Source organism: Lepidochelys kempii, chromosome 4, assembly GCF_965140265.1.
Source record: "Lepidochelys kempii isolate rLepKem1 chromosome 4, rLepKem1.hap2, whole genome shotgun sequence".
NCBI classification, from domain to species: domain Eukaryota; kingdom Metazoa; phylum Chordata; order Testudines; family Cheloniidae; genus Lepidochelys; species Lepidochelys kempii.
In genome coordinates, this window is record NC_133259.1 from 87,561,037 (window position 1) to 87,849,394 (window position 288,358).

At 42.0% G+C, this 288,358-nt stretch overlaps 4 protein-coding genes and 3 long non-coding RNA genes across 12 annotated transcripts in view; 5 read left to right on the top strand and 2 right to left on the bottom strand.

The window, feature by feature from the left end:
* Positions 1-8,278: 8,278 nt before the first annotated feature.
* Positions 8,279-48,241, bottom strand: TRMT9B (tRNA methyltransferase 9B (putative)). 2 transcript variants are annotated; one of them, XM_073341959.1, is made up of 4 exons: positions 48,075-48,241; positions 17,552-17,706; positions 13,044-13,217; positions 8,279-9,465 (listed from the first exon to the last, which is right to left on the bottom strand). In XM_073341959.1, the coding sequence occupies exons 1-4, from the start codon at positions 48,110-48,112 to the stop codon at positions 8,441-8,443; spliced, it is 1,392 nt and encodes a 463-aa protein (XP_073198060.1). In that variant the 5' UTR covers positions 48,113-48,241; the 3' UTR covers positions 8,279-8,440. The 2 variants fall into 2 exon arrangements, with proteins under 2 accessions (XP_073198060.1, XP_073198061.1); XM_073341960.1 differs by lacking the exon at positions 48,075-48,241 and adding an exon at positions 18,141-18,479.
* On the top strand, positions 20,566-123,303 carry LOC140910608 (uncharacterized). The gene is made up of 2 exons (XR_012158664.1): positions 20,566-20,846; positions 122,635-123,303. It is a non-coding gene; the product is annotated as an uncharacterized lncRNA (long non-coding RNA).
* LOC140910607 (uncharacterized) lies at positions 48,125-113,475 on the top strand. 2 transcript variants are annotated; one of them, XR_012158662.1, is made up of 3 exons: positions 48,125-48,331; positions 111,713-111,820; positions 113,124-113,475. It is a non-coding gene; the product is annotated as an uncharacterized lncRNA (long non-coding RNA). The 2 variants fall into 2 exon arrangements; XR_012158663.1 differs by having other exon boundaries at positions 111,717-111,820.
* Positions 123,304-169,722: 46,419 nt separating the features above from the next.
* On the top strand, positions 169,723-199,228 carry LONRF1 (LON peptidase N-terminal domain and ring finger 1). Of its 2 annotated transcripts, XM_073341956.1 has the most exons (12): positions 169,724-170,589; positions 175,222-175,340; positions 183,951-184,073; positions 184,852-184,998; positions 185,570-185,810; positions 185,896-185,992; positions 189,011-189,125; positions 189,731-189,852; positions 192,896-193,054; positions 193,183-193,345; positions 194,099-194,251; positions 198,008-199,228. In XM_073341956.1, exons 1-12 carry the CDS (start codon positions 169,968-169,970, stop codon positions 198,164-198,166), a joined length of 2,220 nt encoding a protein of 739 aa, XP_073198057.1. In that variant the 5' UTR covers positions 169,724-169,967; the 3' UTR covers positions 198,167-199,228. The 2 variants fall into 2 exon arrangements, with proteins under 2 accessions (XP_073198058.1, XP_073198057.1); XM_073341957.1 differs by lacking the exon at positions 198,008-199,228 and having other exon boundaries at positions 169,723-170,589; positions 194,076-194,212.
* Positions 199,229-202,396: 3,168 nt separating this feature from the next.
* On the top strand, positions 202,397-204,687 carry LOC140910606 (uncharacterized). Its single transcript, XR_012158661.1, has 2 exons — positions 202,397-203,464; positions 204,124-204,687. It is a non-coding gene; the product is annotated as an uncharacterized lncRNA (long non-coding RNA).
* A 2,846-nt stretch (positions 204,688-207,533) lies between these two features.
* PAICS (phosphoribosylaminoimidazole carboxylase and phosphoribosylaminoimidazolesuccinocarboxamide synthase) lies at positions 207,534-271,065 on the bottom strand. The gene is made up of 19 exons (XM_073343195.1): positions 270,678-271,065; positions 264,702-264,788; positions 259,422-259,901; positions 254,787-254,876; positions 254,491-254,586; positions 247,747-247,833; positions 242,683-242,754; positions 240,552-240,953; positions 238,442-238,504; positions 235,966-236,156; positions 226,453-226,501; positions 224,908-225,105; positions 217,251-217,429; positions 213,978-214,157; positions 213,771-213,884; positions 211,829-211,912; positions 211,550-211,730; positions 209,638-209,796; positions 207,534-208,602 (listed from the first exon to the last, which is right to left on the bottom strand). Exons 1-19 carry the CDS (start codon positions 271,063-271,065, stop codon positions 208,436-208,438), a joined length of 3,267 nt encoding a protein of 1,088 aa, XP_073199296.1. The 3' UTR covers positions 207,534-208,435.
* The window catches only part of PPAT (phosphoribosyl pyrophosphate amidotransferase), a 70,474-nt gene continuing 9,385 nt past the window's right edge, over positions 227,270-288,358 (top strand). The window contains exons 1-6 of one of the 3 annotated variants that reach the window (XM_073341961.1): positions 227,270-227,358; positions 278,649-278,715; positions 284,194-284,371; positions 285,785-285,897; positions 286,020-286,165; positions 287,594-287,666. In XM_073341961.1, coding sequence (XP_073198062.1) covers positions 278,681-278,715; positions 284,194-284,371; positions 285,785-285,897; positions 286,020-286,165; positions 287,594-287,666 — 545 coding nt within the window. In that variant the 5' untranslated portion in view covers positions 227,270-227,358; positions 278,649-278,680. Of the gene's footprint in view, positions 227,359-227,461; positions 227,540-278,648; positions 278,716-284,164; positions 284,372-285,784; positions 285,898-286,019; positions 286,166-287,593; positions 287,667-288,358 lie in introns of those variants that run through there. The other 2 variants (XM_073341963.1, XM_073341962.1) reach the window with 2 other exon arrangements.

A 288,358-nucleotide genomic window follows, 5' to 3' on the forward strand; every position in this document is an offset into this window, starting at 1 on the left:
AATGGACATGCTTGATCTAAATTAGAGCATATGCTCTTTCCAAAGGACTAATTCAGCCTCTGGTAGCAAAAATATATTGCCCAAGCCAAAGATTGAAAATTAACCCTACCAATCTTGTTGGGCCCATGGTAAGGAAGCAGGCATACTTCCAGATCAGTTGTTTTATTCTCAATAGTTCTGACATACCAGTACAGTCTCTCCACTGCCAGCCAGATAGAGGAGACACTGAGAAAGATACCTTGGAGAATATCACATTTCAAAGGCTCCTGTTAGAGGTCTATAATAGGGACACTCCACCCCACATCCTCTGATGTCCCACAAACCTGTCAGACATTATCCAGTAAGTGGCAACGTCATGTGGATTTATTTATATTCCCATCAACAACACCAATGCAGTCCCATGAAGCAAAGTATTTATAGTAGTTTCTTGTCCTTTCTCATAGGACCAGGGAAGAATAGCAAGATCTCAATGTGTACTAACTAACCCCCTCCCCTCCTTCTTGTGTCTTCTTTTATACCCATCAGCTGATGGCTAAATGGTTCATCAACCCTCCCAGCCCGCTCAGCTAATTAGCTGCATATCTCCAATCAGCCTTCTCCAGGGGAACTGATTGGTGCCTAAGTGATCAGAGTTCTGGCTCAGCAGCTAGCTTCCAGCACTCTGTCACAAGGTCTGAGTGACTGTTATTTTTAATCATGTTTTATCTAGCCATTTGCTTAGATCTGTGTGTTTCAATAGAATTCCATGTTAGTATATTGACAAAACGTGTGCTGTTGCTAATCTACTAGAGGATGAAAAGATGTTCATGCCCTTCCCCTTCTCTTTTTCTGCTCTTACTCATAGCAAATCTAAAATCAATACATGAGATTCTCAAGGCAGGGACCTAAAGAACTTAGCCCACTCTGTAAGCCAGTTATCCTCCTCGCAGTAAACACAATTGAATTACATTTTCTCTCCAGAAGAGGGCACTCTAACACCATACCAGCACACTAGCATCACAGCATTCACTAAATTAAAGGTGCTTCAGCAAAAAGAGTTTACAACACTATGTACAATGTTACAGGGCAAGAGGGAATCTCCTAGAATTGTTCAAAATCCATAGCACTACAAATAAAATTTACCTTCTCTTTTCTACTGACATATTTTCCACATCAGTTTGGCAATCTAACTGCACCCAAGTCTTGTAATTCAAACTTTTTATGTCATATTTTTGAGATTCTTCTTTTATAAATTATTTCCATATTATGGCTTTAAGAGAGACAAGGCGATAAAAAAGTAAACTGAAGTGGATTGCTAAATTGCAGGTGGATCAAACAAGACTGATATATCTGGGATCAAGCCTACAATGAATTAACTAGGCTTTTTGAAAGGAAGAATGTAGCATGCCCCTTGTACAGTTCTGTGTAGAAAGGAACATAAGGTGAAGTTTTTGGGGTGGAGAATGGAAACCAATAGTCTAACAGGCACCCCCTCAATCATCAACAGCCTTGTGATGGATCACAGTTCTAGTGATCCTGATTTTCTACTGTCTTAGATTTTAAGTAACCATTTACAGCTGTGCAAAGTGGTGAAGTATGCTACTAAACGAGAATGTTAGTTTGTTATATTCTCACTGGACAGGTAAAAAAGTAAGGCAAGGGAGAATCAGGCCCTTAGGTTGCTCTGAACATCTTTGAAGAGCATCACCATCTCTCAACACAGTGGTGGGTACACTTAAATTGACTATCAAACTGAGTGGGTTGTACAAGAGAAGACACAAGATTGGAACAGAGCCAATGGCTACGGGCTGAGGAGAGGACAGAGATAGCATGACTGGGAGAGTATAGATAATTATATTTGCTTGAGAGACAGATTCATGAGAAAGAACTAATGTGTCTAGCTATCTTAGTGGAGAACAGGAAAATGAGAGGTGGATAGGGACAGAAATACTAAACTTGTGGTTACTGTGAACAAGATCAGAGATAGCGTGAAGGAGTGGAGCTCTCCACACTCATATATTTCTAAGATTCATGTTGAATTTTTTGGGAAGGTAACAGCAGAAACGGTTCTGCCATTTTCTAGAACAGGTTTGGGGAAAATATGTTGTTTTGCCCACATAAAAAAATCTTAAAACCAGTTCGTTAAGAAGCTGTAGCACCTCTGTACTCTGGAGAAAGTACTTTACATTTGCCAAGGCATCATCCTGATGTTAGGGATGTGCATTTTGTTATCCCCTGAAAAGCCACTCAAATTTAACCAAGTTACACATTTCTGAGAATTACAGCTTGTACTTACTGGGTAGAGGCTAGTAAAAGTCTGGTGGTTTTATTTTCTGAAGATTCCATCTGCACTGTGTATGCTCCATCCCCACACAGGATCTGAATGTAATTGAGCCTGAGTATGCACCATCCTCACAGAGTGACTGATCATGTTCCCTTCCCAGGGATGCAGGGGCTGATTGATTGGGGTTTGGCACACACAAGCCTAATTAATGGGGATGGATGTATATAAAAATATTTTCTGTTAGGACCTACACTGTTCACTCTGATTTTTATCTCACATAGGGTGCCAAGCGTTATGCATCTTGCATTTGGCAGGAGAAACTTTTGTTTATGAAAATAATGTAAGGAAATGGCCATTAATCCTTAGAAATATGTTCAAATGTAGCCCATGAACAAGATTTCAATGTGTTTTAACTGTAAGGGATATTTGAAGAGTCTGTGTTATTCTGTTACAGACATTTCCAGGGGCAAATACACAGAGACTGGGTGTTAAATTTCTTAAAGGGCCCATTTTTAATTAATTTGAATTCTTAAACTAATTCACAGATTAAATTGTAAATCTCAGAAAATTCATTCTGTATTCAGAGTAAGTGCTGTAATTCTGGGGAGAATATGTATTATTTTAATACAAAACAATGTGGCTGAAACCGTGCTTTATGTGCAAAACGCAACTCAGCCTTAATTATGGAGTTGCTGTTGATGTCTCCATAATGACGATAGACAGGGTCAAGTCAACAGCTTAGGTCACTCTTACCTGGGGCCATTGTAATGTAAGAAAATAACTCAAACATATTATGCCTCTTTCTCTCCCACTAAATTGCATGCTACAATTCTACTGGCTATAAGGAGTAAGGGTATGAGAGAGAGTGGATTCGTTTCAAGAGTTTTTATTGGTAGGTTACTTGGCCCCAACTGTTATTGCTCCTTGAAAGTTTTGTGGCTGTATGCAAGTTTGGGCATCGGTGTTTCAAAGGCTCTCCATGGGTGTGTCTACACTGCAATTAGATACCCATGGCTGGCTTCTGCCAACTGACTCGGGCTCGTGTAGCTTGGATTAAAGGGCTGTGTAATTGTGGTGTAGACATTAGAGTTCGGGCTACAGCTCAAGCTATGGGACTCCCCCACTTCACTGGGTTTTAGAGTCCAGACTCCAGCCCGAGTCTGAATGTCTACACCGCAGTCAAACAGCTCTGCCTCCCAAGTGCCCAAATCAGCTGGCATGATAATTCGCTAAGGCCCAGATTTGTAAAGGTATTTCAGTGCCTAAAAATGCAAATAGGTGCCTAGTGGGATTTTCAAATGCACATAGGTATCTAACTCCCATTGGAAATGCACTATCAGGAAATACCCATCATACCTTTAGACATCTGGCCCTAGGACCTTGTCTACAAACATGTTTATACTAAAGAAACCAATTTAGTTAAGTGTCTGCAATCCTCTGGTGTGGATGCAGTTAACCAGAACAAGCTATACCAGTAAAAACACCAGACAGTTGCACCAATTTAATTAAACTGATTTTTCTATTGATTTAAATTGGTACAAAAGCTATGTGTAGACAAGGAAATGCCTCAGTAATCTTTCTCCAATGCCTCAGAGATTGGTTCCAAAGGTCTGAAGATAGGAGCGTATGGGTGCAAGTGTGACTAAGTTCCAGTTAATACTGGATGATTCTAACAGCAAAGAACTTCTCTCATTTGACAGGCAGTAAGAATGTTCCCAGACACAGTTTCCAGTGGATAATATGTCATCTTTATTAATGCATCTTAAACTGTGTAATGTTTCCAGTAAATAATATTTCAATGGAGCAAGATTTTTTTTCAGCCAAATGATGGTTAATATCTGAAGTTTTATATATGGACTAAGAAATGATTATAGTGTAGTATTTAAATACAGCAGATTCAAGTTACGATAATGAGTAGCTGCCGGAAATAATACAGGATAAGCATAACAAGAACTCACAACAGAGATATAAAACTGTATATTTGATCAAACTAGTAACACTGAAACATCCAAGTTGCACGAAAGTATAAATATGGGCCTCAAATTCTACAAATGCATCACACAAGTAAATTCCTACACTCCAAAGATGACCCATTCAAGTCAATGGAGTGCACATGTGAATACAATTCAGTACAGATGTAATTACAGGATCAAGGCCAGGGTTTTTAATCAGAACAGAGTCAGATTGTTCATTATCAATCCTATGCTACTGTAACACACTGCATATCTCTTAACTGAGTATCATTTTAAAGTATACACACAAATAACATGAATACCAGCACTTTATCACAAATGAACACTTTTACAAAATTTATAGCTTTTCCTAACCCATTTGTGCTTTTAAAACGATTGCCCTCTTCAATTTAAAGAAGGTAAATGAATTGTCTTTTGTAGAAAAACAATAGCTTTTGCACCTATAAATATTCACACTTACTCAAAAAAGGCAAAACAACATTTTATCAAATATTGTATTTTTGTGTTCCATCAAAAATAAGTTTGTTCAATTGTAATATGTTTTTTATTGCAGGTGTCAGTTTAAATTACACATTTTAAGAGTTAAAATAGCAGCCATTATCAGTCAATTCAGACTGACAACGTTAAATATTAAGTTCAACAGGAGGAAACTGGGCATCTTTCCTCTTCTGATCAAGATATCTCAAAGTACCAGTTAAGGACAGGTTGGTGACCTCGGAACCAACCGAAGTCAATGGCAGTTTTTGGCTGTAATGGGACTAGAATTTTACATCTAGAAATTTCTATTACCAAACAGAAGACACAAATCCAAATTTCACTTTTGCCTGTTAAGGGCCTATTCCTGCAGTTCTGACATCAATGAGAGTTTTATCTTAGTAAGTAGTGCAGGAATTGTATTTATTTAATCTTAATTAATGGGCTTTGCTATGGTTTTCACCACTTGTTTGAACACATTAAGCTATGCTCCTCAGCAAATAAGCAGTGGGATCGCACGGGGTTTTTTTTTGAAATGTCATGTTTCTCATGATAAGAGAGAATCACAGGGTGCGATTCACAAAGGGACCTAGGTGTTGCAATGCTGAGAGTCAGCATGCCTAACTTTTAGGTGCCTAGAAAATCTCAGGAACAACACTGCAGTCCACAAAGCTGTTAGGCAGGTAGGCTCCCTATCCAATGCATGGGGAGAGAGGCACCTAAGAATGCACATAAAAAGCCAGCATGCTAGCCAATGGGAGATGCCAACCAGACTAGGTGTGCTAAGCCCTGTCCCTCTCACCTGCTGCAGGTACCTATCTCTGCTAGTGATTAACAAATAGGAATCACTCTCCTGGAGTCAGATCGCATATGCACCTAAGGCAATTCTTTCAGGAATGAGTTTGGAACCTGCCTCACTCTGTACTAAACAGCAGGAGTAGGAGATGGTGGTGATGCCCCCTATAACTTTTACCCAGTGGTTAGCGCACAGGCCTGGAATGTGGGAGACACCCTGGAATGTGCCAGAGGGAGAGAAAGAATTTAACCAGGGGTGTCCCACCTCTCAGAAGAGTGCACTGACCACAGAGATATGGGATATTCTGAGGTGTGGCTTCCTCTGTCTTTCCTGTTGGTGCTGTTCCATTGTGGATAAATAATGAAAAAGTGGTTGGACCTGGAGACTCCCACTTCTAGGGCGGGTGCCCTGACCAGTGGGCTACAGAATCAATCTCAATCTCTCTCCTGCCCAATGACTGTTCCACTGTGGATAAATACTTAAAGAATCACTGGGCTAAAGAGAGAGCAAAAGTGAAAATGACAATGAACAGAAACTGTACAATAAGAAAAACCATGGAAGTCAGTCTATTTAGATACATTTTAGCAAAAGAATATATATAATATATTATTAAACTTTATATCCAGGGCAGCTACATATAAAACTTTTACACTTTTACTTCCATCAGGGTCTGTGATTGAACAAGCTAAAAGCTATGAATTTACATATTGTAGAATGGGTAACATTTCAAAAGCATTACAGTAGTTTTGCTCTTGTTAAAACTCCTCTTATACACAGTATCTGAAGTTCTTTACTGAGTAATTACTCAGACATCTTAATTTCCAAAGTCAAATTATAACACTCAGTTAAACCGCTGCAAATACAGAGGGACAGTCAATGAAGCCAATGGAACTATGCCAATTTACACCAGCTGAGGTAGCACCTTACTCCATGAGTAGTCCCAGCAAAATCAGTCAAATTACTTAAGGAGTAAAGTACTGCTCACTATGAGTAACTGTGGGCTAATCTACTATAATGTGAGTGTGTTTGGATGCTGTGCTCGGTCAGAAAATTAACCATAGAGCGTAGGTAGTATTTTATTGAGGGTATATCTATATTACAAGCACCATAGAGGCAGACTCGCAGTGCTGAAGCTATGCTGCTGTAATGTAGACACTTACTACAGTGACAGAAGAGATTTTTCTATCACTATCGTAAATCCACCCTCTTGAGCTGTGGTAGCTAGGTCAGTGGAATAATTCTTCCACTAGCTGCATTTATGGTGGGGGTTAGGTCGACTTAACTACAATTGTACAGGGCATGAAATTTTTCACAACCCTGAGCAATATAGCTAGGTTGACCTAAGTTTTAGGTGTAGATCAGACCTAAGAGAGGGAAATCTGCCCAAGACATCAGAGTTATCCTCTAACCCTTTGAAAAATGGTTCTTTAGTTTCCAGCACCTAGAGGCATCAGGGACCTTTTAATGTCCCATTTAAAATATGGAAGACATGTATTTTAAAGATTTTGCTATTTGATTCGTAATGTTTTATTTACATATTTGACTAATTTCTTCTACATTTCTTAGGATACCTTTAAGAAAGTATATATTGTCATCTAAGTATATAAGCTGATCCAATACTACAGATAAATCTGTCTTTTAAACCAAGCAGAGATGCACTAGAATTATACTAATTTCACATAGTGCTCCCATGTTTATCTCAAAAATATGTACACCTCACATACGTTTAATTTTCTGTACTCTTTGTAAATAACGGTTATTAAAATTAGTCTCAGTGAAAAGTGTTTATAGATAAGCAAAACTTTTAAAACTTTAGAAAATAAATTCATGTATTTTTGGTAGAGAATACATAAGACTCAATCTCAACCCCTTAGCTCTGAGGCATAAACTAGATCAGCAGTTCTCAAACTGTGGGTGGTGACCCCGTTTTAATGGGGTCGCAAGGGCTGGCTTAGACTTGCTGGGGTCAGGAGCTGAAGCCAAAGCCCGAGCCCCACTGTCTGGGGCCAAAGCCTGAGGGCTTCAGCCTTGGGCAGTGGTGCTGAGATTACAGGCCCCCTACCTGGGGCTGACACCCTTGGGCTTTGGCTTCCCTTCCCCTCACCTCGTGGCAGTGGGCTTTGTCCCCCAAACTCAGCGGGGCAGGGATCGGGAGGGCTCAGGCTTTGGTCCCCCTCCTGGGGTTGTGTAGTAATTTTTGTTGTCAGAAGGCGGTCGCGGTGCAATGAAGTTTGAGAACGCCTGAACTAGATGGTTTTAAAAAAACCAAGACCAAAATCTTGAACAAATGCAGCTGTCCCATTTGCTCCAGAATGCTAAGCACAGAGCACAGAATACTCAAGGCTTGATCATGCAAACATTTATGCCTATGAGTAGCCCATCCTGAAGACCACAATTCATCAAAGTATTTAAACATGTGCTTAACTTAAAGCATGTGTCCAAATTGGGACTTAGGCACATATTTAAAGTTAAGCATGTCCTTAAGTTATTTGCTGAAGAAGCCTGGACTGCTGAATCAGGACCCTATTGAGTAAAGTTAACACACATGCTTAAGTGTTTGCAGTACCAAGCTTTAAGTTTACATTGGGCAAATATTTCTCATAAAAGATGCCCTGATCCTTATCTTATAAAAATGTTTTGTTTATTTTTCAATTACAAAAGTACATTTAAAAACTGAATTATTTGCTAAAAGCAATATAAAACTCTTAAAAGCCTATCTTTGACAAAACATAAGTATTGTTGTTTGCATCTTACATTCTTATACACAGTATTTATAGATATATACAAAGTAAAATCAGAAATAGATGGAACACAACTACATGAGACTCAAATTCCATTTTATATTGCACAATTACAACACCACAGAACACCTTCAAGGAGCAGCATTCAAAGTTTTCAATTTTCAAAGTTTTGTTTTATTTGCTCAGTTTGCAGTTATTTTGCTATTTTCTCTGCAATAATGCACCAGTTTCCATGATCATAGCAAGAGCTAATAATATGAAGTTCAGGCACATTCTCTTCCAGTAGAGAGCATAGCTCTCCTTCCCGAAAAACATGATAATAACGCATGAAGGCTTTTGTATCCAATACGTCAACAACCTGGTCCCCAACAGCCATTGCTTCATCCAAAATAGAATCAGTGGAGTCAGTTGTTGAAGTTCTTTGAAAGAGTTTGCTAGCGGTAGATTTACCATCTTCATCTTTACTATAAGTACAGTTGTTGTCCCTGTCTTCCACAGGACCACTCAGAAAAGATGTTTCTTCATTCTTGCTCTGAACTACTCCATGGTGTTCTCCATTTAAATCCCCCATTACACCTGAAGTGGTCATCCATTGTGGTTTTTTGAGAGATGCATTTTCCATAAACACTTCATCATCATCTAAACTTTGCTCTTTTAACAATGGCCCACGGTGACCTAAGTCTAAACTGCAGTGTCTTGACGGTTGAATGGATATGGTTCTGTTTGCCCATCCTCCTACATACTTCAGAGATTTCATCTTCTCAGTTTGCTTTCTTAAGGATGATTCGTCAAGGGATCTGGAGAAAAACCATGAACGAAAAGATTTCCCTAGAGCACTATAGAATCGATTTTCTTCTTCTTCAGACATTTTCATGCAGCAGGTTTTGGCTAAGCAATGGTCTGTACTGTGGGAACTTTTTGTATCACGTTCCTGTTTAAGATTAATTGGGTAGCTGCATTCAGAGCCTACTAGTTGCTGCGGGTGTTTTTTTACAGAATGTTCAAGATCACTCTTATGTCCAGACTGATTTGATTCTGAAAGAAGCCGGGAGCACAAGTCCCTATTCCATGGAACAAATACATCTTGTTTTTCAAAGCGACGATTTTTTTGTTCCATAGCCCAAACATAAATCATGATCTGACCTCCAGGTATCAATACCCTTGCCATTTCTTTTATTGCTTTGATTCTTCTTTGTTTAGTTGAGAAATGGTGAATCACTGTGAAGGAAGGAAAGGCATTTGAGCTTAAATACTGCTACTGTTACATTATTTATTTTTTAAAATAATCTTCAGTTAATTTAGTGCTCATGAAAGATTTCAACTGACATTGCTGGAAACATAAATTCTCTATCTAGCCACAGAACAAGTACAGCAGAAGGTAATAACAGTACAAACCTTCTCCATACTTTCCTACCAACATGCCCTAACTACAGTTGGTCAGAAAACTTTGATAGAACCATTTTCCATCAGAAAATGCAGTTCCATCGAAATAGAAATCATTGGCAAAATCATGTCAATTTTGCAGAAATTTTGCTTTGGAGAAAAACTGAAAAAATTCCAACAATGTCAAAATGTTGCTTTTCCATGTTTTCAAAATGAAACATTTTGATTTTTAATTTTCAAATTAATTTTTGTTTTAAACTTTTTAATATTATAACATTTTAAATCAAAATCAAAACAAAACTTGTCAATCAGTCCAAAACAAGAGGTTTTTTTCAGAATTTTCCTTTGTGGAGAATTTAGGAATTTTACAGGTTTGTTCCAATTTGAAACAAAGTCAAATTGTGAAGTCTCAAAATCCTTCATGAAATACATCCTCTGCCCAGATCTCGCCTTAATCATGTCAGGAATGGAGCACTTCTAGCCACGAGTGGGTAGTTGAGACTCCCAGGCCCATTCAACCACTGGGTTCCTGATTAATTAAATTAAAGTATCTCAAATACGCAAATTGTTCTGAGGATGATAACCAAAGATGACTGAATACTAAACTAATATAATTTCCAAATAATATGTTTTAATTTAGGTACATTTAAAGTATGTCTATCCAAAGCTCCAGGTGGATATATAAAATATTAATGAAAAATCTGTACAATACATGAATTGGACTAGTATAAAAAACTAAAAACATGCTAATCCCTCTCCATGAACTGAATCGCCCATTTAGTCTACTCTCCTCTTTCACAGAAGATGCCTGGGAGAACCAATAAACTTTGCAACATGACCTGAAAGCCACCATTTCCAGGCTCTGGTTGAATAAGGAAAGGAAGTTGAGCGCACATCATTGAGAATGCCTTACCCTAATTTGAACAAGGGCTCTGTTGGCTCAAGAACCTCACCTGTTCACAGCTACTAAATGTATCACATAGTATAAGAGACAGACTGAGGTAGGCAAGGACCAAGACCACTTGGGGATTTACATGTGAAAGCCAACACCTTAAATTTCATCCAGAAATCTGCTGGTCACAGAGTACAGGAGTAATGTGCTTCTTACTGAGTTGCCATATTCTGAACTAGCCACAATTTCTGAATGGTTTTAAGGTGTAGTCCCATGTAAAGCACACTGCAATCATCATATGTGCATCCCAGTTAGTTGTGTCTTAATTTGTCAAAAAGCATGGGTAAGATGTGCAAATGAGTGTGCAACCTTCTTGCCAAGTGCTAATGATAAAACCCTATTGATGTTAACTGGTCAACTAGGAGCAGCTGAGGACACAATATTATGCCTAGTAACAAACAGTGAGCATGGTCCCTCAATCAGTGGTTCCTCCCCGCACCTTGTCAGTACTATCTCAGACTTACATAGATCAAGGCTCAACCAGCTTGCTTTCAACAAAATCCGAGTTTCTTAGACACTGAGATCGGATGACATAGAGTAGAGTGTATGTCTCATACTGAAGACATTTCAGGCCAATGGATATCTGATCTCTGTCTATCACAAGGAACAGATAATCAGCCAACACAACCAGTGCAGACAAGTCAGGGCTGTACAGCCCCAGGCAAGTTAATGGGGGAAAGGGAAGCCCAACAAAACAAAACAAAAAAAAAGAGAGAGGGCATTTTTATTTTGGTTGGGAAGCTAAGGGAGACATAGCACAGCTTAGGGAGTTCCTGCTAAATTTGCTCTTCCTCCAGACAGTTTTTGTACTGCTCTGAGACACTAGCTGCATGGATCAGGTCGCTCTAGCATTGCAGTGCCCAGCAGATTAGATAGATAGATAGATTAGAGAGAGAGCAAGCGCTCTGACCTGGCACCAGCTACCAACAGCCAGCCAAGACCCAAGGACAATTCCAAACCAGGGAACCACTGAGCCCTAGTGGAGTCAGGAGAGAGCTCTGCCACAACTAGGGATGAAGAACAAGTAAAGTGATTTTTGTTTAAGCTGGGCAACACTACAGCACCTGCAGACCCCATCTGAGGACTCACAACCTCAGCCATACCATCCACCTCAGGTAAGCATTAGGGAGGAGTTTGTGAGCGTTAGGAGGTGAGAAATTGGCTTATTTATAAATGTTGGTTAATTATTAGTTAATCACTTCCTTCCCCAGATCCTATTTGCCTCTTCCTAATAAAGTTCTCTCCTCTGTTATGATGTTATTTGGGGAGTATTATCCCTTTTGCTGGGGTTTGCTTTAGTTACTTTATTGGCTTCTGTGTACTGGGCTTTACTCTCCTTGTCAGCTTGTAGTATTATCATGGATTTCTCAAGGGACAGCACCCTTTTTCTCAAGCATGGGGAGAAATGACTCTGAATGGAAACACCAGGCATCAAGAAAAGACCTCAGGACCCAGCCGGCACAAGGAGGGGAAAAAGCTACTCCAAATATTAGTGATATCAAGCACCTGGGAGAGAAGAGGAAGGAAGCTTAAGACACACTTGGAAGGAGAGGGCTACAGTTTTTTCCATATTTCATTATTCTGATATAAGAACCTGTCAGCAGCTGTGTGGTGATAATATGGCAAACTACAACAGCATTGTAGGTTAGCACTAAAAACTTTGTAAAATAAATCCAGGGAAGAATATTGTTAAAAATATCATCCAAAATGCCCTTCCCTCATCTGTTCCTCTTATATTTATACATACAGGAGGACATGGGTAATATAGTCAAAAAGAAAAGGAGTACTTGTGGCACCTTAGAGACTAACAAATTTATTTGAGCATAAGCTGTAGCTCACGACAGCTTATGCTCAAATAAATTTGTTAGTCTCTGAGGTGCCACAAGTCCTCCTTTTCTTTTTGCGAATACAGACTAACACGACTACTACTCTGAAAATAGTCAAAAATGAAACTCAACGGGACTTAGGCATCTAAGTTCCTTAGGTGGTTTTGAACTTTTACCCCATGTCTGCTCCAGAAAAAATGTATATTCTTAACACACACTAGTTAAGGTGAGTTGTAGATTTAATATGTTGTTGGTCAAGGTAGACCCAGGGAGTGCGGGAAAGAGTTTGCTTTGACTAGCTACATGTTTTAAAACTACAACTTGACTTGCTTACACTAGGATTTTAACACACATTAGTTAACGCACATTAAAAACAAACCGTTTTTTCTAGAATGTACAAGGCCACCAAAAATAAATGGTACTTCCCTAGTCAATGTCATTGTTATGAAATTAAACTGAATATATTTTTGTTCTCAAGTTTCCTATCATGAAACTCCATTTTATAAGATTTAAAAGATAGCTGCATGGTTTAAAAATAACCATGACAATGAGATATAAGAACCAACTGAAAAAACGATCCAAAATATTTCATGTTTATTTTGGAACAGAACAAACATTCTACTGTATTCTCTTACCTCCGATGGAGATAATTGCATTGAAGCACTGATCCCTAAGGGGAAGATTAAGGTTGTCACATACCGAGACTTCACAGCCTTTCTTCCTTGCAATCTTTATCAAAGGCTCACAGTAATCACAGCCCAGATTAAACACCTGACTGTTGATATTGAGATACTTTCCAGTCCCACATCCTACAAAACAATAAGCTTTATTACACAGGAAGCAACCTATTATGAGATTCCTTCACCCCACCTCTCATCCCTCATGGAAAAGTGAAAACACTTGGTGCCAAAATACTCCTGTAAATCTTTTAATTTTAAAACCATCCTAGAAAATGAAATGATCCTGCTTCATTCCCACTGAAATCATTTTGTCTCTGTAAAATTATATATTCACATAATCAGACATGGAACGGTATCTACAACAGCAACATGAAAGCTTGTAAATTCATGGCACAGTGGTACAGATCATCAATAAATCATGAACAAAATTAAAGGCCAAAATTCTCCTCTTCAATCCACAATGTATATGTTTATTCAGTCCCTTCTGATGTCAATGGAAATTTTCTGCACACGCAACTGCACCCAATTCCTCCCATACTAAAAACTAGACTGTGCAATGGATTTCTCTTTGGATGGGCTGGGGAGGTAGAGGAGAAAGGAATCCTCCCCCAACAAGCCATGGACAACTCTGCAGGGTAGCTGCTACTGCACACATCCCTAATGCAGCCCCTTCATGAGGAGTGAGGGAGCAAACAGGAGGATCAATGAAGCAGCAGCTCATTCAGCCCTCTCCCTGATCTCCACCCTGTAGCCATTGTTGAGCTAAGCTCCATGTCATATATGCCCCCCTCCAGGAACCTAGGAATATTGCCCTGCACATTGTGCAACAGTTCTACTGCCAGTGAGACATCTGTGGTTGCAGAGGAAAGGGCAGGATTTGCCCCACACTGCTGAATACGGATCTGCAGCACAGACGAGACAGGACAATTTTAATCTCCAAACACAGACTTGAAAATGACCGAAGTTCAATGGTTTCTATGCAACAAAGAACTATTTCAGTGTTACAGCCGCATCCTCTTTCTGTTATTGTTGTGATCAGTTACAACTGCACATTTGTATGTGTAATGGGCATCTATAGAATGTGTCTTCTATCTGGAAGTATGTTGAGAAATATTTAAGGATCAGTGCTGTTCTACACTGAAATATTCCAGAGTGCTCTTCAATACCATATGCATTACAGGCACTTTTCAAAATTAGATTAAGAAACATTCAGCACAGTTATGGGTCAGTGGTAGAGAATAGTATCTGAAAGTTTACACCCTAGAGGCAGGGGAACAGCTAGGCAAAGAGAACCATTTTATTCTTAGTAATTCAATTTAAAGGCCTGAGTTATCTTTAGAAACAGCACTGCAGCTTGCAGCCCTGCTGCTTTCATTGATGATAATGTGCAACATTATCTACAAAGACAGCACAGTAACTGTGAGAGAACAGCAGAACACTCAAAGTGGTAAAAAAGAGCACATTGCTAAAGCAAAAATCCAGCATTATTCCTAAGAATGGTGCTCAAGAGAAATGAAAGAGACTAATATATTAAAGCAGTTCAAAGAAAATATGAGATGAAAAATTAAGATATGCATGTTAATAAGAGAGGGGGAGTTGTTAAATCAGAACAAAAGTATAATTGATTATTATGTTTGTAGCAGTAACACTCAATTAAAATGTAAATTGTGTGTATATTGATTAAAATGCTTTAATTCAGTTATTTGACAGGTAGTTTTTGCAGAAGAGTTTTTATAATCTCAGTGCATACTCTGGAATAAGGGAACCAAAAATACTGTTGTGCTACCAACAAATGCTTCTGTTGTAATAATTGTGAGCCTGACTAGTGGAAAGTGGGTGGAGGTTCATGAATTGCTACAATGACCTGTTATATAAAATTGTTTAAGAAAAGATGTAAGAAGGAGACAGAAAGACTGAATTACTTTAAACAGAACATTTTTACTGATACCAGTCAACTACTTTGTTAAGAGTACGGACTAGTAAAAAATAGGAATAAGGGACAGGAAATCAATGGACCAAATTGGTGCTTCAGAAATTAGGCCTCATAGTTGGGCAAAATAATTAGAGGATGGCCCAATCCACCCATTAAACCCTTAAACAGAGGCTTGAGGGAGAACAAGGAACTTTTACCATCACAGCAGCTGCAGCAGCAGGATTGTTGCCATGACATCAGACCTTAATAGCCTACGGGGAAGATGGACCACCATCACGTCATCAGTGAGGATCCCAGCCTGATACATGTGAGATCCCACTCTGTCTCCCTTCCCTCGTGTGTCCCTTTCCGTTCCCCCTTATATTCCTCCTGTTCTACCTCTCTCTTGGCTTTTTGCCTGACCCTGAAATCAACTGTATTGCACAGCATCAGCATGGCGAGATGAGATGGCCAATCCAGCTCTGCTCGCCTGAGAAGGACCAGTGAAGCTGAGATGATGTCCCTGATCAGAAAGGTGAGCCAGGATCCAGAACAACAGCTGTCGTGGCTGATCAGCCAGCCCAATGCATCCATCAGTGACTGAGCAGCCACCCTATATCCTCAAAACCTCAACAAAAGCTGTATTTCCCCTGGTGTCTGTCAGCTTTTCGAAAGCGGGACGGTGACTATCATTCCCAACTAAGATTTGAACAACAGAACTAACTCTTTCTTCCCCACCAAGAAGAACTGTTTGGCAGAATAAGAGACTCTAACCCTATATTCACCCTCTTCAAAAGAGCATTTGATAGGTTTTAAGTTTGTTCTGCATCATCACTCAATTTCAGTTTCAAAGCTTTTTGCCTTGTTTTGTTTCTTTTCCTTTTGTGTGTTTTTATTGGTAAGTTTCTAACCTTTGGCATGAATTTTATAGTATGTTTGCCATGGTACTAAGCAGACTGAGGTCTTTATATAAGCACCAAACCACGAACCTTCTTTAACACTGTTTAATGTTGGACAGTGACAGGGTCATGTTAATACCTTTGACTCTTTGGGCCCTTTATTCCATCTAAATGAATACAACAGTTCACATTTCCACATCAGAATGCAACTTAATATTTCTAACCCTTCTAGTGCCCCATGATACTGTATGTACATGGTATTAATTTGTAATAGTATTTAGTAATAAGGCAATAAGCGGGCAGTTCCTTTTTATGAAGCTGTAACAAGGAACAGTCAGCATGGATTCACCAAGGGAAGGTCATGCCTGACTAATCTAATCACCTTCTATGATGAGATGCCTTCTATGATGCACTATAAGGTGGGTAGAAAGTTGGCTAGATTGTCGGGCTCAACGGGTAGTGATCAATGGCTCCATGTCTAGTTGGCAGCCGGTGTCAAGTGGAGTGCCCCAGGGGTTGGTCCTGGGGCCGGTTTTGTTCAATATCTTCATAAATGATCTGGAGGATGGTGTGGATTGCACTCTCAGCAAATTTGCGGATGATACTAAACTGGGAGGAGTGGTAGATACGCTGGAGGGCAGGGATAGGATACAGAAAGACCTAGACAAATTGGAGGATTGGGCCAAAAGAAATCTGATGAGGTTCAATAAGGATAAGTGCAGAGTCCTGCACTTAGGACGGAAAAACCCAATGCACAGCTACAGACTAGGGACCGAATGGCTAGGCAGCAGTTCTGTGGAAAAGGACCTAGGGGTGACAGTGGACGAGAAGCTGGATATGAGTCAGCAGTGTGCCCTTGTTGCCAAGAAGGCCAATGGCATTTTGGGATGTATAAGTAGGGGCATAGCGAGCAGATCGAGGGACGTGATCGTCCCCCTCTATTCGACATTGGTGAGGCCTCATCTGGAGTACTGTGTCTAGTTTTGGGCCCCACACTACAAGAAGGATGTGGATAAATTAGAGAGAGTCCAGCGAAGGGCAACAAAAATGATTAGGGGTCTGGAACACATGACTTATGAGGAGAGACTGAGGAAACTGGGATTGTTTAGTCTGCAGAAGAGAAGAATGAGGGGGGATTTGATAGCTGCTTTCAACTATCTGAGAGGTGGTTCCAGAGAGGATGGTTCTAGACTATTCTCAGTGGTAGAAGAGGACAGGACAAGGAGTAATGGTCTCAAGTTGCAGTGGGGGAGGTTTAGGTTGGATATTAGGAAAATATCCTTCCTTGGAGCCCCCATCCCCACACACATTGAATTGGGAGGCTACATCCGCCCCTGGTTTTCCTCAGTTTGGGAAAGGCCATTACGTTTGAAATACTGAAAAGGTGAACTTCACACTGTTTTAGAAAGCAAACAGTATGTATTTTGGTAAAGGGTAGACATGTAAAGGGGAAGTTTTGATCTGATAGAGCAATATGATATGTGATAACACATTCCTCTCAATTTTCTTTGATTTTCGGGGACTGTATGTCCATTACCTCATATGCTGTTAAGAATATCCCTACACACTAGATTTCAAGGCCAAGTATGATAAACATAATGCGTAAAACAAATGATGACAGGATTTTTCATTCAATAAATACAGTAACTTACCTATATCAGCAATGAGACTGCCAGGCTTTTGCTCCAACAGAAACTGACGAACACGAGGCCATGCTTTGCTTTGCAGATCATTAAAACAGGAGGCTGTGCTTTCATACACACTATGTACATGCTGATTTTCCAGCTGAGTAGCCTCATGTTCCATCCTGAACACAGCATAAGACACAACAGACAAATATTACATACAGAACAGAAATTGTAGTAGCAGAGGTTGTAAATGTTTGTAGTATTTGACAACTCATGCCTCTATACATTCACATTTATAAAATTATAAGACTCCTTTATAAAATGCCTTTTCATCACATAGGGTCAGTTTCTGTGCCACTGAAGTCAGTGGGAGTTTTTCCTTTGACTTCAGTGGGTATAGGATTATGCCCAAAAAGCATCCCGCAATAACATGTGTACCAGTATTCATATTTACAGGATAATTTTACCAATGAAATGCAGGCATCTATGGGGTGGAACACATCAGAGGTTTCACAATGCACAACAACATTACACAATAGTTTAGGGCACAAAGTAAAGAATACTGTATCCAATTGAAACTGCAGGTAAATTTAGGTGGGCAGAATATAATTACCTGAATTGAAATTTGGCCAGGACATTGACACCAACACCCTTTAACCATGTGTAACGCCGACAGATCCCGGTCGTCGGCAGGCGGGATCAAACCAGGAACCTCTGGAGCTAAGTGCATGAGCCTCTACTGCATGAGCGAAAAGCCAACTGTCTGTTAGCTAAGGCTGTAAAGCAAACTCATTAATCTCTCTCTCTAAGTGGTCTGGGTGCCATTAGATGGGACAGAACACCACACCTAGGAGGTGTGCGGATTACATACTTCCCATAGCTGAGGAGCGCATCCCGAGCTTCAGAGTCTTCCCAGTTGAAATCCCGGATGAGCCCCCCACTTGTAAGGCAGACAGACCCACCTCTGAAGCTTAGTGTATGAGCCTCTACTGCTGGGGTGGGCAAACTTTTTGGCCTAAGGGCCACACTCGGGTTGCAAAACTACATGGAGGGCTAGGTAGGGAAGGCTGTGTCTCCCCAAACAGCCCGGCCCCCGCCCCCATCTGCCCACTCCCACTTCCCGCCCCCTGACTGCCCCCCTCAGAACCACCGACCCATCCAACTCCTCCTGCTCCTTGTCCCCTAACCTCCCCCTTGCTGGGACCCCCCCACCCCTAACCACCCCCCGGGACCCCACCCCCTATCCAACCCTCCTGCCCAACCCCCCTGCTTCCAGTCCCCTGACTGCCCCGACCCCTATCCACACCCCTGCCCCCTGACAGACCCCCCAGGACTCCCACATTTATCCAACCCCCTCCCCATTCCCCATCCCCTGACCGCCCTCCAGAACCTCTGCCCTATCCAACCACCCCCTGCTCCCTTTCCCCAAATGCCCTGACCCCTATCCACACCCCCACCCCTAACCGCCCCTTGGGACCCCACCCCCTATCCAATGCCCCCTGCTCCCTGTCCCCTGACTGCCCCCCGGAAACCCCCGCCCCTTATCCAACCACCCGGCCCTGGCCCCCTTATCATGCCGCTCAGCCCTGGTCTACACTAGGACTTTAGGTCGAATTTAGCAGCGTTAAATCGATGTAAACCTGCACCCGTCCACACAATGAAGCCCTTTATTTCGACTTAAAGGGCTCTTAAAATCGATTTCCTTACTCCACCCCTGACAAGTGGATTAGCACTTAAATCGACATTGCTGGCTCGAATTTGGGGTACTGTGGACACAATTCGATGGTATTGGCCTCCGGGAGCTATCCCAGAGTGCTCCATTATGACCGCTCTGGACAGCACTCTCAACTCAGATTCACTGGCCAGGTAGACAGGAAAAGAACCGCGAACTTTTGAATCTCATTTCCTGTTTGGCCAGCGTGGCAAGCTGCAGGTGACCATGCAGAGCTCATCAGCACAGGTGACCATGATGGAGTCCCAGAATCGCAAAAGAGCTCCAGCATGGACCGAACGGGAGGTACGGGATCTGATCGCTGTTTGGGGAGAGGAATCCGTGCTATCAGAACTCCGTTCCAGTTTTTGAAATGCCAAAACCTTTGTGAAAATCTCCCAGGGCATGAAGGACAGAGGCCATAACAGGGATCCGAAGCAGTGCCGCGTGAAACTGAAGGAGCTGAGGCAAGCCTACCAGAAAACCAGAGAGGCGAACAGCCGCTCTGGGTCAGAGCCCCAAACATGCCGCTTCTATGATGAGCTGCATGCCATTTTAGGGGGTTCAGCCACCACTACCCCAGCCGTGTTGTTTGACTCCTTCAATGGAGATGGAGGCAATACGGAAGCAGGTTTTGGGGACGAAGAAGATGAGGAGGAGGAGGAGGTTGTAGATAGCTCACAGCAAGCAAGCGGAGAAACCGGTTTTCCCGACAGCCAGGAACTGTTTCTCACCCTAGACCTGGAGCCAGTACCCCCCGAACCCACCCAAGGCTGCCTCCTGGACCCAGCAGACGGAGAAGGGACCTCTGGTGAGTGTACCTTTTAAAATACTATACATGGTTTAAAAGCAAGCATGTGAAAGGATTACTTTGCCCTGGCATTTGCGGTTATCCTAGATGTAGTCCTAAAGCCTTTGCAAAAGGTTTCTGGGGAGGGCAGCCTTATTGCGTCCTTCATGGTAGGACACTTTACCACTCCAGGCCAGTAACACGTACTCGGGAATCATTGTAGAACAAAGCATTGCAGTGTATGTTTGCTGGCATTCAAACAACATCCGTTCTTTATCTCTCTGTGTTATCCTCAGGAGAGTGAGATATAATTCATGGTCACCTGGTTGAAATAGAGTGCTTTTCTTCAGGGGACACTCAGAGGAGCCCATTCCTGCTGGGCTGTTTGCCTGTGGCTAAACAGAAATGTTCCCCGCTGTTAGCCACAGGGAGGGGGGAAGGTTGAGGGGGTAGTCACGCGGTAGGAGGAGGCAAAATGCGACCTTGTAACGAAAGCACATGTGCTATGTATTTAATGTTAACAGCAAGGTTTACCCTGAAAGAGTGTAGCCACTGTTTTATAAAATGTGTCTTTTTAAATACCGCTGTCCCTTTTTTTTTCTCCACCAGCTGCATGTGTTTCAATGATCACAGGATCTTCTCCTTCCCAGAGGCTAGTGAAGCTTAGAAAGAAAAAAAACGCACTCGCGATGAAATGTTCTCCGAGCTCATGCTGTCCTCCCACACTGACAGAGCACAGACGAATGCGTGGAGGCAAATAATGTCAGAGTACAGGAAAGCACAAAATGACCGGGAGGAGAGGTGGCGGGCTGAAGAGAGTAAGTGGCGGGCTGAAGACAGGGCTGAAGCTCAAATGTGGCGGCAGCGTGATGAGAGGAGGCAGGATTCAATGCTGAGGCTGCTGCAGGACCAAACCAGTATGCTCCAGTGTATGGTTGAGCTGCAGCAAAGGCAGCTGGAGCACTGCTGCCCCTCTGTAACCAACCGCCCTCCTCCCCAAGTTCCATAGCCTCCACACCCAGACGCCCAAGAATGCGGTGGGGGGGCCGCCGGCCAACGAGCCACTCCACCACAGAGGATTGCCCAAAAAAAAGAAGGCTGTCATTCAATAAATTTTAAAGTTGTAAACTTTTAAAGTGCTGTGCTTAAAGTGCTGTGTGGCATTTTCCTTCCCTCCTCCACCACCCCTCCTGGGCTACCTTGGTAGTCATCCCCCTATTTGTGTGATGAATGAATAAAGAATGCATGAATGTGAAGCAACAATGACTTTATTGCCTCTGCAAGTGGTGATTGAAGGGAGGAGGGGCGGGTGGTTAGCTTACAGGGAAGTAGAGTGAACCAAGGGGTGGGGGGTTTCATCAAGGAGAAACAAACAGAACTTTCACACCGTAGCCTGGCCAGTCATGAAACTGGTTTTCAAAGCTTCTCTGATGCGTACCGTGCCCTCCTGTGCTCTTCTAACCGCCCTGGTGTCTGGCTGCGCGTAACCAGCAGCCAGGCGATTTGCCTCAACCTCCCACCCCGCCATAAACGTCTCCCCCTTACTCTCACAGATATTGTGGAGCACACAGCAAGCAGTAATAACAGTGGGAATATTGGTTTCGCTGAGGTCTAAGCGAGTCAGTAAACTGCGCCAGCGCGCCTTTAAACGTCCAAATGCACATTCTACCACCATTCTGCACTTGCTCAGCCTGTAGTTGAACAGCTCCTGACTACTGTCCAGGCTGCCTGTGTACGGCTTCATGAGCCATGGCATTAAGGGGTAGGCTGGGTCCCCAAGGATACATATAGGCATTTCAACATCCCCAACAGTTATTTTCTGGTCTGGGAATAAAGTCCCTTCCTGCAGCTTTTGAAACAGACCAGAGTTCCTGAAGATGCGAGCATCATGCACCTTTCCCGGCCATCCCACGTTGATGTTGGTGAAACGTCCCTTGTGATCCACCAGAGCTTGCAGCACTATCGAAAAGTACCCCTTGCGGTTTATGTACTCGGCGGCTTGGTGCTCCGGTGCCAAGATAGGGATATGGGTTCCGTCTATAGCCCCACCACAGTTAGGGAATCCCATTGCAGCAAAGCCATCCACTATGACCTGCACATTTCCCAGGGTCACTACCCTTGATATCAGCAGATCTTTGATTGCGTGGGCTACTTGCATCACAGCAGCCCCCACAGTAGATTTGCCCACTCCAAATTGATTCCCAACTGACCGGTAGCTGTCTGGCGTTGCAAGCTTCCACAGGGCTATCGCCACTCGCTTCTCAACTGTGAGGGCTGCTCTCATCTTGGTATTCATGCGCCTCAGGGCAGGGGAAAGCAAGTCACAAAGTTCCATGAAAGTGCCCTTACGCATGCGAAAGTTTCGCAGCCACTGGGAATTATCCCAGACCTGCAACACTATGCGGTCCCACCAGTCTGTGCTTGTTTCCCGAGCCCAGAATCGGCGTTCCACAGCATGAACCTGCCCCATTAGCACCATGATGCATGCATTGGCAGGGCCCATGCTTTCAGAGAAATCTGTGTCCATGTCCTGATCACTCACGTGACCGCGCTGACGTCGCCTCCTCGCCCGGTATCGCTGTGCCAGGTTCTGGTGCTGCATATACTGCTGGATAATGCGTGTGGTGTTTAATGTGCTCCTAATTGCCAAAGTGAGCTGAGCAGCCTCCATGCTTGCCTTGGTATGGCGTCCGCACAGAAAAAAGGCGCGGAACGATTGTCTGCCATTGCTCTGACAGAGGGAGGGGCGACTGACGACACGGCTTACAGGGTTGGCTTCAGGGAGCAAAGTGGGTGTCTTTACATCAAGGAGTATTTCAGGCAGGACTTCACGGAGGGTTCCAATAAGAAATGGTGCACCTAAGTTATCGTTCTTATTGGAACAAGGAGGTTAGCCTGGCCTCTGATTGATACATGGCTAGATTTACCTCGCTGCACCTTCTCTGTGAGTGACTGCAGGGTGACCTAGAGGAATGAGTCCCCTAGACAGGGGAGGAGGCAAATGAGTACAAAACAAATCTGGTCTATTTCTTGTTTTGACCCACTCCATCTATCTTTTACATCTTTGGCTGGCAGCAGACGGTGCAGAAGGACTGCATGCCATCCACATCTCAGGGCTGCTCGGCAGAAGATGGTACAGTACGACTGCTAGCCATCCTCAACTCTTGCCTGCCTGGCAGAAGATGGTACAATACGACTACTAGCAATCCTCATCTCTTGCCTGCCTGGCAGAAGATGGTACAGTACGACTGCTAGCAGTCCGTATCGCCTGCCCGCTCACCATAAGACGGTTCAATAGGACTGACTGCAGGACTAAAGAGAATGACCTGGTCAAGTCACTCCAAATTTAGTCCCTGCGCCCATGTCTGCCCAGGCGCTCCCAGCCGACGTGGCCAGGAGCACCTCGGACACGACGAGGACGACTACCAGTCGTATTGCACCGTCTGCTGCCAGAAGGCAATGGGTTGCTGCTACTGTGCAGCAAAGCCGTACCGCGTCTGCCAGCACCCAGGAGACATAGGGTGACGGTTACCTGAGTGGGCTCCATGCTTGCCATGGTATGGCGTCTGCACAGGTAACTCAGGAAAAAAGGCGCGAAACGATTGTCTGCCCTTGCTTTCACGGAGGGAGAGAGGGAACGGGGGCCTGACGATATGTACCCAGAACCACCCGCGACAATGTTTTAGCCCCATTAGGCATTGGGATCTCAACCCAGAATTCCAATGGGCAGCAGAGACTGCGGGAACTGTGGGATAGCTACCCACAGTGCAACGCTCCGGAAGTCGACTCTAGCCTCGGTACTGTGGAAGCGCTCGCTCCGCCGAGTTAATGCACTTAGAGCATTTTCTGTGGGGACACACACACTCGAATATATAAAACCGATTTCTAAAAAAATGACTTCTATAAATTCGACCTTATTCCGTAGTGTAGACATACCCTCAGAGCAGCATGTCTGGCAGCCATGCCCCCAGGCTGGAGCCAGACACGCTGCAGCGCTGCTTGGCAGTAGAGCGCAACCCCGCTGCCCAGAGCGCTGCCCACGCGGCGGTGTAGCTGTGGGGGAGGGGCTGGGGGCTACCCTCCCCAGCTGGGAGCTCAAGGACTGGGCAGGACGGTCCTTTGTGGGCTGGATGTGGCCTGCGGGCCGTAGTTTGCCCAATTCTGCTCTACCACGTAAGCTAAAAGCCATATGGCTCTTCGCTAAGGTTATAAAGCAAACTCATTAATCTCTCTCTCTAAGTGGTCTCGGTGCCACTAGATGGGACAGAGCACCGCACTCAGGAGATGTGTGGGTTACACATGCAAAAAAGGGCAATCTCTAATGGTGTAGAGCTAGTTGGAAAAATTTCATCAAAACAAAGTTTCAACAAAAATTATGATTTTTTTCCATTTTCTACCGAGTTTAGTAAGGACCTCAGTATAATGACTCATCTGGAAGATGGCACCTTTAACAGCACAGTGCTCCTAAGGCCATGCTGGATGGGTACAGAGTCAGAGATAAGGACCTCCACTGAATCATCACCATTACTTTTTTACTTTTTCTTGAGGTTCTTCAATCCAAGTATCCACCAGGCCATCCTTCTTTATCTCCTGAGGCCTGATGAGATTACAGGCCAAGATGTTATGGTTGCAAGCATTTATATGGCATTCTTCATATTTACTCACATTACTGATGGCCTAGTCAGGAATTACTCCTCCACATCAGAAAAACAGGACTCATTAATCATGGAGTGTTTTTATCCAAGTTGCCAGCAGAAACTAAAGCCTGAAGATCTCCCCTGAAGAATCAAGTAATATATTGTATAGATGAAAATACCAAAGTGATTCATTTGGTTGCATTTGAAAATCTCAGAAGCCACACTTGACGTATAACACATTCCTCTGGATTTTCAGGTACTGTTTATTTCTGGAATCACCTTCTACCTATCCTCTTTAATGTTGCAATAACTTATTAAGAGGCAGGATTGAAACAGCAAAACAAAATGGTATGTGAAATAATGTAAATTATTTAAGGCCCCAATCCTGCAACACTTTACACGTGTTCTAAACTTTGAGTGTGTAAGTAGCCCCATTGGCTTCAATGGTATTTGTGTGCTTAAAATTAAGCACATACGTGTGTGTTTACAAGATTGGAGCCTAACTCTTCATCTATTTTATCTGTTTTTTTGGCCTCTGGTATGCAGGAGCTTAGGCTGGAGGATCATAGTATTTAATCACTATGACTCTCTCTTCAAACCATTTACATTTACAGTCTTCAGAACCCTCACTTTCCTCATTTCTTAAATAGTCCATAATTTTTTGTAACTAACTGTTAAAGAATTGTCCCAGGTTTAACTATCAGAGCATAAAACAACATTTTTACAACTTTTCAGCATCATTTTACAATACTTTAATTTGCTTTCAATTAACATGCATTTAGTGCCATTTTGAGGTGGTAACAAATCTGAGAAACAGTGACTTATGCAGAAGTGCATTGTAATGAAGCATAGACATAAAAGGATGTAGCACATATTAGGGTTTATTGACTGTATTTCTTCAGAGTGCCATTTCAAGTAACATTGTTGAGTACATTAGGCTGGGTTACTTTCAGTAATTCAAAATTAGTTATTCATATACTCTTTCTAAAACCCAAATATTTTCTCTCAATACTGTTAAATAAAACAGGTCAGTTATGTTTTATCTTCTTTTCAGTCTACTGCTTTCTCTTCCTTTACCTCAAAAGATCTATTTTATTTTACTTCCTCATTGCCTGAAGTCTTCCTTCTCCATTCGTAAGTCAAGCTCCAAAGGCTTTTAATCATTTTCCTTTGTCCTTCAGTGTACTCCTTGCCTTCAGTGTACTCCTTGCTCTCTGTTTTATATTTGAGGCTCAGTTACATTGTGTTCAGTGTATCTAACTGTCCTTATCTTCCTTCTTGAAGCCTTTTCTTCTATTCCTGAAGTTCTCAAACAAAAATGAAATGTTTTCAACTGTTCAAATTAAATTCAAACACCCTGAAGAACTGCCAGTTTATACCAACAATACAATTAATTAGCTCATTTGAAGGTTAAATCAGTTGTTTCACGTAATACCAAAGTCAACATGAGCTTAAGCTAGTGGGTGATAAAAACTATAGTTTTAATTAATAAGCACAAAATTTCACTTTAACTAAGATATCTCAATTTAATTCTCATGTAGGATGAGGTTTAGTTTTGTTTCTTACCCAGTGAATTACAAAACTAGTAGGTGAAAGTGAAGCTGCTCAAGAGCATAGGAGCTGGAAGAAGGGGTGTTCGGGGTGCTGCCACACCCCCTGGCTTGAAGTAGTTTCCATCATGTACAGCAGTGGTGGGCAACCTGCGGCCCACGGGCTGCACGCAGCCCATCAGGGTAATCGGCTAGCGGGCCATGAGCTGCAGGCGGCCATGCCTCCAGACGGTCAATGTAAACAAACTGTCTTGTGGCCCACCAACGGATTACCCTGACGGGCTGCGTACAGCCTGAGGGCCGCAGGTTGCCCACCACCGATCTACAGGGTTTACAGTTTGGTTCAATGGCTCTCAGCACTTCCACTATAAATATTGCTCCAGCACCCTGGCTCAAGAGAACATGTGGAAAAGTTTCTTGGGCTCCATTTTAGGCCTGATCCAAAGCCCATGTGGAGCCAATGGGAGGTTTTCCACTGATTTTGATGGGGTGTGGAACAGGTTCTGTTAAAGCAGCCACACCCAACCCCAAAACAGCATCACCAATAAGTGAAGCTGTTAGGTGTCATTTATCCTATCTATTTCCTTTTCAGCTCTCCTATTCGCTGTAACTGGTTTTGACTTTTCTCCTATACTGGACATCTACAGGTTTCCCTGTACCTGGTAGAAGTGAATTTATTAAAACTGCTGCATCCCATATTGCTAAGCTTTACATTTATCTTCGATTTGGGGTTCTGAAGCTGCTAGAGCACTTTATTTTTCAGTTATGACTAGTAGCTTACATCACATCCAGTGGAAAAGTGCTGTGTTAAGAATGAGATCACAGAGAGGTGATCACTACTTAGCTATTATGGCTATGGGCATGAAAGGAAATCTAAGATAGTGTGAATAGGTTCCCAGGGTCTTCATTTAATTTATGTATGCAGGGGAAATCTCACTTCCACTACATCAGATGGCAGGTTGAGAGATAAGAGTATCTCTCTGAGCCTTTTTCAGCTACCATTAACCACTGATAGGTAACTGGATAGATAGGTAGCTGAACGAAACTCAAACGCCTTTGCTCTCCTCCACATTCCATTTCTCTGCTTTCACTTTTTAATTACACATCCCCCATGTGCCTCTTTATTTTCAGAGTGGTAGCTGTGTTAGTCTGTGTCAGCAAAAACAACGAGGAGTCCTTGTGGCACCTTAGAGACTAACAAATTTATTTGGGCATATGCTTTCGTGGGCTAGAACCCACTTCATCAGATGCATCACGAAAGCTTATGCCTAAATAAATTTGTTAGTCTCTAAGGTGCCACAAGGACTCCTAGTTTTTTTTCTTTATTTTCTGTAATCCTTCCCTTGCATCACAAAGAGCAGCTACAACTCTTCTAGTTCTAGTTCTTCTATTTTTCCATTAACATTTTGAAACTTTTTCGATAACTAATTTGTCAAGAATTCAGCTCTAAAAAAACCCTTGCTGCTTGCAAGTGTACTATTGACAAAATGCAAATTCTAGTATTCTACAAAGAGAGAGAATTAGAATTTCCCCCTCACTCTAGAATCCCCATGTTAGAGAATTACGTATTTTATAAATACAGCCTACTAACATTTAGAATTATAAAAGAAAATCCACTTATTTAAATAACATGTCAGAGTGTTGTGACTTAAAGAATATAGAATCACAGAAATTAAAGATGAAAAAGACAGATTAGGGTATTTAAACTATCACTTGCCAAAGCAAGGTACCCTAGAATTTCAAGTACTTTTGACCAGCATAGTTTAAAATGTCTTCAGGGTTGGGCCTTCCACCACTTCCTTTTGGAGACTATTCCACAGTGTAATGGTTTTCATAATCAAGACATGTATATTCTGTCTGAAACATGATTTTGGAGCCAGTGTTGGAATGCCACAAGAAGTTCCAGCCCTCACGTGATTTCTAGTCCTGCCCAGGTAAAAATCCTTTTCCCTGGCTAACTTCCCACTTGCTCAACTTCCTAGGAACAGCAGCCAATGAGAGCTGCTGAAGGAGGCAGGCAGAGATTGTCCCCAGCCCTCAGGAGCCCAGAGGAGGTTTTAAGTAGAAGAAGGAGGAGAGTGAGCAGACAACACCATTCTCACAGGAGGAGAAGGGGAAAGAGGAAGCAAAAAGAGTCCAGAAGTTCGGAGTGGCTCTGTTCCCTCCTTCCTTCCTGTGAAAAAATATCTGCCCTCTGCTCATCCCTCCCCTCTCCATCCCTGCAACACCAAGTCTGGGAAGAGGAAGATGGGGCAAGGGAGTGAAGAACCTCTGGAGCTTCCACCCTGGAGGTAGCTACAGAGATGTCCTTTTCTGCCCCTCCCCTACCGGGGAGAGGAGAATGAAGAACCCCTGGAGAGGCAGGAGAATCAGAGGACAGGGAGCAGAAGTGGGGCTGGGGAACCAAAATTGATATGTGGCTGGGGAGTGCATAATTAATTGCTTGGATGGGACATGGGCAGATGTAGGGCTAGTTGGGGGACAGAACTGCTCAACCGTTAATGGTAGCCATCAAAAGGCCTACTAGAGACCAGCAAGGTAAGGCTGTCAAGGTCACCTATACACTGTGATCTCCTGGGCTCCACACAAACATAAAATACCTCGTCAAAATATACAGTTCAACCCCCTCCAAAATATCCTTGCAGTCCTCTCAACAACCAACCACAAAGCCCACAATTTCCTCTCCAGCTTCCTGGAGTCTCTCAGCTTCTTGAGGTAGGAGGAAGCACCACCTTGCCTTCTCACTCCCTTACTCTAGAGCACAATCTATTGTACTCCTTTTCATGATGACTACAAAAACCAAACATCCCTCACCACAACCATCAAAGAGAAGTTCATTCTTTGTGTTTATTATTCACAATGACTACTCCCATTATATTGGAAAAGAAAGAAAGATCAACAAAACCCGTAAGAGTATTATCACATACTAAATTGTTTCCTGGTATTAACCATTATTAGTAGTAAATTTATTATTAGTAGTAAATGAAACAATGAGGCAAAATCCTAATAATCCCACAGAGAATGGTTAAATCAATTGTAATCCAGGTTGTGAGCACTTGAGCAAAACTGAAGGCTGTGCATTTCTGGGAGATTACTGCTTGCATCAGGTGCATTAACCACCCATGAACTGTAATAACCCCCTGCAAAATTCATTGCCAGAAGCATCTTGGAAAGAAATGTTTAGACATATACATTTCCTCAGTACTACTTTACTGAAGCCTTGATCCTGCACTCCTTATTCAGACAAAATTCCCATTGATTTCAATAGGAATTTGCAACAATTTGAGCCTGGAGTTTTAAAGCTATTTCATGACTTGAATTATTCAAAGGATTCATATAACCTTGCAGTTACTATATTTTTGTTTATTAAAGAGAGAGAGGGAGAGAGAGAGAGAATCTCAACCTGTGCATGGAAGGATAAAAAGCATTATGAGTCTTCTTTGAAGCTGTTGGTCTAATTAAAAGTTTATTTCCTGCCAATGAATTGTAATAACTTGAATGAATACAGCATACAGCATCTCTTGTGTGATTCAAGTGATAATATCTGCTACTTCCTACCCACTATCATATTCACATTTTGTTAATTTTGTTCTTGCTTCTCATGCTTTGTTTTCCAGTCCAGTAAAAACTATTAAATATTAACTGCAGTACATGGAATTTTGTTGTACATTTAGGACTATGTTCAGACTTCTTGATCTTGTGTTTAGGTATCTCTAATTACTTTGCCTGGGCCCTGCATATCTAGAAAGTTACACTGTATGAGACGTGAACAGCTCAGCACTAATTCTGTCGGTGAACATGGGTATCAGCTACTTTTCACCTACTGTGACAATGGTACAAACATTTAAAACCACTTAGAAGACAGCTCTTATCCACAAAAGTTGTGCAGCCTTTTTTGAGCTGCCGCTTCTCTATATTATCCCATCTAAAGGCCTAGTCCAGCTCCCATTGAAGTCTTTCCATCGACTTCAATGAGAATTGTATAGGAGCCTAAAAAGCTGAGACTGGCAGCAATATGGAACAGCTGAGCATCCTGACATAAAGTCTTAAGAGGGTTCTTTCCTACTGATGTTCTGCACATCTGAAAAACTCTGTCGTAGGTTATTCACTGATGTACATCTTTGGGATGAGGCTAAAAACTCTTGGTTTCACTCCAGTTTTGTGTGGATTGTTGTGTGCCCTTGTGTTACGACTGCATATCTTAGGATTTGTGTTGTTTCCTCACTGAAAGTTAATATAAATTGTCTTGTTTTTTTATAATCTTGCTTCATTTATTCTTATATTAAGGCTCACAGAATCCTTCAATGTTATTATTATTTATATGATGGTAGTACCCACAATGTACTAGGTCCTGTACAAATTCATGGAAAGATGTAGTCCCATCTCTAGCTTCCATTAATGCTTACCATCCCCTGGAAATATGGGATGGACCCAACTACCTCACATATTCCCACAGGAGCTGTCTGTGTCCCAGGCCAGTTGTTCTCCCCAGGAATAGCTCTCTGGCTTCCCCGCCCTCTCTGTCCAGAGACTCTTTTTAACAACTTACTGTCCCCTTGATCTCTAAGTTCCCAACCTTGGCAAACCTTCTGTGCAACTTTGGGCTGAAACTTGGAAATAGTATCTTTACCGCTAATAGCTCAGCCATTGTCTTGTAACTGCTCCCCAAGAGTTTGTTGGGAGGCTGCTTACCTAGAGCTATTGTGTTGCTTTCGTGCTTGCTTTTTCAACACCCAACAGATCAACTCATTCATAGAGGAAACCCAATAACCTAGTATAGCTAAACAGTGACTATCTCACAGACCAGGTCTCATACAATATTGACACAATTATCACAGATCAGTATTCCTAGATTATTACATAGCAGTTCCATGTCCACCAGAGGGCCTTCCCCGAAGGCATAGAGCCAGCATAGCCATCTCTATACCACTTTCCCACACAACCTCTAGCGTAGTAGTGTGCCAAGGCATGGTTAATATCTTCACTCTAGAGTTAACATGGGTGATTGGCACATGAGTTTGAGCATCCACACTGCAAAGCTCAAGGGTATCCACTCAACTGAGTCCATGGTGGACTCTATTCATTTTGAGGCACTAGGACTTCTGGGGTCACATCCCATGGTTCTTAGTGCAGCTCTAAGGTGCACCACTCTATAAATTATTTCATAGTATATTATAAGAGAACTTGTCTGTCCTTCTTGGGCACTTGTGTGGAAGCTGTCTTAGCCCACCAATTAGTAAGTAAACCGCCTCCAGCTTGGCACATTAAAGATTTCTGTCTGCAGCCTCTGTTCCAACCAGTGTCAAGACATAGATCCTGTTTTGAGTGATGACCTGATCGAACAGTTGACATCAGTGCAACTCCTATTTCAGAAACAGAGTGGAGATACAGGGCATAAGACATGGTAGGGGACATTTTGGCAGGGCTTGTCACCCTGAGAAGACAGCAACATGCCTTCCTAAGGAGATCATGCAGGCTCCAGACATGGCGGAGTGGAGGCAGCTGATGTGTGTTTTAATAGCTGTGCATTCCCTATATGCTGACCGCTGGTTTAGAGGAGTGGTGGATCTACATCATCTACAGACGTGGATGACCAGCAGCAGGCCCAGAACTTCCACCTGAGGAATTTGCCTCAGCCCTTCAGAGCCAGAACATAGAAATGAGGGAAGTTATACCAGTCCAGAAGTGGATTGCTCACGTTAGTGGCTAATCAGTTTAGTGTTGGCAAGTCAATGATCAGTGCTGTCATCATGGATGTTTGCAAGATAATTATTGCTTTGGTGCACCCACAAGCTGCATTCCCTCTAAGGTGCGTGCCTGGGCAGCTGCTCAAGAGGGCAACAAGGGCCGTGCATCTAATTAGTGGAGCTGCGCAAGTGTGGCTCCACTAATTAGGTGACTGGACCCTGGAGAGGAGGATGCACATGTAAGCTGGTGGTGTGCGGGGAATAGGTGGTAGTGTGGGGGGCAGTGGGGTGAGGGCTGGGGGGGGAGTTTGGGGCTTGAAGGGCTGCAGTGGCTGGGGAGCTCAGCCGGCCCCCTCCCCTGGCCATGGCTAAGTCACCACAGCTGGGCAGATACAAGCCTCCTCTCTCCCAGCCCTATCTGGGCTAGGGCGGCCGGGGTGTGATGTGCCTCTTCTTTCCCAGCCCTGGCTGGGCTGCAGTGGCTGGGGAGAGAGGCGTCTGGGAGCCAATGGAGAACAAGGTAGAAAGCTCACAGTGGCTGGAAGTTGTATTTTGTACAAGCTGGTGTCTCTGTTGCTCAAACGTTTAGCCCCAAGTACAGTGATAGTAATCAAGTCTGAAGGTGACAAACACATGGATTATTGGGGCTAGATCTTCAAGGAAGAAGGGGTAGAGGATTTTAGCAGCTGAAGGTGGAAGAAGCTGGTGTTGCAGTTGCGTGGTTCTGTTGTTTTGGGTTTTTTGCCACAGACCACTTTAAGGTTAGGAGGGTCCCTCCCAGCCATTGATACTACCTGGTCGTTTAGGGGATGGCGGGTGTCTCCCAGACAAACTACATCTCCCAGTGCTAATGGGAGTACTTGATCTTCAGTGGTGTTCACCAGGGGCACAGCACAGCTTTCAAATGGTTCCAAGGGCTTCTAGCACTTTATTGTGCAGGAGTTAGGGCCAAACTCTTGTCCAGCCCTCTCCCCAAATCAATTCTAAAACTTAATGGAAATCACTTGTCTGGATTGTTTGCGGAGAGGTATTGGAAACCATTAAGGCCAGATCCTTGCTATCTGGTACAGTTCTGGCTCTTCAGAGTACTCCCTTTGACCCATAGGTAGCAAGCACTATGTTTGGTGCTAAGTGTTTTGTAGGATGAAGAGATTATTTGCAAGCTCTTTGAAGCAGGGATTTGTCTGCAAACTCGGAAGCCATGTGTTACTGTGCTCTGTTTACTTAAGGGACTTGTAAAAACTAAATGAGCCTACTCTGAGTTTTTGAGTTAGTGACACATACAATGTGAAACCAGGAGAATTTTAACTTTGCCTGTTTCTACAGGGCTGTGTTGCAATTGCACAGCCTGGATCCTAAGCACTCATTTAAAATGCCCATAACCAACCACTTGATGTCTTACTTCCCTTCTTATTTTCAATGTTTTCACTTGTTTGTTTGTGGTTTTGCTTGCTGTGTTGCTTTATTACTTATTTTTACTGTTTTATGTGTGAGCAACATTAATCAAATTAAGAGTTGACATCCTATAGAACTTGTATAAGTCTGAGTGAATGCCTTTTACTCTCCTTTCCAGTATCAGAAAATATTGTATTAATATTTGCGATGAGCTTATGACTATTTCCAGTTGACTCATAGATTTGTTTAGCATCTTAAAGCTGAGCTGTATGCAGATAATATACATGCAAGAGGGATAGTTTTGTGAACTGTAAAAGTCCGTAGCATGCTAGTGTTTTGGCAGATGCTTCATTTTTTGAGAGCAGCTTTCCCTGAAGATTTAATGGTCTATGGTGGGAGTAGGTTATTAAATTGGGCCTCTGGTGCATTTTTTTTTTAATGCTTTCACTTAACAACCATGACTTTGTTTTATTTATATAGCTATTTTCAGTAAGCCACATTTTGGTCTGTTTACTAGCTTGGGTTGTTAGAAAGGATGATAAAATACATGTACTCCAAGGGCAGTGTTAATTTTATTTTTATTTGATTTCCTATTAAGCAGTGCACCTTGTTAATTATCCCTTGTTTTAATATTCTTTCTTCCTCCATACCTAAGAACTTTTTAAAAATATATAGTATATCTAGGATTTTTTTGTAGTGGTGGTAATGTCTCAATTTCTTCTCCTGGAGGTTGTGGGAACTCCGCCCTCCCAGGGCCCACTGCAGTACGGGCCTCGTCCCCTGTCTCCAGGGATCTCTCTCTTTCCTGTTTTGGGGGTCTCCTCCTCGGGCCCCCTCTCCCCTTTGGGGAAGGGTTCCAGTCCACCCCCAGGACCACGGGGTAGGCCAACCCCCCTATTACCTCCACCTTCTTCCAGGCAAACCTCCCCTGCACCTCCAGGGGTACCTGGGCCTTATCCCCATGGATGCATTCCACGAGCATCCTTTCCCCAGGGATAAGCCAATGCGGCTTCACTAAGTGCCGCTGTATAAGGGAGCAAGCGGAGGCCATATCCACTAGACCCCTCTGGGGTCTTTTTCCAACCTGCACTGGGATGGTGGCCAGCCCACGGCTCTTTTTCTACCCCCTAATCTTAGTCCAACCACAAAATTCAGCTGCCCCACATTCCATCACCGGGCAGTCCCAGCTCTTATGTCCCAGCTGTCCACACCACCAGCATATGAGCTGCCCCGAGCGGTTGGGGGTCCCCTTGGGCTTCTCCCACTGCTTGTCTACCGGCTTCACCCCAGGGTGCTCACGGGTTTTCCTTCCCCGCCCTGTGACCCGCAGGGCCCGATGCTCCCTCAGCAGGAAGTCTTCCTCTGCATATTCTTCCGTTCTTTGCACGGCGGCTTCTGGGGTGGCCGGTTGATGTCACCTCACCCAAACCCGCAACCTATCGGGTAGACACTGTACAAACTGTTCAAGGATCACTTGATCCATTATCTGCAGCACGATGTGGGCATCGGGCCTCAACCACCTTGTTGCCCAGTCCGTTAACCTTTGGGCAAAGGCCTGGGGGCGCATGCCCCCGCCCACCGGGCTACCTGAAACTTTTGCCGATATTTCTCAGCAGAAAGTCTGAGGCCGTCCAGGATTGCTGCCTTCACTGCATCATAATCCCTAGCTTGGGCCCCCATCAGGGCCATGTACCCGGTGCTTAAAATTAATTGTTTTGCTGAATCAGGGCCATAATGCACTGTTTGCCTCTATGTCAGACCACTGATGAAGCTATTAACATAAATGCTCTAAAAATATGTGCTCTAAATAACATAGGACTGGAACAGACTTCAAGAGGTGTTCTAGTCCAAGCCCCTGCACTCAAGGCAGGACGAAGTATTATCTAGACCAGTGGTTCCCAAACTAGGGGCGCCGCTTGTTCAGGGAAAGCCCCTGGTGGGCCGGGCCAGTTTGTTTACCTGCCGTGTTCGCAGGTTCGGCCGATCATGGCTCCCACTGGCTGCAGGTTGCCGTTCTTAGCCAATGGGGGTTGTGGGAAGTGGCACGGGCCGAGGAACTTGCTGGTCGCCCTTCCTGCAGCCCCCATTGGCCTGGAGCGGCGAACCACGGCCAGTGGGAGCCACGATCGGCCGAACTTGCGAACACGGCAGGTAAACAAACTGGCCTGGCCTGCCAGGGGCTTTCCCTGAACAAGCGGTGCCCCTAGTTTGGGAACTACTGATCTAGACCATCCCTGACAGGTGTTTTTCTGACCTGCTCTTAAAAATCTCCAACTCCAGAGATTCCTCAACCTCCGTAGGCAATTTATTTTAGTGCATAACTACCCTGACAGTTAGGAAGCTTTTCCTAATGTCCAACCTAACCTGCCCTTGCTGCAATTTAAACCAACTGCTTCTTGTCCTATCCTAATTGATTAACAAGAACAATTTTTCTCCCTCCTCCTTGTATGCACTTGAAAACTGTTATCATGTCACCTCTCAGTCTTCTCTTCTCCAGACCTCACAAACCCAGTTTTTTCTATTATCCCTCACAGGCCATGTTGTCAAATGTTTAATTATTTTTGTTGCTCTTCTCTGGACTTTCTCCAATTTCTCCACATCTTTCCTGAAATGTGGCACCCATAACTGGACACAGTACTCCAGTCTGATGCCTAATCAGCGCAGAATAGAATGGAAGAATTACTTCTTGTGTCTTGCTTACAACACTCCTGATAATACCTCCCAGAATGATGTTTGCTTTTTTTGCAACAGTGTTACACCCTTGACTCATATTTAGCTTGTGATCCACTATGATCCCCAGATCCTACTCTACAGTACTCCTTCTTAGGCAGTCATTTCCCATTTTGTATGTGTGCAACTGATTGTTCCTTCCTAAGTGGAATACTTTGCATTTGTCCATATTGAATTTCATCCTATTTACGTCAGACCATTTCTCCAGTTTGTCCAGATCATTTTGAATTTTTATCCTATCCTCCAAAGCACTTGCCCAAATGAGCCCTTCTGCACCAGAAACCAAAGGCTATCAATAGTGTAACTTTATAACTAAGAAAAAACATAAAACATTCCTTAATCAATATGCATGTAGTTGTAATCAGGGATTATGTTAATTTTTGGTTTTATCATAGGAAAGAATAATATTTTACCTTGATTGCCATCTTATTGATGAAAAAACAGTATATCTCATTTGCAGTCACTTCAGCAATTTGTTAATTATTGAGTAAGCATCAAATGAGACAAAAACCTTGGTTTTTTTTAGATTTTTATGAATGAAATTCTATTACTATCAAATCAATTAAAGGCACTGTTCTAAATTCTATTTTATATCTATTTTCATGCTAATAAATGTAATAATTCTTCATCATTACATCTTAATTCTCAACCATTTTCTAAAATGAAGACATTTTAGAGTCTTTTAGATTGTCCTTGGAACGTTCAAAATATGTATAGAATGATTAGATGGATATTATGGATGTTTGCTATCAGTTTTTTCCTCTAACATATTTATTTTGTCTACTGGTCTTGAAAATATTATTTCCTCTCATAGCATATTCATCCCTTGCAGTCAACATGGCCAATATACAGTTTCAAATAAAGAATAATCAAGCAGAAGAATACATTTTGTGTACTAGACTGTTCTGAGCTCATTGCCACGTTCCTTCCAGATGATGATGTGGTATCTTCTCGCACTGAGGATACCTCTCCAGGGGAGGGAACTCCAGTTAGTAGGAAGAGACAGGTATTAGTAATGGACAATTCGATCATTAGAAACATAGATACCTGGGTTTGTGATGACAGGGAGAACCACATGGTGACTTGCCTGCCCTGTGCGAAGGTTGTGGCTCTCTTGGACATCTAGATAGACTTATGTGTAGTGCTGAGGAGGAGACGGTGGTTGTTGTACATGTAGGCACCAATAACATAGGGAAGGATAGGAGAGAGGTCCTGGAGGCCAAATCTAGGTTGCTAGGTAAGAGATTGAAGTCCAGGACCTCCATGGTAGCATTCTCTGAAATGCTTCCAGTTCCACGCACAGGGCCAGTTAGACAGGCAGAACTGCAGGGTCTCAATGCGTGGATGAGACGATGGTGTGGGAAGGAGGGGTTTAGATTTATTAGGAACTGGGGAAACTTTTGGGAAAGGGGGAGCCTATACAGGAAGGATGGGCTCCATCTAAACCAAAATGGAACCAGACTGCTGGCACTTATCTGGGGGGGGGCGGAGGGGGCTGTGATAGAGGTCTATAAAATCATGACTGGTATGGAGAAAGTAAACAAGGAAGTTCTCATAACACAAGAACTAGGGGTCACAAATGAAATTAATAGGCAGCAGGTTTAAAACAAACAACAGGAAATATTTTTTCACACAGTGCACAGTCAACCTGTGGAACTCCTTGCCAGAGGATGTTGTGAAGGCCAAGACTATAACAGGGTTCAAAAAAGAACTAGCTAAATTCATGGAGGATAAGTCCATCAATGGTTATTAGCCAAGATGGGCAGGGATAGTGTTCTACCCTCTGTTTGCCAGAAGCTGGGAATGGGTGACAGGGGGTGGATCACTTGATGATTACCTGTTCTGTTCATTTCCTTTGGGGCACCTGGCATTGGCCACTGTCAGAAGACAGAATACTGGGCTAAATGGAGCTTTGGTCTGACCCATTATGGCCGTTCTTATGTTCTTATTCAAGTCAGTATCACTTTTTCTTTTATTCTAGCAGTTCTTCTCAATAGCTGTCACCTTTTTAAAATCTCCATTCCTCACAAGTCATAAACTTTACACGTTCTCAAAAAGATAAAAGACTTCTTAGTCCTGCGCTTTGAAACCAGTACACAAGGACTCAAAAGGGCATTTACAGTATAGATAAAAACACTGAAACTTAGCAAGATTCAAAGAGTGATTGGATATTTTTATGAAAAACAAGAATATCAAAAGTTATAATAGCTAATTCATAGGGGAAAAACGTGACTGTAAGGGAGATAAAATCGCATGCTTCATGTTTTAAGCCAATAGGGTGGGTTTTTTTTATTTTTGCTTACTAGGATTAGGATGTGGACTTATACCACATCTGCCTCCATGGAGTTTCTTGCATCTTCCCCTGAACCATCTAGTGCTGGCCACTGTCAGAGACTAAATTCTGGACTAGATGGACCAGGGATCTGATCCACTCTGGTAATTCCTATTAAACTAGCAGAGTTACACCAGGGATAAATTTAGCCCAATTTTCACATATTTAAAGTAAAAAATAATTCTTATCTTCTTTGTTTTCTAACAGCGATAAATCTCTTTCCCAATATTGAAATGTACCCTCCGTATTTTTAAAATACTTAGCTGATTCTTACAGAGATGGATATTTTATTGCATTTTATCCACTTCATCGGACTTTTCCAAATGACTGTTGATAGAGGAAGGAATATGTGGGGAACAAGAAGCATTTTTTTAGGAAAGGCATAATTTCAATACATGATGTTATATCAATAGAAGGAGATTATAGCCACAATAATAACTCAAGAAATGTATGGTTCCCTGAATTCAAATCCAAGAATAAGCCATACTTCCATAGGGTACAAGTCACCACTGATTTTGGCCCACAGCTGCTGCTGTTCTTAAAAGACTGAGAAATGTAAAGTCATAGCAGCCTAGTAGTCCAAAACACTGGGCAAGACTCTCACTGGGGATAAATCAGAATAGATCTATTGAAGTAAAAAAAAAAAAATCCATTGAAAGATCACCTCATCTTAACAGCCCTACATGAGCTATACCAATTTACACCAGCTGATGATCTGACCCTCAGGATATGTCTAGACTACAGCTGCTACAGAGGCACACCTACTATTGCCACAGCACTGTAGTGCAGAGACTCCCTGCAATCGATGGAAGGAGTTCTTCCATCAGTGTCAGTAATCCACCTCTTCGAGAGGCGGTAGCTAGGTTAATGGAAGAATTCTTCCATCACCCTACCTGTATCTACAGTGGGAGCTAGGTCAACCTAACTACATCTCACGGGGCACAAAATTTTTCCCAACCCTGAGCGATGTAGCTAGGTCAACCTCAATTTTAGATATAGACAACCCTCAGTCTCTGAGATCTGTGAAGATGAAGTGATCTTTCCTGATCAGCACGGAAAGACCTAATGTTGTTGTTATGGGGTGTTCACCCCGAACCAGAAAGGAAGGGGATGTGCAGGAAGCAGCCAATCAGCTAAAGGCTGCACGGGGCAACCAATCAGGGCCCAGCAGGCTTACTTAAAAGGGAGCTGCAGAGCAGAACAGGGTCTGTTGCTGCAGGGAACCCAAGGAGAGATGACTGTTCTTAGCGGGCTGCAGGAAGGTAGCACCTTCGATAGAGCAATTACTGGCAGGGACCAGGAGAGCAAGAGGGAGCTCCTGGCTGGCTGCTGGGATGTGCTGGCTGGAGGCCCTGAGAAGAGGGCAAAGAAGGTGCTTGGGCCATGGGAAGTGGCTCAGGGAATTGAAGCAGCTCTAGTAGACAAGTTAAAGAGAGGCAGCAGGAGGCTGCTAGCTTACAAGGTCCCTGGGCTGGGATTGGGAGGAGTGGGTGGGCCTGGGTCCCCATGCTCCCCCACTGACCACTGGGGAAGTGGCTGGATTATAGAACTGGGAGATACTTCCCCCCGCTGCTATTGGGGGGGGGAGGACACAGGTGGTAGCATGGTCGGGAGGGCCAAGTCATGAAAAAGACACAGTGGTTCCTGGGCTAAGACAGGTCTGCAGGCGGAGAAGGCGGTGGGAGAGGCACCACCATGACACAGCGTGCTGGCTCAGAGAGCTAATCCCTGAGATGGCCAGCAGGCGGCACCACTCTGACAAGTGGACTCCTTCACAGTTGTCTATGAGATAGCTATAGCATCATATCTCCGTTACTAATGTTCTGCTTCAGAAAAACTGAATTTTTAAGCTGCACATATTTTTCCCTGTTTGTTTATTAACATTTAATTGTTTTTGTTATGATATAAGAAGGAAAACATGTAACATGACTTGACAGTTACAAAAATTAGTTTCTAGAGCACTATCAATATTCTCTTGACTTTTATTATTTTTACTAAGTAACAACATTATTATTTTTGTCTTATAAATAAATTATGAAGAGAAAACAACTGAAAATTAAGGATCAAATATTCCTCTATGTGGTGCATTTCAGGGAGCAAAGATGTGCAAAAATTCATGGAAGGGGGAACAGCAGCTATGTAGCATGCTTCCTGCTCTCTATGAGCTTACCCTAGCCCCATCAAGTTGGCTTTGAGGGTTTTCTGAGGGGGAAGGGTGCCAGGGAATGATCTCTTCAAAAAATGGTGGATGTCCAAGAAGAAACCCATGCAAAAGTTAATGCTTCTCTTACAGGTGCACTCCGCCTCCATGATTACAGCTTCCCCTTGGACAAAGAAAAATCTTTGCCCAAAGATTGCCCAAAAATCTTTAAAAAAGGGAAGAAGGAGGATCCTGGGAACTACAGGCCAGTCAGCCTCACTTCAGTCCCTGGAAAAATCATGGAGCAGGTCCTCAAAGAATCAATCCTGAAGCACTTGCATGAGAGGAAAGTGATCAGGAACAGCCAGCATGGATTCACCAAGGGAAGGTCATGCCTGACTAATCTAATTGCCTTTTATGATGAGATTACTGGTTCTGTGGATGAAGGGAAAGCAGTGGATGTATTGTTTCTTGACTTTAGCAAAGCTTTTGACACGGTCTCCCACAGTATTCTTGTCAGCAAGTTAAGGAAGTATGGGCTGGATGAATGCACTACAAAAGGTGGGTAGAAAGCTGGCTAGATTGTCAGGCTCAACGGGTAGTGATCAATGGCTCCATATCTAGTTGGCAGCCAGTATCAAGTGGAGTACCCCAAGGGTCGGTCCTGGGGCCGGTTTTGTTCAATATCTTCATAAATGATCTGGAGGATGGTGTGGATTGCACTCTCAGCAAATTTGCGGATGATACTAAACTGGGAGGAGTGGTAGATACGCTGGAGGGGAGGGATAGGATACAGAAAGACCTAGACAAATTGGAGGATTGGGCCAAAAGAAATCTGATGAGGTTCAATAAGGATAAGTGCAGGGTCCTGCACTTAGGACGGAAGAACCCAATGCACAGCTACAGACTAGGGACCGAATGGCTAGGCAGCAGTTCTGCGGAAAAGGACCTAGGGGTGACAGTGGACGAGAAGCTGGATATGAGTCAGCAGTGTGCCCTTGTTGCCAAGAAGGCCAATGGCATTTTGGGATGTATAAGTAGGGGCATAGCGAGCAGATCAAGGGACGTGATCGTTCCCCTCTATTCGACATTGGTGAGGCCTCATCTGGAGTACTGTGTCCAGTTTTGGGCCCCACACTACAAGAAGGATGTGGATAAATTGGAGAGAGTCCAGCGAAGGGCAACAAAAATGATTAGGGGACTGGAACACATGAGTTATGAGGAGAGGCTGAGGGAGCTGGGATTGTTTAGCCTGCAGAAGAGAAGAATGAGGGGGGATTTGATAGCTGCTTTCAACTACCTGAAAGGGGGTTCCAAAGAGGATGGCTCTAGACTGTTCTCAATGGTAGCAGATGACAGAACGAGGAGTAATGGTCTCAAGTTGCAGTGGGGAAGGTTTAGATTGGATATTAGGAAAAACTTTTTCACTAAGAGGGTGGTGAAACACTGGAATGCGTTACCTAGGGAGGTGGTAGAATCTCCTTCCTTAGAGGTTTTTAAGGTCAGGCTTGACAAAGCCCTGGCTGGGATGATTTAACTGGGAATTGGTCCTGCTTTGAGCAGGGGGTTGGACTAGATGACCTTCTGGGGTCCCTTCCAACCCTGATATTCTATGATTCTATGAAAGATAAAATGAGTGAATAGCCATAGTGTGGGAGTCAATGGCAGCATCTCTCTTGAGTGAGCCAGGCTGTTATGATATGGAATAGCACAGAGAAGGAAGCATTGTGCAAAAGCATTGGGTTCCAAAGACTTGGGACCTGATTTCCCAGTGTTTCCTTGCACTCTTCCAGGCTTGTAGCATGCCCCTTGACACCTTCCTTATGCAGAAGCTCTCCCTCCCGCCAATGGCACAATCTGCCAGGTTCACTACCTAGTGGCCTGATCCTGCACCCATTTGGAGTCCACGTCAAAGCTCCCATTGACTTCAATGATATAGGATCCAGGTATAGGTGAATGTACAGAGTTTTTTAAGCATTTTTCTCACACTGTGGAAAGAGAACAGTGGGCTGACATCAACTGAAATGACCTGCATTTATGACCACAACTCAGTCACTAGTGAAGTTTGTGATCTTAAGCAAGTTACTTGACCTCCTGCTGCTTTTACCCAGTTGTAAACGGATTACTCCATCTGGAGAATGGAATATACATGGATCTATGGAAGAATTCCTAAAAACTCAGCTTCACTCCACAAATTTAATTCACTTTTCTTAGGTCATTATGTACAGATCTGAGTACAGCATTTTGCCCAAAATGCATGATTTGTTATTGGAAAAAAAACAAACATACAGTTCCATTGGTGCCACTGTATTTTCACTAAACTTTTTTGAGAACCACTTGACACATAGATCCAAACGTGTATTTTAAATCAGTTACATAAAGCCACAGTATGAGAGAAATATTTTCTCTATTCCTCTGTAGTTAGGAAATATCAATTCCATTTTTCCTCTAGAATACTTGGAAAAAGAGATGCCTACTAGTGGTATATGACACTTATATGGCAATTTCCTGCAATATCCTTGAAAAACCTGACTGAATTAAGTATCTTTAGAGTACACTGTATAAAATGCAAAGGTTATATATTATTGTGAGCCCTGGGAAGTGTTCTGAATTTCAAAGGACTATACTGAACAATGGGCCAGACAACAAAAGACTTTTGGACAGTGTCAAGTGGTTTGCCCAGGGAATCTCTAGGGAGAGGTGAATGCAAATTCCCATCTCTGGTTATGCAAAACCCCAGCCTTTTGAAGCTACACCCTGAGGAGAGCATGATTATATACTGGTTACCTGTTATTGGAATCTGAAGATCAAAGGCACAAACTGTATAAAGGAAAGATTATCCAATTCATGTTGATTCTTGTTCTGAGCTAAAGCAGTTATGAACTTGCAACCACAGAAAAATCCCTATGTGGGGTTTGTGGTGGGGTAGTATATCCCTTAAGGGCAGTACTTCCTACTGGTCAGTCCTGTCTGTCACATGGCATAGTCCTATAAGAGTTTGGGGGTGATTTGATACACAAAGCCTGAGAAGATAGGGAGAAAGGAAGATGTAACTTTTAGAAGGAATCCTGTAACTGTATCTTTAAAGGCTTGGAACCTTGCAGAGGGTGGGGCAGCCAGCTGTCACATAGCCAATAAGAAATGAGCCGGGAGAAGGGGACAGCATAAATGCTACTCCTCCTTCATAGTAGGGCAGATGCTTGCAGACACTGCAAGGAGTAAGAAGGGTCCTGGGTTAATAGGGAGCAAACTACAGCAGGAGAAGGCTGCTAAACCCTCTGAGCCTGAGGACTAAATGGGACCAGTTAAGGGAGATAAATTGCAACCCAGCTCCAGGAGGAGAGCTGTGTACTCCTAGTAAAGAGGGGGACAATAACTGCCTGAACTACCCAAGCTCCAGGAGTAGGGGCTGAGTCTCCTGCCAAAAAGAGAGACATAAAGACTGAGAACAGAACTTAGAGGAAAGACTATAAAGGAACCTTGAAAACCAGAAGCACCTTTTCTTTATTTGGGACTTATTGTTATGGCCCCCTTTGTATGAGGTTTTGTAATAAACAAGTCCTAAGGAGGGTATTATTGAGTCACATGTCAAGAGTGTCTGAAGTGAAGTTATTGGCTTGGGAATGGAAACTGAGGCAAGGAGTAAGTGCAGTGCCACACTAACTTGGTGGGAGGGCTATATGGCCTATGACAGGTTTGAGGGAGTGACTCTTACTAGAATCTTTGCTGGAGTTGGGGGCAAGGGGTGATCTCTTTTCCAGCATGCATGTAGTTTCTTCTAATATTTTCTCTGTAATGATTTCACCTTAACACATGCGTTGGCTTATAAAGGGCTGTGTGCTAACTTTAACTGCAGGCAGTTATGCTATGCAGAAGCCTCTGAAGAGAAAGCAAAGCACAGATGCCCTGGCTAGGCAGTCTGGCTCACTGAGAATAAGAGTGTAGGCAGGGAATTGTTCAGCCTGAAGGAAAAAAAAAAAAAAAACAGTGAGGAGAGAGAGATATAGGTCTCTGCCCAAGAGAGGTGACAGCTGGACCCAGAAGCCTAAAAGTGGGTGCCCTTGCTAGACCATGGAGGGGAAATAGAGGTGCAGTTGCCCTGACCGTGACAGTGTAGACTGAACTATTTAAATAAATTGGGCATTACTAAATTATTTAAAAAGATGTAAATAGAATGGGTTTGATTCTGCACATGTAAATATATCAATAGATCTCTGAGCATTATACAAATAGCATTAAGTTTACAGGTATAGCTGGGGACAAATTTCTAGATATGGCTTTCTCACATACATGTCCCCCGCTCCGTCTTCCTCCAACATACAGACATACACTTGCATATTTAGGCCCTGTTCCTGCAAAGATTTAGACACATGCTTATTTGTATGCACTGTGAGTAGTCTTGACTTGCAGAATATTTTGTCATTCCACGTTCTGGTTCAGCAGTCAAGAATGGATGGCAAAACATCTGTTGATCAAAACTTATTAATGGAGACTGTTCATTGGCTGTCCCTCTACTACATGAATTATTCTAAATTTTGGAATCTGCTCCCCAACTCTGAGGGTGGAATTGAGCTCAATCATAAAATAAGGTTTATACAACTTTCAAATGAGAAAAATTATAAAGACTAGCTTGTTTCTTTTCTCTACAAATGCAGTTTCACTTACATAAATGAATATATATAGTCTGGGAATGCACAAAAGCCCTTTGAGGATATTTTTGACACAGGTAATATTAAAATGCATAGCCAAATTATCTATGCAAATGTCCTTGCTTCACTTTTGCATCTCTCTGGACAAGTAAAATGACCAGTGCCTTTGAAATATCTCTGTATATAAGCTATGACAAAAAGACAACGTAAATTAAATCTTTACTTTTAAGATCAGTACACTAATTTCATCTTTAAAACCAAGGTTCTTCTTGAGTTGGTACAAATCTGATCACTAAAACAGATTTTCTACAAAAAAGGTTGTGTATAACTGAAATATAAATATTAGCCTGAAAATAAACTGTAGTAATGAAAAGCATTTTTGAAATACTGTCCTTCAAAAGAATCTGCCTTTTGGGTTTTCCAAGCTGCCACAATGACCTTTTCTACAGCTCATGTGCATAGATTGCCTCTGGTGTTTTTCATCTCTCTTTCCTGATTCTCACATTCAGAATCATAAACTGCAGAGGCATAATTCACATGACAGCTTGGTAAAGTCAAGATGAACAATGGATGTCAGCGTGGAATTTCAGCCTCTGTATCACATCAACCCAGCACTGCTGTTGAAATAATTATGCTCATCTCTTTCTTTGCAAAAGAAAAAAGAACTAATACCTGATTTTCAGAGAGGCGGAGCAGCTGCAGCTACCACTGAAGTCAGTGGGCTCAGGAGCTCGGCATTTATGAAAAATCAGACTATAAATGCTCATTAAACATCTATTAATCTGCAGCACTAAGGACTGTGGAATTACAAAAGCAATACTTGGATAACAATTTGAATATACTGTTGAAGAATGAATAAACAGAACATATCACTTTGCCGATTACTTGCTTTGAATTGTAAAAATTGCTTATTAAAGTACTGCTACATAACTGAAAAACGTATTCAAATAATAACCCACTCTTTGTAACTGGTGCTAAATCCAACTATCAAAAACAGAAATAACATGAAAATACACAATTACTTGGGAAGTGTCAAAAGCTAAACACATTCCAGGTTATAGCATATAGCTTCCCAGGAGGCTGCTCAAGGAAAGTGTGTTTGGTCCATGCATATGCAAACGCTAGCTGAGTACTAAATATGGGGAGAGAAACCAGCCAGTCACGGCTTAGCAGCTACACTCCTGGCACAGCAACCAGGGTATAGACATAGCTGATTACGAGCACGTTTCCCTGTCTTGAAGTGGACCCACCGCCTGAACAAAGAGGCTAAGAGAGAGGCAATATTAAAAGTGAGATTTTTATTCTTCCCCTTATCATTAGAAGTTGGCACATCTTGCAGTGCCTCCAGCTGAAGGGGAGGAGAGGGCAGGGAGGGGGAATGAAGCTTTGCAAAGTAATTAAAAGTTTTCAAGAGCAGCAAAATAGACAAAGAAGCCAGTAACCAGCACAATAATCCACCTCAGGATCAGGGTTCTAGAGCCCTGTAAGAACCCAAAATCACCAGACCCAGGCTGAATCCTGAGTTCTCCTTTTTTGTCTTTTGTTAAAAAGACTTGACCTATTTTCCTTTCAGGGAACAGAAAAGTCAGGCAATTCAAAGAGGCAGCTTGTTGCCAGCACAACTGAGAGTTAGTGATTCCAAAACAGAAGAGGGAGCATGTGGAAGAAGTTACAGCCGGGGATAGTAGAGTGGAGAGGGAGAAAATACAGGCACAGGCAGGCAGAGACATCCATACACTCACTCCAGAGAGCATTCAGAGACATATGGCATTCGCATCTAGATCTAGTGTTTGCAAAGTATATAGAATGTGCATGCAGTGTATAGCTATACTTACCACGCAGTGTGTGTGTGTGGACAGTATATAACTATACCACGCAGTGTGTGTGTGTGTCTGTGGACAGTATATAACTATACCACACAGTGTGTGTGTGTGTGTGCACGGTATATAACTATACTATGCAGTGTGTGTGTGTGCACGGTATATAACTATACTATGCAGTGTGTGTGTGTGCACGGTATATAACTATACCATGCAGTGTGTGTGTGTGCACGGTATATAACTATACTATGCAGTGTGTGTGTGTGCACGGTATATAACTATACCATGCAGTGTGTGTGTGTGCACGGTATATAACTATACTATGCAGTGTGTGTGTGTGCACGGTATATAACTATACCATGCAGTGTGTGTGTGTGCACGGTATATAACTATACTATGCAGTGTGTGTGTGTGCACGGTATATAACTATACCACGCAGTGTGTGTGTGTGTGTGCACGGTATATAACTATACTATGCAGTGTGTGTGTGTGCACGGTATATAACTATACTATGCAGTGTGTGTGTGTGCACGGTATATAACTATACCACGCAGTGTGTGTGCGTGCACGGTATATAACTATACCACGCAGTGTGTGTGCGTGCACGGTATATAACTATACTATGCAGTGTGTGTGCGTGCACGGTATATAACTATACTATGCAGTGTGTGTGTGTGCACGGTATATAACTATACTATGCAGTGTGTGTGTGTGCACGGTATATAACTATACCATGCAGTGTGTGTGTGTGCACGGTATATAACTATACCACGCAGTGTGTGTGTGTGCACGGTATATAACTATACCACGCAGTGTGTGTGTGTGCACGGTATATAACTATACTATGCAGTGTGTGTGTGTGCACGGTATATAACTATACCACGCAGTGTGTGTGTGTGCACGGTATATAACTATACCATGCAGTGTGTGTGTGTGCACGGTATATAACTATACTATGCTCTGTGTGCGGTCCGTAGCGATACAGAGCAGGGCGTGCACACCGCTAGCAGCCCGCATGCCATATCGCCAGGAGGCGGCTCGGATTAGCCGCGGTTGCCGGCTCCATCTCAGGGACAGGCTGCGGCCCTTTTCCCCTCCCCACTTACCTGCACCTGCCGGTGGGGGGCGTGAGCAGCTGCCTCATCCGCCGCCTCCGTCCGCGCACCCGGTGCCGGCCACGGGCAGCAGCTGCGGCATCCTGCCCTGGGAGGCGGCGCCTGCCCGGCTCTCCCCGCTGCCCGGCTCCGCTCGCGTCCTCCCCTCCCCCCGGCTGCCTGCGGGATGGCGGGGGCCGCTCTCCCCGCCGCCAGGATGGGAGCGAGCGGGACGCGGAGAGCGCGCAGCCCGCGCCCAGCGCAGCAAGGTGAGGCGAGGCTGCTCATGTGACCCCCCTCCCGGCCCCTGCCCGCCCGGCGCTGCTCTCGGGCCCCGGGCTCCGAGCCCCCGCGCGCTCCGCAGCCTGGGGCGGGCCGGGCTGGGGGTGCGCCCCGGCTGTGGCTGAGCGGGGAAGCGGGGGGCTGCACACCTGCCAGGGCGCAGAAGCTATAAATAGGGAGCCTTGATTCCCCGGCCATCGAAAGGCGTGGGCGAGATCTGCTCCAGGGAGAGAGCAGGAAAGCGACAGCGGGAGATCCTGCCCCCTCCTAACCAGAGCTAGCGGCAGGCGAGTGTGAAGGGATCCTTCGGGAACAAACGCCCTTCCAAACCTGTGGCGCTCCCCCGCGAAGAAGGCTGATGTGACGGGGGCACCGAGGGTGTTACATAAGCAGGAGCTTTCTAGCAGAAGGGAAAAGAGCAGCCGCACGTTGACATGAAGAGTCGGGAAGATGAAGTCAGAGAGACAGGAAAGTGACAGGGGACCTAGATCCCAAGGGAAGAGAGTAAATATATCAAGTATGATTGTTGTTCTGAACTACATAGGGTCCCTTATTCAGTTGGTCTCACTTGCTCTCCTTACTACTGTGAAATAACTGAGCAGCTGAAGAATTTAGTAAAAGGGATCATTTGAGAAGAAATGTGAATAATCTGTTAATTGGAGTCAGGAAGGTTCTCATGATATGACTGAGTCACCATTCATAGGGTTATGTTCTTTTTCTCCCACATCTCTGGCTGTGCTTTTGCTGCTCGCCCTTAGCTTTGCTCCTGTGGCTGGAAATGTAGGGGCCTTATGTTAAGCAAATGTCAGGATAATCAAGCCCCAAGAGTCATCCTTGAACCCAGTCTTAGATTTTCCTTGCATTTTTCCTTTTTCCATGACATCTGCCTGTCCCTCAGGAACATGGTCAGAATTCATCCTTACTTTGATTCTCTTATTTCTGAAGTTCTTACTCATGCTGTAGTCAGTTCTCATTGTTACAATTTCAATTTATAGTTTTCCTCTCACAGATGTCTCCCACAGTACAGAAACTGTCTGTAACAAGGTTTTATTTCTCTGGAGGGTTTTTATGATTAATGCTGCCTCCATCATTCTGCATTGCTTGCAATTGTTCTGTGCTGATTCCCACTGTAATAATTTAAACACAGTAAATTATCATTTCTTATACTCTTAAAAATATGTAACACTTTACTAGGGTAATAAAAAAAAGAGAATCTATTTATACAGGAGTGGAATTTTCAAATGTGCCCAGTTAATTGAGGAGCACAAATCTCATTGTCTTTCACCAGGACTTGTGCTCCTAAGTCACTTATGCTTTTGAAAATCCTACCCACTAATGATAGTGTCCAAAGGACAAATAACAATACATAAAACTCATGAACACTATAAAAACCAAACTGGAGAAGCATACATATAGGAAACATGAAACTAATACTGTATTAAATATATCAGAACTATTGAGTAAAGTTCAAAGTCTTGGTCCTTAACTTGAAGGTGCAATATCCTGGGCCAGCATATCTAAAAGATCATCTAAAGCACTAGGATGAAGTCTGTGTTTGATAGCTCTGCTACTTGGGCACAATGGAACTTTCTGCCATAAGGGTAAAGCTTGTCCATGCAGGAGACAGAACTTTCTTGAGGGCCACTCAAAGACTGGCTTAATGGTGAAATCCTAGCGGATCTTAAACATAAAAAAGAAGCTTACAAGAAGTGGAAGGTTGGACATATGACCAGGGAAGAGTATAAAAATATTGCTCGGGCATGTAGGAATGATATCAGGAGGGCCAAATCGCACCTGGAGCTGCAGCTAGCAAGAGATGTCAAGAGTAACAAGAAGGGTTTCTTCAGGTATGTTGGCAACAAGAAGAAAGCCAAGGAAAGTGTGGGCCCCTCACTGAATGAGGGAGGCAACCTAGTGACAGAGGATGTGGAAAAAGCTAATGTACTCAATGCTTTTTTTGCCTCTGTTTTCACTAACAAGGTCAGCTCCCAGACTGCTGCGCTGGGCATCACAAAATGGGGAAGAGATGGCCAGCCCTCTGTGGAGATAGAGGTGGTTAGGGACTATTTAGAAAAGCTGGACGTACACAAGTCCATGGGGCTGGATGAGTTGCATCCGAGAGTGCTGAAGGAATTGGTGGCTGTGATTGCAGAGCCATTGGCCATTATCTTTGAAAACTCGTGGCAAACGGGGGAAGTCCCGGATGACTGTAAAAAGGCTAATGTAGTGCCAATCTTTAAAAAAGGGAAGAAGGAGGATCCTGGGAACTACAGGCCAGTCAGCCTCACCTCAGTCCCTGGAAAAATCATGGAGCAGGTCCTCAAAGAATCAATCCTGAAGCACTTGCATGAGAGGAAAGTGATCAGGAACAGCCAGCATGGATTCACCAAGGGAAGGTCATGCCTGACTAATCTAATTGCCTTTTATGATGAGATTACTGGTTCTGTGGATGAAGGGAAAGCAGTGGATGTATTGTTTCTTGACTTTAGCAAAGCTTTTGACACGGTCTCCCACAGTATTCTTGTCAGCAAGTTAAGGAAGTATGGGCTGGATGAATGCACTATAAGGTGGGTAGAAAGCTGGCTAGATTGTCGGCCTCAATGGGTAGTGATCAATGGCTCCATGTCTAGTTGGCAGCCGGTGTCAAGTGGAGTGCCCCAAAGGTCGGTCCTGGGGCCGGTTTTGTTCAATATCTTCATAAATGATCTGGAGGATGGTGTGGATTGCACTCTCAGCAAATTTGCGGATGATACTAAACTGGGAGGAGTGGTAGATACGCTGGAGGGGAGGGATAGGATACAGAAGGACCTAGACAAATTGGAGGATTGGGCCAAAAGAAATCTGATGAGGTTCAATAAGGATAAGTGCAGGGTCCTGCACTTAGGATGGAAGAATCCAATGCACCGCTACAGACTAGGGACCGAATGGCTAGGCAGCAGTTCTGCGGAAAAGGACCTAGAGGTGACAGTGGACGAGAAGCTGGATATGAGTCAGCAGTGTGCCCTTGTTGCCAAGAAGGCCAATGGCATTTTGGGATGTATAAGTAGGGGCATAGCGAGCAGATCGAGGGACGTAATTGTTCCCCTCTATTCGACATTGGTGAGGCCTCATCTGGAGTACTGTGTCCAGTTTTGGGCCCCACACTACAAGAAGGATGTGGATAAATTGGAGAGAGTCCAGCGAAGGGCAACAAAAATTATTAGGGGTCTAGAACACATGACTTATGAGGAGAGGCTGAGGGAGCTGGGATTGTTTAGCCTGCAGAAGAGAAGAATGAGGGGGGATTTGATAGCTGCTTTCAACTACCTGAAAGGGGGTTCCAAAGAGGATGGCTCTAGACTGTTCTCAATGGTAGCAGATGACAGAACGAGGAGTAATGGTCTCAAGTTGCAGTGGGGGAGGTTTAGATTGGATATTAGGAAAAACTTTTTCACTAAGAGGGTGGTGAAACACTGGAATGCGTTACCTAGGGAGGTGGTAGAATCTCCTTCCTTAGAGGTTTTTAAGGTCAGGCTTGACAAAGCCCTGGCTGGGATGATTTAACTGGGAATTGGTCCTGGTTCGAGCAGGGGGTTGGACTAGATGACCTTCAGGGGTCCCTTCCAACCCTGATATTCTATGATTCTATGATTGTGCAATGAATTTACACAGGAACTAACTGGTATCGCAAACATCAGCACCTTCCAAGCCAAGTGCAAGGTGTACTTCTTCAACCTGCAATCTCTAAAATTAACACAGAGAAGTATGTACATTTAAAAGAATCCAAAACCCTGCACCGCGTGCACAGTTCTCCCCCTGAATGAGCTGGTGCTAGCCCAATGGGGGCCCTAAGCAGGAATATTTTGTGTCTCCCCCCCAGTAATAACACTGGCAAGTTCTTATAATAAAAAGTGAATAGGAGGTTCCCTTGAGCTGCTTGGGGCCCTATGAAATTGTTTAGCCTGCTTATACCTAGTGCAGGCTCTGCCCCCTGTGAAGAGGAAGAAAGAATGAACCACATGATAGATATCAGTCAGATAATTAATACACTACTGAATGGCGCTTATATTCTACGCTGAAGTGGGTGGTAGAAGAACCTACGTAAACTAGAATACTTTTATCCTTTAAGCACCATCCATCCACAGTACTCTACTAATATTAAATTACACCCAAAAAGCCTAAGTTAAGAGAACATGAAGATTGCAAAGTCAAGCACTCAAAAGTTAGGAAATGCCAGAATTCAGAGTTCCTATGCAACTTTAATTCACCCCCCTTATGCATTATGATAGAGGTTTATTACAGTATCACATATTATTTTTTTCCAGTGGATCCCTGCCTCATTCAGTGCATAGGACAGACAGGGAATGATCAGGATTGTGTAGTAAAAGAGGCTGTTGTCTGTATAGCACCTGCCTCATTTTTTGCAGAAATTGGAAAGTTTAAAATTCTGTAAAGTGTCAAGCATGTGAAACTAGCCAAATACACATTCCTTTATGTTCCCACCCTCTTATCGCACTACTACATTGTGGGACTCTCTACCCCTTCCTTGTTACTTTTCAAAATGGGAGCTTCTCTTTACCTTGTATTGTAAAATCCATATATCTGGAACTCTTTCCACTGGATAATGTTTTTTTTTATTTTTTAATGGTGAATTAAATAAAAGTTTTGACTCAGTGGCAGCTTTTACTATTTTACACCATCTTTGCACTCCCTTCTCAGGTTCAAGGCAGTGGTGAATGAGGTCCCATATCATAAATCTTTCAGTCAAGGCCCGTTCCCATAATACTATACAATGCTATATTTTTATAAGCTTCCTTCATACAGAGTACCAGCTCTCAAATCACAAGCTTTACAGTGAGAGTTATCAGTAAACTAAATCAAAAGGAAAACATCAATTCCCTGCTAGCATACTTATTAATTAATGGCGCACTGGCTTATTAGAAATGAGGCAGTGGTATTTGAAAATCTATATACTCTGTGGCAAGTATTAGCTACTGTACTTGGTTTTCTTCCAACAAAGTGTCACAAGGTAAAGTAGTTGCTTCCTTTTTTATGCAAAGTTTGAAGATTTTTCAGAGACTTATTTTCTATCAAGATGTAATGATTAGATAATCATTGAAACTTTATCTTAGTACATTTGGTCTGCACACGAAATTCGTAAGGTTGGGAGTTTTCTCGATCTTGAGTTTAACAAGATGTAAGTGTTGTGCTGCTTGTAAAAGTTTCCCAGCTGGAACTCACAAATTGGATCACATAGGAGTTTTGGTACATGAGTGTACATAGGTTAGCATTACTACAACTGATTTTTTCTTGAAGAAGCTATAATTTGTGTTAGAAAGTCAAAATACCTAAATCTCAAGAGCGGTAGAGTAATGTATACTTTATTAGGACTTGCCTAGGGGAGTAGAAATTTTGACTGGGTGAGTGGGCCTAGGGAGCCACTTGTGGGTCAGATCCATAAAGGGATTTATTTGCAGAGGGGTTTGGAGCTGATTTATTGTGAGTGGAGTGAAGCTATTGCATTAGAAAGTAAACCTGCATGTCTTTTGGGGCCTGGCTGTGTGGGTGTTTGTTTTTTCCACCCAGGCTAGTACATATAATGCTCAGGAAATTTGGTGTTGGGGAAATTTTTCAGGCCGTGGCTTTCATCTCTTACCTCACAGGGTTGCTGTGAGGATTAGTTAGGTAAGATTTGTAAAGCACTTTAGAGATTATAAAGCATTATGTTGTGTAAATGCTAAGCATATTATTCAGTATTACAGCCAAGCATTAATACCCAACTTCTGTTCACCTTACTCACCTCACTCATTGATTTCAGTGAGACTACTCAATGAGTTTCCCATATGTAAAGCAAGCAGCATTTGTCCCTGTAAGTGAAAGCTAGACAGGCATTTCATCCTACCACAGAGCTAAATTAGATCCAATCCTACTAGTTTCCCAAAAAGTGTAACTAAAACATAATAATTATGAAATACAGTAGCAGTGTTCATCCCAGAAATCTACATAACACAAATGCACCCTAACTGATGTCAGGGAGCCCAATTCTGACACCCTTATTTAGAATAACTCCTACCTTACTCCTGAGTTATACCATTGACTAAGTTGGGGGTAAGGTACAATTCAGTAGAACAGATCCTTAGCTGCAGTAAATTGATGTAGCTCCACAGAAATCTATTTACACCTGCTGAGAATCTGGCCCAGTTTAAGGGCAGGAGAATCTGGACCAGTCATAGGTTTCTCTTTACTTCTGTTCAGTTTTGACTTAAATTAATCAACAAAACTTTGAAATAAATGTATACATTCAATGAGTAACTGACTGACCCTACACTGGAGTAACGTGCACCTGTAAATTTTCCATCTGGCCTGCAGTACAACTTAAGTTTCTTACATAGTTTTCTGCTGCAGAGTCTACAATTTTTAAAATAATTGTCAGATGTAAACTGGAAGTATTCCAGTATATATTCAGGCTACCACTTATGTCGGTATAACTTATGAGCTTCTCTCAGACATAGATGCCATTACTCGTTGGGAGGGGGTTAATTAAATTGATGGGAGAACTCTCTCCCGTCAGCTTAGAGCGGCTACCCAAGAGAGCTGTAGTGTAGCTGTAGCCTTATTCTGGATATGAATGTACTTTTGAGAAAGCAGAGTCAGTATTAGAGGTTTCAAAACTGTAGGACCCTAGATATTGATTTCAGAACTTATGAAAGACTCGTCTAGGGAACATAAGTATTTGTTCAGGCAGATTAATGTTTAGTGCTTCTTAGCAGATTGTTTCTTCTTTATAGCAAAGAAAAAAAAATACCTGCAACTAAAGGGAAGTGTGTGAGTCTATCTAAAATAATGCTGTGTGAAAACTAACAAATATAATTACATCAGCATTTGCTAAAATAATGAATTATCACTGCAGCTTCTACTATCATTGGAATTTGTCAGCTTTTACGTAAAAAGAAAAAAAAGTATGTTTTGTTAAAACAATTTGAGTTCTTATCAAAGCAAAAGGTTGACTATACCAAATATCTGAGTGTACCAATTCACATAGGACTTATGTTCCTAAAAAGCATTCATTTATTTCTATCTTTTATTTCATCTTTTTTTCATATAGAACTCCTATTTCAGGCCCACATGCAGTGAGTTTCAGGATCAAAGCCATAAATTAGGACTGGCCAGAAAACAAGAATTCTATTTTGTGAAAAATTTCATGGTTTCACAATTCAGAGTAGGGACTGGAACCTTGTTCTCCCCTATTCTAAGGGCTGGCCCTAAGCACCGAGCTATTGGCTATGCTAGAGTGGAGGAGGGCTCTTTCAGTTCCATCCTGGACCTGAGAAACCCTCCTTTTTAAAGAGCTACATTTCTGTTAAAAGTTTTGGTTTCAACAAATTGACATTTTCCAGTGAAAAATGTCTCATCAAAAAATTTCCAACCAGCTCTACCATAAACTGTTATCAGCAAATGCAGCTTTAGACATGGGCTGGACAGACAGCCTACTAAGTACTACATTTCAAAGGGTCAGACTGACTGGGGAAGCCGCTTAATTGCAGGAAAAAGCTGTCCACCCAGCAGGCTTTCACCAGGAGCATTGGCTGTGGGTGGCAGTTTGGTGGCCAAATGAGAGGCTAAACCGGAAGAAAAGAGATGAGGTGGCTTGGGAAAGAGAAGTGGTGACTCAGAGAAGGAAAAGAGTTATGTCCTGCTTTGTTGAGTATAAGAGAAAGGGCAAAATATTTTTTCATTTGCCTAGGTTAAAACGTGCAATGCCCATTATTACGTTTCTAGATAGTTTCTGAAATCTTTGTTTAATTAGACCTACACATTTACAGGGAAAACATGATGGCTTCATCTCCCCTTGAAGTAAATGCGAGTTGAGGGTTCTCAGTTTCTCACAGAATTGGACTCACAGTAGCCAGTTCAGCTACACTACTGGTAGGTTTACAAAAGATTTGGGAGGTGGACACTGTGACAACTCCATCATCTACTGAGGCCAGATCTACACTCAGAAGTTAAGTCAACCCAGCGATGTCGCTCTGGAGTGTGAAAAATTCACACCCCTGATCAGTGTAGTTAAGCTGAACTAACCGCCAGTGTAGACAGTAGTAGGTCAACAGAAGAATTCTTCCATTGACCTAGCTGTCATCTCTGGGGGTGGTGGATTATCTGTGCTGACAGAAAAACCCCTTCCGTCACTATAGTGAGTATATACGCTGAAGCACTATAGCAGCATAGCTGCTGCACTGAAGCTGTGCTGCTGTACTGTTTCAAATGTAGACAAGCCTTGAGGAAGAGAACGTATGAAAGAACCTTCGCAACAAATGAGATCTGTCATCCAATTTCTCGATTGCTTTGTAAAGCTTTATGAATACAAGTAAAATGTTTAATGCACAGCTCTCGGAATGGTTCTATTGCTGGATGAGTCAGACAGCACACGTAATATTTATTCATACTGGCCTTTTCCTATTTGTTCTGGAGGAAAAAAATATAGATCCATCCTAGAAAAATATAAAATCGATATTAATATATTTATTATGATTTTGCTAATATTCATAAAAGATACTATAAAGTACAGTGGATATGCATACTGGAAACTTCACATGTCTTGGTAACAGCTATTAAAATTATTTTTTAAAATTGTATATATTCCTTTCTAATGAGACACATTTAAGAGAATTTATGCTTACAGTTGTAACAAGCAGTCTTTCTCCTTAGCGTCTGGAATCTAGTAAGTAATTACTATAATTGTCATTGAATATGTGATGTTTTGTATAGTCTGTAATGTACGTTTATGTAACACATGCATTACCAATTCCTGTTTTTTCTCTCTCTTTGGAAGGTACCCTTGTTTTTATATATTTTCATTTCTTACTTTGTGTCTGTCAGGGTTCCCTCCCCACTCTGAACTCTAGGGTACAGATGTGAGGACCCGCATGAAAGACACCCTAAGCTTATTTTTATCATCTTAGGTTAAAAACTTTCCCAAGGCACAAATTTTGTCTTGTCCTTGAACAGTATGCTGCCACCACCAAGTGATTTAGACAAAGAACAGGGAAAGGACCACTTGGAGTTCCTGTTTCCCCAAAATATCCCCCCAAGACCTTGCACCCCCTTTCCTGGGGAGGCTTGAGAATAAATAAGATGAGCACAAACCAGCCTTGGATTTTTAAGACCCAAGAAACCCAATCAGATTCTTTAAAATAGAACTTTATTATAAGAACAAAAAAAAGATAAGAAAACAACTCTGTAAGATCAGAATGGAATATAATCTTACAGGCAGTCAGATTCAAAACATAGAGAATCCCTTTAGGCAAAATCTTAAGTTACAAAAATACACAAAAACAGGAATACACATTTCCTCCAGCACAGTGAATTTTACAAGCCAAAACAAAGAAAACCTAACACATTTTCTAGCTAGATTACTTATTAATTTTACAGGAGTTGGAGGGTTTGCATCCTTGATCTGTTCTCAGCAAAGGTATCACACAGACAGACAAAAGCCTTTTTTCCCCCTCCAGATTTGAAAGTATCTTGTCCCCTCATTGGTCATTTTGGGTCAGGTGCCAGCCAGGTTACCTGAGCTTCTTAACCCTTTACAGGTAAAAAGACTTTGCCTCTGGCCAGGAGGGATTTTATAGCACTGTATACAGAAAGCTGGTTACCCTTCCCTTTATATTTATGACAGTGTCTTTTTTTACAAAACAATAAAACTTCTTTAAATTAAAAAATTAACATATATTCTCCTTAGAATTTCAAATTTAAGCACAACGGAGAAAGTGTAACCTCTGAGTCTTCAGCCCACGCAAAATCTTAAATCTACTGTTCAAAGAGCTGTTCTCCTTGGCAGTACTGAAGCATTTTAGTTTATTACTCCTCTCATTCCAGGAATTTCACAGAGATGATTCTGGCAAACCAATTCCATCAAGGACACATCAAAAGGCAGTTATCTCGCAGACATGCTAAAGGTTTTAAACTAAAACACTTCATGGATGAAATCAAATAGGGCCAAAGTCTGCCCTCTGATTAGTTCTGTGTATTTTAGATATTTGTAAATTTGTTAAGTATTTAAGAGGCTGCTAGTAGACTCTTTCCTTAAATGTTGATTTGCCAATATTCTGCCCTGGTACATTAATGTGGATCTACAGATGTCCCTATCTTGATTGTTTGTGAAATCAGATCCCCAGGAAATGACACCTTATGAATAAAATGGGGGCAGGGGGGAAGGATAGCTCAGTGGTTTGAGCATTGGCCTGCTAAACCCAGGGTTGTGAGTTCAATCCTTGAGGGGGCCATTTAGGGATCTGCGGCAAAAATTGGGGATTGGTCCTGCTTTCAGCAGGGGATTGGACTAGATGACCTCCTGAGGTCCCTTCCAACCCTGATATTCTACAATTCTATGAAAAGAAGGTTTATTTATCAGTATGCCTATATTCTTCCTATGCTTCCACCTGAAACAGGAGCATGTGGATCAAATTTAAGGCCAGATTCTGCTACTCACATTGAGTTGCACTTTATTTCTTCAGTAGTTCCATTGAACTCAATTTGAGGATGAAGAAACTCAGCAAGAGCAAGGTTAGCAGAATCAGGCCATTAGTGCATAAGTTACTGCCATTCTCTGCCCTCATACAACTTAAGTGAGGGCTCTACATACCTATCCTAGGACTGAATTTAATCTTTGCGTTCTTAAGTTTCCCCTTCTGTTTGTAGTCAATATGTTGCTGTCTGACTACAGGTCTTTAAACATCTTTCAGTTAATTTAGAGATCTAGATGCTAAATCCAACACAGTTGAATTTCTTCCCTTGAGGATCTGGGACTAAAAATCACTGCCCCTCTGCCATGTACATTGGCCAAACCAGACAGTCCCTACGTAAAAGAATAAATGGACACAAATCAGACATCAGGAATAGTAACATACAAAAGCCAGCAGGAGAACAGTTCAATCTTTCTGGACATTCTATAAAAGATTTAAAAGTAGCTATACTTGAAAAAAAAAACTTCAGAAATAGACTTCAAAGAGAAACAGCAGAACTAAAATTCATTGCAAATTTAACACCATTAATCTGGGCCTGAATAGGGACTGGGAGTGGCTGGCTCATTACAAAAGCAGCTTTGCCTCTCCCGGAATTGACACTTCCTCATCTATTATTGGGACTGGACTACATCCACCCTGATTGAATTAGCCCTGTCAACACTGGTTCTCCACTTGTGAGGTAACTTCCTTCTCTTCATGTGTCAGTATAATCCTGCATCTGTAATTTACACTCCATGCATCCGATGAAGTGGGTTCTAGCCCGCGAAAGCTTACGCCCAAATAAATCTGTTAGTCTTTAAGGTGCCACCAGACTCCTTGTTGTTTTTGTGGATACAGATTAACACAGCTACCCCCTGATACTTGACAGCATTACTATAATGTATGAAGGCATTTTTGGCCATCTGTGACCGACTAAGACACTGATTCTTCCCTCAGATCAACACCGTAAGTTTGGACTAAGTTAAAGGCCATGTTTTGCCCTCAATTCAACCCAGGTCTACACTACTGACTTATATCAGTATAGCTACATCACTCATGGAGGTGAAAAATCCACACCCCCGCATGACATAGTGTAAACAGCTCTCCTGTCAACATAGCTGCCCCCTCTCATGGAGGTGGATTAACTACACCTATGGGCGAAGCTCTAGTAGATTCTTTCCTCACCCATCAGCCTAGGACTATCTTCACTTAAGAGCTACCATGGCACAGCTGCATCAGTGCATCTGCACCAATGCAGTGTTTTAAGTGTAGATCTGCCGTCAGTTGTAAAAATCAGACTTCTGCAGTTTGGGCCAGAACAAAGTTTTACTAATATCACTGATTCTCCTCTGACAGAGGGTAGATAAAGACTGCAGTTACATGAGTGTAAAGTCAGGGCTGGTCTATGCTGAAAATTTATATCGGCATAATCTCACAGGGGTGTGAAAAATCCACATCCTGGAGAGGCGTCGCTATGTTGACTAGCCCCGGGATAGACAGCACTAGGTCAACAGAAGAATTCTTCTCTCAACTTAGCTACCACCTCTCCAAAAGGTGGATTTACTACAGCAATAGGAAAACCCTTCCCCTCGCTGTAGTGTCTACACTGAAGCCCTCCAGCAGTGCAGCTGGAGCTGTGCCACTGTAACATTTTAAGTGTAGTCATAGCTTAGGTGTACTTAAGATCAGAAACCAGTCTTTATTTCTGTTCATCACCTACCCAATTAGAAGTATATAGCTGCAGTGCCTTTCACCTTAGACCATGGTCTTGTAACTATTAGCGTTCTACATACAGTGCCAGGTTACGATAAACAAGGTTATGTTAGAACTTGAGGAAAACTGAGGAATGGATAAGAACTATACACACACTATGGTAATGTCAGACTTAATTAGAAAGCTGTCACCTGCAATGAAGTATACAAGTGTATGAGCAGTTTCTCTGTAGATAGCTATGTTCATTAAGCCATAAAAACATGAGTAATGACCAGAGGAACCAAGAGGAAGACTGATTCCTCTCACCATCTCATGAGTCACCAAACTCCCCTAGGGGTTTCCAGGGACAAGCAAAATTGTGGCTATTCTTGCCCTTAGGCTAGAGTAGTGGCAACAAAATAGTTCCCCTATGACTCCATGGCTTGCAAGGGAGGATTCCTTGCCCTGCAATCCTGGGCTGACATAAAAGAGGTGTAATCAGCTTTACGTCAGGCCCCCCTCCAGTTGCCTCCTGGTGCATACGACATGCTGGGGCCAAATGAGGCCAGGAAAAGGACTTCTGGGGGATGGAGCTGGAGTGTGATATACTTCACAGTGTCAGGAGTCCAGGCATCAGCAGTCCATCTCAGTGGGTAAAACCACATTGAATCAGGAGCCAGAGTCAAGGGTCAGAGATGGAGTCAGGAGTTGGGAACCAGAAAGGAAACGTGGGGTTGGGCTGGACAGAGGCAGGACGGGGCAGAGCTGGTGCAAGACAGGAGGGAGTCAAGAACAGGGCTGGAGCAGAACAGAAGCAAGGCAAGGACAGGAGCAATCATAGCTGAAGGCAGATATATTGAGCAGCCAGTAATCCACCACTGCAGCTGAACTTAAAAGCAGGCCTTCTGGCTGCATTCAGCCAATCAGGCAGCCGGCCAAACAGGTAGCCCTATCGCAACCCAGCTCAGGTCATTAATCACCTTGGTGGCTGGCCTGGCTAGTCCTCAGGGTCAGCCCAAGTTGCTCAATCCTGACTCGCAGCTCCCTTGTTGGCAGAATATCCCTCAAGAACTGTTCTAGCTGGCATAGATTAGAGCAGCATTGTGGCTGCTGTAATTTGTGCAAGGGGCTCACTTGGCCCTGTAATCAGCATCAGGATTTGGGGAGGCATAAAGGTGGCTTAGAGGAATCTGCACAGCTGAGGAATGTGCCCTGAGTTTTTATGGGCTTTCTAAGTTAATTTCTGCGCAATGTCTATTTAAATTCAAGAGCAAAAGTATCTCCATGTTATGACTGTATAAATTAACATCTACGCTGAAAGATGAAGTGATACCACCTTCCCATGGTGCTGCTATACAAAAGTTGGCTTTTATCAATTAAAATTAATATGGATCCAAAATAATAATCTATTAGAACTTCATTACTGTCCAGTTTCAAATGTTTGCATCCAAAGATTATGATAAATTTTGGTGATCTACTGTACTTGTATTAAAGACTGACTATGCATAGATTAAACTAGTTAGATTATTTATGCTTGCTGACTAATTTTAATATTATAATTTATATTATGGTAGTGTCTAGAGGGCTCAAGCAAGTCACAGCCTCATTGAATGAGACACTAGACATATAGATAAAAATAACATATGAGAAAAAACAGAAGTTGATATCAATGAATATAAATTAGATGATAGGAATTGTAAATATTGATAAGGGAGGCAAAAGGACACAAAGAGAAATCAATGACCAGCAGAGTTAAAGCCAATAGGAGGAAATGTTTAAGAATATTTGGAACAAAAGGAATTCTAATAATAGTATTGGCCTATTACTAGATGGAGATGGTAGAATTGTCAATAATAACGAAGGAAATTTAGAAGTCTTCAAGTATTTCTGTTATGGAAAAAGCCAGCTGATGTATTCATATATTGATGATAAATACTTTCCATTCCAGCAGTAACTCAGGAGGATGTTAAGAAGCAGCTTCTAAAGTAAAAACAATGAGCAGTACTTGTGGCACCTTAGAAACTAACAACATTTATTTGGGCATAAGCTTTCATGGGCTAAAACCCACTTCATCAGATGCATGGAGTGGAAAATACAGTAGGCAGGTATATATACACAGTACATGAAAAGATGGGAGTTGCCTTACCACGTGAGGGGAGGGTCAGTGCTAACAAAGTGGAAATGGGCTATTCTCAACAGTAGAATACAACGGGAGGAAAAATCACTTTTGTAGTGCTAATGAGGCCAATGTAATCAGGGTGGCCCATTTCAAACAGTTGACAAGAACTTGTGAGTAACGGTAGGGGAAAATTAGTATGGAAATTACTTCCACTTTAATTGTTAGCACTGACCTTCCCACTTGGTAAGGCAATTCCCATCTTTTCATGTACTGTGTATATATACCTGCTTACTGTATTTTCCACTCCATGCATCTGATGAAGTGGGTTTTAGCCCACAAAAGCTTATGCCCAGATATATTTGTTAGTCTCTAAGGTGCCACAAGTACTCCTTGCTGCTTTTGCATATACAGACTAATATGGCTACCACTCTGAAACCTACTAAAGTAAGACATTTATAAACTATGTCTAGTTCTGGTGTCCAAAATTCAAGAAGGCTGCTGAAAAATTGGAGAGGGTTGAGAGAAGAGCCACAAGAATGATTAAAAGATTACAAAACAAGCTTTAATAGGGAGAAACTCAAGGATCTCCATTTACTTCACTTATCAACAAAAAAGTTAAGGGTCTTTAAGTACCTACATGGGGAATAGAAATTTAATAATAGAAGGCTCTGCAATCTAACAGACAAAAATAATGAGATCCCATGACTGGGAGCTGAAGAGAAACAAATTTCAGACTGCAAATAGGGCACAAATAAAAATGTGACAGTCATTAACCATTGCAACAACTTATTAAGGGTTGTGGTGGATTCTCCATTACTCAAAAATGTTAAATCAAGATTGGATTTTCTATTCTAAAAGATACACCCTAGTTCAAACAGGAATTAATTCAGGGAAGTCCTATGGCCTTGTTATACAGGAGGTCAGACTAGATGATCTACTGGACCCTTCTGGCCTTAAAAATCTATTAATCTATGAATACAGCAAATGACAGTCCCTACCTCCAGAATCTTCTGTACTTTTATACGACGCACCAGTTGGCATGTTTACGTTCCAGTCACATTTCATACTGTTCCACTTCAATAGGATGAGGTAAGGCAGAGCGTTAGCTCCAACTCTGAATTGTCTGTCTTTCACCAGTCCATAAGATTCCAGCTAGCTACAAATGTAATTGTTTATAATTACTATACAATAATTATAGTTTCTTTCTTTAGCTTCATTTTATAATTTCTGTCAAATTATCTCAAAGGTTTAAGTTAATAAAATGCTTTTAATCAAATATGAACCATTAATTATGCTCCTCATTTTATGCCAGAAATTATTAATCGAATTATAATGGAAAATTGTTTAAACAATATATCTGAGTCATCCTCCCCAGTGTTACAGTAGTTTAGTATCAGGCATGCGAATTATGTTGTCTGGCTCTGACTGGCCTGATATTACTTTACAAAAATAAAAAGCTATTGTGTGCAGTTCATTTAAATCTAAAATAATTGGAGTATAAGAACTGTATTAGAAAATTAGAAAAGCCATAAAGCAATTTTTTAAATTAATGTTACTGCATGCAAACCAAGAATAATCTTTTAAAAAGCTATGTTAGCTCCTTTATTTCCCCCCCACACACACACAGTTTTACTGGTGAATTTGGTGCTCAGGAGAGTGAGAGAATCATAATAAGGGTAGCCACGATGAAGTAGGTGTCTTGGGCCTTCATTAAGTAGAGATTGCCAATCATTGTAAATTGTTTATTGGTTTTATAATAGCCAACAGAATTTCAGATAAATGCATCGGCCACTGAAACCAGTGGATCCATTTTCTGGGCAAAGGACCTAAGCTCTCATTTAAAGGGATATCTGTAGTTCTCTCCTTTGTGAAGCTAGCCTGGAAAAGGTCTACTGATTGGTTGGATGACTTGTCACTGAGATTTTTTTTCCCGTAAAAGAAAAAGGGGAGGGGAATCACAGATGACCAGCCACTGTATTTTTGCCCAACCTCCAGCCAACAGCAGCCAGAACTCATAACCTATTTAATTGTTCCTGGTACCTAGCATCCTCTCCTGTCTCCAAAATACCACCCAGGGCAACAGACGGTAGGAGAATCTCCATATTCTGCATACCTTCCTAAAATATCTGTTTCAGTGGCTGGACCAGTAGTTCCATTAGAAGAAGGTTTTAGCACTCTCCCATGCCCAACCTCCCCACCTATTCCAACTGTGCTTCCCCCAACTCTTACATTATTTTTAAAAGGAACTGATATGTATAATGAAAACTTAGTAATTATAATAAACAATCTTTTTTTACCCCAATCAACACCCTTCCTTTATATTTCAACTTAATCCCTTTTCACTCAGTTTTTATACTGTCATCACCATTATACTTTTCCCATATTTCCTTATGGACCACAGATTCCTGTCTACATGGGGAAATAGACTGGCATAACTGTAGCAGAACTATAAATTACTTTACACACATTAGTTAGCCCAGACAAAATCCCTCCTCCACAACAACTGCCAAAATCATTGAAATAGCATTTCTAGCAGAAGAAAAGAAATGCTATCTCAGATCCACCATTCCAGTATGTGCTGGACCACATTCATCATCCAAAGTGGATGTACTGCCCAATTAATACCTTTCCTGTTCATTTCCTGGTAAGACTTAGGCCAGGTCTACACTAGCAAGCTTACAGCGGCACACCTTTTTCCAACGCAGCTGAGCCAGTGTAAGATCGCCCATGTAGCCACTCTGTGCTGACTGGAGAGAGTTCTCCTGTCAACATAATAAAGCCACCTCAACAAGTGGCAGTAGCTATGTTGGCGAGAGAAGCTCTCTCACTGACATACTGCTGTGCACACGACCACTTATGCCAGCTAAATTTATGTCACTCAGAGGGGTGTTTTTTCACACCTCTGAGCAACATAAGTTTTGCCGACATAAGTGGTAGTACAGTTATCAACCCTAAGGGACTTACCACAGACCTACATCCCCGTTGAAGTTATGTTGAAATTGCACCATATAATATATATAATTTCACCCAAAATTCCCAGTTTCACATGTTTATGACCGACACAGCCTTTTGAAAAGTTAACCCCAGAAGATTTATGATGATATCCACATGCCAGGTTCCAGACATCTTCCAGGATGTACCTAAAAATCACAGTTACACAGAAATAATAGAATTCAGGGACCATCTCATAAGAATATAGATCATAGCTCACTGTATCTCTTACCAGACACATTGCTACCAGCCACAAGGAAACCTGGCAGTTAACGTGAGGTAGATCACAAAATGAGATCAGTGATCAAGCTAAGCATCTGAATCCCTCAGTTAAGAGAAGGGACAGCAGATGGCAGATTCCTGCTGACTATTCCTGCTAACTATCCCATTTGGAGCTGTCAGTCCCCACTTCCTGGCAAGCAGGATCCAGCCCCCACATCATGGAAACAAGGCTGCCTAGAGCAATAGAAAGGAAATGGTAAACATAAAATACTTTAATTTTTTCCCAAAGGCAAAACAAAAACATAATTATTGTTTTACTGCCCTGGTGCCTCTTGAATTTGAAAACTTTCAGTAGGGAGCAGAATCACACTTTCAGAGTCTGTTTTGCCCCCTCATTACTTGAACATAACACCAATTAAAAGAGAAGATTAAACTTTCTGACCTTAAAGAGAGAAAAATAGGTCAATGTTATGGCCTTAATCCTCCAAACACTTATGCACTTGAATAGTCTCATCAAAGGGGCCCAGTCACACTGGGTTGAGAGTCACCATCCAATGGGACAAATATTGTATGTAAAGTTACTTTGGTGCATACATTTTTGCAGGATCTGGATCCAAATGCATTGAGTGAGGTATTGAGTGAAAGAGTATCCTCTGTGAAAATCTGTGTTAAGCAGCTGTGCAAGAGCCTGCTGGGATAGTTAGAGGGCATTTCTTCCATGGATTTTTTTAAACTTTATTTTCAATTCTCTAATCTCAAGACGACAATTTTAAATGTAGATATAAATATTTGGGGTAAATAAGTCACTAGATGAGGAGTAATAGGGGACGGACAGGGGAAACTATCTTATGTATTTATAAGGTGCATATCACAACTATCACTGTACCTGGAAATAAAGTTACTGTACTTGCAGAATTATTACATTTAAAAGAGCTGTGACTTGGTTGAATAAGAATGTCTTTTAGATGGTAATTTCTGAAGAGTTACCAAGGGAAGAGCTTCTTTATTTAAAAAACAAAACAAAAAACAAAAAAAAAACTTTAGCTCACAGGCATCTGAGATCATTTGAAATGCTCTACAGACTCTTCTTTTCTGCTCTGGTTAATTTCAAGGCCCGGTGTCATTGTAAATAACCAAATTGCACACTGCATCCAATTTAATCAAAAATTTCAAATGTTCAAACATCTCAAAATTCTCAAGGGTATTTTCTATCCTGGATACCGCACATAGTTCCCGGTAGCCTTGAAATACATGGATTCAGAGGAGATCAGACATTCTGAAGGTCTGATCTTTGACCCTGGCAGGTGATTGGTTTTGTATATAGAGAGCCTGATTCTCCTCTAACCTATATCAGTGTAAATCAAAAGTAACCCCATTGAAGCTAGTAGGCCCAAGTCTGATCTCAAACTGGTTTAACTCCACTGACTTCACTAAAGTTACTCCGGTCTTATAATATTAAGAGAGACCAAAATCAGCCCCATTAGAGTTACATAAGTATAAAACCAATGAGAGGAAAATCAGGCCAACTGTATTTATCTGGGCCGACAAATGCATTATACATTGACAACATAATGCCTAAATTTAAGATATCTATATAGCCAAACTATGTTTAGACAAGGTAAATTTGCATATGTTTTGATTTTTCATTTATGGAAGGAGGTTAATTGAAAATTCAGTTTCTTTAAAAAATATTTCTTTATTTAGTGGTAAATATTGTGCACCTATCATAATCTCTCATAGCATTTTCTATAACGGAGTTAAATAAAATAATGGATTATTACTTAATTCCAACTTCAAAACCAAATAACTATTAAGATGTAGACTAGTACATTCAACTGTTCTGTCCCTCTCACATGATTTCCATCACAAATTAAAATGCTGAAAGGGTTATTCACAGTTCAAAAGTTTTTCCATTATAAAGCTACAGCTAATCATGTTTTAGTTAACTGCCTGTTATCTTACATTGAAACAATGACTGAGTTTGTCTTCATTAGGATACCTAAGAGCCTTTAACAGTAAACAGAATAAATCCTTTAACTTTTGAATCTTCATTATTTTTAATTTTTAAATTAGATCACATTTATGCCATCTGCCAGTATGGTAATATTTACATGCCACACAGTAAAATGGATAATTTGTGTAGTCTTTGTAATGTAAAAACCACCCCATAACATCAGTTTACAAAGAGGCCCTAAAGGCAGCCATAGAAGGATCACCCATACATTGGGGGATCCTCTGGTGGCATAGAACAAGGATAATAGCTCCTATTTTACTCTCCCTCTCTGTGGCCAGTCTAGATGACATGGATCAGGGCTTCCCTAAGCTCCAGTGATTCCTGCCTGCCATTAGAGAAACTTGAGGCCATTAGGAATCCGTCTAATTTAGAACAGATATCAGACTGTCCTAATTTATGGTAGGGGAATAGCCTAATACAGAGCCATGGAAAAAGGAGAGTCTTCTAGTTAAACTACTGATCCATGATTCAGAAAATCAGGGTGCACTCAGAATATCTGGCTCCTCCACAGACTTATTGTGTGAAATTAGGGCCACATTTTTAAAGATATTTAGGTGCTTAGGTGCTTTTGAAAATCCTACTAAGCAACTAAAGGTATCTAAATACCTTTAAAAATCTGGCCCTTAGTCCCTGATCAAGCTCCCACTGAAGCCAGTGGAAAGATTCCTCTAGATTTCAATAGGAGCTGGATCAGACCTCTAATATCTCCATCCATCAGTTCACCATCCCTATCTCAGAGGGCTGTTGTAAGGATAAACTCATTAACTATTTTGAAGTTCTCAGGTAACATGCTGATGGGGGCCATATAAGTACCTAAACAGCCAGATAAATAGCAAGCCCAGAACTGGGGAAATACAAATTTCATTTTTGCACTGTAAATTGTACCGTGTGCTCCTCACATGTGGTCAAGACTCTGATCTGGGCCAGTGTCTCCAGGATAAAGAATACAGCCTTCCCACTACACTTTGGAGCTAACATTATTATCTCAACTCATTGCTCCTTTTCAGATCTAGTTTCTTTATATTCCCTTGAGTTTATTTCATATGCCAAACAGACTCGTTCAGCAACTTTGTTAACAATTCAATAAATACAGAGCAACCACAATCAAACGTGGATATTAAATTTAATATTTCTAATTACAAAACAAACCCAACAGACAGAATGGTCCATTATTCATCACTGCTTGTGTAATTCCTCTGACTTCAGCAAAGTTAATACACTGGCCCCATGAAGGCTGCCTTTCAATTGTCACGAACTGTGTATGACAGATACAATTAAGTGTGTTGCACATACAGCCCAGCTGAATAAACTCTGCTTTCCTGCAATAGGCTTTGCCATTTCTTGTCTTGCAATATGAACAAATCATGAGACAATTCCTCTTTCTCATGCAAACTCCAAGTAAACCAGCTATGCACATGGAACCTAAGAGAGTTTGAGGATAAAGTAATACTCCCTTGCAAGCTGGTGCCTTCACACAGAGAAGTTGTGCAGCCACTTTTCTACCAACAATATAATTCATAGGCTGTAGCAGCAGGGCCTCTCAAAACTGTGAGTTTAAGTCTCTGGATCCATGTTTATTGTGAATCCGTTGGTCACTTCTTCTTCCTACCCTGCCATCACACCTCTCCACAGGTAAAGAGATGTAATGCAGAGCAGAGGTGGTTCAGTCACCCTGCACAAATTCTCTGTGGCTACTCTCCATGCTTGCAATGGAACTACAGCAGTTCTGCTGTATTTGGGGCCTTCTATGCCTGGGAGAGAGAAGGGAGACAGCATGTAGTCTAATTAGAAAAGCTTGCTTAGCTGGCTTATGTTCCTTTTACCTCTGCAGAAATTTTTCCATTCATCCTACCAAATAATAATATATTGCTCTCTTCACCCCTAGATCGCAAAGGACTTTACAAAGGAATCTGTATCATTATCCCCATTTAACAGAGGGGAAACAGAGGCAAAGAGGGGAAATAACTTGGCCAAGGTCATCCAGCAGGCCATTGGTAGAGCCAACATATTCTAGAATAAGATAAGAACTTGGTATATTTCAGAATAGTGAGATATAACACAAATACTTTTTTATCCTCTTCTAAACAGTGCTGCATCTCAAAGTGAATTCTCAGGTAACTTACTATGTTAATCTCTCACTTTGAAGTGTTCTTTCCCATTGTACTGCTCCCAGAAACAGACTGAGTGGAATATAACCTGCAGAGGCTTTACTGTGCATGTTAATAGGTTCTTTGGTATGTCCCATCACTATGACAAGCTTTTTAAAGCGCCAACATTTTGCAAAACAAATGGCGAGCTCTTCAGCTGATGTGAATGGCCAGGGCTTCATTGAAGTCAATGGAGCAATGCCCATTTACTAAAGATTTAGCCCAAAATCATTAATGTAGGGTTATGTTGTGAAGACTGCAGAATCATAACACTGTTATTAACCAACATTTTAGAGCCTTGAGTTGGCAAATGGAAAACAAATGAGTGTGGGGTTATTAGTGATTAAAGAGACTATAGGTTTAGGCCATGTCTTTTGAACATGGGTGCTTAAAGTTAGGCATCTAAATCCATATTTGGGCACCTAAATAAAAGTGGCCTGGTTTTCAGAGGTGCTGAGAAACTGCAACTCCTGAAGAGGCTAACAGAAGCTGCAGGTGTTGATTACCTATGAAAATCAGCCCATTTTTATTTAGGTACCTAAATATGGATTTAGATGCCTAACTGTAAGCACCCTAGTTTGAAAAATTTAGCCTTACTTCAGAGAAGGAACTGAAGTTTACCCAAACCATTTTCTTCTGTAAATCTTTTTGGCCTTTTTGAAAACTTTTACTGAATAGGAAACACAGAAAGGAAAGTATCGCTTGCATGGTTTTGGTATTTCAACATTTGGTCACAACCAAAATCAGGAAGTGAAGAGTCATGCAAAAAAATAAAGGAAACAAACCAACACAATTTACCAAACGTCCCTACACCTTGGAAAATGTCTAGGTGGGTCCAGTTTGAACGTTGAGAAAAGATATGGTTTTTACTTTATATGAACTGGTTTCCACTTCCTCAATTGTGATGAGTTGCTTTACAGGTGCTGGTTAAAATGTTGAGACTTTTATCAAAAGAATTAGTCATACCATATAGTTATAACTAGAGCTGGTTGCAAATTTTCCAGCAGAACAGTTTTCCATCTAAAAACCTGGATTTGACAACATCAAAATGTATCACAGCAACATATTGATTTTGTCAAAATTTTAATTTCAATATGGTTGAAATGTTTTGTTTTTACTTAATATAATAAAATCTGAAATTATGTTAACATAATATGTTTTCTGCGTAATATATTATACTTTCATAATATAGTTTAAAAGTTGAAATGATAAAGTCAGAATGAAATGCTTTGACCTCATCTGAACAAAACACTTCAATAAAGTGAAATGAAGTATTTTCAGAATACTTCATTTCACAAGAAATTCTGAGATTTCTACTTTTCATCCCAATTCAGGTTGAAACCAAATTTCAAAGTCTTGGAATTTCCCACAGGACAGAAATTCCAAAGTTTGACTAGCTCTAGTTATAACCTTACATCATAATCCTGTTGTGTTAATAATGCCACAAGCACTGACTGGTCAGATTTTATTTTCTTTATTGAAGAGCACTGCAAACTGGCGAGATTCTTCAGATGATTACTCTCAGTACTTTACGTGAATACACACATGCATGTACTAGTTTTCAGCTGAAAAAAAATAATGCCCTCATAATACTTTCAAAATATCTTTAATACAGTACTTAGATGTGTCAAATTCTGCTCCCAGATGTGCACATACAACTCCCATTGAAATCAGTGAAAGCCCCATGGGTATATTTTAAAGCAGAATTTGGCCCTAATGTTGATCTGTTCACTAATGATGAAAGCAAACAGATTCTGCAGCTGAATTCATTTAGAAATATCAAACCTGATACAGGATTATGTGGCAGAATTTCAAAACTATAGATATTCATCATTTAACTTTTCTTAAGATCTGATTATAGTTTTAATAGAAAGACATCATCCACATATTATTGGCACTTAGTCCATGTTGTCTAACCAGTTCACCAAATGATTGCATTAGATGATTAAAAGGACTGGAGAGAGATCTGATCTTTGTGGAATTCCAGAACTGAGGTCTCTAATGGTGGAGGTGCAGTTTCCCTCCAGGAAGAACTCAAACCATTTTAGTGCATTATCCTGGACCCTTGCTACCTTTCTCAGGTGAGACAACAAAAATCTCATGGTTAGGAATGTTGAACACAGCAGAGAGGTCCAGGAGGATGAGAATGGATGTCTGTCCTCTAACTATTGACAGGAGGAGCTCATCTGTCAGTACCACCAAGGCATTTTCGATTCCATGTCCTGGTCTGAATCCACATTGTGCCAGGTCTAGAATGTTAGCTTCAGTGAGATGAGCTGGTAGTTGGCCTTTTGCTAGCTTCTCTGCACTTGCTCAGGAATGGGAGACTGGACACTGGCTAATAGTTGGCTTGAACTGAAATATCCTGGGTGGGTTTCTTCAGTATTACATATTTGAAGGAGGAAGAGAAGATTCCTTCTCTGAATCAGGCGTTGGCTATTTCATTTAGGAGTGACACCAGTTGTTCAGTGACTCCCTTTCACAAGCCAGGAAAGGCACGCATCAGAGTCACAAATCTTGGGCTGAGCCCGTGACCCAGAGTGTCTGGGGCAGCCCTCACTGAAAATGCTAAGATCAGGGCAGGCTGCAAAAAGGAGAGCAGATTCTCCCAAAGACTGGTTGTTAACACTGAAGTTAGACTCACCAACCAGTCACCAACTGTGCTCCTGATCCTCCCCACCCCCACACTGGTTATCAAGAAACAAAGAAAAATAAATCACACAGCCCCCTTTATTGCATTCCAGTTCTCTGGCTCCCAGTAAGCACATAGTTTCAAATAACTTCTCACTGTACTGGACCTATGTTCACTACACATAATGTTCTTCTGACCCCAAAGGGCCAGCCACATTGCCAGGTCAATATTAGTTTGGATCCTACCCAAAAGACCATGTTGCCAGCCAAACATTTAGTGCCTAAAACTAAAGGTTTATTATAAAAGAAGAAGAGAGTTGTTAAATGATAAAGCATTCAGATAGATACAGAGGTTTCAGAGTCCATATATCAGGTTCTTATCACTATTGGTGAGTTTGCTGGCTTGAAAGTCCCTCTGAAACACATCTATAGCTTGGATGGGTCATTCCATCCTTTGTTCAGAGAGTTTCAGTTTGTAGAAAAGTCACTCCAGAGGTAGGAAGTAGGACTGAAGACAAAATGGAGATGATGCAGCTGCCTTTTATATTCTTTTGCCATGAGGCTTGTACTTCCTGTGTACCAAACACAAGCTTCACAGCACATAGAAAAGCCTTAGAGTTCTTTGTCCATAGGCATGTTCCTACATGGCTTGCTGACTCATCAGGTGTAGTCCCTGGCTTTTTCAATGGGTTTATTGTACAGCTGATGTCCCTTGATGGGCCATTAAGCTGGCTTCCTGCTGATACCATTCTGTCTGGGGGTGTCACCCAAAAACACAAGATTGGAAATACAGATTTACCATACATATCTATAACTCACAATACAAAGGTGATACAAATATATAAACAAGATCATAACATTTTTACTGACACCTTACACAGCATATCTAGCATCATTCAATTTTAAAATATTCATATTAATATTACAAATGGTCACCCATATTCCATACTGTGCCTCCTTTAGGTTATTTAGAACTTCTTGATTAGTTAATGTACTGAACTCTAGGAATGCTGGTGGGCTGTTGTTGGGGATATAGGTAGAGCAGATCCATGCTGTTTGAGAAGGCTTCTCAAATGTGCATGATCTTTACAGTGAAGTAGAATAATAGTTCTTTGCAACACTTGGTGCTCTGCTCTGATGCAGACTGTGGGCATTCAGGCTTGATGAAGTGGTTTACCACCCTGATAGCTCCTTGGGGTGGGATTTTCCAGGCTCAGTGAAGGCTGATAGGAAGGTTCTCTTGGCCTGCAATACAGCCTAGACCTAAGCTCTGAGGAACCTGTTATGTTTCATCTTGTTTGAATCAGCCTTTATTTACAGCCGTTGGTGCTTGAGTTTCTGCCCCTCTTTCTTCATCTGGCACATAGTGTCAAAACTAAGAAGCTCTGTGTGGGTAATGGGGAAGAAAGGGCTGTTTGGGACCCAGTGTGTCAATGGCCACGGTCAATGGTAATAATTCACCAAGTGTTTGACTCCTTGTCAAGGTTCCTTCCCCAGTCTGAACTCTAGGGTACAGATGTGGGGACCTGCATGAAAACCTAAGCTTACTTTTACCAGCTTAGGTTAAAACTTCCCCAAGGTACAAACTATTTTACCCTTTGCCCTTGGACTTCCACTGCCACCACCAAACGTTTATCTGGGTTTATTTATTAGGAAAGCGTTGTTTGGAAACGTCTTTCCCCCCAAAATCCTCCCAACCCTTGCACCTCATTTCCTGGGGAAGGTTTGGTAAAAATCCTCACCAATTTGCATAGGTGACCACAGACCCAAACTCTTGGATCTTAAGAACAATGAAAAAGCATTCCGTTTCTGAAAAGAAGGATTTTAATAGAAGAAGTAAAAAGTAAAAAAGAATCACCTCTGTAAAATCAGGATGGTAACTACCTTACAGGGTAATTAGATTCAAAACATAGAGAATCCCTCTAGGCAAAACCTTAAGTTACAAAAAGACACACAGACAGAAATATCCATTCTATTCAGCACAGCTTAATTTCTCAGCCATTTAAAGAAATCATAATCTAACGCATATCTAGCTAGATTACTTACTAAGTTTTAAGATTCCATTCCTGTTCTGTCCCCGGCAAAAGCATCACACAGACAGACACAGACCTTTTGTTTTTCTCCCTCCTCCCAGCTTTTGAAAGTATCTTGTCTCCTCGTTGGTCATTTTGGTCAGGTGTCAGCGAGGTTATCCTAGCTTCTTAACCCTTTACAGGTGAAAGGATTTTTCCTCTGGCTAGGAGGGATTGTAAAGTTGTTTACCCTTCCCTTTATATTTATGACACTCCCCATCCTGTGGGTGGGGTGCTATTGTTCTTTATCAGGCTTTGGATTCTGTTGGAGTCCATGAGTCTTCCTGGACAAATCAGCATCACTGATCTTTTTGTTGCCTGGCTGCTGGAAGGTCTCTGACCACTGTCTTAAAGAGGTGATGGTCTGTCCAAGATAGTGGCTGGGTTGTAAAGTCTCCTACCTTGACGTCTAGGCCAAAGATCATGTCCAGGGTGTAACCAGTTGTGTGGGTTGAACCAGAGATGACCTGGGAAAGTCGTAAGGAGGCAAGTGAGGAAATGAGTTTGGGGGCTTTTGCATCTGCGATCTTGTCCATGTGTGTGTTGAAGTCTCCCAGGATGACTTGACTGGGTTATTTCACCATCATTGCCAACAAGGAGTGAGCTCCTTTATGAATGCTTTTGTCTGAGGTGGTGTATAAATGAGCATACAATCTAATGTGGTGTTGGAATTATTAAAATATTAGATATTTTTCATATTTATATACTATGGGAGACCACCAGTCGTTAATTTAACCATAAATTCCTTTATGAAATCCAAAGGACAAATGTAATTTTATACAATTGCTCTAAATATTCCTAAGAGTCTAAAAATAAGCAAACACTACTCCCAACACAGTAACAAAGTATTCATAAGCATGTGATCAGTATACTTACACATAGGCCAGCCAGAGGGAAAACCATCTAATTCTGGCATATTCCAGGATGATCAGGTAGGGTCTGACAAAGAACCCTCAAATTCGTAACTTTTTATACCCTTTAACAAACCAATGATGTTATTGCCAATTACTGACTTCAGCTAAAAAAATCAATTTAAGAAAATTCTCCCCTCATTCCATTCTTAATACGATAAGATTTACAACCTCCTTTATTCCCAAAGACTTTCCTCCCCTCCTTCTCGGTGATCAACAGTTTTTCTATTGCACCTGGGTTCACATAGGCCCTACCTTTTGAGATAACACTAGTATGTTGGCTCCTTTTAAGACAGTATCCTTGCAAGTGGATACATAAATTACAATTTGACTAGTCAGGGGACTAATCCCATCTGCAGAGGAACTTGCTGCTAAGCTCTGTTGATGATCAAAGATTGGTTTGCTAAAATGTCACTTCTACCATGGAATTTCGGCACATCAATTTCTCTGCCTGTCACCACTTTAGGGACTGACCAGGGCATTGATTCTAAAGAAGGTTGATTCAAAAGAAGGTTGTTTCAAAACTTTAGCATTCACAATATCAACCTTCTTATTGAGCATACAGAATTAGTAGATTCGTGGTGACAGGGAGATTCCCATCTCTACATGCTACATTACCATGCAATATTTGGGTGCAAGATAGAGATTTTCATTTCTAAATCTTTACCGTGAGTAACTCCTTTTCTCTTTCATTCTCATTCTTTCAAAGTCTCTGTGCTTTAGGCTTGGTCTACACAAGGAGCTTATGTCAGTATAACTACATTGCTCAGGGGTGTGGAAAATCCACACCTCTGAGCAACACAGTTATACCAATTTAACCCCCAGGCTGCTCCAGTCAACATAGCTACCGCCTCTCAGGGTGGTGGAGTCACTGGATGAAATCCTGGACCCTTTGAAATCAATTTAGGCCATGTCTACACTACAAAATTATGTCGACCTATCTTACATTGGCATACAGCCACTGCAGTTATTAAATTAATAGGGTGTATGCTCACTTGGCTCCTTGTGTCAGTGGTGCACAATTGTATCAATTGTATTGTCAGTGTGGGGCATTGTGAGATGGCTCTTAAAAGCCAGTAACAGTCGATGTAAGCAATGCAGTGTATACACTGACACTGCGTCAACCTAATTACATCAACCATGATTCTCTGCCAGTCAGGGAAGTGTTATTCAATCAGCGAAAAGAGGCACATATGTATGAGGGAGCCAAATTTAATTGAAGATACATCCTCAGGTGGGTTGAGGGAAGGCAGCTTATGTTGACCTAACCATGTAGTGTAGACCAGGCCAAAGCTCCCATTCACTTCAAGAGGGCCAGGATTTCACCCAGTGTGAATGAAATGGGACCAAATACTTCCTCTTGTAATGCCACTGAAATCGTTGGAATTACACCAGGGGGTAAATTTGGCCCATTGTTTTTATCCTTTTAAATTATTTGCTAATAGAGTGGCGGGGTAATAGACTGTTATTGCATGCCCAAGTATAGAGACTAGATAAACTGTAGCTATGACTGCTTGGAACAGCTTGTAAAACAACCACAGAGACACGCTAGGAGTCGGACAGTCTAGAGCAGGGGTGGGCAAACTTTTTGGCCTGAGTGCCACATCGGTGTTGCAAAACTATATCGAGGGCCAGGTAGGGAATGCTGTGTCTCCCCGACCAGACTGCCCTACACCCCCTATCCACCCCCTCCCAATTCCCAGCCCCTGACTGCCCCCCTCAAAACCCCTGACCCATCCAACCCCTCCTGCTCCTTGTCCCCGACCGCCCCTCCCAACCACCTCTGAGGATTCCACCCCCTATCCAACCCCCCCCCGCTCCCTTCCCCTGACCCCTATCCACCCCCTCAACCCCTAACAGGCCCCCCGGGACTCCCAGGCCTATCCAGCTCCCCCTGTTCCCCATTCCCTGACCACCACCCCCAGAACCTCCACCCCATCCAACTGCCCCCTGCTCCCTGTCCCCTGACTGGCCCCCAGGACCCCCCGCTTCCCACCCCCTTACCATGCTGGAGCCAGCCGCACCACCCGCGTTGCCCAACAGGAGTGGCAGACCAGAGCGCTGGAGGTGCAGTGTGCTGAGGCTGTGGGGGAGGGGCCAGGGACTAGCTCCCCAGCCAGGAGCTCAGGGGCCGGGCAGGATGGTCCCACGGGCTGGATGTGGCTCGTAGGCCGTAGTTTGCCCACCTCTGGTCTAGAGGCTTAAACCAAACACTATGTCACACCAGCAAGGAAAAGCAAAACCACAAATATACATCTGCTACTGAGATTCCTTAAAGGTGACCAGCCAAAGGAGAGTTAAAACGGAAGTGTGAAAGGGAGGGGAGACTGCTTGCTTTTTACAACAAAATTACAAGTCCCACCTAGCCTATAAGACCCTATGATGGCTGGAGAATGAATGAAATCTTGGCACCATGCAAGTCAAAAGAATTAAAGCTGAGAAACTGAGAGGAGTGGATTTTCAGTCAGAATGCTTTCAAATCTTTGTTTTTGTTGACACCTATTTAACATTAATATATAATTGACATGTTAGAGGCATGTTAGATGCCTTTGTTAAAGTTCAGCATCCCTCCCCCTTCAATTAAGGTGTGAGAGCTAACAGCTGGGACATACAGGAGGTCTGTCAAGCAAACCAGGGAAGATCAGAATTGATGTTCTTGATCATTCTTGGATAAAAATAAGCATAAAACAAAACATTATATTTAAAAAATCCTCCCAGACCTTACTCATCATTGTCATAAACATACAGCTAAGGGTATCTTAAAATCCCTCCTTACCTGTAAAGGGTTAAGAAGCTCAGGTAACCTGGTTGGCACCTGACCAAAAGGACCAAAAAGGGGAGAAGATACTTTCAAATCTGGGGCGGGGGGGAGGGTTTGCTTTGTTCTCTTTGTTGGTTCTCTCCGGGTCAGCAAGGAATCTCCCAAAGCCCTACTTGAATTAAGCATCTAGATTACAAAAATTGTAAGTAAAGCAAGGAAATGTGTTAGTTTATCTTTTGTTTTAGCTTGTGAATTTTCCCTGTGCTAGAGGGAGGTTTATCCCTGGTTTTTGTAACTTAAGTTTTGCCTCAAGGGAAATCCTCTGTGTTTTGAATCTGATTGTCCTGTAAAATTACCTTCCATCCTGATTTTACAGAGATGCTTTTACTTTTTTTTTTCTTTATAATAAAGTTCTGTTTTTTAAGCATCTGATTGGGTATTTAGTGTCTTATAAACCCAAGGGTCTGGTTTGTGCTCACCATCTTTATTTTTCAAGCCTCCCCAGGAAAGGGGGTGTAGGCTTGGGGGGATATTTTGTGGGAATAGGAACTCCAAGTGGTCCTTTCCCTGATTCTTTGTCTAAATCACTTGGTGGTGGCAGCATACCTCAGTCCAAGGACAAATAGAGATTTGTGCCTTGGGGGAAGTTTTAACCTAAACTGGTAGAAATAAGATTAGGGGGTCTTTCATGCAGGTCCCCACATCTGTACCCTAGAGTTCAGAGTGAGGAGGGAACCCTGACAATCATAAAGAAGCAAAATATTGCAAAAATGGCACAAGCCCAATGTACAAAAATTGCAGGTCACCTTCAAGACTCAAAGTGGATTCAGATGGATCCACACTCCTTTCTGTGCTCTGGCTCCATCTGAGCAGGCTCCCTCCCATAAGTTCCCTTACCAGTAGGTGCCCTCCACTCCCCTTTAGTGAGAGGAGATTCCAATCTGCAAAGGGGAAACCATGCCAATAAATGGTAACATAGTCAGTGATGGTTTGCCCTGCACATTTGTGAGGGGGAGAATCTAGCAAAGTGTGGAAGTAGAGAGGATTATTTATTAATTATTATTATTATTATTAATGTTCTAGGTCCATGTTTATGTTTCCTGGAATACTTTTGGCTTGTAATTGTCACAAAAAAGGTACACTGGAGATTTCTAACTGGAATCTGAGAACAACTTATCACTATGCTCTGTTGCCAGGCTCTAAGCAGTCTGATAGTGCTAAAATGTCCTGGTCAGATGACTAAAGTAAAACTTAATCTAGTGTGACCAGGAGTGTTGACTAGGACCCAAAAAACTGATCAAACTACAAGACAAAATTATCATTTCAGACTTGAGATGTACACCTGATCTTTCTTTTGGGTCCCATTTCATCCTGTTTCACCCAAGCTCAAGATTGGATCTTTTTCTAAGAGATATACACTAGTTCAAACAGGAATTAATTCAGGGTAGTCCTATGGCCTACATTAAACAGGAGGTCAGTCTAAATTACCAAAATGGTCTCTTCTGTATTTATAATCTATGAATTCCAAATCCACCTAGCTCTACCAAAATTGGAAATCTTGCTGGTGCAACAGCTGCTATTGTGGCAGAAACCAGGGACTGAACCTGGTACCTGTGGAGCTAAAAAGCAAGAACCTTCATAGTTTGAGCTAAAAAGCCAGGCTCCCTAGCTGAAAGATGTAATAGATTCATATCCTATGTGGATTGGGCACAGAATGAGAACACAATGCATACTGATCAGTGGGTTACACTGGCACAAAAATCATAATCTGCAATTTCAAGAAGACTATTTTGGGATTGTGTATGTATTTGTTTAAAGTGTGTTCAGAACCTCAGCCTTAGGGTACCTAACAGCAGTTAAATTTAAATAACTGCACAGGTACCGATGCCCCCAAAGCTACCCACATTTCAGGAAAGATGGACAAATTGCAGAAAGTCCAGAGAAGAGTGACAAAAATGATTAAAGGCCTAGAAAACATGACCTATGAGGGAAGATTAAAAAAATGGGTTTGTTTAGTCTGGAAAAGAGAAGACTGAGAGGGGACATGATAACTGTTTACAAGTATGTAAAAGGTTGTTACAAGGAGGAGGGAGAAAAATTGTTCTTCTTAACATCTGAGGATAGGACAAGAAGCAATGGGCTTAAATTGCAGCAAGGGAAGTTTAAGTTGGACATTAGGAAAAACTTAAACTGTCAGGTGGTTAAGCACTAGAGTAAATTGCCTAGGGAGGTTGTGGAATCTCCATCATTGGAGATTTTTAAGATCAGGTTAGACAAACACCTGTCAGGGATGGTCTTTATAATATTTAGTCCTGCCGTGTGTGTAGGGGACTGAACTAGATGACCTCTCCATGAGACGATCTAGTCAGACCTCCTGTATAACACAGACCAAAGTAACATTGAGCAACGTTCCCTGTACACTGTGTGCACGTGCAGCAATCTCGTATATACTTGACAGGTGCATGTGGGCCCACCCCCACCCTGCAGGTACCAGGGCCCATGCTCACCACAGCAAGGAGGAGGGGAGGAACCCCCCTGGGCAGCCCCCAGCCCTTGCCATACACAAAACCCTACACACAACTCCCCATTTTGTCCTTGGGCTAGTGTAAGCTGGTCCAAGGCCAGAAATATTTATTTTGAGTTTGTAGCCCACTCAGTGCAAAGAAAATTTAGAGGAAATGTTGAATTAATAATTTGTGTTTGACTAAAGCATATCTTCTAGAAAGGCATCCAGTCTGGATCTGAAGATAGAGATGGAGAATTCACCTCTTTCCTTGGTAGTTTGTTCCTAGAATTAATCACCATCACTATTAAAAAATGTGCCTTATTTCTAATTTGTATTTGTCTGGTTTTAACTTCCAGTCACTGATTCTTGTTACATTTTTGTCCACTAGATTCAAGAGCCCTTTAGTACCCAGTGTTTTCTTTCGGGTACCATAATCAAGTCACCGCTCAGTCTTTTTGATAAGCTAAACAGATAAGTCTCTCCCTGTTAGGCATTTTTTCCAGCCCTTGAATTGTTTTTGTAGCTCTTCTCTACACTCTCGCCAATTTTTCAACATCTTTTTAAAATATGAACACCAGAACCATGCCATATTCCAGTACCGGTCTCACCAACCAATGGTCTCACCTCCTTACTTCTACTCTTCCATACCAGCAGACCAAATTTGGTGATTAATTCTGGTCATGTGCCAGCTGAGGCACATTGTGCATACGCTAAGAAGATTTATACAACAAAGTATCACATTAACCTTTTTTTCCAGAGCATCAGACAAGGAACTCATGTTCAGCTCTTTGGCCACTAACCCCAAAATCCTTCAGTGTCACTGCTTCTCCTGATACAATCCCCCATTCGGTAGGTATGGCCTAGATATATGACCTGACATTTGGCTGTACTAAAATGCATTTGGTATGAATGGGCCCAGCTTACCAAGTGATCCAGATTGCTCTGTATGACGGCCTGATCTCCTCATTATTTACCACTCCACTAATCTTTGTGTCATCCACAAAATCTATCAGTAATGATTTTATACTTATTTCCAGAGCATTGATGCAAATATTGAATAGCATCAGGCCTAGTAGTGATCCCTGCACAACCTCTCTAGAAACACCCCCATTTGATTATTATTCCTCATTTGGACATGGTCCCTGCCACAGCTCATGGCAGTTCTGTGCTCTGATCTTTGTATCACAAAAATTCTGTCCCGTTCTCTCCCTCTTGGTACTCAGCTAAGTTTCCAGTAACCCCATAACATCAATTTTCTCCAGTTTCCATGAAATCCACGAAATTGGTCTTGTCTTTTCTTTTTTTGTGGGAACTCTGCAGGATCACCTGACATCTCATTTGGACAAAAAAACAGCAGCCGCTAAAAAAAAGTACATTAAAACTTAAAATGAAATAATTCTTTTCAGAGGTAGAGAATTCAATTTCAGTCTATTCTTCAGCCTTGTGAAGGCATCACAGCTGATACTATTCTAAGTAAAATCACAATGGATCCACTGCTGTTCCATATACAAGGCTGAAAAGGCAGGATCAAATTACTTGCTCTCAATGAAAGCCAAAAGTCCTTTTGTTGGAAGAAAGACATGAAGCATGAGACTGATAAGATTTGGAAGTGGACTGCTGTGACTCGACATAACTGTATGAGGTATTTTAAAAATAGACAGCTTTGCCTCACTAGAAAAAGCAGGGGCAGTCTGAAATGCGGGTTAAGGGCTTTATTTCTGGTGCCTTGGGCGGGTAGCCAGCCACCATTAAAGTAGATGGAATGATCCAAAATTAGGGCTGCAGTAAGTGTCTGCCTTTCCTTGGAGAGTACAATCTACATACAAAGCTATAAATGTGAGGTGTAGGTAGATTACGGGGGGGGGGGAAATTATAACTTCATTTTGATATAGTGTTACCAGGTAATTAAACAGGCTTAGACTGTGGAGCTATAAAATTGCCATGTAGATGTTCAGGCTTGGTTTGGAGCCCCATGGGGTCTTAGAGTCTGGGCTCCAACCCAAACATGAATGTCTACATTGCAATTGTATAGCTCCCACCCCACCATTCCCCTCCAGTCCAAGCCTGCAAGCCTAAGTCAGCTGACCTGGCTCTTAGACTCAGTGCCATGGGTTTTTTTAAATCACAGTGTAGACATACCCTCAGAGACCCACGATTGCTGTGAGGAGGTATCCAACTGCTGCCAAGTTCATCAGGCCTTCAGGATCTTGGTGAGAAGTCAGCTGTTGGCTACTCCTATGAAGGATCATTAGGACCATCTAGTTTGGCGTCCTGCATTAACACAGGGCATAAAATTTCACTAAGTGATTCTTGCATCAAGCCAATAAGTTCTGATTGTTCTTAGGAGTTCCTCTAACTTTATAGAAGCAACAGTTCCATTGCCCCACTCTTTTAGAGTGGAAGTGGAGTGCTTATGTTACACTCACAGACCAGGAGCAGTTTTAAACTTGGTAGCCAGAAACAAAACACAGCTTGCACTTTGCTCCAATTCTGCACAATTCTGCTGCTGCAACTAGAGCTGTCCCCTTTGATCTCCTCAGCAGGCCTTCAATCCTTGAAAGGAGAAGGCATAGGTAAATCCAACTCTCACATTCCCTTTTGAGTGCTGCACTCATGACAATGGAATACAATACAGAGCCTTACAATGGACAATGCAACACCAGCAAACTTTATTTTATTCTTATCAAGAGGGAGCACCAACAAGTAATTTTAAAAGGCATATCTGTAGCAATGGAACACCAGACATTTAAGAGGACCTGCAAATAGGATATTAGGCTACACTTGAAGCTGAGACCGTGATTCCCAACTTGAATACACATGCTTGTGCTGGTTTCAGCAAGATACCATGCTAAAAATAGCAGAGTAGCCACAGGAGTACTGGCAGCAGCAAGGGGTAATCACCCCGAGCACCAATCCGCCTGGATCCTGTGGGTACATACTTGGGGTGGCTAGTCCATGCCACTGCTCACCACTGCCCATGCTACTGCAACTAAACTAGTATTGTACTAACTCTCATTGAGTTAGCATGTTAACAAGTATGTCTGCGCGAGCTGGGAATCAAACCCTGAGTTCCAAGTGTAGACATAGCCTTACTTTCCAAAATTTTTGAAACTCTCTAACAACTTATAGTACTCCCCAACTGCAGGTCATGGATCACTGGTGGTCCACAGAGCACTGGCTAGCCATCAGCAGAGAGCTGACTGATTATATGGTGCTAGCACTCTGTCTTGTTTCCTGCTACTACATTGCATTAAAGATAGAAAAATATTTACTGTATTTCCAGCTAATACAATGTTTCTATGTACATTATTGCCACAGGGATGTTATGGGCTTGTAAACAGGAGGTGAGCAGACCTGCTCTAAAGCAGATGGTATGAGACAATCTCTATTAAGATGTAGTCCACATTATGAAAAAGCTTAGCACCCACTGCCATGGTCTATGTCAGAAGTGATCCTGGGACCAACAAGGCTACAACACTGCACACAGGGATTGTCTGCGTCAGTATTGTATTGTGTGTGCTTATCATGCGGATATTGATTGTGCATAACTCTGCTGGTGCCAGGAAAAAATCATTAAAATTAAAATACCTGCATTCACACCGACTTTGTTCATGTCTCATAGAAGCCTGAACCTCCAATATGGTTGGGAGCTGAATGGAAGGAAAGCTGGATAGAACAAAGATCTCTGATTGCAAAAAGATGCTGATTGGAAGGAGTCATAAAGCAAGGGCAGGGATAGGCTAGTTCGGTTGAACTCTTTGTTGCTGGATCTTCTGTTGCATTTCCCTCTGCACTTCAATCCCTCCCCAGCTGGAGCTGCAGCATTACTCAAATTGCAGAACGATGATGCTTTTCTGCTGCCGTCAAACACTTTCCAGAGGTGTCCTGGGACAATGGATGGTGGTGAACCAAGAGAAGAAACAGCTGTTTCTCATGTAGAAGGTCTTAAAGAAACAACACAAAGAAATAAATGTCAGTAGGGTTTGGGTACATAATTTATTTCATAGACCAGAAGTTTATTCTTGGCAATGTAATAAACTTACAGGAAACTAAGTCCTACACCCTGGTAATTTTTCTGGTGCATGGGAAAGGCACTCCCAAAAGTTTCTTTTTAATAAAAAGAACATGAAAAGCCAGTAAAAGCTGGTGAAAAGCCAGAATTACTAGAACTGGGAAAAGGATTAAGTGTTTTGTGAGAAATTTGTCATAGTTCTATGGAGTATATACCCTGAAGCTATGCTGTATAAACACAGCAAGTCAGAGATAAAGTACTCAGGAAAGATCAGAATAGAATTCTTAGTATCTATATTAAGCTCCTCTGTATTTGCCTATGACATATAAAAATAGCACCAGCTGGCAGGGATGTCTTAATGGCTCAATGAATGGGACTGCTTTACACTTTAAGAATGCTGTTAATACAGAAGATACTACATTCCATTAGGGAAAGGTGTTAGCTAAGTGACAAGATGTATAGGACCATGGAACATATACTGCTTGTGACAGGGTTGGGACTCACCACCACAGCACCTCCTGTTGGTCACTCTGGGAATTAGCTCAGTCCATGTGGAGTACCCTCCACTGGTGGTGTCCCATCCGTCTCTCACCCCCTGTTGGCATCTGGACCTGCGTTGCTCCCTTCTTACAGGGTCCTCTTCAGGACACTGCCCTCTGGCAGTGCCCCCTAGTCCACACTCACCCCCTTCTGGGGGTGGGGTGGCAGGGTGTTATCAGCAGTTCTTCTCCTCACCCCAGCCGCAATGGCCAACCACTCCCCAAAGTGTGACCCCTTTTGGCAGGGGTCTGGTGCAGTCCATGACAGCCACTCCTAACAGCCAGGTGTAAGTGCAAGAGGAAAGGGGGGGACCTATGCCCACCCTCTACGCTGGATTCCAGCCCAGGGACCCTCTGGTGGCAGCCTCCCTGTCCTCCTTCTCTTCCCTTGTCCATCTCTCTCCCTGGGCCGTTTCCTCTTCAGCACCTTTGCACCGGCTAGACCCTTTTCTCAGGGCCTTCAGCCTGGTAGGTATCAGGCAGGAGTTGGGAGTTCCCACCAGTGCTACAGGAGACAGATCTTCACCCTCTAAAGGCCCAATAGAGACTACCTGCTGCTCACCTGGGCAGCCTTTATATAGGGCCTAGCTTAGTCCTGATTGGCTGCCGCTTGCTCAGCCCTGATTGGCTCCACACAGGCCCTCTCTGATTGGCTGGCTGTCCACGCAGCCACTCTGGCCTGCTGTAGCCCAATTTGGCCTGGGGGTGGGACACCACCTCACCACAGTGCTGGAGAAGACATTTCTGTAGTATGCTGATTTAACAAATACTGATATGAAGGAAATAATCTACTAAGGGAGCCAGAAGAAGGTCAGCATAACCTACCTTCACAAATCATGAGTTGATTATGAAAACCCAAGCATCAGGTGCTGAGTGCCCTTCACTTTCACCAAAGTTACAGGAAGTGATTAGGAGCTATAAGTGCTCAGGATCTTTGAAAAACAGGCCATTTACTCAGGTGCCTAAATTTTAGGTGCCATACTTTATGCACCAAAGTTTGAAAAATATTGTCCTGTATGTGTATATAAGTAGGAGATTGTAATCATGATAGATTTAGGTATAGAGGCCAGCAACAGGAATCAGGTTTTGCCTTTTGTTTTTTTTTACCAGAACTTTAAGCTTAGCTCTCTTTTTGCTCTATATTCACCAAGCACAGCCTAGCAATTTACAGGTTATTGCATGTGTAACCGTGAGTTCTGATTACCTTGGATATTCTATGGATGGAGCTCATCTAAGGAGGGTACCTGAATTTCCAAATGGAAGAATGTAAGGAAATTTCCAGCTAGACATTCACATAGAATCATCTGACTGCACATATGATCCCGTGGGAATAATCAAGTTAGCTGTAACTGCCCTGTGTCAAGTTCCTCAAACTCGCTTCTTTGTGAGACAGTCACTCACAGAAACAGATAAACCATCTGAGCAACAAAGCTTTGGGAAGCCATGGAAAGCCATTTGAAAAACAAACTATTCTTAATTTCTCATCGGAGTTAAAAGAGGATCTGGAGAGACAAACACTATAGCTATTCATTACCTACAGTTGTCAAGGTAACAGCAACCCCAAGTCAGGAGAGAGGTTTTGTTTTGTTTGTTTAACAATAGATTTCATTCTCCACCATTCACGGGACTACAGATGCTCACACATCCTTCTCAGATCCTCCTTCCAAGACAATCACATAATCACTTTTGTTTCATTCTGTGAAAATACATTTCCTCCCTGAGCATGGAGATATGTTTACTGAACTTCCTCTGTATCTTCTCGCAACCTTTGGCATTTGCTTCTGTAGCAGGGTGTCCAATCCAGAGAAGGTGCAATCCAGACCTGTGATCGGCTGCGTCACCACCTGCATTGTAACTTTAGGAGTTCCACAATGCATTGCTCCTGTAGCTCTGAACCTGGGCCACTCACAACCAGCCTACAAGCATGCTGGTCACACCCTGAGAATCTGTATGCTAGACAGCCCTGGTTCAGCAGCTCTGACTCCAGCAGCCTATTTACAGCCCCACAGGACCACTCTGGCTTCCACTAGCCTTGGCTGCAACCAGCAAAATGACCCCAATATACTCCCAGTCCTGAATTTCCCCAAAACTTGTGCACTCCAGTGTCCAGTCCTCTCCGGGACAGTTCAAAGAAATAATATGGTTTGTTCCTTTCAAGATACAAAAACACATCACAACTTATTAACTTAACTGGGGTGAATACACCCTTCCCTTTAAACATAGCACTGAGTTTGTTTATGATAAAAGTGAAATAAATTTATTAATAAAATATCCATAGGATTAAGTGAGTTCAAGTATAAGGAATGAAGAGACAAAGAGTTACAAGTATGCTTCTATAAGTCTAAACCTTAATCTAGCAAGATATAGTCTTTGTTCACAATGGTTTCGCTAACCAGTCATTCTTTTTCCCAGCCAGGACTGACTTTCTCTCAGTCAGGCCCTGCCACAAAAGTACAAGGTGTTGGCTTTCCTTGTCTTCTTAGGTGAAAGATGTTTCTCACCTGTATTCAGTTCCAGAGACTTCAACCCCGACCCCTGGGTGAAAGACCCATCTTTCTCAGCTTGCAAGAGCTCTGTCCTCTAGTGCCTGACTAGTGATGGATGCCAAAGATGGCTTCTGTCCTTGCTTATCTCCCAAAGTTCAATTACCTTGTTTCAGGAAGCCCTCCTGTGTGCTCAGGTTGCTGTGTCAACCAGGAAGCAGACCTCATGCTGTTCTTCCTTTCTTGTAGGCTTCCCATCCCCCTGTATGTAAATAGGGCTTCCATTGTTTTGATTCGATCATGATAACCTCGCTGACCCCCTCCTATGTGGGCAAGAACTCTTCCTTCTTTTGTTCAGCCACACACTTTAAAACATAATATAAATGAGTATTCATAATTCCTCCTATAGTGTTAATACATACACTTCACAATGATATTAATCACCAGTGTGTCATTGTAGTAGTAGGCATTCTTCAGTCTCGAGAGACCCTGGGTATCCACCCCTGAGAGGTAAAGAATTGTATGCAGTGTAGTTGTAGCCATGTTGGTCTCAGGATATTAGAGAGACAAGGTGGGTGAGGTAATATCTTTTATTGGACCAACTTCTGTTGGTGAGAGAGACAAGCTTTTGAGCCACACAGAGCTCTTCTTCAGGTCTGGGAAAGGTAATCTGTGGTTCACAGCTAAATACGAGGTGGAACAGATTGTTTAGCATGAGTAGTTAGCACATATTCTAAGGGACCATTCAAGGTAGTGGCCTGACATTAGCATTCAAAAAAGACCTCACTGTATTCACTTTTATAATACAATAGTACTGTATACAATCAAGCCTGGTCTGCACTAGGCACCTATATCAGTATAGCTATGTCTCTCGGGAGCTGAAAAATTCACAACCCTCACAGACATCGCTGTACCAACCTAACCCCTGGCATAGACAGCGCTAGGTCAATGGAAGAATTCTTCTGTTGATGTAGCTACTGCCTCTCAGGGAGGTGGAGTTCCTAGGCTAATGGGAGAAGCCGTCCCATCAGCATAGGTAGTGTCTACACTAAAGCGCTACTGCAGCAAAGCTGCCACTGTAGTGTTTTAAGTGTAGAGATTCCCTTAGTTGATTCAGTTGCTTATCGCTTGAGGTTCAGTCCCACTGTTTTCATAGACCAGTAATCTTTGAAATGGAGTCTTTGAAAAGTAAAACCCTAGCTTCTTTCTCCTGCAGGGTGTAGATGCCTTGCTTTCTTCTCCCTCACTTGTTAGCATGACGTTTGCCTCCACTCCTTGATAGCTTGATGGGTCTTTTTATTGTTTATATGTAAATTGAGGTAAACACACATTCCTTTGTTTAGGATAGATCTGTTTAACAACTCTCCCTGACATACCTGGTTTGAACACATTTTAGTTATAATTCCAGCATTTATTGATAACCCATAATACCCATCGCCTACATACATCACACAAGAATATTAACGACCAGTGCATTATTAGTTTTCAAATGATACCTCACAAGGCATGTTTTGAACAAATATTATTACAATAGTAGTGTAGGGTGTGAATATAGGGTGCTTAGTGTCACACAGGGAGCTGTACTTTTTCCTCAAGAAGATTGGTTTTGCCTGCCAGAGGATCACTGGAACAGAGAAATTAGGTTTGCTCCTGGTTTGCATACTACAGGGCATACCCCTAAACACACAGCAGAGATTTACAGAGAAAATTAAACCAGAAACATTACATTCATTTATGTATGAAAATTAAAAGGCCATCTTTGGAACTATATTTTCCTATAATGGAAAATCATTCATCAGACATACTGGCATCTGGTATAAAATAAATGCTGACAATGTAGACAGCCTAAAGGGATTTCACTGTATTTGTTATGGGAGTCCATCTGAATTTGAAAAAAAATATTTTTTGCTTTCTTTCTCTTATTTCTCTCAAAAGCATGTTATACTTTTTCTTGCACGGCAAGTTTCTGCTTTAAAGAAATGCTACTGATATCAGTGATTGCATCACAACCCCCCTATTATGTTATGCTGCATCAAAGGCGTTCATCCAGCCTGATGTACATACCATATGAACCAATACCGCAATGTACTGCCAGAGTAAAGAAACACCACTTCTTTTAAGACACATGTAGACTGGAGCAAAATATTCACATCTATGAGCAGCAGCTGGGTCACATCAAGTGTTGCAGGAAAGCACCTGGCATTCCGCATGTGTAACACAGCTCCAGGAAAAAAATCTAATCATAACCATCATCACTTTGGCATATATGGCACTTTTTATTTGCAAGTTATATTCAACAATTATTCCTTGCAACAGCAAGTTAATAACTCAGGAGATGCTGGCACCTAATTCTGTGCTCAGCTAACACCCCTACCTCTATATATACTTAAAAGAAAGATTACAAACTGCATTTATCAACTAGTTACCGTTTCTCTGTCTCAGACTAATGACAATGCAATGAGTTTCTAGTGTAAACCCAACACTGGGAAATAATGTGTATAATCCTCTGTAAATTAACAAAGAGCAAGTTGGAGCTGCCACTGGGAATCCTTAAATTATGCAGCATTTCTCTGAAAGCATTTTCTATTTCTCTCTCTCTATTAATGAAAACTGAAGCTGAAACTACTATAATAAATTACTTTTTAAAAGCGAATTTATCAGATAAGCTCCATTAGATTTGACAGAATTTATTTGTCTTTCTTGTTAGGCATATCATGCAACCAACAGACTGATCTGAAATTATTTAATAAGTAGCAGAGTCCCTAATAATGGATGCAATTAATTAAATCTCCTCTGTGATTAATCATATTAATATGATGGCTGAAACCTTGATTCAAAAGGTTTGATATGTATCCCTCAGGACATAACCCTCTTGCTTACAAAATTAATAGTGAGTAAATCTTAGTGATTTACTGGCAGCTAGTGAATTTTGTGTCAGACTCTTCTGACCTAAATTTGGGGATTATGATACAACATGGATGCTTCTAATGGTCAGAGTCACTTCCATGAACAAAGTTGTAAAGTGTTCCCCCTTTTCCACACTTAAGAACAATTAATGGGGAAGCCTAAGAGGTCAGGAAATTGATTGAATAAACAGCAGGACATAGCAGAGAAGTTGGTAAATTTTCCAGGCCCTCCACCAATTTTTAAGTACAGAAAAGACCTATTATCATAAGTGCTCTCAGTTTAACTCTGTGCCAGCATAGAAATGCCTATGATGTATGTTCTAACAGTTTGTCTAGTTCGATTTTAAATTACACAAATGTAACCCTTCTGCCAGGTGGAGCTAGCAGGAACCAGGGCCGGGTTCAATATCAAGGGGTTCCTTTCCATCGATACAACACAGAACCAGCTCGAGCCCCCACCCAGTAACCTGGGAAAATGACACAGCACCCTTGGTGCCTCTGAGAGGCAATACTTCCCCACTCGTGAGCACAAAGTCCGAGTGTAGAAAAGAAACTTTTAATAAAAGAAGGGAAGTAACTCAGAGTTAATTTGGGAAAACACCGCAAACAGGGTTCATAAACAAAAACCATGAGTAATACCCACCCCCAAGTAGGTTTGGCAGCGCCCCTTCCCCCTCAGGTTCTTAAGTCCAGCAACCCAAAAGTCCCTTTCACATGCCCGACCCTTCTCTGCTCCCCACTCACAGTTGCTGTCCTTGGTCAGTGCAGACCCAGAGTTCAGAGGTGAATCTGCAGAGTTCACCTTGTGAGTGGTAAAGAGGCATCTTACTCGCTCCACTGGCTGCTCACCGGTCACCTGTTCACTGCTTTCGCCATGCCCCTCCACCAGCCACTCTGCTGGCCGCTCATCACGCCTCTCCGCCACTGCCCTGCTGGCCGCTCCTCACACCTCTCTGCCAGCGCCCGGCTAGTCACTCATTCGCCAGCTGACTGTCAGTGACCTTCTGCCTCTCTGCTGTGACCTCTGCACATCAGTCTCTCAGTGATTTTCAGCTCTTTTGCAGGTTGGGCAGAAACACTGCCCATCTCAAGTGATTTCAGCTCTCAGGGATTTTAGCTCATAGCAGGCAGGGCAGAAACACAATCCTACCACAAATGGTTTCAGCTCTGATTGAGCATTTAAAATAACAAAGGAGACTCCTAATGAAGCCTACTTAGCTGTATTCTTTCACCAGTGGGCAAGAACAAGTGAATCCACTCTAGAGAGAACTGCGGGAAGGGTTATGCAGCCTCCTGACCAAGACCCCTGTTCCCACCACTGTTACTTTCACAGGGCTTTGGCAGTTGAGCCCCTGGCTCACCAAGGTCCTCTCCGCTAAGGGTGACTCCCCCCGTCCCCCATTTGGAAGAGGTTAAGCGCAGTCCTGCTTCCCTGCATTCCCACAATAATCACAACCTTGACAACAGCATTTCTTCAGTACTAACGTGATTTGTGACCCAACACCAGCCAAGCTGATTACAATGAGCAAAACACTGCTCCATCTGCTGAATATCTAAGCAAATCTAAACAAAGCAGGAGCAAACAGCAGGAGCAAGCTGTATTTACAAAACCACACCCAGAGTCTCTCCCCATCCCAGCTAACTGTCAGGGCAGCATTCATTCAGACCCTGCTTACACAAAGGTAAGAGGAGTTTACTTTACCTAGGGAGGATGTTGCCCTAAGGAAAAAAGGGTAGAGACCAGCAGACTGCTAGTTATTCAAGATGGCCTTGTTCTAACACCAACACGACCTGTGACCAGATAGGCATTGTTGATGTTACCATACAAGTTTGCTTGCTCTGCTTAGTTCGGTGCTAGGGATCTCACTATTGACCTTCAAGTACAGCAAGATTCAGTACATTTAATACATTGTAAAACACTGTGACATCATCTTTCTTGTACATTTAGTAGATCTGTTGAAATTAAACAGACACCACAGTTATGAATGTCACATAAATGCTAGACATACAGTGTTTAATTCCATATACATAACTCACCAGAAAGATCAAAATTATTCTGAGTTTGCTTGTTATAAACAACCTCTCAACATTCATAGTTGTTTTATCTGGATCATTAAGTGGAAAAATGAAGTTGAGTCTTTTTCATCATTCACATAACCCCTGAATATGGCCTTGAGTGGTGCATTTAACAACAAAAAGTATGGTATTTATGCTCCATGGCATACTCCCCACGCATCATACCGACATTTGGGACTAAACTACATTATATGAGACGGTGCCCCTTTCAAATTATAAAATAGATACATAGGGCTAAATTTTCATTCAAATTAATTCCATTGACTTTATTGGTGTAACTAAGCCTGGAAGCTGACCCCAATGAATAGGAATACCAATTACACGGATTATTATTATTATTAAAAAGTATTTCTATAGCACCAAACATTTATATGGCCCTTCACAAACAGATTGAGACACATTTCCTACCCCCAAACGTATATAAGCAAAGGAAGACAAACAAATTGTTTTCAAAGAGAAATGGGAAAATAGTTCAGGGAAGGGAGAGCTTGGAAAGATTTTCATGAGGAGGAAGATCCTTGGAACAAGTGTGATTTAAGGGATGATGTGAAAGAGGAGAGAGGGGGATAAGACTTGGAGTACAGAGAATAGAAACTTCTTCAAATCATAGGGGGCAACACAGTAGAGGGTACAAAGTCAAAAGCATTAAAAACAAAAAGATACAGGCCCTTTCTACATTGATCAAATTCACATTAGTACACTGCTGAAGTTTTATCAGTACAAACCCCAGATATATACATTGCTCTAGGGCAAAGTTGGGTTCATACCAGTGCAGTTTAATTCAGTAACATACTGAAGTAAGCTGTACCAGTATAAACCCCACTTTGTGCCAATACAGCATATCTGCATCTAGGGGTTGTATCAGTGTAACTACATCAAAGTAGTTCTACTGCTGAGAATTTCCTTAAGGGAGACAGGGTCTACGAAGACCAGGAGTTGAGTTCCACCAGGAACGGAGGCCCCAGGCAAGGACAAACAGGTGTAGAAACAGCAGTGGCTATGTGGGCGTGGAACACACATGCACACGCACACGCACACACACACAAACGTTTAAGGTTATTTTTAATCATTTACATTATATTACACCTTTATAATTTAAGTATTATTTGCTTCCTTTCCCATGGCTGCTATGAATGATGTGCTGCCTGTCTCGAATTGAATTGTCTACTGCAGTGCTTGGAAGACCTAGAAATTTCCTATAACAGAGGAACATGGCACCTGGGGTGAAATCTTCTTTAGGGGTACAGAACAGGGTTAAAATTCCCTATTTTCCCTTGAGAGGAAACCAAACTTTTCTGAATTAGTTCATTCCATTGCTAGCTGGAAATTTCACTTTGGGCTTTGGATACAATATGGGAGCTGTTCGCCAATATTAATCGTACAGAATGTATGTAGGTCATCTACGGCTAGCAACCTGGCAATTGTGCAAATACTGATTCCCTCCTCCTCCGCCCCCTCCATTATAACTGCCTTTGTCGACATAAAAGGAAAGCAAAGTATCTTAAACAAAAGACTTCAAAAGCCCAATGCAGTTTTGTTATTCAGTTTTTTACCAGAAGCATCACTAAGGCCAGTCTGAGGTTACAGATCTTGTCAGAAGAACTATGATTTCATATCATTTGGTTATGCTGAGATTGGTTTATTTTTAGAGAGATTTTAAGCTTGTTAACTTTAAATTGGAGGGGAAAGAAATCATTCCTATTTAGCTATCATTACGAACACCAAAGCTGCCTGTTCTGTCTCTGACGGTACAGAAGCAGGCTGTTTATTATCATCTGAACTAGCAGCATATTTTGCCACTATGGCAACAGAATAATATTGAAAAGATAAAGGAGCATTGCTGTGATTAGATACACCAAGGATTATTTCATTCTAAAATATGAACTCCCTCAAGGATTTATATTTATCCTGTTTACAGCCACTGGTCACAGAAAGGATAAACAAAAGTGACATAAAACCCATATACGCTGACAAAGTTACTACCAAATGCATTATCAACAGAATTCAGCACAATGCACTGATAATTTGCTGATATTTACTTGCAGCCCGGAAGTATGAATACACAGAAGAGCAAATCTTCTCAGCTTAATAGCATCTAGCTATTTTTGTTTATGACTTTTTCATAACAGTAATGGTCTTTAAAGGGACACTCTCAACATTAAACTGACTTTTTTTTTAAAATGCCCTTGCCTGTACTACTAACAATCTCCTAGGTTATTGTTATTTAATAATTACATTAGCAGCCAAAGGCCCCAATCAGGACCAGTTCCCTTTTGTGCAAACACATCAGATAACACAATCTCCATCCATCCTGCAGAATTGGAAAGCTAAAAAGATGAGTGATGATACATGCAGGTTGGTTAGAGAGAGACAGAGATACAAATATATAAATATTTATATATATTTGCCGTTTTTATAAATTATTATCAGTAGATGAAATAAGTGAAAACTATCCCCATCTGCTCCTCTGCCTTGCCAGCATTCATTAAAATAGAAAGAATTTTTAAAAAATCAAATTTGCTTTTCATCATTTGTAAAGTTCATTTACTTTTCTTCCCTCAATTTGATCAATAGACTGGTTAGTTGCACTTTCAAAATGGTACAATGTTATTGTGTCTAGGTGTCCACAGTATAGTGGGACAGTTAATTTTTTTAAAAAGTTTTCTTTAAAACTTAAAGAACATACCATGGAAATATTTTCATACATAAAAGTGCAATGACCCCACCACCATCATCAGTAACTTCAATAAGTCTTAAGTACATGCTTAAGTATCTTGCTGAATTGGGACCTTAAACCCTATGTACTCAGGAATTGCCAACCACCTAAATCTCTCTGTGATGTCCGAGATGAACCAGACTAGGACTGCTGGAAATCCCAAAATATATTCATGAGAGGACAGGAAATAGGACCTTTTCTGACAGTTGCCTCCCTGCTTGAAATTCTCATCCCAAGGAGAATCATAGAATCAGAGAATATTAGGGTTGGAAGGGACCTTAGGAGGACATCTAGTCCAACCCCCTGCTCAAAGCAGGCCCAATCCCCAACTAAATCATCCCAGCCAGGGCTTTGTCAAGCCTGACCTTAAAAACGTCCAAGGAAGGGGATTCCACCATCTCCCTAGGTAACGCATTCCAGTGCTTCACCACCCTCCTAGTGAAAAAGTTTTTCCTAATATCCAACCTAAACCTCCTCCACTGCAACTTGAGACCATTACTCTTTGTTCTGTCATCTGCTACCACTGAGAACAGTCTAGATCCATCCTCTTTGGAACCCAGTCTCAGGTAGTTGAAAGCAGCTATCAAATCCCCCCTCATTCTTCTCTTCTGCAGACTAAATAATCCCATGTCCCTCAGCCTCTCCTCATAAATCATGTGCTCCATCCCCCTAATCATTTTTGTTGCCCTCCACTGGATGCTTTCTAATTTTTCCACATCCTTCTTGTACTGTAGGGCCCAAAACTGGATACAGTACTCCAGATGGGGCCTCACCAGTGCCGAATAGAGGGGTATGATCACGTCCCTCAATCTGCTGGTAATGCTCCTACAATGCTTCCCTGCACTTTTAAGCCAGTATGCCTCACCTCTCATTTAGAAAGACCATCTCTAGACAAAAACCAAAAGAATGGTGCAGTGCTCTAGCCTGGGGCTCAAGCAATGCACATTCAGTTCCTTGCACCACCACAGATGTCCTTTGGGACCTTGAGTAAGTTATTTAGCTTCTTTGTGTCTCCGTTCGTCACCTGTAAAATGGGGATTATTATACTTCCCTCCTTCACAAGAGTGTTGTGAGGATAAATTCATTAAACATTTTGAGGCATTCAGATATTATGGTAATAGAGTTCATATAAGTACCTAGATAGACAGGTGCCAGACTGCCATAGATCTAACTACACTGACTTTTAATAGGAGTTAGGCACCCATCTATCATTTATGACATTGAAAGTCCCCCCTTTAGGATGAAATGAGCATGACAGATTTCTTTGACATGCCCTTTCAGCATGACAAAATTTTGGTTGCCTCGGCTGATTTTGTTAATCTTTATTGTATGCAAGAAAAATATCTATACTGCAGATATGGAAGTTGATCAACTATGTAATAGGAGAGTTTTGAATGCATACAATTCTATAAAAAGAAATTAATTACATTTTAACTACAAAATGAAAAAATGTTCAATGGAGAGATCAACTAAGTCTCTTGCTAATCATTATAGAGCTGCTATTCTGCCTCGATTCATTTTTGTGTACTAAAGTGAATAGAGTTTGTATAGCCTGTTTTATAATTTGGCATGAGCCTAAACTAAAATAGATCTGACCCACTCCTCTTCCACACGCCCATTACACACACTCACAGATTCCCTGAACCCTGGAGAGATTTGAATCTGAGCTTTACATTACACCTCTAAACTGGGACAAACAGGAAAACCAAATTCTGAGACCTTTGAACTTTGGGGATGTTTGGGTTCTGATCCAAATCTGGTTCTGAGCTTCATGGCATGGATCACTCTCTTTTCATAATCCATCATTTCTGATGCCAGAAATATATTAAAGGAAACAAACTGTAAGGTAACATTAGGTTTATGCAAGACAGAAGCAAAGAGGGTCTAAAAGAGTGATGCCCATTGTAATCAAGTGCAGTTGCAAGCTAAGTACAGGACTAGATTAAGGCACAGACAATTTAGGCACATCCCTACGGCCCAATTTGGGCAGTGAAGCCCAACCTAAGTAGCGCTGTGACTACTGTTCCCTCTAAGCTGTGTGCGTGTGCGTGTGCACACAGATCCTAAACCCCGCGCACACGGCAAAACACCGCACAGATAAAAATTTGCACAGAAGTTTTTTGCGCACGCGGCCTGTCAAAAATTTGCACAGAAGAAATTTTTTGTGCACACGGCCTGTCAAAAATTAAAGGAAACATTGGCTGTGACCCTACTCACCTAAGTAGCAACCCACATGCCACTCATTCAAATTTCACTGCCACCCCCCTTCTGATGGAGGGGTGGCAGGGCCCAACCCTGAGTGGGCAGGGGGTGGCCAAAGCTGCTTCTCCTTGCCATGCGATGGGGGCAACTGCTGCACCAGAGCTCCCCCTCACGGCCTGCCCCAAGTTGCTCTGCTTCCTGAAGCCTGTGTCCCTCTGCTCTGCCTGCAGGATTCACTCAGCAGCAGCCTCAAGACTTACAAGTTGTGGTGAGTGCCCACACAGAGGAGCTGGCCAGAAGAGGAGCGGCAGGGAGCCCTGAGTGGGTGGACAAAAGGGGATTTTGCCTAAGGCCCAGTGGATAAGTATAAAGATAACATTGGAAGGTACAAGTAAGGTGCTTTATGCTTTTATGAGGACTTTGGAACTGATTTATCCTGCAACATGCTCGTCATAACATTCTGATTACCGATTGGAGCATTTCTGTTCATTTAAATAGCATAAATGAATAAACATGCTGAGAACAAGTTGAGCTGAGGAAAATGTTGAATTATTCATGTGACTAACTTCGCTTACTCATGCCTACTATAAACTGAATCCTAACCTGAAGGTTTACAGTTTATTTTATGTTTTTACATCACAGCAGAAGTATATCATGCTGTAAAACTGCCTCTTGCTAACTATATTTTGGGAAACAGCTTGTCACAGAGCAGCTCGGTCACTCTACCCAATGTACACACTGCCTGACCAGTTCATGTGGGCTCACAGTAACAAACACACACCAGATTGGTACCCTTTCACCATGTCATAAATATAAAGGGAAGGGTAAACACCTTTAAAATCCCTCCTGCCCAGAGAAAAAATCCTTTCACCTGTAAAGGGTTAAGAAGCTAGGATAACCTCGCTGGCACCTGATCAAAATGACCAATGAGGAGACAAGATACATTCAAAAGCTGGGGGGAGGGAAAAACAAAGAATCTGTCTGTGTGATGCTTTTGCCGGGGACAGAACAGGAATGGAGTCTTAGAATTTAGTAAGTAATCTAGCTAGATATGCATTAGATTATGATTTCTTTAAATGGCTGAGAAATTAAGCTGTGCTGAATAGAATGGATATTCCTTTCTGTGTGTCTTTTTGTAACTTAAGGTTTTGCCTAGAGGGATTCTCTATGTTTTGAATCTAATTACCCTGTAAGGTTTTTACCATCCTGATTTTACAGAGGTGATTCTTTTTTACTTTTTACTTCTATTAAAATCCGTCTTTTCAGAAACGGAATGCTTTTTCATTGTTCTTAAGATCCAAGGGTTTGGGTCTGTGGTCACCTATGCAAATTGGTGAGGATTTTTACCAAACCTTCCCCAGGAAGTGGGGTGCAAGGGTTGGGAGGATTTTGGGGGGAAAGACGTTTCCAGACAATGCTTTCCTAATAAATAAACCCAGATAAACGTTTGGTGGTGGCAGTGGAAATCCAAGGGCAAAGGGTAAAATAGTTTGTACCTTGGGGAAGTTTTAACCTAAGCTGGTAAAAGTAAGCTTAGGAGGTTTTCATGCAGGTCCCCACATCTGTACCCTAGAGTTCAGACTGGGGAAGGAACCTTGACACACCACATGTGAAAATCTCTTTCCTTACAAAGTATAACAATGTACTGCAGGCCTACAGCAAGAGGAGGCTTCCACCCAGCCTTCACTCCTCAGCCAGGGCTGACCCTCCTGTTCCTCCCACTTATATCCTCCCAATCATAGGTGTCGACTCCTTGGGTGCTCTGGGGCTGGAGCACCCACGGGGAAAAATTAGTGGGTGCTCTGCACCCACCGGCAGCCAATCTCCCTGCTCTGCCCCCTCACCTCACCTCCGCCTCTGCCTCCTCCAGCGCGCCGTGTCTCCGCTCCTCCCTCCCCCCAGCGCTTGCCAGTGCCAAACAGCTGTAGGAAGCTCTGGGAGAAAGGGGGGAGGAGTGGGAATGTGGCGCGCTCAGGGGAGGAGGCAGGGAAGAGGCAGGGCCAGCACAGGGATTTGGTGAAGGGGTTGAAATGGGGCGGGAGTCGGGGCAGGGCCAAGGGCAGAGGGGGTTTGAGCACCCACCAGCGCCAGAAGAAGTCGGCGCCTATGCTCCCAATTACGGAGCCATTTGCTCCATTAGCCAAGCAATCACCACCCAAGTGTCAGTAATCCCCAACAGAAATTGAGTAATGGGCTTCAATTAAGCCTGCGCTCTTCCCAGTACTGCAGCAACCTCTGTGCCCAAGACACTACTAATAATGCCCTGTCACATAGGCCGCTCTCATAAATTATGGAACAGGCATATTTTTGCAAATGAATGGTAACAATGCTCAGCCTGCTTAATTTGGCGATATGATGAAAGATGGATTTAAACTAAATGTGAATGGATGGCTATGGTTTCATTCATCCTGACACGTTTTATGAAGAAAAATACTATTTAAATCAAAATAAGTTTGCAAAAGGCCCAGCTTATGCAACAGAGATAAACGAGGCTGGTTTTGCAATTCTGATTTCTTTTTCAGGAATGAATCATTTATGCAACTCTAGCAAGGTCTACACTACAGACTTATATCCATACAACTATGTCATTGAGGGGTGTGAAAAATCCACACCCCTGAGTGACGTAGTTATACCGACCTAACCCCGAGTGTAGACAGCCCCATGTCAACAGAAGAGTGTCTCCCATCAACATAGCTACCTCCTCCCATGGAGATGGATTAACTATGCTGACCAAGAAACTCCCCGGTTGGCACAGGAGCATCTTCACTTAAGTGCTCCATAAGTGCAGCTGCACCAATGCAGTGTTTTAAGTTTAGACCTGCTCTGTGTTCCTAATGGGGCTCCCCAACATGCTCTCCTGACCCTAAATGAGAAAGGGAGGAGAAGAATCTCCAGTAGATGGTGCCTACATTTTGCATTCATTGGTCCCAGTTAGTCAGGAATGTGTCTACATGGCCGCCAAACCACAGAAGTTGCATTGACTTCCTGGACTGTGCAGCTGCAGAGTTTATTCCTGGTTGCAAAAGAGAAATCTTCTCTGTTATGCAAAATCAGGTGTTCAACATCACACCCTGTCCAGGAGTGGAATCCCTGACTTTGCCCAAACTTAAGTACATCCGGGGAACTCAGGTGCTGAAAATTTAAGAAATATATAGCTGTGGTCTTGGAGGAAGAGTTTCACCCACAATGCAATGGCAGATGGGAGAAAATATCTACTCTATAAGCTTAGGCAAGTTGCTTCATCTCTTTGTGTCTGCCTCTCCTCCCACCCTGTACTTGGATTGTAAGATCTTTGGGGGGCAGGGACTCTCTTATTATGGGACCCAAGCATAATGTCACCTTTGCCCCACTTCCTTGAATCCTGTGCTGAATTCAGTTTGGCCAGACTGTGAGTTTACAGTTCTAGTGGACCAAATTTCTAGGCTTCATAGTTTCCTCATGACCTAGCAGAAGGCACATGCTGTGACCATATAGTTAGAGAACTTCCAGCACTCCTGCAGGAAAGCATATCAACACCTTCACTCAAGCACAACACTGGCAGCAGCTGCTTGATCAACTTCCACTTCTTCACCCCGCTCAATATTTCCCGGAAATTGCAGGTCTGAGAAATCTGGTCATTGACATTAGTCTTTGTAGAAAACTAACACAAATTGCTTCTGTACCAAGCCAACCACAGGCTCGACAATCAGGGTTGCTACCTTGAATTATGTTGAGGTCTTAAGACCTGTCCATTTGATTGAGGAAGTTGCCAATGAACAAGCAACTGATTGGTTAAATGGATATTTAAATTGTAAGAACTGTAATAGAGTAGAGACAAAGATTGCTATTGTAAGATAAAGAGTATCTGGCTTTTTTAAACCTGCCAAGATTTAATTACAAATATATGTATGAACCTGCTGGAGACACTAATACACTATCTAAATAAACAGAAGAAGGTTACGATACCTTAATACCTAGGGCCAGCGGTTAACTTCTCATGCTGTCTCCCCTGTCTTTGCTCTATAGGGCACCTACACTAAACTTCCTCTTTTCTGGGACAATTAATGCATGTTGTCCTTCTCTACATCACCTCACCTTTATGCCAAGCTGTATCAAAAGCCAACATGCAGAATTATGATCTAAAGCATCTCAATATTCCAATACTAATGTATACAACAATAAAAAAGAAACATACGTCACTCAATTAGAGCTTCCTGTAACAAGTACCACAGCTCTTCCCACAAAGGAGAATTCTGGGTCATAAAAATGCATTAATTAGGATAGCAATATACCAAGCAATATACCAAGAGGACCATGCCTAGAACTGTCAAGAAAATAATATCCCTGTTGCCAGAATATTTTTGAACAAACTGGACCTAGGAGGATGCCACCATTATGAATAAATAACCTATTGCATTTCTCAATACGTTGCATGGATGGTGCATGTTGGGGTACCCTGAGACCTTTCCACTCAGCTTATCCAGAATGCCTCATCCAGTTCTGGGAGAACAGTTCATCTAGTTCTCTGGGATCCGAAACATTCAGTGTGACTCCAACTCACCGGGTTACTTTATCAGGCATGTAACAGCTCTTTGCCCACATTGGCCGGGGCCAGATGCAGGGGTTTTAGGTACTAGGTAATACCACAATTCCAAATCATATTAACATACCGCTAAGGATTTCCCTATAACCCCCGTGAATTTCCCCATCACCCTCCTCCCCCTTCCCCCTGTTAGCAGTGTTTTCAGTTGAGTCAGATGGAAATTTGTATTGAAAATTGAAACATTAATACACACTTTAAAAGCATATACAGTATATGAGAAAATACTTGTACGTGAGAAAGCATGGGTTTGAAACGTATGAACAAAGACTGGCTTCCTCATACAGCTGTTATTTATGACAATGTCAGTGCATTTCTTTCAGCTATATTGGCCTACCTAATAATTTCAAATTATTTGTTTCAGAGTAGCAGCCGAGTTAGTCTGTATTCGCAAAAAGAAAAGGAGTACTAGTGGCATCTTAGAGACTAACCAATTTATTTGAGCATAAGCTTTCGTGAGCTACACCTCACTTCATCGGATGCATTATGCATTATGATTTGTAACCAAGGTCTGAATGAGCTCTTCCCTGACATCTAGAGATGAGCCAGGGGTGGGTGAAAAGGCTTCAGGACCAAACTGTATTTATATGAATTCACCTACTCTGCCTAGGTGTCCAGCAGACAGAGCTGCGCTGCCAAGTTATCAATTTTGTCTCGTGCTGGGTTACTAATCATGTTAGTATTAAATGTGGGGGGTCATGAAATGTTGTTATCCTTATTGTATGAGTAAAGGGCAGCAGAACTGTACTTAGCCTGCCTGTATGAGGTATCCCTCAGTGCTTAATTTGTGCCAGGGCTTGCCAGGGCTGAGCCCCAGCACCTCTAGGCTTGGCAGTTCATGGCCCTGGGACCTCTGGGCTTGCCACATCAGTTATGAAAGTAACACACTTGCTTGATCCCTGGCACCTCTTTAGTTAGAAATTAAGCACTGGTCACCTTCAGCTGAACTGCACTCGCTAAGCAGGAGGTTTGGATGCCATATCCTAGTGAAGAGAGAGAGGGTGGGTGACAAGTGTTTTGCTTGGTGGTGTGGGCTCTGCCTAAGAGTCACAGGCACTATTTAACCTGCCCCTCTCTCCTGTTTAGAGATAGAGCTGATTAGGCTCTATAGAGAGTCTTTTGGACAGTGTTTCTGTGGAAGAGACTGCCCAGCCTGCACTAGCAGCAAGGTTCCCCCACTGAGAGCTGAAATCACTGAGAGCTGGGTGTAAGTTCGAGAGACCGACTCGCAGAGGTCACAGTGGCAGATGGCAGAAGAAGCTGATGGTGCAAGGCCATTGGAGACAGAGTGGTGGAGTGAACAGTGGCACGATGAACAATAGCGGCCAGAGCATTTGTTTGTTGGACTATGTTTTAGTGACTTTGCTCCAGAATGCTAGATTTCTGACTGGGAAACATATAAATATACTTTTCCTAGTAGGCCAAGATTTTAAAAATGCATTATTTGCCAAGGTCATTACCTCACATCATCGCTATCTCGAGAGGTCATTATCTTGGGGAGTTTCTGTACTAAACTTTTTTATTATTATAATTAATTTTTGTGTAAAACCAGCCATATTGGGTCAGACCAATGGTCAATCTACCCCAGCATCCTGTCTTCTGATAGTGGCCAATCCCAGGTGCTTCAGAGGGAATGAACAGAAGAGGGAATCATCGAGTGATCCATCCCCTTTCATCCACTTCCGGCTTTTGGCAAACAGAGGCTAGGGACACTCAGAACATGGTGTTGCATCCCTGCCTATCCTGGCTAATAGTCATTGATGGACCGAGCCTCCATGAACTTATCTAGTTCTTTTTTGAACCCTGTTATAATTCTGGCCTTCAGAACATCCCTGGAAAAAAGTTCCATAGGTGACCATGCATTGTGTGAAGAAGTACTTCCTTTTGTTTGTTTTAAACTTGCTGCCTATTAATTTCATTGGGTGACCCCTGGTTCTTGTGTTAAGTGAAGGGATAAATAACACTTCCTTATTAATTTTCTCCACACCAGTCAAGATTTTATAGGTCTCTATCATATCCCCTCTTAATCATCTCTTTTCCAAGCTGAAAAGTCCCAGTCTTTTTAATCTCTCCTCATAGGGAAGCTGTTCCATACCCCTAATCATTTTTGTTGCCCTTCTCTGTACCTTTTCCAATTCCAATATACCTTTTTGTCTATTCTTTACAGAATATAGTTAGCACATCTTTACTGCAAACCTACCATTGAGTCAACCAGGGGTAACCAGAACTGCATGCAGTATTCAAGATGTGAGCATACCATGGATTTATATAATAAAAGTGGAGGAGCTTGGTTTGCCAGACTAATCAGCCAAGCCAATACTGACAAGGCTGCAAACACCATGCCTCTGGACTGCATCGACATGCAGAAAGCCTTATAAACCAGTCATTGTCAAAGCCAAGTTTAGAATTAGGCTATTAAGAATGTTGGAGAACAACTCCGTTTATGTGAATCAACATGGCTGTTGCATCATACTTTCTATTTAAGCAAGAGATAACACACACTACAAACTGGAGGCCAATGTTAACTGCATTGTCACTTGTTAATTCTGAAGTTGGAAACTGGTTCTGAAGAAGACTGGCACATGCTCACTATCTTTCTGCAAAAAACTCCGCTGACAGTCTAGAAGCATGCAGTGCAACAGTGAAAGTCTCAGCAGTTGAAATAACTCTCTCACCATATTCAAAAACTGTGCATACATGGCTGATGAATGCACCAATGCAAATACGCATCAAATATTAAGTCATTGCGTATGTTATCTTGATGTCTATGGTAGGCCAGTAGATGCATTCTAGCTGTTCAGGTTATAGAAGACATCAGCAGCATATGTGACATCTTAGAAGAGTTAAATGCTTGTAAACTGAACCCCAAAGAGATGGCTGCTTCTGCATTTGATGGAGCTACAAACTTCTCTGGAAGACATAGTGGAGTACAAGCTTTGCTCAGAGAAAAGTGTAACCCTGATCTCTCCTATACACATTGCAGAGGCCATCTACTCCAGCTAGCGCTAGTATGAGCTGCAGAATCTTCAAAAGACATTAAAAAGCCATAAATTTAATGGCTTTGTTATACTCTTTTTTTCAGCAAGAGTCAGAAGGACTGAATGTCTTGGAAACAAATAGAGGATACACTGGGACTGAAGTTCAAATTAGTCCAACCTGGGAAAACCCGCTGGCTTTCTCATGACTTTCCTTAGCTGTTGTCTTAAAATTACTGCAACCATTAATACTGGCTTTGGAAAGTATCTACCAAGATAGGACAGATCTAAGTAGTGAGGCTGGTGGACTACTTTTGTTACTAAGTTCAGAGAAGACTATCACCATTCTCTCTCTTGTAAGTCTACTGTTGAAACCACTTGGGTTTAAACAATACCATCCAGGCATCTGTCACGACAGTAGTAGATTTTTGTCCAGCAATAGAAGCTACCCTTGGATCAATCAGAGAGATATCCACTGAAAACGTACTGGAAGAAACAAAGACTTCAGTCCAGAAGTTGGCTAATGAAGGCACTTATATTGACTCCATAAGTGAAGAAGTGTTTGTTAAACCAGCTGAAAAAGTACACAGACTTGATTCTTACAAATCTACAATAGCAATTTCTGGATTCTACTCAACCTCTACGGAGCTTTTACAGATGCCTGTCTTACAAAACACCTACAGTTGAGTGGAGTGAGGCACTACCAGCAATGGGTCTGCTATGTGATCAGGACAGAATAGAGAATTTTGAATGCAGAATGGAATATCATACGACGAACAAATGAAGATTTAACTTCAACTTTTTCTTCTTTATCATCACTAGTGGTTCGACCCAATCTTTGTGCTATTTTTCCTGGGATGAAAGAAGTAGGAATTCATCTCTTGCTACTCCCAGTCACAACAGCTACAGTTGAGTGTTCTTTTTCCTCATTAAATAGAATTTTGTGTTCTTAAAGAAGTCGCCTTCTGCCATTTTTGTCAATTGAATTATTTAAGATGAAATTGAAAGGCCAGTACCTGGAAGAACAGTGCCAAGACTAATCAGAGTAGTCAACCAGAACAGAGGCATTTAGCATCATAACTTACAGTTAGTCATGTTTACTCTTGTAATTACATGGGTATTCAAAGGAATAATAGTCTAAAGCTCAGCATTGTGATTGGCTAAAAGATTCAATTTCTGATTATTTTCTTCTGCAGATATTGCAGTAGATAGAAAAGTGCCAAGATGGGCAGAGGTTGATGGATTTATTATTTATGGTAAGAAAAAGAAAAACACAGTTGCATCCACATACACAAATATGTTGACTCAATGGTGGGTTTGCAGTAAAGATGTGCTAACTATATTCTGTAAAGAATAGACAATTTCAGGAAATCAAAGGGACAGCTTCCTTCCTTAGATTATAACTGTATAGTATGGTATCCCCTGGCTAGGATGCCCCCAGTCCCGCCCCTCCCGCTCCCCTACAATAGCTAGATTGCACAAGGGAGATATGATTTCATGGTCCATGATGCATTTTTCATGGCCATGAATTCAGTAGGGCCCTAACTGTAAGGGAGGCTGCTAGTATAGCAATGCCTACATCCCTCTGTGGATCTGGGCTCTTGCCTTGTTATATGCCTGTAAAGTGCCATGTTAATAATAAATCAATCAATTATAATTACAATTATAATTAAATGTTTCCCCCCCAAAAGGAAAACATTATTGTACTTCTGTGGAAACTGGCTTAGCCAAACCCATGTAGGGATGTGGCAGTTCCGCAGCATTTGAAATCTTTACGTCAAGCCTGGATGGTTTTTCAAGACATCCTTTAGCTAAAACAGAAATTATGGCCTTAATGCAGAAATTACTGTGTCTTTGTTATGCAGGAGGTCAGACTAGAATCATAATAATCTCTTCTGGCCTTAAACCTATGAATCTATGAAACACTTTAAGAGTTATAACAGCAGCCCATTATAGTTTGAATATTGGCCACTTTAGGCCCCAATATCACAATGATATTACTAACACAGATCCTGGCCCCCCAGGTGGTACACCAGTGAAGTCAAAGGACTGTGCACAGGCACAAGAATCTGTCTATATAGATCAGTTTGCAGGGCTGGGGCTCAGACTAGCTTCACAGGAGCCATTCCAGCCTAAGGATATAATATGCATTTTATAAACTTCCAGGAAACTTAAAAGAAGAAGAAGAAGACATAAGTTTTAGTTTATAATCAAACAACTTCCTGGGAGTGGTACAGAGTTAAAAGCTAAGAAATGTAAAGTTAAAAACTTATATAACTAAGACATTTTGGTCCAGGTTCTCTGGTCTGCTAAATTCACTTTGCACTGCAAAAATTAATTTAAACTAGCTGGAGATTGCACCTAGAGAATTCTCCCTGTGGAGAGGCAATCTCTACCCACATAGAACTGGTGAAGGCAGCAAAGCCACCTCCTCCTAAACCAGCTGCCCCCCAGACCCTGGTGAAAGCAGAAGGACAGGCCAGGCTGGGGATGGGTAGGCATGCCTGTGGTGAAGGAGGGACACAGTGAAGCCAAACTGCACTATGCCTGCTTTGCCCACTGGTATAAGGTGATTTATGGAGCTTACACTGGCAGCAGAAGTTAGAATAGACTTTGCTGCTCCAGTTTTTGAAGGGCCAGAACAGCTGGGGATTAGGGAGAAGAAGCCAGTTCCCTGCAGCCACCACTGTCCACTCTGACCAGCACAGAGAGAACTGGTGCCTCTGTGTACTAAGTCATCTATATAGACATCTAAGAAACAAGGTACTCAGCCACAGAGAGAGAGTGTCTGGCTACAAGGTGGGCGGAGGGAGCCACACATTACTACCTGTTTGGAATAGAATGCCAGATGGATACAGGTAATTGTACCTTGTAGTGGATGTATAGCATGAATGGGCACAAATTCTGAGCAACTAGGTGATAGCTGTCACTGTGGCGTTTTAAGGTTAAAAGGATATTGTCACCTTGAAAGAGTCACCATTTTTGTCTGAAATGTTACCTACTATTGTCCCAACTAATGCCTATGGTTACTTGAACAGAAAGAGATGGGGGAAAGAGATATGTCTCCATTTTTCAGTTTGTTTACATTGTGCCAGTGTAACCCACAGGGGAGTGTTTGTTACAGATACCCTGCTGTGTTCGATCCACAGAGCATACAAGTCTGTTACAGCTATTCCTAGAGAAGGGTGCTTTTTTAGCTCAAGCTGTAGTAGCTCATGCTTTTAATTCTGGAGGTCCCTAGTTCAAACCCTGGTGGGTTGGCCAAGATGGCTGTCACAACCAGGATGAGGGTGGTCTGTCCTAGTAGCCAGAGAAGAAGTTGGGAGTCAGGTCGAGACAGGCACCTGAAGGTCAGAGTCCAAGATGGGCCAGAGGGCAGACTGAGGTTCAGGCATCAGTAGGCAGGCAGGGTCAGGTTACCAGGAGATCGGGGTCAGGCATCAGATTACAGACCGCAATCAAATAGCAAAGCTGAGGACAAACCAGAGTCTAGAATTTATCACAAGCAGGGTCTGGAGCAGAGGCTTATAGGCAGTCTGTGTTGATGCTCAGATAGCTCCCCTTCATGACTTCCTGGTTTAAATATTGGTATCAGCCAATCAGGGGCCTATGAGGGACTGCCACTCAGGTCCTGCTGGGTGATACTTCCTGCCGAGCCCAGCCTCACATGACCCTCCCATGAAAACTCAACCTAAGCTTCCTGTGGCAATGCAAAGGGGTCAGCGTCCCAGCACCTCCCAGGGTCCAGGCCTGTCAGTTCTAACAATGGCAGTGGGCACACCAGCATTGTGTGTATAAGTGTAACACTGACAGATCCCAGTAGTCAGCAGGATCGAACCTGGGACCTCTGGAACTTAGTGCATGAGCGTTTACTGCATGAGCTAAAAGTCACATGGCTCTTAACTAAGGGATAGAGCAGATTTATTGATCTCTCTCTAAATTGTCTTAGTGCCACTAGATGGGACAGAGCACCACACCCAGGAGGTGTGTGGGTTACATAGGCAGTGTCAGAAAGGGCCTCGTTCTACAAGAACTACATGGGAGATAACTCCCTCCTGAGTAGTTGTACACACAGAAGTTACTTTAATCACGTGTGTTAGTAGGACCGGACCCTCAGAGCTTCTCTATACACAAGAGTTGTACTGCTTTAACCACAGCTATACCAATACAACTCCAATAGTGTGGACAGTTATATTGGTATAAAGATGCTTTATACCAGTATAGCTATTCCCACAGGGAAGGGGAATAGCTTTACCAAAATAAGGCACCTTTATGCCAATATAACTGCATTCACACTAGGCGTTGTACTGGTGTAACCATTTCAATAGAAATTCACCATAACTGAAATAGTGAGATTGGTACAAAACCAGTGTGTACACCAGGCCGTAGTCAGTTCTTTTGTTAGTGTGGGGCTTCAACAGTTGTAGCGGAGAGGAAATCATTTTTTTTAAATAGGAAAAGTGGATTATAAAATCACAAAAGATGGCAGAAGGACTCAGGACAACCACCTTTTTCAGATGCCTAGATTTCAAGGTGACTGTGTCCCTTTAAAAAATGCCATCACCAAGAAGGCAGAATATGCCAGTATCTTGACCGAGTTGCCTCAAGTGTCCTTGTCCAGAGGATGGATAATGTAATGGAGTAAATTGCTGCTGAGATTTTTCTTCATCTTCAACAGTTCTTTCACTTAATAAATTAATCTAGAAGACAGAATCCTATTTAAAGCAAAGCATTTCCCTAATATGAAGCCCCACTCTCCTGCCTGCTACATTACAGCAATAGAGACCTAAGCACTCTTACCTTATGGAAATAATCCCTCTGTGCTCTTGGCCTGCTCTAGGGTCAGGCCCCAGTATTGCCTGCTAACTGCTGGGAAATGATCTTGTGAATCAAGAGAGTGGAACTAGAAGTGCTGCTGATTTATAGCTTCAGTCAACACCACATGGTGGCAAAAATGCAATACTGCAGCTTCCCGCTGACAAATCAGAAACCATCTACAACTATTAGCTTGTTAGTTTTGCTTCTTTATTTTTTTATCTATTCTTTCTTCTCATCTTGTAGAAGCTGATTTCACAGAATTTTAAAACAATATGCACTATATTTATATCAAACAAAATCCTCACCTGTCCCTCGCCTTCCTACGCACACTAAAGACTCTTCGACTCACAATTCCAATACTACATTTGAGACCATGAATCTGCACAGAGATCCATCAGCACAGAACCTTATGCCTGCACACAGTCCTATGGAAGCTAATGGCATTGACTGAGATCTAAAATTAACTCAGGCCTGGTCTACATCTAAAAATTAGATCGACCTAGCTAAGTGAAAAATTGTGTACTCTGTGCAATGTAGTTAGATTGACCTAATGCCCACTGTAGATGCAACTAGATTGACAGATGAATTCTTCCATTGATTTAGCTATCATCTCTTGGAGAAATGGATTAACTCCACCAATGGGAAAAAAAAAACCCTTCTGTTGATGTAATAAGCTTCTATACTATGGTGCTACAGTTGCACAGCTGCAGCACCATAGTGGGGCCACTGTAGAGTAGACATCTCCTGTGTCTTGAGCTGAAGGATCTGCCTACTCTGGAGATAATTAGTTCAACTTTTGTACCAGTTCAATCCCAATCTCTTCTACTTATATACTGGGGTGGATTTTTTTAACAATGGTGTCCCCATACACTGAATGACACTATCAAACTCATTTCAGGTAGGACCTGAAAAGGATGGTCCCATTTGGTGAAAAGTCAATGCTTTATCCACTAACCCACACCCCAATTTTACTGTGTTTGCAGAAACAGAGGAAAAGAACATTAGCCCCAGTCTTGCAACTAACTCAATAAAGGCACCAGGATACATTCATGTAGCGCTCATTACAGAACTGGGACCAGCATTTATACTGTAGCATCTCTCTGTCTTCATTTGATCTCAAGTTGTGCAGCAAATGTCATCACGCTGCAAGTAATTAAATTTCCCGATTGTCCCTTCCATGGAAGTGCTCTCTTCTCTTACTTTAAAAAAAAAACAGATGTACATCTTCATATTTGTCTCATTGCATGAAACTCTCTATGACAAAATGGAGGTCCAGATGCTTGTAACATGAATCCCAACAGGAAGCAAGTAATATCATTGTGAAAGTTCACACACCCAGAGGAGCCAAAAATGTGATTAGGAACAACAAAGTAGCAGATGGCTTCAAGTTGTTAACCAAGAACTGTTTTGGGTTTGGGTTTTTTTTCGATTTCTGATATTTTCAGGTTTGATTATAGCTAGTTTTTAAGAGTCCATTTTTTAATCACTGATTAATAAAATCATTCCTTGATTTAGATAGATAATGAGCTCTTTCTGAAGACTTGAACTCCCAGGGATGAACTGTCAACAAACTGGGGAGAGCCACAAAGTTCCCCAGACCCTTTCACGAAAAATTCAAAAATGGTCAGTTTTCTAAAATAAAAATGTTTTAAAATATTTGCTTCAGTGTTAACCTAAAGCCATAAACGGTTTGTACTGTAGTGTGCTTTTTTCATGCGGGTTCAGAACTTCAAAATAACAGATGGATGAAGTATGCATACAGATATCAAAGCAAGGAATAACATAGGACAGTTACATGGCACATGCTATGCAATTTTGGGACCACATCCTCAGCTGGCATATTGGTTCATTAGAATCAGAGAAAAGAGTACTATTTACAGCAGCACTAGTGCCACTCTCTACAGCAACTAGATATTTCTCAGCAATTTCCATCTCTATTGAGAAATAATAGAGACAGAAATACATACTGTAAGTATCAATATTTAACGTCAAAAGGCTAGGGATTATAGAACAGTCTGGTTATAAGATATAAATGGATGTTCAGAACAGTCAGAGTTCTCCCAAATTCATTGCCATTTTATCTAGATTTAGTTCTCGTATTACTAAACATCCAAATATCCTTGGCTTTGGTTCAGATTCTTCTTGAGACTTCCGAGACTATAGAGAAATCACCAGTTTAATTGGAACGAAAGTGGACAAAGTAACTTTGTGTCTGATCCTGATTCCATTGGCCTCAATGGCAAAACTCCCACTGAGTTCAACAGAAGCAGGATCAAGACTTGTGCTCTGTTACTGGTATATTGAGAGGAACAAGAATTATTTGCTTTCCAGCAAAATTTGCATTCATCAGGCAGTGAAATGTGACAGTGTTGTGGACACTCACTAACTAGGGCAACTTCATCTCAGGAGAGTACAAAAGATCACCCATTCTTTCCTTTTTGTGATACTCCTTTTTATACTCACATAACGCGGTGGATTATCTGCAGATATTCAATTCAGCCAACTACAGGTCTTCCTAGTTGACAAGCATAAAAATAATCTGGAGATTTATTCTGCTGTGGCAGCATACAAGTAACTCCCATTAAATTAAACAGGAAAAAGTGGTTTGACTTGAATAGGAGTTACATATTCCCTGCAGGGAAAGAATCAGGATCCCAGAGTTGAGTAACTCTGAAATTAATTAATTACCTTTAACTCACCTAACAGGTCACATCATCTCCCTGATTCAGATTTAGGATGTTTTGACTACATATGCAGTAGCCTAAAGTAGCTCTATATCTTTCTAGTTAATTTAGTCCTAAAATCCTAAGCAGCCAGTCTACTATTTGATGTGTATTGTTATAAAATGTTTTAAAGTCCTATAATTATTTCCTGCCTAATTCCAGAAAATATCACTCACATTTAAATTATTTTACATTGTCTTCAGTCTTAAGGTTTGTTGTCATCACACAACAAAGATCCCATTAATCAGAAAGACAAGGAGTCCAGACTGAGATCCGGATCCTGCCAACATTCATCAGTGTGTTTGTAAGCAATTTTATTCATGTAGCAAAATGGAACTAAAATTACTGACCTGGTTAAGTATTGGAAAGATCAGACCCTGAGCCAGCAAGTGGGCAAACTGCAACATGATAAATGAACAAGACAAAGACAATCATCATATGAGTTGGAACAGCACCAGATGGCAGCACTTACACAGAAATAAAAGAAGCAGGCAGAAAAGTTAGAATGACATTTATTTCTATTTGGTGAATAAAAGAATTTTCATAATTAAAACATACTAGTAATGATTATACATACTGCTTCTGAGGATATCCTTTTTCTGTATAACTACAGATGTCACTGTATAATTGGCATAAGTGCTTAATTTGATTTTAAACTTTGTTTATTCATTTCTTTCCCATCTAAGTAGGCTAAACTTAAAATGCATCATCTTGGGAACAAATTGTAAATGGTAATGCCTTTTGTACCACTTGCAACTTCACTTTTTCAAAATATGAGACAACATTTTCTGAGCAAACTACATAGTCCCATGATTATTTACACATTTGCCTTGTGAATTAGCAGCATGTTTTCTATTTATTCTACCCAGGAAATTCACAAGCCAAGGTGATACAGTTAGATTTTCTCAGAGGTCATGCTGCAAGGAAGTTTTAAAGGTCAAAGGGCAAAGATTGAAAATAGGATTATAGAATTTTGGGCTTTGTGGAAAACTATTTCTTTATCCTAGAATACCACAGAAATATGTAAAGTATGGATCTGATGGAATTTTTAAAAATTATTTCAGGTACCTGTTGACATACACTGTCCATGGGAAAGGAAGAGTATATCTGTCTTAAATATATTTATCAGGATTTACAGCATTCGTAAATGATATTATCCTTAAAAAGACAGCAAATTTTAGGTTTTAAAAGGGGTTTATCGTTTGAGTGTGAGAACCAGAAAATGAAACCGACTATAGGCAACAGTGAAGATGGCTAATGATTTTCATTGTCCAAGTTCTGAAAAATCCAAATAAATAAATAGATAAGAGGTTTTTTATTGCACTTTTAATCTAACATGTTTCTGAAACACAGATAAGGAAATCTGTTTCTTTTAAATACTATAATCACTGGCAACTTAGGTCAGATTCAAACCAAGAGATAAAATCTCCTTTATCCCATTAGCACTCTCCAGACTCATCCAGGTCTTATTGCAGATCTTTGAACTGCTGTCTATAAGTCTTGTTTCCTTTGGAAGTGTTTATAATACAGGATTTTCAAATTTATAGCATATTTTATTCCCCCTAAGCACTAGCCTCAAATATTTGCATTTTAAATACATTTGTAGATACAATTTATGCATGACCAGAAGCTTCAGTCACAATTAGCACACCTGTTGGCAATCTCAGCAAGGCCCAAGGACTGACTGAGTATGGAAACTGAATTAGTGTCTTGTCCCAAAATGTGATCTCTCCACATTGAGACATAGGTATGGCAGTCTGAGAGAGCTTGTATTTCCATTGGTTTCAGAGTAGCAGCCGTGTTAGTCTGTATTCGCAAAAAGAAAAGGAGTACTTGTGGCACCTTAGAGACTAACCAATTTATTTGAGCATAAGCTTTCGTGAGCTACAGCTCACCTCATTGGATGCATTCAGTGGAAAATACAGTGGGGAGATTTATATACATAGAGAACATGAAACAATGGGTGTTACCATACACACTGTAACCATAAAGAAAAGGAGTACTTGTGGCACCTTAGAGACTAACAAATTTATTTGAGCATAAGCTTTCGTGAGCTACAGCTCACTTCATCGGATACAGAGTGATCACTTAAGGTGAGCTATTACCAGCAGGAGAGCGGGGGGAGGGGGGATAACCTTTTGTAGTGATAATCAAGGTGGGCCATTTCCAGCAGTTGACAAGAACGTCTGAGGAACAGTGGAATTTGTAAGTCTCTAAGGTGCCACAAGTACTCCTTTTCTTTCTGGTTACAGTGTGTATGGTAACACCCATTGTCTCATGTTCTCTGTGTATATAAATCTCCCCACTGTATTTTCCACCGAATGCATCCGATGAAGTGAGCTGTAACTCACGAAAGCTTGTATTTCCATTGTTAGTATATTGCCTGTATTGTGACTAGCAGATCTCAGTCTTCAGGGGTGCCCTTTTTTACAAGCACTAAATTAAAACATTTTTTAAACTTACACTTACAGCAAGAGCAACTCTCCAAATATTTTGGGAAATCCAGTGCAAAGGATTAGCATATGTCTGTTTACTGCAAACTTCAGTATGTTTGTGAATACCATTTGATTGTAAGCTGTAGTACTGTATACCCTTCCTTTTTGCACACTAGCCTCCATTTTGGGCTGGGACACCAAGGTGTTGTTAGAAGAGATCCTGACAACTAGCAGAGAGGCTAACAATGGGAAAGCCAAAGTGTCTTCAGTGTTGGTCTTCCAGCTGCTGCCTGATCCAGATACTATTCAAGATCAGTCCTTGGTCTCCTGGACAGGGATTAAATGAAAAATTAGCCACTTCAGTCAAATGAAAAGTCAGCCACTGGGAAATGGTCAGTTCCTCTAGACAATTATTATCCTTATCCTCTTTCCTTACGGAAACATATCTGGCTGTGACAGGGTGTACTACTCATCTGGGTCCCATGAGGGCCCTAAGCATTTGGGCCTTGGATCCACCTGGGCATGTCCAGTTCAACCCTCCATTTCCCTAATGGTTCTGCAGGAGTGTAGCAGCAGAGAGGGAAGGGTTCTCCTGGGGTCTGGCTTCTGACTGCACAATCAATTAATTAGATGTTGGATAAGTGATGTAGCCACTCTCATAGCAGGAGCATTCAAAGACATCACGCGCATCCATCCACCATCAAGACGATAAAGAGGGCAAATAACCAGATGGCATGCTGTTTGTTCTTGCACACCACAAGGGCAAGATGGGGAGCTCAAGAAGCCCCAAGGCTAAAGATGTAAGTGAGACCTCCCATGGCCACAACCTACCCTGTTGAATGAAGAAGGATCTGTTGGTTGTACTGAGGGGCATGCAAGGCCTGATCTGGAAAGGCTAAGGGATGCAGATCTGAGTTGTCTATCGGCCAAGAAATGTGCCATCAAACCAATATGTAGTCCTGCACCACCTGTTGCTGCTGTTCCTCAGAAAGATTGTGTCTGATGTACTGTCTGAGAGGCTCAACTATTTCAGATAAAGGGCATCTTAACTGTAGCCAGCACTTTTTATGTGGTTTTGAGATGAAATTCTGAAGTAACCTGTCTTGATAGCTGGCTGCATGCAGTACTATGTCCAGAGCCCTGCCCTTGTGCCTAACTGCCAAAGGAGCAACGACAGCCAGGACCAGAAGATTGGAGACTGGAGTTGTCCAGATCACACCGGTGATAAAGCAATGGGCAGAGCTGATCGTTGAATCCAACTTCCTACAGTGACTGGAACCCCATTCTGCTAAACTGTATTCAGCAGACACAATAATTAGGGTGCTGATACTTGTCCATAGGGTTGAAACACTAGCACTCCATGAGTTGCCAGTAAAACTGCAGAGGAGAGAGACTCTCTACCAAATTTTAGAATGTCTTCTTGGTGTGCTGTTGAAAGAACAGAGCAGTCAAGCTTTATCCCCAGATAAGTAAGGTACGGTTCAGAAATTATTGTCTGATTGTTCAAAAAGTCTGGCAGCTGTTGATGAGCTAACCTGTTGGCAAGATGGAAACAAAGATGACACTGTCTTAGGTACATTTAGTTTAAATTGCCGCTTCAAAAAGTACTTAGCCAAGGTGTCAAGATCAGATGACAGGCAGGACTCTGGCTCTTCAAAGCTCCTTCTGGCTATTGCCAGGAAGATGTCATCAAGGTCCACAAATTTACTTGCCGAGGTGGATGGCAGGCCAGCTATATATGTATTAAAGAGCATCAGAGCAAGTACAGATCCCTGGGGAAGTCCACTGTTCATATGACATGGGTGACTGGAACCATCTTCACATCTGATGATCACTGTTCTGTTAGAAATCATCTGCCTAATAAACTCTAAATTTCTTGCCTGGAATCATGGAGTATAATTTTAGGACTAGTCCACAGTGCCAAACAGTGTTGTATGCTGACAGAAGGTCAACAAAAACAGTGGCAACCTTCTCTCCTGTCTCAAAGGCATCCTCAATAAAAGAAGTCAGTCTAATCACTTGATCCTCAGCACTACAACCTGGTCAGAACCTGCTTGGCAATGAGGAAACTGTGGCTCAATTAAAGGCAATCATCATTTAAGTACCAACCTCTCCAGCAGCTTAAAAGGGACGCTGATCAAAGCCATGGGTGATAGTTCTTTGGGCCATCCACCTTCCTTCTGGACTTACAAAATGCCACTACACAGCATTCCGAACAAGTATTATAGAGTCTTGGCAGACAGTCACAACAGGATGAACTCATGTGATGCAGGAACTCCCCATGGACGTTGTCAAGGCCAGGAGTCTTGTATTATTTTAACAAAGAAATCACTGATTCTAGTTCCTCCCAAGTGAGATTCTGTGACCTGCATTTGTGCAGGAGGTCAGACTAGATGATCATAATGGTCCCTTCTGACCCTAATTTCTATGAATCTATGCATGGCTGGGATAAGCTAGAGTTGGCTGAGGGTGCTGACTGAATCTTTCTCAGAGTAGACAATACTCTCCAATTATGATCTCTGTTTGGGATTATGCGTTGGCTGTTTGATTACAAGATGAGCTGCTGCAGCATTTGCTGAGACATGTGTAGAGCATTTAGGGGTTGACATGTACCTATTGTACACAGTAGGCTGCATGGCTGCTACTAGCAAGTCAGGCTGTCTGGATTGGCTCACAACTGTGAATGCCTACCTCAGGGCAGACTGTCTGAAAACAAGGGCAGATACCCCAAACTGATGGGCTGTTCTATAATTAGATTTCATGAAGCCAGTAACAAACTCCTGGAGCCCTATACCAATTTTACAATAGAGTCACAGACAGTCCCCTTAGCCTCTCCAGTCTATACTGACATGCAGAAAAATTGGACTTTGTGATAAAAGATTATTAAAACAAAAAATCACACCACATCAGGTTTCTCCCAGTCTCAAGAGGCCGATCACTTACCCCAGATCAACTGATACTCCGGATCTTACACCAAAGAATGAGAGCAGCCAATCCTATAGTAAACTAACTATAGGTTTACTAGCTAGGAAAAAACAATGAGAGTTATTGACAGGTTAAAGCAGGTAAAATATAATAACAAGTGAGTCAGAGTTTGTAATTCCAAATGTAATGATATAACAAACTGCCAGTTTCCCAAAAGTCTACCCAGATCTCCATCTTCTCGGAGGATCTCCATTTTCTCATTCAGTTATTCTTCCCTGTCAGAATCCGAACAATCCAGAGATGATGGATTCTTCTTGAATCCATATTTATAGCTTTTCCACGCAGAAAGTAAACTGTTAGTGTCTTTACCCATATAATGACAGGTTTCAGAGTAGCAGCCATGTTAGTCTGTATTTGCAAAAAGAAAAGGAGTACTTGTGGCACCTTAGAGACTAACAAATTTATTTGAGCATAAGCTTTCGTGAGCTACAGCTCACTTCATCGGATGCATTCAGTGGAAAATACAGTGGGGAGATTTATATACACAGAGAACATGAAACGATGGGTGTGATCATACACACTGTAAGGAGAGTGATCACTTAAGATTAGCTAATACCAGCAGGAGAGCAGGGGTTGGGGAGGAAGAAAACCTTTTGTAGAGATAATCAAGGTGGGCCATTTCCAGCAGTTGACAAGAACATCTGAGGAACAGTGGTGGTGGGGGGGAAATAAATATGGGGAAATAGTTTTACTTTGTGTAATGACCCATCCACTCCCAGTCTCTATTCAAGCCTAAGTTAATTGTATCCAGTTTGCAAATTAATTCCAATTCAGCAGTCTCTCATTGGAGTCTGTTTTTGAAGTCTTTTTGTTGTAATATTGTGACTTGTAGGTCTGTAATCGAGTGACCAGAGAGATTGAAGTGTTCTCCGACTGGTTTATGAATGTTATAATTCTCGACATTTGATTTGTGTCCATTTATTCTTTTACGTAGAGACTGTCCAGTTTGACCAAAGTACATGGCAAAGGGGCATTGCTGGCACATGACAGCATATATCACATTGGTAGATGCACAGGTGAACAAGCCTCTGATAGTGTGGCTGCTGTGATTAGGCCCTATGATGGTGTCCCTTGAATAGATATGTGGATACAGTTGGCAACGGGCTTTGTTGCAAGGATAGGTTCCTGGGTTAGTGGTTCTGTTGTGTGGTGTGTGGTTGCTGGTGAGTATTTGCTTCAGATTGGGGGGCTGTCTGTAAGCAAGGACTGGCCTGTCTCCCAAGATCTGTGAGAGTGATGGCTCATCCTTCAGGATAGGTTGTAGATCCTTGATGATGCGTTGGAGGGGTTTTAGTTGGGGGCTGAAGTTGATGGCTAGCGGCGTTCTGTTATTTTCTTTGTTGGGCCTGTCCTGTAGTAGGTGACTTCTGGGTACTCTTCTGGCTCTGTCAATCTGTTTCTTCACTTCAGCAGATGGGTATTGTAGTTCTAAGTACGCTTAATAGAGATCTTGTAGGTGTTTGTCTCTGTCTGAGGGGTTGGAGCAAATGCGGTTATATTGTACAGCTTGGCTGTAGACAATGGATCGTATGGTGTGATCTGGGTGAAAGCTGGAGGCACGTAGGTAGGAATAGCGGTCAGTAGGTTTCCGGTATAGGGTGGTGTTTATGTGACCATCACTTATTAGCACCATAGTGTCCAGGAAGTGGATCTCGTGTGTGGACTAGTCCAGGCTGAGGTTGATGGAGGGATGGAAATTGTTGAAATCATAGTGGAATTCCTCAAGGGCTTCTTTTCCATGGGTCCAGATGATTGACAGAGCCAGAAGAGTACCCAGAAGTCACCTACTACAGGACAGGCCCAACAAAGAAAATAACAGAACGCCACTAGCCATCACCTTCAGCCCCCAACTAAAACCCCTCCAACGCATCATCAAGGATCTACAACCTATCCTGAAGGATGAGCCATCACTCTCACAGATCTTGGGAGACAGGCCAGTCCTTGCTTACAGACAGCCCCCCAACCTGAAGAAAATACTCACCAGCAACCACATACCACACAACAGAATCACTAACCCAGGAACCTATCCTTGCAACAAAGCCCGTTGCCAACTGTGTCCACATATCTATTCAGGGGACACCATCATAGGGCCTAATCACAGCAGCCACGCTATCAGAGGCTCGTTCACCTTCACATCTACCAATGTGATATATGCTATCATGTGCCAGCAATGCCCCTTTGCCATGTACATTGGTCAAACTGGACAGTCACTACGTAAAAGAATAAATGGACACAAATCAGATGTCAAGAATTATAATGTTCATAAACCAGTCGGAGAACACTTCAATCTCTCTGATCACTTGATTACAGACCTAAAAGTCGCAATATTACAACAAAAAGACTTCAAAAACAGACTCCGATGAGAGATTGCTGAATTGGAATTAATTTGCAAACTGGATACAATTAACTTAGGCTTGAATAGAGACTGGGAGTGGATGGGTCATTACACAAAGTAAAACTATTTCCCCATGTTTATTTCACACACCCACCCCCCCCCCCCCCCGTTCCTCAGATGTTCTTGTCAACTGCTGGAAATGGCCCACCTTGATTATCTCTACAAAAGGTTTTCTTCTCCCCCTCCCCCCACTCTCCTGCTGGTATTAGCTCATCTTAAGTGATCACTCTCCTTACAGTGTGTATTATAACACCCATTTTTTCATGTTCCCTGTGTATATAAATCTCCCCACTGTATCTTCCACTGAATGCATCCGATGAAGTGAGCTGTAGCTCACGAAAGCTTATGCTCAAATAAATTTGTTAGTCTCTAAGCCCTGGTCTACACTAGGATGTTAGGTCGAATTTAGCAGCATTAAATCGATGTAAACCTGCACCCGTCCACACAATGAAGCCCTTTATTTCGACTTAAAGGGCTCTTAAAATCGATTTCCTTACTCCACCCCTGACAAGTGGATTAGCGCTTAAATCGACGTTGCTGGCTCGAATTTGGGGTACTGTGGACACAATTCGATGGTATTGGCCTCCGGGAGCTATCCCAGAGTGCTCCATTATGACCGCTCTGGACAGCACTCTCAACTCAGATGCACTGGCCAGGTAGACAGGAAAAGAACCGCGAACTTTTGAATCTCATTTCCTGTTTGGCCAGCGTGGCAAGCTGCAGGTGACCATGCAGAGCTCATCAGCACAGGTGACCATGATGGAGTCCCAGAATCGCAAAAGATCTCCAGCATGGACCAAACGGGAGCTATGGGATCTGATCGCTGTTTGGGGAGAGGAATCCGTGCTATCAGAACTCCGTTCCAGTTTTCAAAATGCCAAAACCTTTGTGAAAATCTCCCAGGGCATGAAGGACAGAGGCCATAACAGGGACCCGAAGCAGTGCCGCGTGAAACTGAAGGAGCTGAGGCAAGCCTACCAGAAAACCAGAGAGGTGAACAGCCGCTCTGGGTCAGAGCCCCAAACATGCCGCTTCTATGATGAGCTGCATGCCATTTTAGGGGGTTCAGCCACCACGACCCCAGCCGTGTTGTTTGACTCCTTCAATGGAGATGGAGGCAATACGGAAGCAGGTTTTGGGGACGAAGAAGATGATGAGGAGGAGGAGGTTGTAGATAGCTCACAGCAAGCAAGCGGAGAAACCGGTTTTCCTGACAGCCAGGAACTGTTTCTCACCCTAGACCTGGAGCCAGTACCCCCTGAACCCACCCAAGGCTGCCTCCTGGACCCAGCAGGCGGAGAAGGGACCTCTGGTGAGTGTACTTTTTAAAATACTATACATGGTTTAAAAGCAAGCATGTGAAAGGATTACTTTGCCCTGGCATTTGCGGTTCTCCTAGATGTACTCTGAAGCCTTTGCAAAAGGTTTCTGGGGAGGGCAGCCTTATTGCGTCCTTCATGGTAGGACACTTTACCACTCCAGGCCAGTAACACGTACTCGGGAATCATTGTAGAACAAAGCATTGCAGTGTATGTTTGCTGGCATTCAAACAACATCCGTTCTTTATCTCTCTGTGTTATCCTCAGGAGAGTGAGATATAATTCATGGTCACCTGGTTGAAATAGAGTGCTTTTCTTCAGGGGACACTCAGAGGAGCCCATTCCTGCTGGGCTGTTTGCCTGTGGCTAAACAGAAATGTTCCCCGCTGTTAGCCACAGGGAGGGGGGAAGGTTGAGGGGGTAGTCACGCGGTGGGAGGAGGCAAAATGCGACCTTGTAACGAAAGCACATGTGCTATGTATGTAATGTTAACAGCAAGGTTTACCCTGAAAGAGTGTAGCCACTGTTTTATAAAATGTGTCTTTTTAAATACCGCTGTCCCTTTTTTTTTCTCCACCAGCTGCATGTGTTTCAATGATCACAGGATCTTCTCCTTCCCAGAGGCTAGTGAAGCTTAGAAAGAAAAAAAAACGCACTCGCGATGAAATGTTCTCCGAGCTCATGCTGTCCTCCCACACTGACAGAGCACAGACGAATGCGTGGAGGCAAATAATGTCAGAGTGCAGAAAAGCACAAAATGACCGGGAGGAGAGGTGGCGGGCTGAAGAGAGTAAGTGGCGGGCTGAAGACAGGGCTGAAGCTCAAATGTGGCGGCAGCGTGATGAGAGGAGGCAGGATTCAATGCTGAGGCTGCTGCAGGACCAAACCAGTATGCTCCAGTGTATGGTTGAGCTGCAGCAAAGGCAGCTGGAGCACAGACTGCCACTGCTGCCCCTCTGTAACCAACCGCCCTCCTCCCCAAGTTCCATAGCCTCCACTCCCAGATGCCCAAGAACGCGGTGAGGGGGGCCTCCGGCCAACCAGCCACTCCACCACAAAGGATTGCCCCAAAAAAAGAAGGCTGTCATTCAATAAATTTTAAAGTTGTAAACTTTTAAAGTGCTGTGCTTAAAGTGCTGTGTGGCATTTTCCTTCCCTCCTCCACCACCCCTCCTGGGCTACCTTGGTAGTCATCCCCCTATTTGTGTGATGAATGAATAAAGAATGCATGAATGTGAAGCAACAATGACTTTATTGCCTCTGCAAGTGGTGATTGAAGGGAGGAGGGGCGGGTGGTTAGCTTACAGGGAAGTAGAGTGAACCAAGGGGCGGGGGGTTTCATCAAGGAGAAACAAACAGAACTTTCACACCGTAGCCTGGCCAGTCATGAAACTGGTTTTCAAAGCTTCTCTGATGTGTACCGCGCCCTCCTGTGCTCTTCTAACCGCCCTGGTGTCTGGCTGCGCGTAACCAGCAGCCAGGCGATTTGCCTCAACCTCCCACCCCGCCATAAACGTCTCTCCCTTACTCTCACAGATATTGTGGAGCACACAGCAAGCAGTAATAACAGTGGGAATATTGGTTTTGCTGAGGTCTAAGCGACTCAGTAAACTGCGCCAGCGCGCCTTTAAACGTCCAAATGCACATTCTACCACCATTCTGCACTTGCTCAGCCTGTAGTTGAACAGCTCCTGACTACTGTCCAGGCTGCCTGTGTACGGCTTCATGAGCCATGGCATTAAGGGGTAGGCTGGGTCCCCAAGGATACATACAGGCATTTCAACATCCCCAACAGTTATTTTCTGGTCTGGAAATAAAGTCCCTTCCTGCAGCTTTTGAAACAGACCAGAGTTCCTGAAGATGCGAGCATCATGCACCTTTCCCGGCCATCCCACGTTGATGTTGGTGAAACGTCCCTTGTGATCCACCAGAGCTTGCAGCACTATCGAAAAGTACCCCTTGTGGTTTATGTACTCGGCGGCTTGGTGCTCCGGTGCCAAGATAGGGATATGGGTTCCGTCTATAGCCCCACCACAGTTAGGGAATCCCATTGCAGCAAAGCCATCCACTATGACCTGCACATTTCCCAGGGTCACTACCCTTGATATCAGCAGATCTTTGATTGCGTGGGCTACTTGCATCACAGCAGCCCCCACAGTAGATTTGCCCACTCCAAATTGATTCCCAACTGACCGGTAGCTGTCTGGCATTGCAAGCTTCCACAGGGCTATCGCCACTCGCTTCTCAACTGTGAGGGCTGCTCTCATCTTGGTATTCATGCGCTTCAGGGCAGGGGAAAGCAAGTCACAAAGTTCCATGAAAGTGCCCTTACGCATGCGAAAGTTTCGCAGCCACTGGGAATCGTCCCAGACCTGCAACACTATGGGGTCCCTCCAGTCTGTGCTTGTTTCCCGAGCCCAGAATCGGCGTTCCACAGCATGAACCTGCCCCATTAGCACCATGATGCATGCATTGGCAGGGCCCATGCTTTCAGAGAAATCTGTGTCCATGTCCTGATCACTCACGTGACCGCGCTGACGTCGCCTCCTCGCCCGGTATCGCTTTGCCAGGTTCTGGTGCTGCATATACTGCTGGATAATGCGTGTGGTGTTTAATGTGCTCCTAATTGCCAAAGTGACCTGAGCGGCCTCCATGCTTGCCTTGGTATGGCGTCCGCACAGAAAAAAGGCGCGGAACGATTGTCTGCCGTTGCTCTGACGGAGGGAGGGGCGACTGACGACACGGCTTACAGGGTTGGCTTCAGGGAGCTAAAATCAACAAAGGGTGTGCCTGTACATCAAGGAGTATTTCAGGCAGGACTGCACGGAGGGTTCCAATAAGAAATGGTGCACCTAAGTTATCGTTCTTATTGGAACAAGGAGGTTAGCCTGGCCTCTGATTGATACATGGCTAGATTTACCTCGCTGCACCTTCTCTGTGAGTGACTGCAGTGTGATCTAGAGGAATGAGTCCCCTAGACAGGGGAGGAGGCAAATGAGTACAAAACAAATCTGGTCTATTTCTTGTTCTGACCCACTCCATCTATCTTTTACATCTTTGGCTGGCAGCAGACGGTGCAGAAGGACTGCATGCCATCCACATCTCATGGCTGCTCGGCAGAAGATGGTACAGTACGACTGCTAGCCATCTTCATCTCTTGCCTGCCTGGCAGAAGATGGTACAATACGACTGCTAGCAATCCTCATCTCTTGCCTGCCTGGCAGAAGATGGTACAGTACGACTGCTAGCAGTCTGTATCGCCTGCCCGCTCACCATAAGATGGTTCAATAGGACTGACTGCAGGACTAAAGAGAATGACCTGGTCAGGTCACTCCAAATTTAGTCCCTGCGCCCATGTCTGCCCAGGCGCTCCCAGCCGACGTGACCAGGAGCACCTCGGACACAACGAGGACGACTACCAGTCGTATTGCACCGTCTGCTGCCAGAAGGCAATGGGTTGCTGCTACTGTGCAGCAAAGCCGTACCGCGTCTGCCAGCACCCAGGAGACATACGGTGACGGTTACCTGAGCAGGCTCCATGCTTGCCGTGGTATGGCGTCTGCACAGGTAACTCAGGAAAAAAGGCGCGAAATGATTGTCTGCCTTTGCTTTCACGGAGGGAGGGAGGGAACAGGGGCCTGACGATACGTACCCAGAACCACCCGCGACAATGTTTTAGCCCCATCAGAGTGCTCCATTGTGACTGCTCTGGACAGCACTCTCAGATGCCCGATTGTTTGCCGTTGCTCTGATGCCGGGAGGGGCGCTTACAGGGTTGGCTTCAGGGAGCTAAAATCAACAAAGGGGGTGGCTTTACATCAAGGAGTATTTCAGGCAGGACTTCACGGAGGGTTCCAATAAGAAATGGTGCACCTAAGTTTTTGTCCTTATTGGAACAAGAAGGTTAGCCTGGCCTCTGATTGATACATGGCTAGATTTACCTCGCTGCACCTTCTCTGTGAGTGACTGCAGTGTGATCTAGAAGAATGAGTCCCCTAGACAGGGGAGGTGGGGAAGCAAATGAGTACAAAACAAATCTGGTCTATTTCTTGTTTTGATCCACTCCATCTATCTTTTTCATCTTTGGCTGGCAGCAGACGGTGCAGAAGGACTGCATACCATCCACATCTCATGGCTGCTCGGCAGAAGATGGTACAGTACGAATGCTAGCAGTCCGTATCGCCTGCCCGCTCACCATAAGACGGTTCAATAGGACTGACTGCAGGACTAAAGTGAATGACCTGGTCAAGTCACTCCAAATTTAGTCCCTGCGCCCATGTCTGCCCAGGCACTCCTGATCAACCTCACAGAGGCGACCAGGAGCACCTCGGACATGACGATGACGGCTACCAGTCGTACTGTACCGTCTGCTGCCACAAGGCAAGGGGTTGCTGCTACTGTGTAGCAATGCCGTACCGCGTCTGCCAGCACCCAGGAGACATAGGGTGACGGTTACCTGAGCGGGCTCCATGCTTGCAGTGGTATGGCGTCTGCACAGGTAACTCAGGAAAAAAGGCGCGAAACGGTTGTCTGCCCTTGCTTTCACGGAGGGAGGGAGGGAACGGGGGCCTGACGATATGTACCCAGAACCACCCGCGACAATGTTTTAGCCCCATCAGGCATTGGGATCTCAACCCAGAATTCCAATGGGCAGCGGAGACTGCGGGAACTGTGGGATAGCTACCCACAGTGCAACGCTCCGGAAGTCGACTCTAGCCTCCGTACTGTGGAAGCGCTCCACCGAGTTAATGCACTTAATGCACTTAGAGCATTTTCTGTGGGGACACACACACTCGAATATATAAAACCGATTTCTAAAAAACCGACTTCTATAAATTCGACCTTATTCCGTAGTGTAGACATACCCTAAGGTGTTACAAGTACTCCTTTTCTTTTTACCCACATAGGTATTTTCTTTGATGACAGATAGTGAGGAATGCACTTAGAGTCCTTGACCTCGAACATCACACACAATGACCACTTACTTTGAAATTAGCATTTTCTATTAAAGTTCTTAAGTCCTTCATTAGCATTTCACAAGATTTTTGATAGATAATTTAGTTACACTGATATACATAATATAAAGGCCTGCCATTACATTATAATAGGAATAGATAAATGAAAACAATACAAGTAACATTCCCTTACTTTTCATGTTGAATACCTTACATTAATACACACTTTGATTTCGGGTTATTTAATTACCAGGCATGCATAATGTAAAGGTAATGTAATAGTAAATAACAGAATATAGTTAGGTGAAAACAATACAATTAACATCTCCTTTGAACTCTATTAACACACAAATGAAATGGTCTGAATATATACTGTGACAAAGTTCCTCGTCTGCCTTGGTGGGTCCTGCGCTTACTGGAGGATTTGCTTGGCTCAGAGGTTCACAGCAGCCCTCAGTTTGGGCACTTTCGTGGCTCAGATCTGCTGTTCACTCAGTTAACCTCATCACTGGCCAGCATGGGGAAAGGAAGAAGAACAATCCCCGCAGTTTCTGCTGATCCACCTAGTGGATCGGGGAACAGGCCAGAGACCTTCCCCTCTGGTGGAACCCACAGTCCAGTTCAACTCCTCCGGTATCAAGTAGGGAGTTGGGGGGATGGAGGGATGGGGGAAACCCGGGACCGCCCTCTAATCCGGGTTCCAGCCCAGGGCCCTGTGGATTGCAGCTGTCTACAGTGTCTCCTGGAACAGCTGCGTGACAGCTACAACTCCCTGGTCTACTTCCCCATGGCCTCCTCCCAACATCTTCTTTATTCTCACCACAGGATCTTCCTCCTGATGTCTGATAATGCTTGTACTTCTCAGTCTTCCAGTAGTATGCCTTCTCACTCTCAGCTTCTTGCACCTCTTGCTCCCAGCTCCTCACACACACGCCACAAACTGAAGTGAGCTCCTTTGTAAAACCCCAGTGCCCTGATTAGCCTGCCTGTCTTAATTGAGTCTGGCAGCTTATTGATTGGCTGCAGATGTTCTAATCAGCCTGTCTGCCTTAATTGTTTCCAGAAAGTTCCTGATTGTTCTGGAACCTTCCCTGTTACCTTACCCAGGGAAAAGGGACCTACTGAATCTGGGGCTAATATATCTGCCTTCTATCACTCTCCTGCGGCCATCTGGCCTGACCCTGTCACAATACTCATACATTTAACTCCTTTGATATTCACATACAAGTGAATTGGCCTATGGCTCTGGCCTGCGCTAGTCTGTCAGCATCACATATGGACTGGCTACACAGGTTCCTTCATAGAGAGAGATACATCTGTTGTATGCTCATATAAGGTATGTTACACCTAGTGGCTTAACAGTATAATATAATTAAGCATCCTGTTAGAGGGGTGTCCTCTGCGCAAAGGCAACAAAGAAAGCCCTGAGCTCAATGGCTTGAATTCATGAAGTCCAGACTTTCAATACGTTCCTGACACCATTCCTGCCTCTTAACACTAAGACATTCCATTAGCATATTAGCAGCTTGTTTTGTCCCCTCAGGCAAAGAAAACTGTCTGACTTTTTGATAAAGGTTGTCACAGACATCATCCCAGAGTGATATGTACACACTACGAAAACCATATGGGATCTACTTTCTAGCCACACTTAAAGTTTCACGGAAGACCCCTTAAGGGAAGCGATAAAAGATGTGGAAACTTAGCTCAGTGATTGACAATGCTAATTACTAGATATAAAAAGTAGGAAACAAGACAGTTCAGAGAAGACATTACCTCATTCAACAAATATAGATCTGAGCTGTGCAACACAGGGATGGTGCATCTAGGCATGTAGATCATCTAAACCTCAACCCAGCCAAATTATGCTAATGCTCTGGGTTTTGCAAAATGCTTCCAGGCATGGAAATGTTGTTGCACTGGATCTAATCTTTCCAAGCTGACTGTTCTCCAAGCAGATGACGGAGTACATGCAGGATGCTGTTGAAGCCCATCCTCAGAAATGGAGGGCTGAGAAGTCAAGAGACCCCAGTTCCACAACAAAGCCTGTGGGTGAAGAATATTCATCTAATGCACCAGTGCATCATCACAGAGTCAGGGATAAGTACTGATGCTCTGCCTAGAAGTAGATATAGGACAAAGGTATCAATGCAATGCAATTGGATATCACTCAAAGTGTGCTGAAGAGAGACATGTGGGTTTTAAATGGGAAACAGAACAAGAAAAAGATACAAGAAAAAATGCTGCAAAGCTTTGTACCTTAATCGGTGCCTTAGAAACCTTTAACATTGCTAGATCAGATCAGTGCAAGCCATACCAATCACTAAGGAAGCACAGACAAGTCCTGGGAATTCCCTTTCTGACTGGCCAGAAAGGAACTGACTTTGGAACATGTAGACTGTAGGATGCATGAGATACTTCAGTGGCTGAGAACATTGTGAGCTATAGGAATTCCCAGATGGTCACATCCTCTGCCTGCAAATACTATGGTAACATTAGGCAATTTTCTGGTAGTGCTTTAAAAAAAATGAGATTTCTCTGTTTCAAGAGATTCCCACTTTTAGAAGAACAGGTCCTCAGGACAGAGAAATCTTTTTTTTTAGAAGAGCTGTACTAGAGAATTACCTAGTATTGTCAAAGCACACACACAAAGAGGGTGTTATAATTATCACTAACATTGAAAAGTACAGCACTATATATTTGCATTGTGCTTTACAAATATAGTACATCTCTTCCCCTGTATTACACAGTCCCTTTCCACCCACTGGATTGATGTTACACCACTCAAATATCTTGGGGTGGGGGGCTGTGCAAACCCCCACAATGTTAGCATGATATGCCAAGTTCCCAACAATCAGTTTCACTGTCACTGTCCTAAAATAGACTAATTCATCTGCATTTTTCATTCCTGTTTAAACAGTAATGCTGGTAAGTACAAGCATCTGGTTTATTCTTGAGGTTACCATGTAATGATTCTATAGAATGATTAATATATTTTGTTGCAAAAACATGGTCCAAAAATAATACACCATTGCCAACATGTGGCCGAATCAATGTTCACTAGTGTCAGCAGTTGATTCTGGTCAGGACACAGGACCCATGACCCATATTTATATTGCTTGGCAGGAATTTAGCAGAAGGTCCACAGCAAGATCCTAGCAAGGCATAACAAGTTTAAAAAGGATTCAAGCAGGCTGGTGGTTTGAATTATATAAACACATTTTATAACCAAGAACAGAAATTGTTTAGACTCCGGGAAGAAGAACACAGGGATTCTAACAAGGCAACCAGAGGCTAAATCTAATTAATTTGTGGATTGGCAAGACAACAATAGTATCTTAAAAGTAGGGACTTCATTATGATAAACTATGAAGACAATACAACAGGGTTTTAACTAAGTTTTAAAATCAGAGAAAATATATAAGTGCAATTCAAACTGATCAGAGACTGTGTCAGGTCAGCATAGTGGTACAAAGACCAAATATAACTCAGAGCAGCGATGTGCATTGGATTCTTAACCAGAGGTTAAGCTGAGGTAGAACAGTCCAGAATGCTGTTTTCCCTACTCCCTCAATATTCTTCATTCATGGCTACCTCCAGCCACATAGAGCACTGCCCATACATGTACATACTTCTAAATAAATTAGTCTAGGAATATAATATCCTGTGTCTTGTCTCATTTATCTTTCAAGGAAGAAATAACCCACTCCTGGAGTCCAGTCTTCTCCAGGTAACTCAGAAGCTAGGAAAACATTTTTTTGGTTTTATGACTAAGACTTTTCCTCCAGAGAGTTGTGGTAGATGATGGAAGATGATCCAGGGTAGCAATGCACTTTTAGAGGAAATGGGTGAGGAAAGAAGCCAAAGGGAGGCTAATTGGCAAATCAAACTTGTTCTGCTGGACTTGGGAAATGGTAGGGAAGTTCTGAAAGCTGATTATTTTGCTGGAAGTTTTGCAATGCATTTCAATGCATTTTCATGAAACAGTTTCAGCTGATTAGATCAGACACTGGATGGAAACAAAATTCTGAATATAATGGGACTGAATGCTCTTTTCATTTGCATTGGCATTTCACCAGTGTAAAACCTGCATAACTGAAGGAGAATCAGGCCCAATGATTTCCTTCTTGTTTCTAAGTAATGAGCAGTATTATTTCTCATATGAATTTGGTTTTATATTCTAATCTTTGCTGTTATTATTAGATGTATTCAAGTCAGCAAGGCCTCATGAAATTCCTCCTAGGGTACTTAAGGAACTAGCGGAAGCAATCTTGGAACTGTTAGCAATTATCTTTGAGAACTTTGAGGATGGGCAAGGTCCCAAAAGACTGGAGAAGGGCAAACATAGTACCTATCTTTAAAAAGGGGAATAAACAGGACCAGGGGAATTATAGACCAGCCAACCTAACTTTGATATTTTGAAATATACTGAAATAAATTATTAAACAATCAGTGTGTAAGCAACTGGAGGACAATAGGGTTATAAGGAATAGCCAGCATGGATATGTCAAGAACAAATCATGCCAAACCAACCTAATTTCCTTCTTTGATAAGGTTACTGGCCTAGTGGATAGAACAGAAGCAGTAGATGTGATATATCTTAATTTTAGTAAGGTTTTTGACATGGTCCCTGTGATGGGGTGTACCTACCCCACACTGGCCCCGCAGGGATTAACTGTGCATTACAGGTTGAGGAGGCCATACGCCTCCATCCCTGCTGGGCATACTCAGCCTGGAGACAAGATATAAAAGGAAGCAGTCCAGCTCAGCCTGGGCAGGCTGCTGAAGGATGCAGGGGGAAGGATGCAGATTGTAGGCTCTCTCCTGGGAGCTGCTACAGGCCCCGACCACAGAGCCAAGATGTGCGAAGCCTCAGACAGATTCCAGGCTGCCTGCGGAACCCAGAGAAGGGACCGAACCTGCAGGGGTCAGTCCTGGGTCTGGTACTATTCAATATTTTCAATAACAGAGTGGAGAGCATGCTCATAAAATTTGCAGATGATACCAAGATGGGAGGGATTACAAGCATTTTGGAGCATGGGATTAGAATTCAAAATGACCCTGACAAATTGGAGAATTAGTCTGAATTAGAATTAGCTTCCAATAAGATACAATTCAGTAAAGATAAGTGCAAAGTACTTCTCTTAGGAAGGAAAACAATCAAATGCATAACTACAAAATCAGGAATAACTGGCTATATGTAATAGCTGAAAAGGATCTGGGGGTCATAGTGGATCACAAATTGAATATGAATGCCATACAGCAGCAAAAAAGGTGAATATTATCTGGGGTATATTAACAGGAGTGTTGTATGTAAGACACAGAAGGTAATTGTTCCATTCTACTCTGCTCTGTTTAGGCCTCAGCTAGAGTACTCTTTCCAGTTCTTGTCACCACACTTTAGGAAAGATTCGTTCAAATTGGAGAGAGTCCAGGGGATAGCAACAAAAATTATAAAAGATTTAGAAAACCAGACCTACAAAGGAAGGTTACAAAAAACTGGGCATGTTTAGTCTTGAGAAAAGAAAACTAAGCGGGGACCTGACTCCAGTCTTCAAATACATTAAGGGCTGTTATAAAGAGGACGGTGATCAATTATTCTTCATGTCCACTGAAGGTAGGACAAGAACTAATGGGCTTAATCTGCAGCAAGGGAGATTTAGGTTAGATATTAGGAAAATATTTCTAACTATATGGGTAGCTAAGCTCTGGAATAGGCTTCCAAGGGCTGTTATGGAATCCCCATCACTGGAAGGTTTTAAAAACAGGTTGGACAAACACCTGTCAGGGATGGATTAAATTTACTTGGCCCTTCCACAGGGGACTTGATGACTTCTCCAGGTCCCTTCTAGCCCTACATTTCTATGATTCTATTAAAGAATGCAAATAGACAAATTAATTCTCCCATGGCAAAGATGAGGAGTAGTGAACACCAGATAAAGTCACTAAAACTAAATTTTCCCCTCAGAAATGAATGTATAGCTCCCAATAGCTAGAAGGGGAGCTGAATAAGTATGTCTGAGGACAAAATTTTACCTCTGGACATGTGGATTCAAACCATGGTTTAGTCACAGATACAATAAAATGGAACTTGCTGGCCTTTATCTAGCCCTTAGTGGATATTTGTCCCTCTCAAATATCCACCATAGGGGATGGCATTGCTGATCATCTCTTTTTAGCTGAGCCCTGGTCTACACTACAGGGTTAGGTCAAATTTAGCCGCATTAGTTCTATTTTATAATGAGTGCATCTACACAAGCAACCCCATTCCGTCAACCTAAGCAACCTAAAGGGCTCTTAAAATCAACTTCTGTACTCCTCCCCAGCGGGGATAGTGCTAAAATCAATCTTGCTGGGTCTAATTTGGGGTAGTGCGGATGCAAATTGATGTTATTGGCCTCCGGGAGTTATCCCAGAGTGCTCCAATGTGACTACTCTGGACAGCACTTTCGATTCCGATGCACTAGCCAGGTACACAGGAAAAGCCCCAGGAACTTTTGAATTTCATTTCCTGTTTGGTCAGCGTGGCTAGCTCAGCAGCACAGGTGACCATGCAGTCCCCCCAGAATCGCAAACAAGCTCCAGCATGGAGCGAACGGGAGACACTGGATCTGATTGCTGTATGGGGAGAAGAATCTGTGCAGGAAGAACTCCGATCAAAAAGAAGAAATGCTAATATATATGCCAAAATTGCACAGGGCATGGTGGATAGAGGCTACAACAGGGACACACAGCAGTGCCTCATGAAAGTTAAGGAGCTCAGGCAAGCCTACCAAACTACAAAGGAGGCAAATGGTCGCTCTGGGTCAGAGCCCCATACATGCCACTTCCATGATCAGCTGCATGTCATTCTAGGGGGGAACCCTACCACTACCCCATCACTGTCCGTGGACACCTGCCAGGGGGGAGTCTCACACAACAGGGAGGAGAATTTTGTGGATGAGGAGGAGGAGAATGCACAGCAGACAAGCGGTGAATCCATTCTCCCCGGCAGCCAGGACCTTTTCAACACCCAGGAGCCAATACCCTCCCAAGGCGAGATCCCCGACCCTGAAGGTGGAGAAGGCACCTCTGGTGAGTGCACATTTGTACCAACAGTACAGGGTTTAAAAGCAATAGCTTTTAATGTTTTAATGTTTAATTTGCCCTGAAGACTTAGGATGCATTCGCGGCCAGTACAGCTACTGGAAAAGTTTGTTAACGTGTCTGGGGATGGAGCAGGAATCCTCTAGGGTCATCTCCATGAAGCTCTCCTGGAGGTACTCTGAAAGCCTTTGCAGAAGGTTTCTGGGGAGGGCTGCCTTATTTCATCCTCCACGGTAGGACACTTTACCAAGCCAAGCCAGTAGCAAGTAGTCTGGAATCATTGCAGCACAAAGCATGGCAGCAAATGGTCCTGGGTTTTGGTCGCATTCAAGCAACATTCGGTCTTTATCTTTCTGTGTTAGCCTCAGGAGAGTGATATTATTCACGGTCACCTGGTTGAAATAGGGGAATTTTTGTAGGGGAATAGTAAAAGGACCCCGTTCATGCTGGGATGTTTGCGCTTGGCTAAAAGGGATCATCCCATAGCCACGCAGCAGGGGTAGGGGTGAAGGGATCATCCCAAATAACCACGCAGAGGGGTGGCGGGAGGTGTGTGCTGCACATCCACCCAAAACCCTTCTTTTAAATGGCAAACACAACCAGCATTGCTTGCTATGGGAAAGGAGGACACTGCAGTTTGAAAACATTCCCACATGTTATGAAGGCATTAGAACCCAAACCCACAATACACTTTGGCTTACCATGGCTGCCTGGAAACCGAATTCTGTTACCCAGCCATGTGTGATGTGTCACCATACCGGCAGGCGCTCAATATAAAAGGCAAAATGCGACCTTGTACCTAAAGCACATGTGCTGTCTGCTGTGAATTGCTTGATTCACTGTGAAAGAGTCTCCCTTTTGTTCTCAGAAATGTATCATCTTAAATTTTACTCTCCCTTTTTATCCCCCTGCAGGTACAAATGTTTCTCTGCTCTCCCTATCATCTCCATCCCTGAGGTTATCACAGATTAGAAGATGAAAAAAACGCACTCGCGATGACATGTTTTCCAAGCTCATGCAGTCCTCCTGCACTGATAGGGCACAGCTGAATGCATGGAGGCATTCAGTGGCAGAGTCCAGGAAAGCATTAAGTGAGCACGATGAGAAGAGGCAGGATGCAATGCTGAGGCTAATGGGGGAGCAAACGGACATGCTCAGGCATCTGCTGGAGCTGCAGGAAAGCCAACAAGAGCACAGACCGCCGCTGCATCCACTGTCCTTCCCCAAGTTCCATATCCTCCTCACCCAAACACCCAAGAACACCGGGGGGAGGCTCCGGGCACCCAGCCACTCCACTCCAGAGGATGGCCCAAGCAACAGAAGGCTGTCATTCAAACAGTTTTGATTTGCAGTGTGGTTACATTAAGCAATGTGCCCTTGTCCTTCCCTCCTCCCCACCACCTCCACCCCACCCAGGCTACCTTATCAGTTATCTCCCTGTTTTTAAATTAAAGAAAAAATGCATGGTTTCAAAACAATAGTGACTTTATTTCCTTTGCCAGCTGTGATTGAAGGGGGAAGGGTGGTTGGCTTACAGAGAATTAAAATCAACAAAGTGGGCGGGTTTGCATCAAGGAGAAACACACACAACTGTCACACCAAAAAGAACGAGGAGTACTTGTGGCATCTTAGAGACTAACAAATTTATTTGGGCATAAGCTTTTGTGAGCTAAAACCCACTTCATTGGATGCATGCAGTGGAAAATACAGTAGGAAGATATATATACACACAGAGAACATGCAGAAATGGGTGTTGCCATACCAACTATAACGAGACTAATCAGTTAAGGTGGGCTATTATCTGCAGGAGAAAAAAAACTTTTGTAGGATAATCAGGATGGCCTATTTCCAACAGCTGACAAAAAGGTGTGAGTAACAGTAGGGGAAAATTAGCATGGGGAAATAGTTTTTACTTTGTGTAATGACCCATCGACTCCCAGTCTTTATTCAAGCCTAATTTAATGGTGTCCAGTTTGCAAATTAATTCCAATTCTGCAGTTTCTCTTTGGAGTCTGTTTTTGAAGTTTTTTTGTTGGAGTATTACGACTTTTAGGTCTGTAATTGAGTGACCAGGGAGATTGAAGTGTTCTCCAACTGGTTTTTAAATGTTATAATTCTTGATGTCTGATTTGTATCCATTTATTCTTTTGCGTAGAGACTGTCTGGTTTGGCCAATGTACATGGCTGAGGAGCATTGCTGGCACATGATGGCAGGGGTATTCTATCTGCTACCCAAGATCTATGAACCTGGAAATCCTGGACTCCCCATCATCTCAGGCATTGGCATCCTGACAGCAGGATTGTCTGGCTATGTAGACTCTCTCCTCAGGCCCTACACAACCAGCATCCTAGCTATCTTCGAGACACCACCGACTCCCTGAGGAAACTACAATCCATGGTGATCTTCCAGAAAACACCATCCTGGCCACTATGGATGGAGAAGCCCTCTACACCAACATTCCACACAAAGATGGATTACAAGCTGTCAGGAACAGTATCCCTGATACTGTCACGGCAAACCTGGTGGCTGAACTTTGTGACTTTGTCCTCACCCACAACCATTTCACATTTGGGGACAATGTATACCTTCAAGTCAGCAGCACTGCTATGGGTACCCACATGGCCCCACAGTATGCCAACATTTTTATGGCTGACTTAGAATAATGCTTCCTCAGCTGTCATCCCCTAATGCCCCTATTCTACTTGTGCTACATTGATGACATCTTCATCATCTGGACCCATGGAAAAGAAGCCCTTGAGGAATTCCATCATGATTTCAAAAATTTCCATCCCACCATCAACCTCAGCCTGAACCAGTCCACACAAGAGATCCACTTCCTGGACACTACAGTACTAATAAGTGATAGTCACATAAACACCACCCTATAGCAGAAACCTACTGACAGCTATACTTAGCTACATGCCTCCAGTTTTCATCCAGACCACATCACATGATCCATTGTCTACAGCCAAGCTCTAAGATACAACCGCATGTGCTCCAATCCCTCAGACAGAGACAAACACCTATAAGATCTCTATCAAACATTTTTAAAACTACAATACCCACCTGCTGAAGTGAAGAAACAGATTGACAGAGCCAGAAGAATACCCAGAAGTCATCTACTCCAGGACAGGCCCAATAAAGAAAGTAACAGAATGCCACTAGCTGTCACCTTCAGCCCCCAACTAAAACCTCTCCAATGCATCATCAAGGATCTACAACCTATCCTGAAGGACGATCCCTCACTCTCACAGATTTTGGGAGATAGCCAGTCCTTGCTTACAGACAGCCCCACAACCTGAAGCAAATACTCACCAGCAACCACATACCACACAACAAAAATACTAACCCAGGAACTTATCCTTGCAATAAAGCCTGTTGCCAACTTTGTCCACATATCTATTCAAGGGACACCATCATAGGGCCTAATCACATCAGCCACATTATCAAAGGCTTGTTCACCTGCACATCTACCAATGTGATATATGCCATCATGTGCCAACAATGCCCCTCTGCCATGTACATTGACCAAACTGGACAGTCTCTACGCAAAAGAATAAATGGACACAAATCAGACATCAAGAATTATAACATTCAAAAACCAGTCGGAGAACACTTCAACCTCCCTGGTCACTCAATTACAGACCTAAAAGTAGCAATACTCCAACGAAAAGACTTCAAAAACAGACTCCAAAGAGAAACTGCAGAATTGGAATTAATTTGCAAACTGGACACCATTAAATTAGGCTTGAATAAAGACTGGGAGTTGATGTGTCATTACACAAAGTAAAAACTATTTCCCCATGCTAATTTTCCCCTACTGTTACTCACACCTTTTTGTCAACTGTTCGAAATGGGCCATCCTGATTATCACTACAAAAGTTTTTTTTCTCCTGCAGATAATAGCCCACCTTAAGTGATTAGTCTCATTATAGTTGGTATGGCAACACCCATTTTTTCCATGTTCTCTGTGTATATATATCTTCCTACTGTATTTTCCACTGCATGCATCCGATGAAGTGGGTTTTAGCCCACAAAAGCTTATGTCCAAATAGATTTGTTAGTCTCTAAGGTGTCACAAGTTCTCCTCGTTCTTTTTACTGTTACAGACTAACAGGGCTACCACTCTGAAAACTGTCACACCGTAGCCTAGCCAGTCATGAAACTGGTTTTCAAAGCCTCTCTGATGAACAGCATGCCTACCTGTGCTATTCTAATCACCCTGGTGTCTGGCTGTTCAAAACTGGCAGCCAGGCGATTTGCCTCAACCTCCCACCCCGCCATAAACGTCACCCCCTTACTCTCACAGATATTGAGGAGCACACAGCAAGCAGCAATAACAATGGGAAAATTGGTTGCGCTGAGGTCTAACCTAGTCAGCAAACAGCGCCAGCGAGCTTTTAAATGTCAAAAGGCACATTCTACCACCACTCTGCACTTGCTCAGCCTATAGCTGAACTGCTACTGTCCAGGCTGCCTGTGTATGGCTTCATGAGCCATGGGAGCAAGGGGTAGGCTGGGTCTTCAAGGATAACTATTGGCATTCAACATCCCCAACAGTAATTTTCTGGTCTGGGAAGTAAGTCCCTTCTTGCAGCTGCTCAAAGAGCCCAGAGTTCCTAAAGATGCGAGCATCATGCACCTTTCCCAGCCATCCCACACTGATGTTGATGAAACATCCCTGGTGATCCACCAGTGCTTGCAGCACCATTGAGAAGTACCCCTTGCGGTTTATGTACTGGTTGGCAATGTGGTCCGGTGCCAAGATAGGAATATGTGTTCCATCTATCACCCCACCACAGTTAGGGAAACCCATTGCAGCAAAGCCATCTACTATGACCTGCACATTTCCCAGAGTCACTACCCTTAGTAGCAGAACGTGAGTGATTGCCATTGGCTACTTGAATCACAGCAGTCCCCACAGTAGATTTGCTCACTTCAGATTGATTCCTGACTGACCGGTAGAAGTCAGGCATTGCAAGCTTCCACAGGGCTATCACCACTTGCTTCTCAACTGTCAGGGAAGCGCTCATCTTGGCATTCCTGCACTTCAGGGAGGGGGAAAGCAACTCACAGAGTTCCAGGTAAGTGGCCTTATGCATGCAAAAGTTTCACAGCCACTGGGAATTATCCCATCCCTACAAGACTATGTGGTCCCACCAGTCTGTGCTTGTTTGCCAGGCCCAGAATCGGCGTTCCACTGTATCAACCAGCCCCACTGCCGCCATGATGTCCCAATTGACACATCCCATGCTTTCAGAAAAGTCTGTGTCCATGTCCTCCTCACAATCATCCTCGTGCTGATGTCTCTTAGCCAGGTTCCACACATACTGCAGTATAATGCGTGAGGTGTTTACAATGCTCACAACAGCAGCGGTGAGCTGAGCGGGTTCCATGCTTGCCATGCTATGGCGTCTGCATGGGTAACCAAGGAAAAAAGGCATGAAACGATTGTTTGCAGTTGCTTTCACAGAGGGAGGGAGGGAAGGAAGGAGGAGAGACTGACAACATGTACCCAAAACCACCTGCAACAATGTTTTTGCCCCATCAGGCATTGGGAGCTTAACCCAGAATTCCAATGGGCAGCGGAGACTGCAGGAACTGTGGGATAGCTTCCCACAGTGCACCGCTCCGTGAGTCGATGATAGCCATGCTAGTGAGAACGCATGCTGCTGACTTAATTAATTCAGTGGGGACATACACAATCAACTGTATAAAATCGATTTCTAAATATCGACTTCTATAAAATCGACCTAATTTCACAGTGTAGCTAGAGCTTGAAGCAGAAGAGCACTGGCAGAGCAGAGAGGAAACTGTAACACAATGCTGGACTCTAAAAGTAACTAACCCTCTGTCAATTAAAAATTATGACAAATAATAGAACATTCACATTTGTTTATGGGGACGCGAGGTTATTTACCACTAAAAATATTTTACACTTGTACAGCACCTTTTTTTCCTAAAGGGTACCAAAGGACCTCAGAACCATAATGTTCCACTGAAATAATAATTTCTGGGCTAGAGAGCTACAACCAAAATGCACGGAGTATGCTGCAGAAAAATGAAGGGAGAGGACATTTTGGCTGATGCTGAGAGCAAGCCTCTAACAAAAAGTGCCAAGGGATTATCACTGTTCATGCAGAGTAGACAGGACCTTTTTTAAAAAAAAACTCCTTTGGAACATTCAATGTAATGGACAAGATCCTCAGTTGGTGTAAGCTGTCATAACTTTATTGACTTCAGCTAAGCTATCTTGTGTCACACCAGCTGATAATCTGTCTCAAAGACTTCCAGAATATGGGGGTTTTTTGGCTGTAAATATTCAAAGATTTTAGATTTTTGTTTACTGGAGAAAGCAGTTCTCTCTCATTGTGTTCTTTACCAAACTACAAACTCTCTCTAAAAGAGAAAAATATGTAATAATGACAATTGACAATTGAAATAAGCTTTTGGTTTTGAGAAGAAATAAAGACTTTATAAAGAAGCTTCATCATCTTTATAATACTTTAGTTGGAATCTGACCCCATATTCTAAGCCGATATAGCTCTTTCAACTTAACTTATTGGTAATACACACTTATCAATGACATTAGATTAAAGATAATTTGTGATGTATAAATACCTCATTAATTACTGCAAAAATTTAATTTTTAATTAAAAATTTAATTGCTTTCATCTTGACTTAATTGAATATTTTCATCATTTGGCACTACCATGTATCAGATGGAACTGTGATTAGACTAATATTGTGCCAAATCCCTCAAATATTTTTCAGACTAAATCCAAATTATTCCCAAACAAGTACACAAGCTTACAAAACATGAATTTTTAATCACTTTGCGGTAGCCATAATTTCCAAAACATTGCATTCTAAAATAATGGAGCTGTCAAAATGTTCCGGATCGTGCACATTATTAGTATTCCCAGTTTCTAAAAGCTACATCACCAGAGCAGAAAAGTGTAAGACAGAGTTGCAGATCACTATCTGAACACAAACAGTTCAATTTGAGGGTTTTTTGTACCTGTTGTCATGGTTGCAATAGCATGTTAATTTGCTGGTGATATTCAGAGTTCCTCTAGAAAAGATGTTTCCTAAAATAACCATTAAAATAGGAATTAAAATGAAAATGAATTAAAATATTATCATTTAAAAGTAATCCATCTGACTTACCCAGGTGCATAAACCACAGTGTGTCAAGGCAATATTATGGCCCCTCAGTTTATGAAGAAGTTAAATTGTAAAGTTTCTAGTCTTTATGGTTGTGAAAAAAATCATTGTAGTCAATGGAGCTACACATTTATAGCAAATTTAAGAGTGTAGGAACCATTGTTTGAAGCTACTGGGTTAAGCAGAGATTTCTGCTCTGAGATACAAAAATGTTAATGTATAGTCTCGCTGGAATAACCTCTTTCATTGATTTGCCAGCAAATACTCAAGAAATGTGACAATTGTCCCTATGCTGAATGGATCACAGAAATTCAAGATTAGTTTAGCCAACAGTTCAAAGATTTAAAGTGAAAAAATGTTCATGTTAACTACAGCCCTATTTTGTGGATGGAATTCAGATAATTAATAATTACTCTTGGCTAATTTTTAGAACTCTAGCTTCTATGCAAAAATGCTTGGAAGTGAAAAAACTAGTTCAAAATCCCTGCACACACTTGAACGGGCCGAAAAACAGATATATTATCTTCTCAAGAAGCAGGGATTAGCAGTAGCACAGAGGGGGCAGGGGATGCAGCTGTGTACTTACACCAAGTTCAAAGATACATAGGAAATCCCGGACTCACTCTGTTCTATCTCACACCACACTGCCTGCCTGATAATGCTCCAGCAATATAGCTGACATGGGGACAGATTTTTAAAAGTAGTTAAACACCTAAAGAAACAGAGAGGCACCTAGAGGGATTTACAAAAGAATCTAGGCACCTAACTTCCAGGAAACTGCACCTAGACACTTGAAAATCCCTACCTTTAAAAATCTGTCTATTGATGATCATGCTGTCATTGGTCATCTTAGGTCTGTAGCTGTGCACTACTGCACTCTGCAAACTATAGATGCTCTAAATTAATGCCTGTCTAAGCAGCTTTAATATCCACTGTGTTTTCCAGCATATAAGATGGTGGTTTCTGGGAGGAGCATGCCACCAAGAGCAGCTGCTCCTGAGCTCCACTCCTCTCCCAACTGATGACACTCCTCCCTGCACAGTGCACAGAATAACAAAAGCACTGAGGGAATGCAGGATTAGGGCTGCTGCTGGTTTGGTTGGAGGGAAAAGCATGCAACATATCTCCCCTCCCCTTCTTCCAGCATTTCCCACCCACTCATTTGGTTAGTGTTGGTGCATGCAGAACCCCTCACACAGGTAGTGTTGCAGGAGAGGAGGAGGTACAAGCCGTATGGTAAGCCTCCTTTTCTGCATGGTGCAATATAAAGGACAATGTATCAAGCAACAATTATGGGGGTTTCTGACATGTTTAATGGCATTTTAAACCTGCTAATAAGCATGTCTTGTCTCTCAACATGTTTTTATTTTTTATTTCTGAAGGTGTAGGAGGATCACCTTCTCCATACTTTTGTCAGTTGCAGCATGCCCCTCCATTTCCCTTCATTAATTCAGTGATTTTAGGATTTGGGGTTCAACAAGAGAGCCCAAAGCAGGATAAATAGGTCTTCCACCCCATGTAGGGGTTTTCTTTTTTTCTTTTTTCCCTTTATCAAATGGGTCATGCCACTGTTTGCCACCTTTTGGGCTACCACTCTCTCCCCAGGGCCTTACCTGTCTTCCCTTCTGTCAGGACTTTCCAACAGTCCTTTTCCCCTTCATGGCACAGATAGCAGTTCACCCCCTCCAGGTGGCACAACTAAGGTGATTGACAGGGGGAGGTTGGTTCTTTCCTGTACCCTGGGCTCTATACAGAGGAGTGTCTGTTCACTCCAACTTCAGTATCCTGTTTTACTCCACTCAGGGGAGGCGGGGGTGTTTCCTAACATGCCTCTCTCCAACTATACCTTCTGCAGGCCTCTTTAGTTGTGCCCCTTGTGGGTTCTGTTCCCAGTTTGCTCCCCATAGAGAATCATCCTGGTCCCTAGCCCCAGGACTCTGCTGCTGTGTTTGGCTCCTTCCTAGCAGGGAGCTATCGCCAGTCCATCCTCAGACCCTGGTCACTGGAGAGCCTCTCAGCACAGAACTGCTCCTCTTCCATACTAAGAATAGGCTGTCTCTTCTATTTCCCCCAGTAGGCTTGCCTCCCCATCACCTGTTATCTGAGTCTTGTGATCTGGAGGGACAGAAACTAGGCACAAGTCTCAGCTGAGACGTGAACCACTTGAAGGCCAAGCTCACCCTGCAACAGTAGGTCACAGGTAAAAGCAGTTGAATAATAAAGGCATGTACTTCTAAGTTCAGTAATATGGTTACTACAATTCAAGATGGACAGTAATATGTTGTGATGTTATTGACATAAACTGTGACGGTATAGATCATTGTTGCAATCACTGTTATATATCTGCAGCAAATATTGTACAAAGCTGTCGTGTGAGGTGTCTATGACAAAGTTATGATTTGCTGGTAATGATTATGCTATCTGTATGCATGTATCATTTTTGTATTTAAAGTTATTAGTATAGGCTCTACACTGTTTGTATTTCAAACTTGTGCTATGCTTCTGGGTGACTCCCCAGACAATGTGGTGTCAGCCCTGCCTAGCCTGCTTGATAGCCCATTAAGGACCATCAGCTATACAACTGACTCACTGAGAGAAGGCAGATACATCTTGTGACTCAGCAAGACATGCAGGGATATGCTTATGAACAAAACTCTAAGGTTTTTCCATGTCATGTGCTGGGTGGCTTGTGGTTGGAACAAAGAAAGCACAAGCCACATAGCAAAAGGACTGTAAAAGGCAACATAATCATCTCCATTTTGTCTTCAATCCTGCTTCTTACTTCTGGAGGAACCTTGCTGCAAACTGAAGCTCTGAACAAAGGACTGAATGACCCATCCCAGCTGTGGATGTACTCCAGAGACTTGATTTGAACCTGCAGTTTATTCCATCACTGCTACAAGCCTGAACCAAGAACTTTGTCATTACTGTATGTAATTGATTCCATTTAACCAATTTTAACTCTCATTTATATTTCTTTCTTTCTATAAATAAACCTTTAGATTTTAGATTCTAAAGGATTGGCAACAGTGTGATTTGTGGGTAAGATCTGACTTGCATATTGACCTGGGTCTGGGGCTTGGTTCTTTGGGATCAAGAGAACCTTTTTTCTTTTCCTGTGGTATTGGTTTTCATAACCATTTCAAAACATATGGTTTTCATAACCCCATAATGAATGGTACTAGTGGTGATACTGGGAAACTGGAGTGTCTAAGGGAATTGCTTGTATGGTTAGCTAGTGGGGTAAAACCAAAGTCCTCTCTGTTTGGCTGGTTTGGTGTACCTTAATGGTAAAGGAAACCCAGCCTTGGGTTGTAACTGCCCTGCTCTAAGCAATTTGTCCTGAATTGATACTCTTAGTTGTGTCCCGCCAGAGGCAGCATCGTTACATATGTAAAGAAATCATTTTATTTAATAAAAACAAGTGGTATCTCACAAATATATTGTAGAAGAGAAGACTTGCAGTGGGTGTGCCTTCTGTTGGCTGGGTGTTGCGTAGCAGCTCTGTCTTCTCTAGCACACCAGGCCAATAGTCACTCCAGTTCTGTGGTGATGTACCTCGTCTCAAAACTCAGCCTCCAGCCAGGTCGCATTTTAGTTTCACACCCATATTGTGGTAACACAAAGTCCAACAAATAATTCCTTGTGTCAGGTTTCCAGCTCCTAGCTCTGGGCCCAGTAGTCCTTACATCATTCTCTCAGGGCTCTGAACTGTCCTTATCCTCCTTATGTCAATGGGCTTCACGCCCAGTGGCTGGGAACCCAGGCCCACCCTCTATGGTGGGTTCCAGTCCAGGGACTCTAGAATGCGCAGCCAACGTCTTCTCTCCAGCTATTTTTCCCTGGAGCTGTGCATCTCCTTCCCCTCCGACGATGGCTCAGGCTTACAAGAGACACGACTGAACCAATAATCTTTAAAGTTTTCAGCTTTAGAATTTACTATACAAAAATACATGCATTAATCTATGTAATTTTAACGATTTTCATTTTGAGTCATTTTGGGGAATAGGTATAGGGGCCCTTTAAATTTTAATTCTGACACTGAGTTACCCAAAGTAAGAAATGACAACGCACAGAGTTCATGTTTGTGAAGGAGTGTGATTTTGGGAGACTGATTGTAGCTTAGGATAATGTGTATAGGAACAGAAGAGGAGAGTTCACCTTAAAAGGGTACTGAGAAACAAAAGACAAAAGAAAGGGATAAATGCTTACTTTGAGGAAATTTTTGGCTTTTAAGAATATTGATTGCTCTGCTTATTATTTTCTTAGGACTAGACTGCACACTAGTCTTGGTTATTGATAAGATAATCTTGTTGGTTGGTTTGCCTTTCAACCAAATGGTTTTTAGATCTACAATCTACCATTTATATCATTTACAACTTGCAATTAAAAGACTCCTATCAAATATTCTATACTAAACACAAATCACAGTAACTAACACTTTCAAAACATAGTGTAAAAGAAAGCACAATAGAAGTCACAAAGTTGCATGAAAACAATTGTAAGTATCTCTTAAGGGTCAAATAAAGGCACAGGCCAAATTGTTATAACCTACCATTATAGGGATAAACTAGAATTTTACTGATAACAATTTAGCATCAATATTGAGGTTTATCCCCCATACTAAGAGGGGCTGAAATCACAGTAAAGGGATGCCTTCACATATATCACAAACATTTGTCATTATAAATGATATTCAGCCTTTTCCCTCACTGTATTCTCTGATTCTCCACTTTTGCACTTGTTAGTGTATGGAAAGGATTATACACATAAACCAATTAGGGGATTGGAAGTGCTTTCCTGTAAGCAGGAAAGCTCATTTACAGATATTGAATGAGCTAAATGCATAATAACAATGCAGCAAGCTTTTTATATACCACTACAGATAACTAGAATAGTCAGGCACAGAATCTAATCTATTGCATAAGCATTATACAAGAGACATGAACTAGTTCTTTCCTGCAGCAGTGCCATATCTAATCCAAATATACCGTGGGCTGCATTTTCTCATATTTTGTGTTAGCATTGTTAATACACACGGCATTATTGGCATAGGTCATATGTAGAGTAAGAAAATACATTTACAAACAAGTTTGTCAGAGTACTGAAACCTCACATTGTAATTCAGCTATACCTGGCCTGAGGATAAAAAAAAAAAAAAGAATCTCTGTGTATGTTGGTTTTAGTCCTTTAATCCTTACTCAATATAAATATTGACTCAAACATTTTTAAAAGTAATAAATACTGTATTAGCAATTGGTGAACCTCAAAAGACTGAGAGGTTTGGTTTAGTTTGGAGTTTATCATCAAAGCTTAGCTGGTGTATCATATCTTAGGGTATGTCTACACTTCAGCTGGGAGCATGCCTCCCAACCTGGGTAGCCAGGCACATGCTAGTTCTGCTCGAGCTAGTATGCTAAAAACAGCAGTGTGGACGATGAAGCATAGGCAACAGCCACGACAGAAGAAGCAAGGTCTGTTATCCATGGTTTGAGAATAGCCTCCTTTGTTGTTACTAGCTAAAACAAGTGAGTAAAATTCAAAATTAGCATAAATTAATATCTGTCCACATACCTAAAGCATAAGTGTAACTATTCTACAGGATTTGAAGATGAAACAAATTAGCTGCTTTGCAGTGTATTTAACAATGTAGCTCAAGACCATGCAACAAATATGCAATAAGATTAGCCTTGAATGAGGACAAGAGGTTTAAAAAAGGAGGCGCCTCTGAAGGGCTAGAGAAATTACACCGTTAGAAGAATAGCCTTCTTGAAACCATAGTGTGAGCAAATTGTAGGTCTCACAATTCAACAGCCTTTTATCACTGTCAGCTCAGTAGGCCCACTTCAGCTTCAATTTAAGAACAGGAATCTTAACACTGTTTTCAATGAGATTAGAATTGGACCAAATGTGATCACCATGTTTGGTTGAATAAGTATTCTAAAGGCAGACAAAAAAGCTAGTGAATTCCTCAGGTGGGATCTTGAAGTGGATAGCCCTGCCTCTGTTTGTGGAGTGTTTTAATCCCAGGAACTGATAATAAGAGCTTCCTGTCTAATTTTAACTACCGGACTGGGTTACAGGATGAGACGTGGCCTCTCAAAGAACTATACACCAGACTACTCAAGTTTTAATTCATAGAATCATAGAATATCAGGGTTGGAAAGGACCTCACAAGGTCATCTAGTCCAACCCCCTGCTCAAAGCAGGACCAATCCCCAACTAAATCATCCCAGCCAGGGCTTTGTCAAGCCTGACCTTGAAAACCTGCAAGGAAGGAGATTCCACCACCTCCCTAGGTAATGCATTCCAGTGTTTCACCACCCTCCTAGTGAAAAAGTTTTTCCTAACATCCAACCTAAACCTCCGGCTCTGCAACTTGAGACCATTACTCCTTGTTCTGTCATCTGGTACCACTGAGAACAGTCTAGATCCATCCTCTTTGGAACCCCCTTTCAGGTAGTTGAAAGCAGCTATCAAATCCCCCCTCATTCTTCTCTTCTGCAAACTAAACAATCCCAGTTCCCTCAGCCTCTCCTAATAAGTCATGTGCTCCAGCCCCCCTAATAATTTTTGTTGCCCTCCGTTGGACTCTTTCCAATTTTTCTACATCCTTCTTGTAGTGTGGGGCCCAAAACTGGACACAGTACTCCAAATGAGGCCTCACCAATGTCAAATAGAGGGGAATGATCACATCCCTCGATCTGCTGGCAATGCCCCTACTTATACAGCCCCTAATGCTGTTAGCCTTCTTGGCAACAATGGCACACTGTTGACTCATATCCAGCTTCTTGTCCACTGTAACCTCTAGGTCCTTTTCTGAAGAACTACGGCCTAGCCATTCGGTTCCTAGTATGTAGCAGTGCATGGGATTCTTCTGACCTAAGTGCAAGAATGTGCACTTGTCCTTGTTGAACCTCATCAGATTTCTTCTGGCAAGGTGAACTTCAAGGGTTGCCTGAAGTAGAGCACAATACAATAGTCTAGCCTGGAGATGCCAAAGGCATTCATAACTGTTGGAAGGTTCACATTTCAGAGGAATGGAGACCATTTCTTCACTATGTGTAGGTGATTAGGATGCATGGAACCTGCCATGATAGAAATAATACTAAACTGCCATCATTTGTGGTCACACAGTTAATTATGTTAGCAATTATTTGTGGAGGTTTAATGGGAGGCAAGTTTTAAAGTAGTCATAAAGGATTTTATTTTATTTTATTTTATTTTACTAGCAAGTTTAGAGCTAAGCGGATGAACATTGATACTTCAAAAATCCTAAAATGAGGACAGTATTAAGGTCTGGGAGGTGCTATATTAAGCATAGTGAGGCATACTTACCCCAGGTATCAGTAGTGAACACCGCAAGAGCCAATATAAATGGACTAATAGATATGATAGACTTAGCAGGTTCCTGCTGCATCCGCTTTGTTTGGAGTTTTTACTGTGTGATCAAGTTGTGAAAATAAATCCAAAAGGATTGTCTGTAGTCTAGTTATAGCTCTCATAGAACAAATCTGTATTAACAATACTCACTTAGGGCCAGCCACCTGAGCAGAGAACATCATTCTGAGAGACAGCAGCTTGCGTATAAGCTGAGGACTTTTGCAGTTCAGGATGCAGGTACTTGTAATATCCAGAGTTGCCTCAGTATATGCTCTGCTCTCAAGCACTCATTTCACCTGTACTGAATGTCAATCTCAGAAAAAGTTGTCAACCATAGTATTAGAACAATAATGTAACAATACAAATAACACTTGGACTTCAACTTCACATGACCCAAGAGGCCTGATGGAATTGCTGATGATGTACACCAAGAGAGACCAGATGAAAATGTCCATGATTTGCTTTTAGAATAATAAAGTCCTTAGGTGCCCTATGGTCCACTCCTTTCTGCACAGCATAGCCAAGAATGAGACTGTTTGGATCATAGAGAAGACATGGATAGTTCAGCAACATACTGACCCCATTGCCCCAGCACCACGTAGTTGCTGGGAGGCTCTCTGTATCAAAACACACATATTGTTCTAAATTAGTCATTGGGGAAAGGTCACAAGGAAGGTGGAGCCAGGAACAGCTGTTGTCCATTGGGTACTCCCATTCAAAAAGGCTCTACGTTATGGGGCAAATTTCAGTGTAGTGTAATGTTGCTCATTGCATCAATGGCAGACACTATATGGCTTTCATATCACACTCACATACACCTGCACAGGGAGGGGTACAGCCACTGCCAGCAGACCAACAGCAGTACATCCAATGAGCCAGCTTTGCTCAGTTCATGGGTGTAGGGTAAGGAACTGGGAGGCTGGTATGAACCAGACACCGACTATCTCAACAAGTTCTAAACCTGGCCAAGTGGAAACAGAATGTCAGAGTTCTGCATTCCTACAATCTTGTTAATCTTACTTCTGCTTTCCAGTTAATTTATTAAGTTTTGTCACAGAACAAAAAGTCAGTTCACAGTATTCAAAATCACAAAACCTCTGGTCTTGGTCCTGTAGGCAGGTGATGCCACCACCAGACTTGGTAATTGGGTAACTTCCCACCATATGCAGCACTGTCTGCACAGCACTGCATTTGTAAGCCCTATTTATGTAACATGTAGTGACAATGCTTATGATTCAAATGGAAACGGTTCAGCAGGATCAGACACCAATGGGGAGCCTAGGATATGTACTTTAGTGACCAAGGAAGTTAGAATTGTACAATCTTAAACTAGAACAATTCTATTTAGTCATTCAGTCCATTTCCCTGCCAATGCAGGATTGTTTTCTACAGTGCACTTTCTGTTGTTTCTTTTTTACTGTTACTCATTACCTCACTCCGCTATGCTATAAAGTTAAGATGCAAGTTTAGCCTACCTAGACTGCATCATAATGGACCATCAAACCACATAGTTTTCAAATGATTTGATGAAATATTAAAAATATCTTGGAAGGTGAGGATAGTAAGTTAAATTCGCCAAGAGAAATTAAAACAAATTCTCATTCCCATGGAGAAGCTCATACTGTCCCTGTACTCATTCCAGGACTACCGTGGGCACTTCAATTTTCAGTGACGTTCACAAGATATCTTTCAATAACATTCAATTCCCTAAAAATGAGGCAAACACCTTTTAAACAAAAACACCTATGTGAAAAAACAAAACTTGCCAAATGACTTAAAATGAAAAGACAGTAATAGCAGCCATATGCTCCTGCCTAATTCACAGCACACAGTGAAGATGTCTGCAGTACGGTAGTACAGAAAGGGACAGTAAAATTACTGCATGGGTGAAAAGTGCTTAAGTGACAACATGCTGCAGTAAAGCTACAGTGTAGCTCATCTGCAAGAGACCTGAACGCTCTGAAATGGGGACATGATTAGGATGGGAGAAGTGAGGATCAAATCCAACATATCCTATGCTAACCTCAGAACAATTGCCTTGCTTCTTTTTGAACATCTGTTGAACATCCAAATTACTGCTGCATGGACACCTGTAACTGAGCACAGAGAGATACGTACTTCACAGTCTTGCTTTCCAATGTAATCGCTGACTGATTCAGACTGGGGCCATATGATTCAACTGTATGTGTGCAAGACAAAGTACAGCACTTGCCTCAACATAATTCTGTGCAAAAAGACACCTAGGCCCTTTGCCGCGGGCAACTGAATACTGGAAGTCTGACCTATGAGCCTTCACCAGTAGTATCACAGCAGGTACTGCTTCTTGAAAATGAGTTTTTCAATCAGACTTACTCTAGAGTCCTTGGGCAAGTGTTGTGTGCATATCACAAGGCAAGATGTGATGCTAATTTTTCAGGTCTTCATCACAGCTTTCTTTCCTGTATCTGCCACCACTGCACTGTTTTTCCACACGAGAAGAACATGTGGTTCTTACATTATATAAAGGGACTTTTCTTCAGCATGATCCCAAAGTACTTTAAAGTGTGTGTAAACACTACCGACTCTTTTGCCCACCAAAGCAAGGCAATCATGTTTGAAGAAGAATGTGGCAACTATTTAACAGTGTTAGCAACACTATACAACAGTTTAGGTTAGAAAGTGAAGAAAAATAATTTTAGGTAAGCAAAGTATAATTGTCCAGGATGGAATCTGGCCAGGAGACCAGAGTTTGAATAGTCTTACTCTTTCAAAAGGGGTTATAAGACTTTTACTGATCAAAAGTCAGCAGGGCTTGAGTTTTACATCTCACCCAAAACATTAACCAATATATTAATTATTATTCTTTATTATTGTGTAGCAAGGCACCTCCTTCATCTCCTCAGCCTCAGTGTTTCTCACTCTGGCAGCTGCGGGACCTGAAATAAATCAGTTCTACTCCAGACGTTTTCATTTTGGTTTATTTCTTTCAATATGTTGAAGGTGGGACTCAGGGTAGGCCCAAATAGGGGCTTGTCTCCTCTTACAGTGCTGCAGTGGTGGTGCAGCTCCATCACTGTAGCACTTTGTGAAGATGCTACCTACGCTAATGGGAAAGCTTCTCCTGAGAGGTGAGAGCTATGTCTTTTGGCTGAGACTGCTAGCCAGGGCTGGAGTCTCTGGGCTTCTGGAGAAATCTGCAAATAGATCTTAACAATTACATAAATAGATCATAAGTCCAGTAAAACATTTCAAAGCTATGCCCACAGCAGTCTTTTAGATTTTTCTGTAATAAACAGGGAAATTTATGATCAAATTTAATAGCATAACATGCCCAGAGGGAGCAGAGATGCATTCAAACAGAGTATGAGGGAATATTTACAAAGGCACTTATTTACAGAGGCATGAGGTGTACAGACTGTGTTCATGAAACTATGCAGAGAAATATTCGTTCTTTCTAAGTAAAACTATGCCATACCATAACTTTTAATACATCTGTTTGTCTGCATTAGGTTCTCTCTTGTTTGTTTGGGCTGGATTTTTTGGTGTACTGATCTCTTTCAGCTATGCACCTTACTTTAATACTATAGTTTGAAAAGTTATTAGCCAGTTTTTGAGTTAAAGAGTAGAAATAGCTTTTGTGCATAGGTAGATTTGTTACTATGTAGCATCGCTTAATGGTTACAAACATTTTCAAAGGTTATGGTGAAGATAATCCATGCAGCCAGAGGACTGAAGCAACAACAAAAGACTTATTTTTTAATTTTCTTATGTAAGTAGACTGGCAGAGAGCCAGCTCTCTCATTCTGAAAGCTAGTCTGAATCAACAACACAGTAGATATTCAGGAGAAGTTACAACAAATTGAAAAATGTGAATTCCTCTTATAGCCTTTGTTGCTTTAGAAAGAGAATAGTTTTCTTGTTTTGGAAACAACTTAAAATCAATTCAGAAAGTCACTTGGGAAAACAAAATTTAAAAATTAGTCAAACAGGATATTTACCCATTTGACCAGTTTGGATATAGAGTCTGATGTCACATGGCAATTGGCTACGAGATGACTAAATTGGGGGATGGGTGAGTGAGGGGGGACCACAAGTGACTGGAGAGGAATTATTTAGGAAGGTACACTGGGGGAAAACTAGGAGTAATGGGATAAAATTAAGAAATAGAAATGTTAATCTGAATACAGGGAAAGCTTCCTGTCAGGGACAGTACTAGGTTGTGGAATGGTTTCCTCAAGGAAAGGGGTTGAAAGATCAATTATTTGGCACATATAAAACTTCACAAGGCGCACTACAAGAATGTAGGGAAAAACCCTCCATTGGCAGGGAGATGAGCCTAGTTGTCTTCTATGATTACTTTATCTACCTATCTTTGGTTAACTATGATGGGAAAGGACTGACGGATTTTAGTACTGGAACTACTATGAATGTGTATGTGAAGATATGCAAATATCCCTATCAGCAATATGGCAAATGAGTTCCCCATTACTTTCCTGATAAAATTTAGACAAAGGCCTAATTCCCCACAAGAGATACAACCAGAAATATTATTTGTTTGATTTAATGGTAAAATTCCTACCATTGTTACTCAGTTGACGTGGAGGGACTTGGCAAGTTACTGAAGTACTTGTCAATTAGTGTGTAATCACAAGTTTTTCTTTCTGTTTCCGAGACTGCAAAAGTCAGTGGTCATATAAAGGTTCCTATGAAAGGCATGATGGGATAAGTGCTATGAAATTAAGTAAACAGCAGCAAGAAGATTTTAAAATATTTAATTAGCCACCCTGATACCTGGCTGTCATTGGAATTTTGTGCACTGTTTTGGGAATAAGTAAGGCTACTTATGCCATGGAGGTCATGGAAGTCACGGAATCTGTTACTACCAGAGACCTCTGTGGCATTCTCCCTTCAGGCCCAGGGGCTGTGGGACTCTGGAGTTGGCAGCCAGCGGGGCCCTGGCAGGGTTCCAGCAACAGGCAACAGCAGTCACAGGGGCCCCCCCGCAAGGTTCCAATGACAGGTGACAGACTCCTCCAGCGATCGGGGACAGCCTCGCATGGGGGGAGGGGCAGATGCCTCGGGCAAGCGGCTGGGGGTGTCCCATTTTCTCTTTGGGAAATCTGGTTACCTGGCAGCTACCAGCTGCCATGGGTGGGGGCGGAGGGGGTGGCCCTGAGGTTTCCAGCCACCATGATGGTGGGGGAAACCAAGGAGCCGCAGCATCAAAAGTCACAGTCGGGTCACAGCTTACATGAATTTTTGTTTATTGCCCGTGACCTGTCCATGACTTTTACTAAAAATAACCATGACAAAATCTTTGCCTTAGGAATAAGCCTTGCATATCAAAAAGGATATTTCTTGGGGAAATAATGAGTAGAAATAACTATAATTTGCACATGTAATTATATAATGCAGGAAAGAGTAATGTAGTTAATACCAAAACAGGCTAGGATAGCCAAACAATGAAACCATAAACTTAAATTTGCTAAGTAATATCAAGAACCAGTCAAAAACCCAACAAACCGCCAAAGTGCCTAGTCAGGAAACCAAATAAGTCACAATATGATTCTTAAGTGAGAGATAAATATTAAAAGTCCTTCCTTGCCATTTTTTCATATTAGCTTTATTTCGTTGCAAATGTGAAAAAGAGACAAAGTTGCAGTCTGATACAATTTCCAACCTTCTCAAACTTTATGAAGCTTTCAGCCATAGCACCTCAGGTTGTGATCTTATCTACTCCCGAAAGCGGAGCAGGGGGGCCTGGTCACACAGTTGACTGGGGAGTGAAAAGAAAAACCCTGGGTGCTGCCGGAAGTGGTACAGGTGATTCAGTGGGTGGCATTCTTACTTCTGATTCAATATTCAATCAATGCCATAGCATGGTGCTTGAGAGAAAAATATGTTATTGGAGGTGCTATCTTTTGGTAAGACATAAAACTATTCGTGATCATCAAAATCCTGTGGCACTTATTTCAAGAGTAGAAATGTCCAAACCAAAGTCCTAGGGAGATTCTAGCCTGGAGAACTACATTTTGATTCCCTGGAGTTTCAACTAGGTACAGTATTCTTCTTCATTTCATGTCCTAAGTTATCGAGTAACATTGCTGATAAACAGCTGCTATGTTCCACCCCAAAATGGGTTATGAAACTCCAGTGCCAATATAAGTAATGTACTTACATATATTTTGGCAATGTACGCTAAATATATACCTTAAGTGATAGGGGGAAAAAAGCATCTTTGATTATTAACCGGTTCTATTTCATCTAAACCGCTGTCTCAGCCATCTCTTCATAGAGTGAATTCATAATGATTGCCCCAGGAAGTTCTTCTGAGCCATGGCTAAAAATCACATAACTGATTCTTTTCAACATATACTGTATGTATGTATACTTTTATATATATGTGTGTGTGTATATGTGTATGTACACACACACACACATATATATATATGGATTTTAGAAACCATGGGTGTGAATTGTACCCCAACAACTCTTTGTATTAAGTCCTATTTTTATTCCTTTCTTGTCAAACACTGCTGACTTGGAGAATGAATTAATGTAGTTCTCCAGAAAGAACAGCAGGGAGTACCAAAGAGCACAAATACCGGTAAGAACTCTCAGACACAAGACACATTGCTTCCTTCACTGCTCACCTTATAATAAATTGTCTCTCTGTGTCTGTATTTCTATTCAATTGCTATAACTTAATTCACATTAATAGAATAGTTTGAGGCCTTATCTATGCTATCATTAAAACTGAGTGAAAAGACACAATCACAGCTGTTGTCTGACCAGGTTACATACAACATGGGGACCCAGTTAGGTCCCAGCCACACTACCAATTTTTAACTGTGTTCATCATGGTCAGGGAATAAATTACAAACAGATCTTCTGATTCAGTTAGTTGTGGTTTAGATGGGGCCAGAGCATTATGGCAGTAGTGAGGGGCTTACAAGGCTGTTTCCAGATACTGTGCAAGATTATATTAGTATCTGTGTGTATTTTAATATCAACCCATCTTTCTATATGAGCTGTGGACAGGTAAGGATCCTGCCTCCATATCCAAAAGATTGCAGGTGTTTTATATGAAGCGTGTATGTATTTTTGTGACAAGAGTGACCTATGAGCTAAAGATGTGTGAGCAACTTCTGGCATCAAAATAGAAAGTAATTTTATAAAATGTATTTAAAACTTAGTAAAATGCAAGATCAATATTATCTTTTATTTCTTCTCCTGTAGGATGCATGGTTTCTTGAAATAATTAGAGCTATGGACCCAAATGTACACTCTCCCCTGAGATCCTTGCATTGAGGATCCCCTCAGATTACCCCCACCAGGAATAAAAGAAGCTCTCCTGCAACATCAGCCTTTTGGACCCCATGGAAGACTGTCTGTGGATCCACAGATCAGAGGGAGGGAGGGGACTGTTGACTGTGAGTGGACAGTCCAAGCAATGAGTGAGAGAGCTTCAGTGAATGTACATTATTTCCCCCTATGATCGGATGACCACACCCACACCAACCCTGAAAAGGTTAAGGAAGCTGAGAAAGGTCCAATTAGTGTGATAGGCCACACAAGGGTCGGAGGCTGGAGAAACAACACCTGATTGGAAGATGAAGCTCAGCTGAGCACTTGTGGGGTGGGCTAGTATAAAGCCAGGAAGCAGGCAACAGAAACTGTGATGGTGAGGAAGTCAGCAGCTACTTTCTGTGCATTAGAGCAGGAAGGAGGGAACCCAGGTGCTTATGGAAAGGCATACCAAGAAGAGAGCCTGTGACAAGCAGAGCAGGGAGCAGCAAGCTTGAGGACTGAGTAGACCTTGGCTGCATGTTGTAGGGTCCCTTGTCTGGAATCCAGAGTAGTGGGTGGGCCCGGGTTCCCCCACCAGCCACTGATGGAGTGGCATTGCCTGGACAGTAGGTACAGGTTGACCCAATATCCCAGAAGGGGAAAACATTTAGTGACATGGCCAGAGGTCTGATTCTCAAAGAGGAAGAGCAGGGGTTGCAGTGTGAGAGAGGGCACAAGAGGTTGAGATATTGTGAGGAGAGGTGTTTGGACCTAAAAGAGAGCTATTCCCCAGAGGAGCCAGGAGGAGGTGTCACCTGCAGTGAGAGAGTACCCCATGACACCCCCACTCCACCCTTGAGCCCAGCAGAATTCAGGAAGGAATTCTAAAACAGCTTAAGGCTGTCTTATTTTTCAAGCCCCGCCACACTCAACAATACCTCCACCAGGCAGCTGCCAGCTGTGGGAGCCCTATCAGAGTGTCTCTATTGGACCCAGGTTACCAGGGTTTCATTTGGGTGGGGAACTGCCAGAGACCAAGAATCAGCAAAGAGGCATGGGGCTCCTGAGCAGAAGTCTCTAGCATTCCATAGATACAGTGGAAATCTGTGGGTATGCTCTGTTCTGTGGGGGAAGATAAGAAGACAAACATAACACAGAACAATGGGGGAAGGAACTCTCCAGGAAAAACCTAGTCGAGATTTCATCCCCCTTAGCCTCTGCCTATGGGTATTCCCACATGAGAAGACAAAAATAATAAACAACAACAACAATTTGGTTTTACATAGCTCTTTCATATATTTTAGATGTGAAGAATACAACCCATGTCTAATCTAACTAGCTACTTATATGCACGCACACCCCAAAACACTGTGGTATCTGAGCACCAAATAAACATTAATACACTTTTCCTTATAACATCCCTGTGAGGTGGGTATATTCTCAGTTTTACATATGGGAAACTGAGGAACAAAGATTAAGTGACTTACTTAAGGTCACATGGGGGGCCTGTGGCAAAGGCAGGAATAAAACCCAGAGCTTTCAAGTCCCTGTCCAGTGCCTTAACCACAAGACCATCTTGTTCAGGTGTGCCATGTGATAAGAAATTGTCTTTAATACAAGAGGCATTTAAAAAAAGTTAAAATAATAGGAACAAACTCTGCTGTCTGATTTCACTGAAGTTGCTCCAGATTTATGCTGGCCTAGTTAAGAGAAGAATTTGTCCCATAAATTCTGGAAGTACTTGGCTACACCCCAAACACAGCACTTATGTAACACTGCATAATCACCTGACACTTTGTAGCTGATTTTCCAAGTATGCTAATCCACTTTTCCTGAAACTATCCCTTTACTGAGCAAATATCTGTAGCCTGTTTTTTATATGTCTGTTTCAGAGCTAGCCAAGTATGCTGTCATGGAGTAAACAAGAGAATAATATTTTATACTCTCAAATATCAGAGATAAGGACAGAATTCTTACAGCAAAGCAGAGTGACTTGTCATATAAAAGGGACACACAACATCACCATTCCTTGCTTGGGAACCCCAGTAATACTGAAATAAAGCTGCTCCTAACCATTAAAAAAAAGCCTTCCCATAAGAACAGTGAGGCTTCATTCGTCTTTTCTTTCCCACCAAACTAAGGATTCATCATTCTAGTAAGGGAGGTTTGTGGGTGGTGCAAAGCAATTATTAGGCTGTCCTGAGGAAGAGCAGAGTTATATGTAGCACAGCTAGATACCAGGTTGGAGCCAGAAGTAACTTGAACGTTTTATTCCCTGTAGCTTTATGTTTTGGGGTTCTTTTGCTGTAGACTACTGATATTAAGTTTTTTATCAGATGTCTAAATAGATAATAAGTAGCAGTTCCAAGTTGTACAGTATATTAGTGGACCAGATCCTCATTCCATCGGAGTCAGTGCCATACACTTCAATGGGACCAGAATTTGGCCCAGCATTATGCTAAGTATTTATCACTTAGGAGGGCCACAATATCAGGGTTATTCTTTATTAATTATTTTTGTGCATGTGGTTTATTCATGTCTTTTGTGATACTTAAGGGTCCTGCTCACACAGCACTGTCCTGAAAATAACAACAGAATTAAAAGGCAATGCTGGGCAGAGGAGGAGGCAGAGGGCACACGGAGCCTTCCTCTGTGCCATTGTCTATTTGCTCCGTACAATGGCAATCCTTGTGCTTTCATCTTGAGTAGACTGCTCCAAGCCTCCCAAAAGGGCTGTTGCCAGCTCCTCTCCTTCATGCTAGACAGCTGTGCTGGATCTCAACCAAGGTTTTCAGGGAAGTCTCCCATTGTTGCTCTGTCACCCATGCAATTCTACTAGTGTTAGCAACAGTGAGTGCCCTACTGTTCCAGAGCAGATATAGATAAAGAAGAGGTAAAAGCACCAGTGGTCATACACATTACAGCACCCACTGCTGCTTGCACTGGTGGTCTTGCTTTGCTTGGAGCTTTCCATAAATACTGTAGTGTAAACCAGGCAGGAGAATGGGTCTACAGGGGAAATTTTCAGTACTTATCCTACCATTGTTTCAACATTGGTGCAGTCACACCAATAGCAGCAACAGTGGAATCAGTGGAGTAGACAGGGCAAGACACAGGAATTTCTACCATCATCTCATCTAACTGTTCTGCAGCTGAGGCTGCACCAGTAAGCACTGCAGGGGTGGGAGATTTTAAGAAAAGTGTCAACATAGGCCACTTCAGAGCAACTGCCTCATCAGTGGCAATACTTGATCATTGTCACAAGCATCGCAGCCAATGGGAGCTGGAGGGAGGTGCCTGAGGGCGAGAGCAGCACGCAGAGCCGCCTCCCCTCTCCCCCCAGGAACTATACCTGCTGGCCACTTCCAGGGCGCAGCGTTGAGCCAGGACAGGCAGGGAGCCTGCCTTGGCCCTGCTGCACCGCTGACTGGGAGCCGCTCAAGGTAAGCCCACACCCCAACCCCAAGCCCTACCTCCTGCTGCAGCCCTGAGCCATCCCGCAAACCTGGATCCCCCTCCTGCACCCCAAGCCCCTCATCCTTGGCCCCACTCCAGAGCCTACACCCCCCTCCTGCATCCCAACCCCTGCCTCAAACTGCAGCCCCCTTCTGCACTCCGAATCCCGAGGCCCCACCCCCCAGCCTGGAGCCCCTTCCTGCACCATAAAACCCTCACCCCCTCCCACACCAGAACCCCCTGACTCAACCTGCAGCCCCCTCCCACACTCTGAATCCCTCAGCCCCAACCTGGAGCCCTCTCCTGCACCCCAAGCCCCTCAACCCCAGCCCCACCACAGAGCCCTCACTCCCCTCCTTGGCACCCCAACTCCCTGCCCCTGCCTGAAGCTCCCTCCCACACCCTGAACCCCTCATTTCTGTCCCCATCTTGGAGCCCACACCCCCAGTAAGAGCCCTCACCCCAACCCCCTACCCGAGCTCAGTGAAAGTGAGTGAGGGTGGGGGAGAGCAAGCCACCAAGGGAGGGAGAATATTGTGAGCAGGAGCAGGGCCTCGGGGAAGGGGCAGGGTGGGGCCTCAAGGAAGGGCTGGGGCTAGCGTTCGGTTTTGTACAATTTACAAGTTGGCAACCCTACCCCCCACACCTTTCTGGATTAGCTCCTCACTGTCCTGGGACACAGTGAAGTTGAAGTGGCAGCTGCAGTCCAAGGTGGCAGGGGAGGGGCTGAAGGCTGCCTGGGCACCGGGACGTGCAGGAGACAGCGAAGGCTGGGCAGTGACATGGAGCCAGGCGGGTTGCTACGTTTGTGGCCAAAGCCCCAGCAGCACTCACAGTGCTGCTAGGAGCAGCAACTGAGACAGAGCCCCTATCTTAACCCCTAGCTGCGGGCTGCTTCCTGCTCCTTGAGCCACAGCTAGGGGCTGCCACCTCCCCCAGGCAGTCCCACTAGCTTCATCTGTAACCACTGCTGCCCACAGAAGGAATCTGAGAAAGTCTAAAGAATCTGCCTAGTCTGTCTATAGCTAAAGCACCCTCTCATGCAACTGATATACTCCCTCTGCATCAGAAGGTGGGAGTAGTTCCAGTACAGAGCCAATATGCCAGCTCTACACAAGCTGGAGAGGCCTTCAGAAAAAGGAGTTTTTCTCAGGTGGGTAATTCTGCCTCTTTGTGTAACTGAGCATCAGTCTGACTGCCTTAAATTTTTGGGAGAAGAAGGAAGTGCTTATTTAGTCTGCAGAAGAGAAGAGTGAGGGGGATTTGACAGCAGCCCTCAACTACCTGAAGAGGGCTTCCAAAGAGAGGGATGGAACGAGGCTGTTCTCAGTGGTGGCAGATGACAGAACAAGGAGCAATGGTCTCAAGTTGCAGTGGGGAAAGTGTAGGTTGGATAGTAGGAAAAACTATTTCACTAGGAGGGTGGTGAAGCACTGGAATGGGTTACCTAGGGAGGTGGTGGAATCTCCACTCTTAGAGGTTTTTAAGGCCCAGCTTGACAAAGCGCTGGCTGGGATGATTTAGTTGGGGTTGGTCCTGCTTTGGGCAGGGGGTTGGACTAGGTGACCCCCTGAGGTCTCTTCCAACCCTAATCTTCTATGATTCTATGAACCAACTTCCAACCTGCTCCCTGTCTAACTGTATTCTGTTTAGAATTCTCCCCTTAAAATATTTTGTTACTGCCCCCAAAATGTGTGTGTTCCTCTGCTGGGTGTGTGTGTGTGTGTGTGTGTGTACATTCTAGGTAGAAAGCTGTGAGATTGTGGGCATCATTCCCCTTTGCCTCTGGTTTCACAGTTTATGACAGGTCATAAGAATTCCGCATAGACCTTTTTCAAAAGCCTTCTATTATGTTGTGTTATCATTTACTTTTAATAAGTCAATGACTTTGGCTGAGATAAGAACTGTCCCTAACATGAGTGTAATACCTAATTTTGAAGAATGGGATCAGTTGTTGCCCTGATCCCTAAATTTGTAAATAAAGTTGCAGCGCTTAGCACCTGTGGAAGCCCCAGGACTAGTAACTGAAAATCCTGTGTGCTTTTTTAGGCAATTGACAACAAGACCAATAGGCACTGAAGTCATCCCAGAGGGCATATCCTTTGAATTGGGATGTGTTGGGGTCCAGAAACTAGTAAGCACAGTAAATCTGGACAAGAAAAATATGTTACAGCTTCTACTCTTAACTATCCTCATTTTGAAACCAGACCCTAAATGTAAGTTATAGCATGGATTTGTGATTATTAGGATATATAAGAGAGAAGATGTTTTATTTGGAATTTGTTCAGAAAAGGAGACTAGACTTACTGTGTAGCCTTGGAAAAGTCACTGGATCTTTATGAGAGTCAGTTTATCCATCTATAAAATTTGTGTGGTAATAATTACCTACCTCACAGGGGTTCTAAGAGACATAACTAATTATATTTGTAAAGTGCTTTTAGATACTCTGATGAAAAGTGCTATGTTATAAATGAATTTCATGAATTTCTATTTTATCAGTAATATTAGTATTAACATTTCACTTAGAACTAACATATGCATTGCATTTAATTTATTGGGCTCTATGTAGCCATCTTAACTGAATGATCTTTCATAAATCATTGCTTCCATGAAAGAGGATTATGAAGTCCATAATCCAGCTCAAGCATTTATCATGCATCTTCACCAGATCTTTCTAGGAGCTTGAGTGATGCAGTTAAACGTTTAACAGCTTTTATTGTTAATTCTTTTTGTTTCCCCTTTTATATTGTACTTGCTATTAAAAGCCTAATTAGTTTAAGAAAACCAGGTATCTGTTGCTTTTTAAGAGGATGTTCCCTTTGCCCTTACATGAAGGGGACAAATGTTGTGTGTGATAGCCTGATTGCTGGTCACGTGAGAAGAGATGGTAACTTCAGCTCACAAGGAGAGTCAGGGTAGATTAATTGTTTAAAGATAATACAAGTTATTTTAAAAACAAACTTCAACAGGTTAGGCATAAACCTGTGTGACCGCAAGGGCTGAGGGGGAAGATACCAGCGAAAGGAGGACACTCAGGCCTAAGAATAGTAAACTATGCTTTATTGAAGGAAGGAAGAACTTACGCTCCAATCTGCATGGGAAGCCCCTAGGACACGCGGAGGGGCTGCTGGGGACTCTGGCCATTCGGGATAGCTGACCAGTCAGGACTCCACCGGGGGGGAGTCCTCTGTGGCGCTATATTCTCCACGCTTATCTCGGGGTTACATGGGATCAACAGCCGGTTACATTCTTACATGTATGATTTATGCTTATTATATAAACTGACTTGTTTACAGGCAAAAATATGCTGAGCTATGCTACAATATCTGTTGGCAGGGTCTGTCAAACAAAGTTCATTGAAACTGCTTGCATCCTCCGCTTATATCCAGTCACAGTCACTCAGTCCACCACTTAGCTCCTCGCCAATCTTCCGCAACCTTGCCCCTATAACCTGTTTTATAGCTCATTCCAAATTAAAGCCACACATATACACCTATATAGTTATAATTTAGTTACTTTAATAGTATATTTAACTCCATGAAGAATGAACAGAACAAATAAAGAATGTTGAAATATTTGTCAGAGGCAATCAATATGAGTGCACTTTTTCCCCACATATGTTTTGGAACTGTGTAAAAAAAAAGAGGATTTGGAGCTGATGTAAAGTCTGTTGGCATGGACCCAAGCAAAATCCTTAAAAAAAAAAAAAAAAAAAAAAAAAAGTTAACATCAAATTAGATTTTCAAATACTCAGTAACTATAGACAAAGAAAAAATGCATTACTGTAAATAAATGCATTTATCCCAAGGACTGGATAAAAGTTATGGGATCCTCTTTGAAATGTGTATAAATGAATAAGAAAAACTTAGGGCCTGATCCTGCCAATCCTTATTCATCTACCCAAATAGTCTTTACTTACCTGTGTAGTTGAATTGACTTCACTGGGTTAGTAAAGGCTACTTCAGTGAGTTCAAGTTTTCTGGACTGGACTCTAACACTTCAGAGACAGAAAGAAAAGTACAAGAGTTTTCTACCCATTTTTTCCCTTATGAAACAGAGGTTGAGTATTTGTTGGTTGTTTTTCCTGTGTTTCCTCACAAACTCAGAACAAAAATCAAACTGTCTGAAAGGAACCTTGTAAAACTGAAAAAAGCTAATATTACACCGGGGGAGGAAGGACAAATCACATCCAACGTAGTCCTGTAACAGGGTAGCTCACCCCTTAAGGGCTGGTGACTCTGGGGCTAGCCAATCCTGTGTGGTAATGGACTTTATTTTGGGACACTGAGCATTAAAAATTGTTTCTGTCATTAAACCAGCCCCAGGAACAGATGGTGTTAACCAAGAAGTCTGTGTGCAATTCTCAAGGGGCCCTGAAGTAGGGGAGAAACAGAGGCAGAGTGCAGCAGAGTAACCTGAGGCCCCAAGGGGTTGCTCTGTGAATGGCAACCCTGTTACAAGCCAAGCTTTTTTATAGCGTTATTGCTCTTGTGGTGGAATAAATCATGCATTCTTTACATTTTGCATTACAAAAGTAAGAACAAGTAGTTTATCCACCTTACTTGGCAATTGTTGCTTAATACTGACTCAATACATATTGAGTTACATAAGCAATAATATGTAATGGAAAGTAATTTTGTTCCAGTAACAGAATATATTTTCCTACCTCATAAACAATGTTATTTTTAAAACCCTATTATATAGCAGTGTCACTGTAGCAAATGTTGTAGCAATGCTGCAATTTAAACATCCACCTTTGGGGATATCTATTTATCTAGGCCTTAAAGCAAATATTCCATGTTTAGGCCTTGATCTTTCCCTAAACAGAAAAAGCATGTCTATTAGACTGAAGACTCTGAGGTTCACTTTGCAAGAGCTACTTATAGTTGAGCTTGCTGTGGTCAGGATTTGCCTCTCTCTGCTGTTCAGGACGAGGTCCAAGTTTGTACAGTGCTAATCACAATAGGACTCCAATCCTAACATAGCTTCTGGGTACTATCACAATACAAATATTTATCTTAATTCATGAGAAGTAATGATTCTCTTTTTCAATAATGTCAGTATATTCCTTTGAGTAACATGGGTTCAGTTTCCTTTTGAAGGACATTAATTATATAGCATGGAGTGAATAAATCTGAAGCTGTTTGGATTATAGTTATAAAACTCAACCTTAGTGATGATGTTTGTACCACAATAAAAATTTCATTGTGCTGTGACACCAGCGCAGAACAACCCCCTGCTCTATAAGTCCATCCCAAGCACACAAAATGATAAAGAGCAGATTGGAGAGGGGTTTCTTCTTTAATGCCTGCAGAGAAGCAGCCAGCCCATTTTTTTCTCTTCTTCTCCACCCTCAAACTCTCTGACTGTAGACTTCCAGGACATGACAAAACAGGATATGGTGACATTTACCTCACAATGCAACATCGCAATATCCTGATTCAAATGTCTACATGAGATTTTACTTTAGCATGGCAAATTCAAATCCACCAAGTTTGAGCAAGCTCAGAAATTTTTTATACAAGGTTCCATTTTAGGGCTAAAAAAGCCAGTCTGCCCCATGATACCCAAAATGTTATTTAACTGAAATCCTTGAGTGTCCCAATCTTCTTGATGGAAATTACAGTATTTAAAATATTTATTACAAAAATCAACTGTATAAAGCTCAACCAACCCATTACAACTTACTGAGTCAACAATGCGTATTTTGAACACTTTGTTATACATATTTATACAATAGTTCACACTGGCTCCAAAGTGACTACGGCAATTTATCAGGCCAAAAGAAATACTTTAAAATTCCATCATATATATATTTATGTGCTCTACTTCACCTGAATGAGTCATTAAAAACTACTGTCCCAAAAGGAAGCAAAATAAAGTTTAAGGTATGACACAAAAAAACAAAAGCAAAACAGCGTGAAGTTAAGACTGACACTCAGTTTACTTCTGAATTCATCCCTTGTGCTTAGCTCTCATCAGTGTGTTAGAGTAACATATCTGTACTTATTGCAGTACTTCCTTGCTTTCACCTCTTTGCATAACACTCTTAAGCTTACTTCTCTATAGATTTGTACGAGTTATTATATTTAGGATGTAAATATGCTTATATCAGGGAATTAGAATCAAAAACAGTCATCTGTGCTAGTTGACATTAAATGCCCTTGATTGCATTATGCAACACACTGCCTCACAAGATAACAATTTACTTTACATAAGTCACTGAAAACTTTCAGTAAAACAAGTTTCTATTTAATATTTCTATATCCTGTCTCCCATAAAGCAAGTTCCTTATTATTATGGACTGTCATTTAATACACAGTGCATATCTTATAGAAGGAAATGTGAGCATTATGCATATGTTCAAAAATATAATAGGAATGCTTGAAATTTCTACTGATATGTACAGTATGTTTAAATTTGCTAGAATTTGCTATTTTCCCCAAAGGTGTTACAATCATCTACCCATATACTAGAATTAGATTTTTTTATTATTTTATTAATCATTCATATCATAGCACCTATGAGCCACTAGAAATCTGTGGAAGGTATGAATTCTGCACCCCCAGCAGGGTGGAGAATTCCCCAGGAGTAATTTGCTGACCCGAAATGGTTTTGCTTTCTCACCCAACCGATGCAATTGTTTTGCAGTATTGGCAAACCCAGCAATGAACCTTCTATAATCGAAGTAGAGCCCTGTAAAACTCTGCACATCTGGGGAGTTGGTCAGCTCTGCACAGCCTCAGTTTTCTTGTTCTCAGTGAAAACTCCCTTCTCACTAATTGTGTTTCTTAAAGGTAGACTATCTGTTTTCAAAAAAACCCAAAAAACAATTCACATTTCTTTGGGTTCAGTTTCAAATTGGCCACCTTCAGTTTATCACAGACCACTTATAAAAGTTTTAGTTCCTGCTTAAATGTTTTACCGTGCACCAGGATATCAATCATCTAGGAGTAATAGACAGGCTGAGGGGTGAATGCCACATAATACCCTCTCCATTAGCCTCCCAATGTGACTAGTCCAGTGGTTCCCAAACTTGTTCCACTGCTTGTGCAGGGAAAGCCCCTGGTGGGCCAGACCGGTTTGTTTACCTGCTGCGTCCGCAGGTTCAGCCGATTGCGGTTCCCAGTGGCCGCTGTTCGCTGCTCCATGGGCCAATTATAGGGGTAATCCTCATATAGGGGTGTAAGTATGCAAAACAGTGGCCTCCACCTCACCTCTCCTTCTCCCATATCTCTGCTCATGACATCAACAAACACTTGAAGGACTCTGAACTGGGGGAGAGGTCCCTGGCTGAAAGGAAATCCAGTCTGTGAACTATTACAACTTGTGGTGAGAGAAAGATACTTGCTTTAAATCCTATTAGCTTGTTAAAGTTTAGCAATTATCTTGTGTTATCTTTTTATTTTGTTTTGTAACCAATCTTGACTTTTATGCATTATCACTTGTAGTCACTTAAAATCTACCTTTCTGTAGTTAATAAACTTATTTTATTGTTTTATCTTAATCAGTGTGTATTTAGATTAAAGTATGGGGAAACTCCAATTGGGATAACAAAGTTGGTGCATTATTGTTTTCTTTTGTTTAAATGACAGACTATGAGCTTATACTGTCGGGGGGGGGGGAACTGTGCAATATAATATACACATTTCTGGGGTCAAGGCTAGGACTAAGAACATGTTGGTGTCACCCTATAAGTAATTTATGAGTGGCTAGCTAGTAGTACTCAATATTGTGTGGCTGGGAGCAAGTTACATGCCTGAGGCTGTGTGAAAGCAGAACCTGGAGAGGTGGCTGTTCAGCAGCAAAGCAGTGTAAGAGGTATCTCAGGCTAGAGAATTAAGGGGGCACAGCTGTTCAACACTCCTGATTGAACCTTGGGGAATGTCACAGCCGTATTTTTAAAGGAATTTTCACAGACTAAATTTGTATGACACTTTTCCTGGAATTGATTACACAGTTACTAGACGTAGGGAAATCCAAGCAAATTATTAGCTCATTCATTCTTTCAGCCACACAAACTTCTTGCTCAAATTTTAGAGGTCCAATCTTCAAACCCAATTTTCCCAGTTTTTGAATAGGTACCCTTGCCCCAGTCAGTCTACACTTGAGACTAATTAGGCAGTTCAGTTTTGGATCCCCTATTCCTTAGCCTTTTTAACATGTCTGATCTAATAACTTACATTTGAGCCTGTTTCAACTATTCCCATACACATCACAGATTCTATTCTACAATCAATAGCCAAACTCCGATTATTATTTAACTGCCCAGATCTAAACAAAAACACCGGGTCTCATACTTACACCTCCATCAAGCTTTGCCTCTTCTGTGTGGTGTTCCCCATTTTCCTGAACTGGGACAGAAGCTTTTGCTAGACACCTTCAACTGTCTTGGTCTGCCTTCAATTTTTAGCAATCCTTCTTTGTGGCTACTCTTGTCATACTATCGACACTTAACTGTTTGGCAATAATACAAAAGAGCAATCCCCCCCCCCTTTTTTTTAAACAAACCAAATGTATCTGTTTGAATTGTTCAGTAAGCTCATGAACCAGATTAGAATCCACTCTTTATCATACATATTAGACACAGAACTGTACTTCCAGGGATAATGCTGATCAGTTTCCATCTTCCTCAATAGTAGTTGCTTCCTCTTCTGGTGAACTACTGCAAGGAAAGATTAAAGTTTTGTGGCAAATTCCACAGTCTCGGGTCTCCTTTTGCTGCTCTTGATCTGTAACTCCAGCTGTGTATCTATAAACTGGTCCATTGCCAAATGCCTCTCCTTCTAGCTCTTAGCTCTGCCAGGCTAGCTCAAAACTGCATGCTAAGGGCCTGTATCAGGTCTGGATAAGCAGTCTCTTTTCTGGGGGTAAGTTCTGCAGGACAGAAAGAGCTGGGACCTGTAAATTGGCTGCTAGAAACATTCCTTTCTGTCCCACTTACCACCCATTCATTTTAGTTGAATTGAGCCAATAAGTCTCCCAGAGAGCATTTTACCCCTTGAAGATATGAGGCTTTTGCATTATTTGAACTGGGAATCCTCCAGATGCTACTTTAGTTATGTTTGTGAAACTTCCAGGTCTTACACCAAATTCTTTTGTGAAGGGTCCAGCTCCTGTGTTAAGTATTGTTTTACATCCTGCTGCCCATTTTTGATTCCTGCAAGCACCTCCATTATTTGTTCTATCTTGCTTAACAGCTCACAGTCTCTCTCCTTGGAAACTAAATCCCACTGCTAACACAGTTGTTATCCCTCTTTGACCTGAGCAGCAACTCAAAGTTGAGAAGCCCGAGGATGCTTAATTTAGAAGTAGACCTTGAAGGAGTCAAGTATTTTTTGTTGCAACTGGGTTTATTTATAAAGAATGTAGAATTGCTTTCCCCAATGCAGGAGGCATAAATGGAGCAATTATTTAGCTTACAGCCCCAAGCCTCTTCAGCTAACAGACCCAAACACACTCACTCCAGCTTTTTCTAGGATCATAGCCTATTGCTTGGCTTTCCTGCTTCTCTCTCTGTTCTTACCTGTCCTCCCTTCCCCCCTGTTCTCCCCACCACCTACCCAAAGAGCTACTCCACCAAAATCTCCTGCACCCACCTTTCATCTGAGGTGGGGGCTTATGCTTAGAGTTATGTTCATTGATAAGTGTGACCCTTCAATCTCAATGGGGTTTTAACTCACCCCCTAATTTCACCCAGCTCCTAACAGGATAGGGCCTAGCAGAGCAGGATTCTGGTTCATGAGAGGGGCTCCTAGGTTTTACAGTAACATAAATAATAAGTAGCCTTCAACCCCAGCTGAAATGCTGTAGGTTACAGTGACCCACTGAGCACCGCCCAGGGGCAGTTTGGTACCCGCTGATCACTCAGCGCAGGCTCAAAGAAGCGTCTTGATCTCATGAAAGCCCGAGTCAGACACAGGCACTGTTTAAAAGCTATTTGAAAAAAGTGCACGTGTGTGTTTGGCTGCGGGGGGGCAGGTTCTTTCATAACGGGGGGCGCTGTAGAGCACAGAGGCTCCAGCATTTTTAACATCACTGGGCTGTTTCTTCTCTGCTTGCCTGTCTGCTGGAGCCTCTGGCGCACTGGGTCCCGGCCAGCTCCCCTCCTTGCCGCTCCAGCCCTGCTGACCTGAACGAGCTCCCTGACTGCCAACGCCTCACAAGCATCGAGTCTCCTCCCCTTCCCCTAGGCCCTGCCCACCACCCCGTCGGGCTCCTCCCACGGCTCCCCCGCGCCTCTAAGCCCCGCCCTCTCCTCGCTGAGCTATGGCACGCGGGGAGCGTCGAGCTGTGTTTTGTAATCTCCTCCGCCCCCTCCCCCACGCCGTGCCTCTCAGCCTATGGGGAGAGCCTGCTGTGGTCAGGTGACGCAGCTTTTTATGTAAGCCAGCGGCGGGTCTGCGGCGATGTTTGAAAGGGGGTTACGGTCTAACGACCGCGCTGCGAAGCTTCTGCTGTAGAGCGCGCGCGTGCTGCGCCCGTCACCCGCTTAAGTGTCTACTCCCCCCGTCGCGAGTGCCTCAGAGCCGTGCGCACAGCCGCGCCGCGCGGAGCGCCACACCCCCCTCTGGGATCCGGGCGGGAGCTCGCAGCAGGATGGCGTCGTCGTCGGTGGGTGTGAGCTCGGAGGGGTCCCCGGAGCCAGGGGGCAGCGGCTGGCCCCGCAGGGAGCCCGAAGGGGAGCAGGAGCGGCTGCTGCGGCGCGGGGAGCTGCTGGCCCTGGGGAACCACCTGAAGGAAGCGCTGGAGACTTACTCGGCGGCACTGCGCCTCGGGCCGCCTGCGGGACCCCGCCGTCTCGAGACCCTTGTGGACTGTCTGGTGCTGAACTACCGCCTCCGACAGGGGCCGGACTGGAGCCGGGACCAGGGGGCCCGGGAGGAGGGAGGCGGCGCGGTCGCAGGGCCCCTGACCTGCTGCGGCTGCCGGGGCTTCTTGGGCGAGCCGGTGACCGCTCGGTGCGGGCACAGTTACTGCCGCCGCTGCCTCCGGGGGGAGCTGCGCTCCCGCTGCCGCCTGTGCCGGGACCTGCTGCTGCCGCTGGCCGGGGGCGGCCCCGCCGCCCAGCTCCGGACCAGCGTCATCCTCAGCCAGTTGGCGGAGAAGTGGTTCCCAGCCGAGTGTGAGAGGGCGAGGACCGGCAACCGGCTGAGGGAGCTGCTGAGCCAGGGGCGCTTCCGAGAGAGTCTGAGCGCCGCCAGCCAGGCCTTGCGAGCAGGTAAAGGGCAGCGGGGGAGGCCGAGCTCGGCTTGCGCGCTGGGCCCTGGGACGGGCCCCCAGTCTGCACCCGACGGGAAGGGAACCTGCTTCGGTTTAGTGGCCGTTGGCGCGAGGGGCAGAGACTTGGCTCCCCGGGTGTGCCGCAGGGCGCGGAGTGTTCTCGTCAATCTCCGGTCCCTTCATCTCCACTGTGCCCCTCCCCTCAGCGCTCAGTCGGGTGCGAGTCGAAGCCGGGAATGAAATAAGCTTCCGAAATCATGAAGGGAAGCTGGCAGGGATAGGCAGCCATTTGAAATAAGTCTGAAGTTTGCTAGAGCTCCAAGAGTTGACTTTCCTAATGTCACTAACTTACTACGGGAATGAGCTGCGAGAGACCGTATTGTGGGGCTGCATGAGGGCTGGCTGGTGAGCAGATACACGTGAGGGGTATTTGTGGAGTAGGGCACGCTGCTGCAACTCTCTACTGCAAACCTTTTCCCAGGACAGCTTTTGCCGTGTCTCCGAGATAGACCTTGTTGGACGGTGATACGGTCTCCTAGAACCATGCCTGTTGTATTTGCCTTGTTTCCAAAGAGAGAGCTGTTTTCCCAGCCTCTCAAGTGTGTCACTGAGACAATTCCCAGCAGGCCAGGCCTAGTTGCATAAGCAGAGGGGGCATGGAGGGGGACAGGTTATGTAATGCTAGTGACATCACAGATGGGTGTGGTAGGAGTTTTATAATACACTGTTGCTAGAGAGGTCAAGGGGGGAGGTGAAAGGGTGTGCTTGGATTATTATTTATTGAGCACTGGCAGCATTCTTGATTCTGTACAGACTCCTACGTGGTCACTGTATCAGTGAGGTTAGTGTAGTTCACCCAAGCATTTTGACACCATAGTGATGAGAAAGATATAAACACCTAGACAGAAACAATGCCAGGTTCCCAATTATGATGCCTTAGTTCCAGTTTGGAAGACTGAATTTGGTTAAGTGCTGGTGTCTTATTTTCACTGAGTTTGTTCAGAAACTTAGTCTGGTACATTTAGAAATGATACCTTTTTAACACTTGACTTTTAATACTTGGACGCTGCATTTATGGAATTGCCAGCTGCAGGGGGGGAGAAGTTCAGATATCAAGCTAAACAGATTCATTTGACACAAATCTCTTTTCTGATACATACTAGGGAGAAATGTTAGATGCAATTTCATAAACTGTTGTCAAAATCAAATCTTAAACAGGAGTGTTACAGAATATTTCAGTCATCTCTTGGTAGCACAATATGTGTGACTGTGAACTATTTTGATTGTAGCAGTGTCCTGAATTATTTTTTAGCACAGTTGTAGCATCTTGTGTCAATGGAGCCAAAGAAGTGTGAAGTGTTGAGTGATTTATTTTTAAACTAGGAACTTCTTAAGAATTAAGTATTTTATTTTAATGATCTAGAATTTAGCATTGTGGCACACACACAGAAGGGAATCAAACAAACGAAGTAAAATCTAAATGGCTTTTGGTTTGTAAATGGGTCTCTGTGATTATAAACATTTATATGGAAGACACACATCACTTTATAGTTTAGGAATTTTGAGGAGGAAGGAGGAGGAAATAGATTTTTCTGGTTAGACATTAAGAATCCAAGGGATCTCTTCTCCTCCCCCCCCCCCCCGTGCGCCTTGCTAATGGTTCTGACTGTCATAATACTTGAGGTGTGTATGAATGCAGAATTTTTTCATTACATTGTTGTACCAAGTTTACATTTAGGTTTGGGTTTAACAAATGGCAGGTAAAACCTAAAAATATAGCTTTCAATCTTAATATTTATCCATAGTTTTCTTATGCAGATTATTCATGCAAATATTAGATTGCAGATTTAGAGATTTACTCAGTCCATGATCCTCCGTACATTGTTTCTTTTCCTGTTGTGTAGCCCTAAAAACTCAGCATTCCAAGTACTGACTAAGTGTACAATAAAGTTGTTACTCAGTGTGGTAGTTCTAATGTTTCAGAGGTGTATAAGAGAACTGTATAAATCTATAATAGATGTCATACATACTTAGGGACCTTTAAATTCATTGATCTGTGAGTGTGTTCTTACAAAACATTTGCTGTAATGTAACTAAGGCAGATACATGATTCTGTTTAGTATATATTCTGAGCTATTGGCTTGACAAGTTTTTCTTTTCCTCCTGTAACACAGATGAATTCTCACAAAAGGCTCAGAGTTTGAGAGAGAGGGAAACAATATTAGCTTACTCTTTTTAAAAATAATTCCCTTGGTTCAGATGTGTTTTAAAGAAGCTTTTCTCCTTGTCAGCCCATCTTAGTTCTACTTTACCCAGATATACAGTCCAAAATCTGATTGACATAAATCTGTTGCCCTGAAATTGAACTTAATGCCATAAACTCCGCTTTAATCAGGTTAAAAGAGAAGATGAGTTGTAAAAGAACAAACCTTTATTCAGACAACTGCTTTTAATAACTTTCTCCTATTATTTGGGAACGTGAATTAATTATAAACATGGAAGTTTGCCCCCTAACTCTTCACAAATGTGGGGATGCGTAGTTCTTATGCCGATTAAGTTGAAATGAAGTTAAGTAGAAGTCATTAAAGGGATGCTCTCAGGTTAAAATCAGAATGAAGGCATCTTGAGTCTTTTAGGTTAGCATGTACCTCCTACCTCCCATATAACTGATATAGGTGCAGCTCCACCATTTAGTAAATTTATACTGTAATCATAAATAGTATGATTTGAATTTTGTATCTTTCTTTTAGCATATCTGAAATACCATAATAAATTATGAAAATAAACACTTATTTGATTTCCTCCTGAATAACACTTTAATTTGGTGAAACTGAAAGTTTTCGCATACAAATGTATTTTTTACAGTTTATGCTGCCTTATTTATTTTTTTGGTATCTTTGTTTGAATAGTTAAACTGGCTAGTTGTAGTCTCACTTCTGTAATTTGTAATAGAATAGGTTTGATGTTTGCAATCTAGATGTTGCGTGGATATATTTTTAATTTTTATAAAAGCATAGGCTTAACCTAAAGTTGGGGCCAAAACTGACCCAACAGTATTTCTTTAAGCATTGCAGTGCTGCAACAAACACTTAAAAACACCTTGCAGTTTTGGCAAGTACAGTCACTCCCATTTGCAAATAGGATTTATGCCTGCTATATGCATATGCATATTGGGTAGTTAGTGGCTGATAACATGTTAATGGGTCACTTCAGCTCAAATGGTCCCTTGAAATATGTAACTACTTATGCTAAACAATCTGTTCCTCTTTGTATTTAGCCACTTTGTATTTAGCTGTGACACTCTGGGTATGTTTCCCAAATTTGAAGATCTCTGCATAAGCCTGAAAGCATGTTGCTCTCACCAATAGAAATTGGACCAATAAAATACATACATCACCCACCTTGTCTCTCTAATATCTGGGGCCCAACACTGCTACAGCAGCACTGCATATAATGTAACGTAGCATTTAGATTATGTTTACAAAATTGCACATGCAAATTTAGGCCCTGATTTTGAAAACACTTTTGCACACAAGTAACTTTACAATGGGAGAAGGTCCACTAAAGTAAACTGGATTACTCGCATGTGTAAAGCTAATGTACATATTTTGCCAAGTAGAGGCCTTAAAGGGCTGATTAAGACCCTTTAAATCTTGGCCCATCATTTTGTACAACTCCACTCAAAACAACTATCCTATCCTTTTTTGGAAAGGGAATTGGTGTGTACAGTGTGTTAAAAGAACACTATTGATTCGGGTTAGGCTTCAGTTTATCATCTTCTTTAAAAAGTCAGGCAAACAAGAGGACTGGCAAAACCATAATATTAATAGAAATATTCTGACATTTAAAATTCAAAATATATTTTTATTTAAGGGACACTGTCGATTCAGAATCTAGTCAATAAAAAACAAAAAGTTAAGTAATTTCAGGTACTATACCTGTTGCCAAGCCCCTACCAATGATTGTGTTTTTTTTATAGTCTCCTATTCCTTGAGACTGTTTCTCTATAACGCTTTGAATCCTGACACACAGTAGTGCTTGAGAATTACAGTAAAATTGATCAGTCTAACTTCCTGGCCTAGGCAGAGTGAAATGTTAACTTACTTGTTACAGCAGAAAAGGTGAAAGTAAATTAGACCTCTTCTAAGAGGCGTAAGTGCTTTGAATTAAAATGATTTTGCTTTTCTCAGTGCAGAGGTGAGAAATTAAAAAAAAGTCTAAACAAAATGTAATGTACATGTGAATGCAAAACTAACTTGCAGATACTTAGACTGTCCACGTTAAGTATATTAGAAAATTTATTTGTTTGGGCATCTTAAGTAGGTTTCAAATGTTACCTTTTTGTCCATTTTTGTAACTAATAAGTAGTTTTATCTACTTTTTTTAATCTAAGATTGTGTAAGTACATTAGAATTTGCTATCCTTAAGATTTAAGGGAGGTACCAAATATTTTGCAAATCATTTGATGCAAACATTGTTTTTAAGTACGTTCAATTTAGGGAAGCATTGCATTTTTAAAAAAAAAAAAATCTCGTATGCTTGTGGGTCTTGTCATCTTATAGGTATGTGTAACTTTTTTAATTAAGTCAAAACGTGTATATGTATTTAACTAAAAATGTCTTGTTTTCAGATCCCAGTGACTTGATGTTAAGAGTTTACAGAGCTGAATCATATGCTGGCCTCCAAGAGTTTAAAACAGCCATAGAAGAACTAAATTTTATCATCTCTAAAATGTCAAATTGGCCAGAGGTAAGTTGGTTTACAATCTGTGTGTTTTTTTAAAATCTGAATTTGTCCACAATATAATTAATGCTAAATTATGTTCAAATGGCATCAAAATAAGTTGGCTGACCTGGTTACTCTTACTTATTTAAACTTTCAAATCAATGTTGTCTAAATGGTTGATTTAAAAAAAAAAAACCCCCACCCTTAAATCTGTGAGTCGATGAGATGTGCAAAATATTGCTTTTCTGCATCCTTGTTTACATTTTTATCAATTTTGATTCTAAACTCTTCAGGGTGGAGGGAACCTCTTATCCATCTTTTTTTGTCAGTGAAGTACCTCGATGCTAAGTGAATATTAAAAAATTATGGATTTTTTTTGTTCTTTTATGTTAAATAGACCGGGGGGAGGATTAGTTCCAATCCACCAGTGAGTCACAGGAAGGTTCTAGGTGGGTTGCCACATCCTGCGCTATTTAACTCATCACTGAGCCCTGGCTTAGGCAAACCTAAATTTCTTGAGGCCTTGAGAGGAGCTTGTGGGGCAGGAGGGTGTTGGAGAGCAAGCCTATCTCTCTCTCTGATCCCACTGTGGTGGCTTCCATCCCTCAGGGCTGGGTGTTGTGACCTGGTGCATGGTTGTTGGGACCTCAGTGCCACTTAAGATTACTCTGACCACCCCTCTGTCCATTACAGGAATGGCCAGGCCAAACCTTAGGGGTTCTGCAAACCCATGCACCAGGTTGCAGTATCACTCAGTCAGGTTTGGCCCAGCTACTCTTCTGTCATGGACAGGAGCTGCTGCTACTCTTTTGAGATGAGTATGTGGCAGGCTTGGTCCCCAGTTCCCCCTTACCTCTGCACCAGGTTGGGATTAGGGTTGTGGTGCCTGCACTGTGAGTGCTATATGTAATGGTGGGTCATGAAAAGACAAAATGCAGTTGGTGAGTCATCTTAGTAAAATGTTTGGGAACTCCCGGACAAGACTAAAGATGTTTGCTTTCAAACCAGAGAAATTCTATTACCATTTTGTTATTGCTAAATATAAATAGACAACACTATTTTATAAGTTTGAAACTAACTTGCTGTTACAGGCTCGGTTTTGACATGCCCTGTAGTCTGGCAAAACCTAACTAAGCTGCCTGAAATGTCAGACTTCTGCTTTGTGCTGTCTTTCTTAAAAAAAAAAAAAAAAAAAAAAACTTGGATGAGGCATTTGGGAGGCAAGACAGTCAGAAGTTGAGGTGGTTTTCACTTCTGAAACATCTTGCTCATGATTTTGTTGTTGCAGTTTTGATTCTAAAACAGCTTATCTCCCTCTGTGGAGATAGAGGTGGTTAGGGACTATTTAGAAAAGCTGGACGTGCACAAGTCCATGGGGCCGGACGAGTTGCATCCGAGAGTGCTGAAGGAATTGGCAGCTGTGATTGCAGAGCCATTGGCCATTATCTTTGAAAACTCCTGGCGAACGGGGGAAGTCCCGGATGACTGGAAAAAGGCTAATGTAGTGCCAATCTTTAAAAAAGGGAAGAAGGAGGATCCAGGGAACTACAGGCCAGTCAGCCTCACCTCAGTCCCTGGAAAAATCATGGAGCAGGTCCTCAAAGAATCAATCCTGATGCACTTGCATGAGAGGAAAGTGATCAGGAACAGCCAGCATGGATTCACCAAGGGAAGGTCATGCCTGACTAATCTAATTGCCTTTTATGATGAGATTACTGGTTCTGTGGATGAAGGGAAAGCAGTGGATGTATTGTTTCTTGACTTTAGCAAAGCTTTTGACACGGTCTCCCACAGTATTCTTGTCAGCAAGTTAAGGAAGTATGGGCTGGATGAATGCACTATAAGGTGGGTAGAAAGCTGGCTAGATTGTCGGGCTCAACGGGTAGTGATCAATGGCTCCATGTCTAGTTGGCAGCCGGTATCAAGTGGAGTGCCCCAGGGGTCGGTCCTGGGGCCGGTTTTGTTCAATATCTTCATAAATGATCTGGAGGATGGTGTGGATTGCACTCTCAGCAAATTTGCGGATGATACTAAACTGGGAGGAGTGGTAGATACGCTGGAGGGGAGGGATAGGATACAGAAGGACCTAGACAAATTGGAGGATTGGGCCAAAAGAAATCTGATGAGGTTCAATAAGGATAAGTGCAGGGTCCTGCACTTAGGATGGAAGAATCCAATGCACCGCTACAGACTAGGGACCGAATGGCTAGGCAGCAGTTCTGTGGAAAAGGACCTAGGGGTGACAGTGGACGAGAAGCTGGATATGAGTCAGCAGTGTGCCCTTGTTGCCAAGAAGGCCAATGGCATTTTGGGATGTATAAGTAGGGGCATAGCGAGCAGATCGAGGGACGTGATCGTTCCCCTCTATTCGACATTGGTGAGGCCTCATCTGGAGTACTGTGTCCAGTTTTGGGCCCCACACTACAAGAAGGATGTGGATAAATTGGAGAGAGTCCAGCGAAGGGCAACAAAAATGATTAGGGGTCTAGAACACATGAGTTATGAGGAGAGGCTGAGGGAGCTGGGATTGTTTAGCCTGCAGAAGAGAAGAATGAGGGGGGATTTGATAGCTGCTTTCAACTACCTGAAAGGGGGTTCCAAAGAGGATGGCTCTAGACTGTTCTCAATGGTAGCAGATGACAGAACGAGGAGTAATGGTCTCAAGTTGCAGTGGGGGAGGTTTAGATTGGATATTCGGAAAAACTTTTTCACTAAGAGGGTGGTGAAACACTGGAATGCGTTACCTAGGGAGGTGGTAGAATCTCCTTCCTTAGAGGTTTTTAAGGTCAGGCTTGACAAAGCCCTGGCTGGGATGATTTAACTGGGAATTGGTCCTGCTTCGAGCAGGGGGTTGGACTAGATGACCTTCAGGGGTCCCTTCCAACCCTGATATTCTATGAAGTCTGGATTTGTTTAAAATTTGGTCTTGGCATATTTACGTGACTGTGGTGGGGTGAAAGAGAAGGAGGTGGGCAAGGCAATACATGGGTTGGAAGAATTTTGGAAAGGACGGGGTCCTTATGGTTTGTTAGCTTTGCTTGGATTTCTGACAGAGCAGTTTGATTGAGAATGGTGAAGCCTTGCAAAAAATCTCCATAGTGGAGCTAAAAAGAGGGACACCGTTAACTGGAAATCTAATCATGTCCATAAACTACTGTAGTTTCTAGTAAAAAGAAAAGGAGTATTTGTGGCACCTTAGAGACTAACCAATTTATTTGAGCATAAGCTTTCGTGAGCTACAGCTCACTTCATCGGATGCATACTGTGGAAAGTGTAGAAGATCTTATTATATACACACACAGCATGAAAAAAATACCTCCTCCCACCCCACTCTCCTGCTGGTAATAGCTTATCTAAAGTGACCACTCTCCTTACAATGTGTATGATAATCAAGGTGGGCCATTTCCAGCACAAATCCAGGGTTTAACAAGAATGTCTGGGTGCGGGGGGGTAGGAAAAAACAAGGGGAAATAGGCTACCTTGCATAATGACTAAGCCACTCCCAGTCTCTATTCAAGCCTAAGTTAATTGTATCCAATTTGCAAATGAATTCCAATTCAGCAGTTTCTCGCTGGAGTCTGGATTTGAAGTTTTTTTGTTGTAAAATAGCGACTTTCATGTCTGTAATCGCGTGACCGGAGAGACTGAAGTGTTCTCCGACTGGTTTATGAATGTTATAATTCTTGACATCTGATTTGTGTCCATTTTACTCTTTTACGTAGAGACTGTCCAGTTTGACCAATGTACATGGCAGAGTGGCATTGCTGGCACATGATGGCATATATCACATTGGTGGATGTGCAGGTGAATGAGCCTCTGATAGTGTGGCTGATGTTATTAGGCCCTGTGATGGTGTCCCCTGAATAGATATGTGGGCACAGTTGACAACGGGCTTTATTGCAAGGATAGGTTCCTGGGTTAGTGGTTCTGTTGTGTGGTATGTGGTTGCTGGTGAGTATTTACTTCAGGTTGGGGGGGCTGTCTGTAGGCAAGGACTGGCCTGTCTCTCAAGATTTGTGGGAGTGTTGGGTCATCCTTCAGGATAGGTTGTAGATCCTTAATAATGCATTGGAGGGGTTTTAGTTGGGGGCTGAAGGTGACTGCTAGTGGCGTTCTGTTATTTTCTTTGTTAGGCCTGTCCTGTAGTAGGTGACTTCTGGGAACTCTTCTGGCTCTATCAATCTGTTTCTTCACTTCCGCATTTGGGTATTGTAGTTGTAAGAATGCTTGATAGAGATCTTGTAGGTGTCTGTCTCTGTCTGAGGGGTTGGAGCAAATGCGGTTGTATTGCAGAACTTGGCTGTAGACGATGGATCGTGTGGTGTGGTCAGGGTGAAAGCTGGAGGCATGTAGGTAGGAATAGCGGTCAGTAGGTTTCCAGTATAGGGTGGTGTTTATGTGACCATCGTTAATTAGCACTGTAGTGTTCAGGAAGTGGATCTCTTGTGTGGACTGGACCAGGCTGAGGTTGATGGTGGGATGGAAATTGTTGAAATCATGGTAGAATTCCTCAAGGGCTTCTTTTCCATGGGTCCAGATGATGAAGATGTCATCAATATAGCGCAAGTAGAGTAGGGGCGTTAGGGGATGACAGCTGAGGAAGCATTGTTCTAAATCAGCCATAAAAATGTTGGCATACTGTGGGGTCTTGCAGGTACCCATAGCAGTGCCGCTGATCTGAAGGTATACATTGTCCCCAAATGTAAAATAGTTATGGGTAAAGACAAAGTCATAAAGTTCAGCCACCAGGTTAGCCGTGACATTTGCTCCAACCCCTCAGACAGAGACAGACCTACAAGATCTCGATCAAGCATTCTTACAACTACAATACCCACCTGCGGAAGTGAAGAAACAGATTGATAGAGCCAGAAGAGTTCCCAGAAGTCACCTACTACAGGACAGGCCTAACAAAGAAAATTTGTGCTGGAAATGGCCCACCTTAATTATCATACATTCATCATACATATCAGCATTGTAAGGAGAGTGATCACTTTAGACAAGCTATTACCAGCAGGAGAGTGGGGTGGGAGGAGGTGTTTTTTTCATGCTTTGTGTGTGTATAATAAGATCTTCTAAACTTTCCACAGTATGCATCCGATGAAGTGAGCTGTAGCTCACGAAAGCTTATGCTCAAATAAATTGGTTAGTCTCTAAGGTGCCACAAATACTCCTTTTCTTTTTGCGAATACAGATGAACACGGCTGTTACCCTGAAACCTGTAGTATCTAGTGTTACCCTTGCCCCTGAGGCCCCCTGGCAGTTTTTGTGGCCTTATAGGCACAGTATCCTGTTTTTTAAACGTTTTTTCTCTCTCCTGCTATATAAAAGACTTGCAAAAAGAGGAAAAATGACTATACAAAAGAAATAATGAAATTGACTACACAAAATGGAATCAAATGCACAATGTAAACAAACTAAAAACAAAGTGCTTTTCTGTATTCTTTGGTGGGTGTAACAAAAGCAGCATTTTTTGTTCTTGTTTTTTCAGATGGAAGTATGATATTTTTTTTTATGTTGGTGTTTCTTCAGTATGTCTTTCAGTTCCTGTAGGGGGAAAATGTTCAACAGCTATTGGTGTAATTGAATTTGTCTTGTGAATTAAAAAAATTAAGATATTTCTTGTCTTAAATTTATCAAAAACTTCATGAAAGACCGGCAATGCCTTCAGCTCACATGTGAGGTGTGATAATTACGTAGGGTGAAAGATTTTTGATTCTCCAATATGTATTTTCATGCTATCTAATTTTAAATGTTACCTTAGTTAAGAATTTCCAGGCTTTCCTTTTTTTTTTTTTTTTTTTAAGAGATTATTGTTCACTTAAGGGAAAACACTTGAAAATGTAAATATTTACAAATTTAACTCAGCTTAAATTCATTGCTTGGGAATTGTGGATGACTCCGGATGTGGTGCAGGTAGCTGTAATCACTTAAAGGCAGGATCTTTCTGGGAAAATGTGCTGTCTGTATATGCAGTAGGTAATTTAGTGTGGAGATTTGAATGAAAATTGAATTATATCTGCAAATGTCTCACTTTAGAGTTCTGCACTTAATGTGAAAGTATAAGCACTTGCATAACATTTTTTCTCATTAAAGCATTTAAACATTAAATAATACTTGGAGTAGTCCTGTAAGGGGAGATGCATACTGTTGTCAGCCAGGACTAAAAACTTCAGATTTTTATATCATTCTTAGAACACATGTCTCTTCATTCCTAATTTTGAAGTAGAGAGACTTATTTTCATTGTTACATAAATAAAACTACATTTCCCCCAAGCTCTTATCCCCATGAAACTGAAAACTGAATGCTTTTTCATTGTTCTCAGATCCAAGGGTTTGGGTCTGTAGTCACCTAGGCAAATTGGTGAGGCTTTTTACCAAACCTTGTCCAGAAAGTGGGGTGCAAGGTTTTGAGAAGTATTTTGGGGGGAAAGACGTGTCCAAACAGCTCTTCCCCAGTAACCAGTATTTGTTTGGTGGTGGTAGCGGCCAATCCAAGGACAAAGGGTGGAATATTTTGTACCTTCGGGAAGTTTTGACCTAAGCTGGTAAAGAGAATCTTAGGAGGTTTTTCATGCAGGTCCCCACATCTGTACCGTAGCGTTCAGAGTGCGGAAGGAACCTTGACATAGGGAAACTATCACAGCCAATTATTTTGGAATTATGGCAGTTGCTCCATAGGTAAAGCTGCACTGAATTTCCTTTTTATCAACTTGGTTTTGGCCCACTTACCTAAATTATTAAAAAGTCATTGGCCTCAATATTGTTAGTTAGAAAAAATTATAGTGGATTGACAAGATGTTTCTGAATTGACACACTAAATGTGTACATCAGGATTCAGAAAGTCCTGTTTCTTCATCTTTCCATAGCAAAAAAAAATCTGAAAGGGGAAAGAATCTAGTTTATTGACTTCTGAGATCTAGCTATCTAGTGCTCACGAACAAAATTAGTTGATTAAAGTCAAATGTCAAATGTTTTTAACTTTTGTGTTTGGAGCGTGAGCTCAAATAAACTTAATACTGCATACTACATGATTGCTGGAGACATGAGTTTTCAATTTTTAAAAAATAGTAAGTATCTAGCTTTTTCTCTAGGTTAGAACAGAGGGCTTTGGCAGTGGGAGAATTGTCATCACTGGGAAGACTTTGTCAATGGAAAAGGTAGCTGATAAGGGAGAGTGAGGGACCAGTCATTAATTTTAAAGTCTAGCCCAGGCCATGTGGAGCCTCTTTTTGCTCTGTTCCAGTTCCTCCCTATCCTGTACTGGTAGCTTTGATGCTATTTTGCAGATGCTGCAAGTCTGACCAGCTGCCTGTTTTGGCATCAAGAAGGAATTTTTCTTCCTATAGAAGCCAAATTGGCCAAGGCCTGGGTAGTGCAGTTAAATAGGTGTGGGTTGAGTAAATAGCGAAAGTACTTGGTAATGATATTAATTTGTCGCAACTTGGCAGTCAGTTTCCACTGGGGTTGAAAGGAATGGTTCCCAGAATTGAAAGACCTGGGATTTTACTAATGGGCCTTGTGTTTATGATATAAGGGGAGATCTTCCTGGGGCAGCGCCCCCCCCCTTTAATATCTTCTGTCCCCCTTGTGGGTAGGATTAGGGTGATAGGACTCAGAAGAGCTGAGTTCTAGGGGTAGGCTGTGGAGTGTCTACTCCAAGTTATGGGTTGTATGGTAAAATCACTGTAGCTCCCACACTGGACCCATTTAAAATGCCTGGTATGTACGAATATAGGTGACAGGGCAGGTAGCACCCCTCCTCTGTGTTAAGCTGTAACTTTATTAAACTTATCACTTAAAATCCATCCCTATGTTTGTCCTATTTTGCCATCATATCCAGATCAGAGAATTTTTCCACTCAAAGGCTTGTGGGGTGGGAAGCGGCACATGGCAACGCATTTTTCAAGTCTTAGTATAGGGATTTTACCTTTTTCTGCAGTCCTCAAAAGTAAGTAGGAGAGTATACTCTACAAAACTGCCATCTTACCCAGTCTCCCCTTCCTGTGGACCTCCTGAATAGGGGAATGCTGCTCCTGCAGACCTTGAAATACAGTAGAACCTCAGAGTTATGAACTGATCAATCAACCACATACCGCATTTGGAACCAGAAGTATGCAATCAGACAGCATCAGAGAAGGAAAAAAAAGCAAGTACAGTACTGTGTTAAATGTAAATACTTAAAAAAAAAAAAAAGATTTCACAGGATAAGGGAACTCTGCTTGTTTCATTTAAATTAAGATGGTTGAAAGCAGCATTTTTCTTCTGCATAGTAAAGTTTAAAAGGTGTGTTAAATCGATGTTAAGTTGTAAACTTTTGAAAGAACCACCATAACGTTTTGTTCAGAGTTATGAACATTTCAGAGTTACGAACAATCTCTATTCCCGAGTCGTAACTCTGGGGTTCTACTGTAGCTGTGTGGAGGACAGAGACTAGAGAACGTGGTATGTTCCTCCTTTCTGTGGACCTTCTAAGATCTGCAGAAGAGGTATATTTTCTTCCCTATCACAACATCTCTAATTCTCACCTCCATGTGAGATGGAAAAGACATGCAATGCCATAGTGTGTCCGAATATTAATATATAGTCTCTTTAATGAAAGTATGAAAATATCAAATGTTACTTCTATATCTTTAGATTTACTTCAGGAAAGCAAAGGTGCTGCATGATGCTGGGTTTGTAGGTGATGCCTTACAACTGTTCCTACAGTGCTTATCCCTTGATGAGGATTTTGTTCCAGCAAAGCTAGAAGTGGAAAAGGTAACGTGGTATTTATAAACTTTGCTGCTCTTTCTCTTAGGTGGCCCACTTTACCCTAGAATCTCAGTCTTCAATGTATTTATGCTCATCATGTCTGTATTTGTAAGAAGATGTTCAGCTAAAAATTTGGATGACTTTATTTTCACATATCTAATTTTCTGTGTAGAGGAGAGGGTCCTAATATGCTTGGATGCAATAAGAGTTCTTGTGCCCATGTATTCCAGAAAAATCTTTTTTATTTTTATTTTTTTAAGTTGGGTTAGGGGAGAGTATATATACTTAACCCAGTTACAATTATAGTTGGTACAGTTTTCAAGTAAAACAGGCATCAGATTTTCACACTTTCCAGTAGATGTCAAACAAATTTGAGTAAGAAATCAAACACTTGAATCTTTTCATTCTATGGAAACAAATATCTGCACTATCAAGTTTGCACAATACAGATTAACATTTTTACAGAACTGCATCTTGTTTAGTTACACCTCACCTAAATAAGAGTTGGGAGAAGATTATCATCACTTCCTGTAAGGGGGGGAATTTAAGAGCTTAACTTGTGTATAAAGATAAGGATATAAACCTTTAATTAGGAGAAGAACTACTGAACTGAACTTGTGCTACAGCTGATCATAAGGTAGAGAATAAGATGAAGGGTATATTTAAAACAAGAAATTTTGATATAAAGTAAGCTTCTTCATGGTGGTTATGTAGTTATATTAACTAAAGTTATAGCTGAATCTTTTTTCCCCCTAATCTTAATGTTAAGATGTTTATCTTATAGACATTGTATGATTTGCTGTCACCAGAAAATGTGAGAGAGAGTCTGAAGGAATCTACTTGGACTTCACCTCATATTCGAAATAAGCCTTTTACACTTGGTTCTGAAATGGAGGAGTCTGGCTGTAATCTACAGCTTTGTCCAGAGCAGGTAAGTAAGGAAAACCATGTAGTATTATATATATTTTTGTCCCTTAGTTAATAGACAAACTCAGGGCATCAGAACTTAAGCTTTTTATCAAACTTTTATTAAGCTTCATATTAAGCTCCAGACATAATATGCTGCTACACCTTTCTTTCTGCTAGTTGTAGACTTTTCTGTTGGATTTCATGAATCAGCTAGAAAGTATCTTAATTTTTTGACAGTTCATAAGACACAATCTAGTGAACTTTTTCATTATTTAAGGTTTAACGCTAATAGCTCCAAAATAAAAAGGGTATTGTTATAGATTTATTTTCCAGATAACAATAATTCTAAATTTCTTTTCCCAAATTATTTTCCCCTTTGAAGGAAACTGAGGTTTTTAATCCCTTTTTTTTATTTCAGCAGGTGCTTTCTTGACCTGCCAAATTCCATAAGTTAATCATTGAGTCTGGCTGTGCAGTGGAGAAGTTTATCTGAATTTGGCTTCAACTTATTCATGTTCAGCTGTCATAAATGATTAGCCTCAATTTGAAAATGAGAATAAGTACTATTAACTTTGTTCATTTTATTTCTGTAGAATTTAGACGTGTCCGAGATAACAGTGGAGTCTTTCAGACGAAGCCTAAATCGTGTACAATCTGCCCATGCTCTTAACTCCACAGAAAAGCTTGCTAAAGGAGATGGATTAAAAAGGGTTTCTTCTGAACCTTTGCTTTCTGGTCAGGAAAAAAGTGCTCTCTTAAAAAGGAAGCTTTCCCTTTCAGAACAGGATGCAATCATGTGTGAAGATGGAAGAAGCAAACATAAAAAACAAGGAGGTAAATAGCCACTTAATGTCAAGATTAAACATACTTATTTTGATTTGTTTTGTCTTCAAACAGTATCTTCTCTTGTTTTTCTTAGAAACTACAAAAAGGGATACTGCATTTTCACTGGTTTGTGGAACAGTTCCACAGCACTTAATCGATGTGGCAGATTTTGAATGCTCTCTGTGTATGAGGTAATATTTACTATTTGTATAGTATCTTCTATATGATATCTGCATTATAGATGTGGGCAGATACCTTTTATGTGTAAACTGAGGTAAAGAGGTTATGACTTGCCTTATTGTCTGTTTTATTTGAGAATGGTGGGTGGGTGAGGTTTGGTGGGTGGGTGAGGTTCAGTGGCCTACAATGGGCATGAGGTTATGCTAGATGACGACTTCCATCAAACTGGATTCTCCAGAGGACAAAGAAAGTTGGTCCGTGGGATTGTGGAATACTTCTGGTAGATTTCCGGAGGACAAATCCAGTGGAGCTGTGTCTATATTGCAGAGCAATAGGGCTTGAACCCTGGGTCCCAGTTTGACTCTGTCTTGGATCCTCCACCACTGTGGGGTCCTGGGACCCTTGGTCTGAGCCCTTGGTTAGTGTGATGTTCATGTAGATAATAGGAGGGGGATTAGACTTGAGCCTGAGTTCGAATCCTGGGCTTAGGTTGCAGCATAGACATAAGGAGTACCTAGACTTCTTGGGCCTTTGCTGTTACCCATATTAGAGTTGCAGACTCGTGGCTATGTCTACACAGCAGTGCAAGCCTAGGCTCAAATCTAACCCTCTTTGCATCCACACACCAATTGTACTAAACTAGAGGTCGAACCTAGGGTCCCAGGACTCTGCATTGCTAAAGAGTCTGAGCCCATGTTAAGCTGGGACCTAGGGTCTGAGCCCTGTTGCTTTCTTGTGTGCACGTGTCCCTGGCTTGACTCAATCCCAGAAGTCTTCCAGATGCTCCCAAGAGTTCCTTGGGGAAAACTTCCTTTGTCCTCTCTATGCTGACAGTCTGTGGTGCAATCTGTTGCCACACCACCCTTCACAGAGGGCAGCAACTCAGGTCAGTGTTAACCCATTGTCTACAGAACACTAGTTTGCAAGCACATTGTCAGAGAGCCTATACGGTTTTTTATGGAGAGTGGTCAGAAGAAGCTTTTTGCAAAAAGAGCTGCTTCCTGGTCACAATAGCAGAGCCAGATTTTGGTATACACTGCCTTCCCTTGCACACACAGCCCCAGAGGGGCCCAGGAGCAAGGGCCAGAGAGCAGAGCAGGGTCTAAGCAGCTGCCCTGCAGGGAAAGGGAGCTGCAGAGCTCCTGGCTCAACATGGCTAGGGAAGGATGATCCCCCTCCGACCCAACTCCCCAACAGCCCAGGTGCTCCCCCTCCCTGCAGTGTAGTCGCTTGATCCCTGCCCTGCTCTCTGCCCTCTTCCTCGCCTCCAAACCTCCCCTTTCTGGAGCTTCATGTGCAGGAGTGTTCAGGCAGTGTGTGCTGTCAGGACGGTGAGGTGGGAGCCAGCCCCAAAACCTCCATGATGCCTCCTGCGGCAGTGGCTTCAGCTCCTCCTCGCTGTTGTGAAGAGCTTGCCCAGGGCAGGGAGCACAGCTGATCGGTGGGAGTCATCCCTCCCATGGATCATCCCTCCCCTGGCTGTGCTAAGCCAGGAGCTACATATGTGTAGCAGCATATATGTAAACACTTGGTCCTACTTGGCTCTCTGTTCCTTGCTCCTGGCTCTCCTGCCCTCCTTGGGGTTGTGTGTGTAGAGGGGTCAGGGCAACATGCACTATGAGGGTATTGAGTGGGAGCCCCCTCCTGCCCGGGGTGTGGTGGGTGCAGGGATAACAGATCCCTGGGGTGTGCTGGAGCACACTACACATCAAGCCCTAGGGATTCACTTCACTGGCAGCAGCTGGGCTGGGGTGGGTGTGTCTGTGGGTGTGTTTTTCCTCTGATACCTACATTTTATATCAAACTTCAAAACAGAAAAATAAAAAACTGAATAAAAACACCTTCATTGAGCATTCCATTTTAAAAATTAAGAATTGCAAAATTTCATTTTTAATACTTTGACAGTCCTGGAGACTGATGTCCTAATTATCTTCAGAACATGTGCACATGGGCATTTTCCTACCAATGTGACACAGCCTATAGGCGGAGAGCCCAATTTTCAGATTAGATGGTAGTTCAGTATAAATTTTTCCCAAACTGCAGTCATTTCTACTGAGACAGCCACCAAAGGAGGCTAGGCCCTCTGGGATAGGGTTACTCTGATTTGTCTGTGCACTGCAGAGTGAGTCCCAGAGCCCTAGGTTCGACCGTGGGTCAGAAAATCCTTAAATTAGGGTTAAAATGCAATGTAGACACCAGTCAGCTGATTCGAGTCCCATTAACCCATGGCTGTCATTGCTGTCGACGTACCCTTGGTAGATGAGTATTGGTAAGGACAGAATATTTGTATTTAATTTTATAGGTGTGACACAAACTGATAATTGAGTTAAAAATGGTATTCTATTCGTAAATGTCAACAACACAAGAAAGAGAAAATGTCTTAAAACTAGACTACACTTTTTTTATCTAGAAGTCATTTTGTTTTGGTGGATAAACTGACAAATACTGTTTAACACTTGCACCTAAATTTAGCCTTTGGGTTAAGGTATTGGTTGAGATTCTCAAAGCAGTATAGGGGATTTACACATGTATTTTCTTTGAAAATCTCACCTCCTCTTTTAGTAGATAGGCTTCTTAAGAACTGCAAATCTTTCTGGTATGTCGTATAAATATACACCATATGTTCTAAAGTATTAAAAATCAGAAGTAGTTATTATGTGTGCAGATGATGTTGGTTAAAGTATACGGTTTATCATGACCATTGTCATATCACATTAAGTTAATGCTTTAAGGAAGCACTGTCTGTGTTTGTGTAACTTATTTATATTAATATACTTTTAGACATTAAATATTTGAACCTAGAAATGTGATCAAATTAACTATGAAGCGCAGAATACATTAGGTTGTGCAGTGTTGAGAAAATGGAAAATACACATTCAAAAAAAGTTCTAGCACAAATCTTGTATTTCTAATTTTCATTTAACTTGTCTATTTTCTTATAGTATAGCTAGACTTCTTTAACATTTATTTAAAATATGTTAGAATCACTGTATCAATTGTTGACTGACTTGTTTTAAAAAAAATTTCAGGTTATTTTTTGAGCCAGTGACAACCCCTTGTGGACATACCTTCTGCAAGAATTGTTTAGAACGCTGTTTAGACCATGCCCCGCAGTGTCCCCTATGTAAAGAGAGCTTAAAAGAGGTAAATATTCAGAAGACCTATTAAACTGTAGTAGAAGGAACTTCATACACCATCACACAAAACCCAGATGACTTGAGTCCACTGAAAGCTTGGATGCGTTCAGAATCCAAAAACCCAATCGATTATGTATTGATGGTACTTTATGTGGCCACTGAAACATGAACACATGATTGACTCATGCTACAGAATTAAAACATTACCAACTTCGATACCTCGTCAATCAGAGTTCTCCTGCCTACTCATGTAATTTTTCTATCACATTTTTCTTTGTATTTTTTCCTCTCTTGTGGCTGTGGAAAGGCTGGGGAAACTGACTAGGCAGAGGAAATATTGACACTGATTAGACACACGTCTTGTCAAATGTACCAAATAAACTGAAAAAAGTAGAGAATTCATTCTCTTTCCGTTACAATAATTTTAGAGGTTACAACTAAGACTGCGGGAATGTCTTAAGTTTACTGTCTCTTTAATACTGTTTTGTTAGGACAGATTTTATAGTCCCATATCTGTTTATAGTACTTTTTAATTAAAAGTAGCTCTGAATTTTGTGTTAATGTTGTATAAGAAATGGTTTATGGTAAATATATAATTTTATTTTATTTTAGTATTTGGCAATTAGGAAATACAGTGTCACAGTACTACTGGAAGAATTAGTGGTGAAATATCTGGCAGATGAATTATCTGAGAGAAAAAGAATTCATGATGAAGAAACTGCTGAACTCTCGGAGTAAGCCTACCATGTGTATTTTTTTTTTTTTTTTATCCAAGGAAATTTGAAAGCAAAATTACTGTATTTTTGCACAGTAGCATTGTAAAATAGTGTCTATGGGTGTTCCACTTGAGATGTGCATGTACCTTTGATCAGAGATTTTTGGCAGCAGTGTACATTCAGTCTGCATATGTGCCCCAGTTATTCTCATGCCCTGTACTGAGGATATATAGGGCTGCAACAGATGGACCGCCCTCAGTTCTTTCTAGAACAATTCTGCCCAAGACAGAGACAGGACAAGGCCATGGTCGTTGTCATTGCACCAACCTGGCCAAATCTAGTGTAGTTTCCTTACTACCTTTGCCTCTCCTCCATCAGCCTTCCATCAATGTCCAGTCTTCTCACTCAGGACTTGAGGAATGTTCTTCACCCCAAACTGAACACTGTGGCTCAAGGCTTGGTATCTAGATGGCTCTCAGGGTTAGCGCACTCCTAAGGAGAAGGATATGAAGTCCTGCTGAATAGTAGGAAAGATTCTACCAGAAAGACTTGCCTTCAGAAATAGAAAAGATTTTACCACTGGTGTACTGACTGGTGTACCAATCTCTTGTTGACTCCACTATCTGAGATTCAGGAATATCTTCTTGCTCTGAAGAAAGGAAATCTTACTTTGGGTTCAATTAAAGCTCTTGTAGTAGCCATCACAGCACTTCATTCTCTGGTGGAGGGCTTCGCGGTATTTGCTCACCTTGCAATTTTGCTACATCAAAGGATTATCTAATCTTTCCCAAATGTCAGATACCCCATTCCCACCTGGGACTTAAACTTTGTTCTTAACTTTCTGATGGAGCCTCCCTTTGAACTGCTAGCTACCTGCTTGTCTCTAAATCTCTCCATTAAAACAGCCTTTTTAGGCCCAAAGAGTTGGCAAGCCAAGAGCTTTGATGGCTGACCCTCCATATGTTCTCTTTTTAAAAGAAAAGACATCCCTTTGACCACACCCATGTTTCTTGCCCAGAGTTAGCTCAGACTTTCACATAAACTAGACAGTTCACCTCCCAGTTTCCTATCCTAAACTCCATTTGTCTAGTCAAGAAGTTGCCCTTTATAACGTGGATGTTAAGAGGCTACTGACCTATTATTTGGGCAGGATTAGACTTTTTTGAGCCTCTGAGACTATTTGTTTCTATTGTGGACACAGCTAAAGGAGTGCTAGTGTCCATGCAAAGACTTTCTAAATTGGTTTCTGACTGGATCCTCTCTTGCTATACAGCTTGTAATATACTATACCTACCTTCCAGATATAAGTCTACATCTGTTGTTCTGCTAATGGATGGAGATTTGCAAGATTGCTTTGTGGGCTTTGGTTCATTCTGTCTCAGGACACTCTACCATACCTCGTGCTTCTTGAATAGATACTGTCACAGGCTCTGCAATTTTACTATCAGTCTTAGATTGCAGGAGATGGGAACTTTGGAACTCAAAGGATACTGCTCGTGAGCCACCTCAAATTGAACACCATAGTGGGGAAGCTTCTCAGATAAGAAAGAAAGGTTACTTACCTTGTTTAGTAACTGGACCTTTTTCAAGATGTGTGTCCCTATGGTTGCTCCACTACCCTCCCTCCTTCCACTTTGCTTCAGAGCCTCGTCTCCTTAGGCTTTGCAGTGGAGAAGGAACCAAGGTCTATCCACAGCTCTATATGTGCTCTGTACAGGGCTTGAGAATAGCTAGGGAACATGTGGACTGAATTAGTGCTGCTGCTGAAAATCTCTGATTGAAGGAGTGTGAGCACCTCAAGTGGAGCCACCCATAGGGGGACACAGCTTGAAGAAATCCAGTTACTGTCAGGGTAGAAATGTTTGTATCATTTGTTAATGATTCTAATGATGGCATTTCATAGTTTTGTGAAGGAACATTAAATATTGGAAAATCTGTTAACTTAGTATTTAAATTTACTAACTTCAGAAAATTAATGAATGTCCTATTTTAGTTAGTATGGCATGAAATTAAAAATAAAACATTTTTATAAGGGTCTCTTAGGTGAGCTCATGATTAGCACCACCTAACATGATCAGGCCCATCTCTCTTCCTTCTCTGTGCCTACATTGCTGTCTATTCAGTTTCAGCTTTGCTACTGTTATAGGTAAATATCCTCATGCAAAGCCTGGGGAAAAGCATACTTCTGAGTTTCCCTCAGAGTTGCGTGATCGATAAAACTGCACAAAATAAACAAAGTTCAAAAATGAGTACTTTCTCTAATCTTTCAGTTGTAATCTTAGGGGTTATCTTTAAGTACAAAACATTCGAATAAAGTGACTTTCAAGTTGTTCCTTTTAATATTTAGAGCCATCTGTCTGTCAGAAAATACTGGTGAGAAACTACCACTTAGGCAACTTACAGTGCAGAGCAAAACACTAACATTCAAATGACCATTTGTGTACTCTGAAAGGCAGAGGTGTAGTGCAAGATATAGGGTAACTTTTAGTGCTAACTGTTTGTGTCTGCTTCTAGCAAAAATAAAAACATTGATTTAAAAAAAAAAAAAAACAGGTTGGAAAAAATATTTGACCAAATCCATTTCATTCCCTCAGTTAGCTGCTACTACTTGAGCCATGTAGTTGTGTAGCAAATTTTACCTTGTATTGCACTGATGGCTTACAGTAACTGCAACTATAGAAACTATCCTCTCACTTTGGTAAAACTTTCACAGATTGGTGCATCTCACAGAATAAGTGTTCTTTCAATGGTAGTTTATATGCTACAAACTACTGAATTTTTTTTCTGGCTATAAATATTTGATCAGAATAAACTACTGTCCACAATACACTTAAATGTTTAAAGAGCAATAAATGTTCACCCTGCCAGGGACATTTTATGAATTCAGGTATAATGAAAATCAACAGACACCCAGCACTACTACTTTATATATATATTTTTTTAGATCACCTTTGGCAAAATAAATGTATTGCAACACTTTTGCTGTTGTTTATTATGGCTTGGCACAGTCTTGTGGTTAGATTTCAAATGTGTATTTAATCTATTTTGGTTTTGTCTTTAGCTTGACCAAGAATGTTCCAGTATTTGTTTGCACTATGGCATACCCCACTGTGCCTTGCCCTCTTCATGTGTTTGAGCCAAGATACCGACTGATGATTCGCAGAAGTATGGAAACCGGGACTAAACAATTTGGGATGTGTGTCAGTGACCCTCAAAACAAGTAAGCATCCATTCTTGTGCTCTTATGAGCTAAGAGTTCTCCATGGTTCTACCCTCTCCCCCCATTTGGATTTCAAAAATGCTTGAAAATTGTGAATTTAGCATTGCTGACAATGCTTCTGGTTCCAGTTTTGCAGATTATGGTTGTATGCTGCAAATTAGGAATATTCATTTCCTACCTGATGGGAGGTCTGTTGTTGACACAGTTGGTGGAAAGAGATTTAGAGTTTTACAAAGAGGGATGAAAGATGGCTATTGTACTGCAGACATCGAATATTTGGAAGATATTAAGGTATCTAGAACTCTTTCTGAGCAGTAACACTCCTCTTAACCAGCACTCTTAGTTTGCTATACCATTTGTTCATAAAGACTCGGCTTCAAATGTTTGGGATTATACAGCAGTTACTGGGAGACATGGTTCTCCTATATTAAAGAAAAATAAAAATAGCTAAGATTTTCTAGACCTTTTGAGATGTCAGATTTATCTTAGAATTGTACTTTTTTTGCCAAATCAATACTATCAACTTTTATGAAGTAAAAAATACTTTTGAACTGGTACATAGCTAATAGGTGTCCAAAAAACCCACCACACCTTATTTAAATTAGAAAAAAATATGTATTGGCTATCCACCATAACTATAAAACATGCCAAAGTACTGATTTCTAGAGTTTAGCTGCATCGGAATTAGAACTTGATCTAAATGTTGTGACTGTAGTAAAGAATATAATAAAAAAGGTGGGCCCATCAAATGTAAATTAAATATGCAGAATGATTTTAAAGCAAGACTCTAAATATGACCTACTTAAATACAATTGTGTCTTACATAATTCTTGTCATGTTGCTATTTTATGAGAGGTATTTGGTCTGAAGTGAGGGATTTCGGTACGACAAGGTTTTTTCTTCTCCTTTCTGCCATTGCCCCTCAAGGCTAGGATGAATGCCGAGGCTTAATGATTGTTACTAACAGTTGAAATGGAATGTATGTTAAACTGATTATCTCATTCTTTGTTGTGTATTTAAGCTTACTCTAGTGTTCTATCATAGGTTGCAGATGAAGAAGAGCTGAAGAAACTGAGAGAGCTTCATGACATAGTATACAATCAGGCTTGTGGCTGGTTCCAAAGCTTGAGGAACAAATTTCGCAGCCAGATCCTTCAGCACTTTGGGCCAATGCCAGAGAGAGAGGAAAACCTACAGGTGAGTGAAGATTTTGGCATCAGTTATTCATTTATTACTTTTTAAAAAAACCTGCACTTTTAAACATAGCAGTTTTTACAGGGATCTGCTGTGTGGAGGATGCAGTACCATCTTCCATTTCCACTAGTTATGTCCATTCTATAAGCAGCAACAGGAGGTCATTCTGCCCCTCTTTTTGTGCTGCAGTTGCTTTGCATGAATCCCTCATTGACATTCTAGGCAGGGCAGGGTAGTGCTTCTTTGTAGATATTTTTATCTACAAAGTTAGCAAAAAACAAACATGATCATCTTTATTTTAAATAGCTTCTTAACACTATTGGTCAAATAGATTTGTCTTATATTGTACCTAACCCAGTTCATTGGTGAACTTTTAATTTTTTGCCCCTAAATATCAAGTGTTCCAGTCTCATCCTTGTGGGCACACTGGATAGTAGCAGTCGTAGGGCTTGTCTTCACTACCGGGGTAAATCAACCTAAGTTACGCTACGCCAGCTGCATGAATAACGTAGCTGGAGTCGACGTAGCTTAGGTAGACTTACCCCTGTGTCTTCACTGCGCTGTGTCAACAGGAGACGCTCTCTGGTCAACTTACCTTACTCTTCTGGGGGAGCTGGAGTACCGGAGTCAACTAGAGAGTACTCTGCTGTTGATTTATGGGCCCTCACTATACCCGCTAAATCGACACCCACTGCATTGATTGCAGCAGTGTGGATCCCAAAGCCCTTAGTAGCTACATAATTACCTCATTGTGGGTACAAATCTTGTAGGTGCAGGAAGTACAGGCTTATCTTTTGCAAGCACAAATTGAACTGCAGACAGAAGTCAGGCCTGAGCGTAGCTGAAAACTGTCCATTTAAAGAAGAGCTTCATTTAGCTAAGGATGTTAAATTGTTTCTTTTCGTTTCAAGTTTCTCCTATGTTACTTTTATATTGGTGGTAGTTTATTCTGAAGACAAGGACACCCAATCTGCAGATATTCTTCAAACACTGATGGCTATATTTATATTAGTACTCATGCTTTTCAGCCAAAGCTTCTGCAAGACTAATTTTGACTACTTGATATACAATAACTTTCAGCTAGAAGTAAATAATACTTAGCATGTGAAGCGCTATATAAATACTCTGATAATATTGCAGATACCAACAGTTAGTGATTATATCAGATTTTAATCCTTTGGGAACTCCAGTGTTCTTGCTTATTGTGTGTTCCGTGTTTTCAGTTTTTTCTGATTTTTCACCGATAAATTGTGTGGTGGTGTTTTTTTGTTTTGTTTTAAATATTAAAGGCGTTTTGGTTTTCTACTGATTTACACCCACTTATTCATTAATTATTTTTTGGGGGTACTTATTTTTGTTAAATTCTAATGCTTTGTGCGATTGTTGTGTCCTGCAGCTCAGAGATTTGAAGCAATTCCACAGTGTAAAACATACACAACACACATGGTAGAGGTCGGAAAATCAAGTTAATATTGCGCTATGACTGGCTCACAAGGAAATGTTGCCTCCTATTTCTTTCTGTCGGTTTAGTGCGACGCTGAATTTAGCCAGTCAATCCTCCACAGATAAAGAGAAAGTAAACATGGGGGGAAAAGGGAAAACTGTCTGAATACCAATAAGAAATCAGTGCTTAAAAGTTTTCAAGAAAAGTAAAGACTGGAATGAAGAGGATGCATCGCGCTGCAGGTATTGCAGCAGTGAGGTCACTGCTCGTGCTGAGAGAATAAAGGAGCACGTTGAAAGCAAGCGATACAAGAAGCTTGAAGAAGAAAGTGGGTTTTGGAATAAACAGTCCATATCAGGAGCTTTCACTAGGGCTATAATGAAAGAGAGGACACAGCATGATTGTGTCAGTTACTTTGTGCGTGCTCTTTGTTTAGTCAGACAACTGCTGCTAATTGCAGAGGGCCCTGTTGGTGACTTTGTGCGACCGTACTGTCCACCAGCAAAAACACTTCCTAGTGCAGACAACCTGCCTCGTAAGTATCTGAAAGAAAATGGTGATGCTTTAGTATCTAACAAATTGATGGAAATGTGGTATCTAGTCTGATTTTTGATGAGTCTGATGCTCTGGACCGTCCAATTCTTGGCCTTTTTGTTTTAGTTCAATTTCAAAGCAAATAAACCCACTTTGTTTTGTGTTTGATGTGACTGTCAATTCCGTACCCCTGTTGTGCCACATCAGTGGATGAGCTTGTACTTCACTGCCTGTCATGTAAATAACGCATGGACCATGCTAATACATCTCCTAGAAGACCTAGATAATCTTGAGATTATTGGTTCTAAAGCAGAAACTCTGAAGAGACTGGCAAATAACCAAAATGACCGGCAGATTCTGCATACAAAGGTAGTGTTCATTGTTGAAAACTGGGAGTCGGTGTGACACACAAAAAACACTGGAGTTTTCTCTGAGTACTGCCAACATATTAGCCAATACAGCTGTTTACCGGATCTTGACAACCAAAATCCAGCTGAATTGAGCACAAAAGCTGCAGGAGAAACATACAGTAAGAGAACCCAGCTGTTTCTGGAAATCCTTCCAACCTTGGAACACAAGAACAAAAAAGTGTTCAAAACCTTCAACACAACACTCCCCAAAAAATGGGAGTTGATCGTGGCCCGTAATCTGGACCCTGAAGAGCTTTTTGTGCCAAAGATTCTTTTTGGAATGTCACCCACTTTTCTCAAGGTGAACTTTGCACAGACTACATCCGTTATGCCAGAGTGTTTCTTCCATTTGCCACTAAAGATATTTCAAATCTGAAATGCTTACATGAACATGCATAACCCTGACAACGTGAAACTGGATGTGTTGGATTTTTGGAACAATCAAGACACGCTTTCCAACTTCAGCAGAGTGGTATGGCAAGCTTTGGGTATGGCAAGCTTTGGGTGTATTCCCTGGATTTATTGGTCTATTGATGATGGATAGTGCTAATTTTCAAAGTTGGACTACTTCCAAGACAGCAAGAGGCTCAACGTGAGGGAGGATACTTTGGAGAAAATTGTGACTGTACATAAACTAGGATTTCTGGAAAAACTACTCTCTCTGAGACAGACAAAAAATAACTTAAAAAAAAAAAGTCAGCTGTACTGTAGTAAAATGTGTATTACAAACTTTTTTGTTCCTGATTTTTTCCCAATTTCATCCCCGTTTTGTTTGGAAAATAAACATAAAAAAATTACCAGAATTTCTTTTACAAATGAAAACTGAAAATGCGGAACACTAGTTATTGCTTAGTGTAGTGCTATAAGTTTAAAAGGGGTCTTTGCACTAACAGTGAGACACAGGACAATTGTTCTGTTAAAAGAGGAAGTGTAGTAAGCTTATTGGTGGAAAAACAAGGGTGGAAAGTTTCATGGAAGTAAGGTATTTTGCGGAGAGGAGGGAGGTGGTTGGCAGATAGGAAGATGGAGACCCTTCCAAAGTAAAGGTGCAGAGAGTAGAGAGAATTGAGAAGAGGGAGTAGGAAGAATGAGAGCAGTTGTGCATGGGACCAGGATTATGTAAATCTTGAAGGTGAGGGTATGGGTCTTGAATTAAATGTGATATAAAACAGGAAGCTAAAGAAGGGATTTGAGGAGAAAGTAACATGGTTGAAGCACCAGAAGAGGAGGATTATAACTTTATTTGACCACTAATGTTAGACTAAACTTTGTTCCATAGTTAGCTTTTGTCTTTTTAAAAAATTATTCAGCATATAATTTACCTTGTGCTAAATTGTTAATTCAGTAATCCAATTCATTCTCTAATTTTAGGCAATACCTAATGGACCAGCTTGGTGTTGGTGGCTTCTAGCTGTCCTCCCTGTAGATCCCAGGTATCAGATCTCAGTTCTCTCAATGATGTCTTTGAAAGAACGTCTAATCAAAATCCAACATATACTCACATATTTTTCTAGAGACCAGTCGAAGTGACTAACCGCCTGGATCTTCCTGAAGAGTTACTCTTTTCTGGTTGTAATCACAGCCGGAGTTTTTGCTGCCTTTGCACATCTAGTGCTGGTTTGAAAAGTGTGATGAATTTGCTTCCTCTCCTCGCCAACTTCCTGAACCATCTGGTTCTTCAAATGGGCACTGTCTTCAACTAGAAGGATAGACCACTAAAGTTGCACATGCAAAAATCAATCCAGCCACAGAACATGGAAAAACTCTACATTATTTGCACTGTGTATGAGACAGTCATGCTAAGACTTGAATTTATTGCCACTGACTTTTTAAAGCTGTGGAAAATGCAAGACTTAAGGCTGACAGTCCAAGTTTACAGCATTAAGGATGCATTTTTTGCAAATAAGAGCTTGCCTCAGATACAACTGTCCTGCTGCTATTTGCACAAATATTTGAAATATAGTATTGAATGTTGCTGTTGGAAATTACTGCTCTTGCTGAACTGTCTTGACTATGGCACCGATTCTTAATTATCTTATAAATATTTGCAACACAGAACAAGTGCCATGAATTATGATTAAATTAGAGCTGGTTTTAAGGAACAACTGCAAAAAAAATGAACATGGTACTTCTGTCAAAGATAATTAAACTGTGAATATGGCTTTTGTACCTATAACTGTACATGTTCAAAGGGAAAATTGAAAACAAGCGTTTAGTACCAGTTACAATTTTATTGGGCTTTTCAGACTGGTGGTCCTTCTGAGCACTTAAGTAGTTTATAGAGCTTATAATAAGAAGCTTTAATATAGTATGCTAGAATTGTGCATTCAGATTTTTTTTAAACAAGCTTAAAGGGTGACTTTAAAAAAAGTTTATAAATTGTTTGCTGCCTCTATGCCTTATTCATATTAATAGTAGAGCTAACTGCAGTGGCAAGGTTAGAATTCATGTTGCCAATTGGTACTTTTGTAATTATCCGTTGGCTGCATATTTGTGAATGTCTGACACATTAGGCTTTCTTGTATGTAAATCATTTTGTAAAATAATTCTTACAAATCTTGCTTTTGCTAATATATTTAATTTTCAAGAAAAGCTATGTTTGTAATACTTGGTAACTTAACTAAATGTTACTTTTTTATAAAATTGTTTTCATACATCTCCATTTGGGGGGGGGGGTCTTACACAGAGCCAGAAGCATTGTTAGCCTAGGTCAGGGTTGCAAGCACTTCATGGACATGAGTATGGCATGTACATTGATTTCTTGCCATCAGTTCCTATTCTGTCAGACCAGACACTGAGGTTTCATCAGAATAATTTGTCTGTCCTGTTTTTAGCTGTAGTTTTGTTTTCTCCTTCCAAATTTAAGAACTTGAGCTTTACATTTTATTAAACTCTGTTCCTTGTTCTGTCCTCAACCCACAGTCGTCTTCAGATATTAGCGGCTCCTCAAATTCGTGCAATTTGAGTATTCTTACGGCCTTATCAACACAACCTGTTCTTTAATGTTATTTGTGGAAAATGCCAGTTTTCATTGATCAGTAGTAAGAAGGAAAGAGAACTAAAGAAGCTTTTTGTTTTGAGTCAAGTTCTTAATACTTTCTGCTTAAAGGCTTTAGTCAGGCTAGGTTCTCCCTTTCTTATTTGCTCCCCTCGCCACCTCTTGTGAGGACCTCTTGACAATATCTTAAAAACTCTAATTTTATTATACCCACTTGGTTTCCTTGGTATTAAGTGGCAGATATTCTTGATGTAAAATTAGTACTTGGCCAGTTGCAAGTATGATGGGTTGGGTCACAGAGACCCCCTTGGAACTGTCGCCTGACGTGCTCTGAGACTACCTCTGAGCCAGTTTTCCCTGCCAGCTTGGGACTGCAGAACCTTGTCTTGTTGAGCAGGACACACAAGCTTGCTGCAAACAGACCCAGCTCTGAACCACGTCCCCCAAAAGCTGCAGACTTAATTGAAAACAGCTTAGAAAGTGTTCCTGTCTCTAGTACCCAGACACCCAGTTCCCAATGGGATCCAAACCCCAAATTAATCAGTTTTACTCTGTATAAAGCTTTTACAGGTTAAACTCACAAATTGTCCACCCTCTATAATACAGAGATATGCACAGCTGTTTGCTCCCCCAGGCATGTATTACTTGTTCTGGGTTAATCAATAGGCAAAAAGTGATTTTATTAAATATTAAACGTAGGGTTTAAGTGGTTCCAAATAATAACAGAACAAAGAATAAAACAAAAACGCGATCATTCACACCCCTATAGTTACTGTCCTTTGTTCCAGTTTCTTTCAGGCATCTCTTTAGGGGGGAGAGGCTACCTTTTGAGCCAGCTGAAGACCAAATGGAGGGGTTTCCAGGGTCTTTCTCTTGTGGGCAGAAACCCCTTTGTTCTCCTGTGCAAAATCACAGCAACAAGATGGAGCCTGTAGCCACCTGAGCAAGTCACATGTTTCTGAATGATTCAGCTTTTTGCAGGCCGACACCATTGTTTACATGTTAGTTTGAAAGTTCCCAGGAAAGCTCAGATGTGGATTAGGGTCGCCCAAAGTCCATTGTCCGTTAAGTAAGTGCCCATTCTCAAGAAGCTGACCAACTGCTTCACTGAGGCTACTTAGAATCAAACAAATACATAGCCAATATTCATAACTTCAAATATAAAAATGATACACATAGACAGCATAACCAGCAAACTACACCCTTTCCACAGACACCCTACTTGGCCTCCTCTGTACAAGACCTGGTGCAACCATAGGACCTTCGTTGCAACAATGATCTATATGGTCACAGTTTGTCAATAATGTAATAACAAGGTCTCATCAAGATAATCCTGTTCAAATCAGTTGGAACTCTAGACCTGAGAGAAGTATTTGGGGGTTTGGTTTGGTTTCCCCTGCTTCATAGAAAGTAGAGATGACAGATAATTTAGATTTAATCCAGCAGTTCCAAAAGTTAATACTTTTTAGTGGTCTGAAGCAGTGGTTCTCAGCCAGGGGTCTGGGGCACTGTGGGGGGCCATGAGAAGGTTTCTGGGGGTCCTAAAAGCAGGGCCAGTGTTATACTCACTGGGGCCCAGGGCAGAAAGCCAAAGCCCCACTGCATGGGGCTGAACCCCAGGGCCCTGAGCTCTGCTATCTGGGGCTGAAGCCAAAGTCTGAGCAACCTAGCTTTGCTGGGGCCCTGTGGTATGGGGCCCCAGGCAATTGCCCTGCTTGCTAACCCCTAATACTGGCCCTGGCTTTTATATGCAGAAAACCAGTTGTTGTGGCACAGGTGGGCCATGGAGTTTTTATATCCTGTTTGGGGGGGCCTCTGAAAGAAAAAGGTTGAGAATCCCTGGTCTGAAGTGCTGGCTAGTTACACGGCTTTCTGGCTGCTTTTATAGCTTCCAGGCTCTTTAATAGAAATGGGATCCTTGGAGGCCTATCAAAACCTAACCGCCTGTCTTAATGGCCACTGTGAGGAGACAGATCTGTCTCCTGGTTTTGGAGCTGCCATCCTTCTGTGGGAGAAAATAAAAAAGCAAAATCAGTATGCTCCCAAAAGAGCAAAATACTTTGTATTAGTTACTAATATTTCTTTCCTAATATTACTATTCGACATAAGCAATCAGTACAATTGCCCCAGGGATGAGATTATGAATGGGAGGGAAGGTAGTTTATAAGTCTTTTTATAAAAATGGTGGTATGTCCACACACTGAGAATGGTGGGAAAAAATCCTGAGTCTTCCCTGTAAGTGTGATTGTTCTTTCATGTCTCCTAGCACTTTTCCTGTCCAGTTCGAAATGCTTGCAGGAATAGGACTGTCATCGTGTACCTTGAACAAGATACTACACCTCTACCCCGATGTAATGCGTTCCTCGGGAGACAAAAAAAATCTTACTGCGTTCTATCGAACTTGCTCTGGAGGGCTGGGTAGGGAAGGCCGTGCCTCCCAAAACAGCCTGGCCCCGCCCCCTATCTGACTCCCACCTATTTCCTGCCCTTGACTGACCCCTGAGAACCCCCAACCCACCCTCCTGCCTGGCCCCCTTAACACGCTGCTCAGAGCAGCGTGTCAGAGCTAGACAGACTGCTGCCATAGGCGCCAACTCTGGGGCTGGAGCACCCAGGAAGAAAAATTGGTGGGTGCAAAGCACCCATCGGCAGCTCCCTGTCCCGCCCCAGCTCACCTCTGCTCCACCTCCTCCCCTGAGCGCTGCCACTGATCCGCTTCTCCCCGCTCCCTCTCTCCCTCTAAGGCTTGCCACGAATCAGCTGTTTGGCGTGGCAAGCCTGGGAGGGAGGGGGGAGAAGCAGAACGGTGGCACGCTCGGGGGGAGGAGGTGGAGTGGAGGTGAGCTGGGGAGGGGAGCGGTTCCTCTGCCCCTACTCCCCAGTTACTTGCTGCGGCTCTGCCCCAGCTCACGTCTGCTCTGCCTCCTCGCCTGAATGCGCTGCCACTCTTCTTCCCTCCCAGGCTTGTGCAAGCCTGGGAGGGGGAGGAGGGGAAATGCTTTACTGCGTTATATCCGAATTCATGTTAATCAGATGCGTTATATTGGGGTAGAGGTGTATATACCATACTCCAATACACCTTACTGTTAAAGTTTTCTGGCTATTTACCTTAAACAATCTTCTTTTGGATATTGGTAGCTATTCCTTTGTGCCTTGCTGAAGTCGTCGTCCTGTGTTCACGCTGACAGATGTGTAGTTGGTATGTTGTAGATACTGAACAATTTTATGAACACTGTAGGTGACCAAGTCACTCAGGGGGTGTTACTGTGTATTGGGGTGTTAGAATTTCATGTGACCGTATTGATCTAACTTACATTGAGGATAGTGGAATGTTTACATCTATAATGCTCTAATTCAGTGGGGTCTGAATGAAAGTGATACAATAGCTTCCCTGATAAGGACACCCAAGCACCCACTTGGAAGATGATGAGGCAAGCTGTTAGCTTACTATTCTCCAACCAGTTGCAAACCTTGTTTTGCCAAAGCTGCATATTACCAGATCAAAAGAAAACTAAATAATTAAAAGTGACTTGATTCCTCTGAAGAGTCAGTTGTCAGTGAGCTCTGACAGGGAGACAAGCAGACACACACACACAGAGACTGTGGAAGAATCTGTAGGGAGATGCTAGGCATGCATATTGTTTACTTTTTTATTTTAGATGCTAAAATGCTTTTGTGATTTTGGGGACGAGGAAGATGATGAGGGGAAGGTTGAATATAGCGCTTACCAGGCAAGTGGAGAAACCGTTCTCTCGACAGCCAGGAACTGTTTATCACCCTGGAGACAGTACCCTCCCAACCCAGGTTCCCGGACCTTGAAAGCGGAGAAGGTACCTCTGCTGAGTGTACCTTTTGTAAATATAATACATGGTTTAAAAGCGAGCATGTTTAATGATTAATTTGCCCTGAAGACTTGGGATGCATTCACAGCCAGTACAGCTACTGAAAAAGTGGCTGGGGATGGAGCAGAAATCCTCCAGGGACATCTCAATGAAGTAGTCCTGGAGGTACTCCCAAAGCTTTTGTAAAAGGTTTCTGGGAAGGGCAGCCTTATTGCGTTCTCCATGGTAGGACACTTTACCACGCCAGGCCAGTAGCACGTAGTCTGGAATCATTGCATAAGAAAGCATGTCAGTATGTGGTCCTGGTGTTTGCTGGCATTCAAGCAACATCTGTTCTTTATCTCTCTATGTTATCCTCAGGAGCGTGATATCATTCATGGTCACCTGGTTGAAATAGGGGAATTTTATTAAGGGGACATTCAGAGGTGGCCATTCCTGCTGGGCTGTTTGCCTGTGGCTGAAAAGAAATCATCCCCGGTGTTAGCTATGCGGTGCGGGGAGGGGTGAAGTCATCATCCCAGAGAATTGGGGGTGTGTGGGGGTTTAGTTGGGTTTGTGCAGCACGTTAACCCGAAAACATCAGCCCCTCCTTTTAAATGGCCAATGTGTCTTTTTCAATTTTAATCTCCCTTTTTTCCCTCATGTAGCTGCAAATGTTTTCAACACTGTGACTAGCATCTCTGTCCCAGAGGCTAGTGCAGATAAGGTGAAAAAAACACACTTGCGATGAAATGTTCTTTGGGCTCATGCAGTCGACCCAAACTGAAAGAGCCCAGCAGAATGCGTGGAGGCAGACAATGGCAGAGTCCAGGGAAGCACAAAATGAACGTGAGGACAAGTGGCAGGATCAAGAGAAGAGGTGGTGGCAGCATGATGAAAGGATGCAATGCTGAGGCTACTGGAGGATCAAACTGATACGCTCTGGCGTATGGTTGAGGTGCAGGAAAGGTACAGACTGCCACTACAGCCCCTGTGTAACCAACTGCCCTCCTCCCCAAGTTCTGTAGCCTCCTCACCCAGACGCCCAAGAACACAGGTGTGGGGGAGGGCTTCCGGGCACCCAACCACTCCACCCCAGAGGACTGCCCAAATAACAGAAGGCTGGCATTCAATAAGTTTTGAATGCAGTGTGGCTTTGTCCTTGACTTCTCCCCCACCCCTTGGCAGTTATCCCCCTATTTGTGTGATGAATTAATAAAGAATTTATAGCCTCTGCATGCAGTGATTGGGGGGGAGGGGAGAGAAGAGGGCTTACAGGGAAGTAGAGTGAATCAAGGGGGGGGATTTTCATAAAGGAGAAACAAACAGAACTGTCCCACCATAGCCTGGTCGGCAGTGAAACTGGTTCTCAAAACTTCTCTGATGTGCAGCGCACCCTGCTGTGCTCTTCTAACCATGCTGGTGTCCGGCTGCGCGTAATCAGCGGCCAGGCGATTTGCCTCAACTTCTCACCCCCCCATAAATGACTCCCCCTTACTCCTACAGATATTGTGGAGCACACAGCAAGTAGTAGTAACAATGGGAATATTGGTTTCACTGAGGTCTAACCGAGTCAGTAAACTGCGCTAGCATGCTTTTCAACATCCAAATACACATTCTGCACTTGCTCAGCCTATAGTTGAACAGATCCTGACTATGGTCCAGGGTGCCTGTGTATGGCTTCATGAGCCAGGGCATTAAGGGGTAGGCTGGGTCCCCAAGGATAACAATAGACATTTCAACATCCCCAGCGGTTATTTTCTGGTCTGGAAAGTAAGTCCCTTGCTGCAGCTGTTCATACAGACCAGTGTTCCTGAAGATGCAAGCATCATGTACTTTTCCCAGCCATCCCACATTGATGATGGTGAAACGTCCCTTGTGATCCACCAGTGCTTGCAGCACTATTGAAAAGTACCCCTTTTGGTTTATGTACTGGCTGCCTTGGTGCTCCGGTCCCAAGATAGGGATATGTGTTCTATCGCCCCACCACAATTAGTGGATGGCTTGGCTGCAGTGGGATTCCCTATGACCTGCACATTTCCCAGAGTCACTACCCTTGATTGCAGCAGCTCAGTGATTGCATTGGCTACTTGGATCCATGAGCCCCCACAGTAGATTTGCCCACTCCAAATTGATTCCCGTCTGACCGGTAGCTGTCTGGTGTTGCAAGCTTCCAGAGGGCTATTGCCACTCGCTTGTGAACTGTGAGGGCTGCTCTCATCTTGGTATTCTTGCACTTCAAGGCAGGTGAAAGCAAGTCACAAAGTTCCATGAAAGTGCCTTTATGCATGTGAAAGTTTCGCAGCCACTGGGAATCATCCAAGACCTGTAACACTATGCAGTCCCACTAGTCTGTGCTTGTTTCACGGGCCCAAAATCGGCATTCCACGTCAAGATCCTGCCCCATTGCCACTAGGATGGCCAAATTGCCAGGGTCTGTGCTTTGAGAGAAGTCTGTGTCCATGTTCTCCTCACTCTTGTCACCGCGCTGCCATCGCCTGCTTTTGCGTGTTCTGTATGATAATGTGCGAGGTGTTTACAATGCTTATAATTGCCACGGTGATCTGAGCGGGCTCCATGCTTGCCGTGGTATGGCGTCTGTAGGAGAGCAGAGTTGCAGGGGAAGCGGTGGTTGGATGACCAGTTTTGCAGACCTACTGCACTATCTGCTGCCAGGACACAGCAGCTGAGCAGGCTGCACACTTGCCATTGTATGGTGAGACAAGAGCAGCTGAGCAGAGTTGCAACAGAAACAGCCCTGCAAGACCACCAGGAGAGCAGAGTGGCAGCGGAAGCAGTGGATGATGACGGTCATATAGAGGACCTGTGAGGTGGATTCATAGCATCAGAAGAGCAGAGTGGCAGCAGAAGCGGTCATTTGATGATCGTTAGCAGTCCTACTGCACCATCTGCTGAAAGCAGTATGGCGTCCACACAGAGAAAAGGCACGAAACGATTGTCTGCTGTTGCTTTCACAGAGGGAGGGGCAACTGACGTACCCAAAACCACCCGTGACAATATTTTTGCTCCATCAGGCATTGGGAGCTTAACCCAGAATTCCAATGGGCGGTAGAGACTGCAGGAACTGTGGTATAGTTACCCACAGTGCAACGCTCTGAAAGTCAACGCGAGCCTTGGTACTGTGGACGCACTCCACCGACATAATGTGCTTTAATGGGGACGCACACAATCGACTGTATAAAACTGCTTTCTAAAAAATCGACTTCTATAAATTTGACCTAAGTTCTTAGTATAGATATACCTGTAGGAGTGCCTGTGTTTTAGCAACACTAGCAGTACTCTGCCAAGTTCATGTACCAGACAGTGAACTGGTAAGCATCTGCTTTAATACATGGCCTGACTGATTCCCAGCCTTTGGTTCAGGCCTCAGGTCTTGTACTGTGCCACATGGTCCATGTTCTCTATTACAGTATCTTAATGGATGACCACCATCACAAGAAGCCTCTGTAATGCCAAACATGTTTCCTGTCACAATAGTTATGTAGCATAAACCTCTTCCTAAACTTTCAGGAATCAGAGGTTCAAATCCCAGCATGATGAACTGAGTTCTTCATTCCTTCCATGGTACATAAATTAAGTAGCATAAAGGTCATTGTGTGTGGGCCTTTGAGGTAACCAAGACTATAGGGTCCATCTATCAATGTGACTATGAAAGCACCCCCAGGACAGCCTATAGGCATAGGGGCTTGTTCCTGTATCTCTAGTGAAACCTCCTCTCCCCTTCCAAAGTAATAGTGTGCTGCATGTTAGTAGTGCTGCATGCATGTAGTTATAAAGCACTATGTCAAGCAAGTTATTTAGCACAGCCATTTTAATTTAGTATCAGCCATGGCATGTAAATTAAAAAAAAAAAAATCTAGATACCGTGAGTATACCTACTGGAGAAACCTCTGCATAAAGCAAATTGGAATTTAACAGTTTATTTGTTATTTTAAAAGCATAGGCTATCACATAAGTTGGGAAATTGCATGTTTGTTAGAATCAGTACTGTAATAAAGTTGACCTAATTAAGAACAAGAGTTTCATGGAGGTAAAAGTCATGCTTAGATCTCATCAGTATTTCACTTAACTGTTTATTTCCACCTTCAATTATTTAATGAGTTTCCTTAGCAACCAACTTCTTCTCCCACTATAAAAATAAGGGAAGAAAGACGCGCACACACCAAAATTTTCTAAAAATGAAGTCTGCTATGAGATTATCAGAGGCTCTTTAAAGCAGAACGAGTGAAATGGAAAGAATTCATTGTACTCTAACAGAGGACAAAAGGCTTACAAGTCAGTTTTGAACTCATGATTACTACTCTGAGTTAATCTTGTCTGCTGCTGTATAAGGAGCATTACTGTTAACATGAGGACATTGCTTCAGAAAATACTGAATAAGCTAACATCCTATCTTGTGATATGGCTGGCTTTCTTCTATATACTTTTACAACCTCTAATAGGATGGCTGGATGTCCAAGTCCATTCCAGAACTGTCTTCCAGTTAGGATTGCAATCTACAGCTGTGTTATTGCTTAGGGAACACATTTTCATAACTGCAAACAGAACAGCATAAACATTTTCTGTTTTGGATTGGCAGTCCATTCAGTGGAGTTAGTAAATCCAAGCTTTATCAATAACATTCTGTAGTAATACTGCTAGGGACAAGTGATAAATCCAAGTGCAAATTACACTAAACCTGCATTTTGATATTGTGTAGTCTGTAGTTAAAGCAGTATACAAGGACTAAAGCAGAACACAATTCTGAGCAAGTCAAACAACTATCCTGTATGCTTCCATTTATTAAAAAAAACAAGACCAATTGTAGAGGCTATCATCTACCATACAAGATGTATCCTCTTACACAACAAAGGGCTTAAGATTTCCAAGTGATCTACATGAAGATCCTAGCGTGAAGACAATTTTGCACATGGCACTATTTTTTATATAGTTTGCATTACTTTCCTTTTAACAAGTTATTTATAAGGTGCATTCTCTAAGTTTTTTGTCAGCCTGCTTCAAGGAGATCCATGTATTCAACATGCTTGAGCGCAGCTTGGCCCACACCAAGTGGTTATTTAATCCAAAAATCTCAGCAGCAAACTGCGCAGCTCCTTCGGGTGAGAGTATAGTAGGACAGCCAAGACCTGTTGTAGAAGAAGAAAAAAATCGAATCTGTTATCAAAACAGGATTTACAATGATCCTAAAAATTACTAACAAGTAATTTTTCAGGCCCTGATGGTTACTGCAGGATTTTTTATTTTACTTTGTCCAGTCTAATTTAAAAAAGGTAAAGCATAAGCAACCTCAATAACCCTAAAGATCCTTGCCTTATTCCTTCATTCCCAAACAAGACAAGATGGCCAGTTTTCAACTGACACAGTTTCAACATGCCCCAAACCTCTCTGCATATTTGAAGAAAGTGGAATTCCCTTGCCTTTGATGATTTAAAAAAAAAAAGAAATCCGCCCCATATGTATAGTTTAGCCTAGTGGTTCTCAGACCAACCCCCCATATAAGAACCTTGCGGCCCCCCAGTTTGAGAACCCCTTAGCCTCTCTCATTCAATGTTGCTATAACTACTGACAACAATGATTGAGTCAGCATATACCTTGAAATCTGAACAGACTATTGAATGTATACAGAGGACTGTTCAGTGTCTAAGAAAATGCGGTTTTTAATTTCAAGCTATGTGCACCTTTAGGACTGATGCAGTTTCACAGCCAAGTAATTCTTTCAACATTAAAGCATCATAGAAAGGCTCTTTCAGTTTTATATGATCAGTTGCTAGGTTAACAAACATACTAAAGCAGTTTCATGAAGGTAAAACATAAAATTAAGTCTCAAGCTGAGGTTTTTTTTTTTTAAGATGTCATATGAATTCCAGTACCTATTTTAAATGTCAGTTATTTGAGTAAGACTATAATGAAAGTTAAGTTTACCCCTCCTTCATTTTCTACGGCTCCACCTCCATCTGTACCAGGAAACTGAAATGTTACTGTCAAAAGGATTTACCCCTCCAAACCCTCTTCAGCAGTGGCTGAACTGACAATATAAATGGGTCAAAGGCATTTTCAGCACTGCTGAATTTGGCAGATGTGTCCAGTATTAAAAAAAATGGGGGGCTAATTACTACAAGAATGTAACTACATATGCCATAGGTCAACATGACGCTTCTTACCACTGGGCAGTCTAAGAGAAGACCAGACATCCTGAGCACCCCAATCGGCTGAGAGAGGAGGACAGCTGACAACTGGATATGACGTGTTACCAGACAGCACTGGTCCCAAGCCATTGCTTCTGCCAGCTACCGCCACAAACACAGTAGGGATTCCATCACCTAACACACACACACACGAGCATTAGCAAGTAAATATCAAAAACCAGTGGGGGGGAGGAGAGGAGAGAGAGAGATTTATACATTTTTCCTTTCCCACACCTGCTTTCATGGAAAGGCTCTGTGTCTAAATACCTCCCCCCTGCAAACACACACACCTTTTTTTGAAATTCTTATTACGAATCAGTTAAGTTTTAGTGTTGCTCAGATTTCTCTTTTTTGGAATACAATGTTGTAATTTCCTTTAGTAATATTCAGTAACTATCAATCACTGCTCTTGTTACACCATCTACAGAAGCAGCATATGAGAGGCAACTCATACATCGAACTCCTTTCTCAAACAGGGGAAGAAAACTTTGAAGATTCATGATAATGGTGCGTACTGGCCATTTCTTAATGGAAACTGTTGAATCACTGGATTTTTTGTTAATTAAAAAGTTTGGCCTGTTGCAACAAAATTTGTAAATATTAGTTCTGCAAAGTTCAATATCAGGGCTTCTAAATAACATCTGGAAAATCTGTGCTTGCCCACACTGTGTCCCCAACTCCCATATCTACATGCACAGAGTGTACAATGGTGCATGGAAGTACCTACATGTCCATGCAAGCACAGGTCTGCAGGAGCAACAAGTGAAATTACTCCTTATGTTCAGTCAAGGCACATGGTTTTTTAATAAAATCTAAGGGTTTTTTGGTACAGAGTACTAGTGTCCACCCCATTATTCATTGTTTTCTATTCTGTGGGCATCACAAGATATGGTTTTCCACCCAGCTGCAGTGTGCAAAGGGCAGCCAGTGGTGTGGTCCAAAAAAGATGACATTAGATGAAGGAGAGACTTAAGTTTTAGCAGCTGGCATTTTTTCTCCAGAATAAGAAGTGACAATGTGTGTGTACATAGCAGGACATTGCAGTAATCCAAGATGTTGAGATGATCAGGGCCTGAGAAAGAATTTTAGCTGTTGGGATAGAGAGGAAGGCAAGATTTTTGGGGAGAAAGAAGCCGTTAGACTTAGACAGGTATGGATGCGGGAGAAGGAGCAGCTGACAATGAAACAGGTGATGATACAGAGTACCATTTATAAAGTTTGCAGACAATACCGAACTGGAAGGGGTTGCAAGTGCTTTGGAAGACAGGATTAGCATTCAATGACAATCCTTGACAGATTGGAGAAATAAACAGGATGAAGTTCAATAAGGACAAATGCAAAGTACTATACTTAGAAAGGAATAATCACAAATACAAAATGGGAAATAACTGCCTAGGAAGGAGTCCTGCAGAAAAGGATCTCAGTGTTACAGTGGATCACAAATGAAATGAGTCAAGTATGTAATTTTGCTGCAAAAAACACCCCTCCCCCAATTCTGTGATGTATTGGCAGAAGTGTTTTAAGCAAGACAAAAAGTATTAATTCTTCAACTCTACCCAGCACTGACATGGCCTCAACTGTAACACTGTGTCCAGTTCTCAGTAGCACAAATTGGAGAAAGTCTAGGGGAGAGCAACAAAAACGATTAAAGGTCTAGTAAACATGACCTATAAGGAAAGATTGAAAAAAAAAACAAAAAAAAAACCCTGGGTTTGTTTAGTTTGGAGGAGAGAAGACTGAAGGGAGACACGATAAGTCTTCACATACGTACAAGGTGCTTATAAAGAAGAGGGCGATAAATTTCATGCAGTTTGTGGCAAAGTTCTCAGGAATCTGAAGAACTCTAGTTATTGGCTCTAAACTTAATACATGACTAGTCAGGGTTTACCTTCATACTCTGCCTTGATCCTCAGAGTTTCATCTGGCCCTTTGTGAGCAGATGTCACTCGTAGCTCACAAGGAATTCCAAAGTTTGCACATGCCTTTTTAATTTTTTCGCAGTGGCCAAGATCAGAAGATGATCCCATCAACACCACAACTCTACCATGGCTCTTTGTTTTCAGCAGCAACTGGAGTGGAAAAAAAGAAAAATGAACCACAGAACTTGAACAGAGTACACAAGATTGTCAATTTCTACACAGACTACAGTTAATATTAACAGGGGTACCTCCACTCTTTCTGCAACCCATTCAAAGTTTCTTTTAACCATCTGAAGCGCTTCAGGAGTTACTTCTTTTAGATCACGGTAAGACTGAAATACACAGATAGCAAGTTATTCCTGATGTTCTATTTGGAAGTGTGATGGTCAATCATTTTGCTCTTAAATATTCAACCAGGTGCAACCATTCTACTACCAGAGGCTAGAGAAATTTATGCCATCTTTCAAACACCTGTTTCTTGAAATATATATATTCTACAATAGATTCTTCCCCATGAATTGAGGCCAACATGACATCAAGAGAATCCCAACATCTCAAATTTTGAGCCATTAGCTCCAGCAAGCACTATTGTCCACCACATTATAGTAGAGTCACAGCACCCTCTACTTCAGTCAATTCCTTTCTGAGAGAAAACTCAACTTCAGTGCTTGGTTGCCTCAGCCATGATGTGTTAGCTAGCCCTCTCATGCCCAACTGAAGTCAGCTGGAGGCTTCCTTGCAAATATACACCATGCTGCTTTGGCATGTTAATTTTAATTTGGAAGCAGAGCTTCAATCACAGGACAGCAACTGCAGTAAAGTACAGCCAACACCTAACAAAAAAAAGTAAACGCCAAAGTTATAGTAATGGTGGATTACCACCACACCAGCGATTTGCTCAGAAGCAAATACAGTTGTATATTTGTAGTATAACAGCTAAAATGAGTGAAGAGGAAACACCATAATTTTTCATTTCATTCAGTTTTTAAAGGAAGCAGACCTAATGCTGCTTTCCAGTTTTAATTTGTTAGTAATAGCACTGGAACACTACTGTATCTTGGATTATCATAGACATAAGTTATGGCAGCTTGTGCCTACTCGAGAGAGTCTACAGTATTAGTGGAAGTGACTAAAATCACAGAAGTTCCACGAAAGCAGCATTCAGTGCAGCTAAAATGGTGCCCCACAATGGACTCAGTCTAGGATAAACCACAAATCTTTGTTCCAGGCAACAAACATCTGTGGACTGTCTAGACTTGTGGCTCTTGACCTTTCCAGACTACTGTACCCCTTTCAGAAGTCTGATTTGTCTTGTGTACCCCAGAGTTTCACCTCACTTAAAAACAAAATCAGACAAAAATAGAAAAGTGTCGCAGCACACTATTACTGAAAAAATGCTTACTTTCTCATTTTTTACCATATAATTACAAAACAGATCAATTGGAATATAAATATTGTACTTACATTTCAGTGTATAGTATATAGATCAGTATAGAGAGTCATTGTCTGTATGAAATTTTAGTTTGTATTGACTTTGTTAGTGCTTTTTATGTAGCCTGTTGTAAAGGTAGGCAAATATCTAGATGAGCCAATGTACCCCCAGGGGTATGTGTACTCCTGGCTGAGAACCACTGGTCTAGACCAGCAATTACATCAATGTTAGTTATCAGTTAAACTGAGTTAAAACAGGACAAACTTTGGCCTAGACAAATCAAGAGGCTCTGAAAGGAGAAACTTGGGACCCATTGGTGAGCCAATTTTCATCTTCATGGCATGTTTCTGACTTCTAGTACTTCATCAGTGTGTGTCTGTGTCACTCAATTATTTGAATAATTCACACTCAAGGAGTACATTTTATGCAAGAAGTTCTGGAGATCCCTGCAGACTTAACATTATACACAAGGCACTATGATAACACCAGAAAATATTGCAGGAATTCCTATTAACGACACAGGCATCCTTAAGGACTTGATTCTGTTGCCATTAAAATCAATGGAAGTTTTGCCATTGACTTGAACAGGATCAGACCTTAAATGCTTTGTGGCCTACCTTGCATAAGCATAGACTGCCAAGGAAAGCAGCTCACAGCAGTTGCTTGAATGCTGTCCACACAGCCCCCCGGCCCCACCAAAATAAGATGTAGTTTTGTTTTTTATCTCTGATTCAGACCCAAAATGGTAATAGTATTACCTGTTTGTCCTTCTGCTGGCTTCGGTCTCCTGACGGCCACAGTCTCCAAGAATCATTATCAATAACATCAGCAAGGACAATCTCTTTTGTAGTTATATTAACACCAAACTCAATCTAGCAAAATTAAACAAGAGCTGTAAAGTAGCATCAAAAACTTATTCCACTACTTGCAGAACCATATCTACAAGACAGATTTTTTTCTTATACCTTCATGTCTACAAGAGTGCAGTTCTGGGGTAACCAAGATTTTTCCAGTATCTCAAAAATTGCCTGTGTAGAGTGGGCCATAATATCCACCTCGGTTTGGCCAATAGTAAGTCCAGCAAAGCAGAACTTGGCTTCAATTAGTTGCTCCTCAGACCATTGTGGATCATTAGCAGCATCATCCTGAAAATGAAGTAAAATAAACTTGCATAGAATAAGATCAGTTAATGACAATTACACCAGACTTGAGTTAGATTAAAAGAAAGCCTAACAAACAGTGAAGAGAACAATTTGAAATCCAGTATCAGACAGGTTTTGTGGCTTTAAATTGATATTTGATAAGTCCTAGCAAGATTTTTTAATCACAACAGTACTGAGAAATCCAAGCTGCAAGACTTTTACTACCTTAAGATAACTTGAAAAAAGCATTACTTACTTGAACATTAAGTCTGGAAGGTGCATCAGAGAAGTGAGTTCAAGACAAAGCTTTAACTATTTTTCAGTCAATAGTCCACAAAACTTCTAATTTGGTAAATGTTTCTAGAAACGCTGTTAAATCCTAAAGGATTAGCTAGTTACACCATTCATACTTTAGCAGACAGCAGTGGAGGGGTGTTGGGGTGTCTATATTTATTTTATCTCCACTGTATGTGGTATAAAAATAATAAACTGCAACACTGTATGCCTTTCAACTCTAATCACCACTTAACCTACAAATCTATTTCCACTGGACTACAGAGAGTTCAGTTTTAACGAATTCCAAGAGGACTTTCGCTGCTAGTATTTAATCAAGTAATGCAAGTTTGACTCTAAATGTTATTCTCAACCTGCTTATTTGGAGGCAGTCAGCACATTACACTAAGACTACTTGATCTGTATTTTTAAATCACTTTTCAAGAGTTCTTTTAATCTTGAATTGGACAGAAGTTGCTGTATGAAAGCAACTGTTGTAAAATCTTCAAGTATAGATTTTGCCAGAGCATGCAGTGAATACAACCTATTTATTATGCAAGATGCATGGTTATCATCTGCTTTCAGAAGGGAACGCCCCTGTATATTGCTGACACCAGGATGGTTACTGGCTAGGTCCTTTCATGCTCTCCTCCAATTGGGGGAAAGGTGACAAGAAAAAAAAAGAGAGACTCCCAGTTTCACAAGGATACCACTTCAGAGTTTTAGCCATGTTCTCCCCTCAAAGGGAAGAAGTTAGCAACCTCCTAAAGGAGCCCGCGTGCAAGGAAATAGATCACAGTCCCTTGGGGAAAGTCTTCCCTGCCCATTCGCCATCCAGCCCAAGGCAGCTACTCTGTTTGGAACCTCTCTGCTACTGAGTACCCCTGAATATCACTGAAGAGTCAGAATAGTTATTAAAGACTGGTCACTCTCCTCTCTGCTCCATTTCTCTCTCACTCTCACCCCCCAACATACCCCTACCAGCTTGCAGAACTCTGTAATGCTCCCTAACCAAACTCAGCTTGCTTTTGTCCCTTTCAGCAGCATAAGAGAAGAAGTCCCAATGTTTCCATGCTATTAAGATTGTTCAAAAATGCTGAATACAAAGACCGTGATCCACTGAATGCCTGGGGTTACCAGTAAATTTACTCAAATCAGACACTACATATACCAAAAGGACTTCGTCAGCGAAGTACTTCTAGGACAAGGATCAAGCCAACATCAGAAAGATAAAATGTTGATGCTCTGAAATGTGTAGCACTCTCCCAATAATACTTTTTCCCACCCCTTCTGCTTACAGTTCAACCAGAAGGTTTACCCTCCCACTCCCTACCCCCAGAGTGGGACCTCCTCTCTAAACAGGCCAGTCCCTGGAGAGATACATCCTTATCTTGTCACAATGGTAGTGGGGCCGTGACCCCACACCCTTCTATAAGGATGCTGAGGTTTCCTTTAGTTGATGGCTCGCATGATGTGTAGTTAACTGACATGATCTTGTCACATTAAGAACTGAGGCAAAACTCCCTGTATAAAGTCACCATTCCCCAACAGGATTAGCATGGACTGCTGGTACAGCAGAATAAACCCTTCTGAGTTTCCTGCATCACCTCACTTCCGCTATGCTCCCAAACCCTGCCAACACAAGAATGAAAATCATGCATGAACTCCCTTTGTTACTTTATCATGTTACATTTGTTTAGTGGCAGCTTAAGTGATCTAAGGAAGGACAAGAGAAAAAGTCCATAACATCGACCACATTTTAACAGATTATCTCGTGAACCACCTCCTCTCTCACTTACTATTATGCATGCTGTCTTCCCATTTGTGATCACAAAGGTCTCCTTCCCTCCTCATTTACCTCACACCCATTTCAATTACAGCAATAGTTTACAACGAAGAGTAACAAACAGAGAGTGCTTAATGCATTTTTAGCTGTTCTGTAATGAGATTTAAATGCTGGAAATGAGTCTGCACTATGTGACCAGCCAGCTTTCTGATCTAGTTTGAGAATCTCTGATCTAAGAGAATATTCAAGAAAGACATTTTAGAAATGTTTGCAAAATACAGTATCAATACTAGTTTTTAAAAATCCATCAATAAGTAGTTTCATTTCAGTTTAAAGGGACATCTGTCATCCTAAAAAATACACTTGTCTGAAAGTGTTATATTTATAGCTGCTATAATTATATTTCTTTTCACCCTTTGTTTGCCAGTCAGTTTCATTATTTTTTCAGTAGGATCAATTAGCCAGTTTCATATTTGTATGGATCTTGCATGCAGTAATAAGGGTAGCAAACACACAAACAGAAGTGCAAAAACCACAAAAATTGACAGAAGTCAGTTTCAGGCACTAACCCTGCTCCTGTGTTCAGCTTATTTTGTAAAATAATGGGCATCAGGTTTAAAACAAATAAAAGGAAGTTCTTCTTCACACAGCGCACAGTCAACCTGTGGAACTCCTTGCCTGAGGGAGTTGTGAAGGCTAGGACTATAACAGGGTTTAAAAGAGAACTGGATAAATTCATGGAGGTTAAGTCCATTAATGGCTATTAGCCAGGATGGGTAAGGAATGGTGGCCCTAGCCTCTGTTTGTCAGAGGGTGGAGATGGATGGCAGGAGAGAGATCACTTGATCATTACCTGTTAGGTACACTCCCTCTGGGGCACCTGGCATTGGCCACTGTCAGCAGACAGGATAGTGGGCTCGATGGACTTTTGGTCTGACCCAGTATGGCCATTCTTATGTAAAAATGATGCTACTTCAGGTGGACGGTTACCTTTAACAAATTGCCTTCTTTTGTTTAATAGTTACAGTTTTACTTACCTTGTAAAACATCTCAATTTTGGGTGGGTAAAACTTATAACCTTCCTTGACACCAGGGTTTCTTTTCAGGAAAGAACCAGTAGCAATTCTTCTGCACACCCATTCAATTGGAATCATTTCACATTGAGCTGCTATGAACGCGGTGTCGCTATGTTTTCTGACAAAAGCAGTTCTGATTCCTAAATGTAAAAAGAAAACACAGTTTACTCTGTGCATTTCTATGAGTGAAATGAGAACTGCGACCAGCTTGGCGTATAGTTGATCAAACAGAAAATTATTTCATCAGAAGATCCCTTTTCTCAAAGACCTTAATGTGTTGTTCTGTAGCTACAATACACCTAAGATGATTACTTCCCAAGTGAGAGGCCTTAAATAATTAGGACAAACACAAAATGGTCTCAGTCCAGAAAGCACTCACTTCCCCAATTCCATCCAACAAAATACACAGTACATTATAGAGAGCCTTAGAAACTAGTTTGTAGTGCATTTTCAGAACTTGTTTAAAATCACTTTGCAATAGAACACTTTTTCCTGATCATGCTATAGATCAGTGGTGGTCAATCTTTTTTCATTTGCGGATCCCTAAAAAATTTCAAATGGAGTTGTGGACCTTTTTGGAAATTTTAGATAAAGTCTGCAGACCCCCAGGTTCAAAACCACTGCTATAGATAACCTAAGTCAATGCTCCTAATAGATGCCTTCCCATTTTCATCTTTCTGCTAGTTTATGTCCTTATATTCGAGTCACAGTGGGCAGATGTCATGAAGGGCAGGGCTGTCCCTACCAATTATGGTGCCCTACGCAGCCTGAGCACCTGCTCCCCCCAACGGAGGGTCTGGGCTGCGCTCAAGGCCTGCAGGGCCGGGGAGGCAGAAGCTGTGGGGGGCCCCCACAGCAGCCCGGGGGATTAGCAGGGGGCCTGGTTCCAGCAGCAGGAAGTGGAATGACCCAGTCCGCTCCTCCTGCCCAGCTGAGTTGCTTGGGTGGGGTGGGGGAAGGGACCGCCCCCCATACTCCAGTTTTGGGCCCCACACTACAAGAAGCATGTGGATAAATTGGAGAGAGTCCAGCGAAGGGCAACAAAAATGATTAGGGGTCTGGAACACATGACTTATGAGGAGAGGCTGAGGGAACTGGGATTGTTTAGTCTGCAGAAGAGAAGAATGAGGGGGGATTTGATAGCTGCTTTCAACTACCTGAGAGGTGGTTCCAGAGAGGATGGTTCTAGATTATTCTCAGTGGTAGAAGAAGACAGAACGAGGAGTAATGGTCTCAAGTTGCAGTGGGGGAGGTTTAGGTTGGATATTAGGAAAAACTTTTTCACTAGGAGGGTGGTGAAACACAGGAATGCGTTACCTAGGGAGGTGGTAGAATCTCCTTCCTTAGAAGTTTTTAATGTCAGGCTTGACAAAGCCCTGGCTGGGATGATTTAATTGGGGATTGGTCCTGCTTTGAGCAGGGGGTTGGACTAGATGACCTCCTGAGGTCCCTTCCAACCCTGATATTCTATGATTCTATGATACTGACCGGTAGCAGGAAGTGGAGCGACCTGGCCTCAGCCATGTCGCTTGGGAGGGGGAAGGACCGTCCCCCACACTCACCGGCAACGGGAAGCAGAGCGAAATGACTGGGAGCTGGCAGAGTGGAGCGGGCTGGGGCTGGATTGCTCCGCTTCCTGCTGCTGCCGATGAGTGTGGGGTCAGGCCTGACGCTGGTGCAGGCCCCCTGCTAATCCTCCGGGCTGCGGGGGAATCGCTGGGGGAAGAGATGGAATGGGGGTGGGCCAGGGGTGGAGACTAAGAGGCAGAGCAGAGGGAGCTGTTCTGGGCACCACGCCCCCTTAGGGATGGCCCTGCCCCTTGTAGTGGGTGCAGCGGCAGCCGGGTGATAGGGCTGGCTGCTGGTGCTGCCGCATATGCAGCACGCAGATGACTAGGGCGCCATGAAATTTGGGGCAATTTTGATTATGATGGACTTGTGGCACCTTAGAGACTAACCAATTTATTAGAGCATAAGCTTTCGTGAGCTACAGCTCACTTCTTCAGATGCATATCGTGGAAACTGCAGCAGGCTTTATATATACACAGAGAATATGAAACAATACCTATTCCCACCCCACTGTCCTGCTGGTAATAGCTTATCTAAAGTGATTTCCAGCACAAATCCAGGTTTTCTCACCCTCCACCCCCCCACACAAATTCACTCTCCTGCTGGTGATAGCCCATCCAAAGTGATAACTCTTTACACAATGTGCATGACAATTAAGCTGGGCTATTTCCTGCATAAATCCAGGTTCTCACATCCCCCCCACCCCCATACACACACAAACTCACTCTCCTGCTGGTAATAGCTCATCCAAACTGACCACTCTTCAAGTTAAAATCCAAGTTAAACCAGAACATCTGGGGGGGGGGGGGGGTAGGAAAAAACAAGAGGAAACAGGCTACCTTGCATAATGACTTAGCCACTCCAAGTCTCTATTTAAGCCTAAATTAATAGTATCCAATTTGCAAATGAATTCCAATTCAGCAGTTTCTCGCTGGAGTCTGGATTTGAAGTTTTTTTGTTTTAAGATAGCGACCTTCATGTCTGTGATCGCGTGACCAGAGAGATTGAAGTGTTCTCCGACTGGTTTATGAATGTTATAATTCTTGTCAAGAATTATAACATTCATAAACCAGTCGGAGAACACTTCAATCTCTCTGGTCACGCGATCACAGACATGAAGGTCGCTATCTTAAAACAAAAAAACTTCAAATCCAGACTCCAGCGAGAAACTGCTGAATTGGAATTCATTTGCAAATTGGATACTATTAATTTAGGCTTAAATAGAGACTTGGAGTGGCTAAGTCATTATGCAAGGTAGCCTGTTTCCTCTTGTTTTTTCCTACCCCCCCCCCCCCCCAGATGTTCTGGTTTAACTTGGATTTTAACTTGAAGAGTGGTCAGTTTGGATGAGCTATTACCAGCAGGAGAGTGAGTTTGTGTGTGTATGGGGGTGGGGGGGATGTGAGAACCTGGATTTATGCAGGAAATAGCCCAGCTTAATTGTCATGCACATTGTGTAAAGAGTTATCACTTTGGATGGGCTATCACCAGCAGGAGAGTGAATTTGTGTGGGGGGGTGGAGGGTGAGAAAACCTGGATTTGTGCTGGAAATCACTTTAGATAAGCTATTACCAGCAGGACAGTGGGGTGGGAATAGGTATTGTTTCATATTCTCTGTGTATATATAAAGCCTGCTGCAGTTTCCACGATATGCATCTGAAGAAGTGAGCTGTAGCTCACGAAAGCTTATGCTCTAATAAATTGGTTAGTCTCTAAGGTGCCACAAGTCCTCCTTTTCTTTTTGCGAATACAGACTAACACGGCTGTTACTCTGAAACCTTTGATTATGATGTGGCCCTCCTCTCCTACTCCAGTTCCAAAACCTCCACCCGTTTTAGCTATGCCAAGCCAACTGTAAGGTCCCTGATTTAGGATCTGCCAAAGGCAAAGTAGCCAGTATCTGGTAAATCCAGAGTGGATATGTTCCATTCCAATTCTGAACAATTTCGAACTTTTTTGTTGCTCTGAACTGTGCTGTATGTGGCGATTTTTGGTCCTATTTGACAGTAAGCCTTCACTCACAAAGCAAAGTTAAAGTCCAGTCAACAATCTTTTACGGTGTTATTGTACTTCACAATACTTTAAATGAAGCAATTTTAGGACTACAGGACTGATTTCTAGAATAACTAGATTAATGTAACCTTGTCAATCTTTCTTGCACTTAAAGGTGGGTGTGTTGTTTAATATTTTCAGGATTACAGATTGACTGCCTCTGCTGACAACGAATTAAAAAACATTCAATAAAGAGTTTGAAGACAGTTAATAGGTAATGAATCAAGTGTAGCTGTGTTAATTGATTTTAAGTCAGGAGATAACACGTAGGGCCAAAAGAGGATGCTCTCCTTTGTGGTCAAACAAGATGTTTAAGATTCAGTGTCTACAATGGTGTCCATTTTGGTTTAAACACATCATCTGATGCAGTGCAATCAAACTGTAAATTGAAATTAAAAGGGACTTGATGGGCAGAATAACCACAATGTCCATCTCGGCTGCTTCTGTTGCCCTTCTCTTTTTCCTGAATGTGTATTTTAGAGCTGCTATTCTTCGCTCACAAGAACTGCAAGTCAAATTTTGTTTCTATCAGAAGAGTGGAAGAAATTAACAGATGTCTCCTCTTATACACATAGCTTTTGTATCACCTGTGGACTTTGAAAGAAACTCTAGTTCAGAAGAGTTATGTGAAGTAAATAATTTATGCCCCCCCCCCCCCAAAGCATTAACATGACCTGTCAATTGTGGTAGTTAGATTGATCAACTGGTGACCGAGAAACCAAGGATACTTTTGCTTAGACTTCTAGTGCATATCCAGGTCAGTTTAGTAAGGGGATGTTTTCTAATTCCTAATGAACGAAGCAGTCACTGGGTTTTTTTTTTTTTTTTTGTAATGATTAAAGTAGTGATCTTGCAAACACTACCAGACATAGCGTTTTGTACCCTTTATAGCCCAGTTTACTTTAGGTAAAAGCCTCTGAAACACGTAAGTGACCTATGACGACCTTAAGTCACTTAGGGCTGTCAAGCTATTTAAAAAACCAGATTACGTGACTAAAAAAAATGGAGCATACAATTAACTGTGCTGTTAAATAACAGAATACCATTTATTTAAATATTTTGGATGTTTTCTACATTTTCAAATATATTGATTTCAATTACAACACGGAATACAAAGAGTACAGTTTTCACTTTATGTTTTTGATTACAAATATTTACACTGTAAGAAACAAAACAGTATTTTTCAATTCACCTAATACAAGTACTATAGTGCAATCTCTATCATGAAAGTTGAACTTACAAATGTAAACTTATGTACAATGACTGCATTCAAAAAACAACGTAAATCTTTAGCACCTACAAGTTCATTCAGTCCTACTTCTTGTTCAGCCAATCGCTTAAATAAGTTTGTTTACATTTGCAGGAGATAATGCTGCCAGCTTCTTGTTTACAATGTCACCTGAAAGTGACAACAGAGGTTCACATGGCACTGTTGTAGCAGGCGTTGCAAGATATTTACGTGCCAGATGCGCTAAAGATTCACATGTCCCTTCATTCTTCAACCACTATTCCAAAGGACTTGCATCCATGCTTATAATGGGTTCTGCTCGATAACCATCCAAAACAGAGCGACCGGGCACATGTTCATTTTTAATCATCCAAGTCAGATGCCACCAACAGAAGGGTTTTTGGTTTTTTTTATTTTGGTGGTGGTTCAGGTCCTGTAGTTTCTATATTGGAGTGTTGCTCTTTTAAGACTTCTGAAAACATGCTCCACATGTCGTCCCTCTCAGATTTTGGAAGGCACTTCAGATTCTTAAACCTTGGGTTGAGTACTGTAGCTATCTTTAGAAATCTCACATTGGTACCTTCTTTGCATTTTGTCAAATCTGCAGTGAAAGTGTTCTTAAAAACGAACAACATGTGCTGGGTCATCATCCAAGACTGCTATAACATGAAATATATAACAGGCTGCGGGTAAAATAGAAAAGCAGACATACTATTTTCCCCAGAGTTCAGTCACAAATTATTTAATACATTATCGTTTTTAGCAAGTGTCATCACTATGGAAGCATGTCCTCTGGAATGGTGGCCAAAGCATGAAGGGGCATATCAATATTTAGCCTATCTAGCATGTAAATACCTTGCACTGCAAGCCACAAAAGTCCCAGGTGACATTGTAAACAAGAAGCGGGCAGTATTATCTCCTGCAAATGTAAACAAACTTGTTTTTCTTAGTGATTGGCTGAACAAGAAGTAGGACTGAGTGGACTTGTAGGCTCTAAAGGTTTACATTGTTTTGTTTGAGTGTAGTTATCTAACAACAACAAAAATCTACATTTTTAAGTTGCACTTTCATGATAAAGAGACTGCACTACAGTACATGTATGAGGAGAATTGAAAAATACTATTTCTTTTATCATTTTTACAGTGCAAATATTTATAACAAAAATACAAAGTGAGCACTGTACATTTTGTATTCTGTGTTACAATTGAAATCAATATTTGAAAATGTAGAAAATATCTACAAATATTTAATAAATTTCACTTGATATTCAATTGTTTAACACTGATTAAAACGCAGAGTAATTTTTGAGTTAATTGTGTGAGTTAACTGCGATTAATCAACAATCCTAGCCCTTTTGAAAACATTACCCTCTATTTTTATTCAACAGGATTACTCAGTGTTGCAACTGCAAGACAAGACTTTTTTTTAAACTAAAAATCTTAAAGAGAAATCCCAGAACCTTTACACTTTCATTAACAGTTAAAACAGAATAAAGAGCTATGCTCTCACCCAAAGTATTTCCACGAGAGAGATTAATGAGGATCGATGTTTAGTTTTCTTTTTAAAAATCTGCAAACACAATTATGAAAGATCTTATAATATTCAAACTGGAGTTAAAACTGCATAATCAGTACCTTGTTAAGTGCTGAGCAACTAAAATCAAGTTATTTGTGTTACAGTAGTGCTTCAGAGCCCTAATCAAGAAAGCATGGGTTTATTTTTAATGTATGGTATATGCTTGTCAGAAAGACATTTGAGAAAAGTGCACCTAAGCCCTATGAAGGAAATTATGAATTATTTTTTATAAGTCTAATACACTTCAAAGTAAATTTGAAGAACTTTCTCAAAAAGATTTACTTGACAGTAATTATTTGAAGGAAAGGCAGAGCATTCAAGTCATTTACCTTCTGTAAAACAAGCAAGGATTAATACCATTTTTACAGATTAGGTACCAACTCGTTAAGTGACCTAAATTGTACAGGATGAAGTTCTGGCCCTACTCAAGTTCATGGAAGTTCTGCTGTTGATTTTGAAGGGGTGAGGATCTCATCAATAGTCTTCTACAGCATGAAAAGGTAAGCCATTTTTGAAGCCTCAAAAATAATCTTAAGATTTTCAATTCATCTCAGTATCCACCATGTGCTACATCATAAACTCTGCAAAATAAAATAGCTTCTTCACAGCTACCTGTAAAGTATTTGGCACGCTTTTTATACCACAAACAGTCTTTGAAAGTGATATGGCAGACACTGAAAAAACAAGCACATTTAATGAAGTTTATCCATCTTCATTTTTATTATGGTTTAACTCTAGTAAAGCTAGGTAAAGTTTTGCTTTTAAATGCAGTCTTTGGTACGGTCACTGACCAGCAGTAGTAATTTCCAGACAAATGTGTGGAAAAAGAGCTTAATGCCAAACTCTCACTATCTGCTTCTAACCTGGGAGTTGAAAAGGAGCATGAGGTGGTTGGTGAGGAGGGAAGAGAATGGTGTCCAGGAAGACAGCAATAATGCATATGGAAGCTTTTTGGGGCTGGGGGAGGACTTCAAATATGATAAATTAAAATTTAATTTAGTAACCAAAATCAATAATCTTAGATTATTCTCTGGGACACTGATATAAGGACATTTACTGAAGTCAGTCAGTTACAAAACCTAGGGTGAATCAACATTAACATTTACACCTTCTCAGACAGTCATATCACTCCATAAGACTCACCATATATATAACAGAACACAAATGCATCTATTTTACCTTTGAAATACTTACCAGATTCATGTAGCAGCTGAAACACACAGCTAGTTGTTGCATTGGAAATTGCTGCCTTTCCTTCCATGTGATCCTTCCTAGCTGCATTTCCTGCTGTTATTTGGTCTTTTGATTGCATCATCACACATCCTGCCAGATCTGGCAACTCATAGACTTCTTTTGTTTTACCTTCATTAATTTTTTTACCAAGTTTCAGTTCTAGAGAAATAAAGTTAATTTCTAAAATTAAATTTTTGGACAAATTATTATTTTTGGCAAATCATACATACAAGTACATTTTGGGAAACAGAGATAGCATACTGCTTCTGGTCTTTAAACTAACTGACAATGCCCCAACATTCAAGTTTTCTTCAATGAGTATAAAGGAACATTTAAAGCCCATCTAGAAAACCGGTAGAAAAGGAAAACTTTAGTTCCAACAGCACAGACAAAAGTCTGTAAAGTCTCATGACTACTGGCCAAATGGTTCCACTGATGCAAAACAATCAGGATTTGTTTCCTTGAACTATGGTAAGGACTTTACATGTTGGATACATTTCTTTGTATGTATCCTTTTATTCTTTATGTCTATTCTAACAGTAAGAGACGTTTAAACAAGCAAATGTACAGGTGAAAATTGAGAAGTTCTATTCAAGACATAGTGTGACAACAGATGGGTATGGCTGATCAATTCATCTTCGGGAAATGGGAAGAAAAGCATACCTGCCGGGCATCAGGCAGATTTGTACTTGCAAGGACTCAGCAATGCCTCTTGCTGCTGCTGCTACCTGTGCTACACTGTTATTTATAGTTGTGCCAGCTCAATGAGAGCTAGCCAGCGGGCAAGCATGCGCACACAAGCAGGGAAATCACACCCCTAGCTCAAAGGAGTGATTTTAAGCAAGTGCCATTTGAAGGTTATTGGGGGTTATCAGCACCTTAACTGTTCAAACTAAAAAGTTTCAAGTGGTAGGCCATTATGTTCATGCTATGTTTGCTTTTCACTCATCCTAGAGCGAAACTGGACTTATCTGGATTATAGCCAGCTTCACGTGGTACAGCTCTGAAGGTAGGTCCTTTCCAAACCTAAGGCAGGGCAGCCAGAAGCCTAAAGGCCCCATTTACAGCGAAGGAGAACACGAAAACAGCTCCATTAAAGTTTTGTTTCAACCCCCATGAACTTTGGAGCCAGCCTCTTGCCATGGCGGGTCTTGTCCTTCAGGTTTCATTTAACCTGTTCCCCAGTTTGGGTTTAAACAGCAAACCACCCTTCCCCCCGCACGGAGTGGGCACTGGGGGCCTAGGCTGCATGCGCGCCTTATTACCCACCAGCCCACGCGGTGCGGCGGCGGGAGCCCGAGCATTTCCCCCCGCTGCTCCTCTCTGCCGGCGGGGGAAGGCGCCTCTCCGGCACAGCCCCGGGGGCCCAGCAGCAGCGCTAGCCGCCTCCCGCCCTGGGGAAGGCCGAGAGGGGAAGCGGGCTCTGCTCCGAGCCCCGCCAGCTTCGGGGGAGGCTGATCGCCCGAGGCCTCGCGCCGGGCCGGGGCTGAGGGGGCGGAACGTTACCTGTTGCTACGGGAGCCATCGCGCCGGCGGCGGCCAGGAGAGCAGGCACCTACGAGACACAGAGAGGCCCGATTAGCACGTGGGGCTGGTGGCGGCTCCGCACCCGCGGTCACGCGCACACCAGATGACGCAGCGCGCGCGAGGGGTAAAAGGCGGGCAGCGTAAAGGGCGGGGCGTGACTGCCCAGCCCAATAGCCGCAAGGAGCCCGCCCCCCGCACTGGCAAACCCACCGACCGCTGCCCCCCGTGGCCCCTCCCTATGAGACCTCCCACTCGCCTGCCCCCCTCACTGCGCGCGCCAACATCCCCGCCCTCCCCCTGCTCTCCTTCGCGCCAGTGCAACTGCCCCCCTCCGCCGGTCTCTGGGCACTTGGACCCGCTCCCTCCCCGCCGCAGCTCGTGCGGGCTGTGAACACAGCGGGGAGTCTGGGGAAGCAGCACGTGGGAGGGCGGAGAGCGGAACGTACCAAACGGAGGAGGGGGAGGTGCGCGCGCTGATGAACTGTATGTTTCCAAGAACAGACCCAGCGGCAGCTCCTACCCCGCCGCGGGGGGGGCCGAGCGCGGCAGGGGGGGTCGTTACAGTCCCCACCCCCGTATGTAAATAAGGGGGCGGGGGCTGTGGCGGGGTCCCGGGCGGGCCGACGCTGGCCTGGCCTTGGCTGCCGCGGCGCCGGCGCAGCAGGAGTTGGCCTCGCACGGGAGGTAGCCGGCGGCCGCCCAGACCCGCGCTTCAGGGCCGACGGCAGCACGTGTTTGTGCGGGGTGGCCGGGCGCTATGGAGTTTGAGGAGCTGGGGATCCGGGAGGAGTGCGGCGTGTTCGGCTGCATCGCCTCCGGCTCGTGGCCCGCGGAGCTCGATGTGCCCCATGTGATCACTTTAGGGCTGGTGGGGCTGCAACACAGGTAAGGGGGGGGGCCGCCTGCGGCGCGGCGTAAAGGGAGGGGTGCACGTGGGGAGGTGTGGCCGGTGAGGGCCTGCGCAGGTCGGGGGCACAGGACCAGCACCACAAGTAAGGAAAGGGCGACACAGCATCTGCGATTATTTGTGTACTCCCTGGCTGCGCTCCCTGGTAAAGGAGGAGAGGTAGGTTCAGGGGGCATCCATCCTAACGCAAAAGCTGCAATTTATCCAGTGGTTCCTCAGCTTTTCTAGCGGCAATAGCCCAAATCGACATATTTCCCCCTCGCCCCGCGAGTTGCACTCTCTCTAACCCACCATAGAACCAGGGCTCCTCAGAGCTTCCGTTTTGTGATTGCTTTACACTGTTTTGCATAGATGTTCTAACCTACGACTGACCTTGGCCTGTTCTGACGCCAGCTCGGAAGCCTGGGGTTTGGAGCATTTCGTGCTCCTTGATGAGTTAGCACATGCACTCCAGGGCAGAGATGGGTTTCACCTCAAGTCCCTATTTCTCAATCAACTTCAATGAAGACATGAAGCACAGAGTAAACTATTGCTTATTTTAAATTGAGGCTGTGCTGCTTGATCAAGATTGGTTTTGTATAATTTAGATCTCTCTTAATCCATCCCTACCTGTTGCATATTTGTGCTACAGCCATGCAATAAATGCAGTGTACAACATCTAGATACATTTTGGATATTTAACTGAAACCTACTAAAAGAGTTCTCTTCAGGGTATGTGGAACTAGGACTATATACAGATAATAATAACAGGTTTCAGAGTAGCAGCCGTGTTAGTCTATATCCGCAAAAAGAAAAGGAGTTCTTGTGGCACCTTAGAGACTAACCAATTTTTTTGAGCAGAAGCTTTCGTGAGCTACAGCTCACTTCATCGGATGCAACCAATAAGTAAATCTGCCACAGATTAAAACCATTTGTATGTCATCAATAGGTCATGTGATTTATCTCTATTTTCTCCAGATGGAAGGTAACTTGCAAACCAAAATTAAAATTTGGCATTAATTGAATCAAATGTGCTTTATGAAACTCATTTTCTTCTAACTTAAAAGTTTCAGAGTAGCAGCTGTGTTAGTCTGTATTCGCAAAAAGAAAAGGAGTACTTGTGGCACCTTAGAGACTAATAAATTGGTTTGTCTGTAAGGTGCCACTAGTACTTCTTTTCTTTTAACTTAAAAGTGTGTATTAAAGCCATGTTCTCTATAAAACATTAACAAAATAAATATATAAAAGCAAAACCTGCAATGGGGGGAATAAAAACTGTTGAGGGGCCAACCAATTAAGGCCCAATCCAAGTCCCATTCAAGTGTATGGGGGAGCCCTTTAGTTGAGTTTAATGAAAGCTGTGTCAGTGCTAAAATAAGTTCTTTAGGCTGTATACTGAAATAAACAAGGACATTTAGTAAACCACTAAGGCCCTTGAATTGGCGCAGACTTTAAAACACACACACACACACACTCACACTCTCCTCTCCCCCCTGCTGATGGCACCTTAAAGACTAATGGATTTATTTGGGCATAAGCTTCTGTGGATAAAAAAACACTTCTACAGATACATGGAGTGAAAATTACAGATACAAACATAAATATACTAGTACATGAAAAGAAGGGAGTTACCTTACAAAACTCTTTTCTCTTCATGTGCTAGTATATTTATGCTTGTATCTGTAATTTTCACTCCATGCATTGGTAGAAGTGGTGTTTTTTTGTTTAACCCACGAAAGCTTATGCTCAAATAAATCCGTTAGACTTTAAGGTGCCACTGGACTCCTTGTTGTTTTTCTGGATACAGACTAAAATGGCTACCCTTCTGATAATTGACTTTAAAGGGAACCCTATGCAGTACATCAGAGGGAAGAATTTGGCCCTTGATATTTAGCAACATTTATCTCCAATTTTAAAAGGTAGAAATGACAAAGCTAGCAGTGTACCTGACTGAATCTTTGAGATAATTGATCAACAAGGAGAAAGCAGCTATAGGGAACGTGTTAAAACAGACCGGAGTTCAACTAGCCAAGGGTTATTAGGCATCACATCATATGCTTCAGTACACAAACACTGCACTTTTTAATGTGCAACAAACACAAATAACATATTTTTATGTCCCTTCTTCTGATACAGTGGTACCCAGCAATTAAAACTTTTTGGCATCTGTGATCCCACCACTTAAAATGAATCAGTAGATGCATAATTTTCATAATCACATGTGCACTAACTGTGCTGTGGAGGGCATTTAGCATATTTTAACTAACCTTTTCTTAAAAAAAAAAAAAAGACTATTTTTAAACCTCTTATGCATCCTCATGAACTAAAGAGATCCCAGAATTTGTTTTGTGACATTATAAACACCAATGTTGTGGTGGGTACTGTAGAAATGCCTGTCTAAAGCAGTGATTCTCAGCATGACTGTAACACATTTTATAGCCATGTAGACCAGTGGTTCTCAAACTTTTGTACTGGTGACCCCTTCACATAACAAGCCCCTCCCCCCCCCCAATTAAAAAAACACTTTTTAATATATTTAACACCGTTATAAATGCTGGAGGCAAAGCAGGGTTTGGGGTGGAGGCTGACCGCTCGTGACCCCCACCATGTAATAATCTTGTGATCCCCAGTTTGTGAACCCCTGATGTAGACTGTTTGAAACTTTCAAGCACTTGCTACGCAAGCTTTAATGTGCAGAGGTCTTAAGGATGAGTCTGTTGATTTAGCTTGATTATTTGAGAGCCAAGGAAAAAGGTCATTATAAAACTAGTATTTTGACAGGATGCCTTTAAAAAAACAAAAGTAGTTTTTTGGGGTGGAGGAGAGATATATGGAGTACTTTGAGCTACAAATTAAGTTAAAACGTCATTTGTGTCCTTGACAAGGGCAAATTTGAAAAAAGTCAGTCTTGGAACAATTGTGAGGCCTGTTAATTTTTCCCAAAGTAACTATTCTGGTGGGTATTTTTGACAGTAAAATGTGTCACTGCTATGTACAAAACATCTGAACCCATTTTGCTTGCTTCTGACCAAAAAGGAGAAATGTAGCCCCACTCTGTATGCAGAATTCCCATTGAAATTAGTGGGTGTTCAGCATATGGGATCGCTAGTAAATCAGGCTCTGTGTGGGATTTGTTATGAGAGTCCAAAAGCGGTAGAGACTGAGGGCTTGTCTATGCTACAGACACTATAGCTATGGCACTGCTGCTGTAGTGCTATAGTGTAAACACTTGCTACAATGGCAGAAGAGGTTTTTCCATTGCTGTAGATAATCCACTCCTCTCAAGAGGCGGTAGCAAAATTGATGGAAAAATTCTTTGATTGACTTAGTGGTGTCTATACTGGGGTGTAAGTCAGCTGAACTACATATCTCAGAGGGGTGGATTTTTCACACCCTCCCCCCCAAGCCAGTGTATCTAGGTTGATTAGGTGTTGATTAGGCGTCAGACTTCATTGGTATGCTTTTCTTCACCAACATGGCTGCTACTCTAAAACCTATTTTTATTCAACTTTCACAATGTTACCAGTTTGGGGTGAAGAAGTTGTAATCTATTTTACTAACTAATAAGTTTAACAGTATCTTCCCTCTTAGCCACAGATCTCCATATACCTAATTCGATATTGCAGGTTGGATCTCATAAGAGCATAAGAACGGCCATACCGGGTCAGACCTATGGTCCATCTAGCCCAGTATCTGTCTTCTGACAATGCCAGGTGCTCTAGAGAGGGAATGAACAGAACATCATAGGCAATGAACAGAATATTGTTGGCTTGTATTTCTGCTCTCAGTAGATAAACTTGATACATTGCCTGTTGTCTTCACACACAGACCCTGTTTTTTGTTTTTGAGAGAGAGAGTTTTAGCCTCTAGTACCCAGACCACCTTGTATTATGATCCTGTCAGATTTTGCAGTAGAAGCAAGAGCAAGCCAGTTAAACACTTGGATTGGCGGCCTTCAAGGGTTGTGTAGATCCTACAAGAACTGGTGTTAATCATTCAGTATGTGGCTATTTCCCCTCTTAAAGCCATACCTAGTGAGATTTACACTATAGTTCAGATTAAAAGATCCGAAAGCACCTTTTCAAAGAGTAGTGGTATTTATCCTCTTATCCTGACTATGTTCAGTAATTAATTGTATTCTGTCTACATAAATTCCCCATGCCGTTTAAATTAGATAAGATTGTGGGTGTGTTGTGTACCTTAACTTTATTTCTTGGTTTTCAGAGGTTTCAGTTTAGCCACTCTACACATTTTGGAAGGGCACAGGGTACCACTGGGCATCCTTAATTATGTGTAAAGTTTTGGGGAACTTAATTTTCTTGGTTTAAAAAAAAAAAAGAAAGTTCTCAGTAACCTAATGTACCACACTGCCCAGCTCTCACCCTTCACTGCTTCTGGTTGCTTTGCTTGGCAATGATTACTCTGTCACTGAATACACTGGGTGCATGTTAATTCCTTCACTGCCTCTGCATCGTCTTATGTCTCTTTGTCTGTCCAACACAGCTTGGTTCTCTCTCCTCCCCACAAGAGGCAGGTGTCACCATCAAACTTGCCGGTTTAGAAACTGGGTAGAGGGTGCAGAAACCGTGCAGGGACTAGCATGGAGTCAGTGAGAAATTTTTTTTAGTGGGGACACACATAGACATGGATGTGGAGGTTTGGGGGGGACAGATAAAGCCCCCAATATCCCTCACTGTCCAGCTTGGCCCCCACCTTTCCACCTCCTCTTCAATGTACTGTTCCAACACCCTCCCTCATGTTCTCTCTCACTTTTTTGATCTCCCATTTTCTCTAACTGCTCAGAGACACCCCCCCCCATACTGCTCCAGTTATTCTAACAGTCTGTCCATCACACCCATTGCTCTGACCACCTGCATATCCCTGCTTTTCTGAGCCCCACACAAATATCCCCCTACGACTCTAAGCTCTCCCACCCCATCAACTTCACCCCCTCTCTGCCACCCATCCGTAGGTCTATGCACTACAGTATAGCTTGCACTGACCTAGAGTTCCAAACTCCAAGGTTAAAAACTTCAGTACTGCTTCCCCAAAGGAGCAGTGGGTGCCATGCACTAATTGAGATCAGATGAGGAACAATTAAAGCCACAGTTTGAGACCCACATATGTGGGCAGAAAAAACCCCAGAAGAATGAATTGCTTTGTAAAATGCTGGGGTTTTCTGGGGAGAACTCTTATCTTGGTAACTACTTTCTCAAATGACCCCAATTTTGGATCCTAATGCTATCTAGCACCCCCAGTAAATTTCAAGACCATGTGAGTGAGCCTGTGGATTTTAGAATATTTAGAACAGTTCCTCTTTAAACAGAAAAGGACACTTAACCCTAACAGTAGCACAGCAATCAAGGTAGTCAATTTGACTCGTTAAGCAAAAATGTTTTGAATGAGAATTCTAACTGTTCAAGCAAATGAAGTGTTATTTGTAGAGCCATTTCAGTGGGACAGTGCAGGAGCATATGTTAGCGCCAAGTGCCTCATTATGGTGGACATATGTTACCATTTCTGAGCCAAAGGAATATGAACAGTGGAGGAAGGAAGTTTCTGAGAACATGATACATTTCCCAGGAACAAAGTGGAATGAAAATGGAGCATAGACAGCATGCATGTGCACCTGTTCTGAAAGTTGGCGGACAGTGAAATTCTGAAGAGTGAGGGTGTGCTTCCTAAGGAAAAGTAATTACTTCGAAAGTCACTCTTTAAAAAGTTATAGTATACTGAAAATGAATTTTTTTTCTTTCTGTGCTTCATGGTCTACCCTCTTCTCATTACACTGCATTACTGTCTTTAAAATGGTTTCAGAGTAGCAGCCATGTTAGTCTGTATCCGCAAAAAGAAAAGGAGTACTTGTGGCACCTTAGAGACTAACCAATTTATTTGAGCATAAGCTTTTGTGAGCTATAGCTCACTTCACGCTGAATGCATCCAATGAAGTGAGCTGTAGCTCATGAAAGCTTATGCTCAGATAAATTTGTTAGTCTCTGAGGTGCCACAAGTACTCCTTTTCTTGTTGTCTTTAAAATGACAACTGCCAGTTTTCAAGCCAATGTATACCAAGCAGATTGCAGGACTGCTCTACCATAGTCTCTACTAGACAGTACTTTGACTAAAATGTTCTTCTCTGAAAGATCTGTTAAAATAGTAATTTTTCTTACTGGAAAGATCAGTCTACTTTAGTGACTAAACTAAGATTCATTTTTGTTTGGTGTAGGGAGGAGGGAGGTTTGTGTTTGGTATTTTGTTTTTTTTCCTTCAGAACAATGTTGTGGGGGAGACTGGGATTCTGTTCTGGCTTGTGCCTCATTGAGAGAATTGTCTTTACTGCAGTGTTAACCCAGGTGTAGATAACTTGAGTTCTAATGAACTGTATCCTAGCTTGAATGAGAGCTGTCAGACTGCAATGGACCTAAACCCACTGTTTGTACTAGCAGCATGGAGTAGCTGAGTTCCCACTGGATTACTAGCTTCAGCGTTAATACCTCTAAAACTTCTAAGCCCTCTCCCCATGGGCCAACTAACTCCAGTTACGCAGTGCTTTAAACTCACTGTAAATACTTCCTCTTGTTTCTATTAAATCTGCTATCTATTATTTCATTGAGTGATCCCTGATTTTTTTATTGTGGGGGAAAAAGTAAATAATACTCACTCTATTCACATCATTCATTATTTTATAGACCTATCATATCCTTTTTTAGTGATCTCTTTTCTAAGATGAACAGCCCCTTCTAATATTTTTTTTCTCCTCATATGGAAGCCATTCCATACCCTTGATCATCTTCGTTGCCTTTCTCAGAACTTTTTTCCAGTTCCACTATATTGTTTTTGAGAGGGGGCAATCAGAACTGGGCACAGTATTCAAAGTGTGGGTGCATGGATTTATATAATGGTATTATAATAATTTGTCTTATTATTTATTTTTTTTTAACTCCTTTCCTAGTAGTTCCTCACATTCTGTTAGACTTTTTGACTGCTGCTGTGCACAAGCTGAATTTTTCAGAGAACTATCCCTGGTGATTCCAAAATCAACTTTTTGAGTGATAACAGCTAATTTAGAAGCCATCATTACATATATGTAGTTGGGATTTTTTTCTAATGTGCTGCTGTACATATTAATAGGGTCAAACAGTTTCTGCAAGGGAAAACCATGTTTGCCTGGTTTCTTAGAATTGTTTGAAAAAGTTAATAAAATAGTAGATAAAGTCAACCCAGTGAAAATAACTTAACTTGGATTTTCAGAAAGCTTTGTATAAGGCCCGTCATAAGATTAACAGGGAAAATAAATAATTATGGGGTAAGAGACAGTCTTGTTGAGAACTAAAAAGTGGCTTAGTGATAGCAGTCATAGGCAATGGTTGCCTCTTAAAGTGGAGCGTGGATAATAGGGGGATTTCTGTATTCCTTATACATATCAATACTTAGGCAGTAGTAGACAGCGAATTGGTTCGCTGTTGACAGAGTTGTTTCAATTATTGAAATCATAGTGGGCTATGAGAAACACCAGAAAGATTTAGACACATTAAGGGGTGGAATGGAATGACCATTCTCCAATATTTCTCACTGTAGTACGTAATTTTAACTTGAGCAAATTAAAGGTAATGTATCAGGTCGACTGTCAATGTTTCATTTACTTATTTGCTGTAAATTTACAGGAAAAAGATAGCTTTCCTGAACAACTTTATGAAAATGTCTAGTGCAAGGCAGCAGAAGTGTGACTGATGCATTAGTTTTGACTATTTGTAGCGAAACTGACCAGTCTTGTTAATTTTATGCTACTGCTTGAGCAGAAGCCCTGGCACTAGAATTTTCTGTCTGCAGATTTAGGAAATCAACATCATCAACACAATAATTTGGTGAGATTTTTGTTTTGTTCAGAGGAAGCTTGTATTTTTCACTTCCTACTCACTTTGCTAAAGGAAGCTGTGATAAAACTTTCAAGTATTTGAAGGTTATGAATGCAGAGAAGGACGCGTAATTGCTATGATGGTCAATAAGGGTGTAACTGCATGGGATGGGGTGAAATTTAAAGCAAAGGAAAATATAGGCTTAAAACAAGGTAAAATTTCCTTTCCATTAAGTCTGTTAATCTGTGGCATAATCTCTCAAGAGCAGAGATGGGAAAGCCATTCCTGTTTAGTTGTTAATAGCTCAAGCACAAATTTACTGTAGAGAAGCAATCCTGTACTAGTATGGATGGACTGGATCAGGGATCGGCAACCTGTGGCCGGCCAGGGTAAACCCCCTGGTGGGCCGGGCCTGTTTGTTTACCTTCCGCTTCCGCAGGTTTGGCCAATCGCGGCTCCCACTGGCTGCGGTTTGCCACTCCAGGCCAATGGAGGCGGTGGGAAGGGGCGGCCATCACATCCCTCAGCCTGCGTCACTTCCCGCAGCCCACATTGGCGGCCGAACCTGCAGATGCGGCAGGTAAACAAACTGGCCTGGCCCACCAGAGGTCTTACCCTGGCGGGCCGCATGCCAAAGGTTGCCGATCCCTGCCCTAGATAACCAAATAGATCTCTTCCGTCTCTGTAATCTGTGGATTGTGTGTATTTTCTTTTTGCATGCTAGTTTGGTAGAAAGTTCATTAAACCAACCTGTTTTATAGCTGGAGGATCACCATGCAGCTGTGTTCTGCTGATGTCTTGTGTTTCCTCCTGTTTACAAAGCCTTTCTAAAAGTGCTTTTTTGCCTTCTGTTACTGTATGCATTCTGTCCGTTAAACTTCTTCGAAACAGTACTACAGCTTTCTCAGAAGCACTCTTCTTAAGCGGACCAGGTGATGATTCTGTAGAAGAAAGCACCGTATGTTATTGGAGAGGGGGAGAGAGAGGCATAGCAATGTAAAGAGAAGACAAACAAAGTGATGAGTCTACACTGTATAACTCTACAGACTGGCATACACTTGTTTTCTAAAGCTATTATTCACCAACCACATCTTGCTGGTGGGGAGAAGAATTGCCTGATGTATCTGGGTCATAGAGCTGGTCAGAAATTCTGTGATTAACATTTTTCTGTTGAAAAAAGCTGATTTGTCAAATCGAAACTTTAATACCATGTCCAACAGGGAGTGAATCTGACCAGTTTCTTGTAAAATCACTGTTAAACCTCAGGTATTCAAACTTTTCTACTTGCCACTCACAAGTGCTCTCTTCAGACTGTTTATAAGCTGATAATAAATGAAAATATTTAATTGCCCAGCCATAGTTCTTTCTTAGCTTCAGTTTATACCTCTTTTCTGAGCAGGGTAATCTCAGAAATGTGACATTTAGCTGCTCTGTATATAGATCTGAAGTCTTTTTTGTGACTGGAAACCTGTATATTTGGTGTGATTTTTTTTTTTTTTTTTAACTTTTGTGCATCCCCTGGTTTTAATCCTGGAAACTGTAGTCATCCTCTCCCCTCCCCAGCACTTGGATAGCTTTGCTGTAATATGTAGACTTGTATTGCTTCAGATATGATCTTGCTAAATTTCTGTGTAATACCATACTCTTTTCTGATTTGTGCTCTATTCCTTTCTCTGTATCCCAGTGCTTGTTTATTGTATTCTAACAGCTGCCTGATATCAAGCTGATAGTGCTTCATTTTTCTCCACACTACTGTCCTCTACATTACGGGTCAGTACTCCTTACATTCCGATCCTGTCTCTGGTCAGTGTGTTGAATCTTGTAACCACTTAAGATATAACTCATATGGTCACAAACAAGGAAAACCCTTTTCCTGTTAGTTGACACCTTTGCTATGTTAGGCTGATCCATCCTATACAGTTTATCTTTAGGAAAATGACTAAAAGGTACAAATGGAAATCATGATTAAAATTTGGTTATTTAAATAGCTCTGATTTAAATTAGTCCACCCTTAACAAAGCCACTTGTTCAGCAAATAGAACATCACTATAAGTGATCTTCTAGCTAACCATTTACATTAGCCTAGTGAGTACTGTGCTGACAGTCTCTTGTTTAATCTGTATTTCCATTATTTACTTACTAAGGAAAGCATGGTACCTCTTTTTTGAGTTTATGCTGACACTAACAGGCCAGTCTTCTCCCCTTAACGTGTTTCCTTTTGTTCATGATAGTGATTCTAGAATCTTCTCAATATGGAAGTTAGGCTCACAGGTTTATAGGCTTCTGGTGCTTTCTCTGGTGTCTTGTTAGCATCTCACCAGTGTGCAGTGGGCACCAAACACCTCCAGTCTTGAGTGGTTTTTATTTGGCCTTCTTTCAGATGGCTCAGATGCCATCCATCCAGAACAGTGTCTTTACCTTTTCTGAGGTCTTAGTCTTCAAGGCCTGAGAAATTTGTGTTGGTGGCATATTTCTCTCCCTCTTAGTAAGCACTGGGACAAAGAAATCACACAATTTCCCCACAGAATCTTGATTAGCCTAATAAGTAAGGCTATGTTTTAGTCATGGGTATTTTTAGTAAAAGTCATGGACAGATCACAAGCCGTAAACAAAAATTCACTGCACATGCCCGTCCATGACTTGTACTATATACCCGTGACTAAATCTCGGGGTGGGGGGGGCAGCGGTGTGTGGCCTGGCTCTGTGCTTCCCTGGAAGCGTCGACATCGCTCTCTCTCAGCTCCTAGGCGGAGGCGCCTCTGCGCACTGCCTCCGTCCTGAGTACCAGCTCTGCAGCTCCCATTGGCTGGGAACTGTGGCTAATTGGAGCTGCGGGGGGCAGTGCTGGCAGGCAGAGGCAGTGTGCAGAGCCCTCTGGCTGCACCTCCCCAGGAGCTGAGGGATGTTGCCGCGCCGCCCAAAGCCCTCACCCCTTCCCACATCTGATCTGCCCCCCACTCCTGCTGCTGGAGGAGGGGAGCACGGTGGCCTGAGACTGCCTCAGCAGCAGCCTGTGCAGCTGGCCCTGGGGCTGCCCAAGCTGCTCAGATGGCCTCCAGGCCAGCCGCACTAGCTGCTGCAGAGGTCACGGAATCCGTGACTTCCTTGACAAACTAGCAGCCTTACTAATAAGTGATTGATTGTTTTACAGCTTGAATATTTGATGAAACTTGCACCTCGCATTCAACATTATTTGCATATCCTCAAAAAGGCAAAAAACTCTTACCATCAGATGCTTTTCTCTTGATACCCCAAGGTCCTGTGTTTGTGATAATGTCTCCCACTGATTCTTATAAAAGAAAAACAAAGTATTCTGTGAACGAATATACTTTTAGAGGTGTTCTAAAAACAGACAAACCAAAAAAAGTCTTTATGATACGTAAGTAATGTTTAGAGAAGGTGACTCAGAGCAGGAATAGGAATGTCCTGGACAGGTTAGGTGCCACTAGAAAGTATGTTTGCATTCACAAATTTGATGCTCAAAATCAGATGAGCTTTGCTACGAAGTTATCACATGTCAGTACTGCTTTCTGGTGCTGACCTGAGAGATAGCTCAGTGGTTTTGAGCATTGGCCTGCTAAACCCAGGGTTGTGAGCTCAGTCCTTGAGGGGGTCATTTAGGGATCTGGGGCAAAAAAAATTGGGGATTGGCCCTGCTTTGAGCAGGGGGTTTGACTAGATGATCTCCTGAGGTCCCTTCCAACTCTGATAGTCTGAGACTATGAGACAGCCATGAGCTGACACTGGTGTAAGAGTTCATTAAATTCTCAAATGATTCATTGTCAAACTATAGCATTACATTTTTTTCTTCAGTGCAAGTTTGTGAAGACCGCATTAGGATACCAAAATGAAAGCAATATCTCTAAATCTTTTTAAATAAAGAATGGGAGTACTTGTGGCACCTTAGAGACTAACCAATTTATTTGAGCATGAGCTTTCGTGAGCTACAGCTCACTTCATCGGATGCATACTGTGGAAACTGCAGAAGACATTATATACACAGAGACCATGAAACAATACCTCCTCCCACCCCACTCTCCTGCTGGTAATAGCTTATCCAAAGTGACCACTCTCTTTACAATGTGTATGATAATCAAGGTGGGCCATTTCCAGCACAAATCCAGGTTTTCTCACCCTCTGCCCCCCCCCCCCCCCAACTCACTCTCCTGTTGGTAACAGCCCATCCAAAGCGACCACTCTCCCCACAATGTGCACGATAATCAAGGTGGGCCATTTCCAGCACAAATCCAGGTTTTCTCACCCTCTGCCCCCCCCCCCCACCCCCAACTCACTCTCCTGCTGGTAATAGCCCATCCAAAGTGACCACTCTCCTTACAATGTGTATGATAATCAAGGTGGGCCATTTCCAGCATAAATCCAAGTTTAATCAGAACGTCGGGGGGGGGGGGTAGGAAAAAACAAGGGGAAATAGGCTACCTTGCATAATGACTTGGGCGGCGCGGCAACATAAGTCATTATGCAAGGTAGCCTATTTCCCCTTGTTTTTTCCTCCCCCCCGGACGTTCTGGTTAAACTTGGATTTATGCTGGAAATGGCCCACCTTGATTTATACATTGTAAGGAGAGTGGTCAGTTTGGATGAGCTATTACCAGCAGGAGAGTGTGTTTGTATGTGTGGTTTTTGGAAAAGGGGGGGGGGGCGGGGAGTGAGAGAACCTGGATTTATGCTGGAAATGGCCTACCTTGATTTACACATTGTAAAGAGTGGTCACTTTGGATAAGCTATTACCAGCAGGAGAGTGGGGTGGGAGGAGGTATTGTTTCATGGTATCTGTGTATATAATGTCTTCTGCAGTTTCCACAGTATGCATCCGATGAAGTGAGCTGTAGCTCACGAAAGCTTATGCTCAAATAAATTGGTTAGTCTCTAAGGTGCCACAAGTACTCCTTTTTCTTTTTGCGAATACAGACTAACACGGCTGTTACTCTGAAACCTTAATAAAGAATGTAACTTGAGGTTGATTCTGTTTATGAGGTAGGTAATAATTACATCTGGGCTAAAATATAATCCTAGGCAGCAATGTTTATCAGCCCAGGACACAGCTGTTATCAAATTAACGGGGAACACTTTTATTATAGAGAGATGGGCTCCCTGTCCTTTATCCCTTCATTTTGCTTGGATACAATAAAGCCTATGCTCTTATTTGCTACTGCTCTCAGAATTCACCGTGCATGTTATTTTACAAAACCTGTCTGACCACCTCTACAACCTGTCACTTCAACTAACTCCAATGCTGAATGTCAAAGAGAGCACAAAATTGTCATGTTTATAAGTTTAGTCTTAAGAGAGTGGTATTTTCACTACTGTTCTAATACCTGATATGAGGTTAGAACTTTCACATCCCCAGCTAGATGCAACTAGAGGTTGTCTTCTGAAGATGCAGTCAACTTCATCGTAAAACCTCATCTTTCGTCTGGGATTGCCAAGATGATCATTTTCTTTTTGCAGTGCGCGGTATTCATATTTTAAGTTCTTGTACTTTGTGCGACATTGCTTCCAGTCTCTGTCTATGCCAATTTTCATTAACCTTCTGGCAATCTCCTCAAAGATTTCTTTATTTCTTGTTGCACCTTCAAGCATTTGTTGTATCTTCTCATCTGACCATATATTTATCAGAGCTCTGACTTCATTATCACTCCAGTGTTTTCCTGCTCCTGTATCATGAACTGTAATAACCCTAAAGTGATTCTGTGCTTCATCCAGAGGAATTAAATTGTCTGAAAATATGAATGAAACAAATAACGGGATTGCAGAATACACAAAAATAAAAGTATATCTATAGTTAAATTTTATTCAGTAATGGAGTGTGGAGTGAATTAACATTTGAACTAGGATTTCTGAATATTTTCTCAGGACTTTAAAGGTGTATATGTTGCAATAATATATGGGAACAATTCAGTCATGCATGCAAAAATATTTTTCTGCTTATGAAACTTAAGTTATCAGTGCCTTCAGATGGTAACAGATTTTTGTCCGTGTGTTTTTATTGTTGCAGTGTATTATTAACTTTAAAACATTCGTATCCAAGCTGTACAGAGAGTAGCAATTAGATTTCAAGCATAAACAGCAACTTCTGTATCAGTAATAAGAGGAAAATATTTTCATATTAACTTTAAAAGTAGAAAGGGATGTACTAGTACAAATGCATCATGAAGGTGAAAATTGTAGCAGGTAGACTAGATGAGCAAAAGCCCAGTATCTGGAAGTTTCCTAGTGTCCAGGTGGTGACATCAATCATAAATTGGGTATAGCGCAAAGTGAGAGTTCGAACACCAAGAGCAAGTACATTTTGCTACTGTATGGGAACAAGTACTGTATGAAATAAATTTAAAGGTTAGTGTTTAAGATTTTGAACCTAATTCTTAGGTATTCGGGAAGTCAATGTAACCGTCCAAATAGAAGTGTAACATAATACAAGGTTAAAAAGTACTGTATTTAATGAACTGTAGAGTTTTGGATATACTGCAGAATGAGACTGGTGATGAAAGCTAGAAAGAGACTTTTTAAAAATGATTGTCTGGAATTGGCTAAAACACAAAGCTGTATTTTTGGAGCTGGCTCAGTTGAATATGTAATTTAAGATTAAATAATTAAGGGTGACAGAATTTTACTAATACTTCAATATGAGTGAGAAATATATTTAAAGAAAACAAACAATGGGACAGTCCAGCAAATTACATAAGCAGAAGCTTAACTACAGACATGAACTTTCAGCTTCAATGGGACTATACCCATGCCTGTAGTTAAGTACGTGCTTATGTAATTTGTTGGAATGTAACCTCTGTTCATAGTGATTGTGTGGTAGCAGCTCTCTCTGGTGCTTGTACAGAAAATACCTATATGCACTATGGCTCCATTCTAGCAATTCTTGCTGCTAGAACAGAGCCTAGTGCGTGGACGGTGCTCCTGCCCCACTGAGTAGAGCTGGTATAGGGACTGCTCCTCAGTGAATCAAGGTATTGGAGGCTGTTTCAGCGGGTTCACACCCGATAGCTGCCACCAGGATCCAGTCTGGAGGCTCGGAGCATACATATTAGGGAATATGAAGGGATTGTGATCCCTACCATGATTATAGATGCACCCAAACTTGAGTGAAAAACACATTTTTGTCTCAAGTGTAGATTAGATGATTTCACTTCAGTTAACTTGAGACAGTACTGATGGAATAATAGTTGATCTAACTGAAACCTTAAAATGGGAGCAATGGTTTACAAGATGAATGTACACGTTTTACCTCTGTGTATAATTAAGACAGGTGTTTTGGTAGCTAAACGTTTACTATGTGTCTCTCTGACAATTCAGTTTTATCCACAGCTGAATTGAAGTAGATGATAAACAATGGCAGCTGGAATCCACAGTAGAGATCAGGTTGTCTTGGGCTATTGTGATTGAAATTACATTTTTTTTTTTTTTTTTAAACTGAGATGTGTACAACTGGACACTTACCTGTCCCGGTTATCTGTTTCACTACTGATGGGCCAGATATATCCTCTGAAGTAGTGCTTATAGAATCATCATCTATCAAAAAATGCAGTTTTATGTTAAATCTGTTTAGATATGTGAGTTGTGTATATTCTCCCCACCTTCTGCAGATCCATAATAACAACTTAAATTAAAAAGATTGTAGTAACATTAATGCTTAGATACAGCTGTCTCAACCAGTTTGCCTTGCCTTTAGAAAAAAAAATCAGAATTAAACTAAGACCTTTTTAACTTATCTGATGGATCTCCCCAGTACTTGGCAATTCAAATTATTGCCAAGCAAATACAAATGTGATGTAAATATAGACCGTACTGTTGCTGTTTTATGCCTCACTTTGCATTTAGTATAATAACTATATATTATACACATTACAAGTTACTTAGCACAGGAACTCTGTTAAAGTCGTTTGGTTTATAAAATGGACAGAACTGGCAGAGCCACTGATTTGATGAAGTGCTGTCCCATGATTGTGACATTTACATTTTAACCTGTACAGTTCTAATTATTAGCTAGAGATTGTCCAGTGATTAGGGCACTAGCTTGGTAATGGGAAACCCAGATCCCTCTGTTTCCTGCTCCACCACACACTTCCTATATGCCCTTGGACAAGTCACTTAGTCTCTCAGTGCCTCAGTACCTTATCTATAAAATTGGAATAATTGTACTTCTCAGAGGGGTGTTGGAAGGATAAATGTTAATCATTGTGAGGCATTCTAATATCTCAGTAATGGGGGCCAGATAAGTACCTTAGGCTCAGAGGTCTTCAAGGGGGTACATCAACTCATCTAGATATTTGTATAGTTTTAAAACAGGCTACATTAAAAAGCACTAGTGAAGTCAGTACAAACTAAAATTTCATATATATATAGATTTGTTTATACTGCTCTGTATACTATACACTGAAATGTAAATACAATATTTATGTTCCAATTGATTTACTTTGCTTATTTCATGATTATATGGCAAAAATGAGTTTTTCAGTAATCATGTGCTCTGTCACTTTTGTATTTTTATATCTGATTTTGTAAGTTTTTAAGTGAGGTGAAACTTGTGGGTACACAAGACAAATGAGACTCTTGAAAGGGGTACAATAGTCTGGAAAGGTTGAGAGCCACTGCCTTAGAGGGTATCTTCACTGCCCAAAAAAAAAGTGGTGGGTGTGTGTGTGTGTGTGGTGTGGTGTGGTTTTTGTTTTGTTTTTACACATAAAGATAACTCTGTTAATTGCTAAAGTCATAATCAGGGCCACCTTTACCCATACGCAAAGCTGCTTAGGGCACCAGGAAATTTTGATGTCCCCTGCGCGGTTGCGTGCTGCTCCGGCTCTTTCCTAGGCCCCGGGCTCTTCCTGCCCCAGCCCCACTCTCCTGAAGATTGCAGCCAAGCCCGACCCTGCACTCACGGCGGCATAGTAAGTAGAATGACCCGGCCTCAGCCTGTTTTGCTCCCCTGACTCCCAGCCATGCCACCGGCGAGTGCTGGGGGGGGCGGTTCCCCTCTCCCCCCAAGCCTGGGAGCCAGGGGAGTGGAGCAGCCTGTGGCCCCAGGCCTCCGCGGGTGGGAGGTGGGGGCTGGCCACAGGCCTCAGCGGGGGGGGGTGGCCATTTCCTGCTGGAAATGGATTGACCTGGCCCCAGCCTGCTCTGCTCCGCTCCCCTGACTCCCAGGCTTGGGGGGAGGGGAGAATTGCCCCTCCCCTCCCCCCCCCCGCACTTGCTGGTGGCACGGCTGGGAGCCAGGGGAGCAGAGCAGGCTGGGGTTGGGTCACTCCACTTCTTACAGGAAGTGGCCAGCCCCCCCCCCCCCCCCCCCCCCGGCGGAGGCCTGGGGCCAGCCCGCTTGCCCGTGGAGGACAGCAAAATAGCTAGGTACAGCCTTGGTCATAATCCTGATATTTTTCAGCTGTCCTTGAAGGAGGATAGCATGGCTAGCTGTCTATCAAAGGCTTTGTCTTCATAGCTAAAAAGGTGTTGTGGAGGCAAGGCAGAGGTAGTTTGTTCCTCAACTAGCTACATCAAGATAAATCCTAAGTGACTGGGGGAAGGAGAAGGACTGACAGACAGCCATGCTGTTCTCCTTCTGCAGTCCTTCTTACTAGCAGGACAGTGGGGTGGGAGGAGGTATTGTTTCATGATCTCTGTGTGTATATAATGTCTGCTGCAGTTTCCACGGTATGCATCCGATGAAGTGAGCTGTAGCTCACGAAAGCTCATGCTCAAATAAATTGGTTAGTCTCTAAGGTGCCACAAGTACTCCTTTTCTTTTTGCGAATACAGACTAACACAGCTGTTACTCTGAAACCTTTCTTGTTTTGTTTTTCTTCTCTTCAAAGGTGTGTGTGCTTTTTTTGTTTTTTTTCATTGTTTTTAGTGCTTTGTTTTTTTTCCCCACACACACACAAGTGTAGATCCTGTCTACCCTATATTTACAGGAAAGTTCAATGGACAGTTGAAAAATATTAGCATTGTCTTTAAAAATTAACTGAGAGATGTGACTTTAAAAGAGTTTAAACCATCTAAGTTAAAGGGCTTCTTTAATATAGTGGGCTGATGTGGTTATCAAGTAGGGATTGCCATTTGGGTTTTCACATGTGCTGAATCCCAATGATGCCTTCATTATAGAAAATAGTAGAGTTAAATCAACAGATGGAATGATTTTTGTGCCCCTTTGGAGGGAGCCATGTTCAGCCTGCTTCAGTTGAAGGGAAAGACTCTAATGTAGGGCTTTATTGATAGCTTACCCGTACTGTTCCATTAATACAGATTTGCATTCTGTATAGTACACAAACCTCTATTAAATAGTAATAAAAATAAAAAGTTAAAGGTTTTAAGCTTTGTTAGGAATCTTTAGAATTCTTGAAAACGTCAATGTTCATCAGAACACAAGTCTCATGACACAAGACTCCCCCCCCCTCACCCCCCCCTTCGTTCCTGAGTCAGGTTTTTATGTAAAAACTTTGATTTCTTCAAGGCCAGAATTTTACTGCCTAATGTGAGTTTTGTCACTGACTTCAGTAGGGCTAGGATTTCACCCTTTCTGAGGTTTCAGGATCTGGAGGAAGGTTGAGTTTTCTCCTCTTTCCTTGTTTTTGGATACTTGGATGTCTTAGGCCACTTGGGCTTTTAATAAAGGACAGGGCTGTGTGTACTCTTGTAAACATATAAGATCACTAGTAAATAAGCATGACTTTATTGGATGCAATCAGGATAAGTGAGATTAATATTCTACATGTAAATTAGTTCTTAGCAGTTATGCAGCTCTTTATACCTTTAATTATATTTTGAAAGGATTTTACAAATATTTGTATCTTCATAAAAATACACCTAAGTCTAAATTTTATAGAAAGGCAAACTGATTCAGAAATTATACTTCATGCCATAAACCAACCATTAATTGTCTCATTACAAAAAATTAGCAAATTATTCCATAATTGCCCTTTATGGGAATCTTTGCACTTTCCTCTGAAACGTAGGACTAGCTACTGTTGTACTGAATCAGAGGACCACTTGGTCTGATTCGTATGGTGATTCTTATGCTTTTAAGTGACCTGACCAAGGCAACCCAGTGAGTCAGTGATAGGAATTCCTGCATTCTAATCCCATGCTCATTCCTCTCAACCATGTTGTGTTTTTAACCTATTTGTGCACTGCTGTCTTTAAATGATTCATATTGTGGAATGGATATTGCATGACAGGAACAGAAAACCAATTGATTTGCATAGTACGCAAATGAAAATATTCACATGACATCTTATTATTCATAGTATCATTCTACAGGAAAAGTTCTTCCTGCATTCATGTGACTTGGCTGTGTCTCTGAACCTAGATGGATGTTGTTTTGCCCTGTTCTCAATATAGTTTTGTCTCTCCATACAGTGTCGCCTTCATAGAATTGCTTTGATGTAGTTGTGGTTGTCGTAGAAATCATAGAAATGTAGGACTGGGAGGGACCTTGCTAGGTCATCTAGTCCAGTCCCCTGCACCGAGGCAGAACTATCCCTGACAGGTGTTTGTGTAACCTTTTCTTAAAAGCCTCCAATGACTGAGATTCTACAACCTCTAGGTAAATTGTTCTAGTGCTTAACTATGCTTACAATTAGTAAGTTTTTCCTAGTATCTAACGTGAATCTCCCTTGCTGCAATTTAAACCCATTACTACTTGTCCTGTCCTCCGTGGTTAAGGAGAACAATTTATTACCCTCTTCTTTATAACAACCTTTTATGTACTTGAAGACTATCAGGTTTTCCCCCTCAGTCTTCTCTTCTCCAGACTGAAACAATTAAGTTTGTTTAATCTTTCCTCCTAGGTCATGTTTTCTAGACCTGTAATCATTGTGGCGTAAACCTGTGGTATTTTAGCGCATTTTGATGCCATGTGGGAGACCTGTAGATTCCAGATCAGCCTTGTACCCTTTAATCCCAAATGTGACTTGGTTTTGTCCTTATCTGGCTTCTATGCTCTTTGATTCTGAAACATCAGTATATCTCGTCTACTTTCATGACTAACTGTTTTAATTAGGCCATTTTTTCTCAAATGCTTGACATGAGATACGCATTTATAAATTAGTGATTTGAATTAAATTTCTTAATAAAATAAGTCATAACATCTCTATTGCAATTATTGGATTGTGATCCATACATACATTTCTTAAAAGAACTGCACTAGCATAAAATGGTTTGAAAAACCTGAATAGTCCTAAAATGGCCACTGCTGTTGAGTGGCAGCTGTTTTAGGTGTTTGGCCAATACTTTCTAGTTTTTGGATAAAATAAGATCAAATACAAAAAGTATTTATGTCCAACATAGTACTGTAAAGTGTAACTGTGTTCTTTTTTTAATTCGTGATTTGTAAATTAGCATTTTTAGGGGAATCTTGTGTATGTACAATTAAATGGTGTGATAAAACAAAAACTGTATTTGTGCTACTGAACGCTTTAAAAATGTTAACTTTTTACTTCATAAAACAGCATAATTATCCACTAAAATGGGATAGACTTCCAAGATTATTATGGAAAACTCTTACCTTACCTATGTCAATTGTCTCTCTCTTTATATGTGTCGGTTCCAAGTCTTCTGGGATGAAATTAATGAAGTCCTCTTTATCTTCAGGGATTTCTGTGTAAATTCATATAATTAGTATTTTTTTATAATTAGTGTCTTAATTTATGTCTTAAACATAACCACCCACACACCAGAGCTTCTGTAATAGCAAATTCATGCTATTAGAGTAATAACTCTCATTGTTAATTCACTTAAATGTTTTGCTCTCTTGGACTGTTGGCTAAAAAATATGATGGCAACAGTGAAACAAACCTGGGATATCATTAAAAAGATTCTTCTAGTTAGAATAAATACCATGTGATTTATAATTGGTCAGTTTAAGTTAGGGAATGGAATTGACATCAGTGAATTATTTAGATGGTAAGCTCTTTGGGGGAACTACTATTTCTTACTATGTGTTTGTACAGTGTCAGATCTCATTTGGGGCCTCTAGGTACAACAGTAACACAAAATAATAACGAACTGACAATGCATGTGTGCATTTTATAAGGTGGCAATATAGTGATTCTGGTAAAGGGTTTGGTTCAATGACTTCCATGGACTGACTTTAGTGGGCATTGAATCAGACTGAAAAAGGGCAAGAAATGCATAGTCTGCCTTTTCAGTGGTAGTGCATTGTGATGCCATGTTCACAGTGTATCTGTGATGGAAGACTGACAGTAGAGGAGAATGCTACACTTGCAATCCACAAACAAGACACATTCTAAAAATGTGCCATTTCTTTACATTGTGCTACCATGACTTGCCTTTTTCTCTGCTGGCTACTGCTGACATGCGTCTATGTTTGTTTTTCTCTGGGATGGGGAGGAGTGCTTGTCTCCCATTTAATTGGTTCTCTTCCATTTGGTGGCGCTCCCTTTGTAACTGGCAAATGAGGCAAGAATTTATTCGTATCCTTATTATGCAGCTGAAGAAACTGATATAGAGAGGGTAAAAGCACGAGGCTGTAGAACGGGTCAGTGGCTGGCTTCTAGGCCTGTTCTCAGTCCATTGGAGAACACTACCATTAAACATTAATCAACAAAATGTGATCTGTAGCTTTAACAAGTTATTAAAAATGTACCAAAAAAATCAGTGTGGACTTGTTTTGCTTTTGTCAATTGTTGCTTTGCTTTAGCTTTCTGTACAACATTCACATCATAATGCTCATTTCCTATGAGCCAAGAATCTAGACTGTGTCAGCTTTTTCTGAAATTACTGCTAAAAGTTTAGTGAAGGGCACTCTGGGTATGTTTGCACTGCTGCTGGAAGAGAACCTCTCAGCCTGGGCAGGCAAACTTTCACTAGCTCCGTTTAAGCTGGTGTGCTAAATATAGCAGTGTGGATGTTGCAGCTCTGGTTAGCCAACTGAGCTCAAACCTATGGGGTCAGGTAGGCTTGAAAGTCTGAGTTGCTGCCCAAGCCATAGCGTCAATGCTGTTTGGTTAGTTATTTGCACACTAGCGAGTCTGTCTATCCGTGCTGGGCGTCTCTCTCCCAACTGCAGTGTAGACATAGACTTTTAGACCCCATCTACACAGAGCAAACATCAAGCACACTCTTTTACCTTAGTTCTAATATGCCTTGGCTCCATCAACACTGGTTAGTCAAACCAAGTTATGAGCATTTGCCAATAGCCACATTCAATCTTTACTTTATGCATGATCAGCTTGGTATGAAGCAAGACAGTTTGCTGTGTTCATTGGGGATTAGAGCAGTATAGTAGCAGCTTCTCTAGTCATCTTCTTCATTCCTTCATAGACCATCTCTTCGCATCCCATTTTCTTCGGTTTGTGGGCAGGAATTAGGAGTCTGTTTCATAAATTTCAGTCTCATGTTCGTCATCTGTAGCACAAATTGGCTGCCTAAGAACCTGAAGATGTCGAAACTAGAGAACATTGCTGCAGGGTAAAGAAACTCTTTATTCCTAGATTACCAAGCTTGTAAAAATTCCCTGCAGCTTTTCAGAGAAAATAAAATGCTGGGCAGATCTGTGGCACTGTGTACGTAGGGCTGAGACTCTGTGGATGTATGCATTATTTGACTGTCCAAGTGACTGAAACAGAAAACATCCAGTACTCTGCCTACCCCATTTTGCTGAAATGCATTATGTTAGGATCCGAAATCTGTATCTGTCACCTGTCTTGCCAAAAGTCCTGAGCACCCAGCAGCAGCCATAAAGAGGCCATTTATTTGGGTGTCCGATAAGTATGGATTTAAGCACCAAACTTTAAGCACAGTGTTTTTAAAGTCATGGCCTAGGAACTTAGGAAGATTACCTACAGATCTGCTTGAACTTGCGTTCTAGTAAAATCAAAAGGGTGGGGGAAGCCCTAAGAAAGATTAGATTTATTTATTTATTTTTTTTAAAGCATGTTAGGAAGATAGCTTTTTGGAAGCTTCTTCTCTTTCTTCACTGATCTTTCATATATCAAGACTAAGAGAAATTATAAAATTAAACCAAGTACTTAATATTGTAAGGACCTCATCCATGGTCTTGATAGATAGGTCTATGGAAAATTTGATATACTGGGTCAGAATAGACTAGTTTTACCTCTGCGTGAATTCAGTTTCACCCTTTGTATGAGTAGAAGTAATTGTCCACTCTGAATACGTTTCTAGAATGAACCCTGCCTAAAAGTTGTCTTTAAAAAAAAATCACTGAAAATAAATATATATTTAGTGTTTGATATGGATTCATGAAAAATATGACTAGTTCATGCCCTGTAGCAGAATAAGCAAAACTTAACAATGGATTTAGACTCTCCTGGACCATGGTTTCTCAACCTCTGAGTCATGACCCAAAATTGAGTCGCCAGAATGTTTCAGAGGGTTGTGTGATAGCTCCTCTCTCTTAGGGCTGGCTGGGCTCGCCTCCCTGCTCTAGGCACTGCAACCTCCGGGGTCCGAGTGCTACTCAGTTTTAGCCCAGCTGTCATGATGGCGGGAGCCCTGGTAGACCTGTGAGCTCGGTCATAACTTCACTCTCACAGATTTGGCCCAGTCAGGGGGGCAAGGCCAAACCTGAGTGGCACTGCAACCCCAGAAGTTGCAGTGGCTGGAGTTGGGAGCCAAGCCCAGCCAGCCCCACAGCACAGGAATTGTTACTGTGGGGTAAGTGCTGGGCAGGACCCAACCCCCCACCTGGGGGGTCAGGAGCTGACCAAAACCACTCCAGGGTCTCCCCCTCAAGACTGTTTATTGGGTTGCAACAGGCCATAAACATTTACTAATGGTCCTGAGCCCCAGAAGGTTGAAAACCACTGTCTTAGGCTTTTATTGCCAAAAATTAAGACACTTTTGTAATAAATGCCTTACTTTGGCATCCTCTGCTAGAAAATCCATTGAGACCGCTACTGGAATGCAAAGGTGAAATGGAGAAATTATTAGAAAAGATGATTAAGGAGCAACTATTTTTGGAAGAATTCCTATAAGTAGAGGTATGTGTGGGCTGGTACTTCTAAAAGTAGGCATTATTTAGAGACTATACTTTTTTGGAGGGGAGGAGGGGGAAGACAAATTGAGAACCCTCAACTAATGTGTAGTTGTGGTGAAATGGGCACTGAGGCAATTAGATCAGGATTTTGACTAACACTATTTCATTTTCTTCTCATAACAAAGTGAGAGATGAATCCTGAGCCATAAGCTTAAAAGTACCGTATATACTCATTCATGAGCTGAATTTGTTTAGTAAAAAAGGGAAGTATCAGAGAAGGGGGTCAGCTTATGAATGGGTATAGGGAGGGGCTGTGTCCCACCTCTCCCCCTCTCTCCAATAGAGGAGGCAAGGAGAGGCAGCACAGCCAGAAGGGAAGAGGCAGGGCCAGAGTCCGTCTCCCCTCCCCCCCCCCCCCCCAGCTTCTGAAGCAGCTGCAGCTCCACTACTCGGTGCCACCCACCAGAGCAGGCTATGGCCACGCCGCCTGGCCTGCTGGAGCACGCTGCAGCTGTGCCGCCCAGCCCAGCCCGCTGGAACATCCTCCCCTGGCCCTCCCCAGATAAGGTGGGAAGGGATGGAATGGGGAGAGTGTAGGGGTCCTGTGCTGGGGTGGGGTCATGTTGGGGGTGGTCACAGGGGTTACTCCCCTGACCCCCCCCAGCTTCTCGCCCCCCCACCCGCCCCCCAAAAAATTTCCCCACCAGTTGCTGTCCCGGCGCATGAGGGTAAGCAGCTGGCATGCCGGGACACTTTGTTTATTTAGGTTTACCTCCATGCCTGCGGACTGTTGAGGTAAACAAACCATCTCGGCCCGCCAGCAGCTTATCCTGATGGCCCGGGAGTCAAAGTTTGCTGACCCCTGAATTATAGGGTCGGCTTATGCATGGGTCATAAAAATTTTCCATTTTTACTTATCCATCTTGGGGGGAGTCAACTTATAAACGAACCGGCTTATGATTGAGTATATACGGTAAGTAATATCTAGGAAACTCAGGTATTCATCAAACTTCAAAAGGGGTGTGTGTATGTAATAATTAGGAAGATGCCTAGATGTGACCGTCTGATGGAAGGTTACCTGAATTTCCCTATTTTTGTGAATATAAAATGTAGTATGAACCTTTCTTTGCAAATGTAGTTTCATTTTTTTTAAGGTATTTTTATTTAAACTACAACATCTGAGTCTGTCCAATAACCACGTGCCTATTTGATGCACACAATCTTTTGGTAATATTCTGCTGAGTATGGAGTATTTGTAAAGGACCAGTGGCAGATTCTCAGCTGGTGTAAATTGTCCTAGATCTATTGATTTCAATATAGCTGGGACAACTTATACCAGCTGATGAGCACTCTGTGTTCACCTCATCATTGTTCATCAGTAAGGATAAGATTTATATCACGGATTTCGTGACTTTCAGAGATCTCTGTGACATTTTCCACTTCAGCACTGGAGTGGTGAGGTGCAGAGCTCATGGGGTGCAGAGCTCTCAGCCGCTGCGTGTGTTGGACTCCCTGCTGCAGCGGGGAGTCTGGCTCTCTTCCCCCTTCCCCCCATGGGACTCGGGCTTCAGTCCTCCCCTGTCAGCCCCCTTCCCCCCATTATTTTTAGTAGAAGTCACAGAGAGGTCAAGGGTTTCCATGAATTTTTATTTATTGCCCGCGAGCTGTCTGTGACTTTTACTAAAAATAACCGTGACAGCCTTAATCTTATTCAGCAGCATAGGAGTCTATGAAGTACTGGACTGCACAAGGCTGCATACTAATGCTTCAACCATCAGTTTCTCACTATATGTTCATTTTGAAAATATCAAAAGGTACTACTGCAAAAAGAACAAAAGACCTCCATAATTTCATAATGTAAAAATCATTCTTTTTCCCACCCCATTTCGTTAGCAAAGTAACAAGAAAAATCTGAGTGGTATTATCTTCTGTATTCAGAATAATTAAACTCTTTCTTATTTGAACTGGGGAAGTGCAGGATAGAATTCTTTTCTGGAATAAGAAACTGTGTGCAAAGTGTCATCCAAGAGGCAGTTTTTAGCAGAATTACACTTGAAAACAGTAGTTTTTGAAATGTAAATGCTCACTCAATCACAGTTCTGCCAAACTACTAAATGAAATTTTGCAAGAAGGAATTCATAGTTTGTTTTTTTTCCCAGTGATTAAAATGGCAATGACTAAAGTAATCTATATACACATTACATAAAACAAAACACTACATTTTAAAAAAAGATTGTGAAGTCAAGCACTGAAAAGTTAGGAAATGCCAGAATTAAGGTTGTTTTTGCAGCCTTAATTAAGGTGTATGTGTGTGTGCACATCATGATACAATGGTTACTTGACATGGAAAATTTCAGCCCCAAAGGTTAAAGTTGGCAGAGTTCTGTGCAACTGAAAGCAGGGTCTTATAACGGAAGTCTATCTTAATTATATGTAGCACAACCAGCCTATAATTCCCTTATCCTTTGGGTTCATGCATTCAGATAACATATCCGCATGTAAAATGTCACTCTACACATTTTACAGAGATCTTTAATTTTGATCCACAAGAACTATTCTTACATTCTATCTCTCAAATTAGATTTTTATGGGAAATGACAGCCTGTTTTTCCTTACCTTAGAATCTGAGCATGCTGTTTGTCATGGGGATCTGTAAAGGGTGTAATTATGTGCTTTTATTACACAGGCAGAATTTTAGTGAATTTAAATTAATAGAGTGCAGTTCTCTGCCATTGGTAGATGAGCAAGAGCAATGCTGTCCAACAGAGCATCTGGTTAATCACAAGAAGTAATCTCATGTCTATCACTCAGCTTTCCCTTTTGGTACATGCAAAGCTGCCAGATTCTCTGAAGTAATGGTTACGGAAACCTTATCTGTCAGAAGATTTAAATTTGACATTTAAAACTTTTTGAGCATACTCTGCTTAAAGGCTGAATACTGTGCTTAAGGCTGCCAAAGGAGGTCATGGAGTTTCCTTCCCTGGAAATACTCAAGGCAATACAAAGGCATTCCCACACCTTTCCAGTTAGGTGTTAAGCTTCCCCTTCCCCCCCTGCCAGACAATATTTAGTCCTGAATCTTTGCAAAGAATATGTGAGTATAGAGTACTGTAAGAAGCATATGGTGTATTTTGTGGGTTTTTTATTATGAGATTTGACCTCTTCTCTAATTTTACTATGAATGGGAAGTAAAATATCATACTTAGTTATACCATAGCATATAATAATTCCGAATCTTGGACTGACAGGGTTTATGTAAAACAAAAAGAAATAAAGGTAAGTTCCATTTGACTCACCTAAACCAATATCATCTTCTTCCTTTATATGTGTGGCACCTAGTTCTTCTAAAAGATTTCTTACAGACTTGTCTTCTTTGAATTTGTCAGGGAGCACTATAAATGTATAATGCACACTGAATTAATGAAAAGCATAGATGTCACTACATAAGGTGCTGGTATTCTCTCCTACTTAAAGGATTTGTAGACCGTTACGTTGTCCAATTAGTGTTTCAGAATATCTCTCCAGTGGCTTTTCAGATATAAATTGGCTTACTAAATTGAGGAGTTTATGTAAAATAGGAATTTTTATTTACCTGTGTCAGAAACTTGCTCTATATTTGTGACCCGTAGATCTTCTGACATATTACTAACAGAGTCCTCTTCACCTGTGTCTCCAGGCATTTCTGTGTAAATAATATATTGAATTAGGGTAACACATTTTGCAATAATTCTGTAGTTATGGAAGTTTTACTTTACGTTACCTTTTACAGGTTATTTAATTTGTTAAAAATGAAAAGGGTCTAAAACAGGCTTGTGGGTACCCTTGACAAATACAAATAAATAAACAAACCTGTTAATCACAGCAATTTCACCCAATATTGCTAGCCAACAATGACCAAAGAGAAAATAAACACAGATCTTACCACCATTCCACTCACAAACTTCACAATTCTTCCTCTTTTTCACAAAGCTTAGAAGACTAGACAAGTATTGCAGTTTGCCCTAAAGGTCAACAGATGTAGACTGTTTTGGACCAAAGGAGGAAGTGAGTTCAAAAGTTGAGGGATGGCATTGTTAACTAGATCAGTGGCTCTCAACCTTTCCAGACTACTGTACCCCTTTCATGAGTCTGATTTTCCTTGCGTACCACAGAGTTTCACCTCACTTAAAAAATACTTGCTTACAACCAGACTAAGATCAGACATAAAAATACAAAATTGTCACACCACACTATCAATGAAAAATTGCGTACTTTCTCATTTTTTGCCACATAATATCAATTGGAAAATAAATATTCTTACATTTCAGTGTATGGTATATAGATCAGTATAAACAAGTCGTCACCTGTATGAACATTTTAGTCTGTAATGACAGGTTTCAGAATAGCAGCTGTGTTAGTCTGTATCTGCAAAAAGAAAAGGAGTACTTGTGACACCTTAGAGCCTACAGATTTATTTGAGCAAAAGCTTTCGTGAGCTACAGCTCACTTCATCAGATGCACGCAGTGGAAAATACAGTGGGGAGATTTTATTTACACAGAGAACATGAAACAAGGGGCGTTACCATACACACTGTAACAAGAGTGATCAGGTAAGGTGAACTATTACCAGCAGGAGAGAAAAAAAATCTTTCGTAGTGATAATCAGGGTGGGCCATTTCCAGCAGTTGACAAGAACCTGTGAGGAACAGTAGGAGGGGAAATAAACATGGGGAAATAGTTTTACTTTGTGTAATGACACATCCACTCAGTCTTTATTCAAGCTTAAGTTAATGGTGTCCAGTTTGCAAATTAATTCCAATTCAGCAGTCTCTCATTGGAGTCTGTTTTTGAAGTTGAAGAATTGCCACTTTTAGGTCTGTAATCAAGTGACCAGAGAGATTGAGGTGTTCTCCAACTGGTTTTTGAATATTATAATTCTTGACGTCTGATTTGTGTCAATTTTATTCTTTTACGTAGAGACTGTCCAGTTTGGTCAATGTACATGGCAGAGGGGCATTACTGGCACATGATGGCATAAATCACATTGGTAGATGTGCAGGCGAACGAGCCTCTGATAGTGTGGCTGATGTGATTAGGCCCTATGATGGTCCAGTTCTGCGGTGACCTAGAATCCTATTTTTGATGTCTCCGACTCAAGGAATATTTCCCACACACCTCTGAACAACATACTAACCCACAGAGACCTTCCTACCAACACTGCAAAAAGGAGGATTCTGGGTGGACTCCTCCTGAAGGTCAAAACAACAGACTGGACTTATACAATAGAGTGCTTCTGCCGACGTGCACGGGCTGAAATTGTGAAAAAGCAGCATGACTTGCCCCATAACCTCAGCCGTGAAGAACACAATGCCATCCACAGCCTCAGAAACAACTCTGACGACATAATCAAAAAGGCTGACAAAGGAGGTGCTCTCATTATAATGAATAGGTCAGAATATGAACAAGAGGCTGCTAGCCAGCTATCGAACATCACATTCTACAAGCTATTACCTTCTGATCCCACTGAGGGTTACCAAAAGAAACTACACCATCTGCTCAAGAAACTCCCTGAAAAAGCACAAGAGTAAATCCGCACAGACACACCCCTAAAACCCCGACCGGGGTATTCTATCTGCTACCCAAGATCCAGAAACCTGGAAATCCTGGACGCCCCATCATCTCAGGCATTGGCATCCTGACAGCAGGATTGTCTGGCTATGTAGACTCCCTCCTCAGGCCCTATGCTACCAGCACTCCCAGCTATCTTTGAGACACCACTGACTTCCTGAGGAAACTGCAATCCATCGGTGATCTCCCTGAAAACACCATCCTAGCCACTATGGATGTAGAAGCCCTCTACACCAACATTCCACACAAAGATGGACTACAGGCCATCAGGAACAGTATCCCTGATAATGTCACGGCAAACCTGGTGGCTGAACTTTGACTTTGTCCTCACCCATAACTATTTCACATTTGGGGACAATGTATACCTTCAAATCAGTGGCACTGCTGTGAGTACCCGCGTGGCCCCACAGTATGCCAACATTATCTATGGCTGACTTAGAACAACGCTTCGTCAGCTCTCATCCCCTAATGACTCTACTTGCGCTACATTGATGACATCTTCATCATCTGGACCCATGGAAAAGAAACCCTTGAGGAATTCCACCATGATTTCGACAATTTCCATTCCACCATCAACCTCAGCCTAGACCAGTCCACACAAGAGATCCACTTCCTGGACACTATGGTGCTAATAAGCGATGGTCACATAAACACCACCCTATACTGGAAACCTACTGACCGCTATACTTACCTACATGCCTCCAGCTTTCATCCAGACCACACCACATGATCCGTTGTCTACAGCCAAGCTCTACGTTACAACCACATGTGCTCCAACCCCTCAGACAGAGACAAACACCTACAAGATCTCTATCAAGCATTCTTACAACTACAATACCCACCTGCTGAAATGAAGAAACAGACTGACAGAGCCAGAAGAGTGCCCAGAAGTTACCTACTACAGGACAGGCCCAACAAAGAAAATAACAGAACGCCACTAGCCATCACCTTCAGCCCCCAACTAAAACCTCTCCAGCGCATCATCCAGGATCTACAACCTGTCCTGAAGGATGACCCATCACTCTCTCAGATCTTGGGAGACAGGCCAGTCCTTGCTTCCAGACAGCCCCCCAACCTGAAGCAAATACCAGCAACCACACAACAGAACCACTAACCCAGGAACCTATCCTTGCAACAAAGCCCTTTGCCAACTTTGTCCACATACCTATTCAGGAGACACCATCATAGGGCCTAATCACATCAGCCACATTATCAGAGGCTTGTTCACCTGCACATCTACCAATGTGATATATGACATCATGTGCCAGCAATGCCCCTCTGCCATGTACCTTGGCCAAACCGGACAGTCTCTACGTAAAAGAATAAATGGATGTCAAGAATTATAATGTTCAAAAAGCAGTCAGAGAACACTTCAATCTCTCTGGTCACTCGATTACAGACGTAAAAGTGGCAATTCTTCAACAACAAAACTTCAAAAACAGACTCCAGCGAGAGACTGCTGAATTGGAATTAATTTGCAAACTGGACACCATTAACTTAGGCTTGAATAAAGACTGTGAGTAGATGTGTCATTACACAAAGTAAAACTATATTTCCCCATGTTTATTTCCCCCCCTACTGTTCCTCACAGGTTCTTGTCAGCTGCTGGAAATGACCCACCTTGATTATCACTACAAAAGGTTTTTTTTCTCTCCTGCTGGTAATAGCTCACCTTACCTGATCACTCTTGTTACAGTGTGTATGGTAACGCCCCTTGTTTCTTGTTCTCTGTGTAAATAAAATCTCCCCACTGTATTTTGCACTGTATGCATCCGATGAAGTGAGTTGTAGCTCACGAAAGCTTATGCTCAAATAAATTTGTTAGTCTCTAAGGTGCCAGAAATATGCCTTTTCTTTTAGTCTGTAATTACTTCACTAGTGTTTTTTATGTAGCCTGTTGTAAAACTAGGCAAATATCTAGATGAGTTGATGTACCCCCTGGAACACCTCTGTGTAATCCCAGGGGTATGTGTACCCCTGATTGAGAACCTCTGAACTAGATCATGGACCAGTCTTTTTGTCTTTCAGGGTATGTCTACACTGCAGTTAAAAACCCATGGATGGCCGATGCCAGCTGACTTGAGCTTGGGCTGCAGCGCTGTTTAATTGCAGTGTAAACGTTCCCCAGGCCCTAGCCTGAGTCTCAACCTCTACACTGTAATTAAACAGCCCCTTAGCCTGAGCCCCAGAAGTCTGAGTCAGTTGACATGGGCCATGGATGTTTAATTGTTAAATTCCTTCACATGTGATGCTTGCCTTCTGTGTTCCTTCTTTCAACTCATCTTGTCAATGGTGCAAGAACAGACTCCTCTGATGCTTTTTAATATAGTAACTCCTAACTTCTCTACCACTTTTCAAATATCCTTTGAAAACACCATCTTTTCTCCCTTGCCTTTATGCATCTTTGTTTCTCAATCCCTTTTATATAACAGGAGATAATTAGCTAGTATGAAAAGTTACCATACATTATCTAATTATAAAACATTATCTTACTAACTACCATGCTTCCATTTGGCATTTATTTTTTAAATGTTCAAATGCTGTGTATTTTTTTTTAAATGTCACATCAGTGCTGTGAAACTAATAATTGTAAATAATAGTTTTATAGCTAAGTTCTTACCTAAGGAGTCTTTTTCTGTTTTAGCTTCTATCCATTCTGTAGGCCTCTCACCTTCATCATTATCTGATTTGCTTGATTGCTCTCCAGTGTTGTGTCCCAGAATGGCATCCAGTTCATTAAAAAATTTCATACTTTTACTTATGTTCCCTGAGTCTTGGGCATTTTTTACACTCTTGTATTCATGTTTTAAGTTCTTATACTTTGTTCTGCACTGTTTCCAGTCCCTTTCAATGCCGAATTTTTGAAGCCTAGCAGCAACCTGTTCAAATATTCTTTTATTTCTTACTGTCACTTCAAGCTGTTGCTGGATGTTTTTGTCTGACCATATATGTATTAGAGCTCTGACTTCATTGACAGTCCAGTGTTTTCCTCCTTCATTGGCTACCGTTGGAATAAAAGCTGGATTTTTGGACGTCTCTAATATTGATGTTGAGTTACCTAGATCAGGTGGGGTGGGAGAGAGACACAGGTATGGGTTACCTGCATGAGGTGGGGTGGGGTAGAGGAGGGCAGAGAGAATGAGAGTGAAGGAAAATATTTTATTTTCTTCACAACATTGGAGCAAAACTAGAAATAAAATCAAGGTATCAAACAAAGCTGTTAATGATAAAACTGTATTTTCTGACTTGTAAAGACAGTAATATTATAATGAAACCAGAATGCACTAACTCAAGAGAGAGATTTTTTTGCTGCCCTCCACCTTCAAAAAAAAAAAATTTAACTTTACTTTCAGGAGTGACAGATTTGCTGTTACTAGTACTTTATGATGTAGTGCTTTACGCTTTCATCATGATCTGAAAGAGCTGTAAAAACACTAATAAACTATGTCCCATTCTTGCCAACATTTATACATGTGCTTAACTTTATGCACACGTAATTCCTTTGGGTTTGCACAGGTGCAGAAAGTTAAGTGTAAGTAAGGATTAGTAGAGTCTGAGCCTTAATCCTTGCAAAACAACCCTGTTGGGGGAAACTGAGGCACACACTTGCCTAAAATCACAAGAACTCAATGGAAGAGGTAGGACTAGAAGCCAATTCTTATAACTTGAAGCTTTGCATTTCCTTGATACAGTACAATATAAAAGATTATTATGTGACCAAATCAGAGAACTTACTGTGTATATTAGTAAAAATATTTTTGTTTTATAAACGATTTAGATAATTAATTTCCTTTTCATTTTAAAAGTTTTTCAAATTGTACTTTTGCTAGCAACTTCTAGTTTTCAATTTTTTGGGGAGGTTGGGGGAAGAATATCACAATTTCCTAATGCTGAAACATATTCTCAATATTTTTTTAAATTGTTTTATTTTAGACTTGAAGTCTTAATTGAATTTACTATTAGTTTTCTGATCAAATCAGTTTACTAAACTATTTTATTTTGTACTCCTTTAAAACAATGAAATAGGATTAGGTCTTTCTAATGTTTTTGTAGATTTAGAAAACTCATTGTTTTCCTTTTTTGTTTTCTTAGTGATTTCAATACTTACAGAGAAGTGCAAGCATGGAAGTGAGAGTAATTGGCATAAATTTTGCAATAAGTGTGCTTATGTGACTTTTGCCTTTACAACCATCCCTTTCCAAATAGTAAACCATGCTGTGGTGGTTGGATACTTCAAAGTCATTAAGTTCTGTATGGTGGCAAAAATGACCTTTGCTAGCACAGTCTGATTCAGTGAAGCATACTTATGTGAATAAACCTATTCGGTGATAAACTTGGTCTAGAGGGAATAGTCACTGTGTATGAGTCTCTTTAAGCCATTCTACTCATAAGGAAGCTTTACTAGTAGATAGCATTTCCCCCCTTTTTTATTTTAATAATTAAGTCCCAAGTCAGCATACAGGAACCTCTGCAGCTGCTGGCCCATTGATACACTACAGGTGGAGAGACCACTCCCAGGTGGCTTAACAGCTAGGCTTCCTGCATTTGCGTTAGAGGAACATGGGATTGTTTCTTCTGCAGTTGAGTTGAGCACCACAGGAATAATCGCACTGGATCACAGTGAACACCAAAGAAGCTTGAAGTGGTTGCAGCTCAGAATTATTGGAGTTGCCTTGGCAGCTGGTCTGCTTTCTATTTGTATCTTAGATATTTTTAAGAGGCTATCATTTTGCTGTCTAAGAGCCAACCATTTTGGCTAGAGAGAGAAAGGAAGAAAAGAGCCCAAGGTGCAGAATGGGAAAGTCCTCCATTAACTCTTCACATTCCACAATTCATGACTAAGGAACATGCGATAGTTTGGTAGGGGGGAGGATTGTTTAGCTTTTGCGTCTGGCCAACACTTCTATAGGTAAATCAGACTGCATATGAGCTAGACTTCCAGACTTGCATGACTTGAAATTGTTCTGGATTGGGTCTCAATGGGTAGGTGGATTGAACATAACTCCAGAATTTTTCATTTAGAAAATGTTGAAATGGGATGCTTTGACAAGTCTGAAACCTTTCCCAAAAACTTTTCAAATAAAAAAAATTGTCAAAACTGACTTCACAAGAAGTTATGGTTTTGACAAGTGAGCATTTTTTTGATGGAAAAAGTTTCAAAAATTCCCAACCAGCTCTAAAAAATAATCTTGTCAATGGGATGGTTTTGCTAGCATGGTAATTTGCAAAGCATACACTGTGATTTGAGCCTAAGCCTTATGCACTGACAAATGAAAGACTAAATACCTCACAGTTTTCAGAGCTAAAGCTTTGCCTAAACTTTCTCACAATAGTACCCTTACATCTACACTCCCACTCTACTGTATGCAGGAATTTAAAAACAAATCCAGAGACTGAAGAGTGAAGTCGTTTTTCTTTTTGGGAGGTGCTCAGGTTCTGCAGTGCTGGGCACCAATAAAAGATAGGGCTTATACCTACTCTGCTGTTGCATGGAGGTGCAAATAGTAGCAGCGTGCCCTCTTGAGGGCAATGCTAGGTTTACAATGGTGTCGTTGTGCCAGGCCCACACTCAAAAGAGGCCCATTATGGTTGCCAGGCAGGAGCATTGGAAGCTCCCTAGAAGTGGGGGGAACGACCAGTGCCTGGACCAACGCCCCACCCTCTGCTCTGCCCCTCTCTTCGTGGCCCTACCCCCACTCAGTCTCTTCCCCTGAGGCCCTGCCTGGCGCTTACTCCCGCCCCCGCCTTCCTCTCCCCCCCATTACTCATCATTAAGGCAGGAAAAAAGTAAAGGGGCCATGAACATCTCTTTCCCCCCATTCCAGCACTCCTGTTGCCAGGTGTCTGGTTTTTGCCCAGAAAGTCTGGTCAAAAAGTAGACCTGGCAGTTGACCAGACACTAAAAGTCCAGTAACAGAAGTAACCACAATCAGCCTGCCCACCAAGAGGGTGGGAAGAGTAGCTGCTGCTCCCTTGAGGAGCTGCAGCTCAGCTGGAGAGAGAACCAGCTCCCAAGGACATGGCCCTGGCAGAGGGAGGTAGGTACCAGCTTGCCTCCGGCCCCTGCCTCGCTCCAGGGCCAACTTCTACCCCTGCCCAGCTGTGCTTGACCCCAGCCCCTACCTTACTCTGTGAACTGACAGCCCCCTTCACCCCACCGTTTCTTACAATTATTCCCCATGGGGTTCCACAAATATGTTTGGCGTCAGGCCCACAAAAGGTTAATCTGGCCCTGCCTGAGGATCACAATGCCCATGAGGGAATTCTGCCCTGAGAAGGATGACCGTGTTCTACTGGGGAGTCAGCTTCAGTTTCCAGTAAGGGCTTCATAGGAGCCTCTCAGAGAGAGGTTGCAACAATGATGTGCATCTGTGCCACCCTGCTTTTGAGGCTGTTCGCGCTGTCTGCCAGCTCCTGCCGAAGAAGTCTCAGATGGTTTTGTATCATTGCAACTTCCCCCTAGCAACATGGTGTGCTAGCTTCTGCTAATGCAGCACCTGGAGTGAATCTTGGCCTAGGTTTTAAAAAAAGAATTAGATTTTCTTCCAGGACTCAGTGTTCTGCTCTGTGCCTCAGTTTTCCATCAGTACAATATTCATCTAGATCCTCTATCCCCTTAATCATTAATCTGAGTGTGAATTGTAAGCAAAGCTATATACATCAGGAGTGAAATTCTCACCCCCTTTTGTGCCAAATAAAAGGGGTAAAAAAAGGGCTCTAAAAATCCCAGATCCAGTTGGAAGACCACTCCCTGGATGCAACTAAGGTAATAAACCTTCATATGTTTTAAATAAAATTTCTATTCATCTGGCTTTCAGTTGGAAAAAGTTTCCTACTTAATGAGCGTAGACATGCCTCACGTTCCAGTCAAAAGCTCATGGTCTGTGTTGGAGAAAATGTATATTTGGGTTTTCAGATCCATCAGTTGGTGACTGGCAGGACTAACAGTTCATGAGGACGACTTGCTGGGAAAGCAAATGGTTTACGTTGCTCAAGTCTCTGCTGAACATGAGTATCCTGAGCAAAGGCATTGTTGCAACTAGACAGTTCCCAACTGAGTTGTTGGATCATCGGTGGACCTGTGGATTTGCTTGCCAAACCTCCGCATGAAATGGGGATGCAGCTGCTGTGAATGCTACTGCAGTCTTGAGTTGTTCATTCTACTTTGTTAAATCCCTGCAGATCTCTGCGCTCAGCCCATTTACTCATAGATTTTCCAATTTGTACAGAAATTGCATGACTTGGCAGAAATTCCACAAATGACACATGCCTCACATGCTATCATATGACAGGTCCTCAATTAGTACTTCATAAAATACTCTACTCTAAAATAAACTTAATCTGATTAGCTGTTGCAGGGAGTGGTTTTTGAGGGTGAAAGCTGATATGGAGTCAACAAATTGGTCATGCAGTGGTCATCTGCCACCCATAGTGGTTAACATCCAGTTGTTCATGAGGCTGCAGAAATTTAAAACTAGGAGGAAGAAAGAGAGCAATAATGTCTGTTGTAAAGTTACATTAATCAGAAAGGTTTCAGAGTTACAGCCGTGTTAGTCTGTATTTGCAAAAAGAAAAGGAGTACTTGTGGCACCTTAGAGACTAACCAATTTATTTGAGCATAAGCTTTCGTGAGCTACAGCTCACTTCATCAGATGCATCCGATGAAGTGAGCTGTAGCTCACGAAAGCTTATGCTCAAATAAATTGGTTAGTCTCTAAGGTGCCACAAGTACTCCTTTTCTTTTTATTAATCAGAAACTGACTGCTGATGTACTGAGGCTAATGGAAGCTGTTCCTAGCAAGACACCATTATTTAACTCCTTTTAGTTTTTTCTAAAATGCAATGAGAAATAAATCTAATAGCTGTGTTTTGCTTTTCTCCCCGCACCATCATACTGTACCTAGTTCAATTGGTCTGACATGTGAAATAAAAAGTAATGGATCCTCTGGGACATCCTCATCCTCTTCTAATGCAACTGATATTTCACCTGAAGGGGGTAGGGAAAGAATTTTCTTATAAACAGATATGGAATAAATCTATCTAGACAATATTACAATGTGTAAACTGCAGTCAATTTACAGTGACAAATTTGTTTGCTTGCAAGCATATAAATGTAGGCAGGAAGTAACTGTAATAATGGGATAGATGTGTTAGTGAACTTTAATATATTCATTTTACTGTATTAGAAGCAAATTTTAAAATACATGTAAAGAACAGAGCTGATTTACCCCTTTTGGCTCATATATGCCTTTTTGCCTCTGTTTGTGAGGGATAGTCTATTTTTCAGAATATACATACTACTAGCCTGTCACTTCAAAATAAAAAACAGAAGCAAAAATCCCAAATAAACACCATTTCCAGATGGATCCATATTATCCAAAGCAAGTTATACAACAATAAAACAGCTAGAATTATTGCCAGAATAGCTTTTAAATGTGATAAGGGAAAAACTGAATTAATAAAGTTGGACCAGAACAGACATTTACTTGATTGAACGCTAACCTTTGTTATGGTGTCCCTCCATGAGTTCTGAGAGAGTTATTGTAGCAAACACCAGACAGGTGTGTAAGGCAGGCATGCTTAAGTGAAGTTCAGAATCTACTGAATCTGAAGAATAATTTTGATTAGCCAGGGAGAGAAGATGAATTTGTGTGACTTACCTAGTTGGAATGGCCATCATCCCTTTCAGCATTTCCAAACATCCTATAAACATGTTATGTTTTATTTAGTGTTGATTAATATTAAAAAAAATTTTTTGTTGCTACTGAACAATTTGAGCCATGGATGTCTGTGGGGCAGTGTGACAAAGTTCCTCCTCTACCATGGTGGGTCTTGCGCTTATTGGCAGATTTGCTCATCTTGGAGCTTCACAGCAGCCCTCAGTTTGGCCATTTTCATGAACCCACAGTCCAGGTCAGCTCCTCCTATGTCTGACCAGGAGTTGGGAGGTTTGGAGGGAACCCGGGCCCGCCTTCTATTCTGGGTTCCAGCCCAGGGCCCTGTGGAATGCAGCTGTCCAGAGTGCCTCCTGGAACAGCTGTGCAACAGCAGCAACTCCCTGGGCTACTTCCCCATGGCCTCCTCCCAACACCTTCTTTATCCTCCCCATAGGACCTTCCTCCTGGTGTCTGATAATGCTTGTACTCCTCAGTCCTCCAACAGTATGCGTTCTCACTCTCGGCTCCTTACACGCACACCACAAACTGAAGTGAGCTCCTTTTTAAACCCAGGTGCCCCAATTAGCCTGCCTTAATTGATTCTAGCAGCTTCTTGATTGGCTGCAGGTGTTCTAATTAGCCTGTCATCTTAATTGTCTCCAGAAGGTTCCTGATTGTTCTGGAACCGTCCCTGTTACCTTACCCAGGAAAAAGGGACCTACTTAACCTGGGGCTAATATATCTGCCTTCTATTACTCTCCTGTAGCCATCTGGCCCAACCCTGTCACACAGGTAGTATATTGTTGCACTGCATGTCTAGTCTGTATACATATATGTATTACTTACACAGTGCTGTTGGAATATCTGATATTAACCCCATATTAGACAAAATTAAAAAGGGGTTCAGTTTTCAGAGTCTAAATCCCAAAGTCCCATGACTTGCAATGAGATTTAGGCAGCTAGGCCCAGATTTTTTTAAAGGTGTTCAGACTTTCTGCATGGTCCAAAGGGGTGAAGTCCAGCACAAAATGGGGGCTGGCTGTGGTGGAGAGATACTTCATCCCTCTCTGACCTCGTGGAAGATGCATCCTGTGGCTATTTTAATTTGAGTATGAACTGGTGGGTGTTTTTTTTTTTTTTTTTTTTTTTTGTATTTCTTCCCCTCCCCTTCCCATTCAGATCAGTGGGAGGCACAGAGTGCCAGAGCTACTGTGGGAGAACAGGGCTTCCTATGGATGCAGACTGTGTGTGGTATTTCTCCCCCCCCTTCCTCCCCCCCCACAAGAGTGTTTTCTTTCAGGTCTGCCCCAAAGACCTTTCTAAACACAGAATCATAGAAGTGTAGGACTGGAAGGGACCTCAGTAGGTCAGCTAGTCTAGTCCCCCTGCACTCATGGCAGGACTAAGTAATAACTAGACCAGGGGTCGGCAACCTTTCAGAAGTGGTGTGCCGAGTCTTCATTTATTCACTCTTATTTAAGGTTTCACATGCTAGTAATATATTTTAATGTTTTTAGAAGGTCTCTTTCTATAAGTCTTTAATATATAACTAAACTATTGTTGTATGTAAAGTAAATAAGGTTTTTAAAATGTTTAAGAAGCTTTATTTAAAATTAAATTAAAATGTAGAGCCCCCCCTGGGCCAGTGGCCAGGACCCAGGCAGTGTGAGTGCCATTGAAAATCAGGTCAAGTGCTGCCTTTGGCATGCGTGCCATAGGTTGCCTACCCCGAACAAGACCATTCCTGACAGGTGTTTGTCTAACCTGTTTTTAAAAACCTCCAATGATGGAGATTTCACAACCACCCTAGGCAATTTGTACCAGTGTTCACCTTCTACCTGTCAGAGTAGTTATTTCCTAATGTCCAACCTAAACTTCCCTTGATGCAATTTTAAGCCCATTGCTTCTTGTCCTATCCTCAGAGGTTAAGGAGAAAAAAAAAATTCCCTCCTCCTCCTTGTAACATTCTGTTAGGTACGGTAGAACCGCAGAGTTATAAACAACTCGGGAGTGGAGGTTGTTTGTACTTCTGAACAAAATGTTATGGTTGTTCTTTCCAAAGTTTACAACTGAACATTGACTTAATAGAGCTTTGAAAATTTATATATAGAAGAAAAATGCTGCTTTTAACCATCTTAATTTAAATGAAACAAGCACAGAAACAGTTTTCTTACCTTGTCAATTTTTTTTTAAATTTTCCCTTTATTTTTATTAATAGTTTACATTTAACACAGAACTATACTGTATTTGCTTTTTGTGTGTATCTGCTGCTGCCTGATTGGTGTGTGGTTGACCGCTCAGTTTGTAACTCTGGTGTTCGTAACTGAGGCTTACTGTACTTGAAAACTGTTATGTCTTCCCTTGGTCGTCTTTTCTCTAGACTAAACAAACACAATTTTTTTCAATCTTTCCTCATAGGTTGTTTTCTAGACCTTTAATCGCTTTTGTTGCTCTCATCTGGACTTTTTCCAGTTTGTTACCATCTTTCCTGAAAGGTGGTGCACAGAACTGGACACATTACTCCAGTTGAGGCCTTATTAGTGCGGAGTAGAGTGGAAGAATTCTTCTTGTGTCTTGTTTACAGCACTCCGGCTGATACATCCCAGAATTCTATTTTATTTATATATATATAATTTTTTTTTTTTTTTTTTGGAAAAGCTTGTGATCCATTACAATCCTCAGCTCCCTTTCCGCAGTACTCCTTCCTAGGCCATCATTTCCCATTTTATATGTGTGCATTCTTAAGTGGAGTACTTTGCATTTGTCCTTATTGAACTTCTTATTTACATCAAACCATTTCTCCAATTTGTCATTTTGAATTTTAATCCTATCCTCCAAAACACATGAGCAGAAGAGCAGAAAATCTCTTATGAAATCTTTTCTTTTATGAGAAGTAATAAAATGTCTAGGACATACATTTTAAAGGATGCTGTGTCAGAAAATAGATTTAAAAATTCAGTTAAAAACATTCTTATTGAGAGTTGTCACTTCCATGGGAATTTCCCCACTGACTTTAATGAAATAGGATTGGGCCCATAATGCAGTATTGTGTGACTTTTCTGACTTGTGTATTTTAATGGACAATTCTTAGATACTAGTCTTATCACGGTTTGTCCCTTGTTACCTATATACTAGTTGTAAGTTACATTTATGTTTTAGTGTGTGTGTGTGTGTGTGTGTGTGTGTGTGTGTGTGTGTGTTGTGGCGGAGTTATGGTTGTGTGAATTTTTGCATTTCAATTCTGAACTATTCCTACTACATTATTGCCGTTGACTTTATTTAATTTCTGTGCTTTTTATAAAGAAGAATTAAAACCAAATGCACAAAGGCTTCCCTTATTTCCTTTTCTGTATAGACATTTGAATGTACCACTATTACATCATACTTTTGAAATCAGATTTTTCACATGCCCCAAAATGCAGTACATTCCACCAAGGATGCAATTTTTTAAATTAATATCCTGGATTGGGGTTCATCAGAAAAGCTGGCTGATTATTGGGTCCTTTCTGAAGTTATCTTAAAGATATTAAGGGTAAGAGATGTGAAACATTAATTGAAAATGCCCCTTAATGATTTAAGGTTCAAAGGAAACTAACCATTTGGGCAAAGCAGTTTAAAACATGCAGGATAACCTTGAGTTCAGGGGTGGATTCTCAGCTGGTGTAAAGGTCATAGCTCCACTGAAGTCAATAGAGCTATAGCAATTTATACCAGCTTAAGATCTGCCCCCTGAACTTCTTCCATTTTTAGATTTTTGTTTTAAATAATGCACAGATTACAGTAGTGTACAATTCACAATACATGTTTAATTTATTTTAACTAAATATCTTCAAATGGATGACACGTTATCATAGAACTACATTCATATAAATTTTTAAAAATTCTTTAAGATTAAAAACTAAAAATTTGAGTCTTTTCTTAAAATATGGGAAAAATCACACTTTCCCAACTGTAAGAGATGTCCACTTCCATTGTAGAGGAAGATGTGCAAAGGGACAAACGGGAGTTAGGCATCCAACTCCCCTTTGTGCCTTTGAAAATCTCCCCTATACTTTAATTGATTTTTGTTTTGTAAAAATGATTCACAATTGTAACTTAATCCAAACCTCTTCACATTGTGGGAGCAAATTGGATTCTGATTTGAATCTCTCATCTCTCCTCTCCCCCCCCCCCCCCCAAGATTCTGGTACTGCTGTAGATAATGAATACCAAGGGGGGCCTTTTTCTTGATGTCAGTTCGGATGTGACTGAAATCTTGTAACAGCATCACAGGGGCTTTTGGCACTGTGAGATCACCAACTGCAGCCCTAATCTAGCCTCAAACCTGAACCCTCACCTAATTCTAATTGTGATCAAAACATTGTCTCAGCCTGTCTCTAATTGTCTTGTCTCTTCCACCTCTCCCTGTGATATGGTAAATCCCAGTGTAATGCTAATGATGCTTATGCACACTGAGGGGGTTTAACAGAACCTGATGTGCAACTGGTTTGGTAAATACCACCATTTCTTCGTGTTTAAAAATGTCTCTTAAATTATTTATGTCTTGCTTCAGAATGGTCTCTGTTTATATATTTTTAAACATAACCAATTTTACATGACTAAATACACTAATAGCTTCATTCAAAAATGTTTATCAAATACTCAGTGCACAAATGTAATACAATTTTGTAAGCCATGCATTTCCATTTCATTGTATTCACATACTTCACAATTAATAATATTGCATTTAAGGGGGTAAATCTTAAAATAGTAATAAAAGTATGCTAAAATTAAACATCTCTTTGACTTCAGACCTGACAGTAATTATTTATTTAAAAAAAAACCAAACCAAATTTATAATTGAGTTGGGAAATTTGTAATACAGTATATGCTATAATAATTAGTTTCTTTTTGAACTGAAGCTCTCAAAACCTGTTGCAAAGTATTACAAATTATATTCCAAAGAAAAAATTTTAGATGAATATTAGGACCCAGTTGCACAAGGTACAGAGCCTCTGCAGGACTGGACCTTTCCAGCAGTTAGTGAAATTTGTTAGGATTATGCTGTATTTACAGACTTCGACACTGGTGGTGCTAACCTTCTTTTTTCCCCATCTGCAGGGGATGCATCAAGTCAGTTGCTGTTCTGACTCTGTTTCTAGGGCTATATAATGTGGCTTTTAATCTTACCAGATTTATTGTTTTTTGTGCAAAGACAAGAAATAGAAATTATTTTTTACCTTCAGTGTTCTCTGTGGTAGTGCTTATGTTCAGCTGTCTCTCAGTTGCAGAGCACTTGCCGTTTTCATCCTCTGTTAATTGTGTGACTGGTTCATATTGCAGTATGGCATCCAGATCATGAAAAAACTTCATGGTTTTAGTGGCATCTCCAGAGTTGTGGGCATATTTAACTGTTCTGAATTCATACTTCAGATTTTTATACTTTGCACGGCACTGTTTCCAGTCTCTGCAAACTCCTAACTCCTGTAGTCTTTTAGCAATGTAGATAAATATTCCTTTATTCCTTAGTGTTCCATGAAGTTGCTTTCTTATGTTTTTTTCTGACCAGACGCTTAGCAAGGCTTTAACCTCCTCTTCAGTCCAATGCTTTCCTGCTCCACTCTCCATGTTGAAAGTGACCTGGAAATGATTCACTATTTCTAGCCAAGATTTTGTTTCCTTGGAAACCAGACGGCTGGTTGTCAGTAAGCTCCACAGAGATGAAAGGATCTAGTTTTACTGGCTCAAACTGCCTGAGGGGAGTAACTTGAGAAACTGCCAAATAAGCAGGCTTTATATTAGAAGCAGACAAATAAAACCGCTCCTGCACAAATGAAGTGTAATCTAGTACCCAGTATTCCACAAGATAAAAAATAAACTCAGGGTGTCTACTTGCTTTAACCCTTTTTATGAACAATGTTTTAAGTATGATCACTCTTTTTAATGAATATTTTAAGAAAGAAAGTAAATGCATTCTTTTTTTTAAGATTATGTCGTGTTGTAGTTTGTTAGGAATTAATTCGACATTGTAGCAGTTTTTGTTTGCAGCCAGTTTTACATTTTGGAACCTAAAAGATGTTGGTAAGAGTTCTCATTAAGTTACAAATTATGATTGCATTTGGTATTTTATTAGCATTAAAAATACACATTGGAATCATCCACGTTTTAAATTGTGTGCCTGTATTTTATAAAACTCCTATTTTATTCTAGCATTGTTCATGAGTACAACTGAGCTAAACAAAAAAGCTGAAAACTAAGGGCAGGTCTACACTACTGCACTACATCGGCGCAGCTGTATTGCGTCTGGTGAGGATGCACTATGCTGACAGGAGAGTGCTCTCCCATCAGCATAATTACTCCACTTCGGCTAGAAGTGGAAGCTATGTTGATGAGAGAGCACACTCTTGTCAGCATAGCGCCAGTGTGGACAGCAAAAAACTTGAGTTGCCTTGGGAGAGCGGGGGACTTTTTCACACACCTGAATGATGTAAGCTAGGTCGACTTAAGCAGTAGAGTAGACCTGCTCTAAGGCTAAAGAGGTATGATGGTATAGGCTGCATGTTAATGAAACTGACCTTTTTAGCGCCATATGGGTACTGTACTAAGGACCAAATCCTAGTTCCTGCCCGCAGCTCAGGTATATGGGCTCTATGCTGGAGAACTCTAAGGAAAGCAAAAGGGGAGAACAGAATCTCATAGACTAGAAGCGGAGGCCCCTTGCTGCATATTTTCACTAGAGTAAGGAGGTTGCTTGGCTTGGTTAGTTGATCTGCACAGCCATGATTCTACCAGTTCCACTCCTTTCCCAGCCATTACTGACTTCAAAAGTACCTATTGAGTATTGTTTTGCTGGATGGGGTACAGAGCCCCTGCCAAGCTTTGCACAGCCTATCTCAGAGGGTTGACTGCCTATTAGGGTGTGTGTGTGTGTGTGTGTGTTGGGGGAGACGGGGGTTGCCGGGGCGGGGGGAGGTGGTGAGGGTTGGATTCAGAATTTTAATCAGTGAAAATCAGAGGCATTACACTGAAGGTTAACTGCAACCATCCTTTATTTGATTTTGCTATGATATTTGGAGGGCCATGATCAACATAGAAATGGCCTAAATTTTAAAAACTGTGTTTAAAGTCGATGAGTGTACTGTACCCACCTTTAAGTTTTTCTGTCAATTTTTGTGTCTACAGATGCATTTTTCTGAGCAAAGTAAACTGGTGAGGGCAGGAAAGAATTTTTTCTGTAACTTCTTTGTTATAATAACATTTGGTAGTACAAGAAACAATAGCAAATAATTTTTTGCACAAAAGTGTTCGTCTTAGGGTTGTCAACGATTTTTAAAAAATCACAATTATGAGGTTAAAACAAACGGAATACAAAATTTGCTCAATTTGTATTTTTTATGTCAAATATTTGTACTGTAAAAAAATTTAAAAACTAGTATTTTTCAATCAATCTCGTACAAGTACAGTACTCATACTGTAATGCAATCTCTTTATCGTGAAAGTGAAATTTACAGATGTCAATTTGTTTTGTTTTTGAGTACAGCTATGTTAAAAAATGCAAAACTTTAGAGCCTACAAGTCAAAGCATGAAGGGGCATACAAATGTTTAACGTAACTGGCACATAAATACCTTGCAACGCCAGCTACAACAGTGTGATGCAAATGCCTGTTCTCACTTTCAGGTGATATTGTATATAAGAAGAGGGCAGCATTATCTCTAATAAATGTAAACAAACTTGTTTTGTTTTACTGATTTGGCTAAACAAGAAGTAGGACTGAGTAGACTTGTATGAGGTGAATTGAAAAATGTTGTTTCTTTTCTTTATTACAGTTCAAATATTTGTAACCAAAAATAATAAGTGAGCACTGTACACTTTGTATTCTATGTTGTAATTGAAATCAATACATTTGAAAATGTAGAAAAAATCCAAAAATATTTATATTAAATTTAAATTGGTATTCTGTTATTGTTTAACAGTGTGATTAAACAGCAATTATTCATGACTGTTTGTTTTTTAATTTAGTTAAATTGTTTTGCGTTAATAGCGTGCATTAACTGCAATTAATTGACAGCCCTAGTTTATTTTTATATTTTTAAAAATTAACTTTACACACAGGTGGTATTAATGACTTAGGCCTGGTCTACACTATGCGTTTGTCGGATTTAGCAGCGTTAAATCAAATTAACCCTGCACCCATCCACACAACGAAGCCATTTTTTCGACATAAAGGGCTCTTAAAACCGAGTTCTATAATCCTCCCCAACGAGGTGATTAGCGCTGAAATCGACACCACCGTTTCGAATTAGGGTTAGTGTAGATACTAAGGTATTGGCCTCCGGGAGCTATCACACAGTGCACCATTGTGACCACTCTGGATAGCACTCTGAACTTGGATGCACTGGCCAGGTGTACAGGAAAAGGCCTGGGAACTTTTGAATCTCATTTCCTGTTTGGTCAGGCGAGCTCATTAGCACAGGTAACCGTGCAGTCCCAGAATTGAAAAAGAGCTCCAGCATGGATCGCACAGGAGGTACTGGATCTGATTGCTGTATGGGGAGAGGAATCCATGCTATCAATCTACGTTCCAAAAGACGAAATGCCAAAACGTTTCAAAAAATCTCCGAGGCCATGGGGGACAGAGGCTACAGCAGGGATGCAACACAATGCCGTGTGAAACTTAAGGAGCTCAGACAAATGTACCAGAAAACCAAAGAATCAAACGGACGCTCCGGGACAGAGCCCCAGACATGCCGCTTCTACGCTGAGCTGCATGCAATTCTAGGGGGGGCTGCCACCACTACCCCACCCCGTTCGTGGACTCCAGTGATGGGGTACTCTCCACCATGCCTGAGGATTTTGCAGACGGGGAAGATGAGGAGGAGCTTGAGGAGAGCACACAGCACACCGTTCTCCCTGACTGCCAGGATCTTTTTATGACCCTGACTGAAATATCCTCCCAAGCCAACGAAGCTGGAGAAGGGACCTCTGGTGAGTGTACCTTTTTAAAATATAATACATGTTATAAAAGCAAGCGTTTTTTAATGATTAAGTAGCCTTGAGGACTTGGGATGCATTCGTGGCCAGTACAACTACTGGAAAAGTCTGTTAATGTGTCTGGGGATGGAGCGGAAATCCTCCAGGGATGTCTCCATGAAGCTCTCCTGGAGGTACTCTAAAAGCCTTTGCAGAAGGTTTCTGGGGAGAGCAGCCTTATTCTGCCTATGGCTGAAAAGAAATCTTCCCCGCAGTTAGCGTGTGGAGGGGGTGGGGGTGGGGTGGCATTGGTGCTGAGCCGTTCATGTTTGGCTAGCAGGGATCTTCCCTGATACCAGCCTCATGGTGGGGTGAGGAGTAAAGCAGTCATCCCAGAGAATTGGATCGGGGGTGGGGTGGGGGGTGGGATAGTTTGATTTCTGCTGCTGCACATTAACTGGAAAACCACAGCACTAAATGGCCAACTCAGCGTGCTTTGCTTGCTATGGGAGAGGAGGGCACTGCTGTTAGGAAGGCTGCAGAAGCTGAAAGACTATGGCTTACCATGGCCACCTGCAATCCGAATTCTGTTGCCTGGCACTGCATGTGTGATCTCTAACACCAAAGCCGCAGGCACTCAATATAAGATGCAAAATGTGACCTTGTACCAAAATCACATATGCTATGTAATGTGAATAGTGTTGTTCACCGTGAAAGAATATAGTCATTGTTCTGTAAAATGTATCTTCGCTTCCTTTTTTTTCCTCCAGCAGCTGGAAATGTTTCAAGCCTCCCTCCTCCGTCCCAAAGGCTATCTCAGATAAGGTGGCGAAAAAAATGCACGCACAATGAAATGTTCTCTGAGCTCATGCAGTCTTCCGGCACTGACAGAGCTCAGCAGAATGTGTGGAGGGACACAAGAGCAGAGTACAGGAAAGGGGCTGATGAATGTGAGGAGAGGTGGTGGCTGGAAGATCAGAAGAGGCATGAGGCAACGCTGGGGCTACTGCGGGATCAAATGGACATGCTCCAGCGTCTGGTGGAGGTTAATGAACGGCAGCAGGATCACAGACTGCCACTGCAGCCCCTGTTTAACCACCCACCCTCCTCCCCAAGTTCCATAGCCTCCTCCCCCAGATGCCCAAGAATGGGGGGGAGGAGGGGCCTCTGGGCACCCAACCTCTCCTCCCCAGTGGACAGCCTAAACAACAGAAGGCTGGCTTTCAACAAGTTTTAAAGTGGTCTTTTTCTTCCCTCCTTCCAAACTGCAACCGGGCTACCTTGTGATATCTCCCTGTTTTTATAACCAATTAAAAAAGAATACATGTTTTTTAAACTATAGTGACTTTGTCCTTTGCAAGCAAGTTGTGATTGAAGGGGGGAGGGCAGGTGGCTTACAGGGAATTTAGAGGCAACCAAGGGGGTGGGTTTTCATCCAGGAGAAACAAACAGAAGTGTCACACAGTACCCTGGCCAGTCATGAAACTGGTTTTCAAAGCTTCTCTGATGCGCAGCGCTTCCTGCTGTGCTTTTCTAACTGCCCTGGTGTCTGGCTGCGTGTACTCAGCAGCCAGGCGATTTGCCTCAACCCCACCCGGCCATAAACGTCTCCCCCTCACTCTCTCAGAGATTGTGGAGCACACAGCAAGCAGCAATAACAATGGGAATATTGGTTTCGCTGAGGTCTGAGCGAGTCAGTAAACTTCACCAGCGACCCTTTAAATATCCAAATGCATATTCTACCACCATTCTGCACTTGCTCACCCTATATTTGAAAAGCTCCTTACTACTGTCTAGGGTGCCTGTGTATGGCTTCATGAGCCAGGGCATTAAGGGGTTGGCTGGGTCCCCAAGGATAACGATAGACATTTCAACATCCCCAACGGTTATTTTCTGGTCTGGAAAGTAAGTCCCTTCCTGTAGCCATTTAAATGGACCAGAGTTCCTGAAGATGTGAGCGTCATGAACCTTTCCCAGCCATCCCACTTTGATGTTGGTGAAATGTCCCTTGTGATCCACCAGTGCTTGCAGCACCATTGAAAAGTGCCCTTTGCGGTTTATGTACTGGCTGCCCTGGTGGTCTGGTCCCAAGATAGAGATATGCGTTCCAGCTATAGCCCCACCACAGTTAGGGAATCCCATTGCACAAAGCCATCTACCATGACCTGCACATTTCCCAGAATCACTACCTTTGATAGCAGCAGCTCAATGATTGCGTTGGCTGCTTGCATCACAGCAACCCCCACAGTAGATTTGCCTACTCCAAATTGATTCCCGTCTGACCGGTAGCTGTCTGGCATTGCAAGCTTCCAGAGGGCTATTGCCACTCGCTTCTCAACTGTTAGGGCTGCTCTCATCTTGGTACTCTTGCGCTTCAGGGCAGGGGAAAGCAAGTCACAAAGTTCCATGAAAGTGCCCTTACGCATGCGAAAGTTTCAGAGCCACTGGGAATCATCCCAAACCTGCAACACTATGCAGTCTCACCACTCTGTGCTTGTTTCCTGGGCCCAGAATCGATGTTCCACGGCATGAGCCTGCCCCAGTAACACCATGATCTCCAAATTGCCGGGGACCATGGTTTTAGAGAAATCTGTGTTCACCGCTCTGCCGTTGCCTCCTCGCCTGGTTTTTCAGGTGCTGGTTCTGCATAAACTGCACGATAATGCGCGAGGTGCTTACAATGGTCATAACTGCCGCAGTGAGCTGAACTGGCTCCATGCTTGCCATGCTATGGCGTCTGCTCGGGCAGTCCAGGGAAAAGGGCGTGAAATGATTGTCTGCCATTGCTTTCACAGAGGGAGGGTTGACTGACGACATTTACCCATAACCACCTGCAACAAATTTTTTGCCCCATCAGGCATTGGGAGCTCAGCCCAGAATTCCAATGGGCAGCGGGGACTGTGGGAACTGTGGGACACTTGCCACGGTACTGTGGACGCACACCGCCGAATTAATGTGCTTAGTGTGGACGCATGCACTTGAATTTATACAGTCTGTTCCCAAAAATCGACTTCTGTAAAATCGGAGTACTTTCGTAGTGTAGACATGGCCTTCTAAAATATCTTTGAGACTTGGGCATAATCAGTGGTGGAAAGTATTAAGTTATTGTTGGGATCAAGCATATTGAACATTTGCACCTTATTCTCCTGTTTTTTATAAGGTCTTTTCGATACATAAAATTATTGTAGAATAGTTACTGCACTTTAAATGCATGCCCTGCCTTAATCCGAATTGTCTTTTCAAGTAGACAAGCTGTTACAGTAGTATAACTCGAGAATGACTCCAATGATGCCAGTTGAGTTATACTAGTTTAATATGAGAGCAAAATCACATCCTATTGTACAAGACCTTTAGCTGTTTTATATTTAAGTAATCTAATAGATATATTTTCTTTCCCTTTCATCTTCATTAAAGTACTTCATTTAGTGTGTGTGTGTGTGTGTATATATGTATATGTATATGTATATATATATATATATATATATATATGTTACATTTTGTTTTTGTTTTTTTCTTGGCTACAGCTTGTAAGCGCATTCTACAGACATTTTTATTTCAGGGTATTCAATTTTTGAGCAATTAAAGGTTGCATTGGGAATTTACCAGTAACCCAAAGACCACATCTGCATCGATTTTATTGTTAAGGCTACAATTTAGTAATAGATATTTTTAATAGAAGTCATGGACAGGTCACAGGCAATAAACAAAAATTCATGGCCTGTGACCTGTCCATGACTTGTACTATGAATACCCCTGACTAAATCTTAGCTGGGGGGCTTCTGCTCTGGGAGGCCCCCTCCAGGGCCAGCTGCCTTCCCCGGCCACCTTAGCAGCAGCCAGTGTAGCTGGTGCGGCTGGCTGCAGGGTCACACAAGTGGCTGGTGTGACTGGCCATTGGGCTGCCTGGCATTTCAATTTAAGGATCTGGTAGTATTTTATGTTCACCTTGAAATTTAGACTATAGAAAGTCAGCAGTAAGGACCAGATCCAGCACCCATTGAAATTAATGGAAAGACTTTTTATTTGATTTCAGTGTGCTTTGGATTGAGCCTTAAATATTTTACAATAAAGTGCAACATGAACATACAAAAAACATAATTTTGATAAGTCTATAAAAATGGAGTACTTAAGACATTTTAAACACAAACGGTTATGTTCTTTTACGCTTTACAAGTTAATATTTTGTTTGGATGTTGTGCTCAGTGAGCCATTCAGTATTTATGCTAATTTTGTCCACAGGGGCCAAGAAAGTGGTGGAATTGTGACAAGTGATGGAGACTCAGCCCAAACATTCAAAGTGCACAAGGTAAAATTTTAAGGACTTTTTACTAATTTGTTGCCATTTTTAAGAAGTAAAGATCTAGTCTTTACATAAAAATCCAGTCTTTAAAATAGAGCGAAATAAGGAGTACTCAAAGGAAAAGTCGGAGGAAAAAATAACACATTTCCACCTGAGGTGCATGAGGAGAGTCTCTGCTTGTTCCAGGAAATAGGAATAATAAGCAAGAGACAGGAAATGACAAGAATTTGTCATAATAAGAGTACCGAGTTCAGTTCCTTAACTTATTGTTGTTGTATAGACCAAGCTTAAACTTATTTTTAAAAAATCAACAACAAAACTCAGACCAGGTTATCCTTCAAGTCCACTTCAAGCTTTTGAAGAAACAAGGTGGGTGAGGCAATATCTTGTCTCTTTTACCAACAGAAGTTGGTCCAATAAAAGATACTACCTCTCCCACCTTGTTCTCTAATATCCTGGGACCAATACAGCTCCAACAACACTGAAATTAATCTTTTGCTTCAGTAAAAAGCAATCTGTTCTGGAGCTGTCAACACCAGAGCCCCTTTCTTCTAATGTGTTTAGCTCTGGTGAGTTGAAAGGGTTTGGTGCTGGCAGTTTAAGTACTAATGTGTGAAACCAGCAGAGTTCTAGTGGAATGGAGGGAAAAGAGTGAAACAAAAAACCACAATCCTTGAAACTAGATTAATGCCTGGAAGCAGATGCATCTATGACTGACTCTGGCTTTAGTAAATATCATGGCAGATTCTTTGAAGAGTTGAATGCTGCACACAAATTAATAGATCCAGAGACTGGGAGGATTTTTCAGATTTCCCTCATCTATTTCCAACCTGATAGAAATCCAGAGGGTGCCAACAGGCCTAAAATGGCCAAGCCCAAAAAGATCTTAGGCCAAAGCACTTTACTTGCTCTAGAGAATTTACTTCCTATATTTACACTGAGCTGATGTCAGGAAGTGAAATACAAGTTAACCAACTACCCTCCTGGAAGGAACGTAGGAATTGGAGCTGTGTCAATTAAAACTGCATCTTCTGCCCAGATCTCCTTCTGACTTCAGTACTAGAAGGTTCTGAGTCCCAGGAAGTGGGAGCATGCCCAGCAGGACAGAGCTCTGACACTAACAGGTCCCTCAAGTAGAACATGAGTGTCCTACTTAGCTCACAGTGGAGAAACAAAATCCAGGAATGAGAATCCTGCCTTGATGCAGGCTCTCAGCCGATAAACTGGCTCAATCTTTGCTTACTCCAATAACAGATCAGAGGGGGAGGTATCTCATAGCCTTTTGTCTTTAATCCTACTTTTCTTCTTATCCTTCAGCACTTTTAATTCGTCATCCAGCTGACAAGTCCTGGGGCGAGGTGGGTTGCTGGAGAACGGTGTGGCAGGACAATAAGGTGTCTGGAGTGTTCCTGGGTGTGTAGTTGAGGCCTTGGGCTGTCCCTTGTAGTAGGGTGAGGTCGGAGGTTGTCTCTTCTGGTCTCCGCTCCAACTGCGACCAGGATTGTTCCTCTCTCCTCCCTCCACCTGTTTTGTTCCAGTTTGCCCCTTCTGATATTCGCCCCAACTGCTACTAGTTTTTTTTCTTTTCTGCCATCTCCATCCATTTGGCTCCAATCTCCCCCACCTCAATTAGAGTTATGGGCTTCCCATCTGGGATGTATCTTTCTATTTCCTCAGGAACACCCTCTAAGAACTGCTCCATTTGCATTAGGAAGGGCAACTCTTCTGGAGATTTAACACTTGCTCCTGATATCCAGGCATCCCAATGTTTCACAATGTGGTAGGCATGTCAGGTAAATGACACGTCTGGTTTCCACGTTAGGGCTCTGAACTGCCGACGGGAATGCTTGAGTGTTAGCCCCATCCTGACTCTCGCCTTGGTTTTAAACAGTTCATACTTGCTCATGTGTTCCTTAGGCATTTCAGCCGCCACCTCAGCTAAGGGTCCACTGAGCTGCGGCCTCAGCTCTACCATGTATTGATCTGTAGAGATGTTGTACCCAAGGCAGGCCCTTTCGAAGTTTTCTAAGAAGGCCTCAGTATCAGCGCCTGGCTTGTAGGTGGGGAACTTCCTGGGATGTGAGGCGGTACCTGGAGAAGGATTGCTAGGGTTTGTTGGTATATTCTGCTGAGCCTTTGCCTTCTCCATCTCCAGTGCATGTTTCCTTTCTTTTTCCTTTTCCTCCAGTTCTTTTTCCCTTGCCTCCATAGCTCTCCTGTGGGCAGCCTCTTTGGCTTTTTCCGCCTTGGATTCTGTCATCTTAGCCTCTCTGTTTTTAACTGACTTTACACCCGAGAGTTTAAAAAAAACAAAAAAAAAACTGCTTGTAAAATTTTTGTGCTGTAATATGATAGCTATTCTCAGCCTACAGAAAAATCCTTTGTCTCCAGGCAAATAGAAAAACCCTCTAGTTGCTCTTAGCTAAAAAAAAACAAAAAACAAAAACAAAAAAAACACTTCAGGTCTGTGAAAAACTTGTGAATTTCCCTGCAGGAGGTTAACTACCCTGCCTTTAGGTAGAGAAAACTCCAGCTCAAAAAGAATGATCCCTTTTGTTATGTCTGCTGCTCTGGCCCCCTGGCAGACACAGAAAAACTATAATTGCTTTCAGCTTAAAACCTGCTTTCAAGCAGCCCAAAGGGGAAAAAAATGTCCTTTTAAAATCCTACTGTGCTTCTGTTTCAAAATGATCCCAAAAAAAAATCTCAAATTGATCCCACCACTGCCACCATGTCAAGGTTCTTTCCCCATTCTGAACTGTAGGGTACAGATGTGGGGACCTGCATGAAAGACCCCCTAAGCTTATTCTTACCAGCTTAGTTTAAAAACTTCCTCAAGGTACAGACTTTGCCTTGTCCTTGAACCCTATGTTGCCACCACCAAGCATGTTAAACAAAGAACAGGGAAAGAGCCCACTTGGAGACATCTTTCCCCCAAGCCCTACACCCCCTTTCCTGGGGAAGGCTTGATAAAAATCCTCACCAGTTTGCATAGGTGAATACAGACCCAAACTCTTGGATCTTAAGAACAATGAAAAAACAATTAGGTTCTTAAAAGAAGAATTTTAATTAAAGAAAAAGTAAAAGAATCACCTCTGTAAAATCAGGATGGTAAATACCTTACAGGGTAATCCGATTCAAAACATAGCAAATCCTTCTAGGCAAAACCTTAGGTTACAAAAAGACACAAAAACAGGAATATACGTTCCATTCAGCACAGCTATTTTACCAGCCATTAAACAAAAGAAAATCTAACTCATTTCTAGCTAGATTGCTTACTAACTTTTTACAGGGGTTCTGAAGAGCATTCCTGATCTGTTTCCAGCAAAAGCATCACACAGACTCTTTCCCTCCTGCAAGCTTTGAAAGTAACTTGTCTCCTCATTGGTCATTTTGGTCAGGTGCCAGCGAGGTTATCCTAGCTTCTTAACCCTTTACAGGTGAAAGGGTTTTGCCTCTGGCCAGGAGGGATTTTATAGTTCTGTATACAGAAACGTGGTTACCCTTCCCTTTATATTTATGACAGACCCTGTTCTTGTTTTGAGCTTCCACTTCTTTTTAGGTTATGAGAGATTTCCACTTCTACCGTTAGCACTTCCTTTAGCCTCTGAGTAAAAAGTAATGCGCTGAGAATAAAATGTTGGCAGACACTATAATACTTTATATTGATTCCATAAGAGCTGTGGAGAATGACATCAATATTAAGAATTAAATACGATGACTGCATCATCTCAGGAAGTTTTGATATTACAGCAGTTGCATAATAAGATTTCTCTTATCCTTGGGATATGTCTTGGCTGCAGTATTTAAATTCTATAGTTACTATTATTTAAAAAAGAAAACTTGAAGGGCACAAACCAGTGAATATGGTCTTGTCCTTGAAGCTGTTCTGGTTTAAAAATTGATTTAATTAAACTGGTGCAAATCCCTGTAGAACATACTTTTATTAGTTTAAAATTGGTTATTTCTGCTTAGCTTGCACTTTTTTGAATTTACTGACCTGACTCTCAGACCATTTTAAATTAAGAGTCTATGCAGGGTTCTGCACTGATGTAACTAAATTGGTCTAAAGCCACACTGTTTGGTCTGGTCTTCACTTAAATTAGGTCAACCTAGCTACATCGTTCAGGGCTATGAAAAATTTTGTGCCCTGAGCACCATAGTTAGGTCAATGTAAATGTAGCCAGGGTGAGGGGGAGTAACTCCATTGATGAAGGAAACGTTTACACTCTGGGCTACAGCAGTGCCATAGCTGTGGTGCTGTAGCAGCTGTAATGTAGACATGGCCTTAGTTAAACCAGTGTAGCTTGGTGTGTAGGCCAGAGCTTGCTCTTTTTGCCTTGCCTTGTATTTATCTGTTGCCACAGCAGCGTTTTACTTTTTGCATTGAAATTCTGTTTGTGCTAACCTCTCTTCTCCTTCCTCTAATTATCAGATTCAAACATAATTCTGAGCCTCTAAGGCATTCAAAGCTCTTTAATGAATTAATCTTCATAACACTCAAGGGAAGTAAATATCATCCACATTTTAGAGAGATAAAGAGATTTAAACAGATGAAGAGACTTTCTGAAGGTTACAAAAAAAGTCTGTGCCAGAGTTCAGAATAGAAATTGGAGCACCTGTTTCCCAGTCCTGTACTTTAATTACTTAGACCCTGCATGCTTTTAAATTCCTCCCTCACAATGCTTGTTGCCAACAGGAGCACTGCCTTGGCTATTGAATATGCTAGAATCTCCTGGGGCCTATCTATAAAAGTTCTGAGTCATTTCTGCCATAGAAGTCAACTTGGATACCTGAAGACTTTTCAACAGAGTTTTCTGGCTCTTTCAGGTTGAGTGCCAATTATAGCAGTGGCCGGAATTACAAATAATGGGGTCTTTTAAACATTAATCTGAAGCTGGTATAAAAACAAATTCATTATGGTGCTGGTGATTAAATGTATTATCCTATTTCTCAGGGAAAAAAGCACAGAATATATTGAAATATTTGTTTTATAGTGTTCTCTCTAAATAGCATTAAAGAATAAATGTAGTTGAGCTTTTAAACTTTAAAATAGCATTAAAAGAACAAAGCCAGTTGAGCTTTTAAAATTACATTTGAATATAAATACATATAGTATTCCCAAATTTTCTTCTGCTAGTGGTTTCTCAAAGGATATTTTCTTACTGTGTGGTAACTGGGGACAGTCTGTCTATCTGAAAATAAAATCTGCTCAAAACAATCTCCCCCTTATGTTGTGTATTATCCTGATGAAACCAGTTGCCTTCTTATGTTGTTCCCCTTTCCTGTGACCTACCTGTCTGTCTTGTCTCTCTAGAGGTAAGCTCTTTTCTTTTTTTGTTTTTGTTTTTTGTTTTTGTTTTGTTGCTGTTGGTTTTTGCTTGTAAAGTGCTGGCATAATGAGTGTGTTGCTGGAAACAATAATAAATACAGTCTTTTTTTTCCTCCCTGCAAGGGAATGGGTCTTATTAATCATGTGTTCAGTGAAGACAATCTGAAGAAGCTGTATGTTTCAAATCTTGGAATTGGCCACACCAGGTACTCCACGTCAGGAATCTCTGAATTAGAGAACTGCCAGCCTTTCGTTGTAGAAACTCTTCATGGGAAGATTGCTGTGGCACACAATGGTGAATTAATAAATGCTAAACAACTCAGAAGAAAGGTAGGAATCAGTCCTGGGTTTTCCAGTATAATTTATTAATGAGTAGGAGGCAGACATGGACAAAAACTTGGTCACATCTCCTAGCTGACATACAATGCTTTAGGTCATTGAAAACTACAGAGAATGGTGAGGAACTCCAAACTAATGGATTGGGCAGTGCACTGAGAAACAAAGTTTTTAATTTGTAACTCCCATGGTGGGGGGGATAATCTACTTTTATTTTATTTTCTGTGTTAATGTTGATCCAATAGGGAAAACTAATCCAGATACAGTTATGAATAGCTCAGTTTGAATCTGCCCATTGCATGGCAGTCATTAGAGAAAGCAAAGAGTGCTTAGAAAATATCATCTAATACATTGATGTGTCCTCATCTGCAATATTATCTCTTTTTGTCATCACCTTGAGAAAGCTATAGTGAATATTGAAAATAGTAGTAGAAAATAGTAATTTATAGTGATATGAACACATAAGGAGACAGTCAAAAATTGGATATCATAGCCCGTAAAGAAGGAAGTGGACATATTGCAGAGCAGAATTAAAACCTCACAGATGCTTCTCTTTTAACCCTGTTCAAAGAACAAGGGAACATACTACTACATCAAAGAATTGTAAATTTATGACTTGGAAAAGGTAATGGAACTTTATGTAGAATGTAGTCAGTCTGTGGATGCCACCAATGCTGCAAGAATGTATCAAGACAGATATTGTGACTGGTTTCAAAATGATGGGTTAATTTTATGTTCAAGCATCACTGTAAATGTGATAATGGTAAAAATGGTATCCAGTCTTATTCTTCAGGATGCAAGATCTACAAAGGTTAGGTAGGAACCCTCCGGTGCAAAGCATTGAACAGGCATGAATAGTAGGCTAGATACTTTGCAGGTTCTCCTCTTCCTTAAATGCAACGTGTGTGTTGAGCACACCAGACTAAAAGGACCATAAGTCTGATTCAGTCTCTCACATCTTAGGTTGTTGTTTTTTCCCTCCTTCCCCTTACTCTGTCTTCAGTCATTTCTTCTTTCATTGTTTACTTGTGCTTCCTCTCTTCACCTGTTCTCTGTGCCCTACTTCAGTTTGCCATGTGTAAGCAGCAGTGAGAAGGTGACAAAATCCCCAGACCCTGAGTAGCACTGTGGATATTAGGGAATGTCAACTTTGCTTTATGCTTTGGTCACCAGTAAAGCAAAGCAGTGAAAAGAAGCGTGAGGGATGCAGTTCAGAGTGTCATTTTATATGAGCCGATGTTGTGCACCAGCTCCTTGGACAAAAGTACAATCCACGTTCTTTGGTTCTTGGTGACTTCTACATTAAAACAACTTTTCAGACATGTAACTCCTTGCTAAACTAAAAATGGTGCAGTGGTTTCGTAGACTGATAACACTACATTTTATCTTTTTTTAAAAAAAAAAAAGCTGATGAGACATGGTGTGGGACTATCGACCAGTTCTGACAGCGAATTGATCACCCAGCTGCTGGCATTCACACCTCCACTCGAGAATGATGATACCCCAGACTGGGTGGCAAGGTAAGCGGTTAGGGGCTGGAATTAGAAACAAGAGTATTGTCTGAGTGTAAAATACAGCAGTAGTAAGTAACAGAATACAGCCATCTGTAACATACCATTGTGTTTACTTAATCTCATTTCAGAATCAAAAATTTAATGAATGAAACCCCTACTTCATATTCACTACTAATGATGCATAAAGACATAATCTATGCAGTACGTGATCCCTATGGGAATCGTCCACTCTGCATTGGTCGTCTCATTTCAGTAGGCAGTATGAGTGGAAAAGGTAAATCCTATGTAAAGACTGGGTAACCAGCCATAAGTATGTTTACATTTGCAAAGCTAGATAAATAATACATTTGCACTTAATGGGGGAATCATGTCCACATTCATGCAGTTGAGCAACTTTTCTTTAAAATGTTGCTCTCTCTGAACATCGGATGCAATAATATCCCAATATTGGTTGATTTATAAAATACAAAATACATTTTGATGGTGGGAACAAATTTAAAGGAAATCAGAAGCACCCCTTCTCTCTTGACAATAGTAAATCCCCATTCCCCCATGGCAGCAGCAGAGAGAGGCAGCCTAGTTGCAGCAGAGATAATTGGAGAGAGATTTCTCCCCTCTGCCCTGGGAGAAAAGTGGGGATGGCTAGATACAGGCCCTATTTCTTCTCCTTTTTGTTGTAGGGTTGCTTATTAGCTTTGGGCTACTGGTGCTTATTTGTTTTATTGAAGGAAAAATTATTTTTGGGGGGGATTCTTCTGGAAGGAGCTGGGAAACCCACTTGTCCACATATTATGGCAAGGAGTTAACGTGAAAACGCAAATATAGGAATTTGAATAAAGGCTCTGCATGTTCTTGTAAACCAAAATGTTCTGAGTCAGGATAAAATCTGGTCATTCGTGGAAGATAATCCCAAAGGAGAATTGTACATACCTTCCCATCTCAGTGCCCTGAGTGATACCAGTGATTTTCAAGGAAAAACCTTAAGACCTAGTGTGCTGTAAGATATGGGAACTTGACATTTTTAACTGCAGGAAAAAATGTATAAAGCCATTCTTTGTCCAAAGAAATTGATATGGCATGGAGGATTGTGTGTGAGAATTTTTTGTAATCTCTTAGAAAATATTCGCAATGTCCAAATACTGTATATTAGTGTTTGTATCCTGTTATGTTCTTAATCTGCCCATTTGTTCCCTTTCATTTGCCTATCTTTGAGAATTCTTCTCACTTTGGGTCCAGTGAATGCCCATTAAAGTCCAAGGGCACCCTTTTATTGATTTCAGTGGCATTGGAGGCACCACTTAATATACAGAGAGTAAGGAATTTCTTATCTAAACAAAAAGCATGTGTATACACCAGGGCCCCAAAAACTTATTGAGATGGAAGTAGGGGGGAAAAGTCCTGCGGAGATAAGGAATTTATTTCTCTGAATTGTCCTTATGAACAGTGACTGTGTGAAACTGGCTTTTCTAATCTCTCAAGGACAAGTTTTATATAATGTTTCCAAAGAACAGTTTTTCAACAAATGTTACAGCAACTTTCAATTCCAAACTTTCTATTTAGAAATCGTGACTATTTGACTTGCCCAAGTACATGATTACAAAATGTAACAGGCCAGTACTGTTGCAGAAATTTAACATGTTTAGTGATTATAATTCCAAGACCTGTGAAGATAATGTAACTATAATTGAAAATTTTATTATAGGGAAGAAAAACAGCGAAACAGAAGGATGGGTGGTCTCCTCTGAATCCTGCAGCTTTTTATCTATTGGTGCACAGTAAGTTCCTTCACATACAAGGTGATCTGTAAACACTTTAAACAGTGAATAGAGATTTAAATAGCCAAATGATAGTATTCACATACAGTATGAAAGATTATATCTATCAGTTTATGGATTTAAATAAATATGGCAATAGTGTATTCAGAAATCATCTGCAAAGAAGACTGTGTGGTTATCTCTTCACTGTAGAGTTAGCTAAGCTAACTGAAAAGGAGTTAAGTGAGTACAGCCACAATGTAAAATGAATATTCCAACTACAGAGTGGTTGTTTTAGCAGTTGGTGGGTTGTGTTGACTCAAACTGTAGCCTATACCTCCTGATAGGCTAGCCACTTCAGCTGACAGCTCCACCACACTCAAATTATGGATTTTTATGTGCAGGCAGGATTCAAGTTGGGACAATACTGAAGTTAACTATAGTGAAGACAAGCCCAGTATATAGTTAAAAAAGAAACCGGAGAAATGTTCTCTGTGCAAAAACATTTAATTTTCAGTGAAAATAAAAACTACAGTCAAATCAACAAAATCATTCATACCTATAATGAGGAATTTACAGTTAATTTGCAAATCCGACATTTAACAAATCTGCCACTAATTGAGTGTTATGTTGGTAAGTAAAATTGTGTCCCCTTAAAGTGGAAAAACAAGGCAAAAACTGCAAGAAGTAAAAATTAAATTCAGAGCAAAAAC

Bases quoted from the DNA above. Each gene is read 5' to 3' on its own strand.
- TRMT9B (XM_073341959.1), bottom strand. From the start codon at position 48,112: ATGAGGCAGCTGCTCACGCCCCCCACCGGCAGGTGCAG. The intron at 17,707-48,074 runs GTAAGTGGGGAG...TGCTGTGTTCAG, and splicing joins CCCCCCACCGGCAGGTGCAG to GATGGAACATGAGGCTACTC. The intron at 13,218-17,551 runs GTAAGTTACTGT...ATTGTTTTGTAG, and splicing joins CAGTCTCATTGCTGATATAG to GATGTGGGACTGGAAAGTAT.
- LONRF1 (XM_073341956.1), top strand. From the start codon at position 169,968: ATGGCGTCGTCGTCGGTGGGTGTGAGCTCGGAGGGGTCCCCGGAGCCA. The intron at 170,590-175,221 runs GTAAAGGGCAGC...TCTTGTTTTCAG, and splicing joins CAGCCAGGCCTTGCGAGCAG to ATCCCAGTGACTTGATGTTA. The intron at 193,055-193,182 runs GTAAGCATCCAT...TTCTGGTTCCAG, and splicing joins GTCAGTGACCCTCAAAACAA to TTTTGCAGATTATGGTTGTA.
- PAICS (XM_073343195.1), bottom strand. From the start codon at position 271,065: ATGGAGAGTGGAGCAGGAAAGCATTGGACTGAAGAGGAGGTTAAAGCC. The intron at 247,834-254,490 runs GTGAGTCAAATG...GAATTTACACAG, and splicing joins AGAAGATGATATTGGTTTAG to AAATCCCTGAAGATAAAGAG. The intron at 208,603-209,637 runs GTAAGAAGCGTC...CTTCTACAACAG, and splicing joins TTCTCTTAGACTGCCCAGTG to GTCTTGGCTGTCCTACTATA.